This window comes from Pezoporus wallicus, unplaced genomic scaffold, assembly GCF_028554395.1.
Source record: "Pezoporus wallicus isolate ANWC-B61680 ecotype Strahan unplaced genomic scaffold, APGP_CSIRO_Pwel_v1 contig_6464, whole genome shotgun sequence".
In the NCBI taxonomy this organism is placed as follows: Eukaryota; Metazoa; Chordata; class Aves; order Psittaciformes; family Psittacidae; genus Pezoporus; species Pezoporus wallicus.
This window is the reverse complement of record NW_026642130.1, coordinates 6,090,585-6,353,736: the sequence shown is the minus strand read 5'-3', so window position 1 is coordinate 6,353,736 and position 263,152 is coordinate 6,090,585. Positions and strand designations below refer to the sequence as shown.

The 263,152-nt window shown below is 41.3% G+C and overlaps 10 protein-coding genes across 16 annotated transcripts; 3 read left to right on the top strand and 7 right to left on the bottom strand.

Annotated features, from left to right (window-relative positions):
• Window positions 1–925: 925 nt before the first annotated feature.
• Window positions 926–9,357, bottom strand: LOC130609052 (WD repeat and coiled-coil-containing protein). 3 transcript variants are annotated; one of them, XM_057427617.1, is made up of 4 exons: window positions 9,308–9,357; window positions 5,055–6,930; window positions 3,415–3,532; window positions 926–1,356 (listed from the first exon to the last, which is right to left on the bottom strand). In XM_057427617.1, exons 2-4 carry the CDS (start codon window positions 6,909–6,911, stop codon window positions 1,085–1,087), a joined length of 2,247 nt encoding a protein of 748 aa, XP_057283600.1. In that variant the 5' UTR covers window positions 6,912–6,930; window positions 9,308–9,357; the 3' UTR covers window positions 926–1,084. The 3 variants fall into 3 exon arrangements, with proteins under 3 accessions (XP_057283600.1, XP_057283599.1, XP_057283601.1); XM_057427616.1 differs by lacking the exon at window positions 9,308–9,357 and having other exon boundaries at window positions 5,055–7,094; XM_057427618.1 differs by lacking the exons at window positions 3,415–3,532; window positions 9,308–9,357 and having other exon boundaries at window positions 1,149–1,356; window positions 5,055–7,099.
• A 12,949-nt stretch (window positions 9,358–22,306) lies between these two features.
• LOC130609058 (WD repeat and coiled-coil-containing protein-like) lies at window positions 22,307–38,343 on the bottom strand. Its single transcript, XM_057427636.1, has 3 exons — window positions 36,392–38,343; window positions 26,995–27,115; window positions 22,307–22,781 (listed from the first exon to the last, which is right to left on the bottom strand). Exons 1-3 carry the CDS (start codon window positions 38,309–38,311, stop codon window positions 22,615–22,617), a joined length of 2,208 nt encoding a protein of 735 aa, XP_057283619.1. The 5' UTR covers window positions 38,312–38,343; the 3' UTR covers window positions 22,307–22,614.
• A 15,680-nt stretch (window positions 38,344–54,023) lies between these two features.
• Window positions 54,024–99,767, top strand: FKBP1B (FKBP prolyl isomerase 1B). Its single transcript, XM_057427635.1, has 4 exons — window positions 54,024–54,192; window positions 56,778–56,825; window positions 97,618–97,730; window positions 99,480–99,767. Exons 1-4 carry the CDS (start codon window positions 54,156–54,158, stop codon window positions 99,606–99,608), a joined length of 327 nt encoding a protein of 108 aa, XP_057283618.1. The 5' UTR covers window positions 54,024–54,155; the 3' UTR covers window positions 99,609–99,767.
• A 5,441-nt stretch (window positions 99,768–105,208) lies between these two features.
• On the bottom strand, window positions 105,209–109,235 carry SF3B6 (splicing factor 3b subunit 6). The gene is made up of 4 exons (XM_057427634.1): window positions 109,134–109,235; window positions 108,684–108,802; window positions 105,907–106,045; window positions 105,209–105,459 (listed from the first exon to the last, which is right to left on the bottom strand). The coding sequence occupies exons 1-4, from the start codon at window positions 109,161–109,163 to the stop codon at window positions 105,370–105,372; spliced, it is 378 nt and encodes a 125-aa protein (XP_057283617.1). The 5' UTR covers window positions 109,164–109,235; the 3' UTR covers window positions 105,209–105,369.
• A 394-nt stretch (window positions 109,236–109,629) lies between these two features.
• On the bottom strand, window positions 109,630–115,144 carry TP53I3 (tumor protein p53 inducible protein 3). 2 transcript variants are annotated; one of them, XM_057427625.1, is made up of 6 exons: window positions 114,975–115,144; window positions 113,849–113,991; window positions 112,918–113,185; window positions 111,491–111,703; window positions 110,624–110,820; window positions 109,630–109,865 (listed from the first exon to the last, which is right to left on the bottom strand). In XM_057427625.1, the coding sequence occupies exons 2-6, from the start codon at window positions 113,984–113,986 to the stop codon at window positions 109,665–109,667; spliced, it is 1,017 nt and encodes a 338-aa protein (XP_057283608.1). In that variant the 5' UTR covers window positions 113,987–113,991; window positions 114,975–115,144; the 3' UTR covers window positions 109,630–109,664. The 2 variants fall into 2 exon arrangements, with proteins under 2 accessions (XP_057283608.1, XP_057283609.1); XM_057427626.1 differs by having other exon boundaries at window positions 115,012–115,028.
• A 1,996-nt stretch (window positions 115,145–117,140) lies between these two features.
• PFN4 (profilin family member 4) lies at window positions 117,141–123,254 on the bottom strand. Its single transcript, XM_057427637.1, is given in 5 exon segments — window positions 117,141–117,191; window positions 120,190–120,295; window positions 121,469–121,606; window positions 123,136–123,210; window positions 123,213–123,254. Coding segments are annotated over 5 exon segments (390 nt in total). The 3' UTR covers window positions 117,141–117,162.
• A 2,597-nt stretch (window positions 123,255–125,851) lies between these two features.
• Window positions 125,852–136,268, top strand: FAM228B (family with sequence similarity 228 member B). Its single transcript, XM_057427550.1, has 9 exons — window positions 125,852–125,857; window positions 126,252–126,347; window positions 128,392–128,499; window positions 129,394–129,513; window positions 130,535–130,609; window positions 131,292–131,489; window positions 134,537–134,614; window positions 135,436–135,523; window positions 135,627–136,268. The coding sequence occupies exons 1-9, from the start codon at window positions 125,852–125,854 to the stop codon at window positions 135,737–135,739; spliced, it is 882 nt and encodes a 293-aa protein (XP_057283533.1). The 3' UTR covers window positions 135,740–136,268.
• Window positions 136,269–138,162: 1,894 nt separating this feature from the next.
• Window positions 138,163–221,839, bottom strand: ITSN2 (intersectin 2). Of its 4 annotated transcripts, XM_057427603.1 has the most exons (40): window positions 221,775–221,839; window positions 208,219–208,282; window positions 192,476–192,568; window positions 190,735–190,798; window positions 188,150–188,313; window positions 186,946–187,143; window positions 185,986–186,082; window positions 184,231–184,373; window positions 182,949–183,012; window positions 180,953–181,090; window positions 180,750–180,835; window positions 179,510–179,772; window positions 178,667–178,816; window positions 178,316–178,456; window positions 177,550–177,637; window positions 176,816–176,955; window positions 175,862–175,942; window positions 174,002–174,138; window positions 171,463–171,908; window positions 170,398–170,519; window positions 168,344–168,519; window positions 167,856–168,000; window positions 167,213–167,418; window positions 166,321–166,385; window positions 165,274–165,440; window positions 165,087–165,132; window positions 164,757–164,878; window positions 162,921–163,017; window positions 160,488–160,679; window positions 146,923–147,044; window positions 145,900–146,006; window positions 145,110–145,293; window positions 144,180–144,278; window positions 143,839–144,006; window positions 142,788–143,000; window positions 141,977–142,098; window positions 141,380–141,462; window positions 141,129–141,212; window positions 140,699–140,872; window positions 138,163–139,636 (listed from the first exon to the last, which is right to left on the bottom strand). In XM_057427603.1, the coding sequence occupies exons 2-40, from the start codon at window positions 208,247–208,249 to the stop codon at window positions 139,479–139,481; spliced, it is 5,376 nt and encodes a 1,791-aa protein (XP_057283586.1). In that variant the 5' UTR covers window positions 208,250–208,282; window positions 221,775–221,839; the 3' UTR covers window positions 138,163–139,478. The 4 variants fall into 4 exon arrangements, with proteins under 4 accessions (XP_057283586.1, XP_057283587.1, XP_057283588.1 ...); XM_057427604.1 differs by lacking the exon at window positions 175,862–175,942; XM_057427605.1 differs by lacking the exons at window positions 190,735–190,798; window positions 192,476–192,568; window positions 208,219–208,282; window positions 221,775–221,839 and having other exon boundaries at window positions 188,115–188,239.
• A 9,719-nt stretch (window positions 221,840–231,558) lies between these two features.
• GCFC2 (GC-rich sequence DNA-binding factor 2) lies at window positions 231,559–252,768 on the top strand. The gene is made up of 18 exons (XM_057427615.1): window positions 231,559–231,937; window positions 233,191–233,295; window positions 234,736–234,897; window positions 235,572–235,790; window positions 236,793–236,878; window positions 240,809–240,924; window positions 243,178–243,364; window positions 244,358–244,481; window positions 245,919–245,997; window positions 246,631–246,743; window positions 247,689–247,888; window positions 248,320–248,470; window positions 248,743–248,864; window positions 249,859–249,935; window positions 250,687–250,753; window positions 251,191–251,337; window positions 251,683–251,807; window positions 252,171–252,768. The coding sequence occupies exons 1-18, from the start codon at window positions 231,559–231,561 to the stop codon at window positions 252,283–252,285; spliced, it is 2,574 nt and encodes an 857-aa protein (XP_057283598.1). The 3' UTR covers window positions 252,286–252,768.
• Window positions 252,769–253,358: 590 nt separating this feature from the next.
• On the bottom strand, window positions 253,359–259,673 carry MRPL19 (mitochondrial ribosomal protein L19). Its single transcript, XM_057427549.1, has 6 exons — window positions 259,622–259,673; window positions 259,337–259,553; window positions 257,559–257,677; window positions 256,898–257,032; window positions 255,597–255,778; window positions 253,359–254,816 (listed from the first exon to the last, which is right to left on the bottom strand). Exons 1-6 carry the CDS (start codon window positions 259,671–259,673, stop codon window positions 254,598–254,600), a joined length of 924 nt encoding a protein of 307 aa, XP_057283532.1. The 3' UTR covers window positions 253,359–254,597.
• Between the last annotated feature and the right edge of the window lie 3,479 nt (window positions 259,674–263,152).

Genomic DNA, 263,152 nt, shown 5'->3' with positions numbered 1-263,152 from the left:
TGGTTTCCCTTACCGCAGCCTCTAGGGTGCTTTGGATCTGTGACCAAAGCAGGGCTGGCAACATCCTGATGTTTTGGCTACTGCTCACACAGCATCAAGACTGAGGCTTCCTCTTTGTTCTGCTCTGGCCCACCAGCGAGTAGGCTGGGGGTGCCCAAAACCCTCATAGGTGCCAAAGCTGGGACAGCTGACCCTAGGAATGTCCCATATGGCATCATGCTCAGTAATGAAAGTTGTGAGGGAGGCCATCCAGAATTATGGCACTTGTTTTGCCAAGCAACAGTTACACGTGATGGACCTTGCTTTCCCACAAGCTGCTGGACAGCTGCCTGCCAAAAGGACATGCTGAATAAACTTCTTGTTTACTTGTACATGCAGATTATTTTATCTATTAAAGTGCCTTTATCTCAACCCATGAGTTCTTGCTTTTGCCCTTCTAATTGTCTCCCTATCCCGCACAGAAGCTCAGCCGCCAGCTGGGCTCCAACCACCACAGAAGATGACAAATGTGAAGTCACTTCCCCAAATCCACACAGAGAAGCAAGGAAGGAGAGGCATGATCGGTAAGCACAGAAGGGAAAAGGGTCTTCTACACGCTCGGGATATCCCACGTGATCCTATGTTGTTCCAAACTCTGTACACCTGAACTAGTGCTTACACCCTTAGTAACACTGGTGCAAAACACATGCACTTCTGGGGGCCCTGTTCCTAAATAACACATGTCTTGTTTCAGGCTTTGACAGAAGTGAAGAAAGCGAAAACAATGCAGTGTTTTCCAAGGATTTATTATGGAAGTTTACTCTCATCTAAAACCACCAACATATCAAAGTCCAAGATGGAAAATTTAGCTCAGAAGCTTCTAAGAATGTGTATTTTCAATCACTGGTCTGTTCTGCAAGAGGCTCATTAAAAAAAAACACTGCTTAGTATAAAAAAGGTTCCAAGAATGAAATAAATAATTTGCGACAAAAACCCCTATGGAAATCCAACAGATTTGAGACAGACTTCTGTTCAGAACTGCAGTCCTATACAAGTTCAAAACTCTCCCATTGTCAGACAGGCATTACAAAATCAGCGTCAGAAATCACATTTTACTGCTGGGCTGTTTTGAAGGACTGCAGTCATCTAATGCCTTGGAGGAGCAGTCTATGAGGACTTCCAAGGAACTTGTGATATCCAGACTTTCTGAAGAAGCGGGTCTGCACCTTTCTGTGGAACTGATGATGTCCAAAGTTTTGGAAGAACGGGAACCATAGCCTTTTGCACTGGCATCTCTCACCACTATCTCCTGCATGGATGTAAACAGCAGCGGAACAAAGCCCTCGCTGTCCGCGGTGAGAACAATCCAAGATGAACCTGTGAAGACATGAAAACGTCTGTTTGTAAGTTTTCATGTAATTAGGTATGTTTGAGATATAAAACACATTACTTCTAAAATTAAACATGCTTCTGCATGGAGGAAAAGAAAGTATGTGGAGATACAGGTTGCATAATCTCAAACCTACAGGGCAGTTGACAACTATGTGAAATACCTCCTTGACCAATTGGAGATGAGACTATAATAGACAGAGACTTCAAATATGGAAGAGGAATGAAATTCTGAATAGAATCCATAAGACTTGTTTTAGGTAGGTATTTATAAGCTACTTCACATTTCTTAATCTGTGCAGATACTGTGAACAGGAAAAATTTATTAAATGACAAATGAAGATAATAAAAACAATTTAGAAACTGCTTCTATTATGTAATTTCCATACATTTAATTCCAAGAAATGCAAGGAAGAAATATTGTCCTGCACTGTACAAAACCCTTGTCTCTGGTCCCTTGGCTGTGTGACTTCACATGACCGTTAGCATTATTTTTACCATTTGAAATTGTTTACTGAATCCAAAACACTGATTTCTACCAAGTCACAGAAACCAGAAAATTTTCACACTTGTACCCATTAGTTGGTGAAGAAATAAAATTGAGCTCAGGGAGGGTGAGGGAATTCAGAGAAATTCAGAGAAATGTTTCCAGCTGTTTGCAAATTTACATTATGTAATTCATGTCACAAGTAAGGTCATGAGAAGATTGTATCTTAAAAGCATGCAACTCCTTAATCTTTTGGCTTACTAACTCATTTGGACCAAACCTGAAAATCAGTACAATTTGGGAAATTGAAAATACCATTCCTACTTTGCCCATTTATCTAGTAACATTTGTAAAATCAATAAAGAAAATGATGGCAACACTGCTTGCTTTTAAAATGTATCTAGCAAGGTTCGTCATAGGATGACTGGGGGATGGTGGGAGAGATTTAGGTTAGATAGAAGGAAGAAATTTATTACCATGAGAGTGCCCAGAGAAGCTGTGGCTGCCCCATCCCTGGCAGTGTTCAAGGCCAGGCTGGATGGGGCTTTGGGCAACCAGGCCTAGTGGAAGGTGTCCCTGCCCATGGCAGAGGGGTTGGAACTGGATGATCTTTAAGGTCCCTTCCAATCCAAACCATTCTGTGATTCCGTGATGACTGTTCTTTCCTGGGCAGCCAATTCTGTTAATTTTAGAAAGAAGCTGAACTAACACAGGTAATGGGGACATTTTTCTTGCCAGAAAGAAAAGTTGTTCAAGTCGCATAGCTCAAATTAAAATTCCGGTCTGAAAAACTAAGAGATCAGTGTCTACCAGAGTGCCTGCTGTTATCACTGGGTGTATCACACGGTTCTGGGTCATGCCACAGCATAGGGACAGTTGCTCAGTAATCTTGAGCATACAGCAGACACCAAAGGCAGGTAGCTGGAATATCTGTAGTACAGAGAATATCTGTAGTAGTGAGATACCATGTTCCAAAAGTATATGCTCTACCTTTGCCAGAAGTAAGAGACAGAATTGACAGATACCCAGACACATGGGATGAACAGAGAACAGCAGAGATGACAGCAATAGAAAGGTAGTTCTCTTCACAGCAAAAACAGAAGTGAAACATACTGCTAGAAGTTATAGAGTCACTTTTGTGTTTATAAAAAACAACAAGATTTCTTAAAGGAGACCAGATTCTGGAACTACAGATTAAAACATAGAAAACTGTATTCCAAAGCCACCAGTCAACTCTAACCTCCTCACTACTCAGACTTCATTATTTAGAATAGCTGAAAACATAAATAAAAATACTGGGCGACATTAATTTTCCTGCACAGCTATTTGATAAGGGAGTACCAATATGTAAAACTGGGCTATTTTTTTATGATGTAAAAAGTAAAAGCCCAGAGAAGAATCTTCATGTTATAAACCAAATGAGAAAACTGTTTATTAGTAATCTTTCATTATTTATTCCTTGGGTTTTTTTTCCAGATGGGATGATGCATATTGCTACTTCTCCCTGAGAATGTTGCCTGTGTTTAAAGTGGTTGTATTATTGGATAATTACAACGTACCGTGTTGCATTTCTACAAGAGAGAGATTAAATATCTGCTGGACTGTGTTTAAATGGAGTTTGCCACCACAAAGAATAACAGCTCGTCTTTCATCTGAATCACTTCTGGACAGCTGCTTCTGTAAAGAAAGAATCATTAGATACCATGATGCATATTTAAGCAGAGACAGCAAAACAGCATTAATCAAAACAGGATCCCTTCAACTGCAGCATTTACAGAAAGGCAAGTGCTACATCGATTCAGATCCATGTGCAAGATTTATGCTCCAATACCTCAGCTCTCAAAATGACAATCTGTGAGTGATGGTAACAAGTAGCTGTGCTAACTCAGCATGTGTCAGAACAACGGATAGGAAATCCTACACTGCTGCTGAAGAAACCATGAGCTTCCCACCATCTGTGAGGGACATTTTCCTGGGCAGTCTGTAAAGCTGCAGGTTTTCCATCCTCCCACCTCCCTGATCCACAGCTTCAGAAGACGTGAGAACTCCTGCCCATGAATGTTTGGGATGAGGAACAGACTGACAAATCAGAAGGGCTTCTCTGCCTCACCTCTAACCATCACTGCCCCAAGCCTTAAAATCAAGAAGTGTCTTCAAAGCACACCCACCACAGGGCAGAGCAAAGCCTTTTTAAAACCTGCCACAGAGCAGTTGTTACCAGAACTATAAGCTCCATGTTGGATAAAATCCACACAACCATATCAGTTCCCAGGGAAGCTTTGATAATGCCTCCAGGTCATGACAAAAACACATGGAGTAAATTCTGACTCCTCTTCCATGCTGTGGACAGACCCATCCACAAACAAGGAGGGCATGTGGTGCCTGCTGTCTGCTCAGATTACTGTTCCTATGCTGTGGCACAACCCAGAACTGTGTGATAATACCCAGTGATAACAGCAGGCACTCTGGTAGACACTGATCTCTTAGTTTTTCAGACCGGAATTTTAATTTGAGCTACGCGACTTGAACAACGTTTCTTTCTGGCAAGAAAAATGTCCCCATTACCTGTGTTAGTTCAGCTTCTTTCTAAAATTAACAGAATTGGCTGCCCAGGAAAGAACAGTCATCATGGAATCACAGAATGGTTTGGATTGGAAGGGACCTTAAAGATCATCCAGTTCCAACCCCTCTGCCATGGGCAGGGACACCTTCCACTAGACCAGGTTGCCCAAAGCCCCATCCAACCTGGCCTTGAACACTGCCAGGGATGGGCAGCCACAGCTTCTCTGGGCACCCTGTGCCAGCACCTCAGCACCCTCACAGAGAACAGTTTCTTCCCAACATCTAATCTAAATCTCCCCTCTTTCGGCCTAAAGCCATTTCCCCTCGTCCTATCCCTAACATGCTTTTGTAAAAAGTCCCTCTCCAGATATCTTGCTGGCCCCTTTAGGTACTGGAAGCTTCCCTTCAGGTCTCCCTGGAGTCTTCTCCATGCTGAACAGGCTGAATAAGACTCCTGTTGGATTCACCTGCATGCACTGAAATCATTCATAGATACTGATTTGCACAGACTAAACATTCATAGGATGTCATCCTCTCTGCACACAGTCTGACAGGAGTTCATATTTTAAATCTGTAGAAAGAACAGACATCCATAAACAGATTTTTTTATCATTAAGGCTTCCAATATTAAAATTACCTGGCAGGTGATGTTAATAAAAGACGGTTCCTGAGAAGATGGGTATATTGGAAGATTTCTCTTCCCAGATTTTAGCAGCTCAGTTAATTCACAGAGATGATGCTGTAATTCTGTGAAGTTACCAGACAGTTTTTCTACATTTTTTGAAAAGTAACTTGCTTCCTTTTCACATAATAAGTTATTCTTGTAAGAATTGGGTACTTTGAAAGCTGCATCTGCCTGTCTTTTTGGAGATGTTGGCTTGACAGAGGATGCCAGGGATGTGGCAGACAGTGCTGCTGCTCGATTAACTGGTTCAGCGTCAAGACACTCAACTGCTGGAGAACAACTCATGGAAATCTTATCTTTCAGGTCACTCATGTTCGACAAACTCTGTTCATAAACAGGACTCTTAATTTCTTCAATGAGTTTCCTTTTGCTGGTAGGGGACCGAATGGCAGCACGATCTGGCATCAAGAGTCCACGGCTGAGAGGGTGTATGTCTCTAGAGAGATCATGCTGTATGTTGGAAAGGTTCAAACTGGAGCTCCCATTAACTGATGCTGATGTTGAAGGACCCATTTCAAATATTAGTTCCTTAATCATCAGTCGTATCATATATTTGTCTGATCTTGAAGAGGGAAGAAATGCAGGGTCAGTGAATCTTTGTTTTCCAACCAGTATTAGTAACAATTTATTGGTCAAGAAGCACAGCCCCTTTGGTTTTTCATTTTTCTCTAGCTGAATTTGTTGAATATTGGGTAAACTGGATGAAGTCAGTGAATAGACTAAAATAACATTACAAGTATTGGAGGCAACTGATACAATTTGAGTTTTGGGGTCAAAAGCCATTATATCAGGAACCAGAATGCCTGGGACGCTAACTTTTTTGGTAGAGGTAACCTTTCTTTCAAATGTCACCAAGATGAGATGTGAAGAATCCTGGCCACTTCCCGTTAGGTAGTCCTTAGGCCGCAGATGCAGAAGAGGACTGGAATCAGTGCCCTGCTTGCTAGAAAGTATGTGAGTTAGATCCACAGGGGATGCAACAACAGACAGGGGCTTCTCTGAGTCCAGCGACTTCTTCCCCCCATCCATGGAATACTCTTCCTCACCACATAAGCTGGACTGCGAGGGGAAAGACTCTGTTTCAATGCTGGCTGGAACTTCAAATGCCACACCAGCATTTAAGCCACAGATCTTGTCCAGAGGAAGTTCAGTAGCAACAGCAACTTGGAAATTCAGAGTAGCTTCCACAGCGCAGACGTAGCCTCCCACATCAAAGATTGGGCAAAAAGAACAAGCACTCAGTGTTTTCTGAGCATCATCCCAAATGTAAGAATGAAGGGCACTGCCTACTCCCACCACTAAGCGATTGCCTTCCTTTGTCCAACAAGCGCAGTGGATGAGGCCACTGCCTTTAATATCTGCATTAACTCTGGAGCTGTTGAGGTGAACAGAGTGTAGGACAGAAGCATCCTGTGTAGTTAGCACAGCCAGGATCTCCTTCTTGGGATGCCACACACAGCCCTGGGGGAGCACTGGGAACGGCTCACTGATGTCACATATCTGAGATACCAAGAGCTTATTTCTTTCTGTAGCATTAAAACAGAGCTGCCAAATGGTGATATGCTTTTTGTGTTGCACAGCAAGCAGAGCTGGGGCGTCAGGGGGACATGGGCCCCAGTAGAGTCCATGGACGTGTTCAAACTGACCGACAACACTCGAGTCACCAAATTCTGGGTCTCCTTTATGAAGGTGTAAAGCAGTCAGTATCACCTGTTTCCCATCTGTCCAGGCAATGCCATGCACAGGGTGAATTGCTTGATATAAGGCATTAAGGCCAGTTCTCAGAAGCTTTGCCTTTCCCAGCTCCATGATTTTTCATGTGAGACATCTGAATAAATCAGAATATAAAGAAAAACAAATTTATTTTGTAGGGATAAATTTTTCTGTAGAGGACAGAGGCCAGTACCTATATGAGCATTTAGATTGTGACCCTACCAGTGCTGGGCTCCTCCTTCCAGTAAAGTCAATACACACATAATGTTCACCTGTGCTGAATCCCCAAGGTTTTTTTTTGTTTATGATGTTTCTACAATGAAACATAATTCTAAGGAAAACCCTCTGCTGTTGACACAGGCTCAGTCTCCTGCATTTCCACCACAAGACCAGTCCTTCTATTCACATCAACAGGGCGCTGCTTCTCAGTATTTCTGAATGACATCAGCATTAAAAAGTCTCAAAATATCAGCTCTCACTCTCAGCTTCATGGGCTGTCTTATGCTCAGATAATGTAATCCCTTACAAGTACAACCAAGGATTAATGCATTATCTACAAATCTGATCCTGTATTACAGTGGGTGAGAACAAGGCACCTGTATCCTTATTCCAGAAAGCTCTCTACAAAAGCAAATGCAGTTTTGAAGAAAGTTAGGATCAAAGCATGGTTTTTCTTAGGAAATGAATGAGAAAAGAATTTAAAATAACTTATAACACAGGAGAGGGACAGACCCATCTACCTCCAGCACCAGCCGTACTATGACAGCATACGAATGTCTCTCAGTCTTTAACATCCTCCAATGCAGTGATTATCCCTTTTTTTCCCTTTTCCTAAGCACCTTTCTGTCAAAGCTCACAAACCACTTTATAGCTCACTACTGTTTGTCGGGTAGAAGGGATGAAAGCAGTAAGCAGCTGATTGTGCCTGCAGCCTGGTATTTCCACATACCCACATATCCATACAAAACTATACAGACACTTTTAAATGCCTTATATATATATATATATATATATAGTATCTGCAGTAATTCTGTAAACATTTTCATAATTTGGATATTGCTTTAAGAGTACTTATTTTCATATTGTCCTGCAAGTAGAAATTACTGGTTCATAGGAAGGAAATGAAACCACAGAAAAATTTCATTCCACTCTTTTTGAAAGATGGACTACGTGATTTGCCCGATTAGTCTTTTCTACATAATAGCTTCAAAAAGGAGAATGGGAAGCTGCCAGCAATAATTATTCTCTGTAACCTGGAACCAGAGACATCCAGAAACCACATGCAAAACACCAAAACTTCAGAAAAGTTCAGGATTTCACACATATTTCTAGTTTTTAGCTGTGAGCAATCCCTGCTCTGTGCACAGAAGCCAATTCAAAGGAACTGATGGTTTTGTCACTTAAGATTCTCCATAGGATTTGACTCAGCTGCAAACCACAGCACAAGTTGCAGCTTTAGTAAGAAATATGACAAAGAAGAAGAGAGTGTTTGAGAAAGTCGAACTGGAAAAGCTTATCACAACGTGCAGGGCCTGGCACTACTTGGTATTTTTAACTATTTGTGGGTGATCCCAAACTTGGAGGAAGAAGATTGGGAAAGATTTCAGAGACTAAAATTAGACAGAAAAAGTCATGTAATGATAATCAAAACAGCTTCTTCTCAAACTCATAACAAGTGCAAAATGGTATACTTAGCAAAGAAAAAACCCAGAGCCTTGATATCTCCTGAGTAATAACTCCCCAGATAGCAGTATAGCAAAAAGAATCTGGCTTACAAATCAATTTGGATCACATACTGAATGTTTCACTTATGTGAAAATGTTGCCAAATAAGAGAGTATCATTCTGGAATGTTTTTAATAGGGATGCCATACTCAAGGGAGATATTGGCCCCACTTCCACAGAGGTAACAGTATCTTCACTGGAATCCTGTGCCTAGTTCTGAGTTTAATAGTCCAAGCATGATGGAGATGCTTAACAGAGCTCAGGGACCAGAGAAACACAAGAAGCAAGTTCACTCAGTTTGGAGGAGAATGTGAGTGGAAGCTTGCAAATACCCACCAGTCTGCTGACAAGAGAACACTGACCCCCTTGTTCTCCAGGTCTGCTCTGGATAGTGAGAGATAATAATCAGCTTAGTTTCAACAAAGGAGATTTGGGTCAGCTATTAAGGAAAAATTCTAACTATAAGTGATAGCTAAGCACTGAAGCAGGTTACCTTGGAGGACGGAAGAAGGCACTCCATGAATTTTACTATCTGTAAGAGCCAGTTAAGTAAACATCTGTCGGGGGTAATTTCAAGTACACTGGATCTTGCTCTTGCTAAGACAGCATCCAACATACTTTACAATTAACTTCACCAGCTACCCGGCTCTCCTATAAACTCCAGTGTGACTGATCCCAACCCTGTTCAGCAACCACCACTTGCAGGAAATCAAAACACTGGCTGTTCACTCTTTAGTGAACACATGCACGCTGCTGGGCAACACTTACGGGAGATGATACCGTGCCTCATAAGATACTCCACGGTTCTAAGCCTCCTGTGATACACCAGCCATTCTGTGCTCTCCCCAGTCCACCTGGAAAAGCAAAAGCAGCAAGATGCCCACTGGCCAGTGCCCAAACTACTAGCCCTCCACCACTTCCACACCGGCACCTCAAGTCGTGCTGCCACCGGTGAGGCCCGCCCCAGCCACCTCCCTCCTCACGGTCCCTCCGCACCTGCCCGGGCCTCACCTCACGCCCTCGTACCGCGCCCCGGCGGAGGCCGAGCTCCACGGAGGTACCTGCCCAAGCGCCTCTGGCGAGCACCGGGGAGACGTTGTGGGGCTCTTCTGGAGGGGCACCGGGCGCAGAGAGGATCCAAACCCAGCCGTCCGCCTCGCCGCTCCCTGCGCGGGCCCGCCTGCACTGATACCCCCCTTTCCCACAGCAGCCCGCCCGCTCCGCTTCCTCCCCGCCGCGGCCGCCAACCCCGCGCACCCGGCGGCTCAGCGCAGCTCCGGCTGGGCGGTACCCGCGGCCGTGCCCCGGAGCCCCGCTGCGGACAGCAGCGCCCGCCCTTCTCCAGCAGTAACCTGCCCCGCCTGCCGGGCCGGCCCCCACCCACGTGGCCGCGCTCTAGCGGGCACGCAGAGCGCTGTGGCCCAGCGGGCGGTACCCCCGGGAGGCGGGCGCTAGAACTACAACTCCCGGGAGGCAGTGGGGCGGCGCGGTGACGCATATCCCGTCACCTGTCTCCCCTCACCCGCCACTGCCTGGCGGGTCGCGTGCGGCCGGCGGCTGCTCCAGGGGGCTGTAGCGGTGGTGCCGGTGGTCCCGGGCCGTGTGACACGTCTAGCCCACGGTACCCTGCCCCGCCGAGAGGAGTACCCCATCGCGGGAGGGGTGTCTGGACACCAGCACGGTGACTGGCCTGGTCTGGTTACCAGGGGTCGATTCAGCCCCTTGCGGCAGGAGGGTATAGCATAGGTGGCTCCTGCGGGTCGGCAGACGTGGCCGTGGCCTGGGCGCATAGCCTGGAAGTGTCAACAGTTACTTGGGTCCTTCTGCGAAAGATAAAGATGCAAAATGGAATATGTGCCTGCAAGAAATCTGGAAAGGGACGTTTTACAAGGGCATGTAGGGATGGGACAAGGGGGAATGGTTTTAAACTGAAAGGGGAGATTTAGATTAGGTATTAGGAAGCTCTTTATTGTGAGGGTGCTGAGGTGTTGGCACAGGCTGTGAAGAGAAGCTGTGGCTGCCCCATCCCTGGCAGTGTTCAAGGCCAGGTTGGACGTAGGGGTTGGAGCAACCTGGTCTAGTGAAAGGTGTCCCTGCCCATGGCAGGGGGCTTGGAACTGGATGAGCTTTAAGGTCTTTTCCAACCCAAACCATTCAATGGTTCTATTTGTTTGGTCATCTGTTTTCTGTTGTGGTTTTGTTTGTTTTGTTGTTTGGGTTTGGTGTTTTTTTCCTCCTTGGCTGAAGGCAGCTTATAAATATATTACAGAGCTACTCCAGTGCATCTTAGAATCACAGAATCGTCTTCTGTGGCCCTGATTTATTGCATCGGGCTTAACCTCCTGTAAGTCTCTGAGGCCACTTTAAAGTTAACTATATGGTAAGACCGTGCCAATTTGTCACTACGTAGTACTGTAGAACAGTCTGATTATCCAGCTCTTGAAACCCATACTTTTGACTGGAAAAGATGCCTTAAACAGGTGCCAAAGGTGTGAAAAAAATGCTTGAAATGGTTACAAGGTCAAATATGTAAATAGTTCAAAGTTACTGAAAGAACACTAGGGGGTGACTTGGGTATACTGCATGAGTGCCTTTAGAGAGGAAAACATCAGAGCTGAAGAGTTCTTTACATGAGTGAAGGGAGGTTTAACAGGAGCCGTGGATGGATTGACACATGTAAGACACAGCTGTGAGTTTGACTGATACCCGGAACAAGCTACCAATAGAGCAAATCCTCTGTGTGTATCTTCCACTTGCAACTTGGTGACTTTCAGGGACATATTATTTAAATGCAGAGTTTGCCTCTGTCCCAGAAAAATTTCTGAACTCAATAAATGGATTTTAGATTAAATTCAATGGCCTGTGATGCACTATAGGTGGATATCTATGTATGATAGGATACAAAGTAAAATTCCATGAGCTGTTTCTCTCAAAAAATACAGTCTTTTATGTGGTTTTACTGGCAAGGGTTTGTGGAAGAGAAATTCCTGGCATTAGTTTCCAGGTTCCTTTGGAAGCTTGTTCAACAAAGAAGTGAACATGTCAGTGACATGGACAGTGGGATTGAGTGCACCCTCAGCAAGTTGCTGACAACACCAAGCTGTGTGGTGTGGTTGACACGATGGAGGAAAGGGATAACATCCAGACGGACCTGGACAGGTCGAGAGGTGGGCCAGTGCAAACATCATGAAGTGCAACAAGGCCAAGTATAAGGTCCTGCACCAGGGGCAGGGGAATCCCAAGCACAAATACAGACTGGGAGGAGACTGGATTCAGAGCAGCCCTGCAGAGAAGGAACTGGGGGTGTTGGTCCATGAGAAACTTAACATGAGCTGGCTTCAGTGTACACTTGCAGCCCAGAAAGCCAACCGTGTCCTGGGCTGCATCAAAAGGAGCGTGACCAGCAGGTCGAAAGAGGTGATCCTGCCCCTCTGCTCTCATGAGATGCCACCTGCAGTACTGCATCCAGCTCTAGGGAGGACGTGGAACTGTTGGAGCGAGTCCAGAGGAGGCCACAAAGCGCTGAAGCGCCTCTGCAATGACAACAGGTTGAGAGAGTTGGGGTGGTTCAGCCTAGAGAAGAGAAGGCTCCGGAAGACCTTAAAGCAGCTTCCAGCACCTAAAGGGGCTGACAAGAAATCTGAAGGGGACTTTTTACATAGGCATGTAGTTCACAGGACAAGGGGGAATGGCTTTAAACTGGCAGAGGGGAGATTTACATTAGATATTAGGAAGAAATTCTTCACTGTGAGGCTGATGAGGCACAGGTTGCCCAGAGAAGCTGTGGCCGCCTGATCCCTGGCAGTGTTCAAGGCCAGGCTGGACAAGGATTTGAGCAACCTAGTCTAGTAGGAGATCTCCCTGCCCATGGCAGGGAGTTGGAACTCGATGATCTTTAAAGTCCTTTCCAACCCAAATCATTCTGTGACTCTATGTTTCTATGAAGTGGCCGTAGAAAAGGGACAGGGATGGCTAGAGGGCAAGAATAGGATTTGTTTGAACGTTCATATATTTGAAATTACAGTACATCTTTATGCCAGCTTCAGGCACTTGATGCTGTGAGTTGCATTATGTAAATAAATGAAAACTAGATTTGAGTTAATGAGTGGATTTCCAAGGTTACATTTTTAGTTTAGAAAGACGAGCAGTGGACCCAAATGCCAGCATTTCTGCGTTGCTCCATAAATACACACTCTCTGGTGTATGAGGATTTACCAGAAAATGATCAAACATGTGTTTTGATTTCTGTGCTCTATTTTCCTTTTCCTCTGTCATTAACAACAGACACGGTGCAACCATAGAAAGAACAATCCCAAATTAGCCCAGAATGGAAGAGGAAATTGAAAAATTTCCCGTAGAAATCTACTCTATATTCACAATATATCTTACCACACTGTCAGGGTTAGGGCCTTAGTATATCGTGCCTCAGAGAGAGGTGAGCAGGGATGAGCCCTGCCTAAGAGATGGTGATGATGGTCATTGTATTTGCACTTTTTAGCTCTGGGAAGTACGCACACAGTTACGAGAATGGCACAGCACTAGGAATTCCTGCTCTCCCTTGCCTGTGTCACACCTCGTGGGTTGGTAAGGGCTGTTCTCCCGTTCCACTCCCTTCCCTCTACAGGGTTTCATGTGCCTGAACACTAACACTGTCTCTTACATCAGCTGTTGGTGCAGAAGGTGCTTGGTCCTGCGCATCGCAGACGGTAAGACAGAGCCTGTGCTTTCAATCTTGTTCTCCCTATGGATAACAAATAAGTGACCCAAAAATCCACCTCCTAATGATCTGCCCTGTGACTTGTTTGGATTGATGGCAATGTGGTTTGCAATTGCTGCCCAGGCAATGAGAAAAATTTCTGGAACGTGTTACGGCAGTGAGGCTGCTGTGAAGTGTTTGTACTGTGAAAGAGAGACACCAGGGGGCTTTACTGCACAGGAACAAATCGCTGAGCATGATCCTGCTCCTGAATCTCACAAAGAATCTTGTTTAACGTGAATGATTTCACATTTTTCTGTTTTCATATACACAGAAATTTACTATCCATAGTAATGTATGGAAATAAAACATTTAAAAATTGTTTTATCAACTGAAGATACACAATTTGAGAATGCCTCAGAAGATATTTTATTACTAAATGTTTATTTTTGTTTCCTATCCTTATACAGGTGTTTTTAAGGACTTTTATTTTCATCATGTAAATTCTCTTACATGTATAAATGCTCAGTGAGTTATACAAATGAACAAAAAATATCACCAAAACTTGTATTTGTTTGCCAGTCAGTAGAATATGGTCAGTTGTATAATGTCTTGATTGAAATAGAATTCTCTCAGTCTACCAGCATGCCAGGATGGTGTGTAGGAGGGTAAATTTAAATTAGATCTTAGGAAGAAGTTCTTCACTGTGAGGGTGCTGAGGCACTGGCACAGGTTGCCCAGAGAAGCTGTGGCTGCCCCATCCCTGGCAGTGTTCGAGGCCAGGTTGGACATGGCTTGGAGCAACCTGGCCTAGTGGAAGGTGTCCTTGCCCATTGCAGGGGTTTGAAACTGGGTGATCTTGAAGGTCCTTTCCAACCCAAACCAGTCTGTGATTCTATGAGTATTACACCTGAGTGCTTATTTCTGTGCCCAACAATGTATACCTTATTTACGTAACCACAGGCTGGTTAGTTCATGTTGTAGAACAGCCACATTAGCTATGATGTGCATAGCCACAATGGTTATTTCACAGTAGCTGTAATGCAAATAAACATCTCTTGTTTTCTTTCTGCCCCCCCAACATTTCAAGCTGTTTACTGCTGATATATATGATGCTTCTGTTACTTCAGGGATTTAAATGATGCAAAACCCCTTAGGAGAGAGATATGACGTAGAAAGCGGGGCAACAAAATTATACAAGGAAAAGCGTTTAAAAAGCTGAAACTGTAGAAATTGTTTCCTGTGGTCATGCTTATTTAAAGCATACATCTTGTCTTTAAAAAATATGTGCTCACATCGAATCAGGCTTATCCTTAGACACTGAACAGTCTCACAAATCTCTTCTCAGTCCCTGTACTGAGAACAGATTTGCGTCCCCGTAACTTGATTTATTGTATCATTTGGGCGTCTGCTTTTCAAATTAGCTTGAAACACAACATTAATAAGAATATAGGACAGTCTGACAAAGAAGAATGATGAACACCAGTTAGAGGGAAAGAAAGGCAGGGAAAGAAGGTGAAATGGACGTTGATAGGGAAACATGCTGTAGAGCTGTTTTCAATGAACTCTGTAGATTTTTTTTTTGCTATTTTTTTCTTATTGAAAGTGTACACATTCAAAGAATATAATGTTATAAGGTACAGAATAATTTGAAGATACTTCCTGTTAACTTCATTAGCATCATCTTTTAAAAAATATATTTAATCCAGGTTATGGATGCTACTGAATGAGTAAGTTCAGATCTCATCATCATGTTTCTTAATAGGAAAACTTAATGAGGCACTGTCATGTAATTTAGACTGCTAAAACATCATATGGTAAAGTCTGAAATCAGTAGCTAAAAGGTAGAGATGTTCTATGTGCTTTTGCTAGTACATTAAAAATGTTACTTCTTAATTTTGGAAGGTGATTAATAATAAAGATAATATACAATGAGCAATTTTGCAGAAAATTACCTAGACCCAAGGCAATATCATGCTGTTACCAGAAGGCAGACATGCTGTGAGATGGGTGAACAGGATCATTGTGTGTCAGACACATGAGTATCTTGTCTGTTCTACTTGGCTGAGTGAAGCCAGAAGGGTCACAGTATTTGCATAGCATAGGCAAAACTGATTTTTCTGCTCTGTAGTACCAGGCCTTGCAGGGGGGTTCCTTGAGGAATAGAGAGGATCAATGACAGTTCTGGTGATTAGGACAGTGACAAAGTGAGTGGGAATTTCTGCTTTTATTTGCAGCAGTACCTCACCATGCCTCACCTCCTAACACAGCAAAGCCTACTTTAGCAGGTCAGATTTCAGCAGGTCAAACATTTTGCTTGTTCTTGGAGAGACAAAGGAGACACAGGCTATGGTCTGAATTAGTTTTCAAACAGCTGATTGTTACCTACTCTGGGAAGAAGGAATCAGCAATGGGGAAAACTAATACTGCAGTGTTTTGTTATCCCTTGTTCATGCTGTCACAGCCAAATTTTTCTGTATGTCAAAACCTACACCTTTTTCATGTCTGAAACAGGCCTTCAACTTAATTCTACTAACCCTGCTGCGGTTTGAGATACTGAATGCTAGCCTAGGGCAAAGTAACAGGAGGTCCATGGTGGATGTCTGTGGGAGAAACTGGAGGTCTCCCTGAAGCCTTCTCTTCTCCAGACTGAACTCAGCCTGTCTCCATAGCAGAGGTGCTTCAGCCGTCTGAGCATTTCTGTGGCTTCCTCTGGACTCACTTCAACAGATCCACATCCTCCTTACACTGGGGGCCCCAGAGCTGAACGCAGAACTGCAGGTGAGGTCTCATGAGAGCGGAGTAGAGGGGGAAAATCACCTTATAAGAATAATGCTTGTGGGCTGTGTACTGCCTTTGATATTTTTTAAATGTATCTGAAAGAAGTGACTGCTGCATCTGAAATGAACCAATGGTTTGCATTAGTGTGGAGTTTTGGTTCATTTTTGTCTGTAGCATTACACCGTGGTTGTTAGATGTATTGCTGTCTGGGTGTGTACTCCCTTTCTTTTAAGATGTCATGGTGCCTGCTGACAAGTGGGATGAATCCTTGATGAAGACCAGAGGCTGTTGAGTATTAATGGTTTTAATTGGCAAAGTAACTTCCCGTGCAGGAAGTCTTTTCTGTGCCAGTACTCAACCTTGGCACCACATACTTCCAAACATTTAATCACACCTAACTGTTCACATATATGTGTCAAATAGTAGTGGAGGAAAGGGAAGCATAAAGTTCAAGGCCAATATTGGCTCCCTGCAAACAGAGACTGAATTGCACTGAGCACTTTGGAAACTCCTATGAGAGGTACCCAAATGTCATTAGCTGGCAGATAAGGGCAGTCCTCTGCTTGTTCATTAGATAATAGTACCAGCAGGGAGGTACTGGGTCTCAGCAAAGTGAGTTTGTTTTAACATACAGATTGTGAAATTGCCTCAGTCTGTTAGAAAAATGAAGCTATAATATTGACTAATTAACATCTATAAACATATAAAATAACTATTAGCATGTAAATCACTGATACATAAGTTAATTTCTGAAATATGGGACAACGGAAAATAAATCAATACTTTCATGTGTGAAATTGCATAACCCCTGGGATTTACTTTGCCTGACTTCACATGCTTAAAATTTAGGGCAGATGAGTCCCGGTCTGAAGGGCTAGTTTCATAATTGCAATGTGGTACTATATTTTGGGTTTTTTAAGAACAAGTTAGATAAATATCAGGAGTTACTTAAGAATAATTGGCACTGTCTCAGGTAAGAGAGAAAGACTCTTCAGCTACATATTGGCATGGGGAAATGGTCCAGTGCTTGTGGTTTTCTGTTAAAACAGGAAAACCTGAAAGTAAAAAGTGGCTAAAAATATGTTTATTGTCCAAGCTGAGAAAACAGATGAGAATCAGGGGAAAGGAAGTTAGGCTTGGTCATTAGCTTATACTATTTCAGTGGTTGAAAAGATATTAAAGGAAATTCACATGAGTATAGGTAATAGTATTGTATACTAATAGAGGAGAAAAGGGAGGAACTAGTTGCAGGGCGTCCTTCATATACTTCCTGCAGTAATCTCTCACTTCTTAGCTATTACGAAGAATATCAAAGTAATATTTCATTGTGCAGTCAGCATCATAGATAGGCCAGCAGGATTTCAGCTGACTTTGATCTTGTCACAGTTAATTTTTATGTTGTTTTATTATTGTCCTCAGAAATTATTTTTCAATATCAAGAAAGAAAAAGCCTGTCTGGCATCTAGAACTTCTGTTGGTAGCATTTTCTTATGAATTGGGTCAATACAAGAAACCATGAAGAGTAAGTAAAGCAGACTGCTGCATGCTTAGTAGCAAAGTTATGGTAAATGTAAGGTAAGTTTTTGACTTTGAAGCAGATTGTACTTAGAAGTAAAGATATGCCAACTCGTGAAAACATACCAGGATGCATAAAAATGTGCTGGATAAAGATGCAGAGTAATTAAAATGGAAATATAGATTTGTTTAGTCCCCACAAGGAAAATGTTTGAGGGGAGCTGATGCATCATTTCGTCTTCTGAGCACCACTGGTATGGCATACTGAGTGGAGTCATTCTTCTTCTAATTTAAACTCTTAATTTTCTGCCTTTCCTCTGTTCTCATTACAGAAGACAGACTCCCTTACTGGGTGTCTCTGGACAGGAACCTAGAACCAGTAGTCTCACTATTCTTCCAGAGGAGGCTGTCCTTTCTACTGGTGGAAGAAGGAGCCCCAAAAAGGGGGTTAGCACCTTCAGGAAATTTAGGTGATCTGAACAACTCCCCTTTTTCTGAACTAATTGATTTTGGCCCTATAAAACAGCACTTCTGGAGGGTGATGAGCACTTCTTGATGCTTTTCTCCTTTTCACAGCCTGCTGTCTGCTCTACTCATTTTGTCAAACTCTTCCTAGCTTTCCACATGTCTTTATCACTGTTTGTGCAAAAATCTTCTGTACAGCTTGTGCTTAATAGAACAGTCGTCTTATATCTCTCTTCTTCACTGATTCTCCATCTGTTCTCCATCCAAACCAAAGCTGAAAATTTATCCTGTGCTTTGCATAAATCTCTTCAGCACTTCTTCCAGTGCTTTTATTGCTTTCAATTTTAACTTTACAGCCCTGTGATAGACACTGTAGTAGATAGTTGTGTGCTGTACTGCACTCCTAAATCATTACCTGCAAACAAATATCTCTTCATTTAATCATTGTCCATTTTTAAGTGTGTGTATATGATTTAAACACTTATTTTCAAGTTGTTGTGGTTTAAACTCAGTCAGGCAACTTGTTCACTCACTCCCAGTGAGTGGTGCTGGGCTGACAGCAATCTAGCCCCCTCCCCCCGGGGCTCTCCCCTTCCCCACTCCTGGAGAAACGGGGAGGAGGATCGAAAGAGTGCAACTCCCACGGGTTGAGACAAGAACAGTCCAGCAACCAATGTACAACACAAATCACCACCGCTACTACCAACGACAACAATGATAAGAGAAAATAACAAGGGAAGAGAATACGATACCACCAGCCAAGAAATGAGTCCATGAGTCCCACCCGGAAGCCCGTGTCCTTCCGGGTAACTCCCAGTTACCCCCCCGGGCATGATGTGCTGTGGTATGGAATACCTCTTTGGCTAGCCTGGGTCAGGTGTCCTCTCTCTGCTTCCTCCCAGCTTCCACTCCTCCCTGGCAGAGCATGAGGCTCACAAAGTCCTTGACCAAACCAAAACATCATTGTTATCAGCACTGTTCCCAGGCTGGAAGTCAAAACACAGCACTGCACCAGCTACCAAGAAGGAGAAAATTGACTGCTACTGCTGAACCCAGGACACAAGTAAATGCACATAATAGTGTGTTCAAATGGGAGGGCAGTGCTATTCTTTAACATTATATGGTTTTAATTAATCATAGAATCATAGTAGAGTCACAGAATGTTTCGGGTTGGAAGGGACCTTAAAGATATTCTAGTTCAACCCCCCCTGCCACAGTATATGGTATAATTTCCCTCAGCCTTCCTAAAAAATTTTAACCATCCAACAAATGAACTGGGGTCCCCATTTGTTACCAGACTAATTGTGCTGAGTGCTGATAGCACCTTCAGGCAGATACAGTTTTTTACTTAGGGTCAATAACCCTGGAATCATACAGCAGGGGAAAACAATGTTACTCAAAGTATAACAAATCCAAAAGTTCATTAAGCATCACAGAACTAAGTTTTTAAATTTTACAGCCAGTTATTCCCTGAAACTAATTGCTTTGTAATCTAAAAGTTTATTTGCTTCTTTTTATCGCCGCCAAACCAAACCAAGCCAAACTGATTCAGAGACGCTCCTTTCACTCCTGATCTCAACATTCAGATTTACAGAAGACAGAGTGACAATGATGTCTAGTGATAATTACAAGTTGTGAAGCATCTTTGATGTGTAGACATTTGCCGATCTCTGCTAGTTAAGATTTTCACCTTCTCGTAGTTTCCCTTTTGGCTGTTGCAACAGCACAAAGGCACGAAGATGACATGAAGTGGAATGTTAGTATTCCTCTAGCAACAAGGAGGTCCTTATGAATAATGTATATATATAATGAACTCAGAGAAACTCTGCTGTACAAACAGAGGTGTGTTAGTATGTTATCAGCCAATTTTTCCTCAAATTCATATGTTTAGAGTGCAGGAACGTTCCATATACTGTATTTCTTGTGTTTCATTAGCCTCATTTCAAGTGGACCGAACTGTGGTACTACCACCCACATAAGATAATATTTGTGAGAAAAATTTCTTTTAGTATTTTCTTTAGTTGAGCCCAAGCAGTCCTCTAAAATATATCCTTCCATCATTTTAGTTAATCAAGTTTTATTTAGCATAAGCATTGTAAATACCGTACACTGTTGTGAGACACAAGGATGATGTTCAAGTGTATTTGCAGGGTTGGAAACATCTTCTGCTTCAAAATGTACTATGTCATTTTGAAACCTGATAATGCCTTCCCTGACTATACTAAGTTTGTGAACCTGTGTGTTACTTCCTTGGTTTCCATGATTTCTGCTGATTTCTGTGAGGAAAAGTGTGACTTAACCCAAATTTTTTAAAGCAGTAATAATAGAAATACTTTTTGAAACCAGTTTTAATGCTAAGTAGCTGGAAATCCAGTTAACAAAATAACTGTAAAGTAATAGATGCATTTAATAGTTAAAAGGTCAGGTTTGGTTTATTTTTTTGGTTTTCAAACAGGAATACTCCTCAAGGCTTCTTAGAAAGGCCTTTTTGAACAAGGTAGTACAAATATACCCAGCTACATTGCATACCTGTGGTTATAGGTGGTATAGAATGATGATTCCTTAGCCTCTGGGAGGACACTTGCATGAGAAGGACATTTTATAATTCAGTGAATTGAAACTGTTCCTCATGAGATTTTTGGCTGTACCCTGGAATGGCAGTAACGCCAAACCTCCAAACCCATTCAGTGCCTTCAAACCACCTTCTTGATTGAGCCTTCATACTGGGTGAAGTATTGTAACTGAATTTTAGCATATCTGTGCTCTATAAAAAGGTTTGCCATGGTTCCCAGGCAGGAGATAAAAGACTGTCTGAGAGTATTAAGAAGATCCAAAATATACAGTATGGAAAATAAGTCTTAATAGTAGCTTACATAAGTCTCATCCCTTTTATGTTTCCCTGAGCATATAGGGTGAAGCAGTCATGCCTTTCCATGGTTTCTGTTGGGGCCTGTCCAGCAATACAAAATGCTAGGCTGCACACCCACGGCTGCTCATTACACTTTATCCATCTCTTTCCATTTAGAGGATGAAAAGTTAAGGAGTTCATTCAGTTCTTCAGAGAATCATAGAGTCACAGAATGGTTTGAGTTGGAAGGAACTTTCAATACCATTCGGTTCCAACCCCCCTTCCATGAGCAGGGACGCCTTTCACTAGACCAAGTTGATCAAAGTCCTGTCCAGCCTGGCCTTGAACACTGCCAGGGTTGGGGCAGCCACAGCTCCTCTGGGCAGCCTGTGCCAGAGCCTCACCACCCTCACAGGGAAGAATTTCTTCCTAATATCTAATCTAAATCTCCCCTCTTTCAGTTTAAAGCTGTTCTCCTTGTCCTGTCCCTACATGCCCTTGTAAGATGTCTCTCTCCAGGTTTCTTGTTGGCCCTCTGAGGGTGCTCTGAGGTCTCCCTGGAGCCTTCCCTTCTCCAGCTCTCTCAGCCTGCCTCCATAGCAGAGGTGCTCCAGCCCTCACAGCATCTTTGTGGCCTCCTCTGGACTTGCTCCAACAGCTCCACATCCTTCTTAGGTTGGGGCTAAACACAGTACTGTGGGTGGGGTCTCATGAGAGCAGAGTGGAAGGGGAGAGTCATCTCCCTCAACCTGCTGGTCACACTTCTTCCCTCATGCATTTTTCTGTCACAATAATCGTGATAGTTTCATTTTCACAAATCTGTCTGCCTGCTTCTTGGTTGTATCTGTGTTTCCTCTTGTCTCTGAGCATGGGGTTAATCTGACTAAACGTAAATGTGTTTAAACTAGTTACCTCAGCTTGCTTTTGCAGTCAGTGGCAAGGAATAGGCACTTATTTACTTATTTACTTACTAGAAATGGTTCACCACAATCAGTTTTAGAAATGTATGTTAGGGCATTAGTAATCTGCTGTAGAAGTGCTTTTGTTTTTTTGACTGATCATGCAGGAGCCTGGATGACAAGTTCAATTGTAGACACCTGTGTTCAGCCAAATGAAATTTATGTTTAATGTCATTGAACTTTAATTTATGTTGTAAGGTATTTTCTTTTCTGTGTGCATATATAAATCTATGTACTGTGTAAGACACTGACAGGAGACACTGATGCAGCCTTTTTAGTAATTGAACATTTTCATACAAAAATGAAGCATCTCTGGAAAGTTGCAGGTTTCCATGGGATCCAGCTGGAACAGAGCAGAGAGCCTGAAGCAGTTTTCTTTTTTTTTTTTTCCTTTCCTAGTTTTCCTTAATGAATATAAATACTCTTTAGTTGTATTTTCTTCAGCTTTTGTGTGGACCATGCACCTGTATTAGCTAGATTTGTTGTTCCTGTGTGATTTTTAGCGTAATATAGTTTCTCCAAGAACATCCTGACCACAACTAAAGTAGAGGCTAGTCTCTTTGCTTCAGTTCACTGGCAGCCATTAGTGACCACAGCTGTGGTAAACTTCACTCTAGGTCTCATCCTTCACAAGAAATCATGAGGGTCCAGCCAACCCTAGGATTTAGCTATAGTGTAACCATGCCATGGATTTTAGTTAAAATAAATTGACAGTATTGAAGACAGCTTCCTAGTCACTCAGTTTCTGACATTGCGGAATGTCTCTGTATCATAGTAGACAAGAAGGTCATTAGCTGTCTTTGTTCAGAAATTATGTCACTCTGCTTGGTGGTCGACTTGAAATGCTTTTTTTGTAGGAGTGATCTCCGCAGACTTCTGAACTGTCAGTTCCATCCCTTATGATTATCTCTTGTGCTGCTTTGAATATTAATGGCACAAAGCCATCCTTGTCTGCAGTGAGAACAATCCAAGAAGAGCCTACAAAAAATAAGCAAAAAAAGAACATGAGTGCACTGCTCTGGTTACATAAAATGTACAAGCACGTTTTAAAAAGCCAGCCAGCATGCGAGCAGGGCAGCCTGTCTTTTTGTGCACTAAAGCCTTATTACGCTAATGACATTAAGGTCTGACAATCCATGCTGAACACACCTTCATGTAAATGCAAAGAGAGGCTAAATGAAACGTCTTGAAAGGTTTGAGGCATTTTGTCCCTTATTTAAATTAGGTTGAAAAACAAGGTGCATCCTTGCTTGTTCTGATGAACAGTAAGTATCTCCATTTTCTGAAAACTCAGCCAGCCTTTCTATGCTGACTTTTATTCTACTGATGTCTACTTCTGCTTATCCATTTTGCTCATCTGCTCTACCCCAATGATGAAGAGATCATAAAAACTGGAAAAGTTGGCAAAGAAATGATTGTGCTGTATTTGTTCTAGAAGAAAGTAGGGGTTTCCATCTCCTTTACTGTCAAGCCAAGATTGTTCAGTGTTTTCAAATTCATATGGCAAATGGAAGGAAGTTACACTTTGAAGATTTACAAAAGATGTCATGATTTACAAAAGCTGATATAATAAAATTTATTATTTATCAAAACTTCTCTTAAAGAGAATGAACAAAATCTGAATGATGTTTTCAATCTTTTTCTTTCCTGAAGTTAAAAAGAGGCAAGATTAGAAACCAAAGACATCAAAATCATTGAAGTTCACTTTATGTATTGCATAGAAGCAGAAAACAAACCTTTCCTGCCCTTGCTTTTTTACTTTCTTTGCAAGTCAGCTTGAAAATGAAGCTATATGTACTGTGTATTTTTTTCTAGTGATCCATCTGTTTCTTTTTGGACTGGATATTGCAGTTCTTATATAAAATAGTGAATTCTCTATTTGGCTTTGTTTTCAGTTTGACATTTTATGAAAAAGAAAAAAAATCTGTGGCAACTGAAAAGCATTGTGGGAGCCTTTGTATGATGCGTTCTTGTATGATGCCTGTGATCCAGTCCTTACAGAGCAGAGGCATTAACTGGAGTATGAGGCAGAGAAAGCCCTGATACGTTCTGTTATTGAAATTTTATATTTGGGGAGATAAAGCTGTGTTTTGAAAAGGAGTGTGAAAAAAAGGAACTGTAGAAAATCCAGGGGAACTGTGCTTAATTTTGTCAGTCATGACAAAGCATGTTCCTGCATGAGACAAATCTCCCTTCCTTATGCTATTAACAAAGCACTTTTCCAGGCTGCTACTCTATTGCGTGTTGTCTTGTCACCTGTTATATCATAAGAAGATTGTCATTCCAAACCATGAGTCTTTAATCTTCTACTCTTAATTCTTTCTTTCTAATTCTGGACAGACTTCAGATTCTGTAAGCTACGGGCCTAAAAGTGAAAATCCTGCTGTCCAAACTGATGGTTGCATTCTTGGTCAAATGTATAAAGCATTTTTGTCAAACTCTTGGGACTTTTTCTTTTCATCTGTTGAACTATTTTGAGTTCTCTGTGTTGTTGATAACACTTGCTTTGAATGATATCCCACAAAATATTTAAAGGGTGGAAAAACCCTGTATGGAATGTAATACCCCTTTGCTATGGACAATTATTATGATGACACCCTGCTGAAAAGAGAGACTTCTGTGTGCTAATAGCAGGGCACTATATGTCAGGCTGCATTTAGTACAGGTAATGGCATTACAGTCCTGGGCTTAGAGTGCAAACAGTGAGGCCACGTTCATTGCTTGTGTAACTCTAATGATCTTCATAGCCTTGCTGCGGATATTAATTTGGCCTACAGCTGTGAACATTTTTCCCCCAGTATATTCAAGTTTAAGTGTTTATTCAAAGTAAAAAATGCCAGGCTGTCACTGTAATATGAGCACACTTTTCATTACATCCCCTTTAATTATATAGTATTAAAGGATGGGAATGGTATTTTTAAACTTCACATTTAATATTCATGCCTTGTGGCAAAGGAAAAATTTAGAAACATAAACCTTTACTGGTCAGAACTGAGTAAGAGCTACATAAACTGCTTCTGTCCAAACCTGGTAATTTTGCAAGATTTTGGTGAGTTGTAGAAAGATTCTTGTTTCAGTTTTTCCTCTTGCTGTCAACAGATTCAATTTCAGAAAAGCCAAGCACCCCATTGAACATAAAGAGAGACAATTTATGATGATTCTGAGACGCTGTGTTTTTGGTGTTTCTAAAGTCTAACGCATGAAATTGAGAAGTGATGCTGTGCTAATTAAGTATTACATATTCAACTGTTCTGTAGAGCTGAATATAGGTTTTCTCAGGCCCATATTATCTTCATACCAAAATCTAAGCCTCTTTTTTTCATTATGGGCATTTGTTTCCAAAATCAAGAGCTGGAAGTACAGGCCAAAAACAGTATCCTCCTTGCCCTGCAAAGCTGCACCGTGTTATTTCAGGAGCCTGCTGGGAAACGTCTCAGGCCTCAAGAGCAAGCAGAGTTTTTCATATATGCCTCCACTGCACTGTACAGGTGAGAGAGAATGCTGACAAAAATACAAACCCTGCATATCCTTATCTTCTGGAGCAACTCTCTGAAACTGCTGTAAGCCTGGGGAAAACTGAAATGGCCAAATGTGTCTTAAATAAAGGCAGCTCCCCTGATCTGTACTGTAGCTGTAGCCCCTTTCCTTCAGCCTTGTGGTTTCATCAACAAGGAGATAAACAGAATCTGAATGGCAGAATAGTGTGTATTTTGCATTTCTTTCTTCCAACTGTCGAATATGCCAGCACCAGTAACGTCCCAGGCCTGGTTTCTTTTTCACCAGTAAGCCTGTTATTTCAAAGTCTGGTATGTAACTGTTACTAGTTAGAAAACTACAGCTTAGAATATTACTTTTTTCTTTTTTCTTTTTTTTTTCTTTCTTCGTAGAATCATTGAATCACAAAATGGTTTGGGTTGGAAGGGACCTGCAAGATCATCCCGTTCCACCCCCCCCTGCCATGGGCAAGGACCCCTCACACTAGACCAGGTTGCTCCAAGCCCTGTCCAACCTGGCCTTGAACACTGACAGGGACGGGGCAGCCACAGCTTAGCCTCACCACCCTCAGCGGGAAAAACTTCCTAATATCTATTCTGAATCTCCCCTCTGTCAGGTTAAAGCCATTCCCCCTTGTCTTGTCCGACAGGCCCTTGTGTAAAGTTCCTCTTTGTATTTTATGTCAGCCCCTTTAGGCACTGGAAGCTGCTCTAAGGTCTCCCTGGAGCCTTCTCACAGCCTGTCTCCATAGCAGAGGTGCTCCAGCCCTCTGAGCATCTTCGTGATCTCCTCTGGCCTTGCTCCAACAGGTCCAAGCCCTTCCCACATTGGGGTCCCCAGAGCTGCAAGTGGGGTCTCACCAGAGTGGAGTAGAGGGGGAGAATCACCTCCTTTGACCTGATGGTCACACTTCTGGTGCACCCCAGCCTATGGTTGGCTTTCTGGGCTTCAGGTGCCCATTGCCAGGTCATGTTGCACTTCTCATCCACCAGCACCCCCAGGTCCTTCTCCTCAGGGCTGCTTTCACTCCAGTCTTCACCCAGCCTTTATTTATGCCTGGTTGCTTTCACCAACTGTTCAATTCATTTCTCATAAGACAGAGTATACTGATTAAGCCAATGTGTCTCAGCCTGTCAGGGGCTAAGGCAAGGGATGAGACAGAGTAATTTATGGATCTGTCAGTGTGGAAACCTTGAAAGGAGATCATAATTATAGCCAGCTACTATGTACCGTAAGATCATAATATACTTAGACCCTGATGAGGAAAGCCACCTGAAGCATTGTACAGAAATGGCTAAAAAATAACAGTATGTGTGTTGCTGAGAAGGTAGCATATGTGAGAATACAGTGACAAGGTAATTCTGTTGTCAGATCTGGAACATGCTTGTAAAGATGGGCAAAGCAAAATGCCAAAAGGTGTCAAGGCAGCATTTCTATTTCTAGGTAACACAGCATACTGATTATTTTCTCAGCCTTCCTCTAACGTATTATTCTGATAATGGGTAGTTCTGCAGTTACTTAGCATTTAAGTGATTTCAAGACACTCTGCCATATTTCAGGCAAAGGAAAACACACACTTATCAAAAAATATTAGCTATCTCAGTTTATTACAGCATGGGGTTATTATTCTACCATAAATGCCCTTTACATTAAAAATCCCAGGTGAAAGCAGATACCAGAAATAAAAAGAACATACCGTGCTTCATTTCAATAACAGGCAGATCAAACAGCTGCTGGACTAAATTCAAAGGGATCTTGCCATCACAGAGGAGAACATCTTTTGTTTCTTCAGAAACTGCTCCATTTGAAAAACTTTTCTTCAAATGCATGGATGTAAAAGAAAAGATCTTGTTAAAGGCTTAGACATTGTGCCTGAGTTCTTTTAACCATTCCTCTGCCCTTACTCCTTTTGGTTCTTTAGCAATTTGTTTTTTTCCTTGTCTATGTTTGCTACAATTTATAGATGACACCATCCTGCAGTGAAATTCTAAGCACAAACTCTTAGTCCCAGGTGAAGAGGAATACGACTCTTTGCTTTCTGCACTTATGCAGCTCAAAATTACATCAGCCCTGTATGTCATGTATCGGTTCATGTATGTATGTGGCCGTGGGCCCTTTCTGCCTGAAGAGTCAGTTCAGTGGAAGGAAATACATGATGCCTGGAATGAAGTTGTCCAAGATGCTACCAAAGCAAATGAGTAATCTGCTCAGTTTCAGTTGTATGTGTGGGTGGGTTTGATAGTCGCTGATCAGCTATTTCACCCCTCAGTTCTGGCACAGAGAGAATTGCAGAGAGACTGGGCATAGCAACAGTCTCTCCAAAAATCTGTCATAACAAAGCAGCTTGGGAATCCTGTGACTTTCTTTGAGAGAGAGGGAATGTATGGATTTACAGCCCTGGAATTTGCTCTGCCATTCACTAAAAGAACACACACATACAAAGGTGCTTCATGATGTTTAGCTGGCCTTGAGAATCGATAACCTCATGTTCCATCATTCTGATTACTGCAAAGTGCAAGGACCACAAAATGGTTGAGCTAATGTGATTATGGAGTAGATAAATATTTGCATTGAGATTTTCCTATCGGCTATCATTTGAAAGTTGTTTTAGCATTAAAATTTTCCAGAGACTCAATGCCATTATAAAATATATGTGAATTGGACATTTTCTTCTGGATAATCTTGTTATACTTTGTCCTCTGAATTTCATTTTGTTCTTTCCTCTCCATAATTACCACCTGTGTGGTTCCCATGTGTTATGGTTTGGTTTTTATTCCTTTGGCAACTCTTATGTTTGCAATAAACCCAGATTTAACAGATTTTATTTGTTCTTTGAATTAACAGTTTTACTTATCCCATCTCCTAGACCTTTCTGTTTTGCACATTCAGAAGGGATTCAAGTTAACATTTTAGAATGGATTGAGAAGATGTCATCTATTCTAACTCCTGTTTTAGTCCTGCCTTTTCTGTGTCTATTTCATGTCCTTCCTTGCTATACAAAATGCTGAATGAATTCACGACATCATCTATTTCTGTGCAGAATAATCTAACCTTTGACTAAGTAAATGTCTTTTTTAATGCTTATCTTTTTTCTAATTGTGCTGTCTTTTGACTAATTCACTCTCTCAGTGAGTGTGCCTTTTTTCTGCCATGTAATGTGTAACAACCTTTCTAGATCGATCACTTTCCTTTTTCTGTACATAATACGTGTGCCACACTGGATTCTGTAAATGCGAATGTCTGCCAACCTCATGCAAAAGTATTTTTTTCCCCCTTCTCTAATAAATTGGCCGTGCAGCTAGACTATGGATGGTTATTTATTTATGTATTAGGATTGACTGAAGATGTCAGAACTGTACGGATATATTTCTGTTAAAAGTGTAAGCTTCCCAGCTTTCAAAGGTCTTCTCATCCCTTTCCCCATTTGAAACAACCAGAAATTAGTTGCTGCGTAATTAATAAGGAATTCATCAATGAAGTGTATTTTTTTGTTGTCATAAACCTATAGTAACTTTTTATTACAGCTGTAACTATATAACAGAATTTCTTTGTCATTTTTACGTCTCTTCAAATTATATAGTAGTATATTCTATAGAATCTAAATGCACTTAAAACTCAATGGGCTCAAAACTACATGTTCAGCAGTAACAACTACTACATTTTCCTGAAATCAGGTTGAAACTTGTACTTCAATTAATAAATTACAGTAAAAGGTGGGCTGTAAGGAATACAAGTACATTGTCTTGACCCAAGTGGTTCACTTTTTCATGTAGATATGCTTTAACTCAAAATTAACAAGAAGACAATCTATATCTGCCTCTGTTGACTTGAAATCACTTAAATGGAAATCTATACTAAGGATGATTTGTTCTAGTACATTTCCTAGTTAGCCTTGCAAGTTATTGGAACAGCCATTGGAAGTGGAAGATAGTTTTGTATATGCAGAACTAAATGCATATATTTTTTTAATCCTAAGCATTTTCTCAAGTACAAAGCTTAAGTTTCGGAGTTGTTTCTTTCATCACTCGTGAGCATTCATATTAGTTATTCTCTCTGTCTTTGTCATATGCTTCTGTTTATGATGATAAATGTAATCATCTTTACATTTATTTTTGTCTGCTGGCAAATTCTGTCAAGTCAAGAATCTTTCTCTGTTTTAATCCTCTAATTATTTTGTCTTTTTTAGTTTAAGTGATGATAACATGCCTTTAATGTTTAGTTTAAATGATGATAACATGCCTTATCTTTGAGGAATATGTTCACAAACATCATAACATGGGTTAACTGATTTAAACTCGTCTGTTTTTGAGAGGCAGGTAACTGTTAGTATTCCCTTTTTACAGATGATCAAACCATTACACAGGAAGATTAAGAGATTTACGCAAGGTCATGGAAGTAATTTGTGACAGTTATAAATACAAATAAAATCTCACCTTAGTACTTCCTATTTTCATGCCTTAAACCAAAGACAATTTTCTAGTCAAATCTACTTTTAATCCATGTCTTCCCAAAATATGTGATGGTTTTGCTTTGTTGCTGTTTATGTCCAGTAGGAGCCAGAGGGCTTGCAATTCTCACGTTAAAATCCCTTAGTTGTTTTATCCTAAACCAAAGTTTATTGGTAGACTAAGAGCATATTAATCACAGAGAAAACAAACAGATTTCCACTTATGTGAGAGGATATTTTCAGATTAAGTTCTTTAGCCAGCTTGCTGCAGTATGCGAAGTACAACTCTCCCTCAACAAAATCCAACAGAAAGAAACCACCGATTCAATAATTGTTTTTCCTTCACCCATGTCAGCCTGCCCCTTGATCAGAATTTATAGCTTATAAATTCTGATCATGACAGATTAGAATTTATGTCTATAAATCTGGGTCTTCTGGGCAGCAGCCAGACCATTGCAGCATTGCCAAATTGTCTTTCAAAACTCATGTTTTGGAATGCAGATATATTGGAGAAGAAAATAATTTCCTAAGGCAAAAAGGGTTCCCGGATTAGATGTTGTACACCAGAAGACCGCATGATAAATAAACATGTCTTTTGTCACTTTCTTGAGCCCCACTGTCAGCTAGTTCTGCCTCTTAACCTTTCTCACTATTTATCTTGTGTTTCCTCATGTACTGCCTACACCTGTCTGAATGCTAAAATCATCTTCATGAATTTGAATTCAATGACTGATGAAACAGTGAGGTAAATATGAATATGCTACTAATCAGAATTGGTTTTACTAATTCTGGGTAAGTAACGGATTTTGCAGTTTTAATGTGCCATGCACGTGGATGTAGGAATGTAAAACATCTTCAAGGTGAGGCCTCACATCTGTGTTGCCCAGTATGGCATTACTTTATTGGGTTTACCTTGCCGGTGTACCCACAGACTGCTTTGTTCCTTTCTTAAGCACATTTTTTATTCATAGTCATCTTGTAGTCACTTAACACATGCAATCTTTTGTCATTCATGGTTGTTTCCAGCTAATGAATATCCAGTTTATAGGAGAAATTCCTTCTATTAATCCTGGAATATATCACTGTACACTTCACATTAGTTCATTTCAGTCCTTTTTTTTTTTTAAATTCTAGATGCTAAAGTCATCAAATTACAGGTGTGATATCCTGATCCTCTATTGAAAATACTACTGACTTTATGCCACACACAGATTTTGTTGGCATATCTCATCAAATCATTAATGAAACTTTTAGATTAGCTTGAAGATCAATCATGAGAAAATCCACTAGTAAATTTCTTCCATTTTCTTTGATATTACTTTAATTGTCTACTATCTTCCTTCCAGCTAATTCCTTAACCATCTTACATATCTTCTATTAATCCCTATTCTCTGTTGTTGAACAAATAATTTCCCCTGTGGCATGATTTCTAGTAGTGTACTGTATTACAGGTATTTCAAATATTCTTGATGTCCTTTGTGTCAATAATCTGTTCTTCTATAAAGGAAAGGTATCCAGGTAGTCACTCACAGCTCTGCACTGTAAGATGAATGGTGCTGTAGTGCCAGAACTCTGTTTTCATTTTCCTAAACCCTCGATTTCAGTTCTTTGTGTTGTGCTTCAGTGGGATGTCAGTTTTGATACCTTAGTACTCATTAGCTTGCTTTTGCCTTGCCCTCACATACATCGTGAAGGATGAAAAAGATCTAGTAAACTAAATAGACATGGGGTTCTGGTCCAGGGGACAATGGAAAGCCATGTTAGATGGCTAATTGAGGAGGAATGAGAACCATGATTTTTGACATTCAAAGTACTGTGTCTCATTATGCCTTGTGCAGCATTGCCATGGGTAGTATTAATTAGGTTTGGCAGCCTACAATGCTCTGCATTTCCTGTCATGATTTCCACTGTGGCTGTGATTTCTGATTGATTTTTGCTGGATCCTGATGTTATTTTGGCGGAGTTCTTAGTATCTAAGCTTGTCCTTATGTGGGACATTCCAATTGCAAACCTAATTAAGATGTCAGAGAAGCATAAGCCTGTAAAACATCTACATTGGAAGAGATCTGATGTACTCGTGGGTGCTTAAATCCCAGTGCAGTTTGCATTTATGCACGTTGGCATTTCAGGTGATATGCCAGGATTTCTCTACACTTAGCTCCCTGTTGATAGTTCTGCAACTACTGGTTCAGGTTGATTGTCTTTTAAGATACCCTTTGTCTTCATGCTTGTGCTTTCATGATGACTTGTTTTCAGTGTGGATTTGTTTTTGTTTTTTTAAACTCAGTTATTTACTTTCATTGTATAGTGTGAAAACTTGGATTAATTTTTGACATTACGTGTGCAATGTCCTCTTGCAGCCCAGAAAGCCAATTGTATGCTGGGCTGCACTGCAAGAAGTGTGACCAGCAGGTCAAGGGAGGTGATTCTCCCCCTCTACTTTGCTCTGGTGAGACCCCACCTGCAGTACTGCATCCAGCTCTGGGGCACCAGCATAAGAAGGAAGTGGATGTGTTGGAGCAAGTCCAAAGGAGGCCACAAAGATGCTGTGAGGGCTGGAGCACCTCTGCTACGGAGACATGCTGAGAGAGCTGGGCTTGTTCAGCCTGGAGAAGGCTCCAGGGAGACCTTAGAACAGCTTCCAGTGCCTAAAGAGCATGATGAGAAATCTGGAGGGGGACTTTTTATAAGGACATGGAGTGACAGGACAAGGGGGAATGGCTTTAACCTAAAAGACTGTAAATTTAGATTAGCTATTAGGAATAAGTTCTTTAGTGTGTGGGTGGTGAGGCACTGGCACAGGTTGCCCAGAGAAGTCGTGGTTGCCCCATCCGTGGCAGTGTTCAGTGCCAGGTTGGACAGGGCTTTGAGAAACCTGGTCTAGTGGAAGGTGTCCCTGCCCATGAAAGGGGAGTTGAAACTCAATGGCCTTGCAGGTCGCTTCACAAACCATTTTGTGATACGGTTCTATGATATTCCTTTTCTTGTGCATCTATATATCCAACAAAGAAATACCCTGCTTTAATAAAAGTTACTGTGTCTCATGTACAAAGCCTGCTTGTCTGCTTTTGATCAGTCTCAGAACATTGTTATCAGAATTTGTTTTTAACAAATTCCTCAACCTTTGCACACAATGTTACCTCTGCATTAATCACACCTTCTCTTGACTACTGCAGGTCTTTCTTTTACAGTCATCCTAAATCTCTTCCTTCTAACTTTAGGATGGCTGACCAGTTTCTTACTCCAGGGAGCAGTCAAATCGCCTCTCTCTTGCATCATTTTCATGAGTTACTTTCTATTGCTCAACCCAAGTCAAAATTGCCCCTTGTATTTCAGACGGGTTCATGGTCTTATTACAGTGGATCATTGCAGCCTGGTCTTTGCTCGTTTACTGTGCCACCCTTATTTCCCCCTTCTTTATTTCATGTATTTCTATCAGAAGAACTTTATTGCCATATGTTTGGATCCTTTCTATTCATCTCAGAGCTCTGTGTAGAAAAATTGTTTCTTTTATAGCTGACCTTGGCAATAAAGTTTCCCATAGTAAATTGTATGAAGATGCTATAAAAGTATAAATTGACTTGTATACAATTATTGGTGAGTGCTAAGAAAAGGAAATCATTGTGACTAATTGCTGAAAAGATAGTTGTTTCCTGTTTAATTCTGCAATATATGCTCTCAGTGACATATGACTTTTGACATAATACTGCTTGTGAGCAAAATGTTTCAAGATATTCTTCAGATTAAGATGAATCTTACTCCTCCTGGCGAGTTTGCCTAAATGTCATTAATTTCAAATCCAGATTGGCTTTATTTCCACTGTAATTAGCTTTTGAATGAGACTAGTTTAAATATTCTGCAGCTGTTTCTTTTCTGGGGGAAAAGGATGATAAAAGTATCTTTCTGCAAAATGAAACAGAAACAAATCTGTGACAGATCCTTATCTCTTCTTTGTTTTGGGGCTTGTTTTTTTTTTCTAAATAATATCCTTTTACTGCATTTGTCAGTCTGCCCTCCCACACTATCCTGAATCACAAGTCTGTATGTGATGAAAGAGCAATAATATTTGCTTTTCAGGGTTGAATGATCAAGTCACCTCTTGTGGTTGAATGTTATTACACAAGTGATAGTGCAGTGGCATTTCCAAAGTGTGAGTGGTCATGTTTTTCTTTTATAGCTATGGGCTCCAAATTCTGGTAGTGCTGCATGCACGTGACTTCAGAGGAATTACAGGTAGGCTAGCAGTACAGAATAAACAAAGGTTTTGAGGACTATTTAGTGAGCAGACATTATGAATTCTTAAGCAATACACATTCTGCTTTATATTAGGGTTTTCTAAGGAGAACTGGAAACATACATAAACACATCAATAATGCTTCTACACAACAGTGTTCATAATTGCCTGTTAATTATTACTACATTTTTATCTATTATGTTTTAAACTTCCTTTTTATGTTTTTAATGCATAAATATGGTTATGCAGTAGTGATCGTTATATTTTATAGTACAATAGATTTCTCAGTCAAGATTGAGCCTCTGCTGTCCTGGGGATTATATAAACACTTAGGAAGACATGCAGTTGGCACAAAAACCTGAAAGATAATGACTATATTATTGACTGGACTGCAGTGTTCCTAAAGCTTATGTTTTCCACAGGCTGATATTTCTATCCTAAGGCAATAAAGCTATTTCCTGACTTTTTGCACTGTGAACGCAGAGCCTGGCTGGAACCCACAGCCCAGCTGGTCTCTGAGCTCACAGAGCCCTAATCAAGTCCTGAAGGAGGAACAAGGTTCAGATGTCTGAATCCAAACTAATCAAAACAACTATTTTCTGAGAAAATTATTAGCTGCCTATGAAGCAAATATTTCTGTGTCTGTCTGGAGGCCTTTTTGCCATCAGTCTATTTTCCACTACTTTTTAGCATCATGCTGTGATCCTGTTAGATTTCAGAAGAGGGTCTGAGCTATGCAAGGCATTAGTTGAGACATACAGAGAAAAGCTGTGTGTGTCGGAAAGGCATTAAGTGGCTCTTTCTGAGTCTCTATAATGTGGTACTAGCAGTGTTTCCTGCTGGCTCAATGTGAAACTAACCTGTTCAGATACATAAGAGTCTTAGTTTCTAAATGCAGTTAGCCTAGCAGTATTTTAGAAGCACTAATTATTTTTTTTAATTCAAAGGGAAAAAACAGGATAATGAACTCTTACTGCTCGTGCAAGCAAATGTGCACAGTGACTTCAGATTAATGCTACCTGTCAAAAACAACACTTCTCTTTGGAAAGGTTAATCCAATCAAATCCAAGAGATAGGCCCACTTGCTAAATAAATAACTTGATTTATGTTAAGATATCAGAATTAATTTGAACATGCTGGAGAACAGAAGGCCTTTCTTCTTGGCAAATAAAATCCTGGATTATTTAAAATAGACGTTGCTTCTTTCACCAGAATTAGTATAATGTATTCAAGTTAAATTATTGACTAAAACAGACCAAAAGCTTTGCTTTTATTCAGAGCAGCTAAGATAGTAGAATCTGCTTAAAAGCCAAGTAAACACTTGCTAAAACGTAATGAATATGATGAATTGAGTCACTATTCCCTTAATGAGTGTTTAAGGAGGAGTACTTAGATGTCTGTATGGATTCCTTTAAAGTAAAAGGAAGTCAAATTGTCAAATTTGTTTGAGAAGTACATACTTGAGCATCATCACAATGTAATATATTGCTTTGACATAGTGCTGCTTATGTTGCAGTAGATAAGAATGCATTTATAATTGGCATCTACATCCTGAAAGCTTTAGCAACAATAACACCACCCTCAGCATGACTAAAACTATTATCAATATAATGTTAGTATTACTGCAAGTAATACTAGGAATAATAGCTAGAAATAATTACCCAACCTACATTCCGTAGTTGAAATTCTTACTGAAGACAGTAGGAATTTTGCCAAAACAAGGGTGGGATAGGAACATGGCATTTTGACATTCATCTGTTTATTTAATTAAATGATAATTGCATATTGACAGATTATTTTTTTCCCCAAAAAGTCTGAAGTGGTGATATGCTTTACAAATTGAGCATGTCTGGCTCTGTGAAGATTAGTGGTGAGAAATTAAAGTAGGAATAGACCAACTTCATGTCTTGCCCATGTAAATTTTCCATAAATGAAGATTCAATACTGTATTTCAGTCTTCACTAGAGTCTAGTTATCTTCAAACTTTGGATTTGAGCTCACGTCTGAATTTGTTATGTTTCTGGTGGGCTACTGTAGTCCCCTATTCATAGGCTCATCTCTACACTGAATGAACGTATAAACTTTCTGTACATCAGCAACTGTTTGGCTCTATTCTCTGTCTTTGATAGGTGCACACAAAATCAAGCACCCAAGGCAGTTGTGCATAATCAAACAAGAACAGACACAAATCTCCCATGTGAAGTATAGTCTTAAATTACCCACATCATCCTGAATTATTGTTTCAATGACACACAGTACCATTTCAGATTAAGCTTGATGCTGGACTCAGGTTACATTTCTCATGGGTTGTTAAGAATAAAACTGCATCCTCTTGATTTAAAGCTAAATAAATACAAGATTGGTCTAAAACTGTATCCCATCACAATTTATTTGAGCTGACAAAAAAGTTACCTGGTAAGTGATGTGAACGACAGGTGGTTCCTGGGAGCATGGATAGGTTAAAGATATCCTCCTCCCATTTTTAGCAAGGTCTTTTATTTCAGAAAGACTCAGTTGTAACTCACTGAAGCTGCCACAAAGTCTCTCTAAATTTCTAGATATGTGACTCATTCCTCTTTCACTTGAAAAATTGTTGTTTTTAGGAGAACTTGATGCTTCTTGGATCACATTCAGCTGCACTTTAGGGGAAGCTGGTCTATTGGAAAGCTGGGTAGGTGTTCCAAAACCAAGAATAGACACTGAACGATTGGTAGGTTCAGCATCCAATGTTTCCAAGGCCACTGAGGGGTCACTTGGGAGCCTTTTTACATCCAGGTCACTCACACTTGATGAAGAGCCCTGCTCATAGCTAGGGTTCTTTATTTCTTCAATGAGTCTTCTCCTGCCACTAGGAGATTGAATAACTGTAGTTCTTGGTACTAAAAGCTCCCTGCTTTGAGGTTGCTCTCCTGTAGCAAGATTCTCAAAGAACTTTCTTTTTCCAGGAATATTAACAGAGGATTCAAAGTTATAGAACATATTCTGTTTAGTGTCTGGTAATGCTGAAGAATCTTCTTCCAGCATCAGTTCTTTGATCATCAGACGCATTACATACCTGTCTGAACTTGAAGATGGAATGAGATTAGGCTCAGGGAACTTCTGCTTGCCAATCAGGATCAATAGGAGTTTGTCTGTCAAAAAACATAGGCCCTTTGGTCTTTCATTTTTTTCCAGCTGGATTTGTTGAATATGAGGCATGCAGGAAGAGGTTACTGAATACACTAAAACAATGTTAGAAGTATTAGAGGCCACTGCCACAATCTGAGCTCTCAGGTCAAAAGCCATTATATCAGGAACCGGAATACCTGGGATGGTGACTTTTCTGGTGGTGGTTACCTTCCTCTCAAAAGTCACCAAGATCAAGTGAGAAGAATCTTGACCATTTGTCATTGCAGAGTCTTTGCATTTCAGAGTGATGAAAGGACCGGGATCAGACCGACGGTGGTTTGCAAGGATATGGGTTAAATCCACAGGACCTGATGAAGAAGAAGCAACTGAATCAACACCTGATCGATCTGAATCTATGGACTTTCTTCGCAGGTCCATGGAGTATTCCTCATCACCAAGCACCAGAGCAGACTGTGAGATTAAAGAACCAGTTTCTGTACCAGGTGGCACATCAAATGCAATGCCTGCATTCAAACCATAGATATTGTCTAAAGGAAGCTCAGTAGCTACAGCGATTTGGAAATCCAGTGTGGCTTCTATAGCACAGATATAACCTCCCACGTCAAAGACAGGGCAAAAGGAGCAGGTATTTAGAGTTTTCTGAGCATCATCCCATATGTAGGAATGCAGGGCACTGCCTATAGCAACTACTAAACGATTACCATCCTTAGTCCAGCAAGCACAGTGGATAAGCCCACTGCTTTTAATATCTGCCTTAACTCTAGTATTATCAGTACGAACAGCATGCAAGACTGAAGCATCTCTTTTCGTAAGCACAGCCAAGACCTCCTTCTTTGGATGCCAGACACAGCCCTGAGAAAGCAGTGGAAACGGCTCACCAATTTCACAAGTCTGGGAAATCAAGGGTTTGTTCTTCTCTGCAGTGCTGTAGCCCAGCTGCCAGACACTAACATGCTTTTTATGCTGAACAGCAAGCAGAGCTGGGGTGTCTGTCGAGCAACATGGGCCCCAGTAAAGCCCATGAACATGTTCAAATTGACCAACAACACTTGAGTCTCCAAACTTTAGCTCTCCTTTGTGATAGTATAAAGCAGTCAGTATCACTTGCTTCCCATCTGTCCAGGCAATTCCATGCACAGGGTGAATGGCTTGATACAAAGCATTGAGGCCAGTTCTCAGCAGCTTTGCCTTTCCCAGCTCCATCTTTTTAAACTTTCTGTCTACTGGTGGTTGTTCCAAAGTAGAGGATCCGTGGAATTCACTTGCAGATCACAACAAGGGATTTTTTCTCATATCTCCTTCCCTTCCCTTCCAGAATCAAGCTGTTTTTTCTGCTGATAATCCAAGAGCCTGCATTGTGAACTCCTTCCCAGTAAGCCTGCAGCTGGTCCTCTAAGTATAAATCCATGTCAAAGCTGCTTTTGCTATGTCTTTTCCTGGGAGGAGTTATCATCTTCATGTGATGGCTAACAGGTTTAACCAATTACTGTACCTTTTCGTAGAAGCCTATTTTTAACTCTTCACTGCTGGGAGTATATTTAAAAATAACATTCTAATACCTTGACCTTCAGAGAATGAAGGTCTTTGGTGAAGGCTGGAGACAGATCATATGCCCAGGTATTAAGCTACAACCTGAAATAATGACCTGACACTTCTTTCAGCCAGCCTTTGAAGGATAAAAGAAGATTTAAACGTACCTGAGAACGGTACAAGACAGACTTCAACCTCTGATGGACAGCATCTTTCAAAAATACAGGATCCTAAGTGCCTATGAAAGTAGAAAAGGGAAATCATGCTCTGTTCTGTTAGTAGTAGCAGAAAATGGAGGAAAGTGAAATTTAAAGAAAAGCAAAATAGACTAAAAGCAAAGACAGCTGATTAGTGTTCATTTTACTGGTACAGATTTCCTAGCTACAATTATATGTTGATTTCTTTTTTGGTGTTCCCAGCCACCTCTACCTGAGGACTGTTCCCTCATCATATAGCCAAAATGCAAAGAGAAATCCAACATTCTCCTGTTTCCCTAAACTCTGTAGTTTCTACAATATGTAGCATAACATCGTGCAGAGATCCTTGAGCTGACAAAGATCCAACCAGTAAGCTCATATAACACAGAGGGGCCATACAAGGATACACCACTTCGGTTTGACTCTATTGTCTCAGGACAAGAGCTGGTTCAACTCAGGTGTCTCCATTCTTCCCTCCTCAGCATATCATTTCTGGGGATAATTTGGACAGAGCTCACATATCACTGAACAGAAATTGTTATGGTGAAATTCATTACCTAAATATAAGCAATCATTACTATTTTCATTGCCCTAGGGTATCCGAGATAGCCGCTCTGGGCTGGCAGATATGGCACAGGACTTGCAGAAGAGTAGTGCCATTCTGAAGTGGCAGCTGGTAACAAAGAGATGATCCCTACATAGTCCCTAAACGGTGTAAGACGGTATTAGAAGCTTATTTACAGGTAACTGAATCCCATCCTCAGCATCTCTTCAACATTCTTGTTTTTCCAGCATCTCCTTTCTGCTTTGATTTAATTTTTGTCACATTAAAATCACTGTTTGCATTAAAAAAATAATGTGAATAAATTAGACCTGGGCAGAGGTTTAAAAATTATGACTATAATCACTATGGTTAAAGATGTAAGACTTAACTGTACACATTCTGCATCTTTGGCTGATCTATATTTATATATTTTCATAGTACTACATGGGAAAAACAGGTCTCCTGTTGAAGTCAGTTGGATCTCTGCTGTAAGAATATTTTTACTACCCTTTGTCCAGGTGTATTTACTGAGGATGTCGAGTACCACTGAAGAACTCCCAAATTCCTGCAAAGTAATCGTATCGTATTCTCATTCACAGCCACTTGGGTTTTGTAGATTAATTCCTGGCAATTACATTCAAAATCAAGGTTTTTGTTTTTTTTTTTTATTCATCAAGGACAAGCCGGTAGTGATGACTGGAATAGGTAAAAATCAAAAGGTTAAATATACAGGTTAGAAGATCCTTTTTTATGCAAGACTCCTAAATTTTGGTCCTCATCTCTGCTTGCAGTGAAATCGTATTTTTTAATGATTTTACCTTACCCACTGCTGACAGAGATGCCCAGGCCGCACTTAAGATGCCATACATACCTGTTTCACTAGGAGCTCTGACTATTCTGTACTTCCTCAAAGTGGTAGCAGGTTTATCGTGTCATATATTACCGGTAGCTATTTACACATAGTAGTTATAATGAATACATTACATTAAAATACAATCCCAGCAGCTCCACAAATTTGCAGAGTCTGTAGAAGATATTTTTGGTTTGCTTTAAAATAATGGTGCTTTGCTGCTTTGCTGTCTTCTGGACGTATTTTACTGAAACTGATAAAGCTGTTCTTCAGCACGGCAATCTCATCTACATTCTGCACAACTGCGCTTTAAATATCGTAACAAAACTACACTGCAGCTGGATTCTAGCAACCTAAAATGTGTTTTGGATGCAGAAATGTCTGCTTTATTAGGATTGAAATGCTCAGAGATGTTTTGCTAAGGATGATGTGCATTCTGCCAGGGATGCAGACATGTTGAGATCATGGACTACTTGTGTGGAAGACTGGATGTTCTTTCCTGTTCTTTTCTTCATTTCATCATCTCTCATAGCATCCATCGGCTCTTCAGCAGTGTCTGCGATATTATCAGAGGGTGAGACAAAGCTGAATCTGTGATTTCTCAGTACCAGAATCATCCTCAATTTTTGAATTAAGGATGTCTCACAAACACTGAGGTCTTGAAAAAATATTTGTAGCAGAGCCACAGTGAGGTTGTCCTCTACCTCTGAAAGCATTAGGAAGTAGGACTTCAGCTGATGTACTTATGTTTATTTGTAGTTGATTGTCTGAGATACTCAGATAGAAAAATTATATCCACAAAGTTCCACTGGCATGGCAGTGAGATGATGAGGTAGCGAGGCGCGACATTCACAGCTGATGACTGCTTTGTCCAGTGTTAAGATTTTCTTTGTCCCAAACTCTAGCACCTTTAGTTTGCCAGGAGAATTCAGAATTCACCTCCTGTTTCCTACCACATAACATCTGTACATCCTGTGGGAGATTTTTTCTAGCAAGTCTGAAGCCGGTCAGTAAAGGTGCTTAGCAGATAAGAAGTTACACAGTCCATTTAAAGCAAAGGAGGGTCAGAGCTCTCTGACTACATAGAATTGTTTGTAATACAACTTCAGTGAAAGTGAGATAACGCCCACTGAGAAAACAGACTCACAGAGAGACACAGAACCCTTGATGAGATTGCTGTGGCCTCTTTAGAAATCTCTAAGGTTCAATGTCCCTTGAAATCTGCGGGGTTTGGACACACCGCAAGACATATTCTGTAGCAATTGAGCTTGAACCTCAGGCTCCATTGGGATAACAGTTGAGGATCTTAAGGGAAATTTCCTCCCATCATTCATTCTGCGGGTTTTGTTTTTTTTTTCCACTGAAAGGGAATAATGTGGGCAAGAAACTTCTGTGAGAACAGAATCATCTAGTACCTCCATAAACGCCATGTCTGATAAACTAATTTGAGATAAGATTAACTTTCAGGGTGTATCTTTAGAAAACTATGTCAATAATGGCAGACTTGTAAAATACGCAAAGGACAAAAATCCCTTAAATTATGCCATGATTATAAAATTTAAACAAGTTATAGGGTCAAAGTAAATTCCAGATGCAGGCACAAGGTCAATGAAGGAGACAATGAACTTCCACTTGGCATAGCCTCATTTTTCAAAAATAGGATAAAAATAGGGAAAAATTCCCCTCATTCAGTTAGCACATTTTTTCTGGGAAAGAAGAGTAAATAATATCTCTGGTCACCTTGGCATGTACAGCACACTCAAAATAAAGGCTGGTAATTGGAAATTGTCCTGGCAATACTAGTTTTCTGGCAAAATCCAAGAAAGCAATACAGAGTAACCTGTTAGTAATCCGAGATACTCCAGTGACCACAGTCCTTACACTGATCCTGAGCTAGATTCTGATCCTATTAGGATCTCTGTGTGTCTGATTAACTTTGGTATAACTCAGATCAGAATGTCACCTGTGGTTTAAACCAGAGGGGTTTCAGCTGGTGGCATCTTGCCCGGCTCTGTCCTGCAGACTGATTCCAGCCAGCCAGTCTCCCTTCCTTTGGAGGAGTTGGTTGTTAGAAGTAGTATACGAAACCCCAAACTGAATACCCCCCAGCAAGCTGCACATAGCTGTTAGGTAGTAGCCATAGTTCCCATGGTTCATAATGACTGTTGGAAAATCAGTTCAGCCTTCATCATTGCAGAGGCTGAGCTCCCCTTTTTTATAATACTGATTTTATATTGCTGTTTTCCCACATTGCTATACTTACTATTCACCTGTCTTGGGAAATGGTGAATGCATTTTGTGTTCAATATGGATCAGAGTTAATGAGTTCCAGGTTCTCAAATATATTTGTCTATTTCTTGTCCAGTGGGAGATCGGTATCTAAATATCTCTGGGGATCTGAGTTCAGTGCTTTGCTAGAAAAGCTGAGTTTCAGACTTCATTTTCTCCTTTATTCATGGTAAAATAACTCTTTCCAGACTAGATCTTGCTTCAATTTAATTAAATTGATATTAATATTCCTGGTGACTTCAAAGGAAGACAGATCCAACTCAATATGTAATAAAAAAAGAGTAATAATTATTCTAATGCTAATTTAACTTCACTTTATGAAACATCTGATGTGGTATTTTTACTTCAGAAATATTTCTATTTAAAGCTACTCACCATGATTTCACCAATTCAAGTCAGGGTGTCATTTAGTTCAATACTTTCATGAAGCTTGATGTATTTATTTTTCCACCCTGACATTTCTTTGCCTTGAGATCTGATTTTAAAAAATAGTTCTCTGTCACAGGCTAACTGGAACAGAATGTGAAAATGATGCATGGTTAATAGAGATACAAAATACGTAATCTGTCAGAGCAGATCTACCGATGACACTATGTAAATCACCATTGTTTTGACAGTGATGTGTTAGTGTGCTCTTACGCTCTCAGAATGGGATTTAACCCACTAGCTAGCACATTTTTGTGTGTATGTCATGTAAAGTGGGGAAGATCTAATGGAAGATTGTATTCTTTTGCATAAATATATTTAATAAACTGCTAAGAAGATTAATTAAAAAAAAGTTATGCAAATTATTATGCAAAGATAAGGCCCCAGTCTTTTCTATGCAGTCTGTATTCAGACTAAGGAGGCTTCAGGCAGGAAAGTCACAGCTTCTAATACTACTCCTTTAATACTTTCAGTGCTGTGGTCTTATCCTTCTAGAGTGTCTGCCTGGGCCAGATGTAACAGGCTAGCTTGATTTGCCATCTGCTAAATAGAAGCATCTAGTGTGGGGACACATATGATGGAGGCGACACTGCTGGAGTACAGACAAAAGTTTTGCAGCTTCTTGCAGAAGTTCACAAATTCTGCGCTCACTTCCACACTCCGTGCTATGCTGGTAGGTGGAAGCTTTCCGAATGTAGTGAGTACCTGACTAACTGCCATATATGACTCCTCTGACCTCCAAGTCTCTGAAATCCCCCTGGATCTCGGGGAAGCCACCAGAGATGCTCCATCACATCATTCCAACCTGGGCCATCCATCAGTCTTGTAGGAGTGTTGTCAATGGTCCTCTTGGCATTTGTGGTTCTTGAATTACTTGTCTCCTGTAATAGCAAGGCAAATATCATCCAAATATCATCTAACATCACAGTCCAGCAGGCTTGAGGGAGTAGAGTTGGCAGAGCATTTGTTAGTCTCCCAAGCCTTTCCTTTTGTGTTTTAGAGTGGAAACTCTTGTGGTTCACTGGGGTAAGGAGAAGAGAACCAGATTTTTTCAGAAGGCAAATTCATTCTTGTTCCCAGCAAGACTGCTGGGCTCAAAATTTATCTAGTTTTCACAATGCTAAAGCAAATATTTGAGGAATTGGGAGGGAAAACACATGAACAATAGTTAAGCAAACACAGTCACAGAGAATGAGACTCATTTAATTGTCAGATTGGGATTCACCTCACAAATTAGCATTTCTACATTGAGGTATATGCATATGGCTGCCTGCATGGAAGTAGTACCTGAGCTCCCAGGTAGCAACAGAGTTGAGCCTCAGCACTTTCACATATCACTAGGCATATACACTGTAGTTGCCTAAGTCAGACCCTGCTTACTGATTCGCTTAAAAGTCAATGGTGAGAAATAGATACGTTTGGGGCATGATTCATTCCATCCTAAAGTACCTAAAATAGATAAATGCTTCTTATTTAATGAGTCTAGCAGAAGTATTCAGATAGGACATGGTTATGGACAGATGAATGCCAAGGAATGCGTAGTCATTACACGTGTCTGTTATAACCAGCACATTTATCAATGATCAGCCCACTGATAGCCCTTTCCAGAGCTACATGCTTCCTGCCCACATCCTTCCCACTACTGAATGCCCTCTCTGTCTCAAACCGCTATTTTGTGACTTAATACTCCCATATACATATGCCAGTCTCTTGTGCTTGCTTTATAAAGCAACCAAGTTTTTGATGGTGTTCTTAAAAAGGAATATTTCCTGAGCTTGAGCTGGGTTTGTATGGAACAGAATCTTAAGGAAAGTGATAGGAACTCCAGTACTTGTGAAAATTAGTTATGAAAATTATACTAGGCAGAAGAGTATGAAATGTTCTTTAGGAAACATTCATGTCTTGGCAAAGAGAGGGAATGAATGATCTAATAGGTCTTTCCATCTGTAAATCAACATTCAGCTTCCAAATTATGCCACTCTTTTTCTTTCATAGAAATTAAATAGATTTGGTTTGAAGACATCTTTTATTAGTACCTTCTTCTTTACATGATGAGGTAAATTTGTACTTTACATGATGAGGTAAATTTGTACTTTGGGAGTGATATTTTTATCATTTACACCAAACATGCCAGATAACTAAGGGACTTCTTGCATGGCTAAATGCTCTTTGCTACAGTGTGCATGCTCAGATCACTCATTTGCAAGCTCATTGTGACTTGAAGAAGAGCAAAGGATAGTAGTATTTTAGCAGATATATATTTATCCCAGCTTGATAATTTGTAAAGGTCACTTAAACCCTGTCTGCACTGGGTAAAGAATTCATTATTTTAAAGGAACTCTGGACAGTGCCAGCTAAACATAACTCTCTATTGAAACTAGTTGGTTGACAGTGTAAACAGAGTCAAACTTTTAGCAAAAGCTGCTTCAAAAAGTGCAAATTTCACAAAGTATATAAAAATTGGTTGCTTCTGAATCATGTGGATTCTAGTATCTATTCAAGCAGTTGAACTGTGGTGGAGAATACTGATTGAAAAAGACCATGCATCTAATTTTGCTTGACGTATGGGGTGAATATGATGATAATACCTCTGATGGCCAGGTTACATCAATAGTTTTGCTGCTGCTGACACTGGTAGAGCTGTTCTACTTTAGGTAGGGGTGACTATGGGACAATTACAGAGGTAGCTGAAGGGGGCTGCCTCCCAGGCATTATTGGGAATTCTTGTAACAAATCATCTCTGACTTGGTCTTCCCTAGAAATCTTCTTGCTAGTTAGACTTAGCAGGATATCCGTACCTCTGCCCCCATGATACAGACAAATAAATTGGTGAATGTGTTCTAACCCAAAGCTGATGATTAGCATGAAGCAGTGGTAACATTGTGCTGCTATTCACCTGCTAAAAAAGCAGTTCACTTACAGCTTTCTGTATAGGCTGAAACAGAACCACAGTGGTTGATTATTTTAACCCATGATCTTTAAACTAGTTTAAGTGTTCCGTAGAATTGTTTTGAAGGTCCTTTGGTGTCTACATTTTTACTGAAAGGCTGCAGTGGTTGCTTTGGCCTTCCGTTTTGTCTCAGATAAGGTCTTGATTTAGAATTAAAAAAAAACAACCCAACAACCAGCTACTGTTCTACTTCATTGGTAAGAATGATTTGAAAATTTTCCACTTGAGGGTCAGTTTAAGCCTAAATACCTGTTCTTAAGGACTTAGCCACCTTGGCTCCATAGGGGCAAAACCCGGAATGCTGACTCAGCCTTGTCTTTCTCTAAGAGAGCTAAAGGCCAAACGCTGGGTCAGCCCTTATGAGAAGCCGAATACCAGGAAGATTAGGGTTTGTGTTTGTCCCAGAGATGACTGTAAAAAGCCTGGGATTTTTAGTGGCTGCTGTCAATCTGTTGACACTTACCTAGAGTCAAAGCTGTCCCTGGAGTATAACACAAAAAAAAGAAAACCCAGCTCTTTACAATCTGTCTGTGCTGTCCTACTCACCGCTGTCCAGGTATGTGCACAGCCTGCCTCTGCCTGCCCATCTTTTACTTGTAAGTTCAGATCATTTTGGTTGGGAGGTTCTAGAAACTCATTAAATAGCGTTATAATTGCACATGCAGAATGAAGGAAAACAAATACGGCCTTAATTTTCTGAATCCATTACCCAGCTCCCTTGATTCATTTGTCTAGAGGATTGAGAATGCCAGTTAATTTCTTTTCCACAGTTACATTTCCAAAATCATCGAAAGACTAATCAGAGGCTTGTAGCTAATATTTGCAGTTTGTTTGGTTTTCTCTCGTTGTTTGAACTGCTTCCAATATGTCTTGCCAGTGACATTTCTTCACCAAGCAGAATAAATAACAAAACTGTAGATAAAAGAGTTCTACTGGAGAAAGCAGCAAATGTGTTGCACTGTAAATACAAAGTTTCTCAAAGTCACTGACTTCCTTCTGCAACTTCCCTGGCAAGGAAATGACAGAGCTGAAATAGTTAGTTTACTGTTAATAAATGTGATTCCAGTACTGTTCTGTTCCATTTAAAAGATAGGCTTACATCTTTTAATCCATTTTTTGCTATGAAAGATTGGATGGAAGAGAAAATCTTATCCTCTTGGGCTGTATGCTTATGATATTGCTGTTATTGTTGGAAATTGTATTTCTGAGACCACACAGTGTGACCCTGAGTTTAGGCTCTGGGCCCCAAGGTGTTACCGTATTTATAATTAAAAGAGGACCTCTGCCCCTGAATTCTTTGCAATCTAAACAAACAAGGCAGAATGATCGTTCTCATTATATAAATGAAATACCAAGGCACAGAGAAATTCAGAGCATATCTTCAGTTCAGAAAGCCGCCTTCAAAATGGTAGGCACCGAAGCAATGTCAGTGCAGCAATCTCCATGTGCACTACTTACCCTGGTTGGATGCTGTCATTTCATATTTATATTGCACCTGAGAGGCCACCTAGTTTTGACACATGCTGTTCTGCAGTGCCCAGTAGATGTATGGGCCACTTTGGAGCATTACGCATTGCAAACAGAACCAAAATGATTTAGGGTCATGCCGTCGATTTCAAAACCATGGTTAATGTCACTACCACTTCTTTATTTCCTTCTCTTCTTCATTCAGTAGGAAAAATATTACAGGCTCATAAAGTATTTTAGGGGAAGGAATCTTTGGAGGCCACATGGTCCAACTCTGCTTGAACAGGCTGATTTCAAAGTTTCAGGTTTCTCAAGGCTTTGTTTGATAACCCATCTTGTGAAGACTTTTCTCCCTATATTTAGCCAGAATTTCCCTTGCTGTGACCAATGTCCATTGCTTCTTGTCCTTTTCTGGCACCATCGTTTCCACCAGCCATTAGGTAGTTGTAGACAGCAGCTATGATCCTTTCTTAGCATTGTCTTCTGCAGGCTGAACCAACCCAGCGCTCTCACCATCTCCAGGTTTTCTAGCCACTAACCACCTTGGATTCTTTGGACTTGCTCCAGTATGTCAGTATCTTTTTTCATACTGGGGGGATAGAAGCTTGTGGGAGCATGAATCCACCTGAAAACATGAGCCTAAACCCATGGGTTTTTTTGGAAGTGGTATATTTCATCAATCTTTTCTGGAAGTGGGCTCCATTAGTTAGGTCCTGGTCTTGTGGACTTTTCGCCTCCATACTGGAGCCTAAACTACCAATGGCTCTAGCAGCTGGTGGAGTATATCCTGATGAGCTGGAGCTCCTCCCTGTGTGTACCTGAGGTGACCTCACCTAGTACTGTAAAAGGTTTTGATGATCAGGATGGAAAATGACTCACATCTAAATACATTGATAGGGAATAAATGAATATCGGGGGTGAGAAGAGCCCAGTGAGGCAGAGAAGAGGTGTCAGATTTCAAGTCAGTGCTACTGAAAACTTCCAGCTCATAGCTACAGCTGCAGCAGGAAACTAAGGATACAGATGTGGAGGAGGAGTTCCAAGAGGATGATGAGGGTTCAGAATAGTTGCTTCAGGAGGAAGCTTTATTCTGTTGGGGCATTTGGAACAAGCACCAGTTGGATGGAGGCGACTGTGCTGCAGACCTGTGGTAGCCAGCAGTGGGGAGAAGCGAGACAGGGTTCCTATGACAGGCACGTTGTGATTTTTGGTATGTTTGGGTCCATTCATCAAACAGCTGTCACCATGGGTATGCTATCAGAACTGCCCTGGCACCTGCTTCGAGGGAAATCACTGATTCTGGCCTGACTCTCTGCTTTTTTTCATCAAGGCTTGTGATGCACAGGAATAACAACGAAGTTGCTAAGTCACTGTCCATCGTATTTGAAAAATCCTGGCAGTCAGGTGAAGTTCCCGATGACTGGAAAAAGGGAAATACAACCCCCATTTTAAAGAAGGGGAAAATGGATGACCCAGGGAGTTACAGACCAGTCAGTCTCACCTCTGTGCCTGGCAAAATCTTGGAGCAGATTCTCCTGGAAGGCATGCTAAGGCACATGAAAATCAACAAGGTGCTTGGTGACAGCCAGCATGGCTTCACTAAGGGGAAATCCTGCCTGACCAATTTGGTGGCCTTCTATGGTGGGGCTACAGAACTGATGGACAGGGGTAGAGCAGTTGATGTCATCTACCTGCACTTGTTCGAAGCGTTCGACACTGTCCCACACAACATCCTTGTCTCTAAATTGGAGAGACATCAATTTGATGGATGGACCACTCGGTGGATAAAGAACTGGCTGGATGGGCACACACAAAGAGTTGTGGTCAATGACTCAATGTCCAGCTGGAGACCAGTAACGAGTGGTGTCCCTCAGGGATCGGTGTTGGGACCGGTCTTGTTCAACATCTTCATCGCTGACATGGACAATGGGATTGAGTGCGCCCTCAGCAAGTTTGCCGATGACACCAAGCTGTGTGGTTCGGTTGATACGCTGGAGGGAAGGAATGCCATCCAGAGGGACCTTGACACGCTTGTGAGGTGGGCTGATGCCAACCTCATGAAGTTTAACCATGCCAAGTGCAAGGTCCTACACCTGGGTCGGAGCAATCCCAGGCACAGCTACAGGCTGGGCAGAGAAGAGATTCAGAGCAGCCCTGTGGAGAAGGACTTGGGGGTGTTGGTCAATAAAAAAATGAACATGAGCTGGCTTCAGTGTGCTCGCAGCCCAGAAAGCCAACCATACCCTGGGATGCACCAAAAGGAGCGTGACCAGCAGGTCGAAGGAAGTGATCCTGCCCCTTTGCTCTTGTGAGACCTCACCTGGAGTATTGTGTGCAGTTCTGGTGTCCTCAACATAAAAACGACACGGAACTGTTAGAACCAAGTCCAGAGGAGGGGCATAAAGATGATCAGGGGACTGGAGCACCTCCCATATGAAGATAGGCTGAGGAAGTTGGGGCTGTTCAGCCTGGAGAAGAGAAGGCTGCACAGAGACCTCATAGCAGCCTTCCAGTATCTGAAGGGGGCCTATAGGGATGCTGGGGAGGGACTCTTCATTAGGGACTGTAGTGATAGGACAAGGGGTAATGGGTTAAAACTTAAACAGGGGGACTTCAGGTTAGATATAAGGAAGAAGTTCTTTACTGTAAGGGTGGTGAGGCACTGGAATGGGTTGCCCAGGGAGGTTGTGAATGCTCCATCCCTGGCAGTGTTCAAGGCCAGTTTGGACAAAGCCTTGGGTGATATGGTTTAGTGTGAGGTGTCCCTGCCCATGGCAGGGGGGTTGGAACTTGATGATCTTAAGGACCTTTCCAGCCCTAACTGTTCTACGATTCTATGATTCGCAGTGACACAACCTGCTGAGCTGTGCGGGCTGCTGTTTATTTTGGTCAGTTTTTTTCTGATGTGATGCTGGTTTTACATGTCCTGTACGCTTGCAGATTAAAGTTACTTGATGGTGCGTGTGGATTCAGTGGGTGGAAAGGTCAGTATTTATCAAACATTTTTAGTTTGCTTTCATTATTTGTTCATAGAACCGTGCTGGGGTGTCAAAGTAATACTGAATCTTTCTCCATGGATGCTGGTGAGGGAAATATATATTGTCTGGGGTTTCCTGTGGCCTCCATGAATTTATATGTTTGCAGAATTTGTGCTTTCCATTTATGGGCAATTTAGTGCTTTGGCTTTCCAGGGGTGTTCCTTGTGTGCATATGGAATCTATTACACATGATTTGTAGATCCTTTGTAGATTTTAGAAACAGCAAAGATGGGATCACACAGTATAGGAACTATGAATAAAACTGAAACACCCTGAAAATCTGAAAACTGTTTGTCTTCCTAAAAGTGAAAATGCATAAATATTTTGTAAACAGTGCAGGCGGCAGGGGTTTTAACTAAAGGAAATAAGACACTCAGCTGCTAAACTTTCAGGTTTTGGGTTTCTGCAAAACCTCATGACTATGATCAGCCTGTCCACTGAGGAATCTTAAATGTTTGAATCATGTGGTTAGATCATAACATTCAGGAAGGAGGGTTCAGAGAACCCCCTGCTTTTCCAGGATGCTATTTTTGTTGCCAGGATAGAAAGATGTGCTGTAGGAAGGTCTTGTGGTAAACCATTGTTCAGGAAGGTGACCTCTACAGAGCCGTGAAAGCTGAGACTAATGGACTTTACCCTTGATCCAGATACACTGGATCACAAAGCGGGGAAGGTGGATGTCATACAATAGCTTACAAAGAGCATTCTTTAAAACACTCATCTCCTAGTCTGCTTTGATAATTTGGTTTTAGTAATTTGCTTGGTTGTGGACTTTCGTTTACTTTGTCTCTCCTCCAATTCTTTGCCAATTCTAAACCACCTTCCCTTTTATTTCAGAGGCTTTCTTGAAGATATGGGACATTCCTGGTCTCAGTGTTCTCTTCCAAGATATTCGTATGCTGTGTACGTGTTAACAACTGTGTCCTTGAGGACCTCGATGCCTCCAGTGAATACTATAAGGTGAAAAATAACATTATTTGTTGTTCAATATTTGGGGTGACAAAGACTTTTAAAAATATTGACCCAACAATTTTGAGATACCCTCTACAGATCCTTAGTTCTGTCTTGGAATTTGGTCTCACCTTTCTTTCCATGTGCTTGGGAATATGACTGTGGGGAGTCTAATTAGCTCATGCCCAAAAGAAGCTCTATGTCTTCATTTAGAGACCCAGCACAGAGCAAGAGGCCATGGATGGGATGATTAGAAGGACAGTGGGTTTAGACATAGGTCACTACTTGCTCCCTTCTAATCCCATTTTATGGCTTGTGCATTTTGCTTTTTTGTTATGGCTGTATGTCTGCCTGAGGATACTGGAATCTGTGTTTATAGCCCGTTATTTGTGATGACTGTGGTCATGACAATATGGATCCATCACATGTGAATCTGTGGTCCCTTCTGAACTATATTATGTGATTAAGTTCAACATCCTCATGTCACACAACATGACTCGGGAACACTTATTCTTCCACCATCATGGAGAGATATGTAGCCCTTACCAAAGGAATCATGTACTTATAGAGGCTCAAGGGAACCCAGCAAATTATAAATTGCTTTTATTCATCAGTTATGCCTTCTGATGTTCTGATTGTCTGAGAGGACACAGACATCTACCTGGAGCCTGGATGAAAGCAGCTCTTTCCTGTAAAGTCAGGGCCCCTACTAGGACACCGTGTACCTAGAATTTCACTTGATAGCTCCCCTTATATGCTCAGCATTTGCTGTGGTGTTCTTGTCACCCTGTAATGGCTCCGAGCCACATCTGGAATTAGCAATGTTCATGTGTCCTTAATGTTTCTGTGCCACTTACCTCCTCCCTGGCATTTTCCTGTTTCTCAAATGCATTTTTAGTACCTTTGTACTGATGAGAAATTAAATGACGCTCTGAGAGTGGCACTGAAAAAAAATCCCTTTTCAGAATTTACACTGCTACAGACCAATTCCGATGAACTGAAGCAAGTGCCTGCTTTGGGAAGACCTTAGTGCAGCCTTCCGGTACCTAAGGGGGCCTACAAGAAATCTGGAGAGGGACTTTTTATAAGAGCAAGTAATGACAGAACAAGGGAGGATGGTTTTAAACTGAAAGAGGGAGATTTACATTAGACACAGGGAAGAAATCCTTTCCTGTGAGGGTGGTGAGGCACTGGCACAGGTTGCCCAGAGAAGCTGTGGCTGCCCCATCCCTGGCAGTGTTCAAGGCCAGGTTGGACAGAGCCTTGGGTGACAGAGTCTAGTGTGAGGTGACCCTGTCCATAGCAGGGTGTTGGAACTGGACGACTTTAAGGTCCTTTCCAGCTCGAACTATTCTGTGATTCCATGATTCTATGTTCTTGAAGGTCCTTTCCAACCCAAACCATTCTGTGATATGATCTACATACCAATGCAGAATTAACTGGGATGAAGGCAGGCTAAAAGAGATCTCCATCCAGTCCTCATTACCACTTCTGAACTCATGCTTTTCCCTACTTGACCACTTTGCGGGACCTTCAGCCAGCCAGCCCCAGTAATTCTGGAGTGTCCAACTCACAATGAAACATACAGTAAAGCATGGCAGTGAACAGATAGTCCAATCAGAACATCATGGAAAGCAGAGAGATGGTGAGTATAATACAGAGTGTAGCTGCAAGGGGCACATCATCACAATTACAAAACACCACAGGAATTCCCCAGCTCAGTTATCCTGACAGCTGCCCCATGTAGATGAAGATTCTTTTTCCTAAGTGGAATCCAGTTTGTAACAGATAGAAATTCTGAAAAAGCACAGTCAGAAAAGTGTAAATTGGAATTAGATGAATACAGACAGCTCTTTCAGCTGGAAAACTGATGATGTCGAGGTTCCATTTTTACTTTTCAACCCAGAACACACAGAACTGTAAACAGAAAGATTCCTTTAGAGTCAGTGGGGACCGTGGAATTCATGTGCGCAGTTAGTTTAGGAGGACATAGTATTTTTAATCTATTTCAGGTATACTCATCAGAAGCAGTTCTGTCTCTTGCACAGGCTTTTGAATGTGTCATCATCTCCCATTACGGGAGCACCTGAGCAACACGTACACCGATTTTCTCATTTAGAACATGGATGAGGACAGTTAGTTATAGATTGTGCTGCACATTTGGAACTCGGGCTACCTCCGGGTATCCTACTGGAGACTTGCCGCTGCTGGGGGGCTGAGGCACGGCCAATGGGTACCGCAGCCGCTGCTGCCGCTCACCCGCAGGCACCGAGTACCTCCGCTTCACCGCGCACACGCAAGGTGCAAGCACGGGCGCTCTGCTCCCAGCCCCTCTTATCAAGGAAGGTGTTGACACCCTCCCGCCCCGGTCGCTGGCTGGCTTTGGGAACCCGCTGCCCGGGTCCCCTTCTGTCCAACCCGGGCTCACGCCCGAAGCCCTCCTGCCGAGCAGTCTCCGGGCGGGGGTAAACAGTGGCAGGACCGGGGTCAGCGCTCCGCCGGGCACCACACGCGGCCACCTCCGGGGACGCAACGCCAAGGCGGGCCCTGCCGTGGGGGTAGACAACCGCACCCCAGGCCTGCGGCGGTGGGTGCCCCTAGCCGCGGCGGCCCCAGGCGGGGACGGGCGGCCCCCTTCTTCCCTCCCCTCCGCGCCTCCCCGCCCCTGCCCCGCATTGGCTGCGGGCGGCTGACGGGCAGCCTGGGAGGCCCCTGCCAACCGGCGCGGCAGGGCATGCCTGCACTGGGGTCCGGCTGCACGGAGCTGAGGGGTGTTGAACCGGGCAGCGCCGCGCCAGTACCGCTATGGGGGTGGAGATCGAGACCATCTCTCCGGGAGACGGTACGGGACCGCCGTGGAGGGGTGGGGGAGGGCGAAGCCCTGCGGCACGGGGCCGGGGTTGTCCGGGTCCGACGGGCGGCCCGACCTGGCGGGTGTCGCACAAGGTTCCGAGACTGCGGGCAGCCGCCGGGCACAGGCGGGAGCGCGGGGTCTCCGTGCTGGGCGGCGGCGGGGTGCGGGAGAGAGGGCACGGAGAGCCCCGCGCTATCTTTCCCTGTCCCCTTTGGGCACTTAACGCCGGTGCAGGGGAGCGGGGAGAGGCGGCCGCGCGGGGTCCCGGCGGTAGCGGCAGGAGGAGCCGGTGTCTCTCCGGGCAGCAGCAGAGGCGGCGGCGGCAGCAGGGGCGGCGGGGGCTGGTCTGAGGCATCCGCCGCACGGAGCCCGGCGGTCGGGGGCAGCGCGCCTCGCCGCAAACTTTCCGCTGCTCCTCAGCCAGCCTCGCCGCGGGGCACCGGGTGGTCGTGGCCGCGGCCGCATCCCTCCCGGCGCGGGAGCGGCGGGGCGGCTGCTTCCCCCGGCTCAACGTGTGGTGCCGGTGAGGGCTGAGGTGCAGCCGGGTGATCACAGCCTCTGCCCGGCGCAGGCTCTCCTCTCCAGAGCCGGTTCGTGATATTCTGCTCTCCCGTGGCGTTACAACCCCGTTTCATAAGGTTGTGGTGGTTGTAATTTTTTTAGAGGATGTAATTTCTAACATAGAGCCGTATGTGTCTATGTAAAAGGCCAGATTCGTCCTTGGCTGGTACACATCCGTAAATAATTTGTTCAAGCTGATCTCGGCTTAAGTTTCTTGGCCCAGTATCTTTTCTTTCTTTGTGTGTGCTTTGAAATTGGCTTCTCCCTCTGTGCTGTTTAGCTCTGGGGATCAAATTCTTGTCTTGGTTGCATAAATATAAAAGCAGAATGCTTGTGTGGGTATAAGTGACATTGCAGGGTTGAGAGTAGAAAGAAGGGTGCAACTTAACCTTCTAATAGTACTTCCTAGCTATTAAATATATCAAGGCTGGCTTTGTAAGCAATATGCTGGTCCAAATAAGGTTATATGGGTTAGTTTTCTTGATTGCAAGTCTTAATCAACATCAGCTGACTTTAAACACTGTCTTAAAACAACAGCTAGTCAGTGGTCTTGAGAATCTCTGCTTTTAATTCATCTTTGATGTGAATTTATGCAGCCTCATTGACTTAGTGTTACACTCACACAGCAGAACATGTGTCAGGAAGGTCTGATATTCCTTTTTTTGGATCTCTGTACAATAGTGCATCATTTGAATAATACCTTACCCAGGGTAGCATTCATCTCACATAACTTTCCTCAGGCTGGGTGCTAGTCTAAAGCAGTCTTGTGGGGTTTTCTGTAGTCATCTCCAGAGAATAATTCATCTTGCCTCTCTCTGGATTGGCTGGGTTTCTCTTCAGGCGTTGCTAATTCTCCACTGTCAACAGGGAAGGCCCAGGAGACTGACATATGATAGTTCGCTGTGTTTTAGATGGCTAAAGTTAAATGAGAGAAATTCCACTTGCGGGTACCTGACTGGGTACTTGCTATACTGTGTTTTGTGCCACCGTAGCTAGAGATATTCCAGCCAGCCAGGTTGATGAACAAGGCTGTTCAGATGCTACTCAGAAGCACCATATTCTCAATTTCATGTTATAAGTTCATCGTGTTTAGCCTGCCCTTCTGCCATTTACTGCTCATGGTGGGTTTGGCATCTAAGCCCCAAGTCTATAGTTTGTGTTACTTGGTTATAACCTGTGATGCACCTGTAATGTGTAACTTGTTATTGTGTTAATTCAAACTATAGAGGCCAGAAAGCCAGCTAAGATAGGAGCCTCACTTTACACCTGAATCCCCAGTTTCGAGCTTTCTGATATGGACGTTCATTAGTAACCAGTCTGATTCAAACTTGAAGTTCTCATCCTGGGCCCTCCACTGGCCAACCTTACCTGAGAAATCAAGGTTAGCTGCTTTAATAAACTGATGACACCTAATTGAGTCTGGAAAATCTTCCCCTAGCTTTTAGTGCCTTTGGCAGTACCTAGAACAGGTAAAATGGAAATGGTAATATCATTTTCCGGTGTCAATAAAATAGTTTAAGCCTTCTTTTCCTTTCAGTATGAAAATTTTAGGAGGAGCTACCAGGCCTTTAAAAGAACTCAGTGTATCACTGCTTTATTGTTTCCTGATGCTACAAAATTAAACTGCCTTTGTGAATTTTTTTTTTTTAACCCCTTCCTGGCTTATTAAAGTAGCCCTTGGTAGAGCTGTCTTGAGTGAAAGGCATTAGAAACGTGAATACAAATGCAAATTCTCACAATGTCAAACTAAAAGTTTATTTGAAAAATTACAGCAAAAACATTCTGAGAATTTTAAGGTTATAATCCGTGAAGTTTGGACAGTCCTTTTGCACCTGCAGAATGTAATTGCATGTATAAGGCATGGGAAAAATGTGTTGCATATTAGTGATTTGGCAACACATACATAGTCAGTACAAATCTCAGCATAGCACTTTCCTCTGGCAAGATAAATCTGCCTAATCACAAAGGTCAATCAGAGAAAACAAAAGAATAACCTTTTATACTTTTGACAGGACGGACCTTTCCAAAGAAGGGTCAGACGTGTGTTGTGCACTACACAGGTAAGGCATATTCTGAATATTTTCTCGATATTAACTGCCTTGATTTCAAGAGTGATTTCCCATTTCAGATGTTTGTTCCATCTTTTGCTTTGTTCTGTCACTCAATCCATTTGATTATGTTCTGGTGGGTTTCCTGAATATATTTCACCTGTAGCTGAGCAGTTCAGGCTACAATGTCCACATTTGCATGCTAGCAGATTTGCCAGGTGTGGTGTTCAGTGATGAGAGGCTAAGAGATGAAGCTGTGGACCTGATTCTTTAAGCCATTGTGCTAGCTAATGAAATGGAGCATGAAGCAGTGAAAATGCTGGGTCCATATTTTTCCAGCCTTTGATCTTGATACAAACAATTAATGATTATATATGTCTTAAAAGCATGTGTCTATATATTGGCAGTATAATTCATTCCAGATTGCAAAGATCAATACAAGGTCTATTTAGCACCTGCTTTATGGACTTGGAATCTTAAGTGATGAGTTGGTTAATGGAGCTGTTTGTGCTGCACCTTTGCACAGAGGGAAGATGTCCTTTGAATCAGTTTGTAATGTCATGTGCTGTACATAGTTACGTAAATTGTCAAAAGAATGAAAAGGGCTCTGCAGTCCTAATTCCCAGCTGGGAAGTTCACATCAAGAGTTGCCATTTTATGTGGGTTTTTTTTCCTTAAGGCGGCAAAATGTAGGTGATGGGGAAGATTGACAGCTACTGATCTGGGCCTAGATCCTTAAGATAAATTTTCCTTATAGCATTCAGTATAGTAAGAAAGTACTTACTGGTAACTGTTGCTTGCTTTTGGTTTTGTGCTTGTTTCTGTAGCTTACAGCTGGAGCAAGGTGGGAACACTTTCCCGTAAATGTAACTAATGAAGTAAACCTATTTATATTTTCAAGAAGCTTTTTGATTTAGTTTCAATTATATCACTCTTTGGGGAGTTAGTGCACTGGCTTGGGATGTAGGATGTCTGTGTTTAAGTTCCAGTACATTTGTATATTTGGAGTATTTTGTTCTGATGAGGATTTGTAGTTTGAATTACAAATAGTTAAATACATGTGTCACCCATGCCAGTCTCAGCTCTCATAAACGTTCCTCTGTAACTTAGTTCTGGAAATAGATGTTTTGAAGCTATTTTTGTGAAGATGTTGAAAGATATGTTTCAGCTCCTGTCCAAATCTCAGAAATTTTATGAAATAAAATTGTCACCTCCCACCCCCGGTTAGTTTGAGATAAATTTATGTGAAAGAACTGAAATGGGAAAAAAAAACAAACCAAAAACCAAATGAGGCCAGTGGCTCCCACAAAGCACAGTTTTGCTGGATAACTTCCTAGATAGTATGAATGGTAAATGTGGAAAGATAACAAGATGCTGCGTGCTCTTACTGATGTTAAGATACCATCTTGGATGAGGCTGTCGTAAGCTGGCTTTGACATAAAAGACTATAAAAACTCATTAAATCAAACTCCAGTGTAAACTGTGTTGCCTCCATATATCTTGCTATTGGTGCTATGCAACTTCTCTAACTCTCAGATTACATATATCAGAAAAAGCTCATCCTTTCAATTCCAGTGCTGTGTCAATATTGAATCAGTCGTTGATGGTAATATTTTTAAAGGGGGCCCATGGTTAGTGGATAAAGTGTTTTCTTCCAGTGGTCTGTGAAGCATGTGAGAAGGCTGGCATATGAATGTCAAGGTTTAATTTAAAACTATTCTATCTGAATACAACATAATTTCTTCTCATACTGATGCAATTCCAGGAATGTCTGGGATTCATCTTGAAATGATTTCTGTCTTATTTATACAATCTTATTAGGCTTCATTGCACTTAATGCTTATCGTTACCACACTCCTGTGAGTCCTGCTTTAGGAGGTGAGTAGCTAAGTTAGAAATGTCTGTAGAGATATCCAGAACATCTGTCTTTTCACCTAAAATTAAGACTCCTAGGTGCAAGGAAATGATCCAGGAATCCTGCCTTCCAGAGCTGCTTAGTACTGGGAGTGTGTAAAGCTCACAAGTTGTTCAGCCCTTGTGTCAGCCCTTGTGCCTCTGGAGCCAGGCAGATACCTGCAGGGAGGTGGGGTGGTCTGGGAAATGGGGGAACCATGCGCTGACTGAACTGCACCAATATCTAGAGATCATTTGGATTCCCAGAAAAGCCTAACCTCGCTGGAGTGCTCTGAGCACAGCTTGGAATCCAGCATCAAGCACAGTAGAGAGCCACTTTCAGTCAAAAAAACTGTCTATGGGGAAACCACTTCATGCATAATAACCAAACAGTTGTTTTGGACGTGGCAAACCTACGCTCAGTTACCTTTTCCAACAGAAGAGAGTCGGAGCTCTGTTTCACAGAATCACAGTACGGTTTGGGTTGGAAGGGATCATCTAGTTCCAACACCCCTGCCATGTTTGCCACATCCTTAATTGCAACCATTATGTTCTTGAGGAGGAGAAAGCTGAATTTTCCTGCTCCAGTTTAGCTAGGGACATTCAACAGTGAAGAATGGAAGAGCCATGGGGAAGAAAAGGAGCAGGCAAGAGGGTAATTGATTCAGGCACTCATGCAGGAGTATTGAAGCAGTTGTGTTCCAGTCCTTGTCTTAGGGATTAATTTTGTACTTTTTAAAATCCAGTGATTTTCCCATACAGTGGTGCCTAGTCTTGACAGCTTGCTAGGTCGTGTAGCCTCCTGTAGTGGCCCTACGTCTCTCTTACCAGCGCACACACTATGTGGCGATGCAGCTCCTTAGCATAAACACAGTTCCATGAGTCCCTGAAGGGCTAGGATTTTGCGCATGCATAGAAAAGACTTTGCCTGTATGCTAATTATTCATGTCTTGAGAGGAGACTAGAAGGGGCTTGCTTCTGCCAGAGCAAGTTAGGAATTTTTAAGAAGACTCAAATGAGGAATGGGCTGTGGGCTCTGTTTTATCTTACCTCCCCATCTTGCCCTCCCTCTCCAGTAATATCATAGATGCGCATTCACCATGTGATGGGGAGTGATGGCAGAGAGCATGGACAGGAGGGGACTGCTTGTAATACAGGAATAAAGGCCTGTGGCTTCCTTCTGAAGTGTCTTTGGGGAAAAAAGGCGGTTAGGAGCAAGCTGTCTGGATGTGTTGTCCTGGCAGTCCACGCAGAAGAAGTCCAGAGAGTTCCAAAGGGTGGTACCCTAAGTATTTGGCAAAACTTTAGAGTCCTGTCTGCTCATCCTCCAGGATCTTATGATTCATGCATTGCCAAGGTCGGGATTCAGCAGGGTAGTTTCTAGTCTGACATCCCTACATGTTCCAGAGAAGTGGGAAGTGAGAACTGGAATGATTCATGCATTGCCAAGGTCGGGATTCAGCAGGGTAGTTTCTAGTCTGAAGTCCCTACATGTTCCGGAGAAGTGGGAAGTGAGAACTGGAATCTCCTCAAGATGAAGGAGGATTGTGACTGAGTTTTCCACTTCTGCTGTCAGCACTCCAGCTATTAGGCTGTTATATGTGGCAACATTGCCTCTTTCTCTCCTTGTTTAACAAGATGTATAACCTCAGGAGCAGACTTTGTGTTTGATTCTGAAATGCATTTTATGCCTTAATGGACAGACCTCAGTTCCCATAGCTATGAGAGTTAAGGTGCAACCTCACTAGGGAACAGTTTAGAAGGAACCTCTTAGTTTAGGTAAATCTTGCCCCTGCCTTAAGGAGTAGTTCTTGGCTGCTTTACAATTAGAGCAGGATTTTTGGATTACCCTTCAGAAGTACCTGATGCCCTTTCTGGCTACATAACATGCCTTAGTGCCTAACTTTGGTACTGTAAATCACCTGCTGATTTTTCAGCTTTGCCTTCCTGAGTTAAGTACACAATTAGCTGCTCCAGATTATTGGGGAAGATTAGATAGAAAGACTGTGACAGAACACGAAAACAAGTTCCGATCTTAGTATGTGATGGAAGAATGTGGACAGATTCCCATATATTTTATCTTTGTTAAGAAATGTAACAAATACAGTAGTTTCTTCTTATCACCCAGCATCAGTGTTGTGTCTCAAAAGTTACTTGCCACAATATTTAAATAATGGGATTAATGGACAAGGTAGTGCATCGGCACCAAAATGCATTTCCAGCGCAGTGGTTTGTGTCCTGTTTTTGTCAGGGATTTCATTGAGCAAGCTTCTGAAAGCCTTTGGCAATCTGCTTACTCCTTCTGTTTTCCATCTGCAAAATGATAGTTGTACTTTCTGTCTCATGTAGATAGATTGCAAGCAATTTGAGATACAAACTGCCTCCTTCTTCATGCCTAATGTAATGGCATCCTAATCTTGATTGGGTCTTCAGGTTACATTGCAGTACTGATAGTAATAAAAGTAAACAAATTACAGTGTCATTAGTCCTGGAGTGTATCAATGGAATTGAGACATTTTGTGCAGTTTCATTTCCTGTGATTTACATTTGTTGACTCTGGCAATGGGAATTAGCAGTGCAGAGTTTTCAAAGATTTACGAAGGTGATACGAAACATGACTTTCAGTTAGAAATGTGCCTAAACAAAACCTTTGCTGAGATCGGGAATACTCTGTCTAGAGACTGGGGGGTAAAACCTGCACTCGGGAAACTGAATCCCATTCCTAACCCTCCTGTTGGGTGGTGGTGTGCCCTCAAGCAAGCTTTGTGTGCACTGGTCCCGAATCTGCGCTTAATAGTGAGAGGGCAGGGTTTTTCCAAGTTATTCAAAGCTTTCTTTCCTGTTGTCCCATGTAGCTTGTGGCACAGCTGAATTCTTAACCTCTTAATCTTTCTCCTTGGCCACCTGTAAATCTATGATATCAATACAACTAACCTTTTTATAAAATTGGTGATGATCAGCATTTGTGGTGTGCTGGAATAGACTTGTTATAGTGAGATGATAAAGGCACATTAAATCATTAATGGCTTAGTAAACTGGACTTCTATCAGAGAAGATTTTCTATAGACTTTTAAGCTAGATCAATGGCTACAAAATCACACAAAATACATTTAGGTGTATGAACAGAATAGAACAGAAATAGACTATTTAGGCTGGAAGGGACCTACAACAGTCATCTCGTTCAACTGCTTGACCACTTCAGGGCTTGCCAAAAGTGACTTGGTCTAATGGAGGACGGAACTAGATAACCATTAAGATCCCTTCCAACACAGAACGTTCTATGATTCTGTGTTGTTAAGGGCATTGTCCAAATGTTTCTTAAAGACAGACAGGCTTGGGGGAGTGACCACGTCTCCAGGAAGCCTGTTCCAGTGCTGGACCACACTCTCAGTAAAAAAAAAAATGCTTCCATGTGTTCAGTCTAAACCTCCCCTGGTGCAGTTTTGAACCATTCCCACATGTCCTGTCACAGGATCCCAGGAAGAAGAGAATCAGCACCTCCTTCTCTACTTCAGCATTTCAATACTGAGAAGTTGACTTATTTATGCTTTTTTAAAATGCTTAAAGTGCAATTCCGTATTGAAATAAATGAATACTACTCCATTTATTTCAGCTGAGTTGTAAAATTAATTCCATTTTAGGAAGCAGGCTTTTATTTAAGACAGAGCAAATGATTAATTGTTCTTTATCTAGTGATGTGAGAACAAACACATCATCTTATTTTCCCGTATATTACCAAAAATATTTTTTCTTTAGCTTTGGCAGTGATGTAGCATTGAGAGTTACAGTTGTCTCTGTGAAGTTGAAAGCTTTTTTTTTATTCTTTTTAATAACAAAAGCATACTGCATAGGTGCAGATTAACAGTAATTTATAGAATATCCTTTGTCATCTTTTTTTTTTAAAAAGCATTTTCCGTTTAATACAATACAAATATAATGCAATTCCCTTGAAATAACTCATGCTAAAAAGAGAACATATCTGCCTATTTGTCTTGGATCAAAATTAAACCAGTCTTATGCGTACGTAGTAATAGCCAGAGATTTCTCTATACTGATGTACTGTCAAAAAGACTAACATAAATTCAGAGTAACTTTTGCAGAGTCATATATTTGTCTGTGAGCTTCAGCATCTGTATGACTAGGTGTACATTAGTTTCATGTGAAAGCAGTTTGTGCCCAGTGAGTACAGGAGAATGTTACTTCTTTGGTCCTCAGAGACATCTCTACCACTTCAGTGGGAGCTGTGTATGTTTACCTGAGGGGAAAATTGAGGTAAGGAAGGAATTTAATCAAAAATCCTTGTTTCCAGGAAGCTGTCTAGCTGGGTTTGGAAGAGGATAGTGAACACTTCAATCAAGAGTTATCGTTAATAAGAACTGTATTGTAACAGATGTTACAATTGAGCCTTAATTATAACCAGCTAAATCTTGCTTACCTAGACTATATTTATTGTTTTATCAAGCATATTCCCGAGATATATTATACCAGGAGAGTGTGATGTCTGTCCATCTTTTGCGGCCTGCCAATTTTCTGTATTTTGTTTACTTAATTTCTTCAAATTGCCCTGGTTTGGAAGGATGAAACCCTTTTACTTCTGCAGAGATCTTGGTGGCAGCTAAGCACTTGCGAGCATCCTTTTCCTTTGGTGAAGTATGACTGTAAAAAGTAGTTTTAGTCCCTAGTAAAGACTGTGGTCTTTTAGTGCCCCTCAGAAATTATTTGCAAGTCTCAAAACTCTCTTGGTAAAAGGAGTAAAATTCTCATCTTTGCTTATTTAATGTAGATTGGTTACCTCTGGAAATGTTTTAGCAGTGACTTCAGCCCAATAGTGATTGGAGTCCAGATGCAAAAGTTTGAGGAGAAGAAATTTCTCCTACGTATTTTGCTGCCAGCTTAGTGATCAATTCAGGTATATTACTTGCTCATTCATTTTTTACATTTGGCAGAAAAGGGGGCTGTTCCTCTGAAAACGGTGATGAAATTAATGTTTACAAGTACTGTGAGAGTTGCTATAAGAAAAGGCTATTCACATGGAAAAAATGATTTGATGAATATAAAAAGGTTCAGAAATTTGTAAGAAAAAATATAGCAGCTACAGCAGCTGAATTGGTGAGTTTAAACTGAATATACCAGATTGTTGCCTTGTGGAAGAGGGTTGGTGTAATAAACTGTGGCCTCAAGTTTCCCAGTTGTTCCTCTTCTGTGCTGAATGCTGCATTACATGTACTGTGCCCATCAGTGTCACTGAAATGACTTGTGGTTTTAAGTGCTTTTTAATGTGGGTGATCGAAACTTTCAAAAAGGAGCTTGGAATTGTCCGAAAACATCCTTATTGGCAACCTCAGCTGAGAAGTGATGGCTTGACTAGGAACTTGAAGTCTCTCCGCGTAAAGGTGGTCTCCACTGGGACAGCTGCTAATACGCTTTGTGCAAAGAAAGGGAAGAATTCAGGATTGTGTGTGACTGCTGTCTTATATTCATGTAAGAAAAAGACAGGATGAGTTTCTTGGAGAGTAAAGAAGATAATAAAAAGATTTCTTCAAGATAACATATATGGGCACTTGCTCCCCTGCAGGAAACACACTGAATGATTTGGTGACTGCTAGCTTTGATTCTGGAGCACCTACTAGCCTCTACAGTATTTCCTTTCATGGAGGAATTGTAGCGTCATGATCCCTTCCTATTTGTGCATAGAAATGAAACTGATAGCAAATAATTTAACCTCCTACTCCTACCTCACAAAAGCCTTGAAGAAGTAGATTTCAAGATGTTAAAAAAGGGTTCACAAAGCAGATTATGGAAAGTAGCAGGGGACTTGCAGCCTCTGTTCATCAAGTTTTTAAAAGCTCAGAACTACTCCAAGCCAGTGCCATCTTCTAGAAAATTAGACCACTGCTCTCGAACACAATATTTTTGCTCGGCCCTCTTTGCACTTATTTGTAATGATCCCAGCGTGGCACTCTGCCTACTTAACAGCTGATATGTATATTTAAGGACTAGGACCTGAAAGGTTTACACCAATTTGTGATCATTAGGATTCCAGGTCCTCGCAAGAATGACATCATTTTCTAATAATTTATGCCCCCCAGAATCAAAGAAATAACTGTGCAACGAGTAGCATTGGTTAGTGTAAAATGTACAAATGCTTACTACCTCAGCTGAATGAGAAACTCTGTCAGCTGGCACCACTCATAGTCTCATCTGCCTTTACTGACAAAATAGAACTGACAGCATGGTATTTACTTAATTAAGAAGCCTACACTGAGAGCTTAGTTACCTTAAGCTACCTAAATAGTTAGCTTTTGGATACGCCTCTATCGATTAGATAAAAAGCTTAATGCAGTTCCTAAATCGGGCAATGCAGGTAGGCAGGGCTTGTGGAAGAGGTGCTGTTTTCTTAATTACACGACATGTGGTGTCATCTCTGCAGTGAAAACGTGGCAGCCACATTTCAGGTGTATTACCCAAGCAATTGCTGTGTGACCAGAGATCTCTGCAGGGTTATGATCCTCAGAGCAAAATGGGTTGGTCTGAGTGCCGCAGTGATGTGTGTGGGACATCCCTGGGGAGGACCATTCCAAGATGCTCATACAGTGCCCATCTTTTGGTGCTGGTAGGTGCCGGAATGGGTGGGCTCAGAGGAAACACAGACTCCTGCTGGAAGCAGTGATTCAGTGTTGGCATGAGTTCTGCGGAGTCTTGCTGAACCAGTGCCAGGGGGCTTTATATTGAAAGCGACATTTTTCAATTGAGATGCATTATTTAGCTTTAGTTACTCACGGGCATTGTAAATCTGTTTTTTTTCCCCCAAGACTGCTGGCTGCAGAAGTTTGTACTCCCTTGCACATCACTGTGAGGGATCTTAAAAGTTGTAGCCATGGTGTCATCAGGCACAGCCAGTGAATCTTTGTAGCTGGGGCAGCAGCCAGACCGGGCAGTCAGGCAGTATAGTCCTTTATCTCTGATCTAGCATCCTGGAACTCCTGAAACTCAGTGTTACAGCAGTGGTTGTGAGGCACACTTGATTTCTAGCTGTCTCTGCTTGTGGTGCCCCAAGTCTGATTTCCCCTTCCAAAACTTTTCCATTTACTCCTGCATAGTTACTGGTTCTTAGTTTTCTCTTGCTGTTCTAAATCACTTCCCTTTCCACATTGATGCAGCTGCCTTGAATTAGCAGCTTAGTTGTCATCTTTTATTCTGTTCTCAGTGAGAAATTGAAGACTTTTGGTTTGGTAAGCATGGTTTCCTCCTGGGCAGAGGGAAAGACTTTAACGATTTGTTCATTTTCCAATCTATGATTGCTATAAACAATACACTCCCTCATGCATTGGTTCTGTCTATTTTTAAATGACCAAAGTGATAATGATAAAACCCATTGAAGTTGCTGCTGTTGGTAACATTAAAAGTATCATCTTTCTGTTGAAATTCTTTACCCTGCATTAAGAAAGATAGCAAAAAAAACCCCCACCAAACAAAAACAAAAATAGCAACAAAACAAGCAGGTGTTTGGAAATTACACTTTAATGCTATGTATTGATTATAGTTACGGGGATTTATACTTTCATTCTTCTCTGTGAGCAAATTTCTTTTTCTGTTACAAGCAGGGGTTTCCAGGAAAAGAGGAGGGCCTCATAGTTTGAGAGGTGAAATCTAGCCATATCTAGGGCACATAAAAGATAATAGAAGATGAGTCACACAGTGGACAAGTTCCTGAGGCATCACCATGAACTGTTGCCGTTTCCAGACTGGAATGTACAATTTTCAGCCTCAAGAATTGAAGTCAGTTTTTGTTATCGTGAAAGCTGTATTTTTGGTAGAAAAGCCTTTCCCACAAATTTTGTTTTGAAGGTTGAGGATCTGACACTGGAATTCATAGGCTAGCTGCCAACTCTATTGTAGAATTGTAGAATGGGTTGGGTTGGGAGGGAGCTTCAAGGTAACCCAGTTCCAGCCCCCTGCCATGGGCAGGGACACCTTCCACTAGACCAGGTTGCTCAAAGCCCCGTCCAGCCTGGCCTTGTGCACTGCCAGGGATGGGGCAGCCACAGCTTCTCTGGGCAACCTGTGCCTCACCACCCTCACAGGGGAGAACTTCTTCCTAATATCTAATCTAAATCTCCCCTCTGACAGTTTAAAGCCATTACTCCTTGTTTTGTCACTGTAGGCCTTGGTAAAAAGTCTCTCTCTGTCTTTCTTATCCCCTTTTAAGTACTGAAACTCTGCAACAAGGGTTCCCCAGAGCCTTCTCCAGGCTGAACAAGCCCAACGTTCTCAGCCTGTCTTCATAGGAGAGATGTTCCAGGTCTCTGACCATTTCCATGACCCTCTCTGTTCTCCTGCCTATGGTTGGCTTTCTGGGCTGCAAGCATACATTGTACAATTCTTCATCTACCAGTATACCCAAATCCTTCTCCATAGGGCTGCTGTCAATCCATTCGTTCCTCAGCCTTTTGATACTGGGGACTGTCCTAATCTAGATGCAGGACCTTGTACTTGGCCTTGTTGAACTTCACGGGGTTTACATGGGCCCACTCCTAAAGCCTGTTGAGGGCCCTCTGATGACATCCCTTCCTTCAAGTGAATCAGCTGCATCACACAGCTTAGTGTCATGCGAAACCTTGCTGAGGGTGCACTGGATCCCACTGTCCATGTCATTAATAAAGATATTGAACAGTACCGGTCCCAATATTGACCCTTGAGGGACGCCACTTGTTACCGATCTCCATTTGAACATTGAGCCGTTGACTGCATCTTTTTGGATGTGGACATCTGGAGTCAGCGAATTCCTTATTCATTAAATAGTCCATCCATCAAATACATACCTTTTCAATTTAGAGACAGGGATGTTGTGTGGGACCATGTCAAAGGCTGTACAGAAGTCAAGATCAGTGACATCAGTTGTTCTTTCTTTATCCACCAGTGCAGTCATTCCATTGTAGACAGTCAGGTTAGTCATATCGGTCTGAGATAAAGAATGTACATTAACCAAAATTTGTGTCAGTATTTAAAGTTATGAATCTGTATTTTACAGCTCAGGCTTATCTTCAGTTGTAATCTGAATTAGCCTTGCATGGTTTCTGCTCATTTTCATTTTAAGACAAATTTATTTTTTCTTATTAGGAAGTTCTTTCTTGCTTGTAGATTATATTACTTGATGGTCACCCTGCTGCACATGTGCAGTCACATCAGAAGCATCCAGCTGCAGTTTGCAGTACCTCTGTGCATGACCACTATCCACGCACAGTTAAATTAGAGAGTAAAAGCAGAGTTACATGTAATCTTCTCTCATTCTGAACTGTTCTCCTTTTTTCTGGAAGAAGTTGGAACAGAAAGACTAACTTTAACCATTTGGGAGAAAACTTCTTCATGGAGAAGAGCTACCTTTTATGGAGAGGAGCTACCTTTTACTGCAGTGTCATGCTGGCATACCTGACCTTGGCTTGGGCTTGAGATCACTCTCTGCAAGTGCCTCCACTCACTAGAGCAGAACATGTTCTTCTATCATATTGCCTGTGTGACCATCTCCCCAAACCCTTCCTGTCCAATAGTGGCCAGCTGGCAGCAGCTCTGGAAAAGCTGTGGCTGTCCTGCCCCGCCAGGGCAGCTTCTGATGTGCACAGAAACCCCCTCAATAGCTTTTGTTTTATGCTCTTGAATTTTCTTCTGCTGTCATTTGCACCTTGTCTTCAGTCAGATACATAGCAGGGGCAGGTTCGCAGCTCTTACTTAGCTCAGTCAGCCACAGCACAGCTGAGGGCTATCATCTAACATGGGTTGAGAGCATTTTGTCATGTTCTACCTTCTCCTGGCTGGAACTCAAAAGTCATGACCTTTTATATCTGAACACTGAGGACTTGCAGAACCTGTAACTATAAGAAGGGATGTTGTAAAGGCATTGGAATGGGATGGAAGTGCCTCATTAAAAACTGATCCTCGCTTGTGCCATTAAGACTTGTTCTATGTGAAACCATTTATACAGCTCATCTCCTTTCCAACATTTATTCCAGTTCCTGGCCGGGAGTGTAGGAGTTCTAAACACTTATGAGTCAAGTGCAAATTCAGGGTTGATACAGTCATGAAGAACTGCTTCTGCTGTCATTAATCTCCTGTGGACAACTTAAAAACTTGAATCTCATCGAAGTGCTATACCCTTCATTCATAAACCCCTTTGGAAAGGGAAAAGCATTGTTTATTTTCTTTTAGAAGACAGGGACATTCAGAAGGGAAATGATTTGTCCAGGGAACACAGCAAGCCTCTGATAAAGATGAGGTAGAATTTAATGTGCTTTTAAAGTCCTTATCTATTATATTTACCTATGTATTTATTACATTATCAGCCTACATGATACATATAGATGTATATATGTATGTATATGTAGATATATGCATGTGTGTGCGTGTATATATATGTATATAAGTAGCCTGTATCAGTGCTGTGGAAGACGTGTTTCTTTTCTAACAGACCCCAGAAGTGCTTAACTTTTGAAAACAAACTATTTAAATTAAGATGAATGGTGGAAAATTATGAAGGACTTGAGGTTTTATTATGTTTTCTGTCTTGATCTAACCAATACTGATTTGATTGGTTATATAAGCACCGTAAACAGATTAAAGCCTCCATCCTTCCCTGCTATAAAGAATAATAGGGGATTTAATTGTAACGATTCACTTTATTTCAATAAAGTAACTAAAGCTTGCAGTACATTGATTCACTAAAACTGCAGAGCCATTTCTGAAGTGCTTCCCTAAGACTTCCTATCACGCACATTCAAAGCTCCTCTTCAGATGCAGAAGTTTCTGAAGATCATCTAGTTCCTGTGATGGGCCAGGATGCCTCACATCAGACCATGTTGCTCAAGGCTCTGTCCAACTTGGCCTTGAGCACTGCCAGGGATGCAGCATTGACCGCTTCTCTGGGAAACCTGTTCCAGTGCCTCACCACCCTCACAGTAAAGAACTTCTTCCTTATATCTAACCTGAACTCCCCCTGTTTAAGTTTGAACCCATTACCCCTTGTCCTGTCACTACAGTCCCTAATGAAGAGTCCCTCCCCAGCATCCCTATAGGCCCCCTTCAGATACTGGAAGGCTGCTATGAGGTCTCCACACAGCCAGGCTGAACAGCCCCAACTTTCTTAGCCTATCTTCATATGGGAGGTGCTCCAGTCCCCTGATCATCCTCTTGCCCTTCCTCTGGACTTGTTCCAACAGTTCCATGTCCTTTTTCTGTTGAGGACACCAGCACTGCACATAATACTTCCAGTCAAAGTCTGGAAGCTCTCACAAGAGCAGAGTAGAGGGGCAGGATCACCTCCTTTGACCTGCTGGTCATGCTCCTTTTGATGCAGCCCAGGATACGGTTGGCTTTCTGGGCTGCAGGCACACACTAAAGCTGGCTCATGTTCATTTTCTCATTGACCAACCCCCCCAGCTCCTTCTCTGCAGGGCTGCTCTGAATCTCTTCTCTGCCCAACCTGTAGCTGTGCCTGGGATTGCTCTGACCCAGGTGTAGGACCTTGCTCTTGGCCTTGTTGAATTTCATGAGGTTGGCATTGGCCCACCTCTCAAGCGTGTCAGGGTCGCCCTGGATGGCATTCCTTCAAACAAAGCAGGCTGGACCTGAGAGAGCTTGCAACTATAAACACAGGTTGCAAGAGGTGATGGAGAGCTGAAAAATTATTTGCCTTGTAGGAAAACAGCAATGAAGTCTTGGGCTTGGATTTTTCCCTGCATGAATGTGGGAAGAATCATTGACTGACTAGAACACTCCTCCATACTGTAATGGAGTTGTGCAACCTGTAATCTTTCTATTATTTAGTCTGTCACCGTAGTACTGGCCGATTTGCAGACTACAAAGCATTTAAATGGTGACAGCTGTATTAGGCAGTAAGGGACACGGTTAGCCATTGTGTTTATAGAGGGCAGTGAGATAAGAATAGCTTCCAGTCTTCAGTGCTTGCCAGACTTACTTTAGATTTTGGTCACCTCTGTATGTTTTTGGACAAGTAGCTGTGTTGAAAAAGGGGGGGTTACTAGGGCAATAGTTATCTTACATCTTCTTTTTCCCTTGAGAAGCTGATGTAAAATACAGGCCAAGAAGGTGTCAGTTGATAAAAGCCAGACAAATGTGAAGTGTTCTCTGGATTTGGTGTCAAGGAGCCTGCCATCTATGAGAAACCAGACATACTCTGGCAGCGCCATTCATGCATGAATGAATGAATGAATGAATGTCCTCAATGTGCCCTTCCACTGCACCTCCTGCTACTCTTTTACTACATGTAGGAGCACCCTTCTTCTAGTTTTTCATTACCATTTCCATAAGTTATAATAGACTCCTAGAAAAATTTTCTAGTCTGTTTGTTTAGTCATATGCTGATTGTTTTCGTTTTCAGCGTTACTTGTCATGCAGCTTCGAAGCACGGGCTAGCGGTACGTTAAATGATTAAACTTGTTTTTCTGATTGCTTCCTCAGAGATGAAGCAGAAAGAGTTTTAATGCATCCAAAAGAATATGTGACTGCAGCACGTGTCAGGGCTGAGATTATGATTCTCAACAAGAGCATTTTACCTTGAACAGGCAGACAAGTTGTCTCTTCATGGAGAAAGAATTACTGTTATTCATATGTACATGACTTTGGTTAAAGTACTGTGACCTTCTCCTGAGCAACTGCAAATACAAGCCTTTATAATTAGCTTATCAGAAAATAAATCAATGTCTCTAGCCAAGGTAACTTCCATACATGACTTGCATAAACCTGTCACCCAGCAGGATTTGCCAGAACCCCATTTGTTTGTGATCAAGGAATGGTAACAATGTGGATATGACAAGCCCTACCAGGGCGATGTATTTAAAGACACCTCCCCACCATACCCTCAGATAGTGGCAGTGCTGCACAAGATTATCTGCCTGCCTTTTTCACCCCACAAAAGATTCATGGCTTTTGGGTTTACAAGTCAAGAACCTCTGTTTTGCTGAGCCTTTCTTTTACTGCTCCTCATGAAGCAGTGTTTGCTAATTTAGAAATGCTTAGAAATACTGAGCCAAGTGAGGGTGGACTCAATGACTGCCCCTGCATGTGAGGAAGACACTTAGGACCTTTTTGTAGTGAGAAGCCACAACTCATGCATGGTCCTCTACCCACTGTTTGCCAAAGAGTGAGGGAGACAACTTTAAAAGTAGTTGGCATATGGATTTAATGTTTCTCTAACTGTGGTGTGTCTCCTACACCGTGGAATATTGTATTAGCTTAAATATGGGATCAGTTATGTATTTAAGGTTCATTAGTGTGGATTTTTACCATTTGTTTTCCTGCTCTTGGATTTTCTTGAATGAGACGTCTCTAATACAGGTGTGTGTATGTTTGCATACTCATGAAGTATAAAGACCTTAGATCATAATGTTAAAACCTTCAGGTCAAAGTGGGTGGTTTTTTTTTCAGTATTTAAAACATTTTAAATTCCAGTTCTTGTTTTATTTCAGTATTGGAGTTCTGAAATGTATTATGTTACATCATACCTTGTTCAGCTGGTCTTTCTCTTCAGTGTTTTTGGTCAGTAATAGTGGCAAAATTCTGTTTCAGGGTAGAATAGAATGGAATAAGCTAGAAATAGACTAGACTATTTCAATTGGAAGGGACCTACAATGAGTGTCTCTTCCAACTCTCTGACCACATCAGGGCTGACCAAAAGTTAAAGCATGTTATTAAGGGCATTGTCCAAATGCCTCTTAAACACTGACAAGCGATTTGGGGGTTATGGATAACAAACGTTGTTAAGCTGTCTCTCCAGGAGTAGCTATACAGATGACTGGACAATGTTTCCAGAGGATCACAAGGTCTTCAGCAAGGAATTCATGATACCTTGAACAAGAAACTAAAAAAAGATGAAAAATAAACATGCCAGTGGATATAAAATTGGCTTTTTGAGTAAAGGACTTTCCAGTAGGCTTTAAAATGGACTGGTGTTAGCCCCACTGTAAGTGACTTTTTATCAGTGGCAAAAGATACCAAGCTGATAAAAATTAACAAATATATCCTAAATAAGGGGTCTTATTCCATTGATACAGTGTAATAAGGATTACTATGTAAAATGGGCACAAGTCAGTAATACATTTCAGTGTCTATAAAACCCTTTACAAAGTCCGATGTGGAAGAAGAAAGAATGAAGCCAGTGCTTACAGATAAGAGGACTTTGTCGTGCAAAGCAGTGACACTGAAAAAGGCTTGGGGAGCCATGGTTGACCACCAACTGAACACAAGCTCCAGGGCTGTCCTTTAGCCAAAATGCTGACTGCAGCCCATGAATATATGAACAGGAGCACTGAGGAAAAGGAGGAGGTCCAGAGGCCTCTCGCTACTATGGCTGTGTAAAAAATAGTGTGCTCAGTTTTGTAGTCTACAATGCTAGAAAGAGACATGACTGGCACAAGTGCTGGGAAACCTTCCTGAACATAAAATGCTGAATTTATTCAGCAGAGGTTAAGGGATGTTTTGCTCCTTACATGGGGAACAAAAAATTGATACATTAAGAGATCATAGCTGGAAAGTGAGTATTTACAAGTTCACCTTAAAATAAGGAATATGTTTTGACTGGAAATACTGATTTATAAGTGAACACCAATCAATAATTGCAGTCAGTTCATCTGCTCTGAGAAAGCTCTAATTCAACCAGGAATTATCTAGTGAAAATCCTACAGCCTGCATTAAAGTAGGAATTAAGATGAAGAGATGGCAAAGATCACTTCTGGAATACAGGTGCATTAATTAAGAGTTTTGTCATATATTTTGGAAGTGTTGGTTGCATTCTCCTTCAGTGGTCTTTTCATGATGTAGATTAGCCCTAAAGGCTTTGGGTCTTTCCTAGATTCATAGCTTTTAGGGTTGAGCTGGCAATCAGTGTGATTCTTCACATAACCAACATTTGAACTTGAACTCATTTGCTTCCCTAGGTTTAATCATTGTCAATTTTTCTTTTTTTTAGCATTTCTTCCTTTTTGTGTGTGTGTCCGTATCTTTGGTATGTTTTCCTGTATAGATACAGATGAAAACTTCAAAATGGTGTTGATCAAAATGTTACCTGCTTTTTCAACTGTTCGGGGTTATGATGGTCAAATAAATGCTCTGCCATGGGTGGAATTCACTGACATTAGAGGATAGTGAGCATTTTATTGGAGATGCTTCGTATCATGAAAAATGAGCTGGTACAGAGCTTCGGAACCATTTATATCCACTTTCATTTTGATTTACTAGCTTGCATTAGGCATCCTTAGAATTGGTCACTTCTCTAAAAAAATAATTGGAGCACATTAAAATGTGATTAATAAAATAACTGATCAATTATGGAACGTAATATCATGTTTCACTCAAAATCATTTTCCATACTTATCTAGAGGCCTTAATTATATTTTTATACTGCTTTGGTTGATACAAATTTTATTAGATAATGCTTATTGTATATGAAAGCTAAAACAGTTGTACTGAAACAGATGGATATTTGACTTCAAGATATGTCTTTGATGTGGGGATTACTGGGCAGAAACCTTTGACCAGTGCTGGGAATCTGACCAGATAGCTGTAATGGCTCTTTCTATAAAAATGAGTATTAGAAACCCCTAGCAGAAGACAGCAGGATCTGCGAGAAGGGAGGCTTTCCATCGTGATCTGCAGTGCGCAGAAATATTTGCAGCTCAGGAAGATTGACAAGCCAGTGTGCTGTTCAGGGTAACAAATGCTGTTTGCATAACTCCTCTTGCAGTCATTGCGTCACATTTAATTGACATCCCTCTAAAAACTGTATCTGGCAGAGTATTCTGGAAAGCCCTGCCTTCTCAGTATAGCACAGGCAAAGCAAGTTTCCACAGCAGTTTTCTTCAGGAGCTAGCACTGGCCATTTGAAGCCCTGTCCCAGCTTCAGCTCTGCCCTGTTTTGCCACAGGACTGCTTGACTCTGGTTCTGCTGCGTGCTCACATGGGGTGTGCAGTTGTGTGGCTCTATGTCATGTGTGCATCAGAACTGTATCATGTTACAGGAAAACCCTGCACTGGCAAACAGCGTTCACTGTGCTTTAAGCATACCTCAAGGACATCTGTGTATGGGGAAAATAGAAATAGCCACCCTGGACAGAACATGGGAAAATCCTCCTCTGGAGGGTGGCTGTAAAATAGAAGGATCCCACCTACGAGTATGATGCGTGCTTAACACAGGTTCACCTTGATTTTGAAGTCCTGCTAACACTGGACTTGTGTTTTGCGTTTTGGAGACAAATCCTGAGGCCACTGGAGGACCTGTGCTATGATTATACTGAAAGGTGCAGGCAGAGGTAGACAGAATGTGGCTGGGGGCTGTGGGGACACACCAGGAGCCTGGGATTGGCTGTACATCATTAGGCAGTGGAAGTGGTTCAGTCTGGGCATAGTGGTAGTGAGCACCTTGATATCTTTCCTAATGTAGGCCTGCGTCATAGACATTACAAGAAATAGTAGAGGCATGGATAGCCTTGCAGCCTGTATTTTGGTAAAATACAGCCTCATCCCATAGGTGGTTTGGGTATAGGATGTTTACCTTGATTTTATGATAGTTTTGTTCTGTTTAGGTAGATAATGATACATACTCTGTTTATTTTGTAGACCTAGAGATCAAACCAAGTACATAAAATCTTTGCGAAAGACATCAGAATTTCCCCTTTTCCTCTTTTTTTCCCTTCCCTTCCCTTCCCTTCCCTTCCCTTCCCTTCCCTTCCCTTCCCTTCCCTTCCCTTCCCTTCCCTTCCCTTCCCTTCCCTTCCCCCTTCCCTTCCCTTCCCTTCCCTTCCCTTCCCTTCCCTTCCCTTCCCTTCCCTTCCCTTCCCTTCCCCTCCCCACCCCTCTCTTCTCTTAATGTCCCAGAGCAGCAACTCTCATGCATATCGACCAGTAGCCCTGATTCTGCTGTGCAGCAGTCATGAGATGAATTTTATTATTGAAATATATATTCATCACTATTTGCAATATAATGCAGCTCTTCTTTACTTGCGTTAGAGTAACCCCTAGAGGTCCCACCGGAGGGTTTCATCATGCTACGTGCAACTGACATAATGAGGTTAATTTTATTGAGTGTATTTGGTTCCCTGTACCCCAATGCTCATGATTCATCATTTCTTTTGTCAGTGAATAGTGAGATAATGAGATAGCAGGTTGACAAGGGCAGAAATAAATTTAAGTTTAAAACGACAGATGTGCCTTTTGAGCAAGTTCAGCCAAGTAGGGCCTCAGTCTGTTCCATGGGAATTGCCAGGTCAAAGCTGACTCAGAATTAGTATTTATGAATACTCCATCAAAATGTAAGCACGAATAATGAGAAATGCTTTATTAATACACTTATTAACTGATATTTCCCACTACCCAGTATTTCTTGCAATATCTATGCACCAAATTTGAGAAGAGCAATACTTCTGATACCATCAGATCAGAATTATGGCTGCCTGCTGTGTTGCAGTGTGTGTTCTTCATAGCAGATAGTAAAAATACACGTTTTGTACTGTGTGGACATGATAGACTTTGCAGTGTTCTTACTTGTCCATTTCCTCACTTTTCAGACTTGGGATTTTTTAGGTGATAAATGTCATAATGTTTTCACACAGCATTGCCATTTAGGAAGTTGAACTTCTTAAATGAGATGTTTAGGCTTTGAAGGGATGGTAATTACTGTAGTTACTGCAACTTCATGATAGCTACACTTGATGTCTAGGGAAAACTTAAGAAACTACTGAAAGTTGAAAAGTTTTTAAAAGAATTTAGTTGAAATCAAAGGAGATAGATGTCCAGATGCACTTGAGATGTCCACAGTATGACTAGTGCATCTTTAGACACCTACTTATATTCAAATAGCTGCCTTTTATGCTGTGTTGGTATGCAAAAACTGTGCCATTTGTAGCTAATGTTGTGTTTTCTGGTGTGGATGTGTTGATACATATGATGGCTAAGAAAGTTGGGGCTGTTCAGCCTGGAGAAGAGAAGGCTGCACGGAGACCTTATGGCAGCCTTCCAGTATCTGAAGGGTGCCTACAAGGATTCTGGAAAGGGACCTTCATTAGGGACTGTAGTGATAGGACAAGGGGTAACAGGTTAAAACTTAAACAGGGGAAGTTTAGATTGGATATAAGGAAGAAGTTCTTTACTGTAAGGGTGGTGAGGCACTGGAATGGGTTGCCCAGGGAAGCTGTGAATGCTCCATCCCTGGCGGTGTTCAAGGCCAGGTTGGACAGAGCCTTGGGTGACGTGGTTTAGTGTGGGGTGTCCCTGCCCATGGCAGGGGGGCTGGAACTTGATCTTAAGGTCCTTCCCTACCCTAACTATTCTACGATTCTGTGATTCTGTGCAAGCATTGCAGAGGTATTGAGAGAAACGTCTGTCTTAAACCAACATTTTTATATGATAGAAAGTGTGTTTGAGACCAGATATTACATTCCAGCTATCTTGGCAGGTATGACGTTTTTAATCTGGTTAATACTGCATGTTGTATACATTTGCAGTTAAAAGAAGATTGCGTGTGCTGCTCTGTAGCAGGCACCAAATGTTTCTTGGCTTTTACTGGGCTTTCAGTGTTATGAATCAGGCAGACAGGAGAATATTAAGCATTTCTGGCCACATTAAATGAAGATTGGTCCCATTTGGCTTGCAATTTTAAGTACTTAATAGTTTATTTAATAAAGATTTTGACTGCCTTCTATAATGCATATGCGTGTGATTCACAGGCTTAGGAGACATGGCACATTCAGCCTCCAGCTGAAGAGGATCTGCTGTGTTGGAGACAAGCACGTTCTCACTCTCGAACACCACCCCAGGCCGTGTCTACATTACAGCTGACAAGGGCTGGGAGCGGGATGGTTGTGTGAGCCACCACTTCTGATCACAGCCTAGCCCTGCAGGCACTCTACAGACTACCCGTTCTGCGCCGAGGTGCCTGGCAGAACATTAAACTGCCAGACAGGCTGAGACGTAGGGTCCCTTGGGCTGTGCCTGGGGCTGCGCCTGTAGTTTCACTGTCTGAATATAGAGTAAGTCTGATCCCCAGGGCAGCCTTTGGATGACCCCAGCATGCAACTGGAAAAACCCATAGTCTCAGAGCGTAGCCAGCTCTCTATGCTGGAAAGTTAGGTCAAAGATACACTGCTGCAAAGGAGAGCGAGCAAGCAGTTTCAGCTGGGGAAACATCCATGACCTCGGTGTGCCCCAGCCATGATTTTGTAGCTCTCCGCTGGTGATAATCCATGTTGGCTCAGACCCCAGCTGGGATCAGAGAGGTCTGCTCCTGCTTAGAGATTTCTGACTGGGGAACAGAAACAGAGCTCAAAACAGAAGGAAAAGAATGAGAAGGTTTAGGATTAGACTGAGAATGATCACGTTTGTCTTGGCGGTGGCACACACACATGCAGCGTTTGGGAGCTGCTTCATGATGGCACCATGTAAACTGCTCATGGAGCAGCATCCAGGCTGTGTATCAGAGCATTTGCTTGACTTGCAAATCTAAGTGTGGCTCTGGAGCCAACCACAGGGCTGGCTACTGGCTCACTGGGCAGGTTAATGCTTCTTTTATTTGCTCCTACTTTGGGCAGACTGAGAGCCTGATGACATGAATGTCCAATGCGTGATTTAGCTTCTGCAGATGGTCAGGACATGCCCATCTAATTCTGGCATATAGTACTTAGAGGCCAGCTGGGCTTAAACCATGACAGGGCCAGAGGGAGAGAAAGCAAGAAATCAATTGGTCACTGCAGAGTAGTCGCAAGGAACACCCTCCTGGTAGTCTGCAGTGTGACATGAGAGTCACACAAGATACAGTGTTTTACGTATGAGGACACAGAGTTGTGCGTGCTTTATAGGTCACCTTAGGGCTAAGTAGGAAGAATATTCCTCTCCCCCTTGAAAGCTGCACACTGCTGCAGTTTGTGACATTTGGGGGGTACGTTACTGATTTATTTTCTTAGGAGAAAGGGTAAATAGAAAATCATTCATTTGCATGCGTTGGACATCAGGACTCCTATATTAAAGCTCAAGGTGGCTGAGAAACAGGAGACACTTCATTATTTAACTTCCCACTGAAGAGCTTGTTTAATACTTTATGATGTAACTGCTTTTTCAGAAAAATGATGTATTTTTCTGTGCATCTCTGTTTCCAGTTATTCTGGTAAGCATGGGTGTGTAGGAAGGAGGGTAATAACTGCCTTTTAAATGGTTGAGAATCATGCCATTAAACCCCTGTAATCAGATGCTACAGGATTTGGCTATTCGTTTTAAGGTCCCTTTTGCTAAAGAGGCAGTGATCAACCAGTGGCACCTCTTGGGCTTCAGAAATAAATATTCAGGAAGGCAAAGCCGAGGACACCTTCAGATTGAATTCATCCACAGTGATTTTAAGGGTGGAGCAACAAGTTCAGCTCTGGAAAAGTGAGAAATGAGCTAGCTGCTTATCACAACTCAACAACCATTTTAATGATCCTTTGGTTGCTTTCAGTTCAGGAGCTTTTGGACAAAGTTCGGCTCTTAAAACATGGACCCCCTGCTATAGATGTTCCCACCATTATGTTTTTTATGGCATCAGCATTGTTTCCAGGAATACAGAAAAGAGAATTTGATTATGTTTGTATCATAGCATCATTCAAAAGCTCCACTGTGCTTAACGGTGCAAAAAACAGACTAAGAGAAACTCTCATTCCCAGACATCTATGGAAGGTGAACAACAAAGAACAGAGGAGGAAGACACGCAGTCAGATACATACATACATATTACTATTATATTTATTTTCTGGTTTCAGATGTGGAAAAAGTAAGAGATATCTCTCAGCCAAATCATCCATTTAATAACTCGTTTTTCTATAACGTTAGTTAAGGAGAAATGCTTATAGAGCGAGGTGGCCTCAGAGGGATGCTCAGGGAGAAAGAGAGTATTCAGGGCATGGAGCACAGGAGTGAACACCTCCTCCAGGTCTCCCAAGAGCATTTTGTTAGTTTTGAGCATGTTATAGTCCACCGGCAGCCTTGCCTGTGCTCACTTGAGAGAGAGGTGGTTATACTGCAGTATGTACAGTATGACTGCACTGCTGTTAATACACCCCCAGGGTAAGGGAGGATGGCATGGTACAGCATGTGTGAAAAGACATCTTGTGCTGGCGGCACCATGGTTGAGTCATTCCATCCTGTCTGCGGCTGCAGGCAGCAGTCACTGCAGGGCTGTAGAGCCGCCACCGGCTAATCATTATAATAAGCACTTCAGGCAGAGTCTGGCTCCCCCATTTAGTCTCCCTCCACTTTAGGTCTGTAAATATTTGTCCTGTCCACATCTATTGTTGGCACAGAGGCATCAGAATAAAGTTCTCCTAAGCCTTTGCTTGCATACCTGGCTTTGGGCCACGGAAAGTTAAACCCGATCATCTTAGCCTCTTACTGCCCCTGCTAATTCTTTTTTTTCAGTAGTAAATGACGACTCTCTTCAAGATGGGCCAGAATTCCCCGGGGGTAGGTTGGCAGTTCCCCAAGGCATACACATTTACTAGCATATGCCCATGCAAGTAAACAGCAGGACAGAGGGTTCTTCTTCCTTTGGTACACACTATCCAATTTGTTCCTTGGCAGTTTCCCCACTCACACGGGAGAGTGGCTGCCTCTCTATACAAGCCCAAATTTGATTTATTTCTTTTTTTCCCCCCCCCTCCTTCTAGCTGTCTGTGGCAGGCACACCAAATTTCCCAAAATGAAGGTGTTAATACAAGTATCGCTTACTGCCCCTCCTGTGACATCTGTGTTATTTCCAAGTTACCCAAAAGGAGAAATGCGATTTGGGTGAGTCAGGGAGTCTGTCCTGACTCAGACTCTTCAATGTAGCAGTGTCTCGGGGTCATGCATATTTCTATTAATATAGGGTTAAACTTGAGTAGGGAGCTCTGGTTTGATTTGTCTATTTTTAGCAAAGTCACACCAATGCAGCAAAACAGCCAAACTAAACCTGGCTCAGTTTGCTTTGAATTGTGTGAACAAAAATAAGAGTATTTAGAAAAATAATTATCTTAAGGTAATGAAACGTGTTCGTTTTATTCTCTGCTCAGCCAGCACAGGAGCTTTTATGTCTATGTGGGGAATTTTGTACAAAATCCTCCTCTGTTCTTACAGCCCCTGACTAATCAGGTGTTCTGCTTTTGCAGTAAAAAGTGTTGAAACCTCACTATTGTCGTGTCTCATACACAGGTCTTTCTTTTCTTTTTCTTCACACAAATTAAGCCACAAAGACCTCTCTTGAATTCCAGTCTTTTCAACGTGCGTATGCAAGGACGCTGTGAGAGGTTATATCATTTCTCCTCCTACTCACTTAGAAGGCTCTTGATGCAAGAACAAATGGAGAAAGAGTTTGGATCAAGGTGTGCTGTTTATCACTGTTAAGAATAAGAAGTTTGGGGTAAATATTCTCACTGTATCTTTTGTGATCCCACCGAGGTTTATTAGTCCTGGGTCCAGTAGTATAATTCCATGTTAGAAAACCTTTGTGGTGCAAGGATTAAAATATGTTAATTTTCTGGCTTCCAGGAAGGAAATTGTCTTTAAATACAGCGAGCGAGAACAGAAAATATAGCAAGAAATTGAACAAAATACCTAGGGAGCCAGAGGAACTGTGTAGGAGAGTTGAAAATGGTCATAGAAGTGTATGTGGTGGGAAGAGCCCTGCCCAAGTCTCACTCATATCTCTGGAATGGCTCAATGAGAATTACTCCTTCTCTGGGACAAGCTAGCTCTATTGACCTTTTAGAGGTTCAGCTGATACAGAGCAGCTTAAAAATCTGACCTTCTGTGTCCAGATAGCAAGGTGGCATAGAACTTTTGTGTCCAGATAGCAAGGTGGGAGAGATCAGAGCAACACTTCCTAATCTCCACGAAGGCTTCTGAAGCAGATAAAAAGGTAGTGCTCCTGCTTTGCATTCTTTAACACTTTAGCAGAGCAAGCAGGATGTCGAAGTTGCCCTGAATGAGATTGGAACAAGGGATAGATGCTCTCGTATCCTTAAAAATACAGGCGACACTGATTTGTGTTCTCTTCTGAGAGCTTCAATGATTGAGATGTAAGCAACCAAACTGCGACATGGCCCAATGCACTTAGTCTGGTAGCACTGTCACCACAAAGACAGAATTAAAGATCATATCTGAGCACAAGCCTAAAAAGGTTCTTAGGGACTGTTAAACAAATTAGAGATCAGATAGCATGTTTCCCGGCCACTGGGACAGTCTGCCTGCCTTAGAATAAAAACATATGTTGTGCTATAGCTAGAAATGCTCACTGTCCACTTCATGTCACATGTGAAAACCAGTATCGTCTTTATAGCTGTGCAAAGCATTAGATCATCTGAGACAAAAAAGAGACAAAAATCCGTAGTTTAAATTGGCTTCCCCTCTTTATTAAGCAATACCAAAAGTCAACACAGGTCTTGGAGCTTACCCAGAGGAAGTTTGGTATTGAACATGCACAGTGCATCTGGTGATGCACTGGAACAGGCTGCCCAAGGAAGTTGTGAATGCTCCATCCCTGGCAGCGTTCAAGGCCAGGTTGGACGGGGCTTGGAGCAACCTGGTCTGGTGGAAGGTGTCTTCACCTGTGGCAGGGGGGATGGAACTGGAGGATGGAACTGGATGATTTTCAGGTCCTTTCCAAACCAAATCATTCCATGATTCTATCTCTAAAACTGAAACTTGATGTGGAGGCCAAGGCAAAGATATTCAGACATGCAGCCTGGATCTGCAGTCCGTGTTTACGTGGCAGCCTTATGTCAGGCTCTTCGCCTGTGAAGCATTTGTAGCAGCAGTCATTATTGCAGCATGGCTAACAAGACCTTTCTGTTGTTTTTTTGATTTGGGTTTTTGTTGTTTTGTTTGGGTATTTTTTTTTCACTGCTAGGGCTTCACCTCCAACTGTTATTAGATCACTAGACAGAGAGCCTGACACACAGCTCAAGATAATGTGAGAGAACAGAATTGTAAGTATCCATGCATGCACCAGGTCTGAAGAACTGATAACTGCGTGTGTGCTCACTGGGTGTAGATATGATCCATCTTTAGGCTGTACTTCAACAGTATCTGCATCACTGCCTTCCCCAGGGCCACCTGTGATCTTTCTTGCTGATATGATTCCATGATTTCCTCTTCCCATCTTTCCAGTCTTACTTGCAGCAGGAAGACTGAAAAAATGAGAGAAAATATGGCATTGTTGGATTTCTAGTCAACAATCTCCTGGGAGCAGCAGCTTTGGCTGCTCCACTGAAGAAGTTCCTACATGATGATGTCATCTGGCAGTAGGCACCAAAACAAGATGAGGTATTGCAGCAGCTAAAAATGACAGTCTGCAATGCACCAATATTTAGGTTTCATGGTCCTATAAGGCAGTTTCATTCAAAGAGATGCAGCTAAACACTCTGAGTGCTCCTTGCAAGGTGCACTGTGCCTGTATTAAGAGACATAATCTGGCATAACAGAAGTAGCAAAAATATTACACCTAAACGGAAGCAAGCTGTTATATTTGCTCCAAACATGACTTCTCCAGTTAACACAATGTTGCAATCCAAATGCAGGTGGTTTATAAATCACATTTTTGTTTCTAAATTTTACTACTTTCTGTTAAAGCTTTGGGAAGGCACTGATGAAAGATGTATTTCTGAAGCTGCTTAGCAGAATGTTAATTTGAGATCTGCTGTCTAAGAGTCTGGTGTCATAAGCTCCAGACTCAGTTGTTCAGGTCTTTGCAGAAAACGTTATGGAAACTACCTTTGTATGAAGAGCAGATCACAAATGGGCTCACTGGTTTATTTTCAAGCTGTGCAAAATATATGAGAGTTTTTTTGCCTGGAGAATTGGCTGCTAAATATCAACCATACTGGGCTTTGAAACGTGTGACTGCTTTTCTAAGAAGGCCGTGAACAGCAAGTAGGAAAGTGGAGTTCCATAAGAACAGAAAGCAGTACATAATCCTCTTGCTAGAAGGTAAACGCTGGGGCGCACAGTGCACAGGCAGGGCAGATGATGTTTTGACTTGAAAAGGCAAAGCACACAAAAATCACTGAAATATGCATCAATCAAGAATTGAATTACCAGAATTCTTATGACTGGGTTAGGCTTTTGATCCACTGAACAGTATGATACCCTTAGATATCTCTCCTTCATGAACTGTTCAGGTTGATAGGATAGGACAAGGGGGAATGGCTTTAAGCTGAAAGAGGGGAGATTTAGATTAGATGTAAGGAAGAAACCTTTTACTGTGAAGTTGGTGAGTCACTGGCACAGATTGCCCAGAGAAGCTGTGGCTGCCCCATCCTGGCAGTATTCAAAGCCAGGTTGGACGGGGCTTGGAGCAGCCTGGTCTAGTGGAAGGCATCCCTGCCCATGGCAGGGGGTTGGAACTAGATGACTTTTAAGGTCCCTTCCAACCCAAACTCAGCCTTCTCCAGGCTAAACAAGCCCAGCTCTCTCAGCCTGTCTCCATAGCAGAGGTGCTCCAGCCCTCTGAGCATCTCCATGGCCTCCTCTGGACTTGCTCCAACAGGTCCATGTCATTGTATTGGGGCTTAGTGTCCTGTCATCAGGGCACATCAGTAAGTTGACAGCCATAAAATGATGCCAAAAATGGTAGGTGGATTTAGTGAAAATAGCGGTTTAACTAGACATTTATTGTGCTAGGTCGTTATAATATGGTTAGACAAAGGAATAATAGACAAAAGAAGAATGCAATATATTGCATATATATAGTGCTATGTGCAGTATATGGTACAGGATACTGCCTGAAACCCCAGCCTGTGCAGAACACGTGAGATGCAAACTGAGATGTAGGGCATACTTTCATGCTGTTTGTTCCTTTTAAAATGAAGCTATGGCTTAAACATGCCTGATTGTGTCCTAGCGATCTTTGGTCAGATGAGCAGGCAGAAGCTCACAGATACTTGTGCTGGGGAACACAGATTAGACACACCACGAAATGTAACTTCTCTGCATCCTTTTTCTTGAAAAAGGCCACAAATAATCTTGTTTTCTGAGGAGAGAGATTTGTGCCCATGTCAGATTGGAGTCGAATCAGCAGGAGTTTTTATTTGAAGCTTAGATTGCTTACATTAATTGTTTGGATGTAACCTTCCATTTTATTTCCTTTTTTTTCCTGACAACTGTCTGATAACATGAACAAGCAGAATACTTAATAATTCTGATGAATGATTTCCAAAGACTCAGTAGCCTGGGTGATTTCTGCCCTATGAGTGGGATCATTGAAACTCCCTATGCAGACAGCCAGTAAATCTGCACGTACATGTTTAAGCATTGAAATGGCAGACAAAATTGAGGTAAATTAACTCCCACAAATCTTTCTCTTTGCTGTGCAAAGTGGGAAGATGGAAGCAGCTGCCTAAATGAATTGAGCTTTTACATGTTCCGTAAGATTACTTATTATGGATTACAGAGTAAACCATGTAACCTGGTCAGGTAATATCTATTCAGTTATTTTTAACGGTGATGTAGAATACCTCTGAGTGTCTGGGTGAATGATTATTTTAGACCAGATAACTCTATCCCTCTCACATAAATCTCAGCTTCTTTGATGTACATTTTAGGTCAGTTCTGCCTTTCTTTTGTCTGGTTTGGCTATCTGGACACTTGCATTTTATCCGATATGCCTCCCCTTCAGCATGTTCCTTACGAATTTTAGCTTTTCTCTTTTCCTTTCATGTTTTCTCCTTAAGAGCTTTGGTCTCTTTTAGCTTGGATGTAGCTAAACAATACTTGGTATTAAATAATTGGAAAGGTGGTGATGTGCAAGAACTCCCTAGGCCTCATCAGAGCTGAATTTAAATGGTACCTAGTGGTAATCCGAAAACAAAGCAATGTATGCTCACTGGAATGAAACACTGCAGATGAACGTAAGGCTTTTCCTTTTTTTTTTCATTTTCTAAAACCAAATATTTCATTCCAGTCAACCCTAAATTACATTCTCTTTGGAGTTTTTGGATAAAATTGAACAGGACATCCATTATTCTTCTGCAGAGAAACATCCTTTGTTACTGTGATTTGTATGGTTTTGCCGTTTGATTGTTAGGAACATCTTTTCACTGACTACGTGTAGTTAAGTTACTCATATAGGATGCTACTTTTTCAGTTACACTTGCTAGGATGATAAAAGATCATGTGACCTGTGATAGAGAGCTGTCTGGTCTACAGCAATTCCTGAGAATTACATGGTCACCACATCTGTCTTTGCTTTCACAGATGATAATATCACACATCACAGCACAGTCTGAAATCTTCCAGCTTTCCATTGCTGGTGTAATGATACATTTGTTTATGTGATGCTTCACTGTTCGCTCTACTCTCAACTTGTGTTGCTTTACACTCTGTGTGCTATTTTCTTTTGTGGTTTTGTCAGTGTTTATATTTGTTGCCTGTGTCTATGGACTTATTACTATTTCTATTTGTAGTAACTAAACTGGCTTAATTTACAATGTCTTTTGTTTGCAGCAGTCATGAGTGTGAAAATACTTTTTATTTTGGAAAAACATTATGGTCTGTGCAGTCCATCCTCAAGCTCCTACTAAAGTCAATGAGAATAATGCAGGAAGAAACCCTACACAACATCAGGCACAGCTGATGTAATGAGTTCCGGGACCAGGGACTGGGATCCAGGTCTCTGCCCATCCCACTGACCTCCCTGATTACTACTTGCTTAGTTTTCTCCTGACTTCATCACTCTCCATTTACAGCCACTATACAGATTGAAGGGGGGAGCACAGAGGGCAATCCCACTGGGTTTTTGTTTGTCCGATGATGAGGATACCATCAGAAAAGGTGAAGGATGTGGGTTTAAATTCAGGCTTGAGGTGGAGTTGAACTTGGAGTGCTCTTGGTGAGTGCTTATGATAGGAAAGGTGGACAGCAGCACCCTCTCCACCAACTACCCTTTAAAAGGCGTGAGACTTTCTTGGGTCTGTCTTTAAAATCAGATTCAAAGCTCTACATCCAGAGTGGATGGTGATGCTAAATTCTTGGAAGAGCTGAAAATTGAGGTGCATCCTTGTACTTGCCATATCCTGCTAGCTGCCTATGGGCTGTACTTAGTGCTTTCTGTAGCTCACCTTCTAGAAGTGGCTCTTTGTCTCCATTGCCTCTATAAGAAACTTCCAAATCTTTTTCTTTCACTTCAGTAAAACTCAAGGGGAAGTCACTAATAGGTGATACTCACCTGATTCTCACCTCCTTCTCCGAGTTGTTTCCCCTAAAACATTTATTTTGCATTCTCCTTGCTTCTTCCTTTTACTGGTCCAAGACATGAGTAGCTTGTTAAGTAGATGAAAATAGATACAGGCACTTGGAAATTCCTGTTCTCCAGAGAGACGACTGTCTAATGTCCAGCAGAGCAATGCCTGAAAACCATCTGTCAAGATAACAGCTGCCACTTTTTCCATAGTTCCTTTATAAGATCACTGAGATCAAAACTTAGAGATGGAAAAGACCTATTTATAATAACAAACTGTTAATAGCTCCTTTCCACTGCAGCTCTGAAGATACTTTGAAGGCTTACTGAATGCTACCTAAGGCAAAGTGTATTAATTAATAATATTATTGCTGGATATGGTAGTGACTCTCCTTCTGACCTTGGTAAAACTACAGCCATCATTTCACAGGGAATAAAATGAAGGTGAATTATACTTACACAGCTGGCTGGTGGCAAAACCCATTTGTTTTGGCATCCAGCTTTTTCCTCTGATCACAAATCTAGTGTATAGTATTCTGTATTCTTTCAGGATTCTGTTCTGGAGAATAGTCCCGAGTGCATCATTCCACTGAGTTTTAAATTCTTGTGATCCAGGTCTTAAACTGCTACATATATTTTTGTACTTTCATCAGGGGAACTGTGCCAGTTTACACCAATGAGAATCTGCAGCACCAGGAATGATGAACAAAAACAGGAAACAAATATGGCAAAAAAAAGGAAACAAAAAGCAAAAGAAGAATTTCATAGCTGGTATTATTTCAGAACATACTGTCATAGTTCACGGGCAGAGTGGTATTTATGACACCGCTAGGGTCTGTCTCGGAGCACATAGAAAACTGTTTACTTTCACAACAATACTGCAAAAGTACTCCTTTTTTGTGAAAGCAGGTGCATTCATAGTAGGTGGGAAGAACAAAGCATACATCTATAGAAAGATTGGTTCCTTTGATGAGTGTATTTCATGTATCTTTTAAAAAGACATCCCAGAAAAATAATGGTATCTGAATAAGACATTCTTCTGCTGGTGTGTTGCAGCAAATGGTACAGGCTGCTGAGCAAAATGCTGGTTTTATCTGATCTTAATGGTAGGCTGAACTTCTGATGATATAATGAGGGTTACCAACTTGTTAATAAACCCCTCTCAGAATTCATTCAAAGGCTGGAAGTGGCTTTTATCTTCTGTTATTTCTATAGCATGTTTACTGTGTGTGTTACTGTACAGTAAGTGACTAGGTCTATCTAGGTAGATCTGCAGTCATCAAGTCTAAAGGCCCTTAAGCAACATAATGCACAGGAAGGTGTTTGGTGAACAAATCAAAACCAACTTGGCTTTAAACTGCATTTTTTCAGTAATCTGGACTGTGATCAAGCCATTTTGGTTGGAATTAATCTCAACTGTCTTTAGCTACCTAGAAGTCTATGGTCTGTCCATGTTGATGGAGAGAGCGCAGCATCTCCATCTTATGTGTGTCTGTCTCTTTTTCCAAGAGTGTTTTTCTCCTTCTTACTTAAGAACAGAGAAGTTGCTAAGTCCATTGCAAAATGTGAGAGGATTGCCGTGTTTGTCGAGTTTCAGTAAAACACTGAAGTAAAACACTGTCTCTGTGAAGGAGGTATAGCCATCCTACGTGTTAAGAAAGTTGGATGTGATAAAGAACTGGGTAAACAGGGGCCTGTGGGGGAGGAAGAGTATTCATTTACAAGGGATGTGGGGAGAAATGTTATTTTTCAGCTCCAGAGGCCCCAAAGGCTAACATACTGTTTTAACATATTGGTGTTAAGTCGTAACACATTAAGAATATATTTCTTCATGCTCAAATGTCTTGTTTCTGAGTATGCATAGCCTCTTAATCCAGTGCCCTGCTAGAGATAGATAGGTAAATTTGTCACTAGGCTGTTGTCACTTAAGCCAAAGGAATCCAAAGTGCTGCATTGGTAAATAAAGATTTCAGCACAGGTTTTATTCAGAAGAAAATGGAGGCATATACTGGAGGTATAAACAGTTGAAAATCAAAGGATGCCTAATCTGGGAAGAGCTCATGATTAAAGCACACCTTTATTAAAGCATATTAACACTGGGTTAGGAAGGTGTTTCTTCTGGCAGATCATTCAATGTCCTTTCTCCCTGACCAGAGGAGGAATTAACTAGGTGGCTCTTTTCTTCTAAAACCCCTCTCTCATGTAATCTCAGGGCCATGCTCAGAGCTTTCCCAAGGAATGCTGAAGGTCCTTTCCTGCTTTCTAGGGTGTTTTTCCATGCTTTCTGCTCTTTCTTGTGCCATACACTGAAAGACAGGTTGCTGTCATATTCACCTATTTCAGTGAGATTTAACCCCTACTGAAGTGTGTAACTGCCCAGTAGAAGTCATCTGCACACTGGTATGTATGCTACAGGCTGAAATACCAAATCAGTACCTCCACTGCATAGGCAAACATAAAACAGAAATGGTGGCAAAGGAAATACATGTGTGTGCGTTGTAGCATAGGATGAGACTTGAGAATGAAAACAAGAAAATAAGAGGTTAATTGTATTGTCCTGTTACCTTGGTGCATTAGATGACCGGAATTCTTTGTCTAAGCTCTGCTGCATGTGTTTGAGTGGGAAATCTCACAAAATGTCTTCTTTATATTACAGCTGTTCTCTTGAACTGCTGTTTGTGCTTCCTCGCTGGTACCAGAGGGCAGGGACAGAAAGACCTAGCCCAGTCAGGAATGTTCCATCTCCATCCACTAACAGTGATACAGGATGTGGTATTTAGGGATAGAGATGTGAGAGATGCTAAGTACTTCTGTAGTAATATATTCTCTCTAAAATGTTGCTTTAGAATCTATTGTCCTACTCATTAGCATACCCAGACTGACCTAATTCTGCCATGCTTATTCAAATGAAATTTGCTTTATGCTGCAGAGCATGTATATTTTACAGCTGAACTTTGTAATGGTAACAGAATCAAACCCTAAAATAAAATGACTGCTTTAAGGCAACAGGATACCAGAGGAATTGTTTTGGTCTCTCTACAATTCATGTAGAATATGCTTATTGAGCCTCATATGTGTCTTGAGGGTAAATCTACTTTTTCTTCTCTTTTAAAATTATGCAAATCTATAAAGCCGTTAGGACAGAATAATGCCTTTCAGTAGAGTGAACCAGACAATTGCATGTAATTTTCTTGGCTGTGAAGTCAAGCTAAGTGCAAGGCTCTTTCATATTGTCTTGTAGTTGTACACAACAAGGATACATAGTGCACGGTAATGCATTATTGAATAGTTGTCTGTTGTGTCTTCATTGCATGCTGTCAGCTGCATAATAAATAATTGATTGTGTTGCTTTTACTCCACATTAAAGATATATGAGTATATAATACCGGAAGAAAATGAAGCAGCAGGGCTGCCTGTGTTGAAAAGATCAACCGTTATTGAAGTGTGCTGCGGTTACAGGAACTCAGAGGTGACCATCACCGCTATCCATTTCCCATTCTATACTTGAGTCAGTGATTGTTTGTCATGGCAACAAATGACACATTCAGATCATTGCTGTTGCCTTTTTAAACAACAAAAAAATTGTGGTGAAAAGCTGAGATGCTGCAGAGATGCACCCCCCAGTCTCTTCAACTATAATCCCTCTAGACTGAAAATTCCCTTAAAAAGATTAATCATTTTTTCTTAAGAGGCTATAAACTATTAGAAAAACACAGTCTAAGTCAGCAAATGCTGTTTTTTCCTTATAAGGCTTTGTTTATATTAAGCAGAGGAAACATGAGCAGTGGAAAACTGAGTTTGTGTTTATATTGGTACTAAACCTCTGTTGCGGAACCTTTCCCTTGACAAGCCACTCTTCCCTTCTTGGTTCAGTTGCCAGAGTCCCTGCAGAGGACTCAGTAAGGTGGCCCACTGTTCAGATGACACATAAGAAATAGAAGTATCATCCATCTCACATTCAACACTCTTTAGTTCCATTACAACAGTCATAATTGCTGATGAAAAGCTGATAAAAAGTAAAACTGATGAGATGGCAAATCCGTCCAGAAAAGACTTTGCTTTTGAAGTCAAATCAAGGAAATCAGAGATATATGCCACTTACTGCATGGTTATTTGGAAGGAGGCTCATGGCCAGGTATAATTGTGGATTACTGAGAGATGTTGTTATGATGAAGAAGTAGAAAACAGTGAATTAAGGTAATGAGATGGCAAATGAAGATGTAAGAAGTGTGAGACTATAGAATTGTAGAATCACAGAATGGTTTGGATTGGAAGGGACCTTAAAGATCATCTAGGTTATAAATGGGAGAAAAATCGGGCTTTCCAACCTTTGTGATATTCTCCTGACAGAATATTGGCATATTTTGACACAGAAACAATGTATTTGTCCTGGGTTCAGCAGTAGCAGTCATTTTTCTCCTTCTTGGTAGCTGGTGCAGTGCTGTGTTTTGACTTTCGGCCTGGGAACAGAGCTGATAACAATGATGTTTTGGTTTGGCCAAGGACTTTGTGAGCCTCATGCTCTGCCAGGGAAGAGGGGAAGCCGGGAGGAAGCAGAGACAGGACACCTGACCCAAGCTAGCCAAAGAGGTATTCCATACCATAGCACGTCATGCCCAGGAGGTAGCGGAGAGTTACCCGGAAGGGCTGGTGGACTGCAGGGTTGGAGGAGGTATCAGTCAGAGCTTGGTTGGGCTGGGTGGGGTGAGTTATCGGTCAGCTGGTGGTGAGGTGTTGTATTCTTTTCCCTTGTTATTTCCTTTATCATTGTTATTATTGGTGGTAGCAGTAGTGATTTGTGTTATACCTTAGTTACTAAACTGTTCTTATCTCAACCCATGGGAGTTGCATTGTTTTCGATTCTCCTCTCCAACCCTCCAGGAGTAGGGGGAGGGCAAGCAGGTGGGGAAGTGAGTGAACAAGCTGTCTGGCTGGGTTTAAACCACCACAGTATTATAAGGAAAAAAAGAAACACTTGAGATCAAAAATTCTTAATCCACAGCAACACTACCTGCAGCAAATGCTGCCTCCAAGAATCCTAGGAACCAAACTGAATGACAAGTTCATAATAGCAGAGATTTATGACAAGCATAGTTGGAAAGGTGATTGCATTAAAGGGCATCAAAATATAGTCCCTGTCCTGAAGAACCTCTGGTGTACATAAAATGAAACAGGATAGTGTCCTAGAAACACCTTCTGAATGTCTGCCCCTTTTTTCTACAGCCAACATATGCTCAGAAAGTAGCTATTTTCAAGTGTGTGGATTGCATTTATGTTCTGTATGTAACTAGAGTTTAAAAACATAATGGAATACGCTGCAGAGAAATATTGCTGGGTTTTTTTTTAAAGTCGCCTGTTCAATTTATGCCCTTAATACTTCTGAGGTGAGTCCCACTCTACAGGATAAAAGAAGAGTGACTAGTGAAATCAGGGGATTTGTCCTGGATTAGGATCTCCGTCTTCTGATTCCCACAATGTGTCAACACTGCAAAGACAGTAATTCAGTAAAGACTAGAGGCAGTGAAGCCTGATCTACTTCATTTAGGTATGGATGGATGAGTTAATGCCTCCTCACTAGGGCTCTATGAAAAGCTGGCAGCCTAGCATTTAAAATGAGTGTTGTTAACTCTTTTAACTTTGGTAAGTTAGTTGGCTGAGAATGATAAACAATCCCAGCAGGTTATTCTTACTGTCTAAATCTGTTTGGTTTAAATTATTCTTGGAGAGATCTCTCCTTCTCCATTAATTGTAGGTGTAGCCTAGAGATGACAGGTTGAGACACAGTTTCTACCTTTGTGATGGCTAACGTTAGCAGTGGAATTTTACATATACATTTTCCAAATCTGGGTTTGTAAGCTTGATGGAAGATCTATGGAGGGCCTTTGGTATTCTCTCTCCCCATCTTTTGTATAGCTACGTCTTTTGTATAACTAATGGTTGGTGCATGATTTTTTGGGGGGAGGACCATAGGTGTAAATTAGATGTCCTAAATAGCTGGGCTGGCTCTTTGGATCTTTGTTATGTGGTTGGTTGCTGAATCTTTCTCTGATGAAGGAACCCTCTGGTAAAAAGAAGCTTAGACTGTTATCGCACTGCAGCATTCGTGTCTTTCCATTCCTGACCTCTCCTCAATAATACAGGTTCTCTGATAACAAATCAAGATTGAGCATTTCTCTTCGTAGAAGCACTTACAGGATCTTCTTCCTACAGATATTTCTTTTCATTACTTGCATAGGATCTTTATGTCAGTAGGAACCCTACTGCTCTATCAAACTTGCTTGAAATTGGCTAAAAGATTCAAAAGTTATTAGACAAGTACAGACAGTGTCATTAGCTCTCTCCCCTTAGGAAACAGACTTAGGTGGGGTTGACTGACCTGAGTTAGTTGATTCATGTTAAAAGAGTAACACAGACACACTTGTGTTTTAGTAAGAAATAATAGCTTGTGTTAAACCTAGACTGAAATTGTTTTCACTGCTGGTTTAGCCCAAATGGCACTGGGTTTTTTTGGCAGTTTAGATGGACCCCTAATCACGTTCCTTACCAAAATGATTTGCCTTCTCTTTGATCTTCAGCTTCAGTGAGCTGATCTACAATGATTCAGCAGGAGCCATGATCTGAAACACCTCCTTTTCTACAGCCACCTAATTTTTAGAATTACTTTAAGGAAATTACTAATTTCACAAACTCAGTTATCAGGATAGTGTATGGATTTGAAAAAGTTTGTGCAATTAATAATTTTAATACAATAATTGTTCCCTTTCAGAATCAAACATAAGGTTATTATAACGAGTAAGTATATAGGCATCTAGATGTCCTTGCTCAGACAAAGCTCTTATTGATTGCTGTGACTTTGCAAAGTAATGTCATCATTCAGTTCCAGGTTGTGGGTTTTTTAATCCTTGTTGTTAGCTAGATAAATAAAGGTGCTAGCAGGCTGAAGATGGGTATCCATCCTCATTGCAGAATATTAATCCAAATCAATTTTTTTACCAAAAAGAAAAATCAATTGATACATTAGCAAGAAAGAAAATAAAGCATTATGTTGTTTTAGCTCCCAGGAGCCTGAATAGTCAGCTCTAACTTTCAGAAATAGAGAGATAAAAAAGATCTAAAGTTCAGATCTAAATCTGGATCGGAACTTCTCCAGGGCACATGGGGACTCTGACTCATTTCTAAAGTAGATGTGCATTTAAAGGGCAGTCATATAAAAACTGACCCTCCTGCTGGAGCTTCAGCAATTAAGGACATGTCTGACTCTCTGAATGCCAGTTTATCCTCCAGCAGCAGTAAGGTGGGGTGATTACAGAGGTTACCTTTCTGAATTCACCACCTCATGAATTTTCAGCCATTGCTGAAAATAGGATATTGCTTTAAATGTAGGAGAAGCAGCCCGTTTTCTTCTATAGGCCTAACACACCTTGTATAGGCTTTCGATGGTGAAATGGAAGTCAGTTTTTATATGACGTATATTAGACTGGCAAGCTCATGGACAGATACAAACATTATTTTAAATGGGAAACATTGTCCAGTAGCTGTTGTCAGGATCTCTGAATAGTTAATTCTAGTTCTGCTGCTGGTTTGATGTGTAGTATTTAGTAAACCACCAGACCTTTAAGCTAAGTATTTTAATAGGATTTAGTTACAAAATGAAGTGAAAGCATATTAAAGTGCTGTGGAACTTTGTATCTGAACCTGAACTTCCAGACTGAGGCTATTTTATAATAAATATCTTCTTCCTCCCTGGGCTACTGTGAGGAATAATTAATGTTTGCATACTGCTTTGAACATGCAGACTGTAACGACAGTACTAAGTTTTAATATTAAAACTATTAAATACTGGGATTCTATAATAGTCTCCTTCCATTTCATAGAATCATAAGGTTTTACGATGCGTTTAAAAATGAAACTGCTGTGAGGAAGGACTGCCATTTAAATCTAAAATCAAATATTTCAAAAAGGATTATGCAATATGCCTGAGAGTTCCCCCTGAGCTGCTTCTCCCTGCCAGCCCTCCTCTACATGCAGGCTGGTTTTCTACCTTACAGATGAACCCATGTTTGTCTGTAACTAGAAAGCCTGTGCAGGCAGCTGGTGTGACTTCCCAGCCTGCATGGAGGGGGTTTAGGGATATCACTGAGTTGATATATTGCGTGATGTGTGTATGTACATGCATTGGAGCATAAATAAAGTACTTCACTACTATACCATGAAAAACTCAAGGAATATGACAAGTGCTAAAAGTGAAGGTTATGAAACATGCCTTTATAGGCAGGTTATTCCATAATTTTCCTCCGAAGGCCTTGTGTGCACACGCACACACATCTCTAAAGTACTGACTTTGACAAAAATTGGACTTTGTCAACAGATGATTTGCCTTAATCTGTCATTTGGTTTTAATATTGATGTAAAACATCTAGACACAGAATCCCACTGAAACAATCAAAAATTGTGTCCTCATTACTGCAAGGCCAGAATGCCACCACCACTGATTTAGGCACTAATGGATTTGGAGACATCTGTGTCTGAGCTACTTGTTTGGACTTCATTTATATTCATTGCAAAGAAAGAGACATTGCTAGGATGCAATTCATTATGGCATAGATTTGGTTAGATGAATTGCCCCTGAAAGTACATTTTTCTCTGACTTGATTATAGAGTGAAGCAGAGTAATTAGCTCAAAAGTAGGTGGCTATGTCTTAGAAGCATAAAGGTTGGTAAGATGAATCCTACGATTTTAGTCTTTATTTTTTATTCTGGCATGTCTCTTTATACTTACCTTTGATTCATAACACGAACTTTTAAGCAGGCAGAATATGCCTTTTTTGTTGTTGTTTAGGTAATAGCTAATGGTTGTTACTGAATCATAAAACTTGTGCATCAAGTTGATCTATTAATACAACTGATTTAGTGAAAAGAAACCAGTACGACTGTATTTTCATACTGGATCATAAAGGCAGGATTTCTCAGCATTTTCTGTCAAAGCTGTTCTTCATAGCGTTGTTTTCAACCAGCAACTTTCTCAGCTATTTGGTTATTAATGGACAAAACACTAGCACTACAGCATTACAAAGAAAGGATTTATTCTAATGTATAAATATCAGCCAAACCTTACAATAGCCAAAGTATAGCATATTGAAAGAGCAATTAATCAGGTACTTTTAAGTGGAAAGCTGTCATAATTATCCACTGTTTGAAAAGAGAATGAGAATAGCTAAAAGTGTAGCTCTCTGTGAAGGTTTATCCACTTACTGTAGAAGCTATGTGTTCATAATACATGGGTTGAAACAGTGTTGTGCCCATCCAAAGGAATGAGTAAGGTGTTCCCCAACTGTCTCTTGAAAATATAATGAATGAGGGTACTATTCATAGAAATGTCATATTTTTAAATGCAGAGGCTTTTTGCCCTTTCTGTATGAGGAGGAGACACATGCAATTGTAACATTATGTAGAAGTTTCACATGCATGCTGTGGAATGGCCACATTTGTGTAATACATGTTATATCCTTAGTACTCCTGAGTGAATCAAGTAGGGAAGGTAAACTGTCCAAGTTACCAAAATATTCCTACTGGATAGTCTGGTATAAATCACAGAATCACAGCATGGTTTGGGTTGGAAGGGACCTTCAAGATCAGCCAGGTCCAACCCCCTGCCATGGGCAGGGACACCTTCCACTACAGCAGGTTGCTCAAAGCCCCGTCCAACCTGGCCTTGAGCACTGCCAGGGATGGGGCAGCCACAGCTTCTCTGGGCAACCTGTGACAGGGCCTCACCACCCTCACAGTAAGAATTTTTTCATAATACCTAATCTAAATCTCCCCTCTGTCAGTTTAAAGCCATTCCCCCTTGTCCTGTCCCTACATGCCCTTGTAAAAAGTCCATCTCCAGCTTTTTTGTATGCCCCCTTTAGGTACTGGAAGCTGCTCTAAGGTTCTCCCAGGAGACCTTAAATTTGCAGGAACAAGTCAAAGGAGCTGCTCAGTACTTGCAGACATTTAACTGGCAACAAATCTGGTTCAAGACTTCCCAAACCTGAATCTACATCCCCACCTGTGGAAGCGTGTGGAAAGCTCCTGCTGCCTGTGCAGCTTTGGGCCACACATAGCTGAAGTCCCCTTAGCACTCAACGTTCTCACAACAACTATTCCCTTTAGTTAGCTGCACTGTTAAAAATACCTTAAAATAGAAGTATTTAATGAGGAGTAAACCCAGTCATATCTATGTTAAATTTGGTTTCTTTGGCTGTAGGCTGGTTTTACAGAGCTTTTTTGTGTTTAGTAGCAGGCCTGGATCTGGCCCCTGTGTTGAGATTCTCTTATGCTGCTTCCCACCTGCTCCTTGCCTGCTTTTATCTGCTGAGCCAGGAAGCTCCACTGTGCAAACAACAGCTCTTCAGTGTGTCTGTGTAATGTTTGGTACTACATGAGTTATAACCTATAGCATTAAGAATAATAATAAATTTCCATTTTAGAACCTAAATTACCAGAAGGCAAAGGTAACAATATGGTACCTTTTGGTGCCATATTTGTGTTTGGCTCTCCTGCCTCATCCGTTCTCCATGAGGCTTCAAAGTGAAAATGTGACCAAGACACTAATTTTTCACTCCTTCCCTCTCCTTCAGCGCTTAAATTTACATGTAGCTCAGATTGAAACTGCGTGTCTTGTTTTGGCAGGAATGCTACAGAATGGAAAGAAGTTTGACTCCTCCAGAGACAGAAACAAGCCTTTCAGGTTCAAGATTGGCAGGCAAGAAGTCATTAAAGGATTTGAAGAAGGTGTGACACAGGTACAAAGAAATTATTCTAGCTGAACTTCAAGCTGGCTGAAGGGTGTGTGAGCACAGCAATGTCCAGTGTAATGGTGGCAAGACCAAGTGGATTTGAGTGAATTTGTATTATTTGCTTCACAGTAAGGCCTAGGAGTAGCTCAGGACCCGAGTGTGCTATAGAAACCAGAAGCCAGGGCAGATAAAGCAGTAGCAACAAGTGCTGGGTGAATCAGTTTATCCCTTCTGTGACCACTCTCACTGCCTGACTTCTGTCCCTTAATCAATAGGTGGCCAAAAAGCTGTCCCAGTAATCGGCGTGCAACCCGTTGCCCTCCTGCTCCTCCTAGTGGATCGCCGGCTGAAGCTGAGCTTGTATCTCTCTCTTTCCCCCCCAGGGTTTTGAGGTTTATGCGGGGCAGGTTTTGACACAAAGCATTTGGACAAAGGCAGTTCAGTCTAACATGCAGGTTTTTCATTAAGCCTGGATTTAATGACTGTCAGATGCCACAGGCATCTGCATTTCTCTACTTAACATCTGACAGCTCAAGGTTGCCCTATGCCTGAAACCCATGGATGGCTTGCTAGCTGTGTGGCTTTCAGGGACCTATCAGAGCAGCAGGCAGCCTGCCCCACATAGACCTCTGCAGGGGCCAGGGGAGGTCACTTGCCCCATGGTCTGAACACTGCCTGAACTTAGGGAAGTTCATAGTCACATTTTTCTTCTACCTAAAGTCATAAAAGCTCTATCTTGGGCATATTTTATAGGACCTGAAAAAAAATCAACAGGAGATACCATGTAATCTGTTGTCCAGTGATGCATCTCATCTTGGGGGAGAGGTCCGAGTTAAAACAGTGCTTCAAATCAGGGACTGTTTCTCGGCCAGTGAATATTCGGTCATTATGTATGGTGCATGAATAGCAGTTTGAGATTGCTCCACCCCAAAATACTGTGCTGGGAGAGCAGGGATTTGATTCTTGATACCCCAAATCTCTGTGAGCACTGTCACCTTCAGAGCTAGTCTGGAGTGAGAGAAATCAGTATCTCTGTCCATCCCAGGGCAAGGGCACTCTGCCAGAATAAGCAGCACCTGAGGTGAGATGTCTGCCCTCAGGTTTGGGATGAGAAGTAAGTACCTCTTTTCAGTAGGATTTTTTTGCTTTGCATCTGCCCAGCAGCAGAAAGGCTGGTGCCCACAGTGTTAGTGTTTGAGCAGTGGCTTTGAAGGCATCTCTGGTGGCAGCTGAAGGAGGAAAAATGTTGCTGAATGCTTTTCAAAAGCTGAACCAAAGTGCATTTTGGCACTAATCTCTCCTGTCTGTTACTAGCTCCATCTACCCTGCCCTGCTCATGGCCCCTCACCTCTGACAAAAACTGACTCCTGAAGAGATGGAAAGTGATACTTCTCAAAGACATCCACTGCTGATGATGTTACATGTACACTGCACTCCATAGAAGGAATTCACACCTACAGTCCAGCGTAGGTAGGGTGGGCTCCCAGGCTGGCTCTGGCAATTTAAATAACTGCTGTGAGAAGCCAGGGGAGTCAGAAGACCTATGTCTGAGCTGGGTGTGGCAGCCTGAAGCTGAGCCATGGTTGAACTCTATGATCTTAAAGGCCTTTTCCAACCTAAATGATTCCATGAATACAGTGGTCCTGACTCTCCTCATTTCTGTCAGTCTGACACACTGTGATTTGTTCTTTGTTTTCCTCCTAATACGGTTTGTTTTTTTCTTCTTTTTTCCTTTCTTCAACATCCAAAACCCAGATGAGCTTAGGACAAAGAGCAAAGTTGACCTGCACACCTGAGATGGCCTATGGAGCCACAGGCCACCCTGGGGTCATCCCTCCCAATGCCACGCTCCTCTTCGATGTGGAGCTACTCAGGTTGGAGTGAAACTTCTCAAGGGAGTTGGCTGGATACATCTGTTAATACCCATCCATCCTTTCTCACCTTGCCAGCAGCGGGAGAAACCTTCACTGGAATCCCAATCTTCCCTGCTCAAGCTGTCCTGTCACTAGCGCCTGCTGTTCGGTTTCTTACGCCTTCCTTCTCTTTTTTTAACTTCGTGGTGTCCGTATTTGCCTTTTTGGGAAAAATGTCTACTGTTGTAACATTTTCAAGTTGTACATTTTATTTAATTTGCATGTAAGAGGAATTCACAGTGATGGTTGAAAATATATATAAATATAAATATATATATATTCCTTATTGAAAAACCACTGCCTTACTGTACACTTAAACCAAGAAGAAAACAAAACACAAAAGGTGCTCAAAGAACAATCCAGTGTACACCTTGTACATGAACGGGCATTAGCCAAACAGAGTTACCTGCGCTGCCACTTTTCTCAACTTGTATGTTTCTGCTTGCTGCTGTTTTAAAAATACTGTCTCATTTAAAAGTATATATAGAGAACAATAAAACCTTGATACTTTACAGTTTCTATTTCCTGTTTTTATCCTCCTGCCACTGGAATTCTTTTTGGTGTATGAGAAGTTCTTCTAACAACCATCAACCCATTTTTTGTTAATTCTTTCTTTTTTTGTATGAAACACACACACTTCCGTGTGCTGCTCCTGTTACAGGTGGCACAGTGGAGGATCTCTGTGCGACCAGAGGTACCAGCAACATGCAAGTAAGGGCTGCTGGGACAGAGAGGTTTCCTGGCTCCATCTACCCTGCCCTCCTCATGGCCCCTAACCTCTGCCAAAATTTGGCTGCTGAAGAGACAGAAGATGATACTTCTCAAAGACATCCACTGTTGGTGCAGGGCCGCCATCCACAGGGACCTGGACAGGCTTGAGAGATGGGCCAGTGCAAACCTCATGAAGTTCAACAAGGTCAAACGCATGGTCCTACAGCTGGCCTGGAGCAACCAACCCTGGGTGGAAACCGAATTGAGAGCAGTCCCAAGGAGAAGGACTTGGGAGCGCTGGCTGATGAAAAGCTCAATGTGAGCCAACAATGTGTGCTCACAGCCCAGAAAGCCAATCATATTCTGAGCTGCATCAAAGGGAGTGTGGCAGCAGGTCAAGGGAGGTCATTCTCCCCTCCTACTCCACTCTCACGAAACCCCACCTGCAGTGCTGCACCCAGCTCTGCTGCCCCAGCATAAGAGGGATGTGGAGCTTTTGGGCTGAGTCCAGGGGAGGCACAAAGATGACCAGGGGCCTTGCCTATGCCCTCCTGTGAAGAGAGGCTGAAAGAGCTGAGCTTGTTCATCCTGGATAAGGCTCTGGGGAAACTTTAGAGCAGCTTCAAGTATCTAAAGGGGGCCTAAAAGAAATCTGGAGAGGGACTTTTTGCAAGGACATGGAGGGATAGGACAAGGGGGAATGGCTTTAAGCTGAAAGAGGGGAGATTTCAATTAGCTATAAGGAAGAAATTCTTCCCTGTGAGGGTGGTGAGGCACTGGCACAGGTTGCCAGAACAGCTGTGGCTGCCCCATCCCTAGCAGTTTTCAAGGCCAGGTTGTACAGGGCTCGGAGCAAGTTGCTGTCGTGGAAGGCATCCCTGCCCATGGCAGGGGGTTGGAACTAGATGACTGTTAAGGCCCCTTTCAACCAAAACCATTCTACCACTCTGATTTCACCAACAGGCTAATTTCCTATATATATATATATCTATCTATATCTATCTCTATAGGGAATCAGCCCTGTCAAGACTTGATGCCCACTAGCTCTTCCAAATTCATTTGCCACTGCCCCAGCCACTGTTGCACTGTCCATACCAGCACTGGGTTGCAGATCACAGGCTGTCGCACTAGTTGCGGGTATGAGCTCCTACAGAGGTCTTGGTTGAATGTTAACACATCTCTGTCACATCTGTCAAACACAGGTCAATCCAGCACACTGCTCTAAAACTGCGCCTACTGATGGCCCAGTTTAAGTTAGTTGCCCTTTAAAAAAAAAAAAAAAGAAAACATCAAGTATCTGACCTGGGACCTTTACCTGAACGCCTTGACAGTGAGCAGCGATGCAGAAGATTGGCTCAGCATACCTGGAATGGCCATGCGTTCCCTCCATCATCTCTTGGTCCTGCAGCCAGCAAGCTTCTGCCACACCTAAAATGAGCAGAAGGGCATTGCTCTGCCCCTCTGTCAGTAAAAAACATATTCCTGGTCATATTCAGCCTCCCTGTCTCCCTCTGCAGCACTGCTATGCACTTCCCTTGTGCCCTCAAAAGCTCTACCCAGCCATTACAGAATTTGTAAAATCCTTATTACAGCTGGCTGATGAAGCGCTCCCCCTCCTCACCCTTTCTCTGCAGAGGCAATTGTCAAAAGCAGAGGGTATTACATTTTTCATGCCAATTTCATTAAAAAAAAAAAAATCTGAAAGGAAAACTAATTGTGCTTTGTGATACTTTGGGAAATTAAGTCTTCAAGGAAATGTAATCTCCAGCTCTTTCTTTGACTGCAAATGCTTTAATTTATTTAATTGTATCATCGATCAACACACTACATGTAATTATTACTACTGTATAATGGATTGGAAGAAATTTACTGTCATTGCCTGTGTAATCAGATATGCTCTTGTTACTGATTTCTAAACAGCATCGATGGAAAAAAATGACCTTCCAGGCTTAATTTCATGCCCTACTTCCTGAAAAATTAAATGGGAAGTGAGCACACACAAAAACCAGCACAGATGCAGAGTACAAGGCTGGTAACATCTGCCTTATTTGCTGCACCCTCTGCCATTCATAACTGATCTCATTTCCCTGTCCTTTGATATTACATTTCAAACAAAATCTTGAGCAGACCTCATCAAAACAATCCTCCAGGCATTCGATTTCCATTCCCTCTGTCTTGCAGGTACAAATTATTATTTCATTTTACATGTGCAGGGACACTGAAAGCCCTGAACAGGCACTAGAAGAAAAAGTATGAAATGGAATATTTAATGAAAGGCAGCAGCTGAGCTCTCAGAGAAATCAAAAGCTGCTGATCTTGAGGATTCATTGAAGGCATTTTTATTAATCTTATTACCCTAAAGAATTGCTTTTTATATATGTTTTTCAAACAGCATCAAATCCTCATCTAAAGAGCCACTGCGGTGCAAGTACCGCACTCTCTGCTATTGACAGAAGCAATGCGGTATTTGCACGATTTTAAACAAGGCCAGAAGCCTGTGGCACCATTACCAGCACTTTAGTGGTTTATTATCAGTATTTATTCTTATTTGAAGCATAAATCCAGCATGCTAACAAGCACCTCCAGTTTCTGTTACAGCAAGGGGCCTTCTAAATGCCCACCAACTTGTGTGAATGGCCCTTATTTGGCACATGTATGGCACATATACATTGATACATATATACACACATACACAGTGGAGGCCATTTCTAAAATTTAAAAGCTACGGATGCTGACACAGAATCAATAGAACTTCATTCATTTAAATGTTTTTAAGGCAAGCTGGGTTTTGCTTTTGAAATTTAGGTTTGTATAATCCGACAGGCAAGCCCCCAAAATCAAGCTGGCACTTGTTACTTGTTACAGTAACAGCTCACCTAAGAACAACAGCAGATCACAGCTGCTTCACATTTAATGTACCTGTGACACAGATGCACCCAACCAGAGGAGCAGCACAGGTCAGGTCATGACTTTTCAGTGCTTCAGAGATGACCACAGCCACTCACAGGCTCCAAGTCTCTCATCACCTGGTTCCTGACTGCAGGGACAGCTCTCTGGGGCCTGCAAGGCTGCAGGAAGCAGCATAGCTTTTAGGGAAGTACACGGGTATGAAGAGCCACAAAATGAGTACAAGACTTTTTACAAGAGACACTGGATGTAATTCTCGCTTGCACCCCAAAAACTGGTCTGCAACAGAGATTAAGGCAGACTCATTGGCCAGACACCAAGTGGGATTTTGAGCACCCACTCAAAGCTAAAAATCACACCCCAGCCATTTCAGCTACCTCCTCACAGGCGCTCAGGGGTCAGCGCATCACTGCCACCCTTCACGCTTCTCCTCACCAGATGAGGAAGAACAAAGGATCTGTGCAGCACACAGCAGCCGCACGGGACTTCCTCCACGTGAGTGTCAGACATGGTACCCAGAGCTAGGTGTCCCTCCCCATCACTCACATGCTGAACACATGTGTTCATGTATGGCAACAGATACTCTACAAAGTCTTACCTGAACCATGAGCATTCAGGCAACACATGACTTGCTTTCTGAAAGGAAAGCTTACATGCAGAAGTAGCATAGCATAAAAGCAAGTCTTGCTGGAAAAACAGAAAACCACAAGGTAGGCAATATTTATTTTTTTACTCAATGGACCCAAAACCAGCATGGTTCTTTAAGTGACAATTTTGAACAAAAAAAATCCAAGAAAATAGAAATATTCCTTTATGACAGTCCAATGCACTGAAAAAAAAAAACACCCTAACTTAAATCCCAAATCCTCAGACAAAGTATGTTTGCATCTGCCCATCTTCTGCACTGGCTGGACGTTGTCTGCTCAGGGAGTTAAATATCACATCCAAGCAGATAAATTCTCCTGAGGCAGGATACTACCAACATTCATACAACTCTCAGCGGGTTCAGAACAGGCATAGAGGTGATTCTTTTCCACTTCCAAAACACAGAGTATGCATAACCCATGTAGCACACTAATTTTTATTCATAGGACACGAGTGCTAAAGAAAACAAGCCAAAAAATTTACATCTGTTTATCTTCCACTAGATGCTACATCTAAGAATTTCTGTACATGAAATATATTACAGTTCAAAAACACCAATTAGAAAACAATCGCACTACAGGTATTGAAAATTACCATCTTCACCTACTGCCTTGTTTTGGTCAGGTGTTTTCTACTTAACATTAAAAGGCATCAGGTTTATTCCTGCCACTCCTAACATGGTACATGGGATAACTTTCCTGTATCACCCTGCAGTGATGCACTATTAGAGGAAGATAATTTTACTGCAGCTTATCAGCTTTGTCTCAGTCACTGGGAATGATCTGGCTGAAGTCACCTGAACAGTTGGATTCTTTTAAAAGGCAAATGATTTTCCATAGTTTGTAAAAGAAACTTACAAGCATGGACTTGGGCTTGCTTTGTTTCTAGTAAGCAGCAACCTAATGATCACATAAGGAAGTGAGGTTCGTTCAAACACTCCTAGAGGGAGAAAGGCACAACAATTTGGGTAAAATATACAGGTGTGAAGTATCAAACCATACTCCATTCTTCTTTAAAAAAATCACACAAAAATCGCTGTAACAGGGAGACTAACTGAAATGCTCTGTTTTCAGAAAGCAGCAAATGAAATTTACCTGCCTACAGCCAGCTCAGGCAGAGCCCCTTCAGCTCTGGATTAACTGCTGCCACCTGGAGGCTGGGTGGAACTTCAGGAGGTGCGAAATGCTCAAGCAGCTTAGTCCCATCTTAAAAGGGACTGCTAGAAACAGGACTGGGGTTACGCTGCACTGTTACTGACAACACAGAGAAGCCGCCTCTATTTATGGGAATTTAATCTTAAAGCAGATCTTCCAGTGTTTTACATTTATTTACTTCTAATGTGAAGATCTAAAGATTCAAATTACAGCTTATAAAATTTAAAGGAAAAAATTATACTTAATTGAGAATTCCTGTGTCTAGGTCAAGAATTCAATGGCAGGTCTTGAAAACAGTTTACCAAAAAGAGCAGTTTATTTTGGTGGGTCTGTATTAATTCCATATTTTTCCTTGAGAAGTTTAAGCTGTTCCTCTTTCTTCTTTGTGTCCATCTTTTGGAATGCCTGGAATTAGGAAGAGAAAAGATGTGAGAAATAATAAATAAAAAAAAAAACTCATCTTCTGCATGTTATTTCCTAGTAACTGCAACCAACATCACTAAGAATTACTCCAACAGCAGTATTTAATCCTTGGCCCCAGAGAATGCCTGCACACCAAGTCACAGGCAGAACATCTTTTTACCTGCACACAAGATCTCACATCCTGCAGCAAATGTGCAGCTGTAAGCCCCTGCTTCCTCTTCTCCAGTCTCCAGAAACATGTTTTTTAACACCTTTTTTTCCACACAGATCACCAAGTAAAGATGAAATCCTGTCAATTTATCCAATCAATTCCCACTGCCAGTTTGGATTCATTTCTTAAAATTATCCAAGCACCTCTCTTTTCAAACTGCATTTCTTTTTGTGCTAGCTGTGCTCAGAGGTAACTTAAAAACCCCCAAGTGTACATACCCTGTTTGCATTATAGTACAGAACAACAAGGTATCTGTTGCACACATTGAATCCTGATAGGTGATCACAAGCATTTTTGGCGTCAAAGATGTCTTCATAGACCACATAGGCTGTTCCTCTAGTTTCAGGAGTGTTTCCACTGCAAGGCAAGATGAATTTTAATGTTCAACAAAATTAACAAGAAATAGTTCTACTGGTCTTCAGCACCGAGATTAAATTAACTAATGCAACTTCATGAGAAAAAAAATTTCTTCTTATTTTTTTCTAAATCACAGAATGGTTTGGGTTGGAAGAGACCTTCAGTATCACCTAGTTCCAACACCCTGCCATAGGGAGGGACACCTCCCACTATTGCAGGTTGCTCCAAGCCCCACCCAACCTGGTCTTGAGCACTGCCAGGGATGGGACAGCCACAACTTCTCTGGGCAACCTGTGCCAGCATCTCACCAGCCTCACAGGGAAGAATTTCTTTCTAATATGTAATCTAAATCTCTCCTCTTTCAGTTTAAAGCCATTACCCCTTGTCCTCTCAAGATGTTAAAATACATTCCCGCTTTCCACACCAATCTCCACTTACAGTCCAGAGTCAGAGACAGGATAATGAAAGAGAAGCATGTGCTGCATTATGCTCCTTAAGGGAAATTCACCTCTCCACAACAGCCATCAGAAGCTGTTGCTGTCAGGGTTGTCATATTTCTGGAAATACTTTAAGTTTTCATTACAGCCATTAGCTTAGTTTATTTAATATTACAAGGCTGGGCTGTCAGTTAATGGCTGTCTGGATCACATGCCTCCCCAGGATGGAATACGGCTCTGGGCATATCACAAAGTCAATTTAAAAGAGTCAAAACAGCCTTGCTGGTGCAAGACCAGGTCAGGTGCACAACCATTGCCTATCAGGCCATCAATCCAATTTCCTTTGCCTGAGGGACTGGAGACATGTCTAAGCACATAAGCCTAACCAGCGCAGAGAGACTACAGAGTTTACAGATCCAAAAGACCTCAGCTAAAAAGATAGCTACAGCAAACCTAATAACTAGAACTGTCTCCAAGGTGCTTGCTTCTCAGAAGAGAACTCCTGAGGATAAACGATACCACACATATCCACACCAGAATATATAGAAGTGCAAAGAGGAGAATGGGATAAAAACCACACTAAGCACACAAGTGACTACAACAGGACTTCCATGTTATGGATGTTTCTGTGGAAAATATGAGCCAGGAGTTCTGAACAAGCCTTTGGACATATACACCAGCGCACCACTGATGGAAAGTTCCCCCAGTACATCTTAATTCTTTATGTCCCACTGTCATGCTGTTCTAACCTAATTTTCAGGAACCCTTTAGTATTTGTTCTCCTTTATGCTTATTAGCAAAGAATTCCACCTATCTGGCCAAGCAGTAGGTTTACTTTGGCCACTTCTGCAGTCACTTCTGTTGCATTTCCCTGCATGAGAAGGATCTCAGTAGCTCCACCTTCCCAACACAGCACCAGCAGTATGACTGATCCCCCCATTCTTGTTTATTGAGGCAATTCTAGATGTAAAACTCACTTTATTCTATACAGTGAACAACCACACTATGGCTTCAAAATGAGCCATAGTGGGTACTTAACTGGGTACACTATTTGGGGTACTTAAGTTTGGTCTGTTTAACTGTTTACATATTTACATCCTGCACAGTCAAAACAATTCAGTTCATTGTGGATTAATCACCATCCCCAGTCCCAGAGCATGGGGAATTGGAGAGCGATATAAATGAATAACAAAGATACATTCCACTTTAACCTCATCAGCAACAGAGATGCTGCAGGTTATTTTGCCATCAGTACAAAAAAAAAAAAACAAAAAACACAAAACACCAAAAAAACAACAACCTATGCCAAATATAAACTACATTTCCTTTGTATTTGTACAGCTACTGAAATGCGACTTACAATGTTTTCTTTTAAGTACTGAACACCAAGTTTAATTTCCTCCTTCTTTCTTCCTAAATACTTGTCTTAATAGGAAAAAAAAACAATCCTTTTGTGTGAGTGTCAGTACTCTAACCAGCATTACTACGGTTCCCAAAAGTGCTTCCTGAATTCCAGCTTCAGCCAACTCTTCCCTAGAACCTTGGTGGAACATAATACTAACCATATGAAATTATGGTTTAATCTGCAGCATTCAGACAGTACTCAGGGTAACAAGGAACATCAGAATGCAAGTCTTTAATGTCTGAAGTAACTAAGAGAAAAACCTCAATCTGCTGTATAACCTCAATGCATTTTAGAACAGAATTTCAGTCAGACTGCCATCATCCACAGGTGTGTGGCTCAGGGACAAACTGCATCTGAAGCACAGGGCACTGTTTCTGGTCAACAGGTCCAGCAGCTACAGTAATATCTCTATTTTCGCATCAGTCAAGTATCTAATACTCACTAAATATCAAAACCGGCTGTTTTCAAATTTTGCCTTTCTCATTTTTATCTGTAGTTAAGATAAAAGGTTAAAGATATTTAAGATTTCCTTAGGAGAGCTTCCCATATTTTTACCAGCACACCTAAGCCCACATCAGAATTACGCTTTTTCACCTTACCTACCAGCAATATTATTTTCTAAGGAATTCACACATAAGAGAAATATCATCACACCCACCTTTGGCACATATGGATACTGCTAAAGTGCATTTAACTTTTTCAGCTACAAAATCCAGTTGCTATCTACTGCAATAAGAATACTGATATTAAAGCTGATCAAAATCCTTAACTTTTCACAAAGAACTAAAATACTTACACTCTGATTTGTCGAATAGGCCCATATTTCCCAAAAATATCGTACATTTCTTCTGCTGTGATTTTATATGGCAGGTTCCTAATATACAGTATCCGATTGACTTCTGGGGGCAGCCGAATCTGATGCAAAAACAACATACGGTGTGTTAGAGCTAGTGTGCTCACTTCAAACCTTAAAAGCTGCTGCCTACGAGCTAGATCTTTGAGCTACCATCAGCAAGACAGTCTGTGTGCTCCCCAGGTCCACTTTGACCCTTCAGAGCTACAAACTTGACGTGTTTCTGTCAAACAAGAGGCCCGTCTGGAGAGGAACGGGCTCCCTTAGCCGGAGACGTGGAAAGGAGCTCAGGCCAGGCGGGAAGGCCTGCTCTCAGCCTCCGGGCCGGGGCACTTCTCACCACCACGGAAGACTGCGGCGGGCTAGGGAGCGGGCGGGGGGGAGAGCACTCACGTTGGCTCGCTTGGCCGCTTGCATCGCCATGGCGCCGGTCGGAGAGAGAGGGGGCTACCGCCTGGGAGAGAAACACCGGCAGGGCACAGAGCCTCGGCAGACGTACACCCCTCACCTCAGCGGGGGACCCGGATGCTATCCCAGCGTGCCCTGCGCCGGAACAGCAGCCAGATACGCACGGGCGTGTGGGAGCCACGTGAGCTGCGTGCTGCCCCGCCCCCCCGGCCCCGCCCCCGCGTGGGTACGGGCGGATGGTGCCCTAGGCCCTGGGGTCGGTGGTAGGGGGTTCTTGGGGCGCCGCTTCAGGGACACAGCCGCCTGGCCTGTGGGGAAGGCAAAGGAACCCGGAGCTGGGCTTGGCAGTCCGTCCCCCTCCGTTCAAGACACGATGCTAGAGCTGCAGTATGAATCTCTTTAATGAGCGCGTTTTGTAAGGCACTGCTTTACCCCTCCTTTTTGGCACCTTCCCACAGTAAAACCTTCCGATGTGGAAGCAGAAATTCAATTTCTTTGCTTGTCAAGCACTCCTAACTATTGCGTCCCTGGAACTAAATCAGGTATTTGAATGACAATCTTGCCAATATTCTCGTTTTTCTCCATGGTCCTGTGTGCCTCAGCAATGTCATCCAGACGGTAAACGCTGTGGACAGCTGGTTGGAGATGAGGAGACATTCCTCTGGAAAAATACGGCAGCACCTTTTCTGTGAAGTCCTTCACCAGCTGTTCCTTATACTGAAGGAGAAAAGAAGCATTTTGAAGGTTATTACCAGTCATTTAATTCACAGAGGTATCTCTAACCACAGTGCACAGTTCTCAAGGAGATGCTTCCTGATGTTTTCATGTGAGACAGACGTGTAAGCAACTGACAGGTAAAAGTTACAAGAAGAAAACTTTTAGATTATACTTTAATTGACTGAAATTCTCCAAAACAAGTTGTATAAGCTTAGTGCAGAACCATTTAAACTCAAACTGATTAAAGTTCTTGAGAATATTATGTATTAAACCATGCAAAAATCTCTCCCAGGGCTCTGCACTGCTGTCTTTCACTGTAATATCTGAGAATTTTCTTCATAAGGTGATTCTTCTTTGGTAATTTCCAGGGATCCAAATGACCTTGGTCTCTACTTTGAAAAACGATCTGACAGGGGTTTTCTCCCCACCCACCCCTAACTTGATGAAGTTTCCTGATCACTTGAGGGTTTTTTTATTTTTAGGCCAAGTCTTTGAACTATGTACTTGTGAAGTATGTTAGTAAGTCCTGGGTATCATTCCTCTGATTCAGCAGCTGTAAAAGGGATGCATTTGATAGAAAAGGGAATTTACAACTTAATTTTGCAGTGTTTTCCAAAGTATGTAGTAACAGTTCAAGGTGCTGCTTTTTTTTGGTAATAATGTGTTAGATTCTGCTTTAACATTCATATCAAAAGAAAGCTCTCAAACTCACTGATTTTAAGATAAAACTGTATACACTGTTGACAGCCATTACTTGCCTTCTTGTCTCTTGATCGTAATAGACTTGTGTGGATGGCTGCTCTTTTGCTTAGCAGGCTTGAAAGCAAATCTCCATGTACTTCACCTCCACCTAGTAGTCCATAAATAATCCACCGGCCATCAGTACTCAGACAGTTGATATTCTTCTCCCAGTAAGAGCCACCAACAGGATCCAAAATTATATCTACTCCAGAACCTCAAGCAGAAACAGAAAATGTATCAACAATGTAGTTAAGCTGCATTAAAGGCAGGAGAATTTCAGGCAGAACTAAAACCTTATACTTTACAGGTACAGAATCAATCCTGCAATTCTGATTTGAATCTTTCTACTGAAATTAGGAATTGGCACAATGATTTGTGAGGAATTCTAGAATTGGGAACAAAAAATAATCATTAGATACAGGTATCTATATATAGTTAGATACATATAGATTGATATGGATATCCAGATGCAGACTGCATCATAAACCATCCCAAATGCTTAGAAAAGCTAATTTTTTCTAACAGAGAAATTTTTTTTTGTTCCTGTATTCAAGCACTTAAAAAGGCAAGTGCAAGGATCCCACAGTTCCTTGTGGAGGCAGCAATAACACAGGCACAATATTTATGCCCCAAATGAACAGAGATTCCATGCAGAAAACTGAGTGCAATTAAACTAAGGAAAGATACATTCTTGGGCTGAACAGGAATGTTCAGCCTGAATGGGCTGAACAGCCTATTCTTGGGCTGTTGGTTGTTCCAACATCATCATTATTGTCTGCTCCTTCACCAACTAAGGTGACAGTTGAAACTGAGTGTATGTGCTTGTAGATTCAGAGGTGCACACTCCTTAGCTGTAACAGTGTCTTTCACATTGAGGTTCTTACCTTGGGTGAACGCCAAGACCTTTTCACTAAAATTTTCATTCCTGTAGTTGAACCCTACAGCTGCTCCAGCTTTTTCTGTTGCTTTCAGTTTTGCTTCAGTTCCTGCTGTCACAATGGGAATAGCTTTTGCCAGTCTTACTAGATGAATGGCTGCTATACCAACTCCACTAGCTCCAGCGTGGATCAACACTTTCTCGCCCTCCCGTACTTTACCTGAAGGAGGATGTAAGGGAAACTGTTACCCCTTTGTCATCACATTTGGATTAAAACACAAGCAGTGTGGAAAATACTGAAGAGGAAACTGAAAGAGATGCCCTTAAGTGGGCTTTGTTTACATCTTCATATCCTTCATAAAAGAAACAAATGCAGAACTAACACAGCTCACAGTGTACTAACAGGACTCCATTTTACCATCTCCAGTGGAATGACTTTAGCTTGGCCCTGCCGGTTCTGGGCATCCGTCACCAAGCTGCTGAGGTGAATGCAGTCAGCCTTTTTATATCAGGACTGTCCACTGCCACCAACAGAAAACACTTGGAGGATATTACTACTGAGAAATCAGGCACTCAACAATGAAGAAATACCAGAAGTGCTGGATAATGTTAAGGAGCAGTTTTAACTATCATTTTACCATCTACCAGTTGCCCTAACACATTTGTATTCCACTGATTGTTACTGGAAGTGAGGCACTGAGTAGTCCTGAAGGCATGGTCCTTATTGACCACAGGGCCAAAGGAAGCAACACTGCTCATAGCAAGTCTGTATTTTGGGTAGTGAGGAAAGTTACTTGTTTGTAACTGCTGTTCTTTAGTGGAGCTTTTACCTGCTGCTGCTGAAAAGGATAGGAGGATATTCATCATCTGAGGAAAACCCTGGCAAGCGCTACTTTTAGTGCCTTGGTAACTCATTTTCAGAATGAAGAGTGCGAGCTTATATCTGTTTTAAATCAGCTCAGAGGGGATTTTACCTAAAATTAATATTTCTGCGAAACAAGAGAGAAGATGTTGTCTACTGTAGATTCACAAGCAATTAGTGAGAAAGTTCATTATATGGTCATGCTTGCAGCAACGTTAGAAGTAGGATGTGTTTGCAGTTGTCTGGAGAACATGTAAGTTATTTCAGGGTTTAGGCTTAATGGAAATTGCCGTTCAAGCTAAGAAATACAGATGAAAAGAAACCTGACCATCTTTCCGTATCCTTCCTTGTAAATATGCAATCAGCCGAGTAAGTTGTGACTTGGGACACGTGATCAAGTTTTGAGGATTTGGGTCTGGCATACCAGATTCTGAGCCATGTGAATGGAATGACAGAGAAGAGGTTCTTTGGAAGCAAACAGCATACAGGTGGAGGCAAGAAAGAGAGGATTTCAGAACAGAAAAGAAGACAGGCTTCCTTTGCTGGGATAGATTTGCAAATATGCTTCTCACCTACAAAGTGCAGCAGCTGAAAGGCTGTTATCCAGGCTTCAGGAATAGCTGCAGCCTGAGTAAAAGTCATATCTTTGGGAATTGGCATGAGACAGCCTTCGGGTACTGTAACGTATTCTGCCTGGCCACCTCCGGAAAGCAGAGCCATCACTGCATCACCAATCTTCCACTGGCCCCTGCAGCCAGGTCCGAGCTCAGCCACATTTCCAGCTGCTTCTAAGCCTAAAATATCGCTTGCTCCTTCAGGGGGAAGGTACTTCCCTCTCCTCTAAAATAAAACAAAAGCGAGGGCAAGGAAGGAAAAGCCATGTATCAGAGAGTGTAATGACCTGCAGTATTTCATTCACATCCAACCTAAATTCCTACTTATTTAATCCTGATTTTTGCACTGTGCAAATGCTCAGTAAGTTGAGCATCTTCTATACTCTAGCAACACTTTTTGTTTCCCAAGTAGGTTTTAGTTTTAAAACTCTATCTGGAAATTCAATCTGTTGTGAGTCCCCTTTGACCAGGCCAGTCCATACTGGAGAATTATTATGGTCCCCAGTTGCAGAGTGTGGCTTTCAGCTCAAATTAAAAAAGCTCATACTTAACAATTGGAATGTGATTTTCCCCTGCTGTAATGGAGCCAGTGAAATATTTCATGTTCATCTCAAATGCCCAGAGAATGGTCTAAGCATCTAGAAAGACCGGAGTTCTGGTTTAAATCTTTTCTTGAAAGGCAGCTGCCTTTCCATGCCACTCCAGCATTGCAGTGACCCAGACAAAAACACTTAACTGCTGAATCAACAGACATAACTTCATGAACTCTCCCATCCCATTGCTCACCAGGTCTCTGTTTTAACTCTTCAGATTTGTCAAGACTTCAGAGAAGGGCTTGAAAAAATCAGTATCATTTTCAGGTGCATTAATCTGCTTAACATACACATACCTGGAGTAAATCAGCCCTATTCAGAGCACTGGCAGAGACCTTCACAAGCACTTCTCCTTCTCCTGGGTTTGGTTTCGTCACGTGTTTCACATAGAGATTTTCTGGGCCTCCTGGGCAATCAAAATAGACAGCCAACATTTTATCTGAAAGAAAGAAAAAACAAAAAACCTGGCATGAATGCAGGCACACTTATGTGCAGCTGTAAAGTCTCAGTAATCATTAACCACAGCTCCAGAGACTCCACTTTGCAGATGAAGAATGCAAACTGTGACACAGTTCAAAGGTAGAAGAGGGGAGAGTGGCCAGAGAAAGCGGAGGAATTACAGTGCAATGAAGTATGTTAATGTTGGGACACAACTTATCATTGCAAAAGCCATTTGACAAACCACAAAGATCACCTTGCATCAAGGCACATGCTTTAATCCTGCACAGAACCATGTGTGGAGCCGGCAGTGCTCACTACCCACCTAAACTGTGAAATGTAACACACAAATGAAAACAGTCTCCCTTGCTCTGAACTCCCTGCATGATTAGGGCTCCAGTGCTCAACTGACTGAAGGACAAGGCCTCTTAAAATGGTAGACACAAATGGGATTTTAAAACTCTCAACAGAAAGAACCTTTATTGAACACATCTAAAATCACGTAAGTGCTGCTTTACAGTTCAGCCCATAGACAACAACTTGAAGATACATAAAGGCACAATGGTGATCTAGCACAAATGAAAGATAACAAATGGTTTTAAAAATTCTTATCCGTTTTGCCTCAGCAGGTGATTCCAGTGTGCCTAATTTGCGCTGGTAGAGAGTCCCGCTGCTACAGGAGTCGCTCAAGTAACTCCTCAGACACTGTTCTGGGGTCCTAGCTTTTGCACAAGCAGTTGTTAAGGTGAGCTGAGAGGTCCAGCCTTCTGCCTGGCAAAATCCAACCTGCTGCAGTCTTCCCTGTGTCCACTAGGTGGAAGGAAAGCACCAATGAGGATCCCAGTATATTGCTTTCAAATGGTCAGAAGAATTGGAAAGCAAGTTTCCAACAAAAACAACTTAAAACTGTCAGATCTGCCAGCACTGGCCCAAAACAACAATTCAAAGAAGCTATGTGGTTCCCGAGCACAATTCGTGACTCACTTTTTTCCTGTAAAGGAAGGAAGGATGTTCTCCACACCAGGAACAAACCCAGCCGGTGTTCAGGAGCAGAATCTGATCCCGGTTCCTCCTCTTCCAACTCTTGCGATTGGCGTTCTCGAGAACAAATATGTCTCACTTTTTTTCCTGTAAAGAAGGTTGTTCTGAGCACTGGGAACAAACTGCCTCTCTCAGGAAGAGTTTGATCTCAGTTCCTCCTTTCCCAGCTCTTGCAATTGGCTGCTCCCGAGCAAGTCAGAGGGTGGAGCGCGATGAGGGTGTGTTTTACTTTGGAGGGACAGGCATGAACAGAGTCAGAAATATTACTACATCTCACCATTATTTCTACCCACGGACCTAGTCCACCGATTGAGGCACAAATCTACTTTCCCTTTTGGCACTGAGGTAGAGATCTTCTGCTCCCCCCATGTCGTAGTTTAAGCCCAGCTGGTAACTCAGAACCATGCAGCCGCTCGCTCACTCACCCACTTCTTCCTCCCCCCAGTCCCAGAGGGATGGGGAGGAGAATCAAAAGAATGTAACTCCCACAGGTTAAGAACAGTCCAGTAACTAAGGTATAGCACAAAACCACTGCTGCTGCCACCAATAATAATAATTATAAGGGAAATAACAAGGGAAGAGAATACAACTGCTCACCACCTGCCGACTGATAGCCAGCCCTACCTGAGCAGTGATCTGGGCCTTCTGGTTAATTGCCCCCAGTTTCTATACTGGGCATGACATGCTGTGGTATGGAATACCCCTTTGGCTAGTCTGGGTCAGGTGTCCTGTCTGCTTCCTCACTGCTTCTTGTGTTTCTCCTCACCTGGCAGAGCATGAGAGACTGAAAAGTTCTTGATTAGGGTAAGCATTACTGAACAACTAAAACATAGGTGTGTTATCAGCACTGTTCTCAGACTAAAGCCAAACCACAGCACTGCACCAGCTACTAAGAAGGAGAAAAAAACTGTTACAGCTGAAACTAGGACATCCCAACACAGAGGGAGGTTTGATCCAATGCCCTTGCCGTGCCAGTCCACTGGATGTGGGTGTATTTGTATGTTCTCGTGCAGAGCACTAAACTGCTGATTTGATTTCTGACCAGATATACTAAAATGGCATTAAGGGTGTGAGAGCTGTGACAGTTCTTATGTTATACAACCAACTTAGGAGGCTTTATTGTGCTTTGTTCCTGTAAGCGGTGTTCAAAGTTCACTGGCTTATGTCCACAAGCCCCATGCATTTCTACCTGATGGTTTAGGTGCATGATCACACCTCTTCCTTAAGCTTTGCTCTTTTCTCCAGAAGAAGGATCAGATCGTGCCTTTCTCTGTGTCCTTGTTACCAGCTCTCGACTATTTGAGTTGTCAAGGAATAAAACTGACACTTCAGAGTATTTAAAAGTGATAAATTGTCTGTCTGTCCATGTCTGAGATTATTCTGTCGATTTTTTTCCCTATCAATTTTGAGATTTTGGGATTCAGGCTTTTAAACTCCTCTTTGAAATGAAACTAATTCAGAATCAAATATAGCTTAAAAGTCTTTTCTTCTCATGTGCCTCAAATAATGATTTATTTGTTTCTGCAAATGAAGAGATCATGGAGCCTCGTCTTCTTAAGACTGATCTTCTTTGATGTCCTTTACACACAGTGTGATTCAAGCCTGGTAGGGATTTGTCCCTCCTCCCCACTCCTCACAGAACTTTGCAATCACTACAGTTCAAAATAACTTTATAGCAGTCAATGACAGTGCAAACTGTCATGTTAAAAATGTGTTTTATTTGTCATATTCAAAGATGTACAGGACAGTCTGAAAATATGTTAATGTAATGTTTTCCTTTGTCCCTTGGGTGAGTGATGCTTTGCGTAGCTGTAATGCTATTAGAGAACTTACTTTGCTTAGTGAGATTAACAGTTTTCTTACCTGGAAACAGATGAAAAGACACATTAGAAATATTAAGCAGAGCATCCCGAACCAAATCACTTTCAATTCAGTTAGGTAACTTAGAGAATAGATGCATAGGGTAGTCCTCCTATGAGCAGTGAACCTCCAAGCATTCTTGTAAAAACAGAAGGAAACTCAGCAGTTGGAATGTTGTAAAGCAGAAGTTTCTTGCTTAAACTGAATAATGCTTCAAACTTGTATACTTTATCTCCTTGTGAGCAGTGAGAAGTTCAGGTTTTCTGCACATTCAGCTACCTTTCTCTCTAAAGTAGTCTGCTATAAAAATACAAGGAAACAAAAAAAAATCAACAACAGTAAAAATCATACACAGAATTCCTGTAATAGAGATGGGTTTTTTCAAGTTCAAATCCACCTCAGACTACACCGTACTCAAAAGCAGACAGCAGTATTTCTAGCTGACAATTAAAAATACTAATACGTGTATGCATGAGGTATTATCTGTTCCGGAGAATCAACACTGAGCACTTTATATCATTTTCAGAAATCTCTTGTAACATGAAGAAAGGCTGATTTGTTTTCTTTTCACAAAGAAATCATCCAGAACAGCAAGAATAAACTCCAGAGAATGTACTTTGTCAAAACCACTGCAAATCTGGCTCTGGAAACACTTAAACCTTACACTTTACTCAGGAACAGTGACCAGTTACAGACAGACAAGGTGACTATTTGCAAGACCAAGTAACTTGTATGAGAACTGTTACAGGATTTTGCAAATGTTGACAGTTTTTTGTAGTCTTCCAACTTCACTCTTTCTGCCTTCCTCCCGTGGCAGTGAAAGAGCTACCATCAACTATGATATGGCTCCTGAATTTATTACTGAGCCAGCCAACCAGACCTGGGGCTAAATAACACCTTCTGGATCTGCTCCAGCTCCATTTGTAGTACTGCAGAAAAATACTAGGCTAAAGGTAATCTGAAGTTATCTTAAAATATGAGGCCTAATTCTTAGATTTAGTCTCATTAATATTGCCCTAGGTGGAATGCCGCAGAATATATATGGACTCAGTCAGAGATCAATATGATCAGACAAAAAGCCGTTTATTACAAAACCCCTTAAATGCTATTTCTTACATGCACTTACAGTGATTTGCCATATTATGATTGGATACATGTCTTGAAGACCCTTTGCAACTAGCATATAATTGGTTAAGCACAGATGTGGGAACTTGAACTCTAAAGCTTGCCAACAGCCCACAGTTCTCATTAACTTGGTGAAATCCAGCTTCTTCTTATCTTGCTTGTTTAGGCTTCCTTGGGCCTCTCATGGCCTTGCTGGATTTTCAGACTTTAGGTACCAATTATCCATTCTCCTGTGAGAACACTGTCTCCACAGTGGAAACACTCCCTTGAAAACCTTTCTCATAAGGAAGGACCATTCTGCTTTGGTATTTTATGCCCATTTTGACCCAGTGAATAAAAACTCCTGGTCATGTGCTCAGTAAACTTAACCCAGTGGACATTCTGGAAGCTCTTTGTCCTTATATATGCCATACAGTATCAAAATGGGAAATTTGCTTCTCTGTTCGTAGCCCAGCACATAAATGTCCACCAAAATCATTTGAAGTTGATGTGCTGGCCATGCATGTCAGTGACAAAGGTTTGTAATACCTAAGCTCTCATAGAACCATCACAGCTGCTATGGCAGGCATGAGCTGGAATCATGTCTGGAGCACAAGAAAATGGAGGCTCTCTAGGCAGTGCAGTGGTGGTACAATGGTTTTGTGTCCAACCTGCTGCAAGACACAAAGTAATGGCTAAGAACTAAGGGAAAGTAGAACATTACACAAAGCAGAAGTTGCTCTGATATTTAAGGCTGAAATGAACATAGGAAGGATCCAAAACCATGGGCAATCCAATTCCCTCTTCTTCTGGTCCATCTGCAGCCAGATGCATTTTAGTTAAACGATGTTCAGGGGCTGTAAAGTGTGAAGAAGCGAAGAGGCTGCAAGGAAGGCTAGTCTTTGCCAGCCTGACACCAAGGACAGACCCACCAGCCAAGAACCAGACTTCTGAGGGCCCAGCAGGCAAATTTGGTTTTAAACCCCTAATTTTAGCCCCTAATATCCTGCTCTTGATCATAGTGTTTTAATTGTAAAAGCCTTTTGAAAAAAGGTCTGATGAAAAATTTGTCACTAAGAGTCTTACAGTTCATTCCAGGCAAAATAGCTTATGCCCCAAAACACAAAATAAATACCACTTTTAGGCATCTAAATGAGGAACAAAAGCTAAGGACACAGGGGCCTATAATTTCATTCCTATTCAGTGAAAGAAGATGGGTATATACATAGATGAAGTTGAATCTGCTCTACAAAATATTCTTTAGAAATGCCCATGAAATTCCTTAGAAATTTCTTAAATTACCCCTATGGTGAAAATCGAGGCTATTCTGGGAATCTACTCTTGTGCATTTTACCCATTTAGAATAAAATGACTGCATTCTTGATATGGAGTCAGCATATATTACATCAGTAAGATGTGTTACCCTGTTATTTAGCTCCCCAGCCAAGGACAACGAAGAGTGGTTATTCCTTGCCAGCACCTCCACACAAAGGAAAAACTACATTTGAGATGCAGTCGGGATTCTGCAGCTGGTCTGTGAAGGGCTGGAGTTTGCAGTATTCCCATGCAAATGGGGAACGAAGAGTTAGATGTTAACAGTAAGTCTTAAAAACAGAGCCCAAGAAAGCTCACAAAGAAAACTCAAGCAGGCAAGGGAAGGAAATGGGCACTTTTCCTGGAGAAGAGGTGCTTTGTTACTGTGAGACAAGGGGACTAGCTTCATGATGTCTCAAGATGTAGGAAAAGAGACTACAACTTTCTCCTAGAGACTCGGCTTTCTAGAGAAGGTCTGAAACCCTTGGAGACCTCATGTCTCTTTGAAGTGGACTGCAAAGCAGAGTATCAAAGCTGACGCTCTACAAAAGTGTGCTTAAGACCTCAGCATGAGGCATATGAGGTCAGAAATGTGACTGCCAGATCATGTTTTGCTGAAGGGTAACTAACAGAAAACTTGTGCCAGAATGGCCAAGGGAAGAGAGTTTGGCAACCACGCCATACCTATGGAGTCTCTGGAACCCAGTGGGATGTGATGTCTGGAGAGGGTTTAGCTGTGGAGCCATAACCACATCTGTGTTCAGTTACCCAGATTTCAGGATCTGTTAGTTTGTCAGATTGATTTTTGAAGCTTTTTGCAAGGGCAGAGCTGATGGGTGAGATGCCAGCATGCAGGTACACAGGTACAGGCACTTCTTACCTAGTTTCTCCACAGCTTCCACGCACACACTGGGATACATGCCCGCTTTGTAAGTAGCAACCAGGATGAAAGTCTTTGTCTTCACAGCTATCAGTCCTCCATCTGGCTAGGTAATATGGAAAACTGGTATAAGGTTACAAGGCTCTAAAAAACCCACATAGATATACATACTGCCTGACAGTTTGGGCCAACTAGAGGCATTTTCTTTGCCAGTATACATTTTTTCTTGGGGGGAAAAAGGCAAATACTGTCTTAAAATATAAGCCAGGACACAGATAAACAGTGGCTTTGCATATTCTGAAAACTATTTATTAAAGCGAGTCAGTCAAATGCTTTATTATATTGCCTTCCATTGATTAATGTCTCACTTCCATTGACTAATGTATTACTGCATATTTTGAAGACATGTTATCCTAGTGCTCAATGTCATATGCAAAAGCACTGATAAATGCAAATAGAATAACTAGTATTGCTGTGAGAGCATGCCCAATGTTTTATGAACCCTGTTTCCCAAACCCTGCCTTGCCAATTTATAATAAGGAATGGAAAAAGACATTGCAAAGTACTGCATTTTCCTGAGAGGGGATCCAAACTTGAGAGCTGCTCAGCCTCTTCTGCAAGTTGCTTAGCTCATTTCAGTGTGGATTTGCTCAGGACGGGAAGAATTAAGATCTCAGTAACAGCCAGTTGGGTGGGTGTCACTTCAGGATGTGTGACTTGGCTGTAATAACAAAATTCTGCTGTCTTGAGCATGGCTGCATGCAGCCATGTCCTCAGTTTGTGTCTCTGAATTTCAGAGGTGAATTACTGAGGCTGGAGCCCCACAAGATGAGTGTCAAACATGTCCTGCTCACCTGGACCTTTTTCTCCCATGACCCAGCTACCTTATTCTGACCCTGGGCTCCCCAGGCCCTTCTATTACCTGTTTAATTAATTAATGAGGCAAGAAACCAATCCAGCAAAAAAATTCAGCAATAGTTTTCTCTCAGCTTAGGGAGATGAACTGTTTTAAAGGAGACCGTAACAAGCCCTGCAGGTGGTGGTGTGGTGTTAGGGAAATGAATGGTGTTATCCATTAAATTTGTATTATACAGCTAACACTTCTTTGTATTCTGCACCGATTTCACTCCACACCTGCTGGGAAGGTGATACGTAGAGAAAGAAAGAGGCATGTGAAGGTTTTCTGCTTGTGTTACAGTGTTCACATAACCAGGCAGCAAGGGAAGGAAGTAGGAAGTCCCCAGATTTCTCAGGATGGCCGCAGCTCTTATCAACATACATTCTGAAGACAGATGGAATGCTCATCCGCACAGACACATTTATAGTGCTTCTCCTTGAAGCAGAGTCCTTCCCTTCTAACTTTCAGTAAGTTCTTGCAGAAAGCGTAGATAAAGTTTAAAGCATTCTCTGGTGGCACCTATGTTAGTACATCACAGTCTTATGGACCAAAATTGCACCTCTTTGCAATGATGAACTGCTTTCCACCCTTCCGTCTTCGATAGCTCACTTAAAATTACAATGTAAAAAACCCAACCAACCAACCAACCAAAACACATCTGCCTGGCTCTGAAACTAGACCTACTTTCTATACAGTCCACTATATTTTCAGAGACTCATTTAAAACAACCTACTTAGTCTGTGGTTACCCTCTGCATAGTCTCATTCCTTAGTTACACTCCTCTAGGCCAGCAGGGTGCCCTGTGGTGATGGACCTTGCTGTTGAAAGGCAATACAGGGCAGGGCACAGCCTTCCCCGGGTCATGCAGAGCTCACCTGAGGATGCCAGTTTCAAATATTCTTGGTCACAAGTTGGGAAGTGTAACTTTTATAAAGTCCAGACCAGATCCTCACACCTAATGGAGCAGTCTGCATGGGTCACAAATCTGTTTATGTCAATATGCTCTTGGGCTCAGTGTACACAGAACTAGGTCACTGGTTTGGCAGATTTATATTCAGCTGGCTGCATAAGATAAAATTCTTTCAGGTCAGTGGAGCTGGGTATGATTTACACCAGCTGAGGAATTTGCTCTAGACCTCTGTATGTAATCTGCCTTGCTGAAGAGTCAGCAGGCCGGCACCTCTGAAAGCTGTGGTTTATCTTAAAGATAATTTCCATAATGATGTCACTATTACCTAATGGACCAATGCCACTATCTGAGAATCTGTCCCCAGGGATGGGGCTATCTTAACAAGTGCTTCATCTTTGAACACATTCTTCTGAGCATGCTAAAGTTAACAATATGTACCCCTGGAAAAACTGTTGGGAAATGTTTGAGAGCTGGTATCAGGGGGATTAGGAGACAAAGTGCTACCTTCCAATGACATAAGGATGACTGTGGTGTGGGAAGAGTTCCTGAGCTCCTAGGAAATTCAACAGATCTGTCAGGGAGTAGAATGTGATATGACCAGAAATGCTGTTATTCTCCTGTTCATCAGCAGATGGACAATGAAAACAGATCAACCATAGGTATACCATCAAATTTAAAGTGCCAGGGAGCAGTTCTGAGTACTGGCCTGGTCCAGCAAGCAGTTTCCCAAATAATTCTGAGGCAGGAATGGCCCAGGACAGCTCCTTACAGTCAACCTCAGCCACTCTGTGCTGGGGTTGTAGTGTGGGCACAGCACATTCCACGGCATCAGGTCTCAGTGCCAGGGAATGGACCTATGTACATCTGTTTTGAGCACAGAGTGGTTAAAAAGAAATTCTTGAAAATGCCAGCTAAATGGCATCTTCCTTCCAAAAAGCAAAGACGTGAAATTAGCAGCCAACTTTGCAAGTTAGCCCCCCAAAACAGCAGCTAGGCTGTACCCTGTAACTTGGTCCCCGGGGTGAAGGAATCCAATGTATTTAGTAGAGTGGCATGCTCCCTGTCATTATTGCTACTTTGCACTCCAGATTCACAGAGTTTGTGCCTCTGCTTTCCAGGACACTCCTTGACCTCTTACATTAAAGCCAAAGGTTGATGCACAGACTTGTCTTTCCTTTATGTTGATGATAGCTGTGTTTTCCACATGCTTTGTTCTGATAAAAGACTATCATTCAGCAAAGGCTGCAGCTGGTTCATTTTCCTTCTGTCCTGTGAAAAGAAATAGATGTATAAATGTTCATTCCCTTTCCCTTTTACATTGGAAACCAGATCTTACTGCATGTGGAATTTAGATCTTACTGCATGTGGAATTACCACAGAAGTAATGATAGGGCTCAGACAAGCAAAATAACCAAATAAAAATCCTAAAAAGAAGAGAGCAGCAAAACAGACTGGGAGGGCTGGGGGTGGGTGAAATGGTCGCCTTTCTCAGAAAGGCCATTAAAGTCCAGTTACATTTTTATAGTGTAAGTATTTCTGGCTTCTTTTTTCCCTGGCATTTAATTTTCCTCTCACTAAGGACAGTCCACAGTGAAAACACTAAGAAATGAGATAGAACTTGTTACAACCAGCAGATCAGAGCAGAAATAGGGGGGTAAGGGTCGGGATTTCTGGGCCAGGCTTGACCTAAACCAAACATTATTTTACTTTCAAATGATCAGCACTAACATGGTTATTGTAAGACCTCTGGGTCACTGAGGCACTACTGGGCTGCCGTTTGGGATTAAACTTCACATTTCTGTTGTGTGATGGTATCTCTGGCAACAAGAGAAGCGAGATACTGATTAAATCTTCAGGCAGCAGCATGCATCTCATCTTGTTTACTGCAGTCCTGGCCAGCTGCTAGGTAAAAAAAATACACTGCAGACCAACACTTTTGTTAGTGCCATTGTGCTCAAGTCATAATTGATTAGTAGAAAACGTGTATTTTCTTATCACTGGAGTACAGCCATATCATACACCAGATTTCAGTTTCAATTTTAGTTTCATTAAGTCAGTATTACACAATAATGTATGAAATCTTGCAATAGAATTTAGTGAGCTAAAGCTGGATATACCCTGTGGCTTTATTGCTGTGTAGTCCAGAAGGGTTTGTTTTACATGAAGCTATTGGAAATGACATTAGTATTTCAGTTAAATACAGCTATCAGGCGTGTTATAAAGTCACCAGTGTTTATTAGTAAGCGCTGAGCAATGAGGATGTATTTGAATTTCAAACGAGGAATGAAGGAGCTCGTGGCCACATGCCAAGCCCTACACGAAGCCTGGCGGAAGGCTGCGGCGCTCGGCTCGGCGGGCTCACAGGCCGGGACAGTGTATCCGGATTGCTCCCGGCTTTCTGCCGCCAGCCGGGCGGTTTCCGGTGGTCCCCGCTGCCCGAACGCGCAACTCTGCCGCGGGAGCCCACGCCCGCCGGCCTCGCTAAGGCGTTTCCAAGGCAACCCCAGTGAGCCCGACTGCACCCTACGTCCCGTGGCGCTGCCGAGGGCCGTACCCTCCCTGCTTCTACCTCACGGGCGGAGGAAGGCGCTGAGCTCCGCGCCCGGTGCTTCCTCTCGGGGTCCGCGCTGCCCCTCACCTGCCACAGAGGCCGCCTGTCCTCGCTCCTGATTGGCTCACTCGCCAAGGTGCTCCTTTTTCTGATTGGTGGGAAGCCCTACTCACGGCCACGGATGCCGGTGGAGGGCGCCGAGGTCTTGGTTGCCATGGCAGCAGTGGACTCTAGGCAGAAGGGCGCGGAGGAATCCGGCCGTGCCTTCCGCCGGCCTTTGTCAGCGATGCCATGCCTCACAGCGCCGGCTCCCACCGCAGCGGCTCCCCCCACAGCTACATACCGGCTGCCCTGAGGCTTCCCGGTTCCTCGCTGGACGTGGTGAGCGGACGCCGGCATGGGGGTGCGCGGAGCGCTGCTCCCTGCCCTCGCCTCCCCTCGGCCCGGCCCCTGTGGCGGCCCGGCCTCTCCCTCTGACCGGTGCTGTCCTACCGCTGCCTCCGAGGTGGAGGGGCCAGGCCCGTGATGTGGGTCCTGTGGATGCGTGCGTGCGCGCGCCTTATCTGTTAGTTTGACTTCACCAACTGCAAGGTTCTGTTCATAGAGCTGCCCTGCTTGCTGATCTTGGTTCACTCCTCGCGCTTGGTCCTGGCACCCGAGGGAATTGGAGGGGACCAAGCCCCCAGTGAAGGCAGCCAGCTGTGCTCTCAAGGGGTGACATCCGTGTGTGCTGTCATGGTGACACGTGAGCCTACAGGCATGGCCCATATCAAGGCTTTTGTCAGAAAGGGGCTTTTGAGAGGACTGAGGCATGTGTGAGGTTACTTTGTTTTTGCCACAGAAGCAATTAAAACCTGTCTTCTCAAAGCTGTTGCAAAGGCTTGTGTTTGGGCAGAGACTGAATTTTAGCAGATGGGTGTTTGAGGGAGAACGTTCTGCTTTACTGACCAGGCCTCATGAAACAAGAGAAACCTGTCTTTAAAAAAAAATAATAAATTACCGATACAAAGCTATGCTGCTGACAGCAAAGCAGGATATGGGTATATCTGGCAGGAAATTTTAAGCAGGGTTACTCTCAGCTTTGATTGTATAAGAACAAATGTCCTTACACAGAACAGCCAACCTGCTCATGGGGTGTAGCATTTACAGACTGCAGCAAAGTTAGATTAACTTCAGACCTTGATTTAACCACTCAAGGCTCTGTAAATCATTTACTGTATTTCTGTCCAAGCATGTGATTAAACTTCAAGTTTTAAGACCTGTGAAGCAGGTGGCATCTAAGTGGGCCCTGCCTTTGTCAGCGATGAAGGTTTGGCATCTAACAGGAGTCCAAACAAAATGGAAAAAGGATTAAGATTCAGTGGCAGCTTGAGTTATGAAGATTGGGGGAAAAAATTGCAGCTAGAGACTTTACCACGTGTTTCTTTAAGATTTCTTTAAAGCGGATTGCTACAGCAGGCAGATTTGCCTGTTTGATCTGTTTCATCCCTCCCAAGGTCCCAATTCTCTGTGAGAGCAACTTGTACTCACAGAAGAGCTTGGTCTTTCCTTGTAAGATGGATGAAGATAGAGTTCTAGTACTAGACACTGGAACCAGATGGAAAGGAGGCTGGGGGGCGGGGGGGGTGGGGTGTGTGCGAGGTTGTTTGTTTGTTTTGCAAATGTAGAAACGATTAAAATATACATTTTTCCTCATTGTCCAGGGACTTACAGAACCCCTATCTCAGAGCAGAACTACTTTGAGTGGAAGGACATGTACAAAAGATGGCTTGAAGCTGAAGCCTGTGGCATCTTTGCAGGTAGGGAGTATATATTGCTCATAGGAAGGTACACTGAGTTGTCTAATACCAAATTTGTAGCACCTCAGGTATCCGGATATTCTTCAGTCCTCATTGTTTGTCTGTTTATTTGATATCAGAAATTAGTTCAGTGCTAATCAGCGTGCTGTTGCTGTTATTTATCCATGTAGGTAATACAGTGCACAGCCTCCTTTAATCAGTCATTGCAGGAGGCAGTATAAACTGTTGGAATACTTCCCCTGCTCTTCAGAGATGATGAGGTCAGATATGCTTTACAGCATTCCCTGGAGCTTAGTAGGCTTGGGCTTTCTGGAAAAAGAGGAGATTGCTGTCAGAACAGGGGACTTCTCACAAGGAATCCCAGCCTCCATGGCAGGCACAACACTCTGCGGAAGCTATGAGGCACACATAGACAAATAAAATACCTTCATACCCAGATGGAGGGAGGAAGGGTACCTGCTCTCCAAAGCATGTAGTAGTGTCCTAATTGTAAGCCCCTGTTTTATTCTGCATCTTTTGTTTCCTCTGTACAGAGAAAGCAGAAGATCATGTTAGAGGAAGTGCCTGCCACACTGCTAAGTCTTGTATTTATTTCTGGGTTTGGAAGCTGTCTTACAGGAGCTGAAAGAATACAGTAGAGGATTGGGATGTTGTGACCTGTTCCACTGCAAATCTTTTTGTTTACCTTGTGTCTCATGGAAAAATAGAAATCTTGCAAAGTTATGCAGGAGGGAAGGGAAGTCCTTCATACCATTTACATTATATAGGCTTTTATCCTTGCTTTGGCTTGTCCTGGATTATGTGGCAGAAGTGAGAATTTTTCTTTCATAGAAGCAGTTGGAGTGAAGGACATGAACTTATAAATTTGAGGAAGGAAAGTTTCAAAGCTTGACTGGGTGAGACACTGAGCAACCTTGTCTGTGAGACTGGCTGTTCTTCAAGCAGGCAGTGGGACCAGATCACCTCCGGAAGTCCCTTCCAGTGAGTGCTTTCCTGGGTTTTTTGACACAGTCACAAAAGACAGGAAAGCATTGGTATGAGGAGGCAAGAATATCCAGGCAGATGTATCTGTTAGTGCTTAAAAGCAGGGATTATGAAATGAAACAAGTTGGGATGTAGATTAAAGACTTAGTGTTGAACCAATGGTAAGCGATTTGAATCTGCAGTGTAGTGAGGTCTGTTAGGAGTCAGTACCACTGAAGTGCTGGGTTGGATAGAGTAAAGTCTTAAATGTTGTCTTGTACAAAACCAAAACGTTGTTATCGTCTACACATTCAGAGTCTGTAGACTCTTTTAACTAGATGTTGCCAATAACTGGAGAACAAGTTTGTTTCATAACTGAAAGATCCAGCTGAGGAGTGTGGTTGTCAGTATCTGCAGAAGTAAGCTCTTATTTTGGTCTACTCTTTACCTAAGTAATATGCAAATACAACATTTCCTATAAGCAGTGTGTCTCTAGAAATCAAGGTTTAAATAGGGGTTCCTCTAAAGGGCATTTTGCTTCTGTGCTTCTTATATCTCTCTGTTATAAATTGATCCAGATATCCTGCTGCAACTACAGGTGGAATTTTCTGGCTGGAGCTCAGAGTTAGTGCTTCAGTGTAAGCTTCATCTGATAGATCTAACTTTAAAACCCACTAAAATTCAGCCATCCCTATGGTGGAATGTGGAGGTTCTTTGAAAGTGACTTTTATGTAATTGAAAAAAGCACAAAGGAAAGAAGTAAAAAGTCAGAAGCTAAAATTTGATAGCTCTGAAATATTTTCTAAGCTGAGGAGTATTCTGGAATAATTTGAGAGTCACTCTGTTCTTTGAAATAAAATGTACAATCATCCATTGCTAATGGAGTTGAAGACAGGCTATCAGAGGATCTGATACTTTATCTCTCTGTTTAATTTTGTGTGATAGGAAAATGCTGCTCTTATCAGCAGTTAGAATTCCTTTAGAGATTTGTTTCATTGTTTTGTGGGAATTGTAAGAAACCCAGGGGGTTTGCCATTTATACAAGTTTTATATGTTTTGCATATTTTAATGTTTCTCCCAGACTAATCCAATAGTCCATAGCGTGAGTAGCTCAGAGACCCCATGGTGGCTACCAAGATTTATGTGCCTGAGACCTGTGAGAAAATGTGATCAGCAAAGGCTTTGGCAGGTAAGTGACTCTCAGCATTCCTTCAGCTGTAGATCCTACTGTGAAGACACATGAAACCAGTATCTGTAACTGGGATCCCAGGACATTTGGGTGCAACTGAGCTCCTGTCTTGGAACAGTCAGCCTAATACTACTGAAGTTCTGGGCAGTGATGTGGTTGGTTGGTCTGTGTGTGCTCCAGGACTGCTGTCCCCAGCATGTGCTTGGATTCATGTGTGAGTCCTCCTTAGCAGGAACTCTATGCTTCAGTCTGTCCCCCAAGGCATGCTCTGAAAATTGTATTACAAAAAGATGTGTATGCTCTGTCCTTCCTGTCAGCCTGTTGTAGATTGACTCTGTCTAGTGTGAATTGTCTGTCTAGTGTTCACGTATTACACAAATCTTCCAGAGGAATCCCAAAAGTTAATGCTGGTCAGCAGTGTTAGCACATTCAGAAATCATATTGCAGCTTCTCTTATATGTGCATGAGGAGGCTGCTGACTCAGTAAGCAGTGGTCTGATATTACAATAGGTGCTTAAACTATGAGTGGCTAGAATTGGACCTGTATATATATATATATATATATCTTTCTTCAAAGAAGAGCGCCCAAATAATTAAAATCATGGCTTTAACTGGGGATATCCCAATCTCCATCATTCCTGTTTCATCTGTGTGAAAAGTTCTTCATCTCCTATGCTGAAGTATTCCTGACAACTGCTACAAGGGATGCTTTGTTGTATTTCCTGAACAGAAATAAGGAGGTTTGCCAGGCAGTGGGGTGTGAAGATGTTGGGTGAACTTCCTACTGTTCTCTCCCAGTTTGTAGCTTGATTGTGGAACCTAGATGAGAGCCTGATCTTTGAGAAGGTTGACTTTCTTTGCAGACCTTTTTCTTTTTTTTTAACATTTATTCAGAGGATCTCCTCAGCATCAGCAAAGAGTGGCACAACAGATACTTTTGAGCGCAGAAGAAATTTTGAGGAGAAAAGCAATACTAAAGATTGGCCAACAGAGAAACACTTCAGCTGTGAGAAGGTATGAGTGGAGGAACGAAATGCAGTAGAAGGTGTGGAGGGAGGAATGAAAAATGGTGATTTGCAGAATTCTGTAAAATCTGAGATACATTTATTGTTGGGAAGGGGAACAAAGAACTCTGGAAATAACAATCCAATGTGTTTTACCAAGCCCTTCCTTGCATCCTTTTGAAGCAGGTTTATTGAGTACGGTGCAATTTGGTGTGTGAAAGTTTCCCATAACACCTTAAACGAGCTTATGACTTTTTAGAATCATGGGCTTAAAGAACAGCTCAGGTTGGAAGGGACCTTGAAAGATCATCTGGTCTCACCTTTCATGGGAATCATAGAATAGTTAGGTTGGAAAGGACCTTAAGATCATCCAGTTCCAACTCACCTGCCATGGGCAGGGACACCTCACACTAAGCCATGTCACCCAAGGCTTCGTCCAACCTGGCCTTGAACACTGCCAGGGATGGAGCATTCATAACTTCCTTGGGCAACCCATTCCAGTGCCTCACCACCCTTACGGTAAAGAATTTCTTCCTTCTATCCAATCTAAACTTCCCCTGTTTAAGTTTTAACCCATTATCCATTTTCCTTTCACTACAGTCCCTAATGAAGAGTCATGGAGAGGTGCCTGTGTCTCCCTGGTGCTGTGGCCAAAGAGGGGAATGGGCTGGTACCACTGAACATGTACATTATAGTTCTTCCAAAACTCTTCTGTTGCTACATTTAACCTAACTGTTCAGAGCAAGTCTCACAAGGCCAGGTTGGATGGGGCTTTCAGCAACCTAGTCCAGTGGAAGATGTCCCTGCCTGTGGCAGGAGGCTTGGAACTAGATGAGCTTTAAGGCGCTTTCTAATTAAAACCATTTTACTATTCTATGGTTCTATGATTTGCCTGCCTGTGCTATCCTGCCAGCTGAGTTATGGTATAGTGTGCCTTTAATTACAAGACAAGTAATTATTTTGAATTCAAGAGTAATTGTAATTCCTACTCCTACTTTTACTTCATATGGGTTTTTTTGATGTTTTGTTAGGCAGCAGCTGATCAAAGTCGAGACATCATTGTTTCTGCTCACTGCATCTTGGACAGAGAAAATTATTTTGTGAGGGTAAGAAGTGGTATCTCTTTTCTCATTTGCTGTGTGCCAATTGCTGTATGTCAATGTGTTTTCTCTCCATCAGTGATTCATGAGAAAACATCAATTGTCTGTATTCTTGAAAAACTAAATTTAGAAGTACAAGTTTCTGGCCTCTTCAGTCTCCTTTGGATAGGATTGCAGTGGTAACCCTAAATATGAGCTTGGGAGTCATCTGGCTTTGGTGATTTACCTCCTTCTTTGCACCTAACTTTTGTTCTGTGAGTGTGATTAGATGGTGATAGCAGGCCTGAGAATAAAGGGCAGGAGGGCTGATCTGATCTAGTGGGTTGTCAGTGCTACAGGAAGAAGGTCCTTCCCCTGCCACCTATTTTGCACAGCCTTGGGCTTATCAGACCCCCACTCTGAAGTGATTTCAGCTCACGAACCTGGTGAAAGTGAATGGTTTTCTGCCAGTCTTGCATTATAGCTTAAAAAATGAGAGTTTGAATTCCAGAGCTTGTTCCAGGGAGAGCTTGGAAACAAGTGGTGGGAGCTAGAGAGAGGGAGGAGCAGAAAAAAGGGCTGGCGAACAGGGCTTTTGCAGCCATGACCAGTCAGATCAGGTCAGCCAAGCTGCCTGGCTTCACCCATGGAATCTTCAGTGTGATTGGCCAATAGGTTGTATGGGCTTTATTTTCCATTTCTTGCTTAGGAGGTGGACAGATATTTGAGGCACAATGAATTCTTAGATCTGAGAAAGAAAGAGATGCTCTACAAGAAATGGCTTGAGGATGTTTCAGAGCCACTGCTGCAGAAGATCGAGGGTAAAATGGACAGCAAGTCAAGTGAAGAAATACGGAAAAGGAAAGAAGAACAACTTTCTCTCTATTTAGACTACTGTAAAAAGAAGGTATCAATGAGAAGTAAATTCCTGTCATGGAGAGGTTTGCATACAGAGGGTTGTGGGCAAGACACATGTATTCTGTAGTTCTGTGTGTTTCAGTACTCGTAAAACTTGGAGTCACTGCAGGAAATTCTTGTTGGTTTTCTTGATTTTGCTCTGAATTTCACTCCACTGTGGAGCATCAGATCCCATGACTCAACTTTCTACATCTCAGGAATGGATATAGAGCAATAGAAGCAATTACATAATTGGCCACAAATAGTATTTTATGTAGAGCAGGCTTTTGTTGTAAGTGGAAACCACTGCACAGAGGAGTTGTGAGACTGCAAACAAGCTTCCCCTCCAGAAATAAAAATGTCATGGGAACTGTGTTGTTATATGAGAGCGAATGTTCATTTCTTCAAAGGTCTGATGTGAAGGACCCACACATTTAAAATGCATATGATGACAAAGAGCTGCACCAGTCTTACTGCTGAACTTCTGGGATTTAGGAAGTAACGTTGGGTGTCCTGTACATGTCTGGTCTACATCAGCCCATCTCGCAGGTTTGTGTGGCAGGTCAGGACTTTGCTGAGTGTCCACCAAAAGCAATGGATGCTGTAGTGGGATGTATCCTTCTCACTGAACAAGCACAGCACCAGTGATCAGCTTCCTCCTTTTCTCCTTGCTCTGTGATGCCAGCTCTCTCATCAGCATGTCTATAAAGCAGACTAAAGCCCATCAGGTAAACAGGGCAATTGATTTGCTTGAGTTTGCATTAATTGTGGCAGTGTATGATAGATTGTGCAAAACTGAAGACACTTTTATGGTTTTTTTTACTATAGTGACTTGTGGCTGTGCATTTCCCCCCCCCCTTCCATTTTGTCCATTTTCTCTTGCTCCCTTCACTGCTATTAGGCTTCTCCTTGTCCTGTTCCTCAGATCTTCTCACCTTCCTCTCTGTCACTGGTCCATTCCCTCTATCCATATCTATTCTTCTTCCTCCAGCTGTGCTTCTTGCACTCTTCCTCTCTCCAGGCAACCCTTTTACTCCATCCCCAAGTCTGTCACTGCTTTGTCCCCTTTTCTTCTGTAGACTCCCCAGTGCTGTGTCTCCCACTCCTTGTTGCTTCTGATGACTCCTCCAAGTTCTCCACTGTCCTTTGCTGTCCAAAGCTGCCTTCTCCCCCTTTCCTCTGTACTCGTCCTCTCTAGTAACACTCTTTCTCCTCACTGTCCTTTCAGGTTCCTCCATCTCAGTTTTTCTGTCAGTTTGCATTTCTACCTCCTTTATCATGCCATTGCAGCCTTCCTCCTTTCCCTCTTTTCCCGGACTCTCCATTGTTCCAAGTGACCTGCTCGTGTATGTAATTCTCCTTAAATCTACCTCCTTTTCGCCCCCGTTCTCACCTCCTTCTTACTTCCGTTCCCATGGATATGGTCTGCAAATGCATGATGAGGTGGTTGGTCACAATGTGAAGATGGCAGCAGCTCTACTCTCTTTCTAGCACTGGCAGGGAAGTGCCACACTGCAGCCTGCAAGGACAGGGAAGTTTCCCTGGCCTGGCTTGCTGCTGTGTTAGCCACAACTCATCTTTTGGAAGTCCAGGATATTGCAGGTGTTGTGTGGTGAAATGCTGCAGAGTAAGAGACCCTTTTGACTCATTTTTTAAGAGCAGGCTGTTACTCTGCTTTCTGCCAAGGGGTGTGCGAGTCACCAGACATCAGCTGCAGGAAGGGATCAAAGGGGGGTGTGCTGCACAGCACTAAGCACACCTGAGATCACATACTGTAATGGGGTGATGTGTAATAGTAAACCAAGGGGTAGCACTAAAACCCTGCAAAATGAGGCATTTTGGTGCTTAAATGGGAGACAGTGAGTGTGGCTGCCACTTTCACTCTGGGGAACTGCCAGATCCTGGGGAACAGAGGCCCCTGCAGATGCAACAACCTTTCTACTCAGCACTAGCTGAAGCCCCGTGGAACTGCCTAGGTGCTCACTGAGTGTCTGGGAACAGCACAGGCCCTTGGGGCCTGGCTTGCTCGCCCATGTGAACACCTTCAACACAGTGACCTCTTAAACCTAGTGCAGAGCCCACATTGTTTGATTTGGACTCATCTTGCAGCGCTCCTGAACTGTTCGCGTTAAAGCATGGTTTTTCCAACTCTTTAACTTGAAATCACACCCACAGATTGCCAAAAAAGAACTGCTTAGGGCTTAGATCTGAAAGACCATGGGCTGAACATTCCCTTCCTTCCTGAGACCCCTGAAGAACCATCTGCACAAGAAAACTGAAAAACTTCATTTCCGAGGTTTTGGAGGAATGGCAAGAGTATTAGGGAGAAGTATTCGATATATATGCTTGCCCTGCTCTTACTGTTGTTAGAGTGTCACTTGTGGGTTCTGTTCTTTTCTGTTGTTGTTTTTTTACTTCTGTTTTGTTTTCTCCTCTGTACAGCTCTTACTTGATGCAATTTAGGTAAGTCCTGGGTTATTGGCTGTAAACAGTGCATTATAGTATGGAGACAAACAGTTGGAACATACCTTTCTCAGCATCAGGCTTGATCACTGTGTCAACCTCAGTCTCTGTTCAGCTTCTTGATGGCCTGTTTGATCTGGTATTCTTTGGTCTTGGCAATCAACAGTGGATGCCAAGTGGTGGTACTGGCTGTTCCCCAGCTAACTCTGGTCATAGAGAACCTGAACTCAGCCTCTTTTTAATATCTGTTTCCATCTCTGTCAAAACATTTTCTGTTGAACAGAATTTCCTTTTTCTTGACTGCCCTAGCTGTGGTTAGCATTTTAGCCTGTAATTACTTCTGGATGTGTCATGAAATCATTTATTATGTATTCATGCCTATAATAAATTAAAATAGATGGAAGAATTTTCCTGTTACACTTAAGTCACCTTCTTTCTGAGGTGCAGTGTGTGAAAATTCAGGATTCCTTTTCTCCACCACTCCTGGTACTGTGTTCATATCACGCCTGGGAGTGTAATACCTGAGCTGGCTGCTCTTGCTGTTTCATCACCAATAGCTAATGAGACCTGAGACAGTACCTGCTTCTCCCACAGGGCTGTGTGATTTTGGATGCTTATGACCCATCAGAATATGACCCATTCTTCCTGAGGACATCTACAGACTGGTGGAAGGTGTGATAATTATTTATGCTATGAGTTCTAGGGGCACTCTTTGGCCAGTAGGAAGTTAATGGCTGGAGAGGAGGCAGAGTGTGTTACTGATGTGTTGCTATGGGGCTGGCATAGAGCAAAATATGGGTCCCAGCTCCTACTGCATTTAAGCCCAAGTGTGTTTGAAAATGGTTTTCACTGGGAAATGGTTTGGATCCATACTAAACCCAGACTTGGAGGTACAGAAGGCAATGGCATGGGGGAGGGTTGTTTACCCCATCTGAAGTTCATTGTAGCAGTGTGGGAATCATCCTGTCTAACAGGGGTTGGTGTGTTCATGGGCAAGCTGGATGTGTGCTCTGTAGGAGGCAATCTAACAGTTCAGATGATCTTTACAGAAGCTCACTCAAATGCACCAAGGGCTAATAGAAGAGTTAGGGAGCACTTGGACACAAATCCATGAAGTGCAATTCTCTAAATCCCTTCTGGATGCTGTGAGCCCTCAGCAGCTGTGGGGATGGAGCTGATACTTCATTGCAACGTGTGAACCCCTGCAGGGTTCATCAAGATCAAATGCCTCCAGGAGATCAGATCTCATGTCTGTGGTCTAACTCTGTGGCACAGTTGTTGAATGCACTATACAGCCTGCCCAAGGATCTGAGAGGCTCAGTATTTCTGAGGCCACTCAAGTCTGCCACCTGTTTTTATCCATAAAAAAGGAGGTTGATGCTCCTTCCCTGCTAACCAGTGGTATCCTGACATTTACCTCCGACTTTGGTCTTTTGAGGCTGACAAAGTACTTGTGTTGCTGAGTAAGCATGACATAACTCTCTCTGTCACAGGTTTCAACACCAGCTTTACAGGATCCTCTGTTAAGAGACATTCAAAGAAAGTTGATTGAGACAGGCATCACCAAGCAGTGCGAGACAGGTACTTTAAACAACTGGTATCCCTTGGAAGTGTTTCATACTGGGGCGGTGCCCTTGCTTGTGACAGTAGGTGCTCACACGAGGCACTTGTTACTTCCTGCCAGGAAGACCATGCTCTACCAGAGAACTGAACAAACTCAGCAGAGAACTGCCACTGCTACCTTTGAGCCGGCAGCATATGGATGCAGTTGAGTGGGTGAAGATACCATACACCTAAATTGCTAGTGACGTTTACCAAAGAAAGAGGTAAGAGGTAATGTGGTGTTTATTGAGAGGCAGCACAACAGGTACAGTGGATGAGGCCTTTTCTTCTTGGCTGCATAGCAGACTATTTGTTAAAACTTAAATTTCATAGTTAATTCTGCTTTATTGTGTATTTCTCCTGAGAAAGAAGTGTTGGTGAAGGGAAAAGCCTTAAGGGTGCTTTACTGGAAGATCTGAAAAGGTTTAAGGTTCATACTTGCCTTGGGTTTTAGGGTTGTTTTTTTTTCTATTAGTTTCTAGATTTTGGGAGCAGTAGGAGCTCATACTTCTATCACAGACTGGTGGAGGTTGGAAGGGATCTCTGGGGGTGGTCTTGTCTAACCCCTCTGCTAAAGCAGGGCCACGGAGAGCCAATTGCCAGCCACCATGTCTAGGAAGCTTTTGAATATCTCCTAGGATGGGGACTCCACAACCACCACGGGCAGCCTGTGCCAGTGCTTGGTCAACTTCACAGTAAAGAAGTGTTTCCTGATGTTCACACATCTTGTGTTTTGCTGTGTGCCCATTACCTCTGGTCCTGTCACTTGGCACCACTGAAAAGAGCCTGGCTTTGTCTTCTTTGTACCTTTCATACATACTAATGAGATTCCTCTTGAGCCTTCTCTTCTCCAAGCTGAACTGTCCCAGCTTTCTCAGCCTTGTCTTGTATTTGCTCAACCAGTGTCCTTTGACCACTGAGTGTTGTGGCTCAAACCATGATGCTGGTTCTGCAAAGGAGTAGCCTGTGCTGAAGGAGCTAACCACCACTCCAGAAAGTTGTATCCTATAGCTGAGCTGAGAGATTGCTTTTTGGCGTACAGGCTGGTTGGACTCAAAACTACAGCATGGATGTCTAATGGTCAGCTGAACTGGAGCAGCAATGCAGCTGCCAAGGCTGAGAACACCAGGGAGCCTGGGCTAGCCAGCCCTGACAGAGAAGCAGTTGGGATCAGACTGGTCCCATTTTTTTAATTGTCATGCTTTTTTTTTACAGTCCAGGCTCTCATTCACCCTTTTGAAAGCTCTCTGGTTCTGCCACTGCAGTACACAACACTTAAGGGAACTCCCGCTACCCAGTGACAAGAACATCAAAGGTGAACTGAGAGCCTGATGTCCTCCTGAGCCAGGCACACTTTGCCCCTCAGCCCCTGCCTTGGAGTTTTGTGGTTTTTACTAGCCCAAAGCTTTATTCCACAGGAAAACTGGTCACAATGACAAACATTTCCTGGAGTGGCTCAGTGTGGGAAAGAGCTAGTGCAGGAAGTTGTGCTGGGTCCAGCAGCCTTCGTGCTGCATGGACTGGCAATAATTTTTACTTCTGTTTGTTTAAAGGCGAAAAGCCATCAACCACGACAGAGACAACATATGATATCATCTGTCCTCCAGCTGATTGCAGCGGCAAGCACAGCCATCAGAAGGTACCATCTGCAAAGTATGTTGTTATCTCCTGCCAGAGCAAGAGGGAACAAGGCAGGTCTGGCAAACTGCAATAAACTCGTCTCAAACACGTCATTCTGAAGTAGTTACTCAGCAGCCAGAGAAATGTTTGAGATGCTGCTCCTGTTATTTCCAGCTCCAGTTCATGCTCTACGGGCCAAACCCTACTATTTTAGGAGGTTTAACTTAGGCTCAGCTCTGCAAAGACAGTGCTGATGTCCTCTGGTTTATATAGTGCGAGTCTTCTCACCAGTTCATCTCCTTCAATAAAGTTAGAAAAAGGACTGGTAGGCCCCAGACTCTGCATGTTATCCCCAGCTCTGAGTCTGCTGTATTTCCTGTGACAGGACGTGTGGTGTTATTAGCACTGGGCACAGGGAATGGCAAAGCTTGCACAATTTTAGCTGCAGCTGTTGTAATTTTTTGTGAAGCTGAAAGACCTCACCTTGAGATTCAAGAACAAACCCTCTCTTGAATGAGAAGGAGGCACTCCTGGCTATGTGCCTTGTCAGCATATGCGTGCAGAAGAGTGGCTTAGAAAGCACTGATAAGGAAATATAGGTTTGGTTTTGTTTGTTCAAATCTTTATGAGAACTCCCATAGCGAATGTCTTGCAAAATATTTGCAAAATAATGCTAGGCTAGTAACAAGGTTTCAAAGGACTTCCCCCTGGAGGCAGTGTACAAGCAGTAAATCAAACTAACATACGGATGAGTGTTCTGAGAAGGCAGGAATTATGAGGGGAGAGCAGGAGGAAAGTGTTTTGTACAAAACAGAGCTTTTTGGAGAACCCGTGCTGAGCACCACATACTCTCAGTGCCCTGCAGATGGGTTTCTCTCCTGTTCCAGTGCAGTGTGTGACTGCACAGCAGCTCTGGTGTTGAAGCCTGAAAACAGAATTCCTCACGGCTTGTACAAGAAGCTCCAAACTCCCACTGTACAGACACAGACTCTCAAGAATTGCCAAGATTTAGTTTTATTTAGGATTAGAAATACTGAACCACAGAAAACTTGTTAAAAGAAATAGAGGTCGACTCAGCCCTGTAACAGGAGGGTGTACAGGCAGCAATCAGGTGTGAAACTGTCAGACATCAGGAGGTGCTGCTGTCCCCATGGAAGACACGGGCCCACATTGCTCGGAATTCCATGCTGTGCTTTTCCAACAATGCAGTTTAAGGAGGCAGTAAAACGGTTACAATGTATCAAACCCTTTATAAACAAACTCTTCTTTTGCTTAACCATCCTTGATTTTGATGCTGAGAGAAGTTTTTCTTTCAAATAACCTCATTTTACAGATTCATACTGGGGTGACAGTTCCCCCCAGCAAACCCTTTCAACTTGTAATAAACTTTGCTTGAATTTAATCCTCTATTTTTTTCTCATTATTTCACATTCCCCTATAAAATAAAATATACTTTTTAAAAATCACTGCATCAATAAACATCTGTAAACAAATTACATTAATAAACTTATATTTTACTCTCTATATACATGTTGGCAATGTCAAAGCTTCAAGATTCACTTGGAGGTCTGCAAGACCAAGGAAATGTACGCAAATAACTTATATTTAGGAAAAAACCAAACGCTGAGGAGTATTTTGCCACATTACTGTGGGTCACAGTATTTAAAATATCTTTTTTTCTAGTTACTCTTCACAACCACATTGTCTCAGCAGAGAATGAGGAATTGAACTGAAGCAGAAAGAAAAATCAAGTAGCAGTTACTGATTTCAGTGCAGAACTAAGTCAAGTAAGGAACTACACTTGATTTTTAAAGAATATACAAGGTATCAGAGACTTCTCCAGTGCTAAGGCTTCTTCAGCATTTAATCTTTAAAACTATCATCCTGAGACGGGAAGATTCCAGTGGATATCACTTTGCAGATTTCAAATGGAATGATTCTAGTGCTGAGCTTAAACCATTCCTCAGTCTGGATGTCAGACTAAGTGGTAAAATATACATGCGTCTTGATGCCACATTTCTAGTGAATACTTCTTATGGCCCTGAAAATGGAAACATTGGCATCCAAACCCAAGATATTCCAACATAATAAAAAGGCACTGAGCTATAGAACTGTATATACAGTAACACTTGTGTTTGCATAGATCAACAACAACTTTGAACGCTGCAAGGAGCTAAACACAACCAGGAACTAAGAGGAAATATGGAAGCAGCAGAAATTTTGCTTAATAATCAGCGTGGGGCAAGGCATCTTTTACAGAAAAGCTCTTGAGGCCATCAGCTTCAGTTGTCCTTCATAAATTAAGAAAGTGTTCTTAGAGGAGTGTTTTCTGGTCAAAGAGCTGCAGGTCAAAACGGACCCACACTTCACCTGTTGGAACTTCATGCAGCAGTAAGTGCTTAGTCGTGGGGCCTTTGCTTTCTTGTTCTGTTCTGATTTTTGCTACTGGAACTTCAGTGCGACCCAAAAAATCTGTTGGGCAAGCAAATAAGAAATTTCATTAAGCAAAGACGTTAAGCTTAGAAAATCTGAAAGTGTCAGTTAAGCAGCAATGTTGTGTAGTAAATATTTAGTTCCAGAGCACTGACTAGCCCTCAGCCCTGTGTAGATCAGCCAGGTCTTTTAATACAGAATTAGGATGGAAAATATGCCTTTATGTCACAGTTTGATCTAAGGCCTTTAGAAATACAGTTCTCTTTCAGAAAGACAATTTCAAATGTTCTCCTGCCTTAGAGCTGGAGGGTCAGAGATGATGGAACTTGTTCACAAGTCAGCTGTGATGCTACAAACATAGCTAAAAACCATCAACTATGTTGGCTCAGCCGACTTCTAGTTAGGCTCATAGATTGTTCTTTTCACAAGAACAACCACCCCAAACAATTACTGCCACTAGTAGGTTCACAGTCCTATTCATAAATTATAAATCCTCTTTTATGGCCATGTCATCCTGGGGGGGTGTGTGTGCATTAAAAGGTTTATCAAGAACTGAAAAAGCTACAGCCTTAGCTGTCCAACGGGGAGAAGCAGCCTAGCAAAGTCATGTTACTGCACAGGAGAAAAGACTGAGCTGTAGTTACATGCAGGATATCTCAGGTCAAGGCAGGACTGTGCAAATGTGCAATAATCAACTGTGTGGCAGAGCTCTGATAAAGCACTTAACCTTTTGAAGAGTACCAGAAGCAACTGGCTGCCAAAACCGTGTTCAAGCGAAAAAAGAAAGCTTATCAAGCTCTTGCTGTGTAAATGTAACCTAGCACTTTCTTTCTGGGCACCTACAGTGCGAGAGAAAAACTTCTGCTTTCAATTTCTTTGTATCCCCAGTCTCACAATTCTGTGCCCAATACAAAAGTGGGATCAGACTTGCCCAGAGCTGTTGGCTCCAGAAGGCTACTGAACCTCTGAGGAAGGACGTGTTGTTTTTAAACAACATTTCTCAGGAAGCAATCACACAGGCTCTTGGAACTGCTGGTGAGGAACTGTGTAGCCCACGGCACAAAAAGGAATTCCTTTCCTGAAACGAACGTCCACACTTACCATCAGGTGAGAACTGGTCCCTGTCAAACATGGTGATACACAGGACATCCTGATAAAGATCCTTGATGAAGAACTGGCAGTTAAAGTTCCACTTGGGGTTCAAGGTGTCTTGCAGGGTCCTTGTAGTGTAGCTTTGAGAGCCCATGCTGATTTCACAGTATGGGTTGCTTTTCCCTAGACACAGAACAAACCATGAAACACCTCTGAGGTATAGAAACCTCCTTCCCCATCTGGATGCTGCTTGGATACACATCGATCGATACTACTGTCCAGAAAATGTGAGGCAATCCATATATTCTACAGCAGCACAGAGCTGGCTCCTCACTCACTCCTCTGAAGCTAAGTTAATGGCTAAATTGTTCAGAAGCTGTAGCAAGCCTTTCTATGCATTTCAGGAATAAAAGCAATTTGACACTATTCCTTCACTTACCATTGGGCTTACAGGCCTTTAGTTCTGTTGCTTCAATCACATGCACCATCAAACGTCCTATTCCTGAGGTTTTCTGCGAGCGAGCTGGGAACAAAGAAGTCAGAAACAAATGGACTGCCTGCAACTGTAAAAAACGGCACTAGATCTGAAGAGGGAGATCAGATCCTACACAGACACTGTGGCACCCTCCTGAAAAGGCCCTGCCCACGTGTCCACATGGATGACAGGGAAATACAGAATGTGGTAGGTACCTTGATAAGCCTTTTCACGTTTCTTCTTCTCAGTTTCAATGTACTGCTCGGATGCTGCTTTGATTTTCTGGACCCAGGCAGTACTGCAAAGAGTAATCCCTATGGTCAGGGTCATACCACAGGCAGGAAATTATTCTGTATCAGCAACTCTGCTCCAGTCTTTTTTGACACTTTTTTCCCCCCACTGGGTTTCAGAGGCATCAGAAATCAAGCTAGTTTAAAGACTAAAGTAACGGAGATTTTGGATTTAAATGAAGTAAGTGGAACTGCTGGTTTATTGAAGCATGCTGGGTTATACTAAAGACTGACCAGGACTAGAGAAGAATCCTATGGGATGCTGGACTTTGCAGCCCTAAACTAGTCTTCTGTACAACTGTAACATCAAGGAGCAGTAGATGTGACTGGAATCCGCTGCACAAGCAGAACAAAGATCAGAGAAAACTTGAAACTCAAACAAGAGTCAAACGAATTTATTTCCTAACCAAGAGACTAAACCCTGTTCTTGAATGCAGAAATCCCCTGTGTCTGCCCGCTGGAAACCCAACCCACAGCCATGATCAACAAGTTTCAGCTAAGATCTACATTCTCACTACTCACCGCTCATTAATGTTGTCAGTTTTAAGTGTGTAAACTCTGTCAATGTGCGATATGTGGAAAACTGGCTCATCGCTTGAAGGGTCTGTGGGCAATTTCACTAGGACTTCATTAAGGAAAACAGGCTGAAAGAAAAGCAAACATCAGTGTGGCAGCATCACTCTGACAGTAAGTGGAAACCCTACAAGGATGTTTAAGTACACTGTATTACTGCAGGGAAAATGAAAGTTGTAGGACACAGGATGAACAATCAGATCTCCGTGTAAAGGATGTGAGAAAAGAATGACAGAAAAACTACTCAGGTGATACACTCCATTCTGTCTTCCTAGATGGAAAGCTTTGTGAAAGGGGCAGGACTGCGTAAGCAGAGCTGCAGTGTGGTGTTTGGAAATCCTGGAATCTCTCAGGTTCCCTGTTGGAAAGCAGCCCTTCAACTTATCTCCCCAGCTGCAGAGTCTGGAGAACACGCGCTGTGTAGACACAGGACTTAAAGTCTTGCACCTCGTACTAATTTCTAAAGAAGGTATTTTCTTGTGGAACTTGAACAAACTTAAGTCAAGGTCCCTGCTTCTGAACACAGCTGCTCAGGCACGATGCTATTTCTGCCCTTTCACACCAAAATGGATGGAAGTGCTTATTAAACTAGGACACAGCAGCCTGTCCTTTTTTCCAGGGACTAAGCCAACGGCATGCATGCCCATAGGACAGCAAATTATTAGACAGGGCCAGGCGGCTAATCCTAGCAAGGAGAACAGCATTCCTCATCGGAATGCCAGGTTCCACTATATCAACATGACCACCTTGATTCACTCACCATTTTGTACATTTTGAACTGGGAGTTGGACTTGGGGCTGAACAGTTTATCAGAGCCAGAAGATACAAACTGTTTAACCATATAGGTGAGCAGGAGGAAGTCATTGAAAAGGAAGCCATACAGCTCCTTACTGCTCTTGGCCTTGTACAGCTTGCCACTGTGCAGGAGTTTCCGTGGTCCCAAGCAGTTAGTGAGGGAGTTGAACACAGGTTGCTAGGAGAGATAAAACACATTAGCAGCAACAAGTTAATGCAGAGATCAGTTCCTGCTCCTCTTCACAGCAGAGGTTGCTCAAGCTGCTCAAAACGCTCATCTGTTTTGTTTAATGAATTTAGTTACAAATGAAGAAAAGGGAAACTGTCTTATGATCTGCCATGGTATCAGCACTACTCCCAGCTTAAAGCAGTTTAAGCTTTACCAACACCACACACATGGGTCTGATTGGATGACGGCATTTACCTCATGGCACTTTTCTGTTGTCCAGAAGCCTTGCTTAAGAAGAGCCTGCAGAGTCTACAGTCAGGTCACCTCTTAAAGGTGCATGATTAGGTGATGGAACTAGGACAGACCTTTCTGGCCTGTCATGTCATGGTTCCTTATAAGCCAGTGAAGAACTGTCACAACACCTCATTTTGAAGGCTGCCCTGAAAGGTACAGGAGCCTGAACCCCACTTATCTTTGAGGATCTGGCATTGAGGGCTTCTGTGACTTTTCTGCATGAAGGAAAACCTTGGGAAATAGACACTATATTAAATTCCACCTAGTAACACCTGACTCAGCATGAACAGAACTTCAGAGATCAGTTATTTCTGTTCCTTTAATGGTTTTAATGGTACCAGTTTTGAGACGATAATCAGGATTTCTCCACTGCTAAAATCTTGCAAACCCCAGAGCTCGTCACATTCTGGCTGTGAGCAGAATTTAATAAAAGCTTCTCTGCCAAGAGCGCACCAGTGGAACACTCTCCAACAGGAGATGTTAGAAGGACTCCCATTCCCTCCCCAGTCTGACTTGGAAAAGTCTCTGCCATACAGCACGCCAACACAGCTACCTCAGCAAGGCCTTCGCACTGGACGTGGGACTGAATCCATTCCAGCCTGTCCGAGTTCTCCTTCTCGCGCACCCCTTCGTTAACTTGAGAGCACAGCTCCTCCGCACGTTCCAAGGCAAGTTTGAGGTTACTGTGATCTGGGTGATTTTCCGGAGTGTTCTCTAGGATCTGGTATGGATCAAAAAGGGAGAAAGCAAGATAAAAGCAGAGGTAAGCACAAGTAATAGTCCTCCATGCTCTCAGAGAAATCCCTATAAAGGGACGAGGCTTTTTTTTCTGCTTTTGCTGTCAAGATCAAACTCAAAAGCGTTCAGCCATAAAACCTTGCTCAGGGTACTCACACTCTTTATGAGCAGAGGGTAGCGGGTTATTCTTTGCATAGGTTTCAGGAGGAAACTGGAGAGGGGCATTCCTTTGCAGCGAGGGTCCAAGGCAAGTTTCTGTGGTGCAACCCAGAGATTTAACAGAGACATTGCATTACTCATCCAGAAACAGCTGCCTCACCACACTAAAAACTATCTGATCAGATTCATTTTTCCAGGCATTCCAAGAAATCTTAGGTTTTTCAGAAAGCAAACAACAGTCATATCTAGAACAAACAGGAAAGCTGTCACTGTACCTGGACGCTTTGCCAGCATAAGCCGTAGCGTCATTGTTCATGCAGAATCATTACATTCAAAACTGTTCCAGCTTTTATTTTGGCATTACAGGCTCCACTCAGGTTGAAAACAAAACAAAGCCATAAAAGAAACAAATGACTGATGTCAACAGTTCTGGCATCTCTGCTTTCATGGTCTCAAAGCCACTGCATCAGCTGCAGCATGGCAGCAGTTCCTTACTCCTGCTGTGTGCCCGCCTGTGATGCTCATGGCACACCTCTGGCCCCAGCTACATCCCCACTGCTCAGACACACTGAATTCCAAGTGCATTCAGAACAACAGCTTTTTTATTTCAGCTCCACAAACTCTTACCCCTTCTGCCAGCATGAATTTCTGGGAAGGTGCAGATACTGGCAGCATAATTTGTGGGGTTAGTGTTACCCTGACGTAACAAGCAATGAAATGGGAAACAGAGAAATAAATTAGCTAGAAAGACAGGTATATAAATAAAAAGCACACACAGTGTTACTCATGGTCATCATACGAATACACCTTGGCAAGTTCTTAGCTGTTTACAGACTTTTCTGGGTTATTTTGCTCCAGTCAATGCTGGTTAAATGGGCTCCTGTCATTGAGGAAAGGGGAAGGCACAAAAGCTACTGAGTAAGATACCTTTAAGTAGTCTTTGAAATCAGCATCTTCATCAGTTTTCTGCTGCAGCAACGAAGCCCCATTAAGCTGACAGCTGCAGAACCGAATGTAGGCCTGCATGTGAGAGAGCTCTGCTGCCAAGATATCCCCAATCATCTGCACTGGCATTTTTTCTCCTCCTGTTTTCTTACGCACTCGCAAGGCTCTGAAAAGGAAAGCAATCATCATCCAACTTGGCTGCCAAGTCTGCGAGGCCTAAATGAAGATCCTCACAACATCCACCATGCGAGCCATTGAGGTGAATTCCCTCCCGTGGCACGGGCGCTTCCGGGCAGCACAGGGTCCAGCCTGGACCCCCAGGCAGTCTCCGACACAGCCCGCTGAGCCTGAGGGGGTCTGTGGGACTGAGATGCTGTTTCTGACACAACTGGCATCAACCTCTACGTTCAACCAGCACCCCATTTCTATGAATTATTAGCCACTTTGTCTCTATCTTTACAGAGCAGAAGGTTACTTTGCCAAAAAGGGAGAAGAATGCCTCCTGTGCATGTGCTTTTTCTGTAGGCTCTAAGTTATTACAGCAAATATGCATCTGTTCTTTGTGCTTATTCCTTCCCCCCTCCTCCCTCCTCCTAACAGCTCCTTCTTTGTGAGGTAATCTGAATGTATTTAGCTGTTCTGAATACATGCATGAACAGGAAATAACAGACAAGGACAGAAATAGTTACTGTAAATGAAGAAAATTTCCTGGGGAACGAAACAAGGGAATGAAGATGAAGAGGAAAACATGAAAATGCAGATATGTACTCACTTCAGTAGCTTTGTATTTGACATGATGAGTTCCTTCCAGTTAACAAAGATCAGCCCCATTTCTCCTTCTGTGAGACAGCCTGAATCAGCCATCGGTTTTTGGAAAACCTGCAGCCAAAAATCAGAGAGGTGAGCAGCTCTTCAGAGGCGAGAGCAGCCCAGCCTCTGGGTCAGCCTAGCAGTGATTTTGCTTTTTCTGAATGCTCAGTGTCCAACTTCTCCAAAGTTAAAAGCAATTCCTTACTGGCACTTGTGACAGCTGCTGCTAGTTTTCCTAAGTGTGTGATCTCATTCTGACACTGGTATCAGCATCTGCAAAGCAGGGACAAGCAGTAGAACTTGCAAGCAAAAGAGCATTCCCTTGACTGTGGAGTCAACTGCTACACAAATTCCACTTAGGCATCCCTCCAACGTCATCTCCAGAGCACTGGCAGTCAAACCTATGTGCAAAGCTACAGTCTCTTCCAGGGCCTCCCAGTGCACTACCTCTGGGTAGCAGAATTCGTGTGTAACTCAGTCTATTTAACACCTTTAACATTTCACCACACAGCTGATTCATACGGAGAGGTCACATCAGATGCCCACGGTCACCTAATGCTGGCCAGTTCCTGCCCTGCCTACTGAGGTGCTCGTGCTTCCAGAAATAAAACTGGAGATGAAGGGAGACAATAAACTTTCATGGTGCTTATACAGCTTGTCATGAGTCTATTCAGCTTTGCCAGACACCCTGGCCCAGCCCATCACCTGCACACTGAGCCCTGGACTAAGGGCTCAAGTGTAAGCTCGCTAAGCCCAAGTCCTAAGAACAGGACTTGGAATACAGGAAGATCCAGGTAAAATGATGGCGTTCACAATGTGGCGTTTTTGCCTGGTGTACAACCACGTAACACACACTAGAAAGGGAGGTGCTCACACACCTTTCTTCCTCAAGCCTTTCACAATCCATGCGAATCCCTTCATTGTTATTCATCAGGACAGAGGTGGCTTTTTTTCCAAATGCATTTTCACATCCAAGACATCTCACCTCTAAGACGAGCTGAAGATCATCCATATACCTTTCTTCTGTCTGAATGAGCTCATGAATGTAGCCCTGCCTTTTCCTCTCCATCGGCTGCATAGTGTCAAGGCTCTGGAGATCAGCACACCCTACAAAAAGAAAGCCAGTGTTTTAGATCCCACTCAGGCCATCAGATCTGATGAATTAACAAAACTGCATCTACACAGAACAGCCTGTAGTTCGGCCTACACACACAGCCAAACCCTGTCCGCAGCAGGAATGGGTTTCAATACTGAGTGATGCAGTGACCAGCCTCCTCCCCCTTTATGCTGTTTTTCAGTCACCTTTTCATTTCTTTGAACATCCCTTGCTCTTGTACCGTGGTGCAGAATAAGAATTCCCGACTTCCTGCCCCTCCGTCTCACATTTTTTCTCATTTCTTCTCCTTTTCTGATACACAGTTTCAAAACTCATTTTTCTCTTGCCTTATGCAATGTCTACGGGGAGATGAAGTCAGCTAAAATGCATCTGGTTCTGATTTAGGACATTGCCCCTTTGATCTCTACCCTATTTCTAAGGTACCCTGCTTTGGTTCTTAATTTAGGACACAAACCACCCGTACAAACTTGTAAAGTTAGAATGCATAACATTACAGTTGTGTAACTTCACAGTTGCACAACTTTTTCTTCTCATTTAGAAACAAAATGAACCTGAAACACATTGAATTATTCTTATGCATCAAGTGTGAACAGTCACAATCATGCACAGAACACACAGACATTCAGCAACATGAAGCCTGAGTTTTCTGTAGTGACGTGCAGACCCTACAGCTTCACGCTGCTTTGTCTCTACTCAGACATGTTAGTAAGCATGACAACGTTTGAGACTTGGCAACTGAATCAAAAACTGGTAAAAACAAAGTGGTGAATACGTTTAAGTGGGTGAAGGAGAGCACAGAAGTCAAACTCTGATCCCTTTGTCTGCCACTGCATGCGAGCAGGGTACTGCCAAGTGGCAGGGTGGGGAAAAATGACAAACAGAAGCAATCACAGAGCATTTAAGGGCATCCAGCTACAGCTTGAAGAGATGGCTTCAGGCTGTAATACAACGTGAACTGTGGCCTCTGCAGAGAGCAGGAAGACATCGCAGGGACTCATTTAGATCCAGTGTTTCTAGAGGAACGGTACGTTCTGAAAACTTACAGGTGTCCTGGAAGGCAGTGTAGCACGAGGGGCTGCAGGTCACTGACCCTTGTCACCCTAACATGTCTAGAACACTAGAACTTGTATTTATTCTATTAACTGGCAACATATAAATCTGCTTATGGGAAGGCTGCTCTAATTAATGTAATTAAGTAATATTTTTTTGGAGGGGGGGGGAACCAAGAAACACTAAAGATTTAGCTAAACTTGATGTGATAGGGGCCTAATAGGGAACCGCACAGGCTGGTGCGCATCCTGCTGCACCAGCATCAAGCTGCTCTGAAGGACCAGCAGCCTTCAGCAGATGAGAAACACTTGTCAGATGAAGCTTTACGATACCCTTCGAAGTATTTTAACAGGGAAACTGAACACCAAAAGGAAGTAAAATAGTAAAGGCAAGAGCTAGATTTAAAGTCGGGACTCTTCAGTTGTTTCATACCCCTAAGTAGGATCACGGATCTTAAACTTTCTGACAAGATTTGGAAAAAATGCCATTTTTTATGAGAAGATCAGGGATTGCAGTGGTTTTGATTGTGCAGAATGCTGTGTCTGCCCTTAGTTATTCCCGAAGTTACAATCAGGCCAAAATTAGATGAGAATAAGGAGTAATGTTACAGATCAAAGTGATTCCTATAAAGCTTGGTATCTCAATCCATTAAGACGGACTGAGGCCAATAAGTGACACTTCTGGACTCTAGGATCATTCTCTAGTCTGCCCACAACTGAGTTTAAGCCCATCTGGTTCCCAAGACACGAGATATTAGGATATCTGAGGGCTTGCACAGTAATCAGACTTTACGGTCTAGATCTGGCAGTCTCAGCACTGACCTTGGGGTTCTTTTTCCTGCTGCAAGGTGCTCTCCTGCAACCAAGCAGGGTTAGACTGAAGTCCTGTTGCTGTTTGTTGCTATCACAGCCGTTACAACAACCCCTATGCTTGGCTTTGTGTCTCTCTTATGCTGACTGCTTAAAGCTGAAGCAAACACTGGAAGCAAAACAGGCCTTTTTTTATGCTCTTAAAATAGATTTGGTTTGTAAGCTCATTACCAGTTACAGAAATGCAGTTAAATTAACTGGCTCTTGTGCTAACCTTGTGTTTGGACTATCAGCTTTTGGGATGAACGGGAGAGTGCTATTTCATACTTAAATAAGCACTAGTGAAAACATCCCAGATTTTGATGGGTCTAATGATACTGGTATAAAACCCCCCAGTATGCAATCCACACATCTGATTTGAGAGGGTGAATTCTCACATTTGGATAGGAGAAGAAAGGCGAATGAGACACAATAAAACAACCTACGATGCGTTTGCCAATGTTTTCCCAAAGTGGCCGTAGTGGCTTAGGGGTATGGAAAGAGTGGATCTACATTTCTACTCATTCTCCTCCCACATTCCTGTTCCCTCCTTTCCTTGCATCAATTCTGACACTTACCTGACAGCAAGCAAATTTTGAGGGGAAAAAGAAAACACTGGTTTTCTGCTAGTTTAGCAGCTAGGAATGAGTGTGGAAGCAGTAAAACCGCCTTGTTTTTTTGACAGCTGAAAGCCGTTGGTTTGGTTTCTTTCTTCTGAATCATGGAATCACAAGATGTTTGGGTTGGAAGGGACCTTGAAGCTCATCCAGTTCCAACCCCCTGCCACAGGCAGGGACACCTCACACTAGACCAGGTTGCTCCAAGCCCCATCCAATCTGTCCTTGGAAGCTTCATCCCAAGCTCCCCAAATTGCTGAGGAAAAGCAGTGGGAAGCTCAGCTCCCTCTGGTGACTTAGGCTAAGAGGTTTATGTGACCTTGGGAGGGCAAGCCAGCCTGCCCCTAACAGCCAGAGCAGGGGACTGCTGGGCAGCTCAGGCAACCTCGGCATGATCTGCAGAGCTCCCTCCTGACAACATCTAACAGAGCAAGTAGTGAGTGTCTAGTACCTATCAAGCAGAGGGCATGGCAAGTGAGAGATGGCATCTGTAACCACGGTTCCTTTTGTGATAAATCCTGCTCTGCAAGATGAGGAAGCAGCTGTCTCACCAGGGCAGGGTAAAACAAGCTGGAGAGTTTATAAACAGGAAATCCCAGTCTTTAAAGTTGTGTTTAAAATTGTGCGTCCCTCTCCAAAGATACCTGAACAAGAAATACTTTCTCCCTACTAACATAACTAGCCCTGCATGAAAAACTACTGCATTTCGGAGTCAAAAGATGCTCTCCTCTGCAGGAGAGTCAACTGCCTGAAAAGCATGGGGAACGGATAGAAAACCCTTCCAAATACTGACATGTTCTGGATTTAAGTACATTCAAGGGGAAGGATAGCACTTTCTGTAGAAAAGAATTCCTCCAATGAAAGAAAGATGAATGAAACCTACCACCATTGAAAAAAAAAAATCCTTTTTTAATTTGTTAAAAAAGGGGGAATGAATTACAATTTTTCTCTTAAATGCCAATTCCAGAGAATTGAGGTAAAAGCCAGATGGATAAAAGGCTTTCAAGGATGCCCAGATCTGCTTGGGCATCAACTGCTTTGTCCCCTTCCCCAACAAACTTCCCCAATCAATGAACAATGAAAAAACACATTAAAAATGATAGCTCCGGAAAGACATCTTAAACCTCAAACAGGAGCTCAGGCACTCGTCACAGATTAATAGAATCACAGCATGCTTTGGTTTGGAAAGGACCTCAGAGTTCATCCAGTTCCAACCCCCTGCCATGAGCAGGGACACCTTCCGCTAGAGTAGGTTGCTTCAAGTCCTGTCTGACCTGGCCTTGAACACTGCCAGGGATGGGGCAGCCACAGCTTCTCTGGGCAACCTGTGCCAGGGCCTCACCACCCTCACAGGCAAGAAGGTCCCAGAGGATGTGCCTGTACCAGAGCCATCGCTCCTTTGGGTCACCAGTGAAAACTATTTAAGGGTAGAGGGTAGCATGTAGAAAAGGAAATAGCTTGGTTCAGGGTTGGGCTGTGGGTTTTTTGTTTGGAGGGAGAATGGGGTGGTTGTGGTTTGGGCTTTTTTTTTTTCAGTTATTTTTTTTCTTTCCTTCTTGTTTTTTTTAGCTCAAGCCAGCTGATGTGCCTGGAAAAAGCACATTGGTTGTTTTGCCTGCCTCTATTTTCCCAGGTTAATATAGAAAGACTACACCTCACCTTAAGTACCATGGGCTGGCACCAAAATCATCCCTTTAAGTCCAGCCAGAGAACAGGCGGATGGCATCATGGAAGGTCACCTACAGCCAAATTACAGTCTCTGCTGTCACACATACAGCTAACTCACTTGCACTGTACGCCTGTCAGTAGCCTCTGTGCCTACCGAAACCTGTTGAAAGGAACTAATCCAATAATTTTTTTGCCATGGAAAAGTTAGCTTCCACCAGGCCCTGGGAAAATAATAAATACTTTCATCCGGTCTCCCCTAATCCACAAATGCAGTTTTTTTCTCTCTGAAGAAATGTGATTCAATTTGCAAGAGGTGAAAAGCAAAATCAAGTCACTCCTTCACCGCACCAGGTAACAAATGCTTGTACCAAGCTACTCAGGTGTGGAAAAAAAATCCTCAAGAGATGCACCAAAAAACCACAACAGACAAACTTTCATGTGTCCCTTTAATAAAACGCATTTGCATAGGTATCTTACAACTTTGTTTAAAAACAGACAAACAATTGCCTCATGCGAAGCACAGCCAGCATTTGCATGTTGCAACAACCACCCCAAACATCAATACTCTAGCTTGAAAAGAACAGCAAGAGATTTTAAGGCAGCACACACCACTACATAGCAGTTTTATTAGTTCATTACATTAAAGTAGCATTGCCCTGTAGCAGCTCCCAACAGTACTACAGGCCACAGCTTGTCGGCATTCCTACGAGCAGACTTATTTACAGGTGTTGTCAACCCAACTCAAGAAAATCACACAGAGATTATGATCTGACAAAGCATTGGGATGGCATAAATATCCAACAGAGCTTTATGTCTTCTGCACTCCTAACTGTAATGTTATTAACACTGACATTACGACAGTGCTTTGAATGCTTTCACAGCCCTTCACTGTCACTGACTACTCGCACACCCCAGCCCTGCAACTGGGTCTTGGTGGTGGCACAACTGTCCTGCACAGATCCAACTGCTGGAGCAGGAGCTCAGCTCTGTGAACTAAGCTTCTGTAAAAAGCTTTTGTAGGTTGTTGGTCCATTATGCAAACTAGACAGTTACAAAATTAGGAAGTGTTTAGTAACTGGTTTTGTGCATTTACAGCATCGTTTACATTCTTACTCCCAGATACAACATGGCCCCTGTTCTCTGCTGGCCCACAAGAAACAGTATTAAGCAGTATTACACTGCAGGCAACATCGTATTTTGCTCTCCTGGTTGGCTTCAGTTTTAACTGTTAGCTACGAGCAACATGTGGATTCTCAGCTCTTGACTGGGGACCATCGGTTCAACAAAAACCTCTGTTTTCCACCTTGTCCTTAGTTCCAAAGCCAACCTTTCTCACCCAAATACAGGATGAATGCTTCAACACTAGTTTTACAGCACTAGCTGGGATGACAGCTGAACTCACTTTATGGACTTCTATCACCAAGAGAGTGGATTGCACACAGCCAGAGAAAAAAACCACAATTTTTAAATCAGACTTTTTTTTTTTTAAATGGTAGAGGTCTGATTTAAGTGCAGCTTCTATCAGCGACACCTCTTCATTGATATGGGACATCAGTTTAAAATAATCTTGCCCTAAATACACCCTCAGCATGATCTGATGTATGCATTCATTTCTTTCTGCACCAGTGTGCACTGGCAGAGCAGAGCTCTTGGGTGACTGTGCTTGAGCTGTATTAGGCAGACATCTGCAGCAGAGATAACTACTGAAGGCAGGGGCTATACCTCTTTCAATCAGCATTATTAAGGTGTATTATTACTGTTATTTTTATTATCACAGTTGGAGAATTTAGAGCGTACTTGGGTAAATACTGAGACATGAAAAGGTAACCGTGAAAGCCCAAAATGCTTCATTTCAATACTCATCAGTTCAAACTGAGGGGGAGCTGTTCCAGTAATTATCAATGCTCATATCTACGTACCCAGTAATAAGGCTACCTGATGACACTTCACCCAACACTACCCTAAAATTCAACTGTATCAGTTAAAAAACAAGTAGAATGCCAGCTGGTTTTGGCAAATGCCACATAACTATTTCCTAGAACATCCCACATAGGATGCAAAGTTGGTTTTAATTTTTTAGACATTAGTATCAATTTGGTATTTAAGGAGAACTGTCACTGAGCATCGGAAAACCAGTTTGGCTCAAATCCCGCAGGTTAACCCTTTATAGAAATGGGATAATTTATAAGATCACCTAATTATTAAACTACTGTGGCTGCTTGATGACACTGGTGTAGCACAACACACTTCAGCCTGCATTAAACTGGCTTTCAAACTCAGAAATTCAGAGAAGGCAATTCAGGGTGATGAGCATATTTTAGTACAAATACTTAAGGTTTCATAAGGAAATCAAGTCAGCTAGAACACCTGAGGAATTATCTAGCACATTATTTGCCTACAATAACATGATTTCACTCTGTAACAAAATACTGGTTTAGACAAAATACATCCAGAATAAAAATCCATTTGTAGCTTTATGTAGGCACATTGCTGTAGTCTGTATTGCACAAAAGATACATCTCTGAAGTAAAGGGCACATATACATTATTTGATCAAATATATTAAATACATAACATAGAAATTTTGGAGAAAGGCTTTTAAATCTCTGCAATTGGACTAACCTTTTCCTGATAGTACCTTCACAACATTCATTCATATATATACATATATATATGTATGTATGTATATAGTAAACAAGCAGTGTTTTGTAAACATTTCTGATTGCATAAGTGACCTTTGCTGTTTCATGACCATGTTCAGAAAAAACAACTAAATTAAATATCATGTCTACTAGATCTCTCCTGTTGTTACAGGAGCACAGAACTATTTAAACAGACAAGTAGTCTGCTATTAAATTAATTCTTTTATTTAAAGGGGTATCAGGGTTATAGTCCTGAAGTCCTGGTCTGTCCCTCCTTCCCCCCAGACTGCTAGAACACGGGCACCCTCACTGGACCACACTGCTGACGTGCCACAACTACTTTTAAGGATCACTTTTGAGCTGAGGAGTGTAGTTCCATTTCTAAACCCAAATGCTCTGCCTTCAGCTCCAGGTATCTGTTAGTGTTTCTTTTCTGGCAACACCTATTTACCAAGATTACCTATGCATCAGGCTGCTGATTTATTTAACAGAAAGAGCAGGAGCTTTCAGATAGTATTTATTTAAGTCACGGCAGACCATAACCAGATAAAACTCTCTAGTACCATTAACTATTTAATGCAGAAAAGGGGCAGGGAAAGGGCCTAGTAGCACAGAGTGTAAGTACTTACTGCAGTAACTAGTACATATTTGTGGTTTCCTAAAACTGAAAGCAAATACGAATTATCAGAATAAAGTACTTAAAGGAGATTATTTAGGGATAGGACATAGAGAGCCAAAACAACCTGAATTCCTGCGATAGTACTACTGTGAAGGAAGATTAAAATATCCTCTGTTCTATGCTTAATTGTACTTTCCCCAGTTAAAAAGGGTATTAAAAGGCTGGATGGACCACACCAGATCTAAATCTTAGATCTTGTAGCATGTTTATAATCACAGTGACTATCAGCAGCAGAGACAGGTAGGGTTTGTTTTCTGGATGAGCCCTGTAGGCTGTCAATTTTAAAAGCTTAATATGCAAGAGATTAAATCAAGTCCATTAGAACAGTAATCAATGAACATTTTAATTCTGCAAAGTATGTACATTACAACATTGAAAGAACACAACTGCCCGTTCAAAACAGCTCAAACAAACTGTGCAAATAGTGGGTCTTTGTGTGTCTGCAATCCCACCATACAAACGATAACTCGATATGCATGCTAATGATCTACGATTATCAATACCGAAGAAAAATACTAAAGGAAACAAGAATGAACAGCAGTGAAAGCCACACAAAGACCCACTATCCTTTCTGCTTGTACAAATCAACTGTAAGTGCAGATTATAAGAAAACCCACAAAAACCTAATTTCTTGACTGGATCTAACGTTCAAACGAAGCAAAAGATTGTGTCAAGAGAAATGTGAGCAGGGCTGGCCACCCTGCCTCCACGCTACAGTCAAACTTGGATAGTGGGTCTCTGAGGAGCTTTCACACTGGAAGACAACATTGGGTCCTAAAAAAAACAAAAAAAAAAAAATGAAGGATAAAATGAACATAAATTTGAAGAGTGAAACACATGAGTTCTACGGACACAAGACAGAACAACAACAGAAAGGTCAGAAAGGAATGACAGACATTCAACTTTCTGAAAACAGATATCATGAGCTTCGACTCTTGCATTTTCATATTTATAAACACACACAGTACCCGTGACCAGCCATCACTGACTCTGAAATCACTTGTAGCTGATTGACTTGAATACACTTTCTTCCCAAGGAAGACTTCTGTTATGCAGACTCAACACAAGGTCAAACCCTAGGGTTTTTTTAAAGGCAACAGTAAAATTCCCTGAGATGTCAACAAAGCCAGGATTTCTCCTGAGAAACTTGTAATGAGACATTAGAAAATCCGATACAAACTGAACTTGTAAAGAAAAGCCACACTGGAATTTACTCATATTGGCACACAAAAATTAAGCTGTTTGACTCTGCTCAAAGCCTGAAAGGAATTAAAACCTTGTAATATGTGCCCATGAAGTAGGACGTACCACACACTCAATACACCCATCAGAAACCGAGTTTTCCCCGCTCTGGAAGAGGCACTGCGAAGTCAGGTTAAAGGCAGATGTGTGACGTGGGCTGCAGCTGCACATACTTCATGGGCAATCTGGAGACTATTCCAGACCCCAGGATTTCCACATGGAATCTTTATCAAGCCTGACTGACATTCTAAAACTACCAAGTTTTAGAATGTCAGTAGTTAGAAAGTCAAAACTACCAAGTAGTTTTAGAAATACAGAATGACCATGTTCACTATGAACTAAGGCTTTTATTCTGTATTTGATTCTTGGTAAAAAGGGTAAAATTCTGGAGCTGTTGAGTAAAATCTTAGAACAAATTAATTATCTTCATGTGTTAAAAAATGAATGTGGACTGGCAACATGCAACACCTCAAAGCCATACCACAAACTCTTAGCCCATCATCATAAAGAGAAGTTACTTGGCAATAACTCGGGAACTTTGAATGTGTTGTCCATATACAGACACACAAATGCACCTGGCATGAGCAGGTCTGTTCAGAACTTGTTTTTTCACTATCAACGTCCTTGAAAATTGGACAGCTTCATTCACGAGACAGTACTGGATAGGAACCCTAATGCTCTTTTGTGCATGGAGATAAACTTGAGGAAATACAGATCCTTGCTGTTGAAAGGACACGATTTGCCTCATGTCTCTCGTGTCACATCTACAGGTAAGGTTCGAGGAGGAAAAAAATACATAGATCTAGTGATATTACTATGAACATCAAGTTTATACCCAAGGAAATTCACACTATCATCATACACATGTGAAGAACAGTCTACGGAGAGAAATCTGTTCTCAGCCTAACTTTTGCCATTGCACTGGCAGAAGACAGAGCAGGCAGGTTTGAATGGGGGAAGAAGGCGCTTATCAGGCTATGGGGACTACCAGGAGCTCAGGTCTGAGCACCTGAAGGGGTAAATCAGGTGGCTGAGGAACTGCAGCAATGCTGGGCTAAGAAAAGTAAAAAAGAGTGAACAGAAACAGTAATTATATGTACATTAGAGTAGAAAGAACTGGTACAACATTCACCTCTATGAAAGACCAGTCTTGCAAAGGGAAACTGTTATCTCAGGTAAGATGAACTGGAAGCCTCTACACACTGAACATAAGTGTTTCTACCTGGCTGGGCTGTCCAGCTCTCAGCAAGAACATCTCTGAGAAGTGAAATGAGCTCTTAACACTGAAAAACACCCAAGTATGTAGCAGGAGCATCTGTCTTGCCTCCATCCGAGGCACCTGAGCAGAGAAAATCTCAGCTAAGGAAACTACAAGGACAAGGCTCAGACTGGTCGCATGGATAAGATGAAAAATTGGAAAAAAGCTCTCTCGCTGAAAAAGGCAAGAGAGAAGGAGGGAACAAGTTTCTAAGAGCAACTGCTTAATGCAGACAGACTGGCTGAAACAAGAGAAATTCTCTCCAGACCAGGCCACTGGGTGGAAATGGAAGTGGTAGATGCACAACACCTACCTGCCTTACACAGCCCTTGGGTCAATGGGAAGAAAACCTGGTAGACATGGCCTAGACAGGTACTGGCAAGACAAGAAAGATCTGACTCTGAACAGCCTGAACAAGCACTTAAAGAACAGAGACTATGAGATGATGCACATTCCTTTACTTTATATCTATTTATATTTTGAAACCTCCTGTATATCTTATTGCTTCTTTGTGATTAATTCTGCGCAAACATTATAGTAAGGGATATTAAAATGTCATTAAAACACAAGTCTAACCATCACCACAGTCACTGAGAGCATCACTCTCAAGTATTGTGTGTTCTGCAACTACAACTGTATGTAAGAGACCTTTTGACAGACCTAAGACACCCTTAGCTGATTCCATTTCTTTTTCTTTGTGGAGACCCTAGGCCAGGATGTGCAGCTACACCAACAGGAGAAGTGATTTTGTTAGCACAGTTTATTCCATTCAGAGAGCTATTTCAGCAACCCGAGAGAAAGAAACATCTCACTAACCTAAGTTCCCTCTTTGCTAGAGAAGCTTGCCATTACAGCTATAACTAGTAAGTGTCAGGTAAGACACCAGATACAAAGGTGGTCCATACAGCAGAGTTTAAATTTGCAGGAAAAGCAGATCTTTCCTAAGCTGCAAACCTATTTGAGTAAACCAAATCTGTCTGCTCCCTTTCAAATACCATTTATATTTGACCATCTAGAAAGACAGTGGAAGAAACTGCTGTTCTTTGGCAAACATTACAATGCTCAGACTAACAATTCTTTAAAATACAACAACCTATTTTAAAAATTATATTGTCGTATGCATAAGCTGGTCCCTAGAGGGCCACATCAACATTTCTATGGGACAATTGCTTAGTGCTTTCTCAATAGTAGTGATAGGAGCTGCACTATACTTAAGAGTGAGCAGAAAATATTTTAAGGAAATCCAAGGAAGTTTGAAAGTTCAGTCAGTACACACTTAAATACCTCTCTGGTTACGGAAGAGTGGTGCAGCACTAGCTTACTGCTAACATAACTTACTGGCTCCCACTCTGCACCCCAGCCCAGGTGAAATCTGTGTAACAGTATTTGCACAGCTCTGTGCTTGAGCTAACAAGCCATGCTGGTTTTGAGCAGGCTCTGGACTTAAAGCAAGACTTTCCCTGAAGTTTCCAAATGTGTATGTTTTAATATCACAAGAGAGTGGCAAATCCCAGCACAAAGCTGATACATAAATCAGCTCATGTGAAATGCTCAGAGAATTTAAAATGTATGAAATTCAATGTATTCTTCATTCACCAATAGGAAGATTTTGTTAATTACGCACCAGTAGATTTACTTCACAGCGAACAGACTACTTCTTAGACAAAAGTTTAACAACCAAGTACGGATGACCTGGTGCACATCAGCTCACCCAACTGCCACTGCCTGCCTTTTGCCAATATACTTTGAAAGGAAAGTTCTGTTCACACAGGCACAGTTTGATTTGGATGGAAATATTTTTACTCCACAACTTTGAAATCTGAGAAGCACCCTAAAGATATATCAGCAAATAATGACAAAAACCTAGCCGTCATATCAGAGGTTTCCAATTACAACTTGGTCTCAAGCACTGCTTCTCTTGAAAACGAGCGGTGTATGTAATCTCCTCACACTTAGCACTTTCAGCAACATTACTTTATATGGCAACACACCCGGTGTGACAAGACAGTATCTCCATAGCTTTTGAAAATTCAGAAAGTTTTAAAACTCAGACAGACTCTTAATGTTAGAGTTTAATCTCTAGGTTTAGTCTACATGATTTCTTCAAAACTGAGATGTTGTAAACAACAACAAGACTTTCAAAGGGTCATTTTAATGATTTAGATAGGCCTGATCAAAAGAATGTAAGTTCAGTCTAACTGCAGAAGCTTTTGTTCTCACGGCCACACTGGCCAGGGGCATTAAAAAAAATACATAGAGAAAAAAAAAAAATAAATCAATGTGTTACCAGAAATGTGGGCACAGATGTAATGCAGCTCAAACCTCAGGAACGGTGCATTCTACCCAGGTACCGTAACAAGCCACCCAGGTTAAATATTTTACCTTTCCAATCCAAGCAGTACCTTCATCACAGCATTTGTGAATTCTTCTGTAACAACACACCTATGTTAATCAAATCTTAAGTGCAAACTGGTCCTACACGCTACCTATAGTCTATTAAGAGTGAAACTGAACCAGACTTCTGGATATGTGTCTTTATACTGAGAAAACCAAAAATGATGCCAAGGGAAAAAAAGGCAAGTGAAGGGACAAGGCTGTTATGTGGGACAAGGCTGTTATGTCAAAGGAGCATCAAGATATATTCCCAAACCCACCAGTGGCATGGGCTGATATAAAAGTTGGTTTAATCACAGTGCCTCAGGAGTAATAACGGTGGAAGAAAGGGGAAAAAAAATGGGGTGTGCATGTGTGTGGGTCACCAGAAACCTTTACTGTGTTCATGTGCAAAAAAGGCAGAGAAAATTTAGTGTCAGGCAGGTGTATAATCTAGCATTCAGTTCTCAGCCTGCTGCTGATAATTTTCAGCTTAACCTATGTTTTTATGTGTATCTTGTTTCTCAGCATTGGATGAGAGCTGGATTGCTGGGAGCCAGGACACACATATTTACCATAGGATAGATCACTTGCTAATGCTAGAATCTTTTTCCTACCCTTTCTATGGTTGCTTTTACTTAACTGATTATTTAGTAACTTACTTTGTAAGTTAAAGATGACTACAGCAGACACTTTTTCTTGTTTTATAAAACTCGAGGAAGTTCTATAGTGGAGCATAGAATGCCTGTACCAATTCCCAGTCTCTGTCAGTTATCAAACATCAGCATCTGGAAGGGGAATATTTATGGAATCCAGCATTTTTAGCTCACCTGAGCACTCTTCCTACCACCCCCAGGCTGGCTGGTAACGTGATGGTTGTTTGTAGGTTGAACAGAAAAATATTTGAAGTACTTAGTACTATACTAAAATTATTTAAAGAAAGAGTATTTAAAGTACCAATAAATTCTGCTGATGCCTGGAACTCCAAATTCCAAATGCAAAGAAGAATAACAATGCACCTTTGAAATAAGGTAATAAAATGAAAGAAGTTGCTTACACTGCTGACTTGGATCACAATCCGTGGTCATCTTCACATAGTTTGAGGGGAAGAGACCTGTCACACCATTGATTTCTCCTTGCCACCAGTCAGCATCATCTTTGTTCAGTACATTGATAAGCTGCCCTTTGGAGAAACTAAGCTCATCTTCATTGTTTGCCATGTAATCATACATAGCTATCACTTGACACACTACGAAGAAAAAAGAACAAAATACCAGAATAGTTACACAAGTATTAACGCTGTTTTTTTCAGTGCTTTACACAACCATGGGAAAGAAACAACAATATCACATACAGTGTTACATAAGAAAAGTGCCACATGATCTGATCTTGATGTGGAACAAACCTCCCTTTTCTTTCCAATTGGGCCAGGCAATAATCTTTAGTTCTACTTTATTGTATCTATGCACTTACGTAGCAAATGGATTCAGTTAGTATAGCATATAGCCAAATCCACTTCTAAACATCATAAAATATAATCAACCATGCTCCTATCTCTTTTACTGTCTTGGAAAAGAAAGTGAATTTGATTATCTTACACCTGGTACTTGTGAGAAAAAAAATGTAGCAAAGGAAGAGGGAATGTGCGTTAGTTAATTGTGAAGTGCTAGTTTATTTGAAGGGAAGTTTGGTCCAGTAACACCCAGCAGCTGTTGTATAAGCAAGTCATATCTGAGGAGAACAGCACAATTTAAGCATGTAGAACCAAAAAAGCTCATTATCTGTGAAATAATCTCATTTGTACCTGGCCGTTCAAATGGAAAAATCTAGTGGAAATCTGCTGCTCAGTCTCCTTCCCTAGAAGGAGCAGTACATGTAATTCCAAGGTGTTTGTCAAGGATTGTTAGTTTTCTGTGAGATTTCAGAACATGGAGTTTCCAAATGAGAAGAGTACGGCTCTTTAGTACACCCTGCAAAACTAGAAAGCTCTTGCCATAGAAGATGCACTGCTCATTCTCACAGATTTCTGGATATAAACATCTTTGTATGACAAGAGTTTCTGCTGTAAGGTATGTAGAGAATAGTATATGCTAGGAAGAGACCCTATGAAGAATTGTTTTGATTAAGAAGTTGTGAGATTTTACCTTTCTTGGATACAGACAACTGCTGAATGGTCAAGTCTGTCAAAAGACCCAGGTTCTAACTAGGACAATACCTTCCAAAGTGACACTACAATCAGATACAGCTATGTACTGGGTTTGGATGTCAAGGTTCTGGTAGCAGAGGGGCTACAGGAGTGGCTTCTGTGAGAAGCTGCTGGAAGCTTCCCCCCCGTCTGACAGAGTGAGTGCCAGTGGCTCCAAGATGGACCCACTTCTGGACAAGGCTGAACCCACCAGTGATGGTGGCAGCATCTCTAGGATTATGTATTTAAGAAGGGGAGAAAGTTACTACTCAGGAGCAACTGCAGGTGGAGAGAAGAGTGAGGGTACGTGAGAGCAGCAGCTCTGCAGACACCAGGGTCAGCAAGGAAGGTGGAGAAGACGTGCTCCAGGTGTTGGGTCAGAGATTCCCTTGCAGCCTGTGGTACAGCCCATAGTGAGGCAGGCTGTGCCCCTGCAGCCCATGGAGGACGACAGTGGAGCAGATCTCCACCTGCACCCCATGGAGGACCCCACACCGGAGTAGGGGATTGCCCAAATGAGGCTGTGATCCCATGGAAGCTTATGCTGGAGCAGGCTCCTGGCAGGACCTACAGCCTGTGGAGAGAGGAGCTCACACTGGATCAGGTTTGCTGCAGGACTTGTGACCCTGTGGGGGAAACCCACACTGAAGCAGCTTATGAAGAACTGCAGCCTGTCAGAAGGACTCACATTGGAGAAGTTCATGGAGGACTGTCTTCTGTGGGAGGAACCCCATGCTGGAGCAGGGGGAGGAAGGATCAGCAGAAACACGTGAATTTCCCATCCCCCTGCATGCTGGGGGGTGGGAGGTAAGACAATTAAGGAGTCCTTTTAAGCCCAGAGGAAGGGCAGGGTGAGGGGAAGGTGTTTTAAGATTTGGTTTGATTTCTTATTACCATGCTCTGATTTTATTGGTAATAAATTAATTATTTATTATAATTATTAATATATTATTAATATATATTATTAATATATATTAATATAAAATAATTAAAGAATTAAACTAATTCTCTGAAGTCAAGTCTGTTTTGCCCACGATGTTAATGCTGAGTGGTCTCTCCCTGTCCTTCTCTCAATCCATGAGCTTTTTGCTATATTTTATTGCCCCTGTTCAGCTGAGGAAGTCTATGACAGAGTAGCTTTGGTGGGCACCTGGTGTCCAGACAGGGTCAACCCACCACAGCCCATTAAATACAGTATTATGCTAATTATGTAATTCAGAATAGCAGAAGAACTGAAGCAGTTACATAAAATACTCTAAATTCAATATAAAGTCTTTCTTTGGTTGGTTGTTTTCTTTTTTTTACCTGAGGGAGCAGCAGATGTGGTTCTTTCACTGCTCAGACCCAGTAATTTCACATGGCTGGCAGGGAACCATCCTTTCTGTCTCTTTTTGCCTCTTGCCTGTAAATAAACATTTAAAACAAAACATGTAAACATTAAATAAACATTTAAAACAAAATGGTCAGTACACAATTAAGAAATGAAGTAGTCTATAGATTGGGAAAACCACAAGAAATATGTCACACAGTTATGCCAGCACAAGACAAAAAGTCAGGATTCCAAACACCTACTAAACACTAAACAGATCTCAAAAAGAAAAAAAATAATCTGTTTAAGGATAAAACAATCCAATTAAAATAAAACTGCACCCGAATATATTCTAGCAACTGTGTTCATCCCATATTTTCAAGTGCAGCTAATGATTTCAGTGCATAATTTAACTGACTGGCTCAAAATCTGCTCTACAAACTTTCCACTTATGCATCGTGCCAGGAGTCTCCGAGGAGATGGCCACAACAGAGGTTACAATTACCATAAGCTTCTTTTGAAAACCCTGACCTAAGTATTTGATGTCACTTCCTACCTACTGCAGCATGTGAGACTTGGAGAAGATTTTTATTTTTCAGTGTTTTCTTTTTTAGTCCCATAGGTAAAAATGATCTCTGCACACACTGAAGAAATAAATATACTTCAGAGTACGCATATACACACAAATCTGGATATAAAAGTGAGCACAGATTTTAGAAACACCTAACTGCAAACTGAGGTCTACTACTACCAAACTATCAAGAACTGACAATCAGGGATTGCAGTTTCCCTTCTCCTGCTTTTTTATTTGTCTTTTTATTCTTTGAGGCTTCTTCCCGAACAAGCACTGGGCTTACTTTTTTTCAAATACAAACTATTCATGTCTTTGTACATGCTGTGAGTAAGCTTTCCACTGCTGTTAATGCACAGAAACTCAGTGCAGCAATTTCTTGACTTGCTCACTGTGATCTCTCCTCCTGTATCTGTAAAGCAGGCTGGTTTTAAAAACTGATGCTGAACAGTTGTATCAGCCCTGTTCTAACTGTGGGAGAGGGAAGATGGGTGTTAGCAAGAGTATTCACTCAAAACAAGAGTGTGTGTGGCTGTAGAATACCTTGGCAAAGGCCAACAGACTGATACTAAGAGGACAGGACATTCTATTGTGCTGAATGTTCAATCCCACTACTGGAAATAGCATTCATTACTGGAAGTAACATGTTTAAATTCAGGGTAATGTTGCAGATTCAGCTAAAGGGTAACAAAAAGACATTATAAGATCATGATTAAACTTTTTGCATTGGTTGCAAAGATGAAGGCTATTACAGACAAGATTCATAGGGCTCCAAAAGTCAAAATATGAACTATGATTTAAGAAGAATGTCATGTAACAGTACCCTCAACACCTGGGACTAGAAATTTATCACTAGGTGGGGAGAGGAGAAAAGCGGGATCACCAACCTTCACAATAAACTATCTGCCAGCTCCAACTTCCAAGAGTTCCAGTTCTTTCATTACAATAATTTTACAATGTAATGTTTTACCAATTAAATCCTAACCAATTTATGAACAGTCAACAACTCTCTTTCCCATCTCAAGCACACATTGACAGCTTTATTGTTTTCTGTGACCAAAAAGTCCACTCCAAAGCAACAAACAAGAAACCCCAGTAACCCAAGGTTTAAATAAAAACCTTCTTTCCCCCTAAATCTGGTTTATACCATATTTATGATTTCTAGCCAGCTTTTAGAACACCACACTTAGTTGTTTTCTCAAATTAAACCCAAGATCACCTCCTTGCCCCAAGTCACAATTATTTCTTATTCAGTAACTACCTGCAACTCTCCTTGCCACCATCCACTAGCGTTTTTCTTCAGAATAAGTATTAGCTGTCCTGGAGCAAGACTAAGCTGTTCAGTTCCTGACGCAGCATAGGCAGTTGTAACCTGAGCAATTTCTGAAAAGATAATACATGAATTGTGCTTGTTAGTAAGAAAATATACTAACTGCATTTTCATTACAGTAAGAGGTAGATACATAGAAATATCCTGGTACATATCTTGCAGCTAAGAACATAACTCACCATTAAAACACTGCTATGAACCTAAATGCTCACAGCCACTTACAAAACAGTCCTAAATGTTAAAAAGTTATCACACACTTACCGGGTTTCTTATTTATAGTGCCAGTTTTGCCAGCATTACTAGAAGCCTACAAAGACACAAAAATCAACTTTTAATGTACAGTAAAAACAGCAGAGTTTACATCAACTTTAAGCATGGGGACAGAAAAACACATGGAGATTTAAATTTTGAGACTGTATTTAACGGAACTCTCAGAATTCAAACTCACTTCTTGATCCTTTGGTCTGACATAATTGGAGGGGAAGATTCCAGTTCTGCTGTCAATGCTCCCAGTCCACCATTCCCCTTCCTTTTGGGTCACTAGGATTTCCTCACCTTCCGTGAACGTCAAGTCACCAGGCTCAGAGCTTGAATACGAATAGAGTGCAACATACTCTGTACAAACAGCACATACAAAGAAGGAGACAACAGTTTCAGAGAGGAGGATAAATCATATGCAAGTACAGGTATCTTTGATATCAATGTTCATCAGTGTGTTCATGTCTTCACGAGTCTTTGAATCAACCTAGCTATTTGCTTGATTGTAATCCCATCTCGCCTCATGCTTACAACTTTGAATTACAGGTACACAAGTTTGTGTTAATTTAGCACAGTAAGAGTTACTACCTTGCCATCATCCCGCAGATCAGCAGAGGCTTGTACACCACAGCTTGAAAACTCATCTCCTGCATTAAACATTCCACCCTCCCTCTGTTTCACAGCAAGCATGTACATTCCACACCTAAACCTGATTAAAAGCATTCTTATCTAACACAGCAAAAATGAAAACACAAGTGAAATTAAAATATAATTGGTGAAGCATGGAGAGACACTAGATTAAAAAGCTTAGAAAGTGCTTCCCACAAATTTTTCTCTAGCAGTATTTATATACTTCCTTCTGATTAAAAGCAGACAATCCACGCTCAGGAGACTAAAACTCCCTTCTCATGTCTAGAGTACAGCACAACGCAGTAGAGAACAGCAGGAAAAGAACTCATGGGTATGAGGCATATTTAAGTTTTCAGAAATAAATTAATGCTTGAGCAGTCATTAAAAACAAAAGAAAAACCCAGGCCTATGCTCAACTTGAATTAGTTACAAGCTTTACTTACATTCCTGTTTTATAAATCTCGTACCAGTAAATCAACATTTGCACTGTGTCTTTTGGACAAGCATTAAGGCCTGCTCAGAAACCCATCACATATTTAAGCTTATTCACATGCCATGAAGCAAAACAAGGCTGTATCATTAAGTAGTGTATTTCATGCTGTCTTACCCTCTCCTGCTGTGTAAGACTGTGTATTAGGCTTTTTGTTTACAGCTGCATAAATAGCTTCTGGCCTGCAGAAAAAAAAAACAACGGTTTGTGTAACTAAAAGGCAGATCAAGAACAGATCTCTCTATTAAGATAAGACTTTGATTATCTCAAAGCTGGTATTGTCAATGAATCAATTGCAAAGACACCCCTGACTGTCAAACAGTGACAGGGATTACTGATATTTAAGATAAATGTCATCCAAGGCATACCACTTAAGAAAAAAACAAATGTGATGAAAGATGAGAATATCTATCTGCAAATGATGCTATTCAAAAGAAGAACAAATTCAAGATTTTGTCTGAATTCTCTCATTCTACAGAATTTCTAAGAACTTTCATCATAACACATGGAAAGAACAATTCACACACAATGGTGCAGCTATCCCCCCGCAGTTACCTGACTTTGAATTACTACCTGAACAGTTACCCTGTGGCATTAGAATAGATACAAACATCTTTTCAAGTAAAGAAAAATACACTACTTCTGCAAGATATACCTTACAAGCTTACAGCTATTTGTAGGTCACTTAAAAACTTACACCTTCAGAGGCAGAGTGTAGCTACACTGCAAGAGAGCTGACTCAGTAATGACCTGAAACAAAGTCTGGCACTTGATGAATAATCAACCACCACTGATTTTTCACAGCACTGAGCCTTGAAGACTGTCTGTTTACACAGTAGTGAGCCCAGCGTTACTTGACTTGCCAGAATGAAACAATAAAAGCTTGAAGTGGCGTGGTTTAAATTGTAAATGGTGCTTATATTCTGCACTTTAAAGCAAGAATTTTGCACTCTAAACCACCTCTTTTTGTGAATTGTTGAATAAAACAAAAAGTAAACGTTGCACTTACTCCTCTTTCTTGATTTCACTCCCAGGTAAAAGCTTGACATATGATTTTGGAAACCAACCCCTTCCTCCATGTACCTCTCCAAACCACCAGTTTTCCTGCTGCTCCAGGACAGTAATGATATCATTTTTTGAGAAATTCAAGTGGTTATCCTTTTTTGCAGTCCAAGAGCAAAGTGCTTGTGCTTTTAGGTTCTCAACAGGCTGCCCCTGTTAAGACACAAGTGGAGATGTTGAATGACCACACTACCCCAAACTGGTGCAAGCGTTAAAAAGCAGACATTGATGTATCCTTTACTGAAGTTTAAACAAATGAGGGCTTGATGTATACAAGCTGCTAATAGAGGAACAATCTCTCAATTCTATTTCTTATTTGTTAGAAGTATCTTGTGTGTCTAATTACAGGTGGAAATTATTTTTAGAATTATGAAACATACTGCATGAGCCTTTTTGCTCAGTGGTCCCTGGAAACATACGGAATTATGTCAAAGCACACCAGTGGAGCATTCAGACTAGCTTCTTTATCATCTAGCCTGTTCGGTGCACCCTGTATTAGAAAAGGCGTGTTTTGGATTGTTTTTTCTTTAAATTAGTTTCATTAACATGAATCTAAAATACAGCAAGTTCTCCACTCTCACACAATATACCTGTCCATGAATGGGTGAAACAGATCCAGGGGACACAGTGCGAGTGAAAGCTGATTTCTGTTGCCATGCTGTATTAACATTCAAGCTAGAAAAAGGGATGTTTTGGTAGTCAGATTCTTCCGCAGATTTACTTGGTGAAAGAGGTCTGAAAATTGAATACAGGCATATTGAACACATTACAACTTTTATTTTAAAAGCACCTCAAGCAGAGTAATACTTTTTTTTAACATACATAAAACACATTCTACACATTGTGAAGCAGACTATCAAAGACTTACAATTCCCAAGCTAAGACTTTCAGGTAGGTTCTTCAGTGAGTTTTCTGCATTTATATTGAAACCGAAACCAAACCAAAACCAAACCAAAAGTACCCACCAAACCCCAAAACAATAAAAAACCCCAAACCACCGAATAGAAACTATACAGCACATTACGTCTTTGCTAAATTTAGAAAAAGTGACTTGAACACAAACGTAACAAAAACTCACTCTGAAGCAGCTGAGGTAGTAGATAAAGATACTATGGGAGGAAGTAAGGCCTTCTTAGGAGATAAAGATTTTTCTCCTTCTGGTATTTTTTCTACGTAATTGCATGGAAACCAACCAAAATGTCCTTGAAAACTCCCATAAAGCCAACCAGGCTCTCCCACATTTTTTTCATCAACCTATGTACAGGCAGATAAATACAAAGAAAACAGCAGCATGAAGCAAAAAGGGTATCCTTAATCACAATTCAGCATTTATTAGCACTTTGAACTGAACAGAATGAGCAGCACTCATACTGGATCAGCATTTTCACTCTCTTCCCTTCCCAAACGGAGCTGATTTTGCCCTGTTGAAGGGACAGGGTGATGCAATACAATTGTAATGACTTAGAGACAGGTAGAGACAGGCCTCAAAGACATCATATTCCTTCAAACAGATCCCAAACCTGCACACTGGGGATCATGTACTACACCTGGAGCCACTCTGGCTTGCCAGGAATGATGACGGTTTGTGTTCCATTTTGCCAAATGCACAGCCAAGAGGTAGCGGCTGGCAAGCCCAACAGTGCATGAAAACAACTGCTGCAGTTCTGCTTACAGATATAATTAACTGCCATTTGACTGCATCCAGAACACCATCATATAGTAAATAACAGAATTTTTGGACAAGTACAGAGCATCTCTAAACATTCCTAGCAATATTGAAGCCTCCACTATGCTATAAATTAGCAAATTTGTCAAAATTAGCTAAAAATTACCAGCTCATCAAATACTATCAGCTAGTTAGCTTAGTTGAGGACTGAGGGTAAGAGGAGGAGGTGGCAGCTGCAAGCCTATTTCTGAAATAAGTTACCAGCAGTTAAATGACACAGTTATATCTGAGAAAGAAGTCAAAACAAAACCTTCTTCTCTTGCTCCCCTTCCATGCTCCACTGGTATAAAAAAAAAAAATGCAAATAAATGATTTAACACTGTCAGACTGAAGGCTAATACTTTACAGTTTTAATATTTTGTACTACATTGCTTTGTAAATTCTCCCTCATCACCTACATATATCGCTGATAGTCTGAATGAGGAGGAACCATATGTAGTTATATATTAGATACATATATGTTAATTGTGCTCCCATGGTTGTAAATCAGTTTTCACAAGTCCACCTGAAGGCACATGCTTTCAAAACCGTGTATGCTGGCAAGTGATATAATTACACAGAATCATAGAATCACAGAATAGTTTGGGTTGAAAAGGACCTTCAAAGGTCACGTAGTCCAACCCTGCTGTAATGAGCAGGGACATCTTCAACTAGACCAGGTTGGCAAAAAATCACACCCAGCCTGGCTTTGAGTGTCTCCAGGGATGGCACATCTACCACCTCTTCGGGCAACTTGTTCCAGTATTTTGCCACCCTCATTGTAAAATATAACACATTTCAACTGAGATGTTAGAAGACATTTCCAATCTTATAGTCCGGCAGTAATATTACAGATAGCATACTCAGATGAATGCCTAAAAGTGCTACGAAGAGTGGACATAAAATAAACTACTGTGTACGCCTGCCTGAGGGAACATGCATAAAGGACCAGTCAACAAGAGGCAGAAGTCAATGTTAACAATACATTAGAAAACAGTGTTAAGATTCAGAAGAACTTTTCACATCTACTTGTTAAACAACTACTTTAATTCAAATGCATTAATGACTAATTCACACCTCTACTTACTATGTTCATATTTCAAGCAGACACTTAAAGGCCAACCTATACATGTACAATAAACTGCAACAACTATATCGTTCCTGATCTACTAATTTTGGAAAGTTTACATTTACCGTTCGCTATTGTTATTTTAAACAAAATCTCAACACATCTAGGATATGTAAAATCCAAAGAAAGATTTTGGATGAATTAACATTAATTTTACTTGTTTAAGAAAAAGCAATCAAATTTAAGTAAGCTTTAAAATGTGCCAAAGTAATGCTTTTGACACGTAAGACCTTGTGTACCTCAATGCCGAGGAAGAGGGTGGGATTTCTGCAAGTAAAATGTGAATGGCAGATCTTACCTGAATTATATCCCCAGTATTAAAGCTCATCTCATCATGATTCCTTGCTTCAAATGGATATAAAGCTCTGTAATTTACCAAGGCAACTGAATTCCTAGACTCTGAGACACTAAATGCAGTGCCTGAAAGGGTAAGAAAATTAGTTATCATTTTAACTCAGCTAAAAGACATGGGCTTAGTTAAAGCTCCATCATTCTAAGCAACTGGTATGAATACAAGAAGAGAACAGTTCTTGCCCCCAGGCAAGTATCAAAGGAAATCACTAGCTACAGCAAGCCAATGGGATACATTAAGTGCATGACTTCAACATGCAAATCACAGTAAATGTAACACAGGCACTAAAATGCACTGTCTTCTGAAGCAAAAAAAATATATCTTTATCTTCTCATCTTTCCTTGCAAAACTGCTCTGGCTAACCCACTGCTTTCCTACAGTCGCATTTAACACAACTATAATTATCTAAGTTGAAAAGATACCACTGTTGCAACAGTAAAGGTTCAGCAGCATGTATGAAGGTTTTACTTAGAAACCTAGAATAGCAAAATATCAGTTCTAGTTTCCTTGTACCTCGATTCTCCAAGTCTGTGATTGACACTGTTGATGTTTTACAAGGTATAGCTGAAGCATGCAAAGATCCTTCAGCACTGTCCTAATTTGGTTCTTGCTGAACTCAGAGATAAAGGTGGCTAATAAAAACTGACAAGAACTAATGAAAGATGGAACTAATCAAAACTGCCTTTAACAAAAATACTGTTAAACCACTATTTTTCAAAGTCCACAACTACAGTTAGGTCCTATTACTGTTTCCAGCATCTGTGATTTATTGACCAGGATCACTGGAAGATTTGTAATCAGTCACAGGTTACTTCTATGAATTTTCAGCACCTAAGTTAACATGATGATTTAAAACAAAGGACATTAAACATTGTTTTTTTTTTTTTAATAATATTTTAGACAATAAGCCTGCCATAATGTCACATTAATAATAATACTGCATTTTAAGAATGACAAAATGCTCAGGAAAATGAGAACCATTAAAGCAAAAATCTAACAGACTGAGATTACCTTCATTTTTCCAGGGAGGCTTAAGACTTTTACCCTCTGCTGGTTTCAAGAGATCTGCAAACTTCTCAGTTATGTTTAATTTAGAAGTGTGTTTCTCCATCTCTTGAGAGCTGGTCACTTCTTTTATCTTCTTTATTTCTTCATTCTGCTTACGCCTCTCCTCAGCCTCTCTTGCAATTTGCTCTTGCTTTCTTTTATCTTCTTCCAGTTGCCTCTGCCTTTGCTGTTCTGTTTCCCTCAAGATTGTGGTTTGCCTATTTTTCTCTTCCTCTACATAAAACTGTTGTTTATTTTCCCTTTCCCTCATCAGAGCAACTGCTTCTTCAGCTTTCAGCTTTTCTTGAACTTTTTCCTGCATTCGTTCTTCCTCCAATCGCTTCTTTTTCTCTTCCTCCTCCCTTTGGATGTTTTGCTGCCATCTGTTCTCCTTCTCCCGTTTTGCTTTCCTTGAAGAAAAGGATGAGAAAGACATAGGAGAACGTTCAGATAAAAATGAACGAGACTGTGTTCATAGAGTAATTGACTGCATTTGTCAGTAAGTCTATGAGTCTATGACACTGATTGCCCTCCTCTCTGGGTGATAAGCTGTTCCGCAGGAGACCATGCTTTGTCTTATCATGAGTGCCACTATACTTCACATATAAATAACAAATAGATTAAAATTCTTGGTATAAAAACAATGGCATGTGTGCACTTGTGCAGTGCTTCCACAAACACTTCTGCTCACCTATATCCTGATGTGGAAGAAGATCTGTTAATTGAACAAAGGCGGTTTTTAGCTGTCCACCAAGGTAGTATCTGTATCTCATTATTGGATTGTAGTGACAGGACAAGGGGGAATGGGTTTAAACTGAAAAAGGGGAGATTTAGATTAGATATTTGGCAGAATTCCCTGTGAGGGTAGTGAGGTACCGGCACATGTTGCCCAGAGAAGCTGTGGATGCCCCAACCCTGGCACTGTTCAAGGCCAGGTTGGACGGGGCTTGGAGCAACCTGGTTTAATGGAAGGTGTCCCTGCCCGTGGTGGGGGGGGGGGTGGAACCGGATGAGCTTTGAAGTCCCTTCCGATCCAAGCCGCTCTATATTTCTATGAAACTATGATTTCCAAACAGATTAGTAATAAAAACTTATTCTGGTACATACAGTTAAAATAGCCTCTGACTATTGATCTTTGCTGCTTAAATTTTTTGCCTTTGACAGCTGTAATCCATTCAATACACTTATCCTCACCACAGCCACACTCTTCAGCAGACAGAATCTGCAAAACCTGACTGTATTCTCTGAAATTATTCAGATTTTATCCCATGCCTCATCTCTCTGAAGCTATTATCCAATTCAACATGCTTAAAAATCACTGTATTTCAGCTCTCAAGATCTTTCCTCTGAAAAGTGCAGACCTAACCCTTAATGGGATATCCCTATACATACAGTATATGGTTCTCTTAAAGGGACTGTCAGAAGTGTAATGAAACTCCACCACACTGTTGTAGAAAAATGCTGGCTTGAGTTGAAGCCATGAATGGCATATACTACAAGGTCACTAGGTTTACCTCATTAAAAATAGTCAAAGCAAATACGAATCACCAAAAATCTCTCTCAAATTAAAAAGAGAAAACACAGTAATTCTCTGAATGAGAAGTCAAAACTAGTACATCAAAGCAATTTTAAACTGAGGACTGCTCACTAAGAACACCCATCCATGCTCTCTGGCACCATTTCAATCTAAGGCTGCTAAACCCAAACAAAGTAGCTGATAGCAGAAGGTCAGGAGAGAGGGAAAACAGACTGACATTTTTAGACAGCCTGAATCGAACCCTAGAAACTATGGTTTCTTAATCGGTGAAACAAAAGAAAACTAAACCAGTTGGTAACAAGACCATGTGAAATCAAGAGCTGAGGACAGTAGAAGTTTGAGTGCTTGATACAAGGCTGAACTGAACAATACCAGCATCATATAGGTGAAAGTATGACCCTCTCAAAAACATGTTTGAAGTTCCTTATTGTCCTCCTAAAAAAAGGAACCAAATTTAAAACTCAAAGCTCAATCACTCATCCAGCTTTTAAGATTAACATAGGAATTAAGTAGTCAATTACCTACTTTTTAAGTATCAATCTCACAGCTGTTCAGATATACATAACAAAAGCCTATTAACTGCTCAGTCAGAAGTACTTTTAAGGAAACGGGACAGATGTTCAGAGGCTAGCAAAACAAGTCACAATGTACGAGGAATTTTAAATGTGTGAGAATTATTACAGAAGCAAAAACCTTAATAGCAAAGTGACTAACTGGTTTATTTATCCATCAAAACTGAATTATAAGTTTTAGGGGTTTTATAACAAGATAAAAACAGATTGGAAAGAGTAAATTCAAACCATCCTATGCCAGTGGTATTCCATATAAAACATTTCCTTTAAGGGAACTCAATAGGATATGTTTTTACTGATCAGACCTCTCATTTAATACAATCAGCAACTTAAAAGCCACCACAGCATTATTTTGCTTTAAAAACTGCAACACCGATACATTCAGACATGGTACCTTGCAGCCTCATCTTCCAGTCGCTTTTTCTGTGTAAGTTCAGCTCTTCGTTTTTCTACCTCTCTTATTTTATCTTGTTTGATCCTGTGGAGTTGCTCCAAGGCTAATTGCTGTGTGCTGTAACTTTCTCTCAGGTCCTAGGGAGGAAATGCAATGAAGTACATCAAAAGGAACAAACCAATCTTGCAAGAAAAGCATTCAGGCATTTTAACATTTTGTGAACCAAATTTTAATACAAATGGACAATGTAATATTAAGTTATTAATAGTCCTTGGAGGTCACTGTAAAGAAAAGTCAAATCAACATAAGTATAAAAGTAGATGGCAGGTTTGCAAAGCCTTTGATGTAACTTAGGCTTTCAAAGAGCCCTTCCAGTCATACATCTGCTGGAAATGGCAAATATGACAGAAGAGAAGGAAAGATATAAAACTGAGTGTTCAAACACAACGTTATCTAAGGGCACAGAAGGCAGTAAAGCTTATTTTAAATACGCAATAGGAGTCAGACTTCAACTGAAAACCAACACAATACCATAAACCTAAGAATGCATCCCTTCTGTAGGGTGCTCCCCTTTGTGATGCTTCCTGAAGAATCAGTCCCATGTTTAAATCATAAAAACTTTATAGAAGTATCCAGCAGGCTTACCCCTGTGGGAAGCCATAGCCTAAAGACAGTAACCCAGACTGGAGTTTCCCTGTGTTTGTAAACTTCACAATTTTTCTCTTCTAATCACATCCTTTAAGTCCCATTCCATGTCCCTCTGATAACAAACTTTTTCACAGCACAAAATCCGCATGAATCTTTGGGATAATCAGATTAACAAAAATTAAAAAAAAAAAGTCAACCTTAATAGAATTACTTTAGATTGTACTTCACCATGTTACAAAACATTTGTAAGATGCTACATTATTTTTTCTTAGGAATCCTACAGATACACACAGAAAAATACAACATGTATATCCTGACTTTTCATATCTGATCTCACAAACGCAAATAAAGCAATTAAGAATAATCTATTCCCACTACCATATGCACTTACCAATCACACTGCCTAAGAGAGACAGTGCAATTTATATGAAAAGGGCAAGATGAAAGTGAAAGCTTTTGTAGCAACAAACTAAATCAAGCAACTGACCACAATTTTCCCCCAAACACATTCAGATGACAATACTTCCAATTATGCATAGAATTTGAGGAGCACTGTGGAAATAAACTTGCGTTATAAAAACTCTCAGATCTTTGATTTCAGGACAGAATAACCCAAAATGGAAAGGTCACTTCAGCAATTCTGATTTTTTTTTTTTTCTCATAAATCATTCTCAAAGTCAGATTTCTGACCCTGGCAGGCAAAAGCAGTGTTGAGGAAAAACAGCAAGCAGGGTTTAGTACTGGGTTAATCTGCAGGTTTAATAGCATTGCACTTGCTGTATCATATTCTGGATATTGATGCTATTTCTAGACTTTTGAACTTGGACTAGAATTCATATACCTGATTCACAGTTTAAAATATATGGAATAGGTAGAGAGCAACAGATGGAAAAGTGGGAGAGACACCATTTCCATCAAGTAATTTTTTTGTTAATGTTACCTGAACTGAAAAGAAAAATACCTGGGTAAAGCAAACTAGTAAACATAGTCTATTATGAAATAAAATGGCTATCGGTATTTTGTAGTTTGGATTTCTAAGCAGGTAAGAAAAGTTTTTAAGAGGATGTAAAAGCTAGCAGAAACACAAAGTGCCTATCAATTACCTTTTAGGAAAATCTATTTAATAGAAGTTATACATCCAAACAGAAAGAGTAAGCAGAGCAAAGTTGCAAAATAATTAAAAAACAAAAACGCCAAAGATTAGAAAATAACCTTAAGTAAGAGGAAGAGGTTGTTGAGACAGCTTAGCAGAGACAAAAGGCACTGAAGAACAGAATCATCCATATTCTCACACTGTAAGATAAGGCAGATAAAAAGCCAATTAATCTTTGCACTGTATTTTGAAAACAGATTTTAGGGATGACTGAATTGTGGAAGCAGCCACTGAACACAGCAAGCCATGCAATAAACAAGTAATTAAAAAAGCATGTTACATTTAGCCATTTTTTAAAAAGAAAAGAAACTCCTTAAACGTTTTTTCTCTGTGTTCTTTTTATTCGAGAGTGCAGAGCCTTCATGCTCACCAAACATAAATCTATAACTTATGAATAAAGTTCAAATCAGTGCCACTAGGAGTAAGCTGGCATGTAAAGTTAAGTGGATGCATGCTGCCCTGCCTGAGAGTTGTACCCAGATTTAGACAAGTCAAGAGCTGCCTCTGGAACAAAAACAAGTTCAGGTCTAGTGGTCTGTATTTCTTACCTTATACATAAATAAGAGGCCTATGCTTACTTTTAGGACCTTAGTCTGCTACCTTATGTTGTACAATGCACTATGAAATCACGTGCTACATTCACTAAAAGTTTAGTGTTCGGTCCACAGTTCAAAAACATTAGCCAATATAACCATAGTACTATAAGAACAGAATCTGCAAAGGCCTGAAAAACATGTTTACATCAAAAGGTATTCTCGAAGGCAAAAGTTGAGGGTGAGCAAAGTTGATTCATGCAAAGCGATGATTGGCAAGAGGTTCATATTTTAGTATGTTAGCAATAGTTTTAAGTACATTTTTATTGCATTATTTACTCCAAGCCCTTTGGTAATTTTTATTTCACACTGGAGGCTGGGGAAAGCTTTTTGGAAGCCTGGTAAGACTGCCAGCAATCTCTGTGATTGGATGGAGAAATAAAAGAAATTTAAGGCTAAGTATTTAGATAATCCATGTACCTTAAGCTGACTGTTAAAGGCATCCATTTCAGCAAGTTTAGAAGCAGTTTCTTTCTCAAGGGCATCTAGTTGTTCCTTAAGTCTTTGGCATAATTCTTCCTTTTCTAGGGACTTTTCGTGCACTGAACTGATTCCCGTACCTGCATAAGTAAAGACAAGCAATTTTACAAGCATTTCTTTTTTCACTAATTGTTTTAATATACACACACCTTCCCAACCTTTTTACTCATAAAAATGCCTTGATTTACCTTTCTATTTGCACACAGCACAAAGAAGAAATGTCTACAACATCTAACTGAGACATCTGAGTATTACATGTAATAAATACAGAGTAATTTGCAAGTTGTCTTTTCTTTTTTTCCATATATCACACCAACCCATAGGAAGCTTCTCTAGATAGGGACTTCTAGCGGATTTGACGTTAGAACCAGTGGAAATTGTACATAAAACTCCCTTGAGTTTACACTATTAAAAAAGACAAGGTGTAATAATATCTGTGGGCTGCATAGTCTGTATGAAGTTTCAAGCAAAAACTGTGATCTCTGGAGAAAAATATGTTTGTTTGTCCCTTACTTAGAACATGAAGGAAATAAGTGAATGCAGATGAAACAATACTAAAATGGCACTAACTGAAGAGTCAAGGTGTGATTAACACATCTGCTTCATTCAGCATTTTTTACAAGTGATGAAAAGCCAGAAATCAAACAGAAGAGAATACATTTGCAGGTACTTACTTTGAGTGTTTTCAAGTTGAGCATTTCTAATTCTTTCACTTAACAACTGCTTTTCGGGAACTAAATAGATTAGTTTATTCTGATACTCCTGTAGATATTGAAGAGAACATAACTGATTTTTAATGTTGTTTATAAATCAGTTAGAACAAATAGATGAATTTTCAAACACAGCTTCAATTCATGTTAATGACATGAATGCAAGTTATCATTATGGGGTAGAGCAAAAAAACACTTCCATACTTTAACAGTATTTATATTAGAAATAAATTATAGTATAATATAAAATATACTATTAAAATTGAATGAGTTTTGAACAAAACACATTAAGTAGAGGGTGATTTATGGTAGTCAACTGATTTGAAATAATTCAAGACTTGCTATTCAAAGAAAAGAAGAGCAGCAAGGTAATTCAACCCAAAGAACAACTTGCTCTGCATACAGAAAAACATTCCTCGTAACACTTTGAGTCTGGAGCCATAAAATAATTTATAATTAAAGAGAAATCACTATTACCGATTCACAAAAGAACAGCTGAGGTTTCGACAAGTGTCCTCACTCAGCTATCAGCTTATTGTAATCCATATAATAATTTCTTTAACACAAATAAAACTAAAAACCTCTGCAATGTTGATGATCTTGCTGATTTCCTCTCTCCACTATAATCTGATTCACTGTTCCTCCTTACGGGGATGTATTATGAACAGCATTATGGAAACACATAATAGGAAGTAAAGGAAAACCACAAGCTTAACAGGAAGTTACAAACCTTAAGCTCGTTTTGTAGTTGATTAACTTCCATGATCCTTTGGTCATATTTCTTATCTAAAGCCTCCAGTTCAGTTTTTTGAATTTGCTTTTTGCTTCGAATATCTTGCAATCTGCTTGAGATCTGCTGATGTTTGTCTGTCTACAAAGAAATCAAAGACCAATTATACCACACACTAAATCTGTGGGCAGATTAGTTTATGTTCAATTCTTTAAAACAACACAAATTACCTGTTTGAGATTCCTCATCTAAAACAGAGCGATAAACTCTTAGTGGGCCATTAATGTAGATTCTAAGCTTTACATACTTTAAAATAGTATTTCAAGATGTGTAGTGAAACTTCTGTCTTACCAGGGCTTCTAATTCAAGATTAAGGCTCTTCTTTTTAGAGGTCAACCTGACAATTTCTTCTTGTTCCCTGTTACGTTGATTAAGAAGTTCTTGGCGACGAATTCTTTCCCATTCCAATCGTCGCTGGCGCTCAAGTTCTTGCTTTGCTGCCTGCAGAAAAATCACATTACCTTAAATTATAATGGAGATGCAGAACTCGGAGACCATGATTCAATATAATGTGCTCTGTTTCTAAATAGCATAACGACAACACAACATAGTGTCTTTTGAGAAGTGTTCTTATATACAAATTTCAGCATCAAAGAATGGAGGAAGTCATCCTATAAGATTCTTCATGCCATGCTCTTAACTCAGGATGAAGAGAAGCTACATAATTCAGACTGAAAGACTGTTTAGCATCGAATAATGCTCATAAATGAGCACACAGACAAATAACTGCTCATAACCTTTGAGTATTTTATAGATAAAATACGCAAGTAAGTCTTACGCATGGCTGAGACAACAAATAGGAGCAAATCTGTCTGCAGTTCAACTGTCAATTATGAATTCAGTACAATCTTGTCTGGCTAGCAGATTTTTGCATAAGTCTAAGAAAACTATCAAAGAAAATCTCATCTGTCCTGAAAATCTTCAGCCTACACCAACAGTTGATTCATTTTCAACAGATACAATGATTTCAGACAGAAATAATGGTCTGTCCCCAAGACAACTTGCGCCAATGGCCATGTGAGGAGACAGAACCCAAGCCAGAATTCAAACCCTGCATGCTCTGTCAAGTGAATACTGTATATGCATGCACATATTCCTTAAACCATTAAAAAAAAACAATTTCAAGAAAACAACCTCCCGCCTTTCTATTTCTTTCCTCCTCTTTTCTTCCCTTTGTCTTTCCAACTCTTGCTGTCTCTCCAGCTGCTTTTCCAGTAACAGTTGTTTTTTCCGTTCCAGTTCTTGACGTTTCCTCTCCTTTTGCTCTTGTTTTTCTCTTTCTCTCTGAGCCTTACGTTCAGCCTCTCTCTGCTGCTGTTCCAACAGGACCTGACGGCGTTTTTCCAGCTCCATATTTCCCCTCTCATAGTTGGCTTTCCTTTTGTCCTCAAATGTCACTAAAATAAAGAAAAGTAGTTATTTCTGTTCTGTGCAAAACACTGCCCTCAGACAAGTACTTTGGTTATGTTACTAAACATAGATACTTTCTGGCAAGCTCAGGTTGTTGGGTCATGGATGAGTTAAGCATGTTGCATCTGTTAAAGTATAATTTCTCTTTCCAAAGCTACCTTTAAATTTTCCTAAGACTATCCCAATGTATGTGGGGGGAATAGTTTAAAACCAACCGAGAAAATTACTTGAATTTTAGAGGAAACGTGAAAGAACAGATTTTATAAGCCATGAAAGACTTCTGTTAAAAAGGTTTTCAACTGTGCAAGAAACATTAACACAAAGAGAAAGTGCTTAGTTTTTAAGGGTGTTCCCTGCAAGAGTTCCTGGAGTTAAAAACAGCAGAAAAAAACCCAGGATCAAGTCCAATTACTGCAGCATAGGATAAAAAGAGATACAAAGGAATGATTTAGGCTCCCAGCAACCATCCTTCCAAAAAGAGAGGCAAGTCATGTCTTGCAGTGTGCATGTAAGAGACCTTTGCTGGTAGAATGAGGGAGTCAACAGTAGAATCTATGTTACGTGCAAGTTGCATCTAGTTTCCAGAGAATTAAACTACATTGGGACCCCCTGCTTCCAAAATGTCCAGAACAAAGTAATGTCTGGAACTTTCAACTGGAAAAAAAAATTTTGCAGTAGCATGGCAGCATTTGTCCATAAAGGATTTCTTATCTAAAATACATTATTAATCAGCACACTTTTCCTTTCCTGCAGCTAAAAACAGGCCTTATTTTTGCCTTCTCAATCCTATTAGATGTAATAGGCTGTCTACTTCCACTTAACAACCCTCCTACCATCCAAGTTAAAAGGGATCTATCTTCCTAAAGGTAGCTCTCTAGCGATTTGATTGTGTCTTCCACTTTCTAAATGTTTCAATGCCCATCAAAGACAGCCTTATACATTAAGAATGCAAAGCCTATTTTACCGGGTTGTTTTTTCTGTGGCTCCTCCTCTTGCACAGACTGGTAAGAAGGCAGAGTTCCATTTATATTTTCAGTATTTTTTGCACTCCTGGATGAAAAAAGAAACCAGCTCACCATTGTTAGAGAAATAACACAGTTCTTTTCTTTGTAAAAAAAAAAAAAAATATTGAACATGTATTATGTTTCACTGCCCTCAGTGATGTACCTGAAAGAAGGTGGTACCAGTTCAAGAGGCAGAGTCAGTGGCAGAGGTTGCCCAGCTTTGGCCATATCTGTTAGGTGCATGGCTAACACAAACTCATCAGCTTTCAGCTGTCCATCTCCATCAATATCAGCTAGTGACCTGCACAGTTTTAACAACAATAATGATTAGAACTAAGCATCAAAATCATTCACAAATGACAGCTGAAACAATTCACTTGAAAAATTAGTTTTAAAATAGAGAATTCCTGTGAAATTTCCTGGTAAAAATAATTACAATTAATAACATGAATAGTTCATGAAGGCAGATATTATTTTTTTAATAATGTACTGCTATTCAGATGTTTTCATAACATACACGAAAAGGACAGGAAAGGTTAAGAGACATCTCTTGATTTACTGCATCACCAGGAGACAAACTGGGAAGAGAATCCAGCATCATTCTTAACGAGCTCAAAATGCTAGTAACCACTTTTCCATACTTTTTCTAATTAAAAAAAACCCAAAACATTACATAAAATTACAGCAAATTCTATAACAGGAACCTTTGCACAGAATTATTTTTTCCCTTGTATCTTCTCAACAGCGCAAGGAAGATGTGAGCTGCCCCAGAGTACCTTGCAATGAGTGAGGAAAAGATTACCTACCCTCTTTAAGGAGAGGGCAAACCACACAATCACATGATTAGCCTACAAAATGCTTTCCACACAGCTGGGGTGGTGTGTGCATTGGGGGTAAACCAGTGAAATGTTTCCAGAGCTGCAGGAAAGAAAAGGAACCTTTTCCTGCCAAAAGGCAGGAACCTTTCTCAAGGAACTGTCTGTGTAGATACAATTGCAGGAATATGTCCTTAGAGCTCACTGAAGTTTAACACTTAGTAAAACAACTGCTTGTTAAAAAAAAAAATAAAAAAAAAAAAAAGGGCAGCTAAAAAAACACCAAACCCTGCTAAAATCAAAAAGGAAACAACAAAACAAACACCCAACACACACACACCACAGTGAAAAACAAAAGCAGGAGATGATGAAATGGGATTTTTATTATGTTCACAGACCAGCACTATTCACATATAACAATACCATTACAGTAATCACCATGAATAAAGCACCCCAGTAGAAACATTGGTAATTCCTTACTTTGGGCAAAACTGAAACTTGGGCTGTTAATCTTCTCTATAGGGGTATACAGACCTCCTCACATGAGTTACTGATATCTTCAGGCTAGGCAGCCAGGAGGGAAACAGTCATTATACACCTGTTTCATTTCCCCATACTCCAGAGTACAGGAATACAACCTGACATTCCATCTTTACTTTCACAGCATACAATCAAACAAGCTGAACAAATATAAGGAATATCTCATCTTGCTGCTGCTAGACACAAACAAATGACTGTCCTGAGATAAAGAGGAAGAAGAAAGGGAACTCGGAAAGGGATGTAACGCACCAAGCTATTGCGAAGTCTGCTTGGCCAGTATATTTTATGTGTAACATCTGAGTTATGTCTGAAGGCATAATCCAGCAGAGCAGATTATTCAAGCTTTCAGACAACTGTAAACACTCCCACCACCACAGTAAAGACAAGCCTTAAAAAACGTAATATGCAGATATCTTTATAAGAACCTCAGCAAAACTCTAAAAAGCTGAAAGGTATCTTCATTTTAAATCTTCCTCCATGTTTTAAAACAGACAAGCTTGACTTCTGAATCCTTCTAAAATGAATAAACCCTCATCTCAGTTAAACTAGCACATCACTGAATCAAAACCTGAAATTAGTATCAGCACTATTTGATGGAGTTTAACAAAAAAAAAAAAAGAAAAAATATAGAGTCATGGTATCTTTTGAAACAGAACTAATTCAAAAACAAGTTTTAGTAACAGCTTAGTTTCAGTTTATGATTTTAAATCTATGGTTTCCCTCTGTAATTTCTTATTTAATACAGTACATTTCCTCTCATAATACCAAAACCACACTGAATTCATAATCAGTAACTAAACTTACCAAATAGTAGCCAACTGAGTCTGTGAAAGGTTTGACTGCAGAAGGGCATTCCTTGCTTGAAATCCTTAGTGAAAATGTAAAATTTTAATAAAATAAACACTTTGAACAAAGATTCACATGTAGCGAAAAAATGGGTCACGAACTGGGGCATGTTTATTTTTAATATTAATCTAATCCACTTTCATCAATGGCTGACAGTTGGCTTTACTTCCAGGCTTAACAGGCTTTACAACCTGAACACAATGAAGATGTAAATATTTGTGTCTTTTTCACTCAAGAGCACCTAACAGAAAAGCTGACATGAAAAATTGGTATTTATGGTAATCTCCTCAGCTGTTTAAAAAGCACAGCTGACAGTCTACCTGATCTTGAGCTAGCACACTTGAAAGCTTTCCTTTGATAGTAAAGAAACATATACCTTTCTGGGCAGGTCAGTGAAACCTTCAGCCCAAAATCAACTGAATAAGATAAAAAGTACTGAGTCTCTTTCTTGGTAAGGGTTTATTTAAAATAGGAAATGTAGTCAGCTACAGACATACACACTGACTTTATACCTACTAACTTCTAGGCAAGTGCTTTACTCTACAGTGAGTAATCTGGTTTTATCAGAACTTTTTAACAAAACTCTACTCTTGCATTAACTGTGTGGAGTCTTCCGTAATGACCATAATGCTGTGGCACAGCACAAATGTCACTGAAAATCAGCAAGGAATGACTCCCTTAAATTACTTTTTACAAGTACCAATGAATGGCTGCAGTACCAGGGTCTTTCCCAAACTGCTTTCTTTGGAAAGATAAAGCCCAAATATCTAAGCAATTACTAATATGCATACATCAGAGCACATGGCACAAAAAATGATTGTGAGATGTCCTCCATTTTATAAAGTCATAAGAAAGAGTCTCAGTCCAAAGACTGATGCTTGGAAAATGACTGCTGATTTTATGTAGCTAAGTTCCCCAGTCTGGTTCTCAGGCTCTTTTAGTTAGATCCCACTATTACTACTCTTCTCCTCTTCCCCTTGACAGCTGCTGTAGCTTCAGTCTACCTGAGGAGACTTCTGTCTCCTTAGACTCCCCCAGGTCTAACACTGAGTCCAAGCCAGTAAATTGATGGCTATTTTCATTTCTTGGCTTATTGGAACCAGCAGCTGAAGCCCACTTTCTCCTGCATAGGTCTGAATATCAGGTTTTTATTTCATATGCAAGTCAAACCCCAAGCCGGAATTCCATCCCCCAGAAAACACTGCTGGTTTTCCCACTCCATATCAAATGCTACACTCACCTGATAAATATCCACTCATACTTTTATCAAGACTGTTAAATTTCTGTCTGTATTTTAATCTGGAGGCCTGAGGGACCGCCCAGTCTGAGGATACAATCTTTGGCGAATTCCCAGCTAGTGAAGCACTAGAGGAAGAATTTGAACTGTAACAATTTAAGAAAAGGAAAGAAAAAGAGATAAAGAAAGAATTCTAAGTTATTTGGTTTAATAAACAGGCATTGAAACAGAAGATATCTAGTATATTCTGGTAACATTAAATAACTTTCACAAAGTTTTACCTCTGCTAATGTGCTATAGATTATTTTCAACACTACTATGGGATTTCACTGTGAAAATGGACACATATCTAAACCAAAACTCTTGAAATCGAGATCCTGTTCCCTCGGTATCACAGGCACTAATGCCACCTAATTCATTAGTCCACCACTGCAAAATAACACTATAGAAAACCACAGGAAAACATCTCAAATTTGATAAGAATGTTTACAAGGGCAGTGAAGCATTGGGCAGATGTCTAAGCAATTTTAAGATGTATGCAAATGAACAACCATAAGCATAAAAAGTTATCTGATATACTGACACGCAAGAAACAGCTTCTAATGGTGTTAAAAGTCACTATATTCCACCTCTTTTTTCCATTAGTGACAATGACAGGCTGAATGGAATTTTCCCAACTCATTCAATTTCTGCAGAATAGGGCTGATGGAGTGCTTAGATATACCTATAAACCTTCTACCTGTAAGTACCAGCATTTTCATAGTGTCCCATCTTTGAACATCAGACAAACCCAGGTGCATCTGGCCTGCCTTATTTAAGGCAACCCCCTATTCTGTCAAATAAAAAAAAAATACTATCTGCAGTGTTATTCAAGGCAATAAAGAATGCTGATAGAAACAAAGCCTTTCCAGCCTGATGCTGGACAGACATCCTTTCCACAGAATTAGGTAACGTGATGGTGAAAATGCTGTCAATAGTAACACTGAAGGAGAGCTACTTTGTAACATTACAACGCCAGGCAAGAAAAGTTTTTGTTAAAAAAAAAAAAAAAAGTTCAGAGATGATTACAGGCACACACAATGTCTATAATCATCTCACTGAACATCTAACATCAGGTGCCTGCATGAGGAGCCCAAAGTAAGACGTGTTCACCCTACATGCCTTATATCAACAGAAATGAAGGTGCACCTTTTCTAAGTCCCCTTCCAGAACTCAGCTGGGATGAGATGCCCCCAGTACTGCCTTTTGGGAGACTGTTCCCTTGATGCCAAATGGGATAGGTAGGTCTAATCCCTCACTTTGTCTATGGCAAAGCTCTAAAATCAGTGAAGCAGAGCAGCTGACTACAAAGATTCATAATCTTGTATTATTCATAAAACAAATTAATGCATAAATATTTATAACAAATACTGTTCATACATTCCTGCTCATTACATGGTGCCCTCTAAAATGAATGAGCACATCAACCCATAAACATTGCTTTTATAACCACTTGGGAAGTTTTACTTCTATTTACTAATGAGCTATCTTCCCTTCTATTTGGCACCGCTTTCTTACATTTGAACTCCTCTCCTACTTCTTGACAGATTTGCCAGACTACTGAAAATATTATTGTGCATATCAAAACAATCCATTTTCAGACCTGACAGGTCATATTAAATAGACTAATTTTTAATATACTTTGAAAATAGAAATCTTCCACGAGTTTCGCAAGGTATACAACTCACAATACAACCATTTTAAACTTAATTTTCGTACCTGCTAGATCCTAAGTCGATTAGTGACTGTGCCTTCTGTATATTAGTGCCACCAAACCCTCCTGCCATGGCACCTAAAGAACCAGTATGAGGCAGTGCTGAAACAAACAAACAACAACAAAAAAAAGCAAAACAAAAACTGTAAAACAACCTGGTATAAGGTAATGTTTTGTAACAAACACTCAAGGTTTTGACAGAAATCAGAAAATTTGATCAGTGCCTTGTTGTTAACTAGTTAGAACTGATTTGACAAATGTGAACTCTGGAAAAACACACACACTTTTTAGTAACTTTTTCTTAAACACACATTCAAATATTAGCATTCCTGTCTGGAATTAGACATAGAGAAAATAAGATTCACAATTCTGAAAACAAGTACTGGACTTTACTATATGTCCTGGGTTCAGCAGTAGCAGTCATTTTTCTCCTTAGTAGCTGGTGCAGTGCTGTGTTTTTGACTTTCAGCCTGGGAACGGCGCTGATGGCACCAATGTTTTTAGCTGCTGCTCAGTAACGTTTACTCTGACCAAGGACTTTGTGAGCCTCATGCTCTGCAGGGAGGAGGGGAAGCCAGGAGGAAGCAGAAACAGGACACCTGACCCAAACCAGCCAAAGAGGTATTCCCTACCACAGTACGTCATGCCCACTATATAAACTGAGGGCAGTTACCCAGAAGGGCTAGATCAGTGCTCGGGTAAGGCTGGCTATCGGGCAGTGGGTGGCAAGCAGTTTTATTTTCTTCCCTTGTTATTTCCCTTATCATTATTATTATTGGTGGCAGCAGCAGTGATTTGTGTTATACCTTGGTTACTGGACTGTTATCTCAGCCCGTGGAAGTTACATTCTTTTGATTCTCCTCCCCATCCCTCCAGGAGTGGGGGGAAGAAAAAGAGGGTGAGTGCGTTAGCAGCTGCATGGTTCTGAGTTATTGGTTGGGATTAAACCACAACACTGTACTTACTTAAAGAGAAAGGTACGGACAAAGGTTGTAAAAGGTTAGATGTTCCATTTGGCAGCGAGGACATACTGACAGAAGGCACCAGGGGAGTGGACATAACCAAAGGAGGAACAGAAGCCATGGAGGTCAGAGACATGTTAGCTAATGGTGTGATCGTAGACACAGACGTTGGCATGGACAGATTTGGCATACTACCCATTCCTGGAGAAAAAGACAACAATTCATGATTTAATATTGCAGAGGCTCCAGCAAGAACTCCAAGCTCCTATGCTAGGCAAAAACTACACAAAGCTGTGACAATCCTCTACAGGGAAAAGCTGGTAATGTTTCTGAACTAAGTCTCCTCCAACCATTGGCCTTGGAAGGATCCACACTACTGTAAAGTCCCTACTTAGGGACCCATGCAAATGGTTTCTTTCAGGCAGCTGCCTGAAGTGATTAAGGGCACTTGAATTTCTGGATGAGCCTTGTGGAAGATAACCCTTGTATGCAGATGAGATGACAGAAAGTTAATAGGAAGTAATCATATACCAACCGGAGCTGTCTATAAATGCAGGCACTTGTATGCAAAAGCACAAGGTTTAGCAATGGGCAGATATTTTAAGTCATGTGTGTAATTAATATATGCATACATTTCAGCATAGAAGTATGCATTAATTCTGGAATACAGCTCAAGTCATTATATATATTTTGTTCTACAAAACAACAAAATACCAACAGGCATGCACTGAATCTGAAAATATCATCAGAAAGGGGAAAAAAAGTTAAAATAATTCTGTTCAATTGATCATATAACCAAACCAGACAAGCCAATTAATTTTGAAAAAATATTTAAAGTAAGTGTTCCACGGAAACTTTGACGTTTACTGAATTTAACTTCAAAAATCCCAAGTATAAATAGCTAGATGAGTAGGAGGGAGACAAAAAAAGACTATCAGTACAAGAGCCTGCAAGTGGGATGGCAGATGTGAATGGCCTTCTTGCACCTCATGTCAAAAATTCAATAGAAGGTTTACCATTAACTGTCTTTAAATTATCAAAACTGTCAAGAAAGTAACTTTGTGAATTTCCTAAGTCAGAATATCCTTGTTTTTTTTTTTTCCACTTATTCACTCAACTGTCATGGTCAGATTAACACTTGTATTTGGCTGCAATTAACTGTGGATTTTTACCTCTGAACACTAAGTAATTATGTATTCATAAGTACCAAAGCGAGCTGACATTAGTGGTGAAAATACTGGAGCTTGTTTCATGACAGGAGGGAGAACTGCAGGCAAGTGCTGTCCTTGCAATTTCAGCTTGATGAGTTTCATGGCTATAGAGAACTCCTGTTGATCCATCTTTCCATCCTTGTTCAGGTCCGACAGTGTCCTTAAAACCGAAATAAAACAAAATCAGAAAAGCCCACAAGGGAAAAAATGTAAATTTAACTTCTTCACTTAATGAGAAGCTTTTCTATCTGTTTTATTTACTGGTTTTGTACAAGAAAACCATTTACAGATTTTCTACTTTTGATAACATTCAAACCCTCAGAAGTTTGACTACACACTTGGTTGCCTACTGCAGAGTTCAAAGTTGCTCTATATTAAAAACTTGAGAAAGAAGGAAGACACTTGGAAAAGCAGTAGTCCTCTGCTCAGTGAATAGACCTGCTGCCTCTGCTAGACTATTTTCTGTGGTACTAGCCAAACTAATTATTTTAAATTTATGTCTGGTAATGTAAGGAAGAAATACAAGAATCCGAAACAGGAAGATGCAGAAACCTGCTAAAGGCACTATATACCCACTGTGAAAACTCCATTAAACCACAAAACATGAGGGCTTTTTAAGCCCGATATCCACAGTGTCTTCCTCTGACACTTTTGCAAATAAATTTAATTACAACAGAAAATATATATACAACAATGCATACATAAAAAGACTGAATTTCTGGTCAGACAGAAAATATGAAATCTTAGTAGATGTGAGGACTGGACACAGGAGAGTAAATAAAATCAGGAAGGAAAAAACAAAAGTAAATCAGACTTGGCATTAAGCTACATTTAGCCTATCATTCTGTTACTATTAATTATAAAACCCCAAGACCTTATGCAAAAATTTCTTTACCACTCTTTTCTAGGCAATTTAAGAGTCTGAAGAAGAAACTAAGTTTGCACTTAGTTAGTTTTGTTAATATTCTTTCACAACTCCCACACAAGGAGTTATTCTTAATTATTATGAGCCTCCACTGTGTGCCTTTTAGCACATATGTATCTTGATAACAACCAACTACCCCAAAATGAACACTATTCCAGTGAAGACTGAGAAGTGTTGCAATCACCACATACATGCTGCCAAGAACAGGTGTGTTTCTAGTTTCTGTATTATAGCATTGGTTGCTATCATAGAATGGCTTGGGTTGGAAGGGACCTTAAAGTGATTCCAGTTCCAACACCCTGCCACAGGCAGGGACAACTTCCACTACAGCAGGTTGCTGAAGCCCTGTCCAACCTGGCCTTGAACACTGACAGGGATGGGACAGCCACAGCTTCTCTGGGCAACCTGTGCCAGTGCCTCACCACCCTCATTGTAAAGAATTTCTTCCTAATATATGATCTACATTTCCCTTCTTTCAACTCACAGCCATTCCCCTTTGTCCTGTCACTCCATGCCCTTGTAAAAAGCCCTTCTCCAGATTTCTTGTATGCCCCCCTTTAGGCAGTGGAAGCTGTTCTAAGGTCTCCCAGGAGCCTTCTCTTCTCCAGGCTGAACAAGCCCAGCTCTCTCAGCCTGTCTCCACATCAGAGGTGCTCCAGTCCTCAGAGCATCTTTGTGGCTTCCCCTGGACTCACTCCAACTTGTTCATGTCCTGTTGGGGGCCCCGAAGTTGAATGCAGTACTGCAGGTGGGGTCTCTCAACTGTGAGATGGAGATTTCTCAGTGTATTATAACTGACCTTCTACTAACACTTTCTGTGGCTTTAGATTTTTTTCCTGTCTTCTACTTGCAGTGTATTTTCCATTCCCAGTTTAGTAGCATATATTTTTTCCCATACTTAACCTTATTGCCATTTTAGTGGTTACCAGTATTTCAAACATCATTCAATTGGTATCTCCAGCAATTCCTTAATCCATTATTTACCTCTTTTTTCTTTATTGTTATTTGAAGTGTTATTTTTTTACCTCCTTTACCATTATATTATTAAAAATCATAGAAATGGAGAACCACAGAATTGGAATAAACCTTAAATCTCATTTAGTTCCAAGCCCCCTTCTAGTGGAAGGGACACTTTCCACTAGACCAGGTTGCTCCAAGCCCCATCCAATCTGGCCTTGAACACTGCCAAGCATGGGGCAGCCACAGCTTCTCTGGGCAACCTGTGCCAGTGCCTCACCACCCTCATAGTAAGAATTTCTTCCTAATATCTAATCTAAATCTCTACTCTCTGTCACTTTAAAGCCATTCCCCCTTGTCCTGTCACCACTTGCTCTTATATGTATTCATAAAAAATATAAATATAGCTTAACCTTTGTGGCAGTCCACCAGGCACTTCCTTCTATGAGAGTCTTGCAATTTATCACTGGTTTTGTTTCAAGCACTTACTACAGTTTAAAAAGGCTGTCTTCAATATGATACAATCTGAATTAACATCATGAGAAATATTTAAAAAGATACTGCTTTTTAATTAAAATAAGGATGCAGACAACACCCCTACTTCAACTGCTGAAAGCCTCTTTGAGACAACACACCCTAATAAAGATAGTATTTGAATGCTACCCATCTCCTAGGAAAAAAGAAAAAAGAATACCTTACCATATTTCAGCAAGGATTGAAGCTGGTAGACCTGACTGCATAAAAAAGTTACGTGCTTGGTCACCTGTGATAAACAGGAAAGACAGACAGACTTTTACACTAAAGACACAGATTTTCAGAAGACCTCTGTACTCCCTTGTGGGATCAAAGTTTCAAAAAGGAACCAGCATGCTAAATACCAAGCTTTCCAGTTTCATACCACCTAACCCCTTCCTTAGTGACAGTGACTGGCAGGTACCCATATATTCTGCAATCCTGAATCTTTGCTTTGAGAAGTAATTTCAGATAGTTATAGAAAGCTTTAACAGGTCACAAGTCAACAGCTGTTAACAGTTTTAAAGATTCAAGATTAAGAAAAGTAAAAATGACTGAATATTTAGTCCTGAACCAACTGTTTTGACAGGGAACAGTGAGCATGCTATTTCTTTCCTTTTCCTTTACCCAATCTAACTTGAGCCAGTATTGCTTCTCCAGAAAATCTGGGAGAATATCACATTCTGAATAATATTCTGTTCCATCAGAGAACATCCACTATTTCAGTATTTCAGGAAGGGAACGGGAACTATTGTGCAACCTCATATCAAGTTCCAAATCAATTGGCACTGATCATGCTGTAAACAAACATGTAGTAAAACGTGGATAATAGTGTTAATGCCTACCTATGAGTGAATTACAGATACTTCAAGCTAAGACTTCAGGTTATTCTTTCACCTCTTTCTTCCCTTATATTCATACGCCACCTTTCATTTCAAGCAGTTGCCAAATAAATAAGGAAGCCTGCAGATATATGTGCAGGTAAAAGCTAGATGTGGCCTACAGGTAGTCCCTGGGACTGAATACTTTTCAGCTAGTGGTAAACACAACCTCCCAGTGCTGTGTGACCAGAGCAGCAGTTATGTATCACTTAGCCAGAAGATGTGCATGTTCCAAGCAGACAAATTCCCACTTTCTCCTCAGTCCTTTTTGGCCCAAAAAGAAGAAAAGCCGAGGCAGTGGAGTCACCAGACAGGGCATCAGCAGATAGTTAGGCAGGTAGAAACAATTATGTGCTCATGCACATACTTGATTTAAGAATGGGGCATTTTGCCAGTGAGCTTGAGTCTTTTCTTGGTATCACAAGCAGATTCTTATACTTAAAAACTGCAAATTCTGAGATGCACAGCAACATGACCCCATTGTTTCAGAGCAGAAGCAGCTAAATGCAACTGGAACTGACAGCAGGCCACTGTGAAATTCCATTAGCCTATCCAGAACTCACTGAAGGCCCAAGGGTTAATAAATTTCAAGCAGTCATTAACAAGGACAAGCTGTCAGCATCTCTCTCCCTGACTCTTCCTCCAAAACAAAGCTACCTAACAGCACAGTATTCTCTAACACTGTTCAGACAGAGGAGAGCCACTTCTGGTGTCTGTGGCGTCACTTGCCATAATAGCTACTGTAAGTGTTCCTTGGCAGCCTCCCATCTAAGCACAGATTTTGCCTGATACTCTTTGATTCTGAACCTAGACAGCATATAACTGCTAGCTGCAGAAGTGACAGGGTTAATAAAAGAATGTTCCTGTGCCACACTTTAGCCGAAAGCTTGTATAAGTTTAATAATAACCCGTGGCTGTTTGTCCAAAGAATATGGTTATTAGTCACACAACAAATGGATAGAAATAGGATGTAGTTTGCAAACTGTTTTACAAAGATACTTATGCGTACACAGAAGTTAATGTGTAGTCCAGAATCTCAGACCAACCTGTAATGTAGCCTCCTGTGGGTTTAAGGTTATCAAACTGCTTGTCATGTTTGGCCCGCTCTTCAGAGGTGATGGCCCATATATTTGGACCTCCTAAGAAACAAAAAGCAAAAACAAAACACTGAACAACCGAACTGACTGAAAAAGTTTAAAAATCAAGCACGTCACTTGCAAAACAAAAGCTTGGTTTCTCAAGAGACAAAATTAGATCTAGGCACACCCAGCTCCTACCAGTTTGGCAAGGATGTTAGGAAACACAAACCTGCTTCCCAGATGTGCAAATGCTAGCTGAGACAACTAATTCCTCAGCTAGATTCCTTTACAGTCAGCTTTCAAAGATGCTCTGTTGTCCTACAAACCTGGTGCAATGCAGTTTCCTGCTGCTGCTGACTGCAGCCTGGGCAGGATGCACGTTGCTCACCATACCCTGTGTGAACCAAATGCTCCCCTGATTCACCGATGAGCAAATGGCATTCAATGTCACTTAAAGGTTCTCATATAGAGGGCTAACACCCTACAGGTGCCAAAAAGACTCATGCTTCATTTTACCAATACTTTAAAACCAAAACTGGGACTGCTACAGAAATACGTTGGTTTGTCTGACAAAGGAGTAACATTCTGAGTTTTTAAGCAGCATGTAATTTCCATTACTATTTTTCAATGCTAAAAAAAAAAAAGTATTCAATATTACAGCCTCAAAGTACCAAAGAGAAACTGCAGGGAATAATCATGTTTACAGAACTGTGCTGATATAGGTGGCAGAATCAAAGTGACTTTCAGAAATGCTCCAACCTGCTGGATAAAAGGTCAGGGTGTGCGTCCTCTGTCCGGAAAGCAGTTTGCCAGAATAACTGGGTTTGCTTTTTAAGTAGGAAGAAGTTTTAATTGGGAAGTTCTTGACAAGTGTCTAATTTTTCAAATCTACAAGATTGGCAAGAACTGGCCAAAATTCTGAATGGAAACCGCCAAAACAGTATTAAAAGATTACTACTTTTAAAACACATTCTATTAAGCATTACAACTTCCAAAGAACTGTTAATCTGTTCTTCAAGCATTTGTACTGCTCACTAAAAGAACTGATGGAATAAATAATTCTTCTAATAAGATACTAACAAGTTGCTTTAAAACGCACAGGAATTTGAAAGGAAGTTACTATAAAATGCTTCCTCTTTTCCTAAATAAACCTCATTTCAAAGTGTTGAATCTACAAAATTTCAGCAGTTTTCACTGTTTTTAAGAAAACAGCAATACAGCAAAGGGACTGCACGCTGATGTACCTGCCAGTATAGTCATGCTAACCATGTTCATCGTCTCTCACCTGCGTTTATCCATCTATGCAGACACATTTTCCAAAATGACTAAATGTCTCCTCTTAAGAAACTCCTGTTCAGACTGTCACCCTCCTTGCAAATTAATTCCCTCTTGGTCGGGAAATCCTAAAGAAAACACCCAAACCAAACCAGAAACTCATGGGGGATATGAATGACAGAAAAGGTGGCAGGGCATTAGGATACCACCTTTACGCACCTGCATGTTGGTGTTTTGGTTCCCTCTCTTGAGGATATACCTTTTTTTTTTTTTTAATGTGGCCTCAATGAAAGGGTTTTCTTGTAGGCTGCATGTGGCAACTATGGACACACGCTATCAAATGTGCATTGTGTGAATGTTTCAGGAGACTGAATGTAATTCCCGAAAAAGACCAACCTACTTATAATTTATTTCAAAGGTAAGGATTTTGATTTTCCCTATCCCTGAAGACAGAGACTGAAAATCTCTTTTTTTCCTGGTGCCTCCATCAAAAAAACCCAAACACTCTCCATTGTTTGTTTGTTTTATAGGCATGGAAGAAAATAACTTGGTAAGCCTTAAAATGCAAAGCAGACCTTCTCCCACATCATTTGACTGTTTTTCTTTAAAGTAAATATATCAAAACATATATATTTTGTAAATAAACTTTCAAAGAAAACACATTCAGTTCAGACAACTGTAGCCACGTCTTTCTTAACACTTACCAACATTGAATAATACCCTGAAATTTAAGATAAACATCTTAAAAGGAGATATCAGAACATCTTTTAATTTAGAAGGTTGAATGAAAACATTGACCAAATTCCAACCAGAAATGAGATGGGGGAGGGACAGGGCAAGCAAGGCAGTATCCAAACAAAGTCCTTCCAAAGCTGTGATCCCTTGGATGCCGAGTCTAGAAAGTAATAAGCTGTGGGGTTTTTTAGCAGGAGTTAGATCTAGAGAACAGCATACCTTCGAGTCAGCACAGCTCTCCCATCTCTGACAGTGAGATGTTTGGTGCTTGTCTGCAACTGATCAAAGTCCCAGAGAAAGTTTTAACCTAGCATCACTTAAGAGAGGGCGTCTGCCATTTTCAGCCTGAACTAGAACAGATCATTCTTTTATGAATACATGTTAATAACCACTGAATAATGAAAGTATTTTAAACAGAACTGTTTAAAAGAAAAAAATTAACACACACACACACACAAAATATTTATGAGAGGGATTCACAATGTGAGCATTCAAGGCCCACCCAACATTACTTCATTAAAGGATTCAGTTTTTTTCCAACACCTACTCCAGTGCAAAAGAGAAACAAAGAACAGAAGAGGGAAGGTTAATTGCAAATTAACTTTCGCAAACAAAACAATTGCAAATGCTTGTTTTTAGCGTAACCACGTGTTCATGACTCTTGATGTTACCATTTGGTGATACAAATAAGAAAAGAAAAAACTATAATAAGAAAATAAGAAAAAAAAACTACAGAAATGGTACAGAAAGTGCCATTTAAATTAAGATGCCTCAAAATAACGAACAAAAATTACCACATCGGTCTATCTGTAATTAATACTTTGTACAATGGGTATCAAAAGATCTTAGCAATTCCACAAAGCATGTCACAAAACCAATCTTCAAAGTCACATGTGGAAAGTCCGCACAAAATAACAAAGACCAACATGAACAATATGGTGCTAAAGATCATGTTGGCATACCTTCAAGACTTCTCTAAAGATAACAAAATGCATACTGACCTCACCTTCATGTAACAGGTATCAACATGTAATTCAATGTGGTAGCAATTGCAACTAGTTTTATATTGTTGGAAGCAAGTGACCATGCTGGGCATTAAACAACATTTTCTGTTCCTTCAAGCTCATTTTAAATAAAAGGCATCTTTCTATGAGAGTGTATGCGAGTCTGTTTACGGCAGGATCACAGCACTTAGTAGGGGGGCTCCAAAAATGTCTTTACAACACCACATGAGACAGATAATCTCCTGAAGAAAATAAAGGACTTGCTTTGATGGGCTGCCAACATCAGAAATGGAAATACTGTTCTTTCCCTAAAACGGTAAGCTGCCATTGAAAAAGAGGGAAGAAAAGAAAGTGTAATCTTAGAAGAAAAGTAAATAGACTTAAAAATGCTTTGCATGACCTCTGCCCCTGGTTAGCACTACCCACAGCAAAAGGCAGTTGTACCAAAGGATAAAGGCAACTTTTAATTTGTGGACAATCACAAGCCATTTCCCACATTCTCCAAAGAACTGTGTTTTTCACTGACAGGCGTTGCTTCCTTTTCTCTAATAAGAACTATGCTCCTGTGACCTACAAAGTTAATTAACTCCACAGAGATAATAAACCTAAATTGAAAGAACATTCCTTGTAGACATAAGTCACGAGATGAGAGATTACACCACCACCTTTTAAACGATCCAAAAAATCCAGCATTAAGTGTCATAATGACCCTAAATAAATATTTATCCCCGTGTTTAAAGATGGGGAAATTTCAACGCAGACATGCAGCAGCATGCCTCAAGCTGCAGAACAAGGGGGTTTCCTTAATGCAACCAGTAATCACATTACTGTCTCTCATTAGGAGCCATGAGAGACTTGTTTGGTGTAAGAAATACTGGGATAAATCTAATAATTCCAGTCTTTCTCTGTCTGTGTTCATAGATTAGTTTACCACATTATTTATTACAGATCATATTTAATGCTTGAGATGTTGAATCACATTTCTAATTTTTCCTCAGTGGTGAATAAACACTCCAGCAGTCTGAAAATACACAGAACATTTTACCATAAGTCGGAATTTCCAGAATCCTTATCAGCATTTTTGCTATTTTCAATATTTGCCTCCCTCTTTTGTTGTTGATTCTTTATATCAAACGTAGGAGAAAATGCTTACTGATAATAAGCATTTATTCTTACGTAGGTGTGCAAAGGTGTTATGAACTATTACTGTGGTGGCTTTGGGTTCATCTCAAAGTACTACTTGCCCTTCCTTAAGGAACACACCTCTTATTCTCAGCTCCCATGTATTCTGGCCACAACAGGAGACACATGCAACCTCACTCATTTCACAATGTACATTCATCCCAATACTACTCGTCCTACCAGAAATGCTCCACAGAGGCTCTCAGCATATTAAGCAACACTACAGCAACTGGCAGAAGAAAAGGGTTTCTCTATGCTTAACAACTTCAGTGTAACTTCAGTTAAAGGCTGTGTGGAAACACAGTTCCCTTCACTTTCATATTTTCACTAGAATTACAAGCATTGGGCCTACTGAAGCCAAAAGAATCTTCAAAGATTTCCAAGTGTCTCTGATGTGCTATCCAAAAATAACCATTACTTGCAGACAGGCTGTAAATAGCATCGGGCAAGTGCAGCGCTTCACAGATTTGGCCAAGAAATGCTTGCTTAATTGAAAAGCACGCTCACAGAAATGTGGACATGGCAGCAGCAGCAACACTGCATTTAAGAGTACAATTCCTATCTCTGTATTATGTACAGGATTTCTAGATATTTTGCTGTATTGGGAATCCTTAAGTTCAGCAGTTCACTAAAATCAGTATTGTGCACATGTAAACTAACCACTTGCCCCCAAAAAGAGGGGAACTCCATATGATGCAGTATTTTGCCTGATACGGTCAGTGGCATCCCTCCACTTCTATACACAAAATCTATCTGTAAAGGAATAACATTAACATTTCTGTCCCATGCAATGATCTCAGTGTAGAAACATAATCTTTGCTTTTAGAATTAGTATAATCCCTAAAACAATTTAGAGATACATAATAGTCCAGTCCATGCCAACAGTAAAGATCCACTTGTTTTCTGAATTTTCCAGAACAATTTGATTCCAAAGCAGTTAAACTGTAAGTTTGTAACAGGAAGACAGTATTTCTATACTTGATAAAAATCACAGAATCATTTAGCTCATTATGGCTATCCATTTTCAGCAGCTCATTTTTTAATTAAATTATTGCAAAGCAGCACTCAAACATAAAGCAACACACCAAGCAAGCAAAGCAATAAAAAAAACAAAAAAACAAACCCAAAACCAAACCCACAGACATAGAAAATCAAAGCAAAGCAAAGTTTACTGAAAGATGCATAAAGAGATTTTTTTTAAGTTTTGTTAGAGCTCCACTAATGTAAAAAAAATACATTAAGAAATGTGTATAAACCTGACAGTACTGTCAACTGCATACTAGCATGCCACCTTTCACAAGAGTTTTCTGTAGGATATGTGACAACTCATTCAATAGTTTCTTCTGAAGTTTTAATGAAGCAAGTTTTCTATTTCTCATTAAGAAGTGCAACTACAATAACCTACAATGTTGGTAAACTCATGCTTTATTCTTGAAAGCTAATTTAGCTTTCTCTCTTACAGAAAAAGGCTGGCACAAAAACTTGGCTTAACCTAAGCCCCATATCTAGATGCAACACTAGCAACAAATATAAAAGTATTTTTTACCTAATTCTGGAAAAACAATGCCATTGAAATCAGCTGTAGTTGTTGAGTTACAAACACTGATGCAGTACATGGAACAAGCCCATTCTTCTATCCAATGACATAGCCATGTCTTTGCCCAGAATCACAGAACCACACAATCATTCAGTTTGAAAAAGACCTGTAAGATCATCAAGTTCAACCATTAACCCAATACTGCCAATACTGCCAAGTCCACCACTGAACCATAACCCTAAGCACCACACCTACACATCTTTTAAACACCTCCAGGGATGGCGATTCAATCACTTCCCTGGGCAGCCTGTTTCAATGTTTGACCCTCTTAGTGAAGGAATGCAACCTAAACCTCCCCTGGAGCAACTTGAGACCGTTTCCTCTCATCCTATTGCTTGTTACTTGGGAGAAGAGACTGACCCCCACATCACTACAACCTCTGTTCAGGTAGTTAGAGAGCGATAAGGTCTCCCCCTGGGCCTCCTTCGGTCAAGACTAAACAACCCCAGTTCCTTCAGCTGGTTCTCACAAGATTTGCGCTCCAAACCCTTCACTAGTTTCACTGCCCTTCTCTGGACCCGCTCCATTGGACCCACTCCAATGTCTTCCTTGTAGTGAGGAGCCCAAAGCTGAACATACTTTTCAAGGTGCAATCCCACCAGACCTGAGTACAGGGGGATGACCACTGCCCTAATCCTGCAATTAATACTTCTGGATGGGTTTTAAAGACAGAAAAAAGAGAGAAGAAAAAAGTCACACCAACAAGAATCTTTCCAATGGAAGCCATGAAAAGTTCAAAGTAAGCAATATTATCAAAGCATAAAATAAGCATGCTTTGCCAAATTCTCCCCTACCAGGTGCAAGACCTGCCTCCATTTGCTAAGGTGGGCATACTTCCAGCTGACAAGACTCCACAGCCTTCCCTTCCAGCATGACACAGAAGATGGAAGGTAATCTTACCCTTTAGTTTAAACAAGTCAGAAACCTTTTTTTTTTTTTTGAGTCCTGTCAACCTGTATAGCATCATAGTCTTCAATGAGGAAAATAAAAGTTTTTAGTCACCATGTTTGAGGGAAAAGGCCATCAGAGCTTATACTAAATTTTTCTCATTCTGAAAACGGATTTTTTTTTATGATGCTGCTGCTCACCAGCATTGACCAAAAACCCTAGAACTTAATTAAAAATTTACAAAAGGATAATTTAATTATTGTCTAGCAAATCTCTGGGGAATGCCACAAAAATAAAGATTCAGGTGAGTTTCCATCTGTGGCAGCTAGTAAATCTGTCTACACCAGGAGAAATGCAAGCAGGAAAAATGCCAGGCAAGAGAATGCAACATGAACTATGAAATTATGTGGAGTAAAGGAAATGACTGTCCTATAAAAACATACACTGAAACAAAATCAGAGCAGAACTCTGTTCAAGGGATATTAGATCTTTTATAGTAATTTTTGTAGTTCTCGTCATTATCTGGCCATTAAACCACTATTTCTGGGTTTTCAGACTTCAGGAGGAACCTAGAGGAAGCCTGATGTGCTATATTTACAATGGAGAATTGGTATATAGACTTGAAAGGAAAGAGGAAAAGAGAAGAACAACCAAATTAAAAAAGTACACAGGAAGGGTGGGAGAGAAGGAAATTGAGGAGCCATTTCCTGAATGATCCCTGGAATAAAATTAAATTACGAGAGAATTTTGGAAACAAATCTCAGTAACAAATCTGTCAGCACAGACTGAATACTAACCAGCTAAGCTTCCAGCAGAGTGACAGACTGAGGTCAGCACATGGTGGTACTTCCCCAGGATGTCTTCTGAGCCGCCAGTGCAGCTCCTGAACCAGAGGCAGTAACTCAGGAACAGAAGGAAAATCCACCTATCTCTAATTGCTTAAGGCATCTAAGTAACCTTTTGTCATCTACAGCTTCCTACTATTTGATACAGTGCAAAGTGCTTTGTTTGATATCTGCCAATGATATTTTCATTCAATTCTTGTGTTATCAGAGGTTAATTACAATTCCCTTGCCTACAAAATGATGAATGACCTTGAGAAGGCGACATCTACCTTATCCACCATCCCCACTGTTTCTTTTCCAAGCTATAATGTCCTAATCAATATAAATATTCCTCATATGGAAGCTGCTCTGTATCTTTGATCACTCTTGTTACCCTGCCCTTTATAATTTCTAGCCCAGACAGAAAGAAAACATGTAGGAAAAGCTGGAAGAAAACACAAAGGCAACATAAACAAGAACAAGAGTTTGCTTAAACAGTACTGCTCATAACGTTAAATTACTAATCAGCAGAACTCTCAACTATATCCAGTGCACATACAATACCACTTTCCCAGTGCCCCAGGAGATTTGATTTTAAATATAATAAATTAAAAACTGTCTAATTTATGTTGGTATAGTTTATACCTTAGTCCCTAATCCTGCCTCCACAGTGGCTCATAGAGCCACTTACGGAATAGAATTAGGAACAGAGCTCTTCCCTGGGTATTACAGTTCCTCAGTGGTGAGAAATCAGAAATTTGGCAGACTTCTTGAGCAAAAAAAAAGAAAGAAAAGAAAAGCAGCCATTTAATAGCTATGGCATAGATCTTTCCTCCCCAGGTTTTGATACCATGTACTTGGAACTTTTGGTTCCTAAAGATCTTGAGACAGTGAGCCCCAAAACTGAGCTGTTCATTATGTAAAAGCAACCAACCAACAACCCATTTTCTTCTCCCTGCCTTACACTTCATGATTTCGCTAGGTATTGCTTCCCTTTTCAGTTACGAAAAACCAGCCAGTATTCTCTCCCTTATTACCCTTTTCTACGCTATTAAGGCTTTACAGATTTTTATTATACCCTCAGCTGTCTCTTCTCTAAACAGCTCTAACCCATTTAGTCGCCATTAATGCAGAAGCCACATTCTCTCTTGGCCATCTTGTTCACAGGTATCCCTAGTGTATAATTCTATTTTTTTTTTCCAAAACCTTGAGTGTAACAGCTGCTGGCAATAGGAGAGTGATTAATTTCAAGGAAGGTGAGCCTTGTGGATGCTGAGTTATCTTCAGGTTAGGTTAAAAAGTACTGTCTGTGTATTTCTTAGTCCAGTCTCAATAGAGAACATTAGATATAGGAGGAGTAATTCTGCTGGCTTTCCATCTCACATCATCTATACCAGAAATAGTTTACACATCAACTTGCACCTGTATTTTTTTTCCCCAAACTTGAAGATTTCTTGTGAAATACAGTGTTATGAAAGCATTGTAACTTGTTGCACAGGAAATTCTACCCAAAGCTCTTGAAAATTATAAGCATGCTCTTTTTCCATCCTATCATACAAGAATCAACACACACTGTAACAAGTGTGGAGTTCTTTGATAATAGTGAAACCATGACTTTCAGGAAATACGTGCTTCCTAAAGAAACAGCTGTAGTAGAGAGATCACAGTTAAACACAAGATTATGGCTATGAGAAGAAATGCAAGGGGGAATGTTTATACATGCTTTAAATATACTGTTATTAATACATATAACTTTTAAGCAAATTATTTCAATAAGGAGCACTAAGACAGCTCTTGATATTCAGCTCATCTTACCTGCTCTTGAGACTCACACACAAGGAACTACACATCCAACTAAACCACAAATGTCTGAGTTACTTTAATAACTTCTCTGAAGGTACCTGATAAGAAGGCTAGTCCCATGAACACTGATATTCCTTCAACTTTCCAGGGTTTCACCCCTTCTAGCTCTCTCACTTATGATTTAAGGTTACTGTTCCATTGTAGAAAAACAAGATGTCCTACAGAACTGATGCAGTACATTGAAAAGCCTGCACATACAAGATTTCCAAGTAAAGCAACACAGCATTATATAAATACCTTTGACAGACAACAGTGTATAAAAACATGTTTATTCCTGCTATTGTAATTAGTAGCCTAAACCTGAACTCATTCTGCCAATACTGATTAATACCGTCTATGGCCTGTTGAAAGTGGTCACGATGATCACAGATGACATGGAATTTAGTAGATGGTAAGATGGTACCACTTCACACAATGCTCATCAACCATCAATTATAACAACCACACCAAGTGGTTTATCAGATTAGTAAGTTTCCCAAACTTCTGGAGCTAAACTTTCAATAAAATGAAAATTTTAACGGTCAAACTCCTTTGAAGCTCGGTCATGTGATAGATTCATGTTTCCGAGTCCTTTCTTCTAAGCCTTCAGTAATGTGGCTCCACTTTGGGGCAATATTTGTACATCATCTTGTGGGGTTTTTTTTGTTTAGGCTTTTGTATGCTTTGAAGAAAAATCATCAGGAAGTCTCGCTGATATCAAAATGAAGAAAGCAGCTTATATTATAGTATTATTACTCCAGATAAAAGACATCACTCAGTGTAATCTTACCTTACAAAAGCTAACACATGATACTAATAAAATAAAATCTTAGCAAGACAAAACAGCTATAGGCTTAAACTAAGCCAATGGATGAAGATCTAACACTAATCTTTATTATGTTATTACCTACTTTTTTTATTTAGCTTATTTTTTACATTTTAGGAGCACAGGATTGGAAGGGACTTCCAAGGTCACCATGTCCAGACTGCTGCTACTCCAAGAAACTCTTAACACATTCATTCCTTCCTAAAATTCAAGCTCTGCCTTAAGGCGATCAGACCTTTTCCTTGACCATGATCCAGAATGTAACTGCTGACAGAACCGTTCCCATTTCCAAACCAACTGTACCAAGAGCTGATCCATCTCTATTTAACCTTGTGCTAACAATGTACTTAAAAAAAGGTATTTTCCTCCTTGTTTCTCTAATAAGAAAAAAAAAAACAAATTTATTTACTGTAAAGCAATATAACAAAATAAAAATGTCAGCTTTTTTTTTGATAGGTTAACAAAGGCATTCTCTTTAGTCTTTCTCAACACTTTTCATTCATTTATTTGGATTAACACTGAAGCCTAGTGCCCCTATTACACTTCCTGTTTTTTTTTCCCTCCTAAGCAGATAACCCAAATTCTACCCTATATCCCACAAGGTGTCTCATCAGTGCCTTATGCAATAGCACATAGTACTCCTTATTTCATCCACCGCATTTTAGGATGCATTTCCTTTTCCCTCAAATCACGTAATTATTACGTGATCATCTAAAACATCCAATTGTCTTCCTCCTTAGTCACAGCCAACTGCTGAGACCCCAGCATACAACAAAAATTTTTCTAGCCCATAATGGTATGACTAAAAAGCTATTTGAAGACAGCACAACAGAAGTGTGATGAAATTCAATGTTATGCAGTTCATACTGTATCATTCTGGCTGGAAAATTACTCCTAAGTTTGTGTCATCAGTCCATTTAACCAGCATACATCTGCTTTTTACTGATGATGTTGCCATAAACAGTAACAACTAAAACTGGTCTCAAGCTAAAAATCCAGAAGAATATCACTATGACAACATCCCAGCTTAAAATTTGCACTTTCTCTCCCCTTCAGCTAGTTATTTCTCTAATGAAGTCCAAACATGGGATCTGTTTATACTTTGTCTACAGAATTCACTTACTGAAGAAGGCATAAGATGAAATCTTCCTTTCTAAAAAAATTAGTTCAACTTATTCCAATTTAACATTTACCTCCATGTCTAATTATTTCTTCCTTCCACAGTTTCTCTTACATTTTCTGTGTGAATCACATCATTCTCATAATTAAATGTGAATAAGTCACTTTGTGTTCTGCAATCCTATAGCCCTATTTCTGACTTGTCAGGAGTAAGGAAAAATTAATACAGTACACACAGTGGGAAATTATTTTTTTGAAGGGTGTGGCAGTGGAAGATAGACACCCTTCTAACTAGAGCATATGAATTTTGCTCCATACCAACAGACACCACTGTCCTCACTAAAAAAGCGAGAGGAAGGATTAATTTATAAGTAAGAACAGAGAAAATATTTGTCCTTGTCTTAGAATTTCTTTCCTTTTCCTTCTTTGAGATAGGAGCATACGTTCTGGTATTTTCTTTGCAAGGTCTAATTCACCCTAGTATTTTTATCTACATTTGTTGATACTCAAGTCTACAGTTTCCTTATCTACAGTGCACACAAGTTTAAGAGTCAGGTTGCATTCAAGTAGGTTTTAATTGAAGTGTGATGACCAGGGCTCCTCCTAACTCAAAAAAATTCAGACCATGGATCTTGAGACAGACTTTTTAATGGAGAAGATGCAGCAGAACTTATCATCAGTGGAACCAGGACTTCACTCATTCCATTCATGTTTATCCTAGTCTCTAACACACCTCAGTGCAGAGACACAAAACTCAATTCTGCTCACAGCAGTATAAAATGCAGTTTGACTTACAAAGGTTGAGGAGCATGTGAAATGAGTTACAAGTATTACTTTTTGCACCTCAGTTTATCAGAGGTATTTTCCTGCTGCACCACAAAAAATTGTATCAAAAGGAAACAGGTGGTAGGAGGGAAGAGGAAGGACAAATACAAACATAAACAAAAAAATGCACAGCCCAATGGTACTAAAGGAAACAGTGTGAAAGATACTGATCGGCAAATACTGCTTTCCTTGTTTCAGTTGGATCGTCAAGATTAAATCTCCTCAAACCAAGATGCAGCATCAGTATGGACATTTAACCCTCAAAACCTCTACAGCCTACAAAAGAAGGAGAGTTAGGAGAACAGGAACATCTTGCAACTGCTCTCCAGTTGTAAAGAAGGCATCCTGTGGCAGTGAGGGCTACTTCTTCCTGCTCTGTGATAAAGATAGCAATCACAGAGACAAATTAAGTGGAAGTCCATTTTAGTATATTACAGCCTTTACCCTTTTCACTGCTGTTTGTGGTTAATATACATTAACTCCTTCTTTAAAATACAATTGTTGAAGGTATTTGTTACTTAGTGTAACTAAATGCGATTTCCAAAAGCTTTTGCAAGACTTGGGATGAGCTCCTAAGAATGTTTTGCCCAGATGGAGAACTGTACGTAATGAGCATAAACTACCAGAAACAGCGTCCTTTTTACCATTTTCAGAGACAATGATCAATATTCAGATGGTTACAGGATAAAACTAAATCCTCAGTAGGAAATCCTTGATCTTGTTTATGGCCTGGAGAGATGGATATGTCTGGAGCCATTCTTTGACAGAACTGGACTCCACAGAGGTAAATGTCTGCTATCCATCTGGTGCTGTGTGTGTGGTTTGTATTTGGCAGCCTTTCTGCATAAGAAGAAACATGTTACCCAGCCTCACCTATTCATAAAAATGTCATCACAACCTTTGTATTTTGCACAGGAGATAAATTTGTAAAAACTGGCAGGTCTGCCCTGAGTTGCAGAAAAAACAACATGTACTCTTTAAGTCTTATTTTTCCTCTTTAAATTTCCAGCCTGTTGGTGAGGCATCCACAAAGGTCACACTGGACAGAAATGGAGAGTCAAAGGGACCACCTTTCTGTTCACTGTTCACTGCATCCTTCCATAACTTTAGAGAAGAAAGATAAGCAGTCTAGCAAGAGCATGTGCCCCTTGAGCACACAACACCTCAACAAGCTGAAGTTTACATGTGGCCACACAAGCAAAGAAGACTATGCCAGTTCTCAGTATAACACAGTTTGGCCATCAGCCACATACTGAGGCTGGACAGTCTTGGGAGACTGCTCTGGTGGAGGTATATTCTGAGCTCAAGGTGCCCTCAGTGAAGTAGCATCTTTCAACTACAACTCAAGCACAGAACTCAGTCACCCTTTCTTCTTGAGGTCCTGCATGGACTTCTCTTTCTCTGCTTAGGTTAGTAAATAAAGCGTTGTAGCAGTTTCTTGCTTGTGTGGGTTTGAGACTATATGAGTATCATGCTTTGTCACTTGAACTCACATCACCCTGTGTCATATAATCACACACTTCTGCATATATCTACTCCATGTTATTTACTCACTTTTCTCTAACACTGAATGACAAAAGTAGCCCTGAAAGAGAAACTACCTCATGCCTCACACTAATAATGAACAAAAAGCTAAGTATTGTACCTTAGTAAAAGGTTTTTTTTCCCCAGAGGAAAATCACCAGTTCCCCCTAGTACGATACAAAGGGAAAGGGTCAACACTCTTCTAATACAAAAGTGTGGCAGGCAGCCAGTGCTCTCTGGCTGCAGCAATGCCAAATGGTTTAGTTGCCTCATGCATAACCTCATTCTTCATCTCATTCCTGAAGTCACTATCAAGGGCTAACAATATAATTAGAGGTTTCCACTGAGCAATGACTGGTAAATGGAGGTGAACTACTTTGAATACAAGCAACAGTGGTAGTAAGCAGCAGGGAAGAGGAACACAGATTAGAGAACTACAACGTCAACAGCAAAGGTTATTCAGGATTTATCAAGAAATCACATTAAAACTACCTTTTTTCCCACCTGACTTGTTTAAAATTTAATAAATTCTGGTAAGAAATATGACTGCAAATCTACACTCAGTCATTCAACTATTCTGTGAGAAGGAATAATTTAACTACTCCCTGGAATCTTTCTCACTTGCATTCTCCTACCATGTTTTTCAACACAGTAAAATTCTGTGAGGGGAAAGACTGCATCTTGTGGCACCATTCCTTTTGGGAGCAGCAGACAGTACTCCCAAGGGATTTCAAATGAAGGAAAGGCTCATGTTCCCAAACTAAGACTTCTGAGATCAAGTGATGTACATGCTCAGTGCCGATACATTTGCAGACCTCCAACACAACCAAGGACTAAAAAGCCAAATCCAAATAGTTTATGCATAAATCAACCACAGCCAACAACATTAACCTGTATCTTCCCTCAAGAGAGCTTCTGTCTGTTTTAAACTAAGGAGCAAAGAGCATGTGGCAATTAAAAAATTGCTTTATATTATGTTCAAAAAGTGTGTGGGGGAAACCCTGGTATTTGAGTCTTTCCCTATTATATACAATATACTGATTCCTTTTACTTCTGTCTTACTGTTAAGTCTGTGAAACAAGTCTGGAAGAAGCTACAGCTGACTATATAAAAACAAAGGTGCTGATCACACTGATCACTTCACAAAGTATTTTATGCACACGTGAAACTCTAACCAGGTTTAATTTGAAATCTGAATGTTGTTGTTCTGCAAAAAACAACCACGTCACCTTACTCACCCAACTGTCTCAGCAGTGACGATTTTCCAAATTAGTTAAATAAAGACCTCCTGCAGTAATCTTTACAAATAAATCAGGTAAGAAATAGATTTTCTTATATCTATTTCCCTATTTTTATCAGGAGAAATATTCCCTATGTGGAATATCTGAAGTCTTTTTGTTTTGGCCAGCTCTGTAAACAACAACATCCAATTTCTCAGCAGACATTTGCAAATTGTGTTTTCACAAATAAGATTGCTCTAGAAATAAAGAGCTCAAACACACACATACTTGCACAGGCAATTTTAAGGTTTCCACTCTCATACATCTTTGACAGGAAATCATCAAGAAACATATTCAAAAGTTTCTATAGTAGATGGGGCACAGAATCAAGAGGAAAATTCATAACTTTTTTTTTTTACAAAGACTGATTATTTTTGTCAATGTAGCAAGACATTCAAATATTTTGGTTTAAAATAAGTAGCATAGTATATTATAATGAAACACATTTTCTGCTGAATTACGTAAAAGGAAAGGTATGCAAGTTTAATCAACTATTACTTAGCATATTCCCTACTTGCAGTCAGACAGTACTCACACTACAAGTCACACATTCCTCAAGCCTTTAATACTGCAAGATTACTAGATGCTCCAAATATATCTGTACTCCAACACTGCAGTAATGCTTCTACTGAATTTCTACCAGTATTACAGTACAGGTTCGGCTACAGGAAGCAATCTGCTGCAAACTGATCATAATGCTGCTGCAGGTACTAAAATCGGCATTTAAAAATAAAACCCCAAAACCAAATGCTCCCACCCCAACTAAACAAACCCAGCCCAGCTACTCACCATTCACAGCTGTGGGAAACTGAGCCATCATGATCTTGAATATGCCTTGCTAGCTCTTAGCCATCTGCAACATAAAAACATTGTGCCATTAATAATGCAACAAGGGCAAAATGTAGCTCTGTGCTCCCGCTGAGCAAGGGGAATGTCTGTCCCCTTTAGCTCACACTTCTGATAGCAAACAATGCCGGGCTTGAGGCTGCTGCTGAACAAGCTGAATTTACATTTGGGAGGAGGTGGAGGAATTATTTTTTATAGGGTATGCAGTGCAGTCCTGAAGCTAGCAGCACATTCTTAAAGGAAAACAGTACCAACTGTTTAGCAACTGCTGCATAATGTACGCAAACAGTTGACAACATGTCAGAACATATGGCGTGGAGAACAGCCCTCTCATAGCAGGAGGAGACTCTCAGGGTCCTAGCAGACCCTGGTATGAGCTCTCCCTGGTAAATGTTTATGCATATCATAAGAAAAGTTCTAGGCACAGCTCCGTAACAGAATGCTTCTACAGAGAAGAGTGGAAGAACAATTATTATTCAAATTCATCCATTCCGCTTCTCCATGTGCTATTTACAAAGAAAACACTCTTACAAGATGTATTCCTAAGGAAAATTACTTGACCTAATAAAAATCTGTAGTCAGCCAGTTTTCTATAACCAGCACAGTGAAGTTATTCCTTCGCTTGAGGTACTGCATAAAGACTCAAAAGCAGCATTTAAAGAGGTCTCAAAATAATTTACTTTCATAATAAATATAAGAGCACTAAGACTTATTTTGGTTTCCTAGTATGCATCCTTTCAAGAGTACCTGTAGTAATGCTTTTAATCCTGCAGAGTAGCAAAACACTAACTAGTACTTATCTGAGAAGTAAGCATAAGCACCCCTGTACAAACAGAACCAAGACAATGCCGTGAGCTTTCTCTTTGGATGAGACAATTTTGTTAAATACTGAAATTTCTACATCATTATCCTGTGCTGTACGTGGAGAAACTATTGATCAGGATGAAGATATAAAAATTTTAATTAAAAAGAAATAAAAATTGTATCCTGTATTCCTCTGTCACTCCCTCTTCAGATACCAAACCTTCTCCCCCCAGAAAACCCTTCACTTCCCAATAAAACCATGGATTTAATATTAAGTACAGAAATATCACACACCCCCCACTCCCTCTCCCTGCAATCAAACTCCTGCACATCTCATCATAAAAGTCAAGCAGCTGGAAAACCCTCTGGTTTCACATGTGGACAAGAAAGCATTTTTTCTATCCACTGCACATTTCTGCAATAAAAATAAAATGTCTGGGATCAGCTGTTAACAATTCCCTCTTTATCATTATCATCATTATTATGGTATTTGTATTGTTTATATTATTTGTACTATTATTAATATATCCTATAAATAATATTTAAATCATGTTATTGTAATAGGACACAAATTATTCATTTTCCCTGGGTTATTTGTAAATCTCATGACCATACATGCACCAGGTCCCCCCCAAATGAATGAACAGCATTTTATCTGAAGTTATCTTGCTCTGTGGTGTTTATGTAACTGTCCAGTGAGAAATGAACAATTCAGTTTTGATTTACTTTTTTAAAATCTGACACATTACAGAGCAGTGTCATTAAGACACCTGACATTCCCAACTTTTATATACCTTATACATATGCGCATTTGTGTATACACACACATACATACATATATGTTACAAAAAATAGTAAATGGAATGATTGGCAAGTCCAAATGGTCTCTCAGGGTGACATAAGGTATCAGCTGCAGAAAGATGAAAAAAAGGAAGCATGGATCTATTCCAGGACATGAATTCTAAAAGAAATGGGAGTATTTTTAGTTTGCTTAAAGCATCCCTTCCTAGGCCTTACCAGCAACCAAGAGACATTTGAAACCTATATATAGGCTTCCTGAAAAACACTTCCAATGTTGTTAAACATTTCTACAGCATGTTTCTCTGTAAAAGCTGTTCTGTCAAGGAGGGAGAGCCTGAAACCATGACACAGAAGCAGGATACTAAAGAATATCCTGAGAATCAACAGAACAAAGCTCAACAGAGCTCTGCTTTGACAAGAGATATCCACCTGCATGCAACTGACTCTGGAATTACAGTTTTACTGGATAAAGGCTACACATTTGCCCTTTTCCCCAATGTATTTTATCTTCTATTTTCAGATTTTTTTTTTTTTTTTAATAAGTAATTATAATAGAATCACAGAACCACAGAACAGCCCAAGTTAGAAGGGACCCACAAGAACCAGGAGGTCCACAGGCTCCACACAGGGCGACCTAAAAGTTAAACCATGTATCTAAGAGCATTGCCCAAACACTTCATGGCTTGCAGCCGTAACTACTTCCACTCTTACCAACAGCTACCTAAGTGTACAGGCATCTATCTTTCACCGATCTCTGAGACAAATGATCTCTGCCCTGCGCTGCATCCAAAGAAGCATGGCCAGCAGGTCAAGGGAGGTGATTCTGCCCCAATACTCTGCTCTGGTGAGACACACCCCCCCCCCCCAGTACTGCATCATGCTCTGAGGGCCTCAACATAAGAAGGATGTAGAGCTGTTGGAGCAAGGCCAGAGGAGGCCACAAAGACGCTCAGAGGGCTGGAGCACCTCTGCTATGGAGACAAGCTGAGGAAGTTGGGCTTGTTCAGCCTGGAGAAGAAAAGGCTCTGGGGAATCCTTAGAGCAGCTTCCAGTCCCTGTGAAAGGGCCAACAACAAACTGGAAAGGGATTTTTTACAAGGGCATGGAGGGATAGGAAAAGGGGGAATAGCTTTAAACTGAAAGAGGGGAGATTTAGACTAGCTATAAGATAGAAATTCTTCACTGTGAGGGTGCTGAGGCACTGGCACAGGTTGCCCAGAAAAGCTGGGGATGCCCCATCCCTGGCAGTGTTCAGGGCCAGGTTGGACAGGGCTTGGAGCAACCTGCTGTAGTGGAAGGTGTCCCTGCCCATGGCAGGGGGTTGGAACTGTATGATCTTTAAAGGTCCATTCCAACTCGAACCATGCTGTGATTCTGTGATAACAGCAGTTTCATAGCACATATCAAGCAGAATTAGAAGCTGTAGTCAGATACAAAATATAACACACCCAAGCTATCACCCATACCACCTCCTGTCCTCCCAAAAGGTTGCTCCTAATACCACACTGTTTGATACTCTGTTCCAGTGCAGCACTATCAAAAATAAAGACCAACCCAAATTATTGGCAGAGGTTTTTTCCCCAAGTTTCCCAAGCCTGGGCTGACCTAGCCTAGTAGATCAGCATCATACATTGCCATTAGATGCACCAACCTTAGGCCCAAAACTAAGAACGAATTGCCCAAACAGACCTGTACTGAGACTACACTACACCAAGGTGATGAGATTAAATCACAGTTAAGCTCTGTCATCTCACTATTGTGTCTATGGGCAGATCCTGTCATATTTTAAAATAGCAAACCTGAAGGGCACCAAAAACCTCATATATTAACCCTCACAAATAATACAGAAACAACCAGGAATCATAAACAGGATTTTTACAGGATTTTAAGTGCACCAGCACTAAGACCCCATCCTGTCCTTTGCACAGATAGGGCACCGGGTTACACCAAGCACACAATGCATCTCTCGTGACAGATTCCGATGTTGTGCCGAGAGGTAAAAAAAGAAAAAGGAAAAATAAAAGCATCACTGCAATGTAACTTCCTTCATTCAGTTTTTTTATGGAAGGAAGAAATAGCCTAGTAAACTCAATGTCAACACACATTTTTCAAAGGTCTGTGGAAACAGTCCTTCCCAAAGAATGGCGCTTGCCCTCAGCAAGTATTCTGTCTTCCACGTTTCTACAGTGTGCTCTAGAGGCTTGGTTATTATGCATACATCAAAGTTTAAAGCAGCATTATTTCCACAAATTCCAAATAAAGTTGTTCTAGATGCCATCTGTAAAAACACCTTGCAGCTATAGGACACCAGAGCGCATCATTTATTTACCACAGGGAATCTCAGCAAAGTATTCTCACTTTAGGCCAAACTTACTTTTTTTTTTAATGACTGATAACTTTCAATCATTAATCGAGGTGAAAGTTGTAAGTTTCCAAGGAACCTTATGATACAGTACTACAGAGTAACCCAATGCCATATAAAAACACTTAGGGAAGAAAAAAAACAGGAAGAGACTATAATCAGTATCCCAAACAGATGATACAGATGAAAAAATGGCCATCATAACCAGAATACCTCACAGAAAATTACTTGTTTCTGAAAAAAGTTCTAGGAGAGGTGCTTGGTGAACTCAGTTATCAGCCATAAGAAACCGTGGCTGCCACAGCACAAAATCCACGTTGTAACAAACCAGGATCAAACATCCATGTGAACACTGCAGATGACATTAAGCCCTGCTGCCATTTAGGGTGAAAACAGGAAAACTTGGATGTCACATTTAAATAGCAGAACACCAAGTTCTTGTAAACAAACCATATGACTAGTTCCAATGTTTCAAGCACTGATTGTTTTCACAAACTGACCTGCCAAACTGCAACTTCTGTTCCCTCTTTCAGGGTTCATTATAGTTGGTAAAAGTTGAGAAAAGAAATCAGGAGACTTCAAGAAGCAAGGGGGGACCTTACAACCATGCTGAAATAATTAGACAACATCAGAGGTGGGATGACTTCAGGAAAGAGAAAAAAAGCTTCTTTTCCATCACAAGCATATTGACATTTTATGAAGAACAGCCTTACCACAACCTTTGTTAATATTTATACTTGAATCAATTTTTTTTTTCCCAAAATATTTCTCAGGAAAACCACAGCCAGATAGTTTTAGTAGGAATGAAGGTCTGGTGCATCAGGCTCTGTCCCACCAGTTTTAACTGGAGGGAAGCAAATACCATAGAAGCACCTTGTGTGGACACACTACTACTCTTCTGCTTTTCTCAGGGACAGAAAGAAGATACATTGTGGATGTAAGAACTGTAAGAACCAGTTAGCAAGGACAGAGACTGCAGTACTAGTTGACCAATTTACTCTTTGCAACACCTGTAGATGTGGACAACAGACTATTATTAGTGTTTGCAAAGCAAACAGTGACAGTGTAATAACCCATATAGTTGCTCGGCTTTTTCTGGATTATTCTCTTGAAAAATCAGAGAATAATAAGCATCAGTAAGGGATTACAAACCAGCAGTCCAGGATTTCTGTTTGTTTCAGACACACCAGTAGAAAATTTACTGATTAAAAAATAAAAGAAACCCACCACACATTTTGGCAGGCCAACAATTTACCTCTATGCAGTGGGGTTACACACAGTGACATGGCCTTTTCACGGTGTACTGTGGCCAGCCTCACAAAGTCCACCCACTCATAGCAAATGAATGACATCAGTAACAAAACGAAGAAGTCAAACCCAGGCAGCTAGCACATTGCTAGCTCTTCCTGCTCCCCTCTGTTTCTGCAGGTAAGAGCACTGCATGCCTTATTTTCACAGTTTTGGGGGGGGGAGAAAAAAAAAAAACCACCACAAAAAACCAAAAGCAAACCCAATGAAAAAAAGTGTTAAATATTTATTGCTTAACCCTGAGGTACGAAGTCCCTTCCTTGCTCGCTGTTACAGAGCAATTTGCTTTTAAACAGTAATAAAAACAGAACACCAAAAAATGTTTTTTTTTCTGACAAATATCCTTCTGCCAACCTTACCCAACTAACAGGCTTTCTGAATATAGTAACCATGCAAAATGGATGCCACGCGAAATACAAGAATCTCTGTTTCTGTAAAAAACATAATTGTGTGGTCAGTACTGATGGGTTTACTCTGTTTCTTACACAGCTGCTCAGCTGTGAAAGCACCCATTCAAAATATCAAGACCCAGTTCAACTCTCCCCTCTGTCTCTGGAGACTGAAACTGATCTTTCCTTCCTCTCAGGAGGAGGCTTTCCCGCATTTTATTATACCGTCATTTCAGGAAATCCATGCCCAGTGTCTGGAATAGTAACACCAACTCAGGACTTCAACCTCCTACATGAAATTATCTACCATTAAGCCACAGAACCACAGGTCCCTCTCTGTCCATGCCCCTCCAGCTTTGCTTCTTTGCAAAGAAGAAACTCTGAAGGAGGGAATAAGAAACCCATTTCAGGAAGCCCACTATTTAGATCCCTGGCCCTTGTTCCAGGAGATGTGTACATTAACTTCCTCAGGAAAAGATGGGAATAGACCCCAGCTCCGTCACGCCCCGGAAGCATACATTCACTAACCTGATCCCAGACACAGACAGAAGTCACCACCTCTGCTTGCGTTACTTAAAAAGGAAAAGAAAAATAAAAGAAAGCAAAAAAAAGAAAACAAAAAGCAGATGGCAGATTATTTATAAGATACATTTCTAAAAGGTTCCAAGCTTCTATCTCAGAGAAGGAACTCCAGGCTGCATATAACAACCCCTCCAGAATGCTGAGTGATACATTTGCTCCTGAATGGGTGGTAACTTAAAATACACTCTTGTCTTTTTCGCTTCCTACTTTCTAATTTACATGAGTCCCCACTCCATATGCTTTTTTTGCTAGATCCTGGTTTGAGACACATCAGTCCTCACATCTAATTATTTGCAAGCATTGTACAAAAGCCCCAAGATGCTGTTCAGTGAGGTCCACAAACCTTGAAACCTGCAGCTCTCCACTTCCATATCGTGATTCTTAATTTATGTCAATGTGGACTTTTCTGTTATTTTCTTACTTCAACTGTGACTGGAAACATTCAGAGCATATTACTTAAGAACTTATCCATTTCAAATCTTGCCAACTTAGAGGATGTTTTTGAGCCCAATCCTGTCCTTCCATCAGAAGTGCAAGCAAAATCTGCCTCCTACCAGAGGAAAAAAAACCTAACTGAAGAATTCTTAGTGTTAACTTCTTACGATGCAAGAGCTTCTATTAACTTGTTGCTCAGCTTTCATTCCCAGGTAACAGTGCAAAGTATACAGAACATCAAATGAACTGCTATAGCTAAGCATAAAACAAAAGATACAGAAAATGCAGGCAGTCTTCTATGCTCAGCAGAAAACAATCTTTCACTATTTATAAAACTAATGAAGGGAAAACATTCAGCGAAGACTTCGATTTACATCATAGGTATCTGCTTTCAACTTGGGCAGGTGCACAAAACTACTGCAGGCTTAACTTCTCAAAACTGAGTAAGCTGACAAGCAGAGAGGAGACAAGCCACAAGATGCCTTTAAAGCAAAGAAATGTAGTTCATCTTTGATGAAACAAAACCCAGGGAAACCTCATGGGAGAAAAACCAAAGATCAGCATATAGCAATCAAAACATGAAAAATAAGCTAGGTAGCATTATTTTGGATGGGTAAAAATGCATTCCCCAAATGAGACAGAAGAATGTGGGGAGATCCTGACCAGTACATGAGCCCCATGAGGCACACTGGTCCTGAGCTGGACCCAGTACTCCGGCTGCATGCCCACAGTGCTTCCCACCTACCCCAGCTGAAACCTCCTGCTTCTGACCCTGATCTCAGCCACAAGCCCTGTCCATCCTATACCACCAAGAACAGTCCTTCAAAGCATCCAGTTGAAATGTAGTCTCTTAGCCTATAATGCTGAGCTCCACAGCACACAGCAATAAAGTTTTGACCATGACAACTTCACAAACTTAAGGAATCAATTATCATCTGGGTTAGACAAATATCTCAATGTCATGTAAAGTCCCCATGAGCAAAAATACCTCTCCATTAGAAAGACATTAGCCCTATCTTAATAAACTCATAATAATATGACTACACTAAGAGTGCAGTGAAAACACCAGGAGTTACAGGTTTCAATTAGTAAAATTCTTGACCTTCGAAAGATAAGACCAAAAGCATTATTTAAGGCAGGTCTGGTTTTTGATACATTTATTAGTATAGCCATAATAGGTACTTTTTTGCATTCCAATCATATTTTTAGCAACAAAGAGTAACTCCCATTTCCTGTTCTTCTCTTACTTCATGTGTGTGTTGTTGAATCACTAACTGCAGATATCACTCATCACAGATGCCACAGAGTTTCACATACTACACTTGCATCACCCTTGAAAATTTTCACTGAAAGAGCCAGCTCAGAATTATTATTTGCTACTTCTGAAGCTGAAGCAACAACAGCCCGTATCAAAATGTCGCAAGTCAAACTGGCTGCTCTCAGAACTGCTCTTCCAAAGAAGCTGTGACTTATCTGGATCAACCATGCTTTTTTCAAGTATCTGTAACTGCAAAAATGTTTAAAAACAGTTCTCAGGTAGTTGTCCTCTATTAAGTAATTGGAATACATTGTGCTGCTACTGTTGTTATGTCACATCATTTGAATTTCATGTGGTGTTCTGAAAATAAGAGTTATACAACACTGTGCTCATTCATGTATTAATGTTCAATCCATCACTTTAACTCTGGGAACCAAGCAACTGACCTGGCCAGCCTGCGTTCCTATCCTGACAAAGTCTTAAAATATTCTGAATTTGAAAAACAATGACATTTCATCAGCTCCACTTTTACTTTATGAATTTTATGTGACCTAATACTTACCTTTCAAACATTTGGTGCTAATGGCACAACAGTACCAGCAAAACAAGTTACTACAGTCTCTGTACAGTCTTGCAATGGGCAAAAACAAAGCACGCGTGGAGGTAACAAGAATCAAGGCCTCCTCATGAAATAAAATCCCTTATCTTGTTTTCCAGAGAAAGACTTAAATAAATCTGAAAATTAAAAAAATATTCTGATAGACCAGTTAATAAAACAAAGGAGTAACATGCTAGTAACCAAGTAATCAGTATGCTTAAGTTCTTAGCTTGGCTTTCTCAGGGTATGAGACATGAGTAATTAATAGGTACTTTGATGAATTTCATCATTCAACATGAACCGAACCAAAAGATCTTAACTGCCTACAAGATTCATAAAAACAGACAACCAGACAGAGAAGACACAAACAAATTTAGTGCCCCCACCAATGAGAAAGACTGCTCTGTGACTGAGTACCATTATGTTAGATGATGATCTACCACCAACTAGGGTACACAAGGAAAACACAATTTTAAAAGGTGAAGTTCAAGGGTGATAACATGCTTTTCAAGCTAAAAAAAATACAGTAACTACCCTATTTCTCCCCATACCTAGATCAACCTCTGAACCTGAAAGTACACTTTGTGTGAAGTGTTTTACTGATAAGTGATAGGCTTGAAATAGGTCAGCCAGTCATAAAAAAGGAGAATTATCTAATTAGCTCTACATTATCTTTGTTATCTTTATAATCACCAACCATTGGAAAGGTGAGGAAGGTCTTTGACTTTCCCACATCATCCAGCCATATGAAACGAGCCCTATGATCTAAAAGTAACACCACAAATTCACAAACCAACAACCTATTGCTCTCACAATTTTTACAAAAGGAGTATGTTTACATCAAGCTCCCCCCCTAAAACTTAAAAACATGGCAAGGTATATTAGATGATGGATCCTTCCAAGAAATATGACATTACACTGAAACTGAAAGCAGCTTTTGAAAGTCCAATAGAGTAACTTGACAACAAGGAAGTATAGCAGTGGCATATACATATATATGGAACAAATCACAACACCAGTGCTGCCAGGAACACTGGCTGATGTCATTGCAAGACCAAGCTCTATGATTTTTGGAAAGTCATGGTGACTGGTCAAGGATCCTGATGACTGGAAAAGGCAAACATCCCACCCATCTTCAGGAAGGGCAAGAGGGATAGTACAAAAGGCTGCTAAATTGGACTTCAGTCAGTGGAAAGATTATGCCCAAATCCACCTGGGAGCCACCTACAGATGCTTGAAGAACAAAAAGGTGATGGAAAACTGCCAGCATGCATCTAGCCAGGATGAACCAGGCCTGGCATCACACAGCTTTCTAGGTTGAGGTGACTGGCTCTGTGATGGGGGCAGAGCAGCAGAGTTTTGAACTTACGAAGACTTTCAGCAACGTCTCCCACAGTATCCTTAGAGGCAAATTGGTGAAGTATAGTTTGAACAGCTTGACTGTAAACTGGGTGGAAAACTAGCTTAACCACTAGACTCAAAGGGCTGTGACCAGGTGTGCAAAATCTATCTGGCTGGAATCAGTGATGCTCCCCAGGGGTTGATAACGCGGACAGTACAGTTTAAGGTCTCCCTGGCAATGGGATGGGATTCACTATGAGCAAGTGTGGCTATCGAAGTGGACAGGGCTGCCCAGTGAGTTTTGGAGGTAGTCCAAACACAACCAGACATGGCTCTGAGTAGCCTGATCAAACCTGGCCATGCTTTTCGTGAGGGCTGGACTAGATGACCTCCATAAGTTCCTTCAAAACGATGTAATTCTATGACTACATTTTAGGTAACTAAAAGCAAATGGAAGCAGTTTAAAAGGCATTTCTAAAATGGAAATATCTGATTTTATTTAAAATGAAAATAGAACAGAAATGAACATAAAAGGTAAAGATATCCAACTTTGAACCCGTTTTAAAAAGGCAAAGAGAACAATCTGGACTTTAAAAGTAAATCTCATGAAATGCCATTTTCACAAATTTCACATGCCAATTTAACTAAATCTTTTGACACAAGAACAGATATTGTCTGTATTGTCAATTAACAAGTTATCTCTCAGACCAGAAACCTCTGTTGCTATTTGCAATAGGAACTAGTGATCTGGACTACATTGCTCTTCAGGAACTAATCACAAGGTCTTCCTGACAGACACCTGTTTTTAGGGGGTATGAAGCTTTCACTCAAAATGAAGCATGTACATTACCTTTTACTATTCAAATGCTGCCACGTTTTCACCACCAGCTCCAGATGAGCAGCTCAGTAAAGAATCCCCATCACCTACTTACCCTCATTTCTCATTGCTGCTACTATGCCATATCATAAAATTAATTCACTTTTCAATATTAAAGACTAAACCAGAAATATCTGTAAAAAAACTACTGTAAACTGCTGTGGTCCCAATCACTGTCATACCTGAATCCCAAGACATAAAGCCTTCTCAACTACACAACTCAAAATCACCCACAGGTCACTTCTGCTTTGACCTGTCTCACTCTGTTCATATGAACAATGAAATAAATAAGCAGCTATAAAGCTCTGATAGCAGAACAGCACCTATGGCAGGTAACCCTTTATGGCGATTAGCACAAACAAGCCATACATACCACATTTTTGCTATTGTTAGTGCTAAAGGAACATACTCTCTGTTTACATTACAGTGGCAGCTAACAATTCTGTCAGAGCCACATTCCATACCCTAGATCTTGTACAGATGGAGGAGAAAAAAATAAATGCAATTCCCTCAGGATGGTAATTAAAAAGATAGCAGATTCACTTGATCTAATTTAAGCATCTCAGTTAGGAATCAAATCTTACCAAAACTAAAACTTCTGTACAGCAGAGAGCGTGGAGCAGCCTAAATCCATGTTCAGGGATGTATGCAATTCTCTTAACATCATACAGAACCTAGAGTCTGAAGTAAGGTTTCTCTAAATATCCTGAGGTACAGTGGTGTGAATGCCACTCCCAGCTTAAGCAGAATGAAAAAATACAGACAAACCAAACAGGAAGACATAGTGGAAACAAGGAAACAAAAATGAGCAAAGCTTATTAGGAGAATGACACCCAGCTAGCTTTAATTTATCCAATTAGTTCCTAATGCTCATTATTTCTAAATATCACTGTTGCATCAGTGGATACAGATGTTTGCTACAGATATAGCCTTTGAATGTCAATCACATTTCAGATGAACAATTAAAGCTTCTTGAAAGCAAGCTGCATTTTATGTTCCACTGATGTTACCCACTCTGCACAGCAAGGCCGTAGTGTTTCACATGGTTTGTACCTTTTCCTGTGTACACACAAGTGTGGAAGCTGCTGCCACCACAGGCAAGCAGGAACAAAAACATCTTTAAAAACCCTCTTGTTCCCTAAAGAGAGATGCATACAACAGACAGCCTGAATGCAAGTGCAAGCAGCTTGTAACTTCTAGTTTCAGAGCTTTAGATGGGGAATTTCCAACTGATCACAGAATTACAGAATCATCATAGAATGGTCTGGGTTGGAAGGAACCTTAAAGCTCACCTAGTTCCAACCCCATCACAGCCAGGCATGACTTCCACTACAGTAGGTTGCTCCAAGCCCCGTCCAACCTGGCCTTGAATGCTGCCAGGGATAGGGCAGCCACAGCTTCTATGGGCAACCTGTGCCAGGGCCTCACCACCCTCACAGGGAAAAATGTCTTCCTTATAGCTAATGTAAATCTCCCCTCTTTCAGGTTAAGGCCCCTTGCCCTATCCCTCCATGCCCTTGTAAAAAAGTCCCTCTCCAGAGTTGTTGTCGGCCCCTTTAGGCACTGGAATCTTCTCTAAGGTCTTCCCAGAGCATTCTCTTCTCTAGGCTGAATGTTTAAAAGAACTGCTGTAAGCCTATGTTAAAGATCACAAGTGCTATCTAAACCACAATCTACTTTCAAGCTCTACAATGTGACAGGTGTCAAAGTGTCAACTGCTATGAAAGCCATTTCATGCATTCAAAATAATATCTTAATATTTAGGGAACCAAATCATCTTAATATTTACGGAACAAAAATCTCAGCCTCATTTTATTTTCTGAATTACTACATGCCGCAGCGTGAAGTCGAGACCGAGGAACGCCACAGACCGAGGAACAGACAAACAGTTTACAAACTTTAACTGCAGAAATCAGTTCAGTTTCTCCAAACTCCAGGATTTCACAGTAACTACGAGAAACAAAATCACCATTACACAAACCGGGGTCTGTGAACAAATCCAAGTCACCTCCCCTCGCCAAGGCGCTCCCTTGGGCACTGAGCTGTTTGGGCACCGACACCGGTGTTTCTCCTCCTAGTAGGGAGGTAATAAAGCAAGGGCGAGCAGCAGACGCGCTAGCAGCAGGAGGTGCCGCCGCTACCGGCAGCCGTGCCCGAGCTGCAGCCTCCCCCGGAGCTTACCGGCCAGACCTGACGGCGCGGGGAAGGAGCCGGCCCCGGGAAACGCAGTTCCCAGCGGAACGCTGGAGCGGCTGCGTGGGAGCCGAGCCCGGCCCGGCTGCCCGACAGAGCCCGCGGCCGAGCCGCGCAGCGTGGCGGAAAGCTGCGCTCCGGCAGCGCGGAACGCACCCAAACGCTGTTTTAAAGGAAAACAAAACCCAAAACAACCGAAGAACCCCACCAGCCTAAAGGCGGGAGGAAAATATAAACAGAGCGGCTCGGCGCAATAGAACCCTCGACTGTTCTTCCCCACGCCCGTCCGTGCCCGGGCTGCTGCCGCTCTCGCAGGGCGGCAGGAGCAGGCACTTTCCCGCACGGTAGCCCGGAGGCCGCCCCGGGCTCGCAGCGAGGCCCCGCGGGACAGCCAGGCTGACAGCTTCGCTCCGCGCCGCCGGAGCTCGTCGCCCCCGCACCCCGTTTCCCTTACACCGGCTCCCCGCGGGAGACGAGGCTGCCCCGCTGGTCGGGTCGTGGCCGCGCTCCTCCGGAGGCGGAGGAGCCGCAGGCCGCCCGGCCGCTTGTACCTGTTGCGCTGCCCGTGAGCGGCCGCTTCGCACGGGCTATCTCCTCCGCCTCCCGCGGCGTCAGCCCCACAACATGGCGGCGGAGGCGGGGGCCGCCCGGGAAGGAAGAAGGGGAGGGAACCGGGGCCGGCGGGTGCGGGCTGAGGGCGCCCGGCAGCTGCGGGTGAGGGCGTGGGAGTGGCGGCGTGCCCCGGGAGGGCATCGAGTGCAGCCCTGAGGTTGTCGGGCACCCCCGGCAGAGGGGTCGTCAGTACTCGGGGTACAGGGCGGGAGGTTAAAGGAAGGGTCACCTTGCCCTGGGATGCTGCCTCCCAGCAGCCCGAGCTGCCCACATAGGACTGCTGAGGTCTGGAGGTGAGGGATATGGACTCGCACCACTGCCTGGATGGATCTCTGCGGTGCGGAAGCCGGATCCCCCGCGGCAGCGAGCTGTGCTGCCGGCACGCGTCATCAAAATCACAGAGCGGTTTGTGTTGGAGGGGACCTTAAGACCTTCACTTCCAACCTCCCTGCCGCAGGCAGGGGCATCTTCCACTAGACCAGGTTACAGAAAGCCCCGTCCACTGATCAGTGGTGTTTGCTCCAAAGGGTAATGTCTGCAAAGTTACGAACTACTGTTTAAAGACCTCATCTGACAGAAAATTTATCGCCTCCTTACTAAAATTTTTCTCCATCTTGATTCAAATCTCTGCCTCCCCATCTGCTCCACCAATTACTTTTTCTTTAGATTTCCAGCTGTATATATTTAGGAAAAAAAAAAGGGGGTAATAAACTCTAAAATAACCTCAGAGACTGTTAGTTCCTTGTGGAAGCTGAAAAGCCTCTGGTTTGCTCATTCTGCACGGGCAGAGCTCCCAGGTACAGCTAATTTTTCCTCACTGCACGCTCCGGGAGCGGGATGAGAGTGCCCGTGGGAGTGCCTGGAGGTGCTTCCAATGGGAAGTGTGTCCCGCTGGGATGCTGGGAAGGAGACTGGCACCAGGAGCTAAATTTGGCTCACACCAGGCGTTATTCAGTATTCTGAAATATGGAGGGTTTCAGGGATTTATCTTTTAAAAAGTTCAAGAACCTATTGAAAGAAAAGGCATAGAAAATGCCATCATTTTTAAACATTGTTTGCCTCCTTCAGCGAGTGGATCTTGCTATGTACACAGGATCACAGCATCTTTCTGCTATGTTTTTGCCGTGTACATAATATATCACCTTTGTAGAGAGCAGATTTTTACACTGACTCATTCTTCTGGGCTCTTAATGAGCCTTTCCAGTTTGTTACACCTCTTATCAGTCATTGAGTCCAGAACAGTCATGTTACCGTACCATGCCTTGGTCATGGTCACATACTAGCACATGCTACTCTTCAGTATTTTTGCCTAGAGACCTAATGTTTAGATGTGCTGTTACAGCTGCCATGTTGCAGTGGCAGCTCACACTCACGTATTTATCCCTCAGGATATCCTCAGCCCTCATCTGATTCGATGCTTTTAAGTGTTCTCCTTCCTTACTCCTTCCTTACTCCCAGCCCAAAAACACTCTGTGGTTTTGTTCCTGTGCACAGCCAGCAAACTTGTCTTTGAGTCAGACGTTTGCCATGTAGGTGGATTAAAAGACATGTTCCAGGAGCACCTGCTGACTTTGTGATTTGAATGACTCAGTGGCCCCCAGCCCAGGTGGCCTTCAGCTTCTTTGAAGTTGCCTGCAGATTTCATGAGCAGTACTTCATTTAATTCCAAATAATTGACTGAGATAATAGAGCAGCCCCAGGTCAAGAACAGACTCCTCTGGAGCCCAGTTGAAGTGTCTCTCATCTGACATTTTTCATTAGAATTACTTTATAATGTCTCTTAAAATGCGTCCTTTAATCCATTTAGTACACGTTGTAGTGAGAGTGTAGTTGTAAATGGGACTGTTGTGTAGGCAACACCTGCAGCCTATCTTGCAGTGAAGATAGGTGCTTGCATCAAACGTAACAATCTAAAGGTTCATAAAGTCTATTGTAGAGAAGATTAAGATAACTATAAGCCAGATAAACATGTTTCGTCTCATAGGAGGAAAAAGATCAGGTAACTGATTACAGTAGTTAAGTATTGGGAAAGGCAGAAGAAAAAAATCTGTCAACAAATGTCTCTAACAGGTTAGACAGATACCAATGAGGAGTTATTAAATACAGTGGATCCTGCTTTGAACATTGAACAAGGCATCTTCTCAAGGGACCTCATGGTTCTTTTCTTCTATAATGTTACTACTAGGTCCTGCTAAGCAAATGGATTTGGGACATGTACTGTGTGACATGTCAAAAAGCCATGCAGAAAGCCAACAGGGAGAGCTGGGAAGCTGTGCCAGGGGCCAAGCATGGATTTTGTGCACATGATAAAAGGGAAGATGAATCTTATGAGGGGTGAGTTTTAATGTCTATTTAGTTGATTTTAATTTTATATACAGTTCTGCAACTACTTAAGCCTATGGCTAAGCTAGAATATGACTCTTAGTGACTCTCATTACCTGCTTTGACACCTCCATTGCCTCTGTTGCAAACTCCAACAGGAAAATGTGGCCAATACATGAAAGCTGTAACATCTTAGCTTTGAATACCACCTTAGAACACTGTGTGCAATTTTGTACCCTAACAGTGTTCACAACTATTATTTAAGTATTTTAATATTTTGTGTTCTTACTATTAAACATTCCACTCTCCCCACACTAGATAATTCATGGATAATTCACCAAATAATTAATATCTATCACCAGAGTCCAACACTGGACTCCCTCTGGAAGTGGGAGAGAATGCAAAATTCAGCTGAGTCATTAGAGATAACCTTGTGTTAAAAAAAAATTAGCATACCAAAGCTTTAAGTATTTCTATTGTAACCAAGCCAAATGCTGTTTTGTCTGCATTACTACAACCAGAAGTAATCAGAGCTATTAGAACAATAAATATCTCTAAGATTAATTAATTAGTAGGAAGAGGAGCAGGACTCAGGCTGCTGTGAAGACACATTTGAATGCAGCAGCCGCTCAGTTGCTCTTCCTTGGAATTGCAACTGAGCAATCTAAAGTTTAGTGAGCTAAAGTTTAGCAAGCTATAAAAAATGCTGCCTTAAAGTGAAGCTGAACTAACTCTTACTCAGACTGAGAAGACTCTTACAGAGATGGGGTTCTTTTAGTGATGCCTGAAGCACATCTACTTTGTCGAAATTTTTTGTTTACATTTGTGTTAATTAGTAGCTGCATTACCATTTCTTTACAATGAAGAATTTTCTCCTCTGGTTTGCTAGAATATTTGTTTCCATTCAGAGTTTGACTACTGCTTAAAGTAGATTCAAAAGAAAAAAAAAACACTTCTATGAAGGTGAAGTTTCTGAAGGCACTGTTGCAGATGCTGCTTTTGGGCATGTCAGGGTTTGGGGAGAGTGCTTTTTTCACACTACAATATGCAGTTTGGGGGGGCTGATGTCAAGTACCAGGTGAAATAAAAGTCCCTTCAGGTGGTAGGTAGTACCCTTCTAGCAAGGAATAGACAGTGACAGAGTAACTTAAAATAGGGGAACAAATATATTTGTCTCAGAAAGCCATTAACATAAGGGAAATTACTTAATAATAACTGATGAGTAATAGGAAAGACAGCTGAAAGAAGAAAACTATGGTATGATAGCAAAGAGGCTTGTTCTAGATGTAGGGGCAAGGTTGCAGCACAGTAGCTACCCAGAAGAGACTCATTAAGATGAAATGTGTGGGAGAAGCAGAAAAGAAGGAGAATTTACTTTAAGCAATGTCTCATCCTCTAGTATTACTATGTTATCATTTACTATCCTGCATCTCCTTGTCATATCTGAGCCAAGACCAACATATGACAGAAAAAAAGATATAACGAAGGTGGAGAAACTATAAATGCTAATTAATTAATTTTATTTTTCACGTTAAGGCTTTACTTTATAATCATTAACCGTACTCTGTCCTCAATTTCCTGTTACAGGCAATTTTGTTATCTTCAAAGTAATAAGGGAAGATCTTCACTGCCAGCAAAAGAGATCATTAGCAAAGTTGTTTAGCCTGAACTGGAGGCAGTAGGTAATATGACTTTACTCCCTTCCCCCGGCTTACTCCATAATATTGCTTATTTTCTCTGCTGTACTGCAGGAAAACACACCAGAACTGAATTCTTCACTCTCCCTATTCAAACCCTCTGACCAGGCAGTGCCTAAGCTTGTTGACAGACATGTTTCTGCAAGTGTATGTTTAAAACAATATAAAGTTAAAGCAGAACAGAAGTGAACAGCAGAAATCAGTTCCTGCCAAGAATAAGTCATGCTTTGTGTACAGTTACTGATCAAGGGTCAAGGAATGTCAAGTAAAGCAATGAGTATTTCTGAATGGTCAAAAAGCAATAGTTCGAGGATGGTGATCAGCACAGGTTCCTCATGTGGTGTCCTGTTTAATTCTGCTTGCTAATGGGAGGCATTTCCTCATCTGGGAGAGTCCAGCTTATTGTCCCAGCCATAAAGAACTACTTAGAAATAGCCACACCTACCTGATGAATGACAGCTCTGACTGTTTTAGTGGATTGGACTCTGTTATTCATGCTAAATTTTCTTTTTCATCTCCTTTTTCCCTTCAGCTAATACAGAGACAATGAACCCCCACTTGATACTGCTGCCAGGTTTCAGTTTTACATCAGTATTCAACCATTTTCTTCCCTTTGAGCAAATGATAGATACTGTCTTTAGCCTAGGTGTTTGTTTAAACCTGGAGGCACAAAACACAATGGGATAAACAAAAGGACAAGTTAATATTTATTTTCCACACTTAACACAACAGAGGTGCTGCATTTCTGATGTTGGTTCTGAGGAATAATTTATCAAAGAGTATGAAAGGCACAAAACACGTGCTGCATCAGAAATAGTACTTCTACAGATGCTGGTTTGGTTTCTGAACCAGAAACCCTCACAGTTTCTCAAACAACAAATGGTACACGCTACTGTATTCATTTGCAGGATTTTCTGTTACTTAATAGCTATAAAATATAGTATAAAATAAAATATTCATGTCCCAACTTTGTACCCTGCCAAGCACAGGTGTTATTTTGTAGGGGATGGAGAGCTGGATGGTATTTGCTCAAAGAGTGGCAAAGGCTTCTTTGCCTACTGCATTGAAATTACTTTGAGATTTGTAGAACATCTATGTAACCATAGAGAAAGCAGATTTTCAGACAGGCCAGAATGTGTTGTGAAGGAAGGCAGTGCTGACTCATGCAGATTGAATTATGGCAAATAAAATTTGCCAGCTGCTGAGCAGACACAAGACTTTTACTTGCAAAACCTAACTGCAGTGCAGGCAGTCAGAAACATTCAGGTACATGTAAATTTCACAGGCTTCAAGTGCTGACAGTAACACAGTAATGGGGTTAAGCAAGGTTATTTGTAGCAATTTGCAATCTTCATCCTGTAATTAGTAAATAATACCTTGGTAAGCCAGAGTTGCAAGTTCATTTCAGATGCATTTTTCTCTCCACACTCACATTTCAATGCAAGCCAAGAAGCCAGTTGAATACCAGTAAGCTGGTATCCCTACTGTCTTTATTATGAGAGATTTTTTCCCCCCAAAGCTTTCTGGTTTTGGTGCTAGAAACCTGTCAGTGGGTACGTATTGTTATGTTATGTGGTAAAAGCTCGTGTGCGTGCCCACAGAGACAATTACTTGGTGGGGATAACCAAGTGATACCTGTTCCTGCTACCCATCACAGGGGCTGTAAGCCCATCAAAAATCCATCTCCACAAGTGCAGAGCAGACGTGGGCACAAGGGCAGGTGACAATTGAAGTTACAGACTCCTGAGGGGTGAACCTTGTCTGGGCCTTACCCAGGGATGTCCCAACATCCTGGTATGAGACTCATAAAGGTGAGATTTGGAAGCAGCCCTCCAGGACTATAAGGGACCTTGGGGGTGTGCTGCACATTATGGCATGTAGGGGAAGATCAGTTGGGATGCAGGGGAAGAAGCTCAACATGAGCTGGCAGTGTGCACTTGCAGCCCAGAAAGCCAACTGTGTGTTGGGCTGCATGAAAAAGAGCATGACCAGCAGGTTCAGGGATGTGATTCTCCTCCAGCACAGAAGCTGTGGCTGCCCCATCCCTGGCAGTGTTCAAGGCCAGGCTGGACAAAGCTTTTAGCAACCTGGTCTAGTAGGAGGCATCCCTGCCCATGACAGGGGGGTTGGAACTAGATGTCTTTAAGGTCACTTCCAACCCAAACCGTTCTGTGATTTTATGAAGCTGTGATTTTTGTGTTGCACAGAATTTACTATGGAATGTTTGAGGTAGGAACCAAACACGGGAAAAGGGAGGGATTTAGATGATCTGGGGAGAAAAAAGTGTGGGAAACGGAGGGGCATTGGAGGGTCATATGTTCAGGTGCCACCAACTGGTGAGACTGGAATCCAGGGACCAGTACTACTGTTAGGTAGTGTACCTCACCTGAAATTTTTGGGGCTCTCTTGGAATTACACATTGCTTTTAAAGGTTGAGTGATGTAAGAATCAACTTTGAAATAAATCATCTCAGATCTTTCAGAATGTTTTGTGAGTTGCTGTGAAAAGGGAAGTTTTACAGATTCACAGATTTATGGAAAGATGCAGGCAGGGTATGGAGGAAATAAGCACTATGATAAGATAGGAGAAACAGTGTAAGACAGTAAACGTATGGTTAATAACATAATTAATAAAATCAGATATTCATTGACAGGAGAAACAGATCCAACTGGTTTTAAGCCGGTTCATGGAAGTCTACCAAAAGCTTTGTGTTGATGAGAAACGCAGAAGTTTGCCCTGACTGACTCTTGCTTGCCAGATGCAACACTGACAGTCTGAGGCGCTACTGCCCTCCTCTGCCTGACATTCCTCTGGACTTTTCCATGACAAACAGAAGCAAAGACAGTGTTCCCCTGGCTGCTGCAAGCAAAAACATTGTGCTGTGGCTTAAAGTTGTGGCATTCAGGTGGTTGGATCTAGTTTCGAAGACTTTTGGCAAAAACAAGTTGACTTTTTAGATGTAGGGGTTTTCTGCACTTGAGAGCTCTGTTTGAAGAGTGGGAAGTCTTTTCAAGTAACTCACTTTGTAACTTACATTGACATTAAAGACCAACAGAGCTCAAGGCAGAGCTGAAATCAATGGAGTGTGAAAAAGAGACCATACTATCAGCCATTAATGAATGCTTCACTTACATTTTCATGCAAGGTTTATATTGCTTTCATGCTGCTTCTTGCTTTGGTAAGGGAAATCTACAACAATTTGCTGATTTACTTCACTGATCTGCTCAGAGGCTTTCTTAGAATTCATTTGCCTGAATAATGTTAGACCACAGAGTCACTAAAAGACCACCAGTTGTCTAATAACTAATGATTCTAATATTTCTGACCAATAATCCTCACCTGTCTGTTACCTTTAACCTTCAACTCTAAACAATACAAGGCAAAAATATCTTTTTGTCCTATGTCAGCACTGTCAGGAAAGGGCTTTTACTGCCTAATAAAATAAATCCATTGGCACTTGGCACTGGCAGTCCTTCCAAAGAGATACTGTTCTGCACTGCTGCAGTTGAATGTGCTTTTTCCAGCACTGGGATCATCTCGACTGGATGCCACAGCCTAGATTAATATCTTTGCACTTAGTGAGAATATTAACTGGACTGACAACTGCAAATGCGGCAGTTTCAACCTGCTAGAAATAGCAAGCATACAATAGTGGTCTCTCATGTTTTTGCCATGGTGAAGTCCATCTTGCCTAACAAAGAGCCAGCTCAGTCTTGCCTAAGTAGCACTCACTTGATTGGGAAGATTTAAATAAGATTAAAAAAATCTCTTTTATACATACAGCAAAGGAAAGGAGCTTTGTCACTGTTACAAGGACATCAGGATAACAAGAGGTTCCTGGTAAAACTCACAAAATCTTTGTTTAGCATCATGAAGTTTCCATCAGACTGCATCAAAAGAAGCGTGACCAGAAGGTCAAGGGAGTTGATTTCCCCACCCTGCTCTGCTCTCATAAGACTCTCTTCCACCTAGTGGAAGATGTCCCTGCCCATGGCAGGAGGGTTGGAACTAAATGATCTTTAAGGTCCCTTCAAACTCAAATCATTCTATGATCAGTCCTGGAATGGTAAACCAAAATTAAGTAATTTTATGGGGATTATTCCAGGCCAATCTATGTCAGCAAACTCTTCATTGTCCAGGTTACAATGGAAAAACTCAATATACTCTTGTATTCCCAGCTTATTCTTGACTTCATCACTCAGACAGAGAAACTACAAAGGGAAAGCATGTATCAGTTCCACAGAAATAAAGCAGCTTTGAATCAGAACTTGCAATTAGTCAGTTTAAGGCACAAATCCATAGGGAAGTTTCATTCCAGTGCTTGCAGAACTACTTTATTTATTCACCAGGTTTTTTCAACCTTTTGCAGTACAGAAGATGAATAATGCTTGGAAGATCAATGGCGCTGAGTTGTTACAGGTTTTTAAGGTTCATAATTCATTGTATAGCCTTGGGCTTTATTTAATATAAACCATTCAGAAGCAGTGCTGAACAGAAATATATTTTAGTTGATTTTCTCTTGGGGTTTTGTATTGTTTTTACTGTAATGGATGCTTTGCAAATGCAGCTTTTTCTTCAAAAGATTCCTGAGGCAAGTTAATATTAGCGTCTTCATCTTACAGATGAAGGACAGAAACATGGAACAGTTTCAGCAAGAACATTACAAACATTCTCTATTTTCAATATTTCTCTTGGGACACAAAGGCCTTATTTGAAAGACTTGCTCCACCTCGCTGTCATGGTTTCATTTGAAGGTGGATGTGCTTTCTTTTCACATAGCGCATCATACATAGCTCAAGTCAGAACTGCAGAAATCAAAGGCTGCACAAGCTACAGTGCAACTCCTCACTAAGCAAAGCAATTCAAGTCATCGCATGCCACCTTCCTTCTCTTCCCACCCATATGTTCCCCTCCTCGTGCACCTGATTCCCTTAGTGAGCTAAGCCCAGGGAAAAGAAGAAAAATGTGTGATCAGTTTTTGGGAACAAGCTACAGAATAAGCCTTATACTTATAATAATGTATTATTAAAAATTATATTTATATATTTTCAGTTTGTATTATTAATAATTCTAAATTATTTTCTAATTATACATTAGTAGTTATTATTCATTGACATAGCAGCTTTAAACTGACAGAGGGGAGATTTATATTAGCTATAAGGAAGAAGTTCTTCCCTGTGAGGGTGGTGAGGCACTGCCACAGGTTTCCCAGAGAAGCTGTGGCTGCCCCATCTCCAGCAGTGTTCAAGGCCAGGTTAGACGGGGCTTTGAGCAACCTGGTCTAGTGGAAGGTCTTCCTGCCCATGGCAGGGGGTTGGAACTGGATGAGCTTTAAGGTCCCTTCCAACCCAAACCATTCTATGATTAAGTGTAATAATTATAAAAACTGTATTTAGAAATGGTCAGTATTAATTACAGTAATTATTGTCCCTGCCCCCTGCCTCCGACCCCTCACCGTACGGCACCTCCTCGCTCGCTCGCTCACCCACCACAGCTGTCCCCGCCCACCCTGCGGCGCCTCGGCCGTTAAGCGCAGGACACGCCCCTCGCCCCCATTGCGAGGCTGTTCTCGCGCCCCGCCCATAGAGGCATCCTTGCCGTGGGGCGGGATTTGCTCTGGGCGAAGGGTGGTGCTTGGGGGTTTTCGCGCATGCGCGTTGAGGACGAGGGGTGCGTGGAGCTGTGCGGCTGTTCGGCGGCCGCGATGTTCCGGCGTCCCCCGCGTAACTTTCGTGGCCGGCGGCGTGCAGCGTCCAGCAGCAGTGAGGAGGAGCCCGAGCCCGCCGTCGCCCCGTCACCAGCCCCCGGCCCCAGCTCCTGTTCCGAGCCAGAAGCGGAGCCTGAGAAGGGTGAGGGAGGCCCTGGCAGCGCCGCCGCGTCCCCGGAGGGGGCCAGGGCGCACGCGGAGGAGGGGCCGTTACCCGGAGAGGGGCCGCCGCCCCCAGAAGAGCCTGTGGGCAGCCCCAGGGGCCGTGAGGAGAGCGGAAAGGCAGCAGCTGCTCGAGGGCCGCGCATCGCCGGAAGCGGGCCCGCGCGGGGGGGAAAAGTGCTGCTGAGTTTCGGTAGTGAGGAGGAGCCAGAAGGTAAGTGTCCGGCAGCGTCCTACCATCCTAATGGCTATCGAAGCCGCACCAGGCCGGAGCTTGGATACACGGGCCTAGCCTCTGCGCCCCGCGTTCGGTCCGCGGCTCCCGGAGCGCCGGACTGCTGGCGCCGGGAGCTGCGAGTCACCATTACACCTCTTTCTCTGTAAGCAAAAATAGCGATTTTGCGTCAGGGATAGGGCTGTTGTGGGGATTATAAAGGAAATCCATATAAAAGTATTTTGAAAGGTTACGTATGTCCGTGTGCTTTTAGCCGGGAATCATTTGAGAGCTTCTTGGGGCTGGAGCAAACCAGAGAAAAGTGTCATAGAATCACATAATCCCGGGTTGGATCCCCTGGTCCAGCCTTTCTTGATAAAACATGACTTGGACTACATGTCCCAGCACCCTGCCCAGCCAAATTTTAAAAGTGTCCAGTGCTGGGGAGTCCACCACTGCCCTGGGGAGATTATTCCAATGACTGATTGTTCTCATTGTGCAAGTTTTTCCTCTAGTGTCCACTTGGAATGTTACAAGGAGTAATTTGTGCCCATTACTCCATGTCTTTTCCATGTGACTTTGTGAAAAGTTAGTCTCCATCTTCGTTGTAGTCACCCTTTAAAAACTGGAACATGGTAATAAGCTGAGCCTTCTTTTCTCAAGGCTGATCAAATCCAGCTCTCTCAGCTGTGTAGTACGTGATTCCATGATTAGGCTGCTTAATTATGAAGAAGTTTAAATAACTGAAGCTTAAATGTTTAGTTGACTTTTCTGTGCTGTTGCTTTTGTGGCTGATGACACAAGATACGGCAGCATACTGGAGTCACTTGCATGAACACAGACTGCAATAACAATTTCAGCACTACAATATTGCTGTATTGAGGAAGCACAATTTTAAATCAAGCGCTGGTGTTATCTTGAGCACTAAAGCCATGGAACTAGTTAGAACATGGAACTAAATGCATTAGTTAGACTTAATGCAGCCAGAACTTCAAAAATACACTGTGCGCGCACAGAGAGGGGACATGCTTTGGATGTAATACATGTGTGTAGATGGAATCACAGAATAGTTAGGGTTGCAAAGGACTTCAAGATCATCTAGTTCCAGCCCTTCGCCGTGTGCAGTGACACCTCACACTGAACCATGTCACCCAAGGCTTTGTCCAGCCTGGCCTTGAACACTGCCAGGGATGGATGCACGTATACTGCTCTCGGTTAATGTTACTTGGAATAATTTAATTTTACCTAAATAGGTGAAGAATGCTTTAAAATTAAAAAGCCGTCCTTCAATGAAGTAACCTTTAGAGTTCGAAAGGAAAGCCTGCTGCCTGCCCAGACAGAAACTGGAGAAAGCAAAAGTAAGTACTTTTTTCAGTTAGATATTTAATGGAGTGCTTATATGAAGACATATTAAAAGATCAGTAAGTCAAGAGTGATGTACAAATACTGCCGTTAGATGTTTTTTGCATGATAATTGAATCCTGATTATAGTTACAATGTTACTTTAAATTTTAAAAGATTAAAATTTTAATCGTTTTGTGCTGAAATTATTTTCCATATAACCTTGGTAAAAAGTATCAGAACTTGAAGGCTGTTTTTGAGAAAATTTGGTTATGCAGAGCTCCTCTAGTACATCAGGGTTAATAAACTTCTGATAAATTGATGCTTCAGCATTATATCTTTCAAACTGTAGGGCAACTTTCCACTTCTTATTGCTGTCAAATTGCAGTTTGATCTGAGTATTTTGTATTGAGAGAAAATGTAAGCTTAGTAGAAATTTGTTTGATGACACTTACAGTAAACCTTGAACTTTGTGTTATTAAACTGTGCTGTTACAGCATTTGAATATTGAACAATAGCCTTGATTGTTCTGATAGTATTCCAGGTGTCATTGAACTGTAGTAAACTGCCTATTGGAATACTTGGGGTTGGTTTGTTTTGTGAGAAAGTGTCTGGAAGTTCTCTTCCCCTTTAATCCCCTTTTGACAACTCTACCAATTCGTAGATATGCCCTAATTGCTACTGTTAGATTAAAATGGGATTAAGAAATGTTTTGGCTTTGAGCAACCTGCTCTAGTGGAAGGTGTTTCTGCCCAAGGCAGGGAGGTTGGAACCAGGTGATCTTTAAGATCCCTTCCAACCCAAACCATTCTATGATTCTGTAACTCCTTTTGAGATTGTGCTTCAGATGAGATGGTAAATTTTCTTTGTAACTTCTTATAGAACTATATCTCATACCCTTACAAAAGGTGACATGTTCTGTTGTTCAGTAATCTGATGATTTACTGAAGATGTAGTAACAAGGAAAGAGAAATCAATGTTTTTAAAGAATTCAAAGATAATTGGGACAAAAAAGTCATAAATAAACCTTTGTAGCTTAAATAAAGACTCCCTCATTTTTAATGCTTACAAAATAAATAAGGCAGTTTTTCAATACTATTTATAAAATAAAGCGAGGTGAACCCAAATGTGCTATGAGCTATTAGGATATTAATCAATTGTCATCTGGGAGCTGATATCATTGCTCTTGTTCATGTATATGTGCTCTGTGTCTCAGAATGATATGTTAGTTTAGGCCTATCACAGATGCTTGGATTCAAGACAAGAACTGGCTTGTAAATGACTGTCTTGGAGCATCAGAAAATTGGACGTGTTTTGATGAGGGCAGGTGGTGATAGATACATGATCAGTCTTTGCTGCAGCAAGGTGTAAATAGTTACTGGTAACCAGTCGTGGCACATCAGATGCCAGCAGCTGAAACTGAAATCATGCATTTTACTTTTTTGCCCCTAATACAGAAATCTGTACATTGGAGCCTAGAACTGGCAGCATCAAAGGCCCTTATGAAGAAAGGGAGGTGGAGGAGGATGAAAGTCATTCTGCACTAAGTGAGGACTGCAACAGCTCAGACTCTGAAAATGAGTCCAGCTCTCCACAGAGTTGGAAGGATCGATCACCAGGTTAATTTCCTGATTTGTGTGTTTTTAAGGAAGTTACTTTAAAAAAACACAAAAACCCAACAACAAAACAAAAACATTTTGTCTTTTTTGGCTGAAGTACAGAATGGGTGACGTGAATCCCACACAGCTAAAAACATGTAATGTATAAGCATTTTGTTTGTCCTGACTCATGACTACCCTTCTTCTGAAAGAATAGTGGCAGTTTTTGGTTGCAGGTATTTGTTGTATTTGCATGTTAATTTTGGAAATGGATCAGGAATCATGACCATTGGTTTCAGAAGAAAGGCTGCAAAAAATTCCTGTTTGGCAGTGGTGTAAGTTCCCTTCATAAGATTAAAATATAACCCACCTGTGCTGATTTGTAAACTTTTGATTCCTTTGTAACTCTCTGAGTTTAGTAGCCCTGATTTTTTGGGGAGATGAAAAAAAAGAGGACAGTCTAACAGCAGTTAATTTAAAAGAAAAAAGTCTGAGCTTTGTTTTCAGACTGAGAACCACTTTTCAGGGATTCATTTCCAGGTCCTTACATTAACATGGTAAGCACAGTGTAAACATCTTGTGTCCTATACTCAGAATTGTACAGTGATCCTGAACAGTGGTGGTTATTGACATTAGGAGTGATATGGGGTGTTAGTTTTAGTCTTCTGCTTAGATGTTTTTTCTCTTCAACGCAGGTCACATCCTCAGTGCAGATTGTATAGAGGCTGCTCGGAGGAAACGTCAGATAGCTAGGATACAGGATGATTATCTTCCCCTGGATGTTTCCAACAGTCACGAGGTCTCTCGGAGGAGAAAAGGCTATGGTTTAGAGAGTGAAGATGAGTCTGATACAGAGAATCTTGATTTTGTTCCTAAAATGAAAACTCTTAGGCAGAGGATGACAGAACACACAGGTGAGTTTGTACTGTTTCTGATAGTGGTTGTGGCTTTGTTTTATGTATGTCTGGAATAGTGTGGCACTTGTCCAATAAGGTTGTGCAGTGTAAGGCTTTGCCCCTCAGGGCTCTTGGCAAAATGCTGTACAGCTGGTATTTGAGGTTTCTGTGGGACATTATCCTGGTTTAGGTCTCACTAATGTGGTGCAGGAAGGGTTGAGGCCACATTTTTTGGCCATATTGACTGCAAAAATTAAAAAACGCTACCAAAAAACAAAAAAAAACCCAAACAAAACCAAAAAAAAACTTGTAGGAGTCACAGCATTTAATGTGAGTAAAATTGTTGTAAATCCTGCCTCCTGCATCTGATCTAGTCTTCCAAGTGCTTTGCCTGCACTGACACCATGGCTGTTCTTGAAAAAGGGAAAAAACTCTGAACAATACAGCGCTTCAAAAGTGAACAGACCTATTGCACAGAAAGCATATCTGGCATTTCCATTGCTTTTGTCCTCTTACAGCTGCTTATAGTTTTGTTTATGAAGCACAGATTTACTTTATTATTTGAAGAAGGGTTATGAGGAATGCATAACTACAAGCTGATTCTGCAATTCTAATTAATGCTAATCAGATTTTTGTATCTAGTAGAATGTATGTTTTGGAACAATCAAGGATTTGCTGTGCATAATGTCACTCGCTGTATTATAGTCTATACTTACACCTTATTTACATGTATTATGCACAGCTTTGCCTTCAGACACAAACCCAAGATGTTTGTGCAGCTCTTACTGCAGTAGTTGTCTGAGAAACAGTATGTTGAGGAAATTGATACTGGTGTAAATGCTACAGATCCCACTAGCTATTTCCAAGCCTTCCTTGCCTTTCTGTTTGGAAGTCATCCATCTGCAGATTTTTCGTCTGCTGTTTTTTGTGTGTAGTAGTGATGGGGAGATCCATTGTTGCTTGGGGGGGGGGGGAATACAGGGTGTAATTATATCTATTAATGATTATTTCAACTTTCAGTGTCTGAGGGTGATGAATCAAGTGAAGATGAAGCACAAATTAAGTGGGAAGTTCAGCAAATAAAGAAAGCCATTAAACTCTCTCAGGTGATGCATGCTTTTCTAACACCTGGAAGTTGCTTTTTGCTCATAGGCAGTAGAGCTTCTGTGGAGTACTCCTGTATCTCCTTCCTGTCCTATTGCTAGAGAGGATTTGGGGAAGTTATACACTGATTCGTCAGGGAAAAAGATGACTAGAAATATGGGAAGATAATAATGAAAATCTGTAATCTCTGTATAGCTGTTCAGAAGCAGGGTATTGTTGCTTACATACATCAGAGGCCAGTACCTATATGTGATGGAAGAGTCTGAAAAGTAGAGAATAGAATTCTGAACCCTTGAAAGCAAAAATATTCAAATAGCAACAATGGTAAAAAGTTGTAAAACAAAAATTGTTCTTCTATTATGCTAAATTCCTCTTGGGCACAATCTGAGACCTCTCTTCAGCAGTTCAGCAGAATTCTGTTTTCTTTCTTTTTTTTCCTCTGGTAAATAATTGGCAAAAATAAACTCTGTATATTCTGATGAGCTGGAAGTTTTGCTTCTGGCTTGAATCATTTACTCTGGGTCAGATTAGGAAAATCTGAACAACAAGTTCTTTATGTCTAAATAGACAACTGTAGAAACTTTTGCCTCTTAAGTGGGAGTAGTTAGAGGACTGGGAGAAAGTTACACCTTTTTGCTGCTGAATTCCAGATTCAGTGTGGTTGGTGCTCTTAGGACCTCATACTTGTTTCTGGAAAACTTAATTTCTACTGTTCAGGAAACTGCAACCATTTTTAGTAATGGGCCTTGTTCGTTACGGACTTGCTTGCTTCAGTGGATTGTGTTTTGGCTAGATTTTAATATACAACCTTCCATGGTTTTAGAACAATGTCTTTTAATTTATAAGATAAAACTCAGTGGAATCCTTCTTTAGTTATAATTACAGTGAAGCCGAGTTGTGAGTGAAGAATCTCTCTCTTGACCACTGGCTTTGTCAGAATGTAGCATTCATATTTGTAGGGGGAGTGGAATCAGAAAGCTTGATATGAGAAAATAGACTATTAAATGACTAATAGATGGCAAATAATTAATCATAAATATATTAAAATAGCTTTAAAAGAGCAAGATATAAATAAAATCAGGTATTGCAGTCACTACTTGGCTGTAGTTTATTTCCATATTCTGTATTTAGAATTTTGATACTAGTGAAGTCTCAGTTGTCAATGTAGAAGCATTATAGAATCATAGAATCAGCTAGGTTGGAAGAGACCTGTCAGATCATCTAATCCAGCCATTACCCCAGGACTGCCAAGAGCTTTTTTTATGCTTTAAAGGACATGGAAAATAATAATTCCAATAGATGTAGGGTGCTTTGCACATTAATGCTTCTACAACTATTTAAATGTTTGTGATCATGAGATGCTTGAATTTGAGATCCTCAGGACAGTGAGAAGAGCGTGCAGCAAGCTCACTACCCTGGATTTCAAAAGGGCAGACTTTGACCTCTTCAGGAACCTGCTTAGGAAGGTTCCATGGGATATAGCCCGAGAGGGCCCAAGGCTGTTGGTTGATATTCAAGGATCACCTGCTACAAGCTCAGGAGTGTTGCATCCCAACCAGAAGGAAGTGCAGCAGGAGGGCCAGGAGACCTCCTTGGATGGATAAGGAGCTCCTGAGGAAAATTAAAATGAAAAAAGAGGCTTTTAATAAGTGGAAGCAAGGACAGGCGGCCTGGGAAGAGTACAGGGATGTTGTCCAGGAAGCTAGGGACCAGGTTAGGAAAGCTAAGGCCCAGTTAGAATTAAACTTAGCTAGAGGTATTAAAGATAACAGGAAGGGATTCTACAGGTACATAGCAAATAAAAAACAGACTAGGGAGAATGTAGGCCCCCTCAGGAAGCTCTCAGGAGAACTGACTACGCAGGATTTGGAGAAGGCTGAGGTTCTGAATGACTTCTTTGCCTCGGTCTTCACTGGCAAAGGCTCTGACTGCACCACCCAAGTCTTGGAAGGCAGATGCAGGGACTGTGAGAATGAAGACCTTGCACCCACTGTAGGAGAGGAACTGGTTTGAGACCATCTTAAAAATCTGAACGTGCACAAGTCCATGGGTCCTGATGAGATCCATCCGCGGGTCCTGAAGGAGCTGGCGAATGAAGTTGCAAAGCTGCTGGCCGTCATATTTGAGAAATCATGGCAGTCAGGTGAAGCTCCCGATGACTGGAAAAAGGGAACTATAACCCCCATTTTCAAGAAAGAGAAAATGGATGACCCAGGGAATTACAGACCAGTCAGTCTCACCTCTGTGCCTGGCAAAATCTTGGAGCAGATTCTCCTGGAAGGCATGCTAAGGCACATGAAAATCAACAAGGTGCTTGGTGACAGCCAGCATGGCTTCACTAAGGGGAAATCCTGCCTGACCAATTTGGTGGCCTTCTATGATGGGGTTACAGAACTGATGGACAGGGGTAGAGCAGTTGATGTCATCTACCTGGACTTGTGTAAAGCGTTCGACACTGTCCCACACGACATCCTTGTCTCTAAATTGGAGCGACATCAATTTGATAAAGATACTGGCTGGATGGCCACACACAAAGAGTTGTGGTCAATGGCTCAATGTCCAGCTGGAGACCAGTAACGAGTGGTGTCCCTCAGGGATCGGTGTTGGGACCAGTCTTGTTTAACGTCTTTGTCACTGACACGGACAGTGGGATTGAGTGCGCCCTCAGCAAGTTTGCCGATGACACCAAGCTGTGTGGTTCGGTTGATACCCTGGAGGGAAGGAATGCCATCCAGAGGTACCCTGACACACTTGTGAGGTGGGCTGATGCCAACCTTATGAAGTTTAACCATGCCAAGTGCAAGGTCCTACACCTGGGCTGGAGCAATCCCAGGCACAGCTACAGGTTGGGCAGAGAAGAGATTCAGAGCAGCCCTGCGGAGAAGGACTTGGGGGTGCTGGTTGATGAGAAAATGAACATGAGCTGGCTTCAGTGTGCGCTTGCAGCCCAGAAAGCCAACCGTATCCTGGGCTGCATCAAAAGGAGCGTGACCAGCAGGTCGAAGGAGGTGATCCTGCCCCTCTACTCTGCTCTTGTGAGACCTCACCTGGAGTATTGTGTGCAGTTCTGGTGTCCTGAACACAAAGAAGGACATGGAGCTCTTGGAGCAAGTCCAGGGGAGGGCCATGAAGGATGATCAGGGGACTGGAGCACCTCCCATATGGAGACAGGCTGAGAAGGTTGGAGCTGTTCAGCCTGGAGAAGAGAAGGCTGCATGGAGACCTCATAGCAGCCTTCCAGTATCTGAAGGGGGCCTGGATATCTTCCAGGGATGCTGGGGAGGGACTCTTCATTAGAGACTGTAGTGATAGGACAAGGGGTAACGGATTAAAACTTAAACAGGGGAAGTTTAGATTGGATATAAGAAGGAAATTCTTTCCTGTTAGGGTGGTGGGGCACTGGAATAGGTTGCCCAGGGAAGTTGTGAATGCTCCATCCCTGGCAGTGTTCAAGACCAGGTTGGACGAGGCCTTGGGTGATATGGTTTAGTGTGAGGTGTCCCTGCCCATGGCAGGGAGGTTGGAACTAGATGATCTTCAGGTCCTTTCCAACCCTAATTATTCTATGATTCTATGTTTGAGAAATTTTTCACCGCTCTGCATTATGCGCTGTTGAAAGCTATTAATATTTTCAGGCCAAAACAGCAACTCAGATGTACCCTAAATTGTGGATTATTTTGTGCTGTTTATATGTATATGCACTATATGTTTTTATACAACATACATATGCAGGGTTTTATACTTCATTTTCCTTGCCTCTGTGTTGTGCTTTTCTGTACAACATTTTCCTGTACTTAATTTGACTGTTGAAATACATATCTTTATATCATATGCCTTGTGTATTGGAATGATACATCTTGTTGATCTAAAGAGCTGCAGAGGGAAGACTTGTGTAAGTTGTGTATTAAAAATTAACACTAAAATTCTTGTAGGAAACTTATGATGATACTTCCCTGTATGAATCACAATCAGCTAAAGCAAAATTTGATCCCTCTGTTTCTCTGCCGCCTGTGAACTTGGAAATTGTGAAGAAGCGACTGACTGAAAGGTAAATCCCGCTCTTATGAGTGTCACTTTTGAGTTCTCTTAAGTTTTTGTCACAGAATGGGAGATACAAGTTTGAAGTTCTGTTCTTTTCCAGAATATTGCAGGATTTTTGGGTTGTTTTATGTGTACTAATTCCTGTTATGATGTCTAGTAGGTTTTAAGTGGCAGTGATTTGATGTAGGGGAACATTTGGACTTTCAACTAGAACTTGGAGAGTGAATTCATTTAAATTGCAACAGCTTTTTATGGTTTCTAGTGTTTGACAGAAACGTTGGTTCAATGTTATGTTTGCCCAGCAAGCAAAACTTCAAGTAGGGGAGGTGGAGCTGACAATCCTATCCCCCTTACAGTGGGTCTTACACCAGTATTTCCTAAAAGCAGCGGTAAACTCTGTACAGCCTATTTAGGCAAACTAGAACCTTTCTTGATATTTCTCCTTAGTTGTGAGCCAGGCTGTGACTTTTCTTTAGCAGCACAGCTGCCATATGTGCAGCTGAAACATCCTGGGATGGAGGTTGGAACCTTCCAGAGGGTGTGTGAAAAGGACAGTTGTGGTCAGACGTCCCAGGGTAAGCCATTGCCTGTCATCTCTCAGAGCATCAGGAAGCAGCTGCTCAGATAAGTTTAGACAAGTAATGTTATACAGCTGAGACATAAGTAGCTGCTATGAACTTGCTCTGTGCTCTCTCTGTATATGCTTTGCTTTCTACAGACCATCACTGACCTGCTTGTTTAAAAATTTGCAACTAAATTGGACTAAATATTTTTGTGAATTTTATGCTCTCTTTGCCATAATCACCTGAAAGGAATCGAGTTAAGTAGGAATTTTGGTACAGAATCAAATAAGAAAAATAAGAATAAAGCTATGAAGAGTGGGAAACCCATCTGGAAAATAGCAAGAAGGGGAGGGAGACCTGTTTAATGTAAGCTTTGTAGGTCTGTTTAACGTGGTAAGTGCTGAAATCAGAGAATCATAGAATAGTGTCCTGTGTCCTGTCACTACAGTCCCTAATGAAGAGTCCATCCCCAGGATCCTTATAGGCCCCCTTCAGATACTGGAAGGCTGCTATGAGGTCTCCACGCAGCCTTCTCCAGGCTGAACAGCCCCAACTTCCTCAGCCTGTCTTCATACGGGAGGTGCTCCAGTCCCCTGATCATCCTCGTGGCCCTCCTCTGGACTTGTTCCAACAGTTCCATGTCCTTTGTATGTTGAGGACACCAGAACTGCACACAATACTCCAGGTGAGGTCTCACAAGAGCAGAGCAGAGGGGCAGGATCACCTCCTTTGACCTGCTGGTCACACTCCTTTTGATGCAGCCCAGGATATGGTTGGCTTTCTGGGCTGTGAGCGCACACTGAAGCCAGGTCATCAACCAACACCCCCAAATCCTTCTCCGCAGGGCTGCTCTGAATCTCTTCTCTGCCCAGCCTGAAGCTGTGGCTGGTATTGCTCTGACACAGGTGTAGGACCTTGAACTTGGCATGGTTAAACTTTGTAAGGTTGGGTATTTTTAATTGTAGCATGGCAGAGAACAGTAGTGTAGTTCAGTTATCTTTATTGAAAAGTGTTCTCTGCTTCAGAGAGGTGAAGTAAGTTGTGGTCTGTTTTCTTGGTTCTGTTAGAGGTTTACTCAAGCTGAGCAAACACTTGGGATGTGTAAGAGTGGAAGGGGGAGCTAAAAAAGGAAGCAGAGTTGTTATATATATAAACATTCCTGTCTAATAGTCAGAGCTATAGATACAGGTTTCTGGGTTTTTTCAACTACTAGCAGCGGGAGTCCTCAGTTGGTTTGTATTTAGTAGTGAACGCATGGTGAATGCTGACAGATACTGCTTTCCATGCAGCTTATACCGAACTGGCATTATGGACATGCTGACATGAGCTGTAGTTTTCCTCAGATTACTTTGGGTAAAATCCAATTAATGTGATGCCATGAAATTTGGCTTTTTATGGTTTTAGGATGTATGGTACATTGAGCAATCTAGGTCAGATATCAGGTAAAATATCTAGTTAAAAATCTAGGTCAAATATCAAAACTGGCACCACATAAATGGTGTTTGAATCTTCAAACTATGATGCTTGTCCAGCTCCATACTTCTGAAAATGCTGGCATGGGTAAATCTTCCAGCTCTGCTTATGTGCAAGTACTAGCACAGGCAAAGATTTTTATATGTGATTATAATGGAAAAAGTGTTTAGAAATCAGCTGTTAACTTGGCCATAGTTTAGTTTTCTGTGTTTCTCCTCTCTTAGGATAACTTCACTACAGAATGTGCACCGTGCCCACCAGAGGGAGTATGAGAAATACAAGGAGGACATTGAGAGTTCCAAGGTGACTGTCCAGGTGCTAGAGAAGTCTTCAGATGCAGCTCTGAATTACAAATTCTACAGGTCCATGAAAACATATGTGGAAAACTTGATAAATTGTTTGAATGAAAAGGTATGTATTTTTTTTCCTCCTTTTATTTATTTTTTTTTAAATACGGATGATAAGGGTGTGTTCTGTCAATGGAAGATGAGGGGGGTTTGTTTGGAAATGGAGGGATACCATCCAGTTAAAAATCAGTTCTGTCAGAAATTTTAATGTAACAGGAAACAAACTAGCAGGAAAAAATATTAGCCCTCACCTGAAGTGATGACCAAGCTAGTATAGGTACGTTTGCTTGAGCTGTCGTCTCAGCTAGGTTCTGTTGAATGAAAACAAAATGTTACTGGAGGGACTTTCCTGCAGGTCTAGTAATGAGAGTGTGCTGAAGTTGAATGAGAGGTGGCATTTAAGTTCACTTTTGGGATCTCAGAATGACTTTACTCAGGGTTACATAGCAGAGGTGGTAAGGATTTTGTGTTGGGTTCAAGTTGGGATTGAGTTAGCAGAGCTGTGTGAGAATTTGTGGACATTATTGGCTGCAACTGACTCCTGATCTGCAAGGTTTGTGTATTTAAAAAGATGATAGTTTGGAGAAGGGGAAGTGCCACCTGAAGTTTGGCCTCAGTGAAAGTAAACTGCTCTTATCCTCTGTAGACTCTGCTATCAAATCTAATTTATGTCACTTCGTTGCATTGCAGTTGTGAATTTCTGTATGTAACTTTAAGGAAGAAAAAAAGTTAGTTTAATAAATACATTTTCTTTAATGGCTGGTGGCTCAAAGGCAAACTGAAAGCAAACAAAGCACACCAAGTATTTTGTCCTATTGAAGCCTTTTGTAGGAATACTTAGGTAGTCCTGTGGTGAGTAACTGGCATTTAGTTTGTGCTCTTTCAGCCTTATAAAAAAAGCCTGCAGAACTCCAGTGACCAGGAACTTATTTTTAATCTATGACAGTTTGATTCTAATTTCACAGCTATACTGAAAACCCATGGAAGGGGTTGGGTTTTTCCATTCTTTTGGGATTTTACTTAATTGAAAACCTGATTATTATTTATTATATTTCAGCTGAAATCCATTAATGAGCTAGAATTGGCTGTACATGTACTTCTTCAGCAACAAGCCATGAGAGTATTGAAACGAAGGCAAGATGAACTGAAAGATGAATCTGCTTATATTCAGCATCTGACAAGTTAGTATGAAGTTAAAAGTTATTTTCTTGTTGAAACATTCACTCTTTGAGCAGAAGTAAAGTTCTGCATTTCCTTTTTTACTTTTATCTGGTTTCTCCTTTCCATTGTCTGTAGGTGTGTTCAACTGAGATGAAAAGCAGGGTGTTTACTTGCAGCATCACTTCTACATGAGACCATCTTTAAGGCTTTTTGCACTCAGAATGGAGATTCTGTATTAGGTGACACGTGAAGAGAAGGGCATAAAGAAAAAAGCACCTTTGTGTTTTATCTAAACCAAAATGGTGTTTTTCAGTCACTGTAGAAAAAGAATATTGCAGTTACCTCACTTTCTTCCCACACAAATGTATTGTTTGTATGCCATATGAATCTTCAGCTGGTCCTATTTAAAAATACCCAACCAAACATCCAAAACCAAACCCTTTAAAACCGCTTAGTCGAAGCGAAAAGCAGTATGCTTGGAGGTGCTGGGAACAGATGGAGGCCAGATGCACCAGTTCCTGGTAACTACTAATCACATGGGTTCAGTTTTCTCACTACACAGGATAAACTGCTGATTAGAGGAAGCTAGCAGCCTGTATGATTTTGTAAAATGGTGTAACAAGCTGACAGCCGGTGTTAAGAAGAAAAGGGTAGTGCCATAATAAGTTGTCATTAAAATGATTTTACTTAAAGCTCATTGCAAATGAGACTGTACTTGCATGTTTAATAGCACTTGTAATTGTTTTTTTATGGTCCTAGTTGTATTTAATATAGTGGAAGGGCTGTTTTTTCATATATGATAATACTTCAGTAGTACACTTGTTTTGGCATGTTGTGCACATGCCAGGTAGCTAATAGGGCTACACTTACACTACAAATGAATGGCCAAAGTAGAGAATGCTTCTTGTTTCTAATTCTGTGTTAGCCTCAAGAATCAGAGTAAGGGTAGTTCGGGTCAGTTACCACTCAGATAACAGGAGACAGTGGGGGGCTGACTAGTCTTGAAATCTAAATGCAATGATTTTTGAATAGTGTAAATCAGGGACTTAACTTCCATTACAGTGTTGGAACTGAAGCTCTAAAGTTACTCTAATTTATTACATGGTTTCATTTTTGATATACAGGATGAAGGTAAGTCCCTATCCTTGCCTTTCACACTTCTGATAACCTATCATGGAAGACATTAAGTTCCTTTTCCAGGATTAGTAAGCAGTGAGAGTTGTCTGGAATGTCATGAAACTCACCTTTTCATCAACTGCTATAAGGAAACAACCACATCTGACTACATGCAGTTAAAAATAATACTTACTTGTGCACTATGGAGATTAGGTTTGACTTTCATTTGGCTATTTTCCAAATGAAGAATGATAGGAGGAGGATCTGTGTTTCCTGACTGAAAAAAATAGACACTTTAAAATCAAACCATTTTATTTTTGTATGTTTTTGTTTTCTGATAGGTGGGAATGACAAACCTGGTAATGATGGATTAAAAGGTCATAAGAAGACACAGGTTCTGGAAATGTGTGAGCGTCGAAGGTAGCTATTACATATAGGTGCACTTAACTCCGATTTAATGTACTGTGCACTGGCTTCCTGTCGCTTACTCAGTGATGAATGTAAACCTGTAGGATTACTAAATGAGATTACACAAAAAAATATGTACTTGCTTTCCAAAACTTGAAATGCTTGGAAACCATCTATTTGTTAATATCATTCTGTTCATGTTGATTTGAATCTGAATGCTTATAGATCTTGTTATTTTAAATTTAACAAGTTGTAAGTGAGGAAAAACTATATGAGGGGAGCTTTAATAAATAATGACTTCATACAGAAATATATATTTCTATCATTGTATAGATAGCAAAAATAGGTGGTATTGTTGCTGCTGGGAGTTGGTGGTGAGTGAAAGCAAAGCAACATCTATACTCTTATCAGTGTAGGTCAGTTACTACATTTTTGTATAAGGACTGTGTTCAGGGATTGGTACCAACTCTTTTAAGTATCGGGCATTTTAAAAGCTTTACAGTTACATTGGTGCCTCAACTCATAACTGTACTTTGAAGCAGCAAGATCCTTGGAATTCCGTATTATATGATTCTATGATCATTTTAATGGATTTTCTACATACACGGGAGAGGGTCACTCACCCAAGTTCATTACAAAATACAGGACTTGCAGACGGCAAGCAAGAGAGTGTTCAGGAGAAGCTGATCATCATGAAGGCATGTCAAGTGACGATGAGCTGACTCCAGCAGAGATTAATGAGTTCCAGAAGAGCAAAGGTTGGTGACTGTTGTAATGTCCAAGAACAAAATCTCTTCAACATATTTTTTAAATGATTTTAGGAATGGTAAACACATAAACAATTCAAGGTAAAGGAATACTTTGAGTTGCATATTCCTGGTTACACACTGTAGAAAAGAAATGCATTCAGACAGTTCTGACTAATGAGTCGGGAAGAATAGAAACTTCTTCTCAGTGAGGGTGACGGAGCACTGGAACAGGCTGCCCAGGGAGGTTGTGGAGTCTCCTTCCCTGGAGACATTCAAAACCCGCCTGGACACATTCCTGTGTAACATTATCTAGGTGTTCCTGCTCCGGCAGGGGGATTGGACTAGATGATCTTTTGAGGTCCCTTCCAATCTCTAGCATACTGTGATACTGTGAATAGGTGCATGGGTGTAGATTTCTTTTGGTATGACTTGTGGTGGCATCACACATGAGTGGTTGAACTGGAAGTAAGCTCTTTTAGATCATGCCAAAGCTAATCTGACAGTACTCAGTGTGATGCTACAACGTGTTTTGTATAATCAATTTGTTTCCTGGAGATAGTGTGAGTGAAAGGCTGGTGTTCTAGTTATCTTGAATGAATGGATAAAGAGGAGCAGGGAAAGGCATAATACCCTTTTCCCAGATAACTCCAGAAGGGTTTACATGTCTCACATTTTTTCAGTGTTGTAAAGTTTGAAACACTGTGTCTGTATAAGTCTGTGAAGTAGATCATGAAGAAACTTGCCTTTTTTTGGTCTTCTGACAGTATTTTTTTATGAAACTGGGATTTCCAATGAGCCAGTTTTAAAATCCATTTCAGTATCAGATCTGTCAAAGATAAATGACAAATATCATACAGATATTTCTCATGCCCTATAGATGCATAAACTCTTCAGCTTATACTTCAATAAGTTCTGTGATTGTTTCTTTTTATTCCCAATGAATATTATCCATAGATAACGTTTTAGAGGATAGTAGGAAGGTCTTTGAAGATGTACATGCAGATTTTTGTGACATCAGAAAAATCCTGTTGAAATTCCAGGAATGGAAAGAGAAGCTTCCTGACTCTTACTGTGATGCTTACATCAGTTTCTGCCTGCCTAAGCTATTAAATCCATTGATCAGAGTTCAGTTAATGAATTGGAATCCTCTAGAGGTAGGTGCACCAACTGACTGTTTTCTTCTACAATTGTACATGTGTTTGTGTATTAATACATGATATGAAAAATCAAGATGCTTTTTCTATACTTAGCATGGTGCATTAGAAATGGATAGAAAGATACTGTGTTGGTCTCAGAAATTGAAGCATGTGGTTGGAGTCTTCTTAACCTTCTGCTTTCCCTTTACATCCAGACCCTTTTGCAATGCCCCATGTAAAAAGAATTCTTCTCTTGAGTTGTTTGAAGACACTTTAAAATTCCCACCTTTAAATTTCACCTTTAAGTGTCGTTTTCCTGATTCACCATTTTGGCCCATTCAGTGAAGAGGGTGGATCTGAAATTAAGTGGGAATCTCTGGTATCATTGGATAGAGCTTTTCTTTTAAGCCTGACAAGCTGAAAAACTAACAGGAATGGTCTTTCAGCAGAATTTTACAGAGTTGGAAGAGATGCCCTGGTTCAAAGCTATAGAAGAATTCAGCAATGCCAAAGCCGTATCAGAATCAACAAGGGATGATGATCCTGATCAAGAAGTTTTGCCTAGGGTGATTGAAAAAACTATTCTTCCAAAAATTGCAGGTATAGTGAGATTGTCTTCAAAATGTTCATTGAGCTAGGCAGTCAAACCTTAAATAAAAGCGATAGCTTTCAAATAATGTTAGTTATGTAATGGTGCTCCAAGTTGTAACGATTACATAGCCTCACTCTGGGGGACTAAAGCAACCACTTTGTAAGATTAGTGAGGGACCCTTAGCTTTTTACGTGTTTGCTTCCATTACGTTGCAGTGCCTTGAACTACAGCAGATACGTACTTGCGTATTGTGAGTGAAATGAATTTCCTTATTTTCCAGCATTTGTGGAGAGTGTGTGGGATCCTTTATCTACTTCACAGACAAAGAATCTTGTACAGCTTTGCAACAACATCTTTGTAAAACAAGTCCTGTCAAAAAATAAGCGCAATCAAACAAAAGAGGTAAAAAAAAAAAAAAGCCCTTCATTCACTGTGTGTGCTTTCTGTGCGTGTTCTTAAGGGCACTGTCCTGAAGTTGTTTGGTTCTGATTACTTGTTTGTTTTGACAAGATTTAACAGTTAAATTTTCAGCTCTCTCATGCTCACCTTATTGATGGTGGTGGGAGATGGGATGCTCCTAAGGCAGAAATTAGCTTCTGCTCTAGAAAAATTCTGCCTGTACCTACCAAGAAGCTGATTGTAGATCTAATCTTGCTTCACTTCAGTGGTGCTGGTTAGAATTTACGTTTGCATTTAATTATCTTTCCAAGTTTGAGCTTTACATGCTCATAATGCTTCAGTGGTCAACTCCTTAAGCTTTTATTTATGAAGCAGATATAAAACTTTAAGACTTGAAAATCCCTAAAGGTTAATTACTTCACTAGGAGAAAGGCTACTTTGTAATCTTGGCAGTCTTTTAATAATTACTTTTATACCCATAGTTCCTCTAGCATGCCCTTCTTCAGCCTGATTCCAGTTTGATGTAAATCTGGAGGTGTATCTAGTATAAAACTGGTGAAACAGAATGGATATTTAGGCCCTGAGTACGAAAGAAGTATTTTAAGAAAATCTTTGTCCCTTCTGAGCCTTCCAGAGGTGCTGATTTGAAACCATGACTTGAAGTCAAGTGGTACAGTTGATCATAGCTATGTTGTACAGAAAGTAAACTAAACTTCAAAAAAGGTAGGTGGCAGTCTATGGCACCTAAAAGCATGTTGCCTAAAACCACATCCTAACGTAGCTATGGTGATTAAATACACTAGGTTAACCCTGTAGGTAATTATAGCTGTGATTTGTCTACTGTTTTTAATATATTACTTCTCAGTGTGTTTTATATACAAGTGGCAGCTTACTTATCTGTAACACTACACTTCTAGATGAACAAAATCAGTGAAGTTGTTACAAACGAAAGAGGAAGTCTTTCTTGTGAGACACATTAATAATTCTTTTTTAATAGGATTTGATGAATGTGGTTATCCTAAGAATGAAGAAATCTGTAGAGGAAGATGTCTTTATTCCTCTGTATCCTAAAAGGTAAGCTGACTCTGGGAATCTTGAAAAAATACAAATTCAGTTCCTCTACCCTTTTTCCTCACAGCTATAGATGAAACATTGTAAACATCCATCAACAGCTATGGAACAAACATGCCTTCTACTGTTTTATTATGGGAGAGGTTATGAAGCCTTTGTCCTCTTCATGAACCCTTTCTAAAAGGATAACTCCACTGACTTAATGCTTTTTTAGTTCTTATAACCGAAAGCTTTTCAATATATGAGATTTACAGTCTGGTTTTAGCATAGCAATTTCTGTCTGAGGGCCTGTCTTAGTCCAGGTTGTCTGGTGTTGTGTACCTGTGTCCCTTGAATTCCTCCTGTTCCAAAAATAGGGGTTTTATCATGGATGCTTATTTCTGGGCACTATTTTGAAGATGGGAGTAAGAGTCTGGGAGATGTGGGGTTAAAATACAACTATGAGAGAAGCTTTGCTAAAGATGGGGTAGGATGTTTGGTTCTAAGCAGTTCTGTTTTGGTACATATCCATAAAATGCAGACACAGGTGTTTCCAATTGGTAATTCTATTGAAAGTTAATTCGTAGTAGTGGTATTACAAAGGGTTCAAATTGGCAGCTGTTTCCTTAGACATTTATTCTGGTTGTGGCTGTCACTGCTGAAACAATTCCAGAATTAACATTCATCAGTATCTAAGAGATCAATTGTCTGTTTATCTTCCTTTAAAAAACAAACAAAAACTCCGTTACCTTTTTTTCCTTCTTTCCATGACCAGCACTATGGAAGACAAGTCATCACCACATTCTAAGTTTCAAGACAGGCAGTTTTGGTCAGCTGCTAAGGTAGAGAAAATACATCTTTTTTTCAGTCTTTGCAATTCATTTTATTGAAAAAATATTTATAGTCAGTCAGGAAATATATCTTCACTCAAGTCTGGCTCCTGGGAGAGTAAAACATTTCTATTAGGGTGTGGATAACCATTGTGTTTCTCAGGAAGGTGTATTCTTGGGCTTTAACCTGAAAGAGGGGAGATTTAGATTAGCTATAAGGAAGAAATTCTTCCCTGTGAGGGTGGTGAGCCACTGTCACAGGTTGCCCAGAGAAGCTGTGGATGCCCCATCCCTGGCAGTGTTTCAAGGCCAGGTTGGACGGGGCTTGGAGCAACCTGCTCTAGTGAAGGGACATAATGTTATCTTTATCTTACACAAAACTTGTGTTACTGTGTTTTAACACACTTCCAGCCACCCGGTATACATACTCTGTTTCTTTATTACTGCAGCTGCTCTCCAATATTCTTCTTTGGGATGGACTTGTACAGGAAGATACCGTACGTGATTTGGGACTGAGCAAGTTGCTGAATCGTTACCTTCTTCTGAACCTCTTAAACACACCACCAGGGCCTGATAATATAGTAAAGTGTCATAAGGTAAAAGGTGACTTGTACATTGGAGGAGGGTTTAAGCTAAAAGCTTTTATTTTGTTGTTTTTATGAAGAGTGGTTGAAACAAGAGGAAATATTTAAAGATTTTAAAATTTAAACATAATTTAAAATTTAATTTTTTTTATGATGTTGGTGCATAAAAGCATTTTAGAGTAAATAAGGGTCCATAGGTTCTTATGAGTAACTCCTTGTAGGGATAGTCAATCTTCGTTTCAAAGAAAAAACACACGCCTCTAGTAATAACCTAATGTGCCAGAAGATCCCTGTCAGAAGTGATGGGACTTGATTATATTGAAAGATTTTCTTCTTATAAACTTTTGGTGTGAGCAGGTGGTTGCGTGTCTCCCAGAAAGGTGGTTCCAAGATCTTGAAAGTGGGTCAACCATCCCTGAATTACAGAACTTCTGCCAATACTTGCTCCAGTGTGCCCGTACGCTGCACAAGAATAACCACAGGTAATAGATAAGGCCTTCCTTGGGATTTGGGCACTTCCTTGAATAATTTGTGTTAAATACTTCTTTAAATACCTTAAGTCTCATGTATTTGACACTTTCAAGGTTATTTTCATTGCATATATTCTATAGACATAAAAGATGAAGTCTAGAATGTAAAGGAGTGCTTCTGCAGTTCTAGTTTGACAAGTTGAGCTGCCAGTGTTAGGCACCCTTAGTGACCAGGGTAGCCAAGGTCACTTGATGACAAGCAGCTGAGGACAGATATCTTACTGTTTTTTTAAGATGAGTAAATGTAAAGTGTGCTTAAGGCAGGCACATGGAAGTGCTGCAAAATAATATTTTCTTGTTTTGTTTTTTTTGTAGTGATGAAACAAAAGAAGTCCTTCTCTTGCTGATGAAAGTCAAAGCTCTGGGTGTTGTTGAAGGCTTCATTGAAGAGTATAAACTTGAACACCTTAAGTCGATGATTGGGAAATAGAAGATTTTCAAGGTCCAATACTGCAGCAAGCCCGCTAGTTACACTAAACCAGCTCTGATATGAAATCTAATTAGTGAATCCTGCCTACTCAAATATGCAGTAGTAATCACTGTCTTACTGTTAAATACTTGAGGTCTCTTTTCCAAGTGTCTTCTACTGCCATCTACTCCTAGGTTAAAGGAGTCCTTTTACAAGTTACAGTTGTCAAAGTAAAGTGATGATTTGGGCATTCTAAGATGTATGACAATGTTTTATTACTTTATCCTTTTTGGAAGGATTCCTGGAAAGAGAGAAAGTGCCTGTACAATTTGTCACTGCTCACCAGCAGACAACTTCACAAGCTATTTTCAGTATTAATGACTAAATACCACTCTGACTTGGCATCATTGAGCTCTTCTAACCTGTGGTCCATAGTGATTTTGGGTAATGTCCAGCCATCCCTGGTGAAATAGAATTTGTCATGGTGCGGGGGTTTTGACCATAACACAGACACAAGGGAAATCAGTGGGGCAGTGAGGAGTGTGATGGTAAATATGGCTTCAGCAAGGGAAAAGCTTTCACAAGAGAACTGGGGAAGAGCAGACTCGTTGTGAAGACAGCATCTGATGGGTGTGGTCTTGTGCTAGAGTGGTACAGACAGAGCTGGTGTGCCCACAGGCAGAGCTGTTGGATGCCCTGTTTTGTCAGGCTTTTAATTACAGACGCCTTGATGGCAAGCACAGGAACCAAGTCAGTTACTTTCTAGTAACTGAAGCTCTAAGGTCTTCCTTTTGCTTCCCAGCAAGATCTACAGCCCCTTAGTTCATCATACCCTGATGAGATTTCTAATGTTGTATAACTTTGTATATTTGCACTGAATATTGTTAGATAATAAGAAGGATGCTTTATTGTGGAAACTGTAGTGCATCACAGATTCTGTAAATTGTGACTGTATTTCTCCATAGTCTTCTGGGACTAGAATTTTAATTCTTACAGCCTTAATACCTGCGATTTCTTTTGTATTTTTAAGTTAAAATTGTATTTTTGTAAAAAAAATTACCTGTAAATAGTTTTGATCAGTGTTACAGACAAGGTGATTTTTAAAATGTTTTATTCTGAAAATGAAGTAAAAATAGTTTGCTGTGTTAATGACTCCTACAATTCAGATCTTCAACATGTGACAGGAATGTTATTAGAAGCACGAAAAAACCTCAGGCACCATTAGCCTTCATTACCTCTAGGGGTTATGAGCTGATGTTCCACATCCTGCTTTCTAGTAATGGTGAAATTCTGTTGCTTTTCCTCTCAGAATGCCAACAAACTTGCAATAGGTCATCAGCAACCTCCAGCAGCTCCTGACCTCATTGCTTATCTTGTTCTTGTCTCATCCTAGCTGTCTCTCCTGAAGCAACCAGCCTTGTGCTATTATGAAAATGTGACAGATGTTCTGTCACAATTTAGCTCTGTAGGTGGTTCTTTCTGGAAGATCCTGTGCAATGACTTGTAAGCACAGGAACACAGTTTACACCCACGTGCTTCTGCTATGGATGTATAATTCTGTGAAACCAGCTGTCCCGGTACTGAGAACCTGCTCTGACCCTCTGTGATCATTTATCTTGAACCTTACACTAACTCACATGATTTAGCTTAAACAGCATCGTCTGTCCAGTCTCGTTCTGTTCTTCAGAACTGGTTTCAGAGCATTTGTATTTGTTGCTCTTTTGGCAGAGCAGTAATGCTCATCTCTCAGAAACAGGAATTTTTTTTAATGGAAAAACTAAACAGTGCTTATGCTGAGAGTATACAGTTGACTCAGACATCTCCACTTCCCTGCAGCCTACTACTGAAGTCAAGCAGTTCTACAACTGGCCCCTCCCTAGTCTGCAAAGAGAGAAGCAGCAGATGTATTTGGAAATGACAATACAACTAACTTGGCTGGGTGATACAAACCCATCTATCTCGTGAACTGTAATTTTAAAAAGGAACCAGGTTAAAAGCCAGGCTAGACAGGGCTTTGAGTCAACCTGGTCTAGTGGAAGGTGTCCCTGCCCATGGCAGGGGTTGTGGAAGTAGATTATCTTTAAGCTCCCTTAGCTCAAACCATTCTGTGATTCTATGAGGCTCAGCAAAAGGAATGGCTGTTTTCAGAAAGTCACTGCTCAACCACAAGAGTCTGTACACTTTAAAATCTTCTGGAAAGGTTAACTTTATTGCTTTTATTGCTTACATTGCCTATGCATGTAAAAAAAAGCCCAACTTGACAACTGATAATCTAAAGACTAAAGTCAAAGTAAGTATTAAATTTCTCCATAACTCCCAAAGTGCAAAAGCCATTACTGTTTTTTAAGCTCTTCGCTCACTTCTTTCCAAATTTTTTCCTCCAGTTTTGAGGTATCATACTCCCGCAGCATATCAAACTCCAGCCAGGGCTTGCTCCACTTCTGTGCTTCTTTCATTTTTTCCTCAGGTAGCTCAAACTTTATTCCTTTTATGTTGAATTGTGGCCTTTCCCACCGTTTTGACCATGGCTTAGGTTTCATTCGTACCTGCAGCTAGTGTGAAAGATTAACAAATTTTAAAACAACCCCAAAGCTTTTAAAGTAATCACAATTTTGATTGTGAGTTTAGCAAAAGGTGAGACAATCACTGCCCTAACAAGGAAATAAGAGAAAACAGACCAGTTTATCAGTGTTAAGGAACTACTACTTTACTCTGTTAGCCAAAAGGGAATTTTTTTGTGTCTACATGACCACTGTCATAGCATCTTGTGAAAAATTTTAATTGTCTTGATTAATTATACAGTTTTTAAATTGACACATTGAGTAAAGTTAAATCATCTTTTGAAGTTCTGCTCCTTATTAAGGAAAAAGAAGAGTAGCCTACTGGGAAAGGGAGGAGTGATTGCTCTAAGCTACTGAGTTACCAGACAACACTAACAGGCTCTGCTGGTTTCTGGGTCTTCGCCCAGAATGCAGATTTTAGCTGTCTCTTCCCATCTTACCTTCCTTCTGGGCACCTCGCACTCCCAAATCCATAACCACGTTTCTGCTAATGTTTCTGTAAGGAAGAGCTTTCCCTTCTGCACAGTGTTATATAGAGGCATGTGGAAGCCACCACTCCATGAGTATCTTCAAAACTAACTATGGAGCATGGCAGGTATTTATATTTTCAACATTTCGTCACTACAGAAATGGCATAAAGACTCACCTTATTTTGCCACCCTGGTAAACTAATGTAGCACAGAGCTGGTAAACAGCCTGCCAGTATATCAGTCAGATGTGAAAGTTACCTAAATGATCCTCCACTTTCCCTCTGAAACACATGGCTCTTACCTTGTTTACAGGGATTTCTTCATGGGCTAAATGAAACACAGGTTTCATATTCATATCAAATGTACTATATTCAGGGAGAGCATCTCGCAGGTACATCAGGTTGTCATCCAGCCTCTTTTCCAGCTTCAGAACCTCTATCGACTGGATTCGAGGATTGTACAGTTCATAACGTATTTCAACACCTTGGAGAGAGAAAGTCTGGCTTAATGAACCAAATTCATTAGAAATATTAACAACAAATCAGTATTCAGTGTTACACATTCCTGTATTATTCAAGAACTTCTTTCTACTTATCAGAAAATTAAACATACAGCGCTGTGTGCATGTGTGACTGTATATGTGACTGTGTCTGCACAGGCAAATACCAATTTCCAAGTCAAGTCTTTGATAACAGAATGTCTTAAGAGACATGGATGGCCTGAATTTAAGGAAGATGAGCTTGGGTTTTAAACTTTACTTCCTTTTGGTTACTATGGCTGGTATTATTTAGCTCACTGTGTGTGTAGTGTGTATAAAGAAGACACCCACCCCTTTCATATTTATTCTCAAAACATCAGTATTTGCACTGCCACCCATTTTGTCGTAGACCAGAATAAGAACCTGTCAATAAATGCTGCTAATTTGTTGCTTGTTAAACAGTTCATGTGTACATCCCCAGTTCATGCAAATACACAGCACTCAAACTGGGCTGGTATTTGCATGGCTAGCAGAAGACTAACCAGGCTCAAATCTAAGCACAACCATAGTGAATTGCCTTCAGTCTTTCAGAACATAGATCTATAAATCACTAAATATAGAAAAAAAAATTACTACACAGTTCCATGCCTTCCATTATAGAGCACATCAACATCGCTGTGTATACAGTTTTAAACTTGCACTATCCTTAGTAGCTAGGATCATGATTTCACTTTCATCTGCTTTCATCCCCTCCACAGACTAAATTTCTACACCAGGTATTGCTTCACATTACACCTCCAACATTTTTTTAGTTTAACTTTTCTAGCATAGGTAGTAGCAGTAGGACAAGGAGGAATGGGTTTAAACTGAAAGAGGAGAGATTTAGATTAGATATTAGGAAGACGTTCTTCCCTGTGAGGGTGATAAGGCCCTGGCACGGGTTGCCCAGAGAAGCTGTGGCTGCCCCATCCCTGGCACTGTTCAGGGCCAGGCTGGATGGGACTTGGAGCAACCTACTCTAGTGGAAGGCGTCCCTGCCCACAGAAGGAGGGGTTGGAAATACATGATCTTCCAACCCAAACCATTCTATGGTTCCATGATAATTAGCACAGTTCAAAACCCACCTTGATCTTCTATAACATTCCGAAGAACAAAGGTAGCGCCAAGTCCTTTTCCTCCTCTTTGAATGCAGATGCCTACAAACCGGTTGGTTTTGTTATTGGCATATGGATCTGCAGTAGTAACAGCGAGGATGCTGCCTGCCAAAAAACAATACATAAGTAAGAGTGGTCAAATAAATACATACCAAAATATGGGAAGAGAGTCAGACAAAGTATATGCCTTCAGTTACGTTATGAAAATGTTTTATTTTCCATGAAAACTGCCAGAATCAAAATAAACTTCAAACATGCCCTGAATTAATGTATGTTAAAGTGATTCTGCAGGTTAACTATGAAGTTTCCTCACCTTTGCACCTGACCCTTTATCATTTACTCTTGATTATCCAAATTGAATAGAAATAATGTATTTTCCTTTCTTGAGCCTTACTGGTAAACCATACGCTAAAGTTCCAGGATTGGAAAAAAAAACATGAAAGAAACTCATCAGTATTATATTTTTAATGGAAATCAGATGTAAATATGAAATTAAAATGTGAAGTAGCATGTACAGGAACACATACTAGCTGATCTAACACACCTGACACTATTTAACAAAATCTGACCACACTTTTTACCCAACCCCACACCATAAAACACTGATAAGAGTTTTAGTGCTGTTACTGACCAACATAGAACTCAGGGATGTTGAAGACTTTTCTTCTCTGTATCATATCCTTCCTTTCTATATAGTACTTTAAGGGGTCGGTTCTTCCTCTGGGAGGTATAAATTCAGGGCTCAGGAACCTAGAAGAAAACTCAAACTTTTAAAGTATGAACCAAAAGCATTTCCATAAGAAGTATCAGAGAATTTCAAGTATTTGGCCTAAAAATTAGCCACCTGTTAACCACTGATACCAGCTGCCTTTTCAGAGATACAAACTGCATTCAGGAAGTTACCAATTTTTTTTTTTTGTGAGGTTTTGTTGGGGTTTTTTTTGTTCACTTATTTCATTCTTTTAAACAATTTTTCAAAAACAGTAACAAATGTTGATCTTCATGAATTGACTGAAAGAGCTGAAGTTCAGTTACTGCTGTCACAGCTAAGGAATAGGTTATATCACTTTAATTGTAATTCATGCGACAGAACACATGAATTACACATTTATTTACACATTTAATGACTTTACAGTAATAGATACAGAACAATATATTACCAGCTTTTACAAACCAATTCTACACAAGACACCACATAAATGGTTTTTTTTTTTTGTGTTAGAGAGGCTTAAAGGGGCTCTCAAAACTATTTTCTGCTCCGACAAATTAAACAATGCCAAGGAATTTCCTCATGCCCTGCAACTCAATTATCCAAGTGCTGAGCTGAAGGCACACATCCTGACAAGGTACTGGCCTGGGCTGAGGACTGTTTCCAACAGACCATTTGGATATGGTCACTCTGGTTTGGATGGTAAGACCAGTTGGCCTCAGGGCTCGAGAATGAAGCTGGACACATCTAATTCACTAGCACAGATGTATCTTAAAAGTTCTGGATCTAGCCAGAAGAGAAGTGCCCAACACAGAAAAGGAGGACAAATGCAAACCTGCCTTACAAACCTTACAGGGGCTGCAGTGGGGAGCAAAGGGCAATGTGCATGGCAGCACATAGGCTGTGGTTGGTGCTGCTGCCTAAGTAACTTCAACCCTACTCATAATCTTCAAAGCTGCACAATCTTGGAAGAATAAAACATCATTTAAATGTAGCTGCCTGTCCTGCTGCATCACACACTGCATTTCTTACAGGAGCCACACAGACTCTTCACTTCTTAAAGATGTTTCCATAAAGAGATCTTAAGACAGGAAATTTTTGCAGTCTGGTTTTTAATACCTTCCCCACTCTTAGGCTGCCTACATGCTACGGGGTGGGTTTTTTGGGGGCAAGAAGGGAAGATGACCAATACAGTACTACCACTCTCCTTCCAGACACAGCACTGCAGTTTTAACCACCGTGCTATCTAAAGCAATGCAAACTGGTTGAGGTGAAAATAAAACCACTCGGAACAAGAGATGCATCAGGAGGGTTACCACTGACATCAGGTCCATTTCACAAACAGTAATGTATGTACTCACAGCTGATCTCAAGGGCGAGGGCGAAGGCTGACACAGGACCCACGTCCCTGTCACCATGTGGAATACTGAGGGGCTGCACGCCTCTAACAACCGCACGCATTAACCCAAATTTGCAAAAGTGGTTATGCTATACAGTTTTCTCATGTTTCACAGCTTTCAAGAAGCCTAGAACACAGCATTTTAAGGGGGTTTGAAACATATTTCAACACAAATAGTCTTTACCAGAACTTTGAACATGCTTTTTGCGTAGTAACACCTTGCAGCTTTAAGGAGGGGGTCACACGAATCCCAGCTCCCAGAGAACACGCGCCCGCTGCCGTATGCAGCAGGACACCCTACCTCCTCTCCTCTTGCTGCTTCTGCTTGTCAACAATGACGGGCTTCGGAGGCGGCTGAAATTTTGCTGGTTTTCCATCGCTGTCCGTTCGACACCCCGAGGAAGAAAAACACCCTACAAAAGATAAAACAATATCTAACCCCGTGTTTTCAAGCTGAGCCGCCCCCAACAGCCGCGCAGCTCCAGGCTCCCCTCCCGCCGGCCCCGCTTTCCGGCACACTGATGGAAAGAGACAGGGACAGACGCGGACGAGCAAACAGAGGGCAGCGGGCAGGGCGGGCGCTCACTGCTGTGCAAGGCGGCGCTCCGCCGCAACAGCCTCCCGCACGCAGCTGCCATGACACTGCGGCCGCCTCCGGCCCAGTGGCGCTTGCGCGTAGCGCCACTATGGCGAGCGAGAGCGGACAAAGTATTCCCGGGCGAGAAGCGGGGCCGTGGAGCTGCCTGCGGCAAAGTGAGGGGCCGAGCCCGCCTGGGCTCCTGTGGAGCTTTCCCACTCCAACACTTGGCTGGGGGGCGGCCCAGCTCCTACCTAGGAGGAGTTTTGGGTGTGGAAAAAGTGTTCAAGGCCAGGCTGGAGAAGGCTTTGAGCGTCCAGGTCTAGTGGAAGGTGTCCCTGCACGTGGCAGGAGGTCGGAACTGTATGAGCTTTCAGGTCCCTTCCAACCCAAACTATTCTATGACCTAAAAGGAGGACGAGAGTGCACCCGGCCCTAAATCAGCCATGGAAGGGGAGATGGGCAGGTGCTGTGGTGTTGGGTTGCACTGCTGCAGCTGCCAGTGTGGCCCTGGGCTTACCAGTGTCAGCAGGAATACAATGCAGGCACACTCATAGTAGTTCTTCTGACCACTGGGGGAATCCAGCAGGGTTTGTTAATGCTGGTTTTGATGTGTGCAAGTGTTTATATGGTGTCCAGAAACCAGGTCTTGTGTGTTTTCGTGGTAGAAAAGCTCAGCTAATATTTTTTTTCTAGGCCATTGTTAGCACTATCCCTAATTCAAATGATCTGCAGTCCCAGTGTTTTCACCATTACTGGTTTAGAAATTATGATACACATTAGTGTTATGGAGCTACTTTTACTATCTATCATGAGGGGAGAGGTGGGCCATAAGAGGAAATTATGAGGGGCTTGAGGGTTGGCTGAGAGGGGAGATTGTGGGGTAAGAGCAGGGGCAACCATGGGCCGTGAGATAACAGGGTAGCAGTTGGGCTCGATGGTTTCAAAGGTCTTTTCCAACCTCGTTGATTCTATGATTCAGTGTGTGTTTCTGACAGATTTCCTGAGGTATCAGTAGCAGTCTGGATTCAATTAGCGGCTACACAGGCAGGAGAAAAGTGAAGCTTAAATAACTTTAATGTGGAGCTATAAATAACACCTCACTGTTTAAACTTTGCAGGGATTCACTTCAAAATGTGCCTGACCTCATCAACTAATTAGATCAATCACAAGGTTGCCTGTGATGTTCACCGGGCCCCTTGTATTGGTGGCAGCTGATTCTGTAGCCTGCCTGAGTCCCCACATTAACAGGAGTTATTTTGCAGTTTGTGATCAGCTCTTTGGTTATTTAACCGTGCTTTAGAAGACGATAGGGTGCGCAGAAGACAAACCGCAGTATTTCGTGGTAATAATCAGGGCATGGATAAGACACAAGAGGGCACTCTGACCCTTAAAATAACAAAAAATCGCCAACACTGGGCGCATCCCTTGAAGTACCGGCTCCTTCTCAAGATTTTTTATTTTTTTTTTTAAAGTTCTTGTCACTACCTAAACACTATTAAAAAGGCAGAAGAATGTACCCCACAGGAATGAGAAATAGAGCATATGGGGTAATTCCAATAACTTCATGGTGATCAAGGAGGTCCCAAAACTGCTGTAAGGATGTTTGGGTTACAACTTGGAAAACTGTGAGTTTCTGGCTCACAACTGTCTTTAAAGAAGAGAGTTAGGCGCTTCAGTGTAAGGGAGCCATTTACAGCTCCTTGGCTGACCACTGTTGATTTCAGCTTAACAAGATCATCCTGACAGGCTGGAACTGCACTGAGCTCAGGGCTTCCCAAGTTACCCATAGGAAACCTCACTTCTCTTGAGGTGCCCTGCAGGGCCCAGAACCTTGCCCCTGCACTGTGTGTGTAGTTCCTGTGTGGCCTGTTGAAACACCTTGGTATCAAGGCACTGCAAATTTGCTTGGGACTGGTCAGGTATGCCCCAGCTTTCCATTTTTAAGAAGCACAAGTGGAGGTTGTTGAGGTAGACAAACAGCAATGCACTGAGAGATTGGGCTCACTCAATTAGCCAGCTGGATGTGCTTCCGTCTCCAGCGTATTTGAAAACCAAATCTCTTTTAGTATGGGCAACGTATTCTCTCTCAGGTCACCTGTATAATTGGTGCCTCTTGGATGTAGTAGAAACACAATTCCTAAGTAAAGATTTCATTGAATGATGGTTCTCCTCATTAAAGGAAAAAAAGCTGATGTTTAGGGACTAAGTGGGATGAAGGAGACCTGCCCTGTGTTTTGCTCCACCCTTTCTTTGTGACTCTGAGTCACTGTTGTTTTCTATGCTTAATCTCAACTTCATTGTAAGCAAAGCCTGAAGAACAGACCTTCTCAGACCATATACTGCTTTTGGCCAGATAGAGAAACGGTATGTATTTCTCATGTGGAGATGCCCAACAGGCTGTTGGCTCAGAATAGATTCTAAGACAGCTGCTTCAGGTCTAGGACACACCTGGGTTCACAGGACACTGGATGTGAAGTAAGAAATACCAAAAATTGTTACCAGCATTTGGGCAGGACTCTTGCTCTGAGTTGTGTGGAAATTGGCAGGCTGCTTCCTGGCTTGAGCCGACTTGCCTACCTGCATCTAACACATGGGATTCTTGTGTCCCCATGAAGCCAGGGATGCAGTGCTTCAGTCCAAGCATAGATGTGTGCATCAGCCTCTGCAGCACCAGGATAAGGGCAGAAACAGTCTGTACTGCAGTCTGAAATCCCACAGATTTCTTCCTAAACACCTAAGGCCACTTTGCAGCAACCCCAACACAGCTGTCTGTGGAGTGGCAGAAGGTGTGAGGAAGGGAGTGAATTTTCATGCTGCCCAAGGAAACTTGGATGTCTTTTTAGAGGAAACACAGCAGAAGATGGTAACACATGCACTTATTGTTATTATATCTCTAAACAGGAAGAGAGCCTGAGCTGCTCTGGAGATGTAGTCTGTTGTGCATTCAGGGTTAAGAAGAGGCAGTTGGATTTCTCCAGATTCCAAAAGAAATGGGGCTGGCTCATGGAGGGCCTTCCCCACCTCGTCCTCTCTGGGTGTGCAGAAAACCCTTGTGGTCATCTCCTTCAGGAATGGGAACAAGCTTTGGCTCAATACAGACCTCAAATCTTGCCATAGTTTGGTTTCAGTTGGATTTGGAAATGGAAACATTGCTTTTGATAATTCTTTTTTTAAAAAACCTTACTTTGGCATTTGTTACCTCAGGAGTGAAGCTCCTGACATTTATGCAACAGTGTGGCACAAGTGCATCTCTCATACTCTTGCTTCTGTTTTTGTTGGTTTGTACAGTTGTAACACCAGGTACAGAGCCTGGAAGTGATCCCTACTCACAGAGGCATCACTCAAATGTCAGAGTGGGAGGAAGAAGGTCTATGGGGTGAATTCCCTCAAGCATTCAATATACCCTTATTGCTAGGAGATGTTGGGCTTCTGAGGGTCTCCTGAGATGCTTTTCCAGTGGAGGAATGGAGGCCTAAGTAAGCTAACTGGAAGGACAAGGACAGGCTCTGGTGTGGAGTAGCTCCACTGCTCCGTGGC

Bases quoted from the DNA above. Each gene is read 5' to 3' on its own strand.
- LOC130609052 (XM_057427617.1), bottom strand. From the start codon at position 6,911: ATGGAGCTGGGAAAGGCAAAGCTTCTGAGAACTGGCCTTAATGCCTTA. The intron at 3,533-5,054 runs GTAATTTTAATA...CTTTCTTTACAG, and splicing joins TTATTAACATCACCTGCCAG to AAGCAGCTGTCCAGAAGTGA. The intron at 1,357-3,414 runs GTACGTTGTAAT...ATGTCTTCACAG, and splicing joins TCTTGTAGAAATGCAACACG to GTTCATCTTGGATTGTTCTC.
- LOC130609058 (XM_057427636.1), bottom strand. From the start codon at position 38,311: ATGGAGCTGGGAAAGGCAAAGCTGCTGAGAACTGGCCTCAATGCTTTG. The intron at 27,116-36,391 runs GTAACTTTTTTG...ATGCATTTGAAG, and splicing joins TCGTTCACATCACTTACCAG to AAAAGTTTTTCAAATGGAGC. The intron at 22,782-26,994 runs GTATGTTCTTTT...TATTTTTTGTAG, and splicing joins TGTTATTGAAATGAAGCACG to GCTCTTCTTGGATTGTTCTC.
- FKBP1B (XM_057427635.1), top strand. From the start codon at position 54,156: ATGGGGGTGGAGATCGAGACCATCTCTCCGGGAGACG. The intron at 54,193-56,777 runs GTACGGGACCGC...TACTTTTGACAG, and splicing joins GACCATCTCTCCGGGAGACG to GACGGACCTTTCCAAAGAAG. The intron at 56,826-97,617 runs GTAAGGCATATT...TTGTTTTGGCAG, and splicing joins GTGTGTTGTGCACTACACAG to GAATGCTACAGAATGGAAAG.
- SF3B6 (XM_057427634.1), bottom strand. From the start codon at position 109,163: ATGGCGATGCAAGCGGCCAAGCGAGCCAAC. The intron at 108,803-109,133 runs GTGAGTGCTCTC...TTTTTGCATCAG, and splicing joins AAGCGGCCAAGCGAGCCAAC to ATTCGGCTGCCCCCAGAAGT. The intron at 105,460-105,906 runs GTATGTACACTT...TCCTAATTCCAG, and splicing joins TGTACTATAATGCAAACAGG to GCATTCCAAAAGATGGACAC.
- TP53I3 (XM_057427625.1), bottom strand. From the start codon at position 113,986: ATGTTGGCTGTCTATTTTGATTGCCCAGGAGGCCCAGAAAATCTCTAT. The intron at 111,704-112,917 runs GTGAGAAGCATA...ATCCTCCTTCAG, and splicing joins TCAGCTGCTGCACTTTGTAG to GTAAAGTACGGGAGGGCGAG. The intron at 110,821-111,490 runs GTAAGAACCTCA...TTTCTGCTTGAG, and splicing joins GGTCTTGGCGTTCACCCAAG to GTTCTGGAGTAGATATAATT.
- FAM228B (XM_057427550.1), top strand. The intron at 128,500-129,393 runs GTAAGTGACTCT...ACATTTATTCAG, and splicing joins ATCAGCAAAGGCTTTGGCAG to AGGATCTCCTCAGCATCAGC. The intron at 135,524-135,626 runs GTACTTTAAACA...ACTTCCTGCCAG, and splicing joins CACCAAGCAGTGCGAGACAG to GAAGACCATGCTCTACCAGA.
- ITSN2 (XM_057427603.1), bottom strand. From the start codon at position 208,249: ATGATGGCTCAGTTTCCCACAGCTGTGAATG. The intron at 168,520-170,397 runs GTAAGATCTGCC...GCCTGTACATAG, and splicing joins ATACTGGGGATATAATTCAG to GTTGATGAAAAAAATGTGGG. The intron at 168,001-168,343 runs GTGAGTTTTTGT...TTCAATTTTCAG, and splicing joins ACTACCTCAGCTGCTTCAGA to ACCTCTTTCACCAAGTAAAT.
- GCFC2 (XM_057427615.1), top strand. From the start codon at position 231,559: ATGTTCCGGCGTCCCCCGCGTAACTTTCGTGGCCGGCGGCGTGCAGCG. The intron at 234,898-235,571 runs GTTAATTTCCTG...TCTTCAACGCAG, and splicing joins TTGGAAGGATCGATCACCAG to GTCACATCCTCAGTGCAGAT. The intron at 247,889-248,319 runs GTAGGTGCACCA...GTCTTTCAGCAG, and splicing joins TGAATTGGAATCCTCTAGAG to AATTTTACAGAGTTGGAAGA.
- MRPL19 (XM_057427549.1), bottom strand. From the start codon at position 259,673: ATGGCAGCTGCGTGCGGGAGGCTGTTGCGGCGGAGCGCCGCCTTGCAC. The intron at 259,554-259,621 runs GTGAGCGCCCGC...TCTTTCCATCAG, and splicing joins GAGCGCCGCCTTGCACAGCA to TGTGCCGGAAAGCGGGGCCG. The intron at 257,033-257,558 runs GTCAGTAACAGC...GTTTTTTGGCAG, and splicing joins CATCCCTGAGTTCTATGTTG to GCAGCATCCTCGCTGTTACT.